Source organism: Mustela erminea, chromosome 15 (assembly GCF_009829155.1).
Source record: "Mustela erminea isolate mMusErm1 chromosome 15, mMusErm1.Pri, whole genome shotgun sequence".
NCBI lineage: Eukaryota > Metazoa > Chordata > Mammalia > Carnivora > Mustelidae > Mustela > Mustela erminea.
The window spans coordinates 133779-385417 of NC_045628.1; the positions used below are offsets into that span (position 1 = coordinate 133779).

The 251639-nt window shown below is 53.9% G+C and overlaps 5 protein-coding genes and 2 long non-coding RNA genes across 16 annotated transcripts; 4 read left to right on the plus strand and 3 right to left on the minus strand.

Moving 5' to 3' along the window:
• The first annotated feature begins 11252 nt into the window (after positions 1 to 11252).
• On the plus strand, positions 11253 to 17438 carry LOC116573904. Its single transcript, XR_004279057.1, has 3 exons — positions 11253 to 11460; positions 11722 to 11796; positions 17272 to 17438. It is a non-coding gene; the product is annotated as an uncharacterized LOC116573904 (long non-coding RNA).
• A 2211-nt stretch (positions 17439 to 19649) lies between these two features.
• Positions 19650 to 33235, minus strand: CFAP97D2 (CFAP97 domain containing 2). The gene is made up of 4 exons (XM_032314287.1): positions 32480 to 33235; positions 22769 to 22849; positions 21818 to 21936; positions 19650 to 20365 (listed from the first exon to the last, which is right to left on the minus strand). Exons 1-4 carry the CDS (start codon positions 32567 to 32569, stop codon positions 20095 to 20097), a joined length of 561 nt encoding a protein of 186 aa, XP_032170178.1. The 5' UTR covers positions 32570 to 33235; the 3' UTR covers positions 19650 to 20094.
• Positions 33236 to 75772: 42537 nt separating this feature from the next.
• RASA3 (RAS p21 protein activator 3) lies at positions 75773 to 190473 on the plus strand. Of its 4 annotated transcripts, none has more exons than XM_032314229.1 (24): positions 75773 to 75945; positions 117918 to 118035; positions 129838 to 129941; positions 145345 to 145439; positions 152065 to 152141; positions 162819 to 162899; positions 163260 to 163332; positions 165800 to 165876; positions 167473 to 167577; positions 169040 to 169196; positions 170062 to 170210; positions 170972 to 171086; positions 172081 to 172155; positions 172889 to 173012; positions 174063 to 174169; positions 174834 to 174911; positions 176683 to 176760; positions 177802 to 177875; positions 178785 to 178891; positions 179380 to 179462; positions 182588 to 182796; positions 184408 to 184511; positions 188405 to 188588; positions 189082 to 190473. In XM_032314229.1, exons 1-24 carry the CDS (start codon positions 75891 to 75893, stop codon positions 189155 to 189157), a joined length of 2505 nt encoding a protein of 834 aa, XP_032170120.1. In that variant the 5' UTR covers positions 75773 to 75890; the 3' UTR covers positions 189158 to 190473. The 4 variants fall into 4 exon arrangements, with proteins under 4 accessions (XP_032170120.1, XP_032170119.1, XP_032170117.1 ...); XM_032314226.1 differs by lacking the exon at positions 75773 to 75945 and adding an exon at positions 117178 to 117390; XM_032314228.1 differs by lacking the exons at positions 182588 to 182796; positions 184408 to 184511; positions 188405 to 188588; positions 189082 to 190473 and adding an exon at positions 179555 to 179745 and having other exon boundaries at positions 75795 to 75945.
• On the plus strand, positions 91654 to 110132 carry LOC116573895. Of its 2 annotated transcripts, XR_004279049.1 has the most exons (4): positions 91654 to 91665; positions 91978 to 91980; positions 108449 to 108924; positions 109333 to 110132. XR_004279049.1 is itself a non-coding variant. In XM_032314281.1 (2 exons), the coding sequence occupies exons 1-2, from the start codon at positions 108378 to 108380 to the stop codon at positions 109512 to 109514; spliced, it is 729 nt and encodes a 242-aa protein (XP_032170172.1). In that variant the 5' UTR covers positions 107563 to 108377; the 3' UTR covers positions 109515 to 110132. The 2 variants fall into 2 exon arrangements, 1 of the variants encoding a protein (XP_032170172.1); XM_032314281.1 differs by lacking the exons at positions 91654 to 91665; positions 91978 to 91980 and having other exon boundaries at positions 107563 to 108924.
• On the minus strand, positions 103700 to 107337 carry LOC116573901. Of its 3 annotated transcripts, none has more exons than XR_004279052.1 (3): positions 107140 to 107337; positions 105991 to 106141; positions 103700 to 105789 (listed from the first exon to the last, which is right to left on the minus strand). It is a non-coding gene; the product is annotated as an uncharacterized LOC116573901 (long non-coding RNA). The 3 variants fall into 3 exon arrangements; XR_004279050.1 differs by having other exon boundaries at positions 107120 to 107337; XR_004279051.1 differs by having other exon boundaries at positions 105901 to 106141; positions 107120 to 107337.
• A 2595-nt stretch (positions 190474 to 193068) lies between the features above and the next one.
• C15H13orf46 (chromosome 15 C13orf46 homolog) lies at positions 193069 to 202366 on the plus strand. 4 transcript variants are annotated; one of them, XM_032314282.1, is made up of 8 exons: positions 193069 to 193410; positions 196564 to 196615; positions 197220 to 197307; positions 197423 to 197464; positions 198380 to 198427; positions 200341 to 200408; positions 202041 to 202121; positions 202284 to 202366. In XM_032314282.1, exons 1-7 carry the CDS (start codon positions 193077 to 193079, stop codon positions 202105 to 202107), a joined length of 699 nt encoding a protein of 232 aa, XP_032170173.1. In that variant the 5' UTR covers positions 193069 to 193076; the 3' UTR covers positions 202108 to 202121; positions 202284 to 202366. The 4 variants fall into 4 exon arrangements, with proteins under 4 accessions (XP_032170173.1, XP_032170175.1, XP_032170174.1 ...); XM_032314284.1 differs by lacking the exon at positions 198380 to 198427; XM_032314283.1 differs by lacking the exon at positions 197423 to 197464.
• Positions 201099 to 211558, minus strand: LOC116573892 (translation initiation factor IF-2-like). The gene is made up of 3 exons (XM_032314275.1): positions 210386 to 211558; positions 208569 to 210341; positions 201099 to 201589 (listed from the first exon to the last, which is right to left on the minus strand). Exons 1-2 carry the CDS (start codon positions 210967 to 210969, stop codon positions 209855 to 209857), a joined length of 1071 nt encoding a protein of 356 aa, XP_032170166.1. The 5' UTR covers positions 210970 to 211558; the 3' UTR covers positions 201099 to 201589; positions 208569 to 209854.
• Positions 211559 to 251639: the final 40081 nt, after the last annotated feature.

Below are 251639 nucleotides of genomic sequence, written 5' to 3' on the forward strand. Positions count from 1 at the left end.
GCGCGTGGTCATTTGCATTATGGAACTGCTGCTAGAGGCTGGGTGACCTAGAGGAGGGAGGTAAGGCCAGGAAGGAAGGAGGCCCCTACGCGCAGGCGGATGCTGCACAGATGAACCCAGCCTCTCCTCCAGCCCCTCCTCTGTCACCCATCACTATCCCCACTCATTATACTATGGTGATTGTAAAGCATTTCAAAGTCCTATACATTGAAACTAATTTGATGCACAGTGTAATGTGGGATTAAAAACACACCTGGTACCTTACTTTTTCAAGTTATCTTTAAAATCAAAGCTCCCGGGCACCTGGGTGGCTCAGTGGGTTAACGCCTCTGCCTTCAGCTCAGGTCATGATCCCAGGGACCTGGGATCAAGCCCCACCTCGGGCTCTCTGCTCAGCGGGGAGCCTGCTTCCCTTCCTCTCTCTCTGCCTGCCTCTCTGCCTACTTGTGATCTCTGTCATATACGTAAATAAAATCTTTAGAAAAAATACAAATAAAATCAAAGCTCCCTAAGAGGCATGTGTGAAATAAGACCCATTTGCCAACTAAAGACTCTCAGGGCAAAGTTCAGAGAGGAAAGAGCCAAAATCACCATGTTGTTGGAAGATCTGTGCTGTTTCCCAACAGAGAGCTGTTTCTTGACGATGTGGAGTGATCTGACAGCCTTTTTTTTTTTTTTTTAATTTTATTAATTTATTTGAGAGAGAAAGAGAGCACAAACAGGGGAACAGGAGGCAGAGGGAGAGGGGGAGAAGCAGGCTCCATGCTGAGCAGGGAGCCCTCTGCAGGGCTCGATCCCAGGACCCTGGAATCATGACCTGAGCCAAAGGCAGAGGCTTAACCCACTGAGCCACCCAGGCGCCCCCATATCATCGTTTTTAAAAACTGCAGCTTCATCGAGACAATTTTACATAATAAAAATCACCCCTTTAAAGTATATATCTGAGTGGTTTTGGTATTTTCAGTGTTGTGCGATCATTACCAAATTCAATTTTAGATTTAGTTTATTGAGTAAATGAAAGTGTGTATGAGTCTTTCGGTCATTTTTTTTTTTTTTTTGAGGCATTAACTATAGGATAGATGTTCATTGCTGTAGAGCAGGATGAGGGGTCTTTTCTGGGTATAACAGAGAGACACTCTTGGCAATACTCAATCCGTCCATCCAAGGCCCATAGATTCCTTTTAGGTCTTAGGGTTATGTGTTCTGGAGTCTGGTGTAGTTTTTTAACATGGAGGAGTTTTAATCTGATTTATTTAGATATTTGTTAAAGTTACAATCACAGATTTTTAAGGTAAATTATGCAAATCCACCTGCGAATTTTAAACAAATGCCCAACAGCACAACAATGATAATAAAGTATCATGGCTAGAGAAAAACCTCCGTAGCTCCCAATATTACTCCTCTGTGTAACTGGTTTCTAGTTATCAGCTGAAGAAGCACAAAACTAGTTTTGCTGCATCATCTGGTCAGGGGTAGTCTTGGAGCGCTGTGTCACGCATACACACAGCTGTCCTCAGTGTGATAGCGGTGGGGAGAACCTAGCCAGCACCCAAGAGAACCAAGACTTGGGGAAGTCCATGGCCACTTGCCATTTTCCCCACCACACTTGTCACATTTGTCTTCTTTTCAGTTTGTGTTTTGAGTCCTTCCTGCCCCCTTCACTCTTTGGGTTCAGGCTTGGACATGGCCTTGCTAAACATCAGTTCCAGTTCTCATTGGATTGAAAGTACATATTGGAAATAACACTTTCCTTAGGCAAGGACAGTAAAATATCAATTTACTAGAATGCAAAGGAAATACAATATTCCAATTTACTGACAATTCTATTTCATTTAGAATCAATCATATAGTCTTTTTCTTTTCATGGTTGCATAATATTCCTTTAGATGGTTAGATCACATCTTGCTTACCTGCTCATCAGTCGATGGACATTTGGGTTGTTTCTACTTTTTGGCTATTATAAATAATGTTGCTGTGAACATTCTTATACAAGTTTTGTGTGGCCATGTGTTTTCAGTTCTCTTGAAAATAGTGGAATTTTCGGTTAGATGGTAACATTATGCTTGATGGTAACATTATGTTTGAGGAACAGCTAGACTGGCTGCACCATTTACCATTTACATTCCTACCAGCAAAGGATGAGTTCCAGTTTCTCCATGTCCCTCACCAACACTTGTTATTTTCTGTCTTTTGATCTGGGTCAACTAGTGGGTGTGAAGTGAGGTCCTATTGTGGTTTTGACTTGCACTTCCCTGATAATACTGAGCTTCTTTTCACAGGCTTACTGGCCATTTGCCCATCTTCTTTAAAGTAACGTCTATTTAAATAATCAGATAATCATGTGTCCTTTTAATTTTGTTGTTGAATATCTTTCTAAAATGCATTAAAGTACTCTTTCACCACATCAGTGCTTTCACAATTGCACTTTGAGTACCCACACACATATCCATACATAGACACAAACATCTGTACCCAAATACACACATATATCCATACACCTCCAAACACCCACACAGACCCATACATATTCTCTCTCTCTCTCTCTCTCTCTCACACACACACACACACACACACACACACACATTGGCTTCTTGGTAATGGGTGGCGCTAGGTCTCAGGACACCACTGGCCAGGGTTTTTGGGTTTTTTGTTTTTTGTTTCCTTCATCCTCTGTGAAGTCTGGTCTGGAAAACATCTGTGGATAAAGTCTGAATGGTGGGACCTAGCTGTACGGGTCACTTAGGGAAAGAGGAATAGGGTTTCTTGCTCTGTTACAGTACCGTCTGGACTTGGACGGGGGAGAATTAAGGCCACCTCCTCCACTGGAGAGAGTTCCATTCCCCTGACCTTCCGCAGCAGCAGTGGGGCTTCAGTGCACAAGTCTTCTGAAATGCTAGAAGTGGAATTCCTATGGCTCTTTTTAATTTCATAATATAGTTAAGATATAATCAGGCAAAGAACCCATCAAGGGACGGCCAAGATGATCACAAGATTATCCGAACTTACATAGTCAGTCAGGGTAAGTTGAAAGCCACCTCAATAAACACAGTAACAGATCACTATGGCTTGAAGTAAGTCAAATTAAAGTATTTTCCAATATCTTAAATGGTTAAAATCTTTTAAAAAGAACCTATTGAATTCTCTTCTGCCCCTAACTGCAAACCAAAACTGAGAAGTCACTACTGGGAGCTCTGCTGAGTGTGTGATATGGCCAGGTCTGGAGGCGTAATTGTTGAATGATGACGCAGAAATATTTCAGTAATTAAATTCTGATTCCTACTACTGATGTAAAAATGTTCCCTTATCCCTGGGTTGATTCTGTCATATAGAAATAACCTTGGGGAACGCCTGGGTGGCTCAGTGGGTTAAAGCCTCTGCCTTCGGCTCAGGTCATGATCTCAGGGTCCTGGGATTGAGCCCCGCATCGGGCTCCCTGCTCAGCGGGGAGACTGCTTCTCTCTGCCTCTCTGCTTACTTGTGATCTCTGTCTGTCAAATAAATAAATAAAATCTTTTAAAAAAGTAAAGAAAAGAAATAACCTTGGGGTGCCTGGGTGGCTCAGCTGGCTAAGCATCTGCCTTGAGAGCTCAGGTCATGATCTCAGGGTCTTAGAATCAAGTCCAGCATCGGGCTCCCTGCTCAGCGGGGAGTCTGCTTCTCCCTCTCCCTCTACCCCTCCCCTACTCATGATCACTCTCTGTCTCTCTCTCTCAAATACATACATACATACATATACATACATTTTTTTAAAAAATTGAATAACCTTAATAGAACACCTACTTTTCATCATCCCATTTCTTTCCAAACCCACTTCTCTACACACATACATGCACAGACATGCACATCCACACAGTCACACACACACACATACACACAGTTACACACACCCATACATGGACACACACATGTATACACAAATGCACACACACTCACACATTCACATATACACATAGTCTCACACACATCCATACACAGACATACATGTCTATACACACATATACACACACACTGAAATTATAAAATCCTTGAGACGAGTCAATGTCTTAACATACTGTTTGTCTATAACATGTTCCTTTGAATGACTTTCTATGAACAGAATTTAGGTTTGCAGGAATATTAAATGCCCTGTCTCTACTATTTTTTTTTTCACCTTTGACTCTCTGTGTGTCCACCCCCACCATCACCATGGCAACTGCCTGGCTATTCTCTGTATCATCTAGCTTATTTTTTTGGTTTTGTTTTATTTGTAGATTTGACACATAAGGATGATTGTATTGTGTTTGTTTTTTTGTCTCACTTCACACAATGCCCTTGAGGTCCATCCATATTGTCATAAATGGTAAGATTTCATTCTTTCTTATGGCTGAGTAATATTCTATCATTGTGTGTGTGTGTTTATGTGTATGTGTACGTGTGTATGGATGTGTGTGCATGTATATATGGATGTATGTGTGTGTGTCTGTGTATTCCACATTTTTTTTTATCTGTTCCCCTATTGGTGGACACTTAGGTTGTTTCCATGTATTGGCTACTATGAATAATGTTGCAGTGACCATGGGAGTGTAATAATTTTCAAATCAGTGGGTTTTTTATCAGTTAATGTTTTTATTCTGTGAGAAGATGCATATGGCAAGGAAGGAAAGAAAGATATGGTATTTCACTACTTGCCAAGTAAATGTCAGGCCCATTTATCATCATTTTTTTCAAGCGTTACTCTTTTCTCCCTGACCTGAGTTCTGGGAGTGGTTCCTATCCTCCTCGCAGGCGAGAAATGCAGGCTCACGGGCAGAGCGAGTCGGACGCCCGCCTCCTGCCCCCTGCCCCCAGCACGCCCCTCTGCGCAGTTTGTATCAGCTTCCGACTGATGCTGCCTGCGACCCTGGCGTGGGTTGCATTTGTGCTTCCTTCTCGTGTGTGTGATTATTTGGGGCTGCAGCACTGGATTAGAGGAATACATGCTTCCGGTCAGCGGAGGGTGCCCGTAAATTTCAGGGTGACTCATGAGTTTTCTTGTTTTTTAAGGTTTTATTTTCACTCCACTTAGTTGCACAGAGTGTAATGATAGTTTCGGGTGCACAACGCAGGGGTTCAGCAGTTCTGTACGGCAGTCAGTGCTCAGCAGGACAAGTGCCTCTTCATACCCTCCTCTAGTCCCCCCTACCCCCCCAGCCTCCCCACCTCCCCTCTGGTCCCCACCAGTGTGTTCTCTGTAGTTAAGAATCTGCTTCTTGGCTAATGAGCTTTATGGGATGCTCTTATAGAAACCTCATCCTCCCTGGGTAAAAACAAGTACCAAGTTAGCTAAGTAATTTCTCTTTGGAATTAGGGATAAATGAGGGAAGTTGAAATCCTTCCTTGAAAATATTTTAGATATTTTGCAAGCTAATATTTAAACTAGAAAAAAAATGCTGAAGCTCCCAGGGAGGCTGGCAGTGCAGCCATCCAGCGAATTAGGGCAGTGAGCGTTACTAGAGGAGACGCGGCTGCAGGAGAAGGGAGCAGGCTCTCCGGAGAAGAGCGGTTTTCTCTGCCACGTCAATGAGAGGCCCATTTCCACAGTGGTAAACTGTCTGTAGCAGGTGAGCACGAGTCCCAGGCCCAGCTGACGGACATTCGGGAGGGGTGTCCTCAGGCCGCTGGTCAAGGAGGGCTACTGGGGGTTTGGGGATCATTTTCTAACCTTCTGGTCCTATGGAACAGCTCTTTTCTCCCTCACCCTGCAGTTTTCAAATAGCTTGATTTTGGTTTTCCTTCTGAAGGAAAGAGTCCTCCCATAAAAAGTGTCCTGCTACCTCCATCCCCACCTCCGTGCTAATTCCCTAATATTTGCAAGGCTGGGAGGCAGGGCTTGTCAGGAAAAAGCACAAGCAAACCCTCAGAGAAAGTTCTTCTACTTCAAACCCTCAGACCCAAGAGCAGGGGAGGGATTTTTGGCTGAGGAGTCCCCAGAGCGGGTGTCCTTCCCTCTGCCCTGTGCTCTTCCTCCTGTACGGAGACATGTGGAGGCTGAAGTTTCTGAGAACTTAAAACAGGGGGTGCAAGCTGCTTGTGACGGAGCTGTCCTTTGGTTTGGGACACTCAGACCACAGTTCTTTCTGACTTGGGATCCAGAAGCAATGAGTTGTTTCCTTAAGCTATCCGTGTTTGTCTTTCCATGGAGAGCAGGGATCACCTCACCAGGAGGCCTGGATCCCTAGGGTCTGGTCTTGTCAGAAGCCCAAGAGCTTCAGCGCCTGGGCCGGTTTCCCGACAGCATCAAGCCCATGCATCAAGCCGACACTTCAAACACAGTGAGGTCTCTGGGCCGCCGCTGCAGGAAACCCTATTTCTAGGAGCTTCTGTCTTCCCTTCCTTTGTTTGACTTTATCTTAACATCTCCCTTTGCCCTTGGGCTTTACCTGTTTCCTGTTATGTAAAAGAGGAATTTCAAGAGGCTCAACACAAATAAATGAAGGATGGATTTGAAACATAGGTTCCAAGCATCTTCTTGACATTTGCTAAAGAAAACAACATAATGGAGGAGAAAGAAAGGAAACAAAACAAGGAAAAAGGCAGAACCGAGCAAACAGGATACTTACATCAATAAACATAAATGGATGTAACTGAGGGAAAAGCCTCTGAGACTAGAGTAAAAAGCGAAATCACAGTGTTCTGCCTGAGGACACAGACCTGAAATAAAATGGCACAGATACTGGGCATAGAGTGACGTCATCGGCCAAGTGAGCCTGCGGAGATCAACCACAGGAGGCAGAGGTGGCAGCAGCACCCAGAAAACGGTAGGAAGGGCCCAGGACTGAATAGAATATGATCCCATTTTTATTTAAGTAAACAAATATAATGAATAAAAGTCACTGCTCAATAGCAAGCCAAGAGTGATTACTTCTAAGTTCAGTCCGAGAGAATCCCCACTTTTATTCACACACTTTACGGTTTGATGTTTCATTTTTCACAGTAAACAGACATTAGTCTCATAATTACAAATAAAGATTTGTGGCTCCTGGGTGGCTCAGTCCGATAAGCGTCTGCCTTCGGCTCAGGTCATGATCCCTGAGATCATGCCCCACACCGGGCTCCCCGCTCAGCAAGGAGCCTGCTTCCCCCTTTACACTGCCCCCCGCTCGTGAACTCTCTGTGTCACTCTATCTTTGTCTCAGATAAATAAAATTCTTTTCTTTAAAGATATTATTTATTTGAGAGAGAGAGAGAGAGAGAATTAGAAAGAGAGAGCATGAGAGAGGTCAGTGGGAGAAGCAGACTCCCTGCCGGGCAGGGAGCCCGATGTGGGACTTGATCCCTGGACTCCAGGATCATGACCTGAGCCAAAGGCAGTCGCTTAACCAACTGAACCACCAAGATGCCCTCAAATAAATAAAATTCTTAAAAAAATACAAAGATTTGAGATGAAGTATTGGGGGTTTCAATATAAATTGAAAAACAGACTTTCTGAATGCCTCAGTAATTAGTAATTATTAGCTATGCATCTTTGGAAAAGGCATTTGTTCTCTCTGTGCCTCAAGATTGTGTAGGACATGTCCAAGGCAAGTATGCAGGAAGCTGGGACTTCTCAACATCCCTACTGTTGCCCACACAGATGCCTGTGGGGCCAGCAGCTGCCTAAAGGACCAGGGCCCCTTGAAGGAGGGAATTGGGCCCGTGGGACCTGGGGATGCTCAGGGTAGAGGTTTGGGGCTAAGGGTGTTTATTTAAACTTCGGTGTCTATGCAATGTCTTACAACTGACTAGACTTCAAGGGAAAGCAATCTACTGAAACGTACCACAACACGGTGGCTCACAGGTGTGGGAAGTAAGTGAAGATTTTCCAAGTCTGTAGTATGATTCATTGGGACATTAATAAACAGGATAATTAATGATAAAATGAAAATCTTATTTATCTTAGTTCAGAATTATGGTTTTGCCAGCAGCAAGAATAAGATGAAGAGAGAGAGTTTAGTTTTTAAATTATCTGGCAAACTTTTCAAATTATTAAGTTTCTCTGTCTCTCTGGACAAAGTGTGCTACAGCTAATTCAGGACTGTCACATGATTTCCTAGTGATATTTTATGCATGCTATCCTGCCAAGTTATTACTTTTCACCAAATCTCTCTCCCTCAACCTATAATCAATCAGCTGAGCTTGTTTTCATCCCCTTATAATTTTTGTGTGTGAGGAAATGGCTGTGTTCATCAGCTGAGTCATTGTTCCGTGCCGTCTGTTTTAGGGTATGACCATTTGGCAAATGCTTGCAGACAACGAATAAAATGCCCTAGAACTGCAAAGAATCAGTGAGTCCGAATGAGCGACAAATCTGATGCAGCATACGCAAATTTCAAGTGGCTACGGATTTAAACTGAAGCAGAAACTGCAGGCACCTAGTCACTGTGCCCGTCTGCAGTCTCCCGGGACGCCCTCCGCCAGCGTCCGGGTACTTGCCAGTCTGTCCTGGTCTCCTGCCACCTCTGGGCTCTGTGTGACGATGGCTAGGGTTTCTGGTCCTTTCCAGAGTGGTTTTGTTTTCTCTTTGCACTCTGCGGAGTTCCTCTTCTTTTCTCTACCTGTTTAGGCTCCAAAAAGCAGTGCAGATGGTTCTTGAAATCCTGACAGAACCCTCTTCTGCACTGAGCCTAAGTGCCCACAGGGCCGGCAGGGGTCCCAGAAAAGGAGTGTTTGCTCAGCTCACTTGTGGGACACGCGTTTGGTAGCCCGTCCTGCTCCCGGTGTGGGGTTTGGGAGGGGCCGGGCTTCTGAGATGAGCAGCGACCTCACAACGCGGGTAGGGAAGACGGCCAGCAGACCCGATGAAGGTGCAGAGGAGAAAAGGCAGCCCCTGCAGTCAGTGCACTGGGGGCCGCGGGGTGGGGAGGCTCAGGGCTTCCCGAGGGCACTGGGAAGAGATAGCAACCCGAAGTGGTGCTGGACAGGACTCTGAGACGACGGATGTGCGAGGGGCAGGCGCGCGAGGCGGGAGGTCCCTGGTGGCAGGTGCATTTAGGACTCTGCAGGGCCAGGGGCAGCTCGAGGAGCTCTGACTTACCTGGAGGGCAATGGGAAGCCACAGAATGGCTGTGAGGCACGTCTCTGCCACTGCAGAGAAGGGAACAGAGGAGAGGGCGTGGGGGAATCATGGGAAGCCGCTGCAGGCGCCCAGGTGGGAGATGTGACGGCTGGAGGCGGGGCTGCGAGCAGGTGTCGGAGGGAGAAGCAGGAGCAGGGGCTCCCACGGGCTGTCGGAGGGTGGAGCACAGGCCGTGTAAGCGGCTGGGTGGGTGTGGGAAGACGTGTCAGAGTCGCGTGAGCCGTCGAGTTCACCCTTGCCATCCTCAGAACATTTATACACACTGTGTTTCACTGACAACAGCTTGCCACGGTTGCCGTCTGTGCCACCGAGAAAGAGAAATTGCCTTCTCCAAAACCGTGCCCTGCCAGACGCCGCAAGATGTGTTCCCACTTCAGAGCCGTAAAGGGTGTGTGTGTGGGTGGTGTATCTTAGAGTCTGTGAATTATGGTTATCTCACTTAACCGTTAGAGCTGGGTACTAGTGTTAGCCTTACTGAAGTTAAAACTTGCCCAGAGTCACAGAGAATGGGTAGTAGCCTGGATCCTGAGCACGAGGTCTAACTAAGTGGGACACAGAGGTAGAATCAATCACCTGTTAGATACAAATGGCCAACGGACACATGAGAAAGTGCTCCACATCACTCGGCATCAGGGAAACACAAATCCAAACCACAGTGAGATAACCACCTCACACCAGTCACAATGGCTAAAATCAACAAGTCAGGAGACAACAGATGCTGGCGAGGATGCGGAGAAAGGGGAGCCTCCTACACTGTTGGTGGGAATACAAGCCGGTGCAGCCACTCTGGAAAACAGCATGGAAGTTCCTCAAAAAGTGGAAAACAGCTACCCCACGACCGGCAATCGCACTACTGGGTATTTACCCTAAAGATACAAACGTAGTGATCCGAAGGGGCACGTGCACCCCAATGTTCCTAGCAGCAATGTCCACAACAGCCAAACTATGGAGAGAACCTAGATGTCCATCAGCAGATGAACGGATCGAGAAGACGTGGTATATATACACAATGGAATACTACGCAGCCATCAAAAGGGAAATCTTGCCATTTGCAACGACGTGGATGGAACTAGAGGGTATTATGCTGAGCAAAATAAATCTGTTAGAGAAGGACAATTATCATATGATCTTGCTCAAATGTGGGGTTTACGAAACAAGACAGAGGATGATAGGGGAAGAGAGGAAAGAATAAAACTAGATGAAATCAGAGAGGGAGACAGACCATAAGAGACTCTTAACTCTAAGGAACAAGCTGAGGGTGGCTGGAGGGGAGGGAGCGAGGGGAGGGGTAACTGGGGGATGGGTGTTGAGGAGGGCACGTGACATACTGAGCACTGGTGGGATATGCAACTGATGAATCACTGAATTCTACCTCTGAAACTGATAATACATTATCTGTTAATTAATTGATTAAGTTAAAAAAAAAAAGAATCTCCTAGTAGGCTTATGGTGGGTGGGGGCAACAAGGCTAACGACCTGGTCAGTGGAGGAATGTGCAGCAGCAGAGTGTTGCGGAGAGAGGGCAGGGGGCGGAGGGGCCGGCCCTTCTGGGCGGTCAGGAGAACCTGAGGGCAAGACAGGCCAGAAGAGAAGTGTGAGGGACAGTGCAAAGAGCTGCACCTGGAGAGGAGTGAGCTCCCCCCACAGCACAGGAAGCCGCACACAAGGGACTCGCACTGGGGTCGATCGAACAAAATGGACACTTGTGCAGGCCGGAAACAGTGAAAAATCCCAACGATTGCATCCAACACAAAAAGAGCAGCACGGGAAAGAGTCTTGGTGAGCACTGGTGCATCAAGGGCATCTCAGCTCTGTTTACAGCAGCATGGACGCGGTGTCACCTACAGCCCGGCTGCCGAGGTACTGAGCACATCCACAGTGGAGTCACCCCACGGAAACAGGCCGCGAGCACATGCAGTGGTATGCAAGAAGACATTTTAATGAGGTGTAAACATTCTTTTCATTTAATGTTAGATGAAAAAATTTAGGATATAAGATTATATATGAGGAACAATTCTGACTATACTCAATACACTTCTATATGCACAAAAGTAAAACTATGAGAAAATGCAGACAACACAAAAATTCTCTCTGGGAGATGGAATTACACATAATTTTATTTTTTCCTTTATATTCTCTGATATAAATGCATATTACTTTCTAATTAGGAACCCCTGGAAATCATGCCCAGAACTTCAAAGGGAAGCAAGTGAATCTGGCATCTGGGAAGTCACTGATGAGTTCTTCCGACTGCTGGTCAACAAACATTACTCCACACATGCTGGCGCCAGGCCCTGTGCTGGGCAGGTGGTCTGCACCTGTGAACAGCACAGACAGTGCCCGATGATCGTGAGGCTTGTGGTTCTCAGGAAGATAGGAGTCAACAGGTAAACTCCCAAACCACAGAGTGTGCCCCATCTGTTGAGGGAAAAGAGTCAGAGTGAGTGTCAACGGGGGCGTCTTTTAGAGAGGGTGTCAAGCCTTCCTCAGGACACACCGTGTGCACTAAGACAGAAGCTGAAGAGAACTTTCTAGATATCCACCCGCAGACACAGAGGGCCCTGAGATACTCTGGGAGGGAGAGTGTGGGGAGACAGTGTGTTCCTTGGCAATGCAGACCCGCTCGCTTCGCACCGGTCTTGCTTTAGGAGACCGCGGCCCAGACGGTTGTGTCAGCCGGACGACATCCAGCCAAGCCTCTGCTTTTCTTCCCACGTTGAAAGGTACATGTACAGATGACCTGTGGCTACTCGTGGTTTGACAGGATCCCAGGGTTTCACACAGTTAGGAGCTCTGTACATATTCTGGATATTAATCCTTGTCAGATCATATCATCTGTGACCAAGATCATTTGACTTCTTCCTTTCCAATTTGGATATGTCTTATTTCCCTTGACTAATTGTTCTGGAGAGAACTCCCAATCGATGCTGAACAGAAGTGTTGAAAGCAAGACTGTCCTGTTCTTAGAGGAAAAGCTCTCAGTCTTTCAACCTCATGACATCCATGGCAGTTTTCATACATTACTTCTATCATGTGGAGGTACATTCCCTTCTAGTCCTTGCCTACTGAGTATTTTTTATCATGAAAAAAATGCTGAATCATGTCAAACACTCTTTCTGCATCAATTGAGATAATCATCTTTTTCCCCTTTCATTCTGGTAATGTGGTGTATTATATCATTTCATTTTCTTATGTTGAACTAACCTTGTATTCTAGGAATAAATCTCACTCGGTCATGGTATATGATCCTTTTAATATGCTGCTAGTTGGTTTACTGGCATTTTGTTGAGGATTTTTGCATCAATGTTCATAAGGAATATTGGTATCCAGTCTTTTCTTGTGGAGTCTTTGTCTGGCTTAGGTACAAGGAATGTTGCCCTCAGAATGAGTTAGGAAGTAGTTCCTTTTCTTCAATTTTTTTGGAAGTTTGACAAGCATTGGTATTAGTTTTTCTTTAAATATTTGGTAGAATTCACCAATGAAGCCACTGGGTCCAGGGCTTTTTTGTTGGGGGATTTTTGATTACTGATTCAATCTCCTTACTAATTATAAGTCTATTCAGATCTGTTTTCATGACTTAGTGTTGGTAGGTTTTCCAGTTCTATAAATCTGTCCATTCCATCTATGCATGCGATTTGTTTGGCATATGATTTTTCGTAGTATTTTCCTGTAATTCTTTTTTTCCAGATTTTACTTACTTGGAGTCAGCAGACTCCAGACTCCAAGCTGAGTGCAGATCCTGGGGCCCTGAGACCATGACCTGAGCCGAACGAACTACCCAGGTTCCCACATTTCTTATTTTAGTAATTTGAGTCTTTTCTCTTTTTTCCTTATTACATCTACCTCAAGGTTTATTAATTTTTTAAATGTTTTTGAAAAACCAGTTTTTAGTTTCATTGATTGTCTCTATTTTTTTTCTACACTTTATTTCATTTATCTGTGCTCTGTGCTTTATTATTTCCTTCCTTTTGCTGGCTTTGAATTCAGTTTGTTCTTTCCCTGGTTCCTCAGGTAATAAAATTATGTTGTTCGTTTGAGACCTTTCTTTTTTTTTTTTTTTAATGTGTTTATAGCTACAAATTTCCTGCTTAACACCAATTTCCTGCATATCCCATGAGTTTTGGTATGTTGTACATTTATTTTTATTTGTCTCTAAGGATATACTAATTTCCCTTGTGTTTTCTTCTTTTAACCATTGGTTGCTTAAGAGTATGTTGTTTAATTTCCAGAATTTTGTGAATTTTCCAGTTTCCTATTCTGTTACTGATTTATAATTTCATCCTGTTGTGGTCTGAGAAGACACTTTGCGTAATATCTATCTCTTTAAATCTATTGATACTTACTTCATGGCCTAAAATATGACCTATTCTGGAAAATGTCACATGTACATACTTGAGAAGAATGTGTATACTGTTGATGCTGGGTAGAGTGTCTGTGTATGTCTGTATGATCTAGTTGGTTTGTTGTGTTAAGTCCTCTGTTTCCTTATTTATCTTCTGCTTGTTCTGTCCATTGTTTTAAGTGAATACTGAAGTCTCCAATTATTACTATAGAATTGTCTATTTCTCCCGTCTATTTGATCAGAGTTTGCTTCATATATTTTAGTGGTCTGTCCTTAGTGCACAAATGTTTATAATTTTTTATTTTCTTGATGTATTAAAACTTTTTGAGTACATAATATCCTTCTTGTCACTTTTTTTTTATCTAAAGTATATTTTGTTGGATATTAGAATGCTCTTATGCTTATGCTCCCTTTTGGTTGTGATTTGCCTGAGATATTTGTTTTTATCCTTTGACTTTCAATCTGTTTGGTTCTGAAGTCAGTCTCTTATAAATGGTATATAGTTTGATCATGTGTTTTTATACATTATGCCAATCTCTATCTTCTGATTGGAGAGTTTATCCATTTATATTTAAAGTAATAAAAATTACTGACAAGGAGGGACTGCTGGTATTTTGCTATTTGTTTTCCATATGCCTTAGAGCTTTATATTATTTATTTCCAGCATTACTATCTTCTTTTGTGCTTAGCTGATTTTTTGTAGTAAAACATTTAAATTATTTCCTTGTTTCTTTTTGCATATATTTTCTATAGCTATTTTATTTGTGATTATCACTAGGATTGCATTTAATATCCTAAAGTTATAACACTCTAAATTGAGTTTATACTAGATTAACTTCAATAACTTACAAAAACTGTTCCTTTACAGCTGTGTTCCCATCCTTTTTAGTTATTGATATCATAAAATTACATTCTTACCCATCATGTGCTGCCAGACATAAAATAACAAATCTTTTAAATAAATTAGTCTCTTAAACTGTGTGTATAAAATAATATTTAAAGTTCCAAAATTCCAATATACCAGCTTTGATATTTGCCCATGTATTTACTGTTATTGAGATCTTTATTTCTCTGTATGGCTTTGATTCACTGCATCATAACTAGTAATTTCACTCAGGACTCCCTTGAACATTCCCTGTGGGTCAGGTCTAGTGGTGATGAACTCCGTGAGCCTTCATATATTTGGGAGTGTCTTGGTTTCTCCCTCACTTCTAAAGGACAGATTTGCTAGATACGGGATTCTTGACTGATTTTTTTTTTCTTTTAGTTCTCAGAATATATCAGACCACTGCCTTCTGGTCTCCAAAGGTTCTGATGAGAAATATGCTAATTCTCTTATTGATGATCCTTGTATATAATGATTTTCTTCTTTTTTGGTGCTTTTAAGACTCTCTCTGTCTTGTCTTTCTAAAGTATGATTATAATGTGTCTTGGCATGGGTCTCTCTGAGTTCATCTTACTTGAAGTTCACTGAACTTCTCAGATGGAATTTGGGAAGTTCTTAACCATTATTTCTTCAAATATTCTCTCTACCCCTTCCTCTCTCTCTTCTCCTTCTGGAACTCCTATAATACATATGTTGATTCACTTACTGTTGTCACACAGGTCCTTTAGGTTCTGCCTGCTTTTCTTCGCTCTTTTTAATTTCTGTTCCTCAGCCTGGATGATTTCCATTGCTTATCTTCAAGTTCACTGATTCTTTCTTCTGCCTGCTTAAATCTTCCTTTGAAACCGTCCAGTAAATTTTGCATTTCATTTATGTACTTTTTCAACTTCAGAGTTTCTTTTTTAGGTTTTTTTTTAGGTTTTATATTTCCTTGTTGATCTTTCCATATTGTTCATACCTCATTTTCTTGACTTTCTCCACATCTTCCTTCAATTCTTTGAGTATCTAAAACCATTGTTTTAAAGTCTTTGTCTTGTATATCTGACATCAGGTCCATTCTCTGGGACAGTTTTTGTTGATGCATTTTTTCCCACTTTGAATGGGTATTACTTTCCTGTTTCTTTGTATGCTTTGGTTGAAAACTGGATATTTGAATCAGTAATGTGGTAGCTCTGGAAAAAAGATTCATATAAGTATCTTGGATATATGCAACCACCAGCATAGTCAATGAGAACGTTTTCATCACCCTCAAAAAGAAACCGTGTACCATTTTTTAAAATTTATTTATTTATTTTTCGAGAGACAGAGAGAGCAGGGGTAGGGGTAGAGGGTGAGGGAGAGAGAGAATCTCAAGCAGACTCCCCACTGAGCACAGAGCCTGACAAGTGGCTTGATTCCACAACCCTGAGATCATGACCTGAACTGAAATCCAGGGTCAGATGTTTAACCAGTTGAGCCACTCAGGAGCCTCAGAATCCTTGTACGCTTTAACTATCAGTTCACTATCCCTCCGTGCACCCAACCCTAAGTAATCACTAATCTACTTTCCATTTCTCTGGAATTACCTAACCTGGACATTTCATATAAGTGGAACCATATAACATATGGTCTTTGGGGACTGGCTTCATTCTCTTAGCATGATGTTTTCAAGGTTCATCCATGTTGTAGTATTTTCAATACCTTACCCCTTTTATTTTATTATTTATTTTTTAAAAGATTTTATTTATTTATTTGAGAGAGAGAGAACACAAGTAGAGGGGAGGGGCTGAGGACAGGGGAGAAGCAGACGCGTGCTGAGCAGGGAGCTGAAGGCAGGCACTTAACCGACTGAACAATCCAGGTGCCCAGTACTTAATTTAATTCCTTTTAATGGCTGAATAACATTCCATGTTATGGGTTTATTCGTTTTTCAGTTTTGAACATTTGGATCGTTTCTACCTTTTGGCTATTATGAGTAATACTGCTGTGAATATTCATATACAAGTTTTGCTTTGGGACATGTTTTCATTTCTCTTGTGTATGTATCTAGGAGTGGAATTACTGAATCATGTGGTAACTCTATGTTTAAATATTTGAAAAACGGTCAGACTGTCTTCCACAGTGACTGCAGCATTTTACATTCCCATCAGCAGTGGATAAGGGCTCCAGTTTTCCACATCCTCAGCAACATTTGTTATCTGCCTTTTATTCTTGTGGGAGTAAAGTTGTATCACACTGTGGTTGTGACTTGCCTTTTCATGATGACTAATGATGTTGAGCATTTTTTTGCATGTGCCTGTTGGCTCTTTATATATCTTCCTTGGAGAAATATTTACTCAGATCCTTTGCCTATCTTTTAATTGGGCCATTTTTCTTTTTATCGTTTGACTATAAGAGGTTTTCATACATTCTTGATGCAAGTCCTTATCAGATATATGACTTGCAAATAGTTTCTCCCATCCTGTGGGCTGTCTTTTCACCTTCTTGATATTGTTCTTTGAAACACAAAAGTTTTTAATAAAAAAAAAGTTATTAATTTTGACTAAGCCTAACTTATCCAAGTTACTATTTTCTTTTTTGTTCATGGTTTTGGCGTCATATCTATTAACGTTGCCAAATATGAGGTGAAGAAGAATCACCTCTGTGTTTTCTTATGTGAATTTTTATATTCTCGGCTTTATATTGTGGTCTGATCCATTTTGAGTTAATTCTTGTATATGGTGTGAAGAGTCCAAATTTATTCTTGTGCATATGAGTATAGAGTTGTTCTAGCACTATTTGTTGAAAAGACTATTCTTTCCCCATCAAATGGTCCTGGCACCTTAACTTGAAAATAATTGGCATAGACACATGGGTTTATTTCTGGACTCTTGATTGTATTCCATTAATCTATACTGCCTTTATGCTGGTACCACATTGTCTTGATCACCATTGCTTTACAGAAAGTTTTGGAATCAGGACACATGATTCCCACTTTGTTCTTCTTTTTAGAATTGTTGTGACAATTTGCTGTCCCTTGCAGTTCCGAAGAATGTTCATATCTACTTGTCAACTCCTACAAAGAAGTCAGCTGGGATTCTGGTAGGGTTTACACTAAATCTGAGATCGGTTTGAGAAGTACTGCCATCTTAACAATATGAAGTCTTCTGATTTATGAACATGGGTTTTTTTTTAACTTAGATATTCTTTAATTTCTTTCAACAATATTTTATAGTTTTCAAAATATGAGATTTGCACTTCTTTTATTAAATTTATTCCCAAGTATTTTGTTCTTTTTGATGCTTTTGTGAATGGAATACTTCTCTTAATCCCATTTTCAAACTGTTAATTGCAAGTATATAAAAATAAAAAGGACTTTCCATTAATCTTCTATCTTGCCACCTTGTTGAACTTGTCTATTAGTTCTAATACTTTTTTTTTAGTCATTTCCTTGGGATTTTCTGTATGCAAGATCATATCATCTGTGAATGGAGACAGATTTATGCTTTCCTTCCCAATGTGGATGTCTTTTATTTCATGTCCAATGAAGTTTGGAACTTGCCCACACTCTGCTGCAAAAGAAGTCAGTTACTTTGAGAGGACATCAGGAGCCATTGGTTTTACGGCATGTTTATCTCCCAGGCAAAATCTCAGAGCTCTGAAGCTCAGAGTGGGGGAGATGCCAAGCATCTCCATATGTGACACCCCATGCCCTTCCACTGTGTAGGGGAGGACACGTAGACCTTCATGGCTTCAAATCACTATACTAACTGAACTAGGCCAAGGGGATCAGGCCCCAGGATTCCCAGCAACACCGCACTTGAGATAGAGCCTCCATTCTCGAGTGGGAGCTGGGCAGAAAGGAGCCCCCATCTCTGGGCCATACTCATCTGAGACTTGGTCTCAGTAGTAGGCAGCTGGGGACAGGATGATAAATGCTGAAGTCCTGCCTTTTCCAGGAAGAAAGCTCTCCAGCTGGGAGTAAGTGAGAGAAGGAGTCCTCTGTTGTCAGCTGTGGCCGTCTGGAACAGTCTCTGCTTTGCTGAGCTGGGAGGGAGGGGAAAAGGACTGGGTCCAGTTCCAGTACTATGAAACCTATCTGTTCTGGCCACATTTTAGCAGCTTTTCTTGGAAAAATGTTTCTTTATATGGTATATGCCCTTAGGACCATTTCCATAAACTTAAATTAGTTGTTTTAAAAATAATTTTTATCAGTTTCGCTGGGGAGTGGGTCCAGGGACCTCATTATGCTGTCATGCTTGGAAGATCTTCTCTGTGTGACTCATAGTTGAGACTCTTCATTTATCATTGAATTTTCAGTCTTGGGCAGAGATAATAGGTTTTGATTTTTTTTAAAAACGTGAATACTCGTAGCAGCCTTATTTGTAATACCCAAAGACTAGAAACAGTCCAAATGCTCACCTGTAGGTGGGTGGATAAAACACCGTGAGGGCAGCTCGGCACAAAAAGGAATGGTCTGTCGACTCTCTCAGCCACAACATTGCATGGAGTGGAAGGCAGGAAAATGCAGACACTGCAGGGAGATACTCACACAAAACTCAGAAAAATGCAAGCTTGTCCCTAGGGACACCAAGCAGATTGTGGATGCATGTGGACGGGAAAGAGGAAGGGTTGGGTGATGATTGATGGGAATAGGAGACCTCGGGGGGCGATGGATGTAGCTATTATCTTGATTGTGGGGATATTCTCCCAGGGGTAAAGCGTGTCAGACTTGTCAAGTGGAACAGCGCAAACACACACTTTGCCGTGTGCCGACACAATCTCAATAAAGCCCTGAAAAATAACAGGAGGAGTGAAAGCCCAATTGCTGGTTATGTAGTTTCTCTTAGACTTGTTGAGTAGTTAGGTAGCTAGGTAATTTTATACTAATTGAACTAACTGGTTTGCAGTGTTCTGGGTGGCTTCCGTTCCACACCATTTATTAATTTGATAAGTGTCTTTTATTAACTAAAGGACAGAGAAATGAAATGGTCAGTTATCAGGCTCAAACTGATGAATTCTTTTTTTTTTTTTTTAAGATTTTATTTATTTATTTGACAGACAGAGACCACAAGTAGGCGGAGAGGCAGGCAGAGAGAGAGGAGGAAGCAGGCTCCACGCTGAGCAGAGAACCTGATATGGGGCTCGATCCCAGGACCCTGGGATCATGACCTGAGCCGAAGGCAGAGGCTTGACCCACGGAGCCACCCAGGTGCCCCCTGATGCATTCTTTTTTTTGTTTTTTAAACATTACCTATGCTTATGTATTTTTTAAGACGTATTTTATTTTATTTATTTATTTTTTGAGAGAGAGAGAGAATGAGAGGAGAGAGGTCAGCGAGAGAAGTAGACTCCCCGCTGAGCAGGGAGCCCGAGGTGGGGCTCGATCCCAGGACTCCAGGATCATGACCTGAGTTGAAGGCAGTTGCTTAACCCACTGAGCCACACAGGTGCCCCCCCACCCCGCGTCCCCACTGATGCATTCTTGACAAAAATCATTGACTTCCATTCTTGCTGGGGCTTCGTTAAACTAATCGCAAGGAGACATGTCATTTCTACTGTTACCGTGTGATTAGCTCGGTGCTCTCTGCTTCAACACAGGAGTGATGCTGAACTGATCCTGAGTCTGAACATGCAAAGTGACCACATTCTGTTCTCGACATATGGCCCAGAGTTGAACAAAGAGAAGTGCATAGAAAGGCACAAGGGGGTCTTTGCTTTAAAATCCAAGCAGGTGAAGGAGGTGGCATGTCGCTTGCAGGGCCTGTGAAGACGGTGTCCTGGTGTGGGAGGAGCTGGTCGGCTTCGCAGCCCCCTCTGGCCCTCACATCCCTTTTATGTTTCCGGAAGTCTGGCTCTGTCTGGCCCCTTGTTCAAGCTCAGGCACTTCCTGTGCCCTCTGACTGGCTGGCCCCGCCCCAGGATCACTTCTGCTCCCTTTTCCCTCCTTCTTCCCCCATTTCCTGAGTGTGACATATCAGGCAGGCGAGGAGGAGGAGGGGGAAGCCACTCGATGGTGTGGGGTGACCTGCAGGCTGGCTGGGACTTGCGTTTTTCAAAGAGAATCCAGGCAGCAGGTGGGGGGCTCTCCCTGCAGGATCCTGTCCTGGATTGAGGTGATGGAAATGAACGATTAGTTTAGGCTACTTCGTTACAGGGATTTTTATACTCCAGCTAATATCTGTCTTTAAAGCAGAAAGTGATTCCAAATCTAATGTAAACTAACCCAGGAAAATGGAGGTTGACCCATTCCTCCGGGTTTTTTTTTTTTTTTTTAAAGATTTTATTTATTTATTTGACAGAGAGAGATCACAAGTAGAAGGAGAGGCAGGCAGAGAGAGAGATAGAGGGAAGCAGGCTCCCTGCTGAGCAGAGAGCCCGATGCGGGACTCGATCCCAGGACCCTGAGACCATGACCTGAGCCGAAGGCAGCGGCTTAACCCACTGAGCCACCCAGGCGCCCCTTCCTCCGGGTTTTTAATGGCAGGGGCTGGACATGGAGGCATTTCGACACCCAGACCCACTCCCTGTCCCCCACCCGCACCCTCCCACCTCCCCGTGAAACCTCAGTTGAACCACTGCTGGAGAACCCAAAGACAGACGGCTTCCAGGAGGCCAGCCCAGCTGGAATGCAGGATCCGCCCCTCCTGTGGAGCCCTCCTCTGTGACACACTTCCTGGTGCTTGAGGGTCAACTAAATTTTAATTTATTGTGAAATCTGGAAACCACTGTGAGCTTCTTGGAGACTGGCGCGGGCTCAAGTAGGACTGAAAACCCACCCGCCTGAAACCATCCCTCACAGGCACTGCGGGACAGAACGGACAGTGATGAAACCAGGGGCCGACTCTGGGGCTTTGTAGGGTGTAGGGGACAGGGGCTGTGTGCTTTAGAGAAGAGGGGCTCTTGGGGTTCATAAGTGTCTCTAAATATTTGTAGCAGGTTTTAAAGACTGTGGAGGCCTGCTGTCCTGCACCTCCACAGAGAGCCCCGCTTTGGGTAAAAACAATGTTGTTGGTCGAGAGTAGCACCAGCAGCAGGCTCCCCGTAACAAACAGGAGCAGTCACCATGCCACGCTGGACACAAAGTCACATGACCTTCCATGCATTTTCCAGACAGACATTGGGCCGTTTTTGCACATGGAAGTGCAGGAGCCCAGCCTGAGCACAGGCCCTGGGGCAGGAATCTGCTTCCTACAGCCTCCTGGGGGCTGACTTGGCCATGTTCCTCGCTGCCTGCTGCCTCGGTTTCCCCATGGCCCCTTCCTCATGGGATGCTTATGAGAGTTTGGCGGGAGGACGGTGCAGCAGGCTTGGGACGGCACAGAGGGACACTGCGAGCTGCTGTCGGTGTCCTTGTTCGGTTGTGGGCACAGAATTAGCCCGAGCCCCAGGAAACCCTCTGATTTAGGAAGGACAGAGGAAAAAGCACAGGGGTCCCTGCACAGAGGCCGGCATAAAACGTTCCAGCTCCGGGGCAGCGCCTCTGTGTGGGCCCCGGAGCGGCGCTCTGGGCCCTGCCCGGGCTGGTGCTGACTGTAGGGTGCCGGGGCCCCGGTACCTCTTGTGCGCGTGGTGGTTTCCGCTCTCGGTCCGTCCCCCGGTCCTCATGATGCAGGACAGCTTCTCCAGGAGCAGGCGGTTGTCCCTGTCGATGGTGGCAAGCCGCGCCTCCTCCAGCTGGGGACAGACACACAGGGAGCCTCTGGGGCACCAGCCACGTCCGGCCGTGACTGCACAGACTCACTCAGAGGGTCACTTCAAGCCCACACTCCCTTCGACTTGAGCCCACCGGGGCTTCTAACGCGCTCGCGGGCATCAGCGCCCCCAGGGCTGGGTTGGGGGGCGCTCCTCTGTCTGGGAATCGGAGTCCGTTAGGGCGCTCAGAGTGGGGGTAAGGGAGAGGGTGCCACGCGTCTTTGTGAAATTAGGTCACCCTCTGAAACTCCGAGGCGGGGATGCTAATGAGGAAATCACTTCAGGTTTCAAGAGAGCAATTTTAGAAGACGTGCTCAGAGCCCAGAGGAAAGGGACTCCCTCTTGCTTTAGGGCCGGACACCAGCGGGTCTGCACCGGGCCCGGTCAGCCCCCGCCCGCCCTCCTCGGACCGGGTCCCCGGCGGCCGCGCCGAGGCCCCGCGGCGTCCCCGGCAGCCATGAGAGGCTTATTCTCACTCGCTGGTTTAGGCTTCCAGAAATAAAGAGTCTGTGGTGGGCAAGACATGGTCTTGTTTGTTATTTTTTGAAGAAAGGTCCTGTTTAGAGGAAGGGTACTGACTGGCCTCCTTAAGGCCGCCGCCCTCGCTTCCCGGAGACGAAGGGTCCTCGGAGGACCGGAGAGGACCCCCGGCGTCCCCGCCGCCCCACGGCTCCGGCCGGCACCATGAGGCTCACTGGCCGTGGATGCGGCCGGTCGTTGACGACAGGAACCGTGCATTCTCCACGTCCCTAGTCTCTGAGTTGACATTTCCTCATGAGCTGCACCCACACCCGAGAGGTAGCAGAGAAATTACCTTCAGCTTCTTGAGTTTCAGGCGGAGGTGGCTGAGGCTCCAGGGGGCGCGGGCGTCCACGAGGGGCTGGGCGTCCTGGACCTGTGGTGCAGGGCAGCCTGTGACCCTGGGCACACGTTAGCTGGTGATTACCATGAACCCAGATTGGGCAGCTTCTGGGCTGTGGCCCTGGGGACAAGTATCAATGATTGTTTGTGGCACCAAAGATTCCAGGTCAGCCTGGGGCAGATGGTTCTGAATGAGGCTCAGGACTTGAGTCAAAACCCAGTTATTCCCTGGGGGACACGGACAGCCCGGGGGGATGAGCTTGCCACGTGGTTTTCAAGTAGAGAATTAAGTACAGAGTAAGAAGTCATCAAACGTAAGTGCCAGCCGACACTTCTGTTCTGTTGCCAGAGGCCTTTAAGGCAGTGAGTTATGAGGCTGTGTCCACCTCACCCTGATCTCTGGGCCTCCAGCAGGATGAGCCCCTGAAACACTGACGAGCTTCCAAGTGATCTCTGCAGCTTCCCGTCAGAAAACGTACCAGCGAGGGGTGAAAACCTAGATTCCAGAATGTGATGGCGTGAATGCATCAGGGCTACCTGCGTTACCATCTGCGACAAAAAGGGACCCCCCCGCCATATTCCAGACCCCGCTTGACCGCTAGCCAGACCACTAGCTCCCAGACGCATCAGCTGATGTCCTGCAAGCCACCGTGTTGGGAAAGGCCCGCCGCCGGGTGACTCTGGAACCATGACGTGAGCATCATTCGCTCCAGGAGTGAAAGCCAGCGGGCCGGGCAGCAGGAGCCAGGACAGGGCCGAGGGGCTAGCTGGCAAGAGGCTTGGACAGCACACTCAGCGATGGATGCGTGGCCCCTGAAGGGAGGGGAAGACTAAGGAACAGAAACGAGGCAATAGCACGGCTACATACATGACCTGGGGGCCCTCTGTCACCAGCTGTGGAAGCAGCCAGGACCAGAGGTGGGCTGGCCAGAGCTGTGGGGATGGTGGGATTAAAAACACACCTGGTACCTTACTTTTTCACGTTATCTTTAAAATCAAAGCTCCTAGGTGGCTCAGTGGGTTAACACCTCTGCCTTCAGCTCAGGTCATGATCCTGGAGTCCTGGGATCGAGCCCCGCATCGGGCTCCCTGCTCAGCGGGGAGCCTGCTTCTCCCTCTGACCCTCCCCCAGCTCTCCCTTTCCCTCTCTCATTCTGTCTCTCAAATAAATAAATTAAATCTTGAAAAAAGCCCTAAAACTGAAATAAATTGAATTAAGGAGCTGAGGATAAAACCAAGAAACCTCCCCAAAGTGAGCCAGAAGTAGAGACGGGCAGGAGGAGAGAAAATGAAAGGACACTAGAGACTCAGTATTGGGTTAGGGACATTGGACTAGGAGGGTTTCTAGAAAATGGAAAGGGACAGAATTTTCAGAGTCTCTAAAATGAAAGAATCCATCAGAATAAACTCGAAGAGACTCATAGAAGCATGTCATCATAAAATGTCAGAACAACAGTAGTAAAGAGGAGGTCCTTCCTAAAAGTTTCCGAGAAGAAACACCCACATGCCCATGCCCTTGGTTACACAGGAGTCACAGGATTCTTTAGAGAAGGTGTTGGCTGAAGCAGAGGGCTGACCATCCATTAACTCACGCTCACCCTACCACCGTCTTGAGCTGTCACTCCTGTCGAGACAGGACCATGTTTCCTAGGACTCTTGGCACTGAGGTGTGGCTCCCTTATGATTTTTTGCCAAAGCAGCATCACAGATGTTCATTTTAGGCCAAGGTCTCTACGAAGCAGGTGTGCCTTCTGTGCTCTACTCTACCCTGCCCCGCCCCCACCCCCACGCACCACCCCCCCAGCAGGACCCAGGTTGTCACAGAGCCTAATGGGCAGAGGAGCCACAGGTGAGTGGGTCTGGTACGGAGCCATCCACACACGGTAATAGGCGCAGGGATTACACTCTGATAGTGCCGGGGTCTTTATACATTTGTAACATATATATGTATATGTTATAACATTGTGTTATAACATGTATAACATATACACGTTTTTATACATTTATACATTTTATACATGTATACTTTATACATTTAAGATCTATTTGTTACAGCAGCTCATATTACTCTAACTTATGATGAGGACCAATGCCTTCAGCATCCTAAGGGAAGGCTATTCCATCCTAGAATCTCATACCAAACTTTCTATCAGGAGCGATGGGAGCGGGGCACCCAGGTGGCTCAGTCGGTTAAGCGTCTGCCTGCCGCTCTGGCCAGGATCCTGGGTTTGGGGACTGAGTCCCGCATCAGGCTCCTTTCTCAGCGAGGAGCCTCCTTCTCCCTCTGCCCCTGACCCTGCTTGTGCGCTCGCTCTCGCTCTTTCTCTCTCTCTGACAAATACATAAATAAAATCTGTAAAAAAAAAAAAAAAAAAAGAGTGATGGGAGAATGAAGGATTTTCAACACGGAGACCAAAAAACATCCAAAACAAAAGAAAAAAGCACCCCCCCCAACAAAAAAGCTCCCTGCCCCTGTTCTTGGAAAGCCACCCGGGATGTACTTCATCACCAGAGAAGCGCTTTCTGCAGGGGAGACCAGCAAAGGGAGCCCCGTAGCCAGCAGTTCTGTGGGCCGCACAGCTGGGAGCAGAGGACGGGCAGAAGGGGGTGGGGAGTGCTGAGAGATTATTCGAAGTTTTTGAGTGCTTGAGAATTTATTCATCAGCATTTGATGACTAATGGAATATTTGGGAAAAATGGCTACAGATATATAGGAAACTCAAGAACATGAAAACAAGGCGATATTAACTTTTACAGGAAATTGTAAGAGGAAGGACATAGAGCTACAACTTGACTCAACAGTGAAAGGTTTTGCATAGTCTCTTTAACTATCAATAGTCTACATCTCTTATTTAATTGGTTATTGATTGAAAAAAACTGATTCTCTCTATGTTGAGAAGAAATGGCAAACGAGCATCTTATTCTGAGAAATGGAAGCCAAAACCAGGAGAAACTGCCAGAAGGGCTGAGCGTGGCTGCCTCAGAGCCAGGCTTTGCTGCTTTTTATCAAGCTGTTTTGATACTATTCTTTTTTTTTTTTTTCAAAATGTATCTATATCACTCTGATAAAAAGTAAAAGGACTGCAGAATTATCAGACAGAGCGGGAGCTAGAAATGCGCGGGCTCCCAAGAAAGCAGGTGGCCTCCGGTACAGCCCGGTCCCCAGCGCTTGGTCCCCGGCGCTTCGAGCCCCTGCAGCGGAGCCCCTGCCCCCGCTGCCCAGAGAAGAGCGCGGGGCCCTCAGGTTCCCAGCAGACCCCCGCAGCCCGCACCTCCCCCTCCTCTGACTCCTTCCCTGCTTCCCCATCTTTGCCGCGGGGAAGGCACTTACAACCCATCCACGCTACTGTCACATTCTTAAATTTACGGAAACTGTTACCATCTATTATTACCACTCGGCTTCCTTTTTCACTCAAAATTATCGTTTCTAAGAAATATAAACTTTAAACATAAAAATGAGAAAAACAGCCCCGTGGACCCCCATGTAGCCTCACGCCCCTTCACCCAAACCAGCTCTGCCCCCGCCGGCCGCAATCCCTCATCTGTGAGGATAGCAAAGCAAACCAAGCAAACCCTTTTCACCCTCAGATATTTTACTGTATGTCTCCGCAATACGGGAACCTTTAAAAGACACAGAGCAGTGGTACCACGAGCACCACGAGGTGATGACCGTTGTCCCAGTCTCCGGGCACCGCCCCTTTCTTCCGCTGTTCCTCCCTCCTCTCTCTTTCTCATTGCTGGTGTGACTTTGGACCCAAGTAAGAGGGTTCGTAAGCTGCACTCACTTGATATGTCTCTTGCATCTCTCTCTTTGTTTAAAGCTTTATTGATTTATTCTAGAGTGAGAGAGAGCAAGCCAGGGGGAGAGGCAGAGGGCAGAGAACCGCAAGCAGACGCCCCACTGAGCACTGAACCTGCTGACCAGGGGCTCGATCTCCCGACCCTGAGAATACCACCTGAGCCGAAATCAGGAGTCAGATGTTTAACCGACTGAGCCACCCCGGTGCCCCTGCAGCTCTTAGAATGATAGTTCTCTCTCCATACCTCCCCCTGCAATGTGCTACAAGGAAGCCAGATAATGTGTCCTGTGCACTTGCTCAGTTGGATTTTGCTGAGGGAATGCCTGGCACCACCTGTAAACTGACAGGAATTCAGGTTCGGTTTTTTCACTGGCAAGACTATCCCTTAGGTGATGCTGTGATATTTTATCACAAGGTACACATGTCTGCTTGTCTCTGTTTTTGTGAAAAAGAGACATTCTAAGTCCATGATTCATTCTGTTTATTTGCGGGAATACTTCAATGAAGACAAGCTTCAATTGGTAGGATACGTACTGGGCTCTTCTTAGGACTTGGTTCTTAAGCCCTTGCAATGGTGGCCAATATGGTGTTTCTGTTTAATATCATTGGAAAATCAAAGACTCAGACCTATTTGATGTGTTTCAGCCCACTGCCATGGATAGTCATTGTGCCCCACCTGTGGCCCGTGAGAAGGTGCTAATAACCTTGACAGCTTCCTTGCCCTCTGGAGTGACAAAGTGATGTGGGGTTAACACGTACATATCCTCTCTCAACTTAGAATCTGCTGTTTCTACAGGAAAGCCTGGTTCTTCCAATGAAATGGCATTTAGAAACCAAGTCTGGGTTCCCTGGAGTTTCGTTTGTACCAAGTTTGTTCTTTCAAGGCCTTTGCCATAGACAGAGCTCCCCTGGTCCTCCTAGCTCTGGTTCAGAGCCCCATTCCCCTTAGCTAGGCTAAGGGGTCTTACTTCTGCATTTCCCTTCTCCCGAGCTAAAATTCCCAGTTCTCAGTGACACCAACATGACCACTCATTTGCTTATCCCACTCTAAACACACACGTAACCCGTAAGAGTAATCCTGGCATCTTGTGGACATCTGCCTCAGCCACAGACATACGGGTCCGTCTCCACAGGCAAGGGGAACAGAAGCAGAAATGAACTATTGGGACGACACCAAAAAGAAAAGATTCTGCACAGTGAAGGAAACCTCCAGCAAAAAGAAAAGGCCACCTACCAAACCGGAGAGGATATCGGCAAATGACAAATACAGTAAGGGTTACGATCCAAAATACATAGAGAACTTGTGTAACTCAGTACTGAAAAACAATCCAATTAAAAATGGGCAAACAATCTGAACAGACATTTTCTCAAAGAAGACGTCCAGATGGCCAACAGACATGTGAAAAGAGGTTCAACGTTCCCCAAGTCAGGAAAATGCAAATCAGAACCTGTCAGAATGGCTAGAATCAAAAAGACAAGAAATAACAAGTGTTGGAGAGGGTGCGGGAGAGAGGGAAAAAGAGAAACCCGATGCCTGTTGGTGAGAAGGTGAACCGGCGCAGCCACGGCAGAGAACAATAGGGAGGCTCCTCCAAAAAATCAATAAATAAAAATAGAAATACCATAGGGTCCAGTAGTTTCCCTGTGGGGTGTTTCCCCAAAGGAAATGAAGACTCTAATTTGAAAAGATAGGTGCGGCCCTCTGCTTTTGGTGGCACTCTCTACAACAGGCAGCTATGGAAGCGGCCCGAGTGTCCACTGACACACGACGGGATAACGATGGTGCATACGTGTCATGGAATGCTACTCAACCACAAAAAGAAAGAGATCTTGCCATTTGTGACAACACGGATGGATCTAGAGGGCACAGTGCTGAGTGAGATATGTCAGAGCAAGATCAATAGCATACAATTTCACTTGTATGTGGAGTCCTAAAATCAAAGCAAACAAGCAAAAAACACACTCATGAATACAGAGAACAGGGGCGTCTGGGTAGCTCAGTCATTAAGCATCTGCCCTCAGCTCAGGTCCTGATCCCAGCATCCTGGGATCGAGCCCCGCGTCAGGCCCCTGCTCGGCAGAAATCCTGCTTCTCCCTCTCCCACTTCCCTGCTTGTTTTCCCTCTCGCTGTGTCTCTCGCTGACAAATGCATACATAATATCTTAAAAACATAAATAAACACAGAGAACAGACTGATGGTTGCCAGAGGGGAGGGGGTGGGGAACGGTGAAACAGGTAAAGGGCATTAAGGGCCACAAAACTCCACGTATAAAACACGTCAGTCGGGGAGATGGGAATGCCGTCGATAACACTGTCATCACCTTGCACGGTGACAGACGGCGACGACACTCTGGAGCTGAGCACGGAGCATGCAGAGGATTACGGAACCGCCGTGCTGTGCGCCTGCGACAAGCAGAGCACCGGCTGCGGACTGTGCTTCCACAACGATAAAGACCCAAACTAAAAAGACAAAGGCAGCTGCCACAGGCCCTTTCAATGTGGTCATGAAACCCATTGCTTCTACATTTTGGTCCATTTTATTTTCAATATTTTGGAATGCTTCCCAAGTTTAATTTTAATACTATGGGAAATATTTACCTGGCTCCAGAGTCAGATCTGACCATTAACTCTTTTTCTGAGAAGTCAAGGCTCCATCCTGTCGCCTCTGCCCTTTGCCCTGCTGACGGATCTAATTTTACCGTCACTCCTTGAACTTGTGGAAATAAAGGACACACAGGATGTACGTGTCGATATGTTTGTGTGTATATATATTTCCATCCCTTCTTTTTTAGGCAAATGTAGCCTATTTTACCCATTTTTCTTCACATTGCCTTTTCCATTTCACAGCACATCTGACGTAATTCTGTAGTGCTGTGGAGAGAGGCTTCGGGTCCCTTTTCACACCTGCATAGCCCGTCGTCCTGTGAAGCGACTCACCCAGCTTCCTTTGGATGATCATTTGAGTTCGCTCCCATTTTGCTATTACAAATACTGCTGCAATTAGTATCTTTTGCAATTTCTTTTCAGATCTTTGCCAGGGTGCCTTTGGAATGGGCACTGCCGGGTTAAAGGCTAAACACATGTGCAGTTTGACTGGGGATCACTAGACCCTCCGTGGGGCCATGTCTGCCGCGTGCCCACCTGCACCGCAGATGGTGCCGCTCTCCCCAGAGCACGGCCAACAATTTGGGGGATCTTTGTCAACCTACTAGTTGAGAGATCGTATTATGGTGCACGTTTAATTTGCATTTCTCTGTTACAAGTGGAGTTGACCAACTTTTATAGTTTTTTTTTCAACTTTTTGTAGGTTAAGAGCTATTTGCAACTCGTTTTCTGTGAACTTTCATTTATCCCCTTTGCCCATCTTTATATGGAGTTTTTTTTCTTTTCAGAAGTTCTCTCTATATAAGGATATTAACCCTTTGTGCTGTAAGTTGCAATTATTTTTCCCAATTTATATTTGTTTTTCCATTGATTCTTCTGGGTTCTTTAGATATTTAATCATTTCATCTACAAATAGAAAGAAAAAAAACCCCAAAACCTATTTCACTACATTTTCATGCCTAACAGATTTGTATTGTCCGTTTGCTGATACCTCCAACACAATTCAAAAGGTATACAAGGTAGTAAGCATCCTTGTCCTATTTCTAACTTCACAGGGAGTGCCTTTAGTGTTTCCCTATTAATTAAGTTCTGCCTTAGGACTAAGACATTTATATTTTATTGTGTTTGGGAAATATCAGTAGCAATGTCTACTTTACGAAGGTCATTTTAATTTTATTTTCAGCATGAATGGATGTCTAGGCTCTGAGACAGAAAGTCCTGTTGACCTTCTGTCCAGATGCTCGCTGGGCTGGGGACAAGGAGTTCCATCCTAGAGACGCTTTGGATACGGGACTCTCTGCAAACCCTTTCGGTCTCTTCTATTGCATTGAGGTCCTATATGTTCCCAAGGGTTCTCAGCCAAGTAGTAAGAAACTAAGTAACCCCAAAGAGCTGACTCCCCTTTCTCTTAATATGGAAGAAGAATTTGTTTCAAGCCAAGTTTCGGTGCCCACTGGTAAGATCTGGAGTTGGTTCCTGCTGTGGCCTCCAGGCAGCACTGAGCGGCCGCCATCCCCAGTACCTGCGCTGCTCTCCGGCTTCCTTCCGCTGCAAGCCCATGTTGCCCTCCTTATGGGGGCCTCCACCCCCATGTCTTGTCTTCCCACAATGTGTTCTACTCCACAGGGACGGCGCTGCCCCCTCCTCTCCTGACCTCTCCAGGAAATCCCTGCCAAGACTCCTGGCATCGTCCTTGCCTGGAATGGCCCCTCTGGCACCCGTTGCTCCATTCCACACCCGCACTTCCCTTCTTACAGTTGGCTGTATCTGAGACCTTCTCCCTGACGTCCTGTGGTCCCTCCCAGGTGAGACCTATGGCCTCCCTTTACACCTGATGCTGGGATCACGGATTCCTCGGCCCAGTGACCTCGGCTGCTGACCACTTGCTATTGGGGTGTCTCAGCAGTCCCTCCTCAGACCCAGCAAGCGCGAGCTCTTGAGCCATCTCAGAGGTGAGCGCGTCAGGACGAGGTAATTTCAGGCTCCAGCACCGCACCGCGGTGCTGCGCCAAATGCCAGGGTTCCCTAGTCGTCGTCAGCCCCCGCTCCATATGACGACTGGTCGAATCTTCTCTGTCTCGCGGTTTCTCAGGTGCAGAGCACGGTTACTCACTCACCCTGAGGGTGTTATCCGCCTGCTGGTCCCTGGGACGCACACGTGAACACCAAAACGCTCGTGGCTTACATTCTCATCTACCCTTTGAAGAAGCCGTGCCTGTTGTCTCGTTCTTACTACCGTAAGGGCTCTTCCAGCTTCCCCTGCTGAGCTCGACCTACTAGGTGCTCCAGGTGTCACGGACATCACAGCAGCACCACGGGGCCACCCCCTGGCCAGGTGGGGGAAACAAACATGACAAGACGAATACATTACATCAATCACATGGTGACAGGAGACAGCAGAACGAGGACCCAGAGAGCGATGGGGGTGAGCTTCCTAAAAGAGGGCACAGAGAAGACCGCAGGAAGCCCAGAGGTCTGAGGAAGCGAGGGTGAGCCCTGGGACGGCCGGGCTCCCAGGGAGGACAGCAGGCGCAGGGCCCAGGCATGGGGGACACCAGAACAGCCTTACAGTAAGTGTGACCTCCCTGAGCCCACAGCGTCATCACCACTGAGGCACGCAGAATCCCGAGAGGAGCGAAGACTCACCTGGATCTTGTACCTTGCAGGAACCTGGGGTCCCCTCCCTGGTGAGATGCCTTCAGAGCGTCACAGAGCGACGCCCCCTTCCCAGCTTACTCCCCTCTTAGAGCATTTCTCAACCTGGAGGGACACAGACTTGGAGCCTCGTGCGGGGGGATGGGCCCACTGACATCTCGGAGGTGTAAGACCACCATGGCAGGTCATTTCAAAAGCACAAGGTGACCTTCTCAAACGATATCCACATTTGCATCAAATAATGGAAATAGTAGCATATCTCCTAATGGAGGTAAAAGGCGGCTTTTAGTTCCCATGGGCAAATGCTGTTTTGACAGGGGAGAGGGGTCCTCGCTTTTCTGTGTCTTAAGATACTTTCAAGTCAATTAGGAAAAATTAAGTATTTTATAAATGTGTCATAATTCAGAGTCCTAAAAGACTGCAATCCATTTAACGGAATTTTTATCGTATGGTAATATATATGACCAAACTTCTAAGGAAATACCATTCCAACCATTCCATCTCTGAAAATAAAATTAGTTTTTGGTTTCCAGGGAAAGCCCTGGCAATCCATGGGGGCTGCTCGGGCTGCTGAGCCATCTGGGCTGACATTCAGCTTTCCTACCTTTCTCCTGTGATCCTGGTAGGCTTTCTCCCAGCTGCGCTGCAGGCTCTCGCTGCCACAGGGAAGAGCTGGCCGGGGGGCTCTCCGCATCTCCAACAGCCAAAACAGCCGCTCCCTTCCACCAGCCGCCAGCGCGATCTGCAGGGGGTTGTGTTTGCTGGGTCAGCGGACCGTTGTCATGGCGTCCAAGCTTAGGAGGAAAGAAAGGGCAAGAAGACGTCCTAGCACAGGAGAACTGAAGATCCTTCCGCTCTAAAGGGCATTTTCTCCACAGATCTGAGATAGCTTCGTGACGCCATCGTGATGCGCTCTGCTCAGCTCCCCCTGACTCATGGAGAAGGGCAGAGTTTCTTCTCCAGCTGAGCTTCCCCTTCCCAGCCTCCCGCCTTCTCCTGCTTCCTTCCTTCCCTCTTCTCTCACTCCCTTCCTCCCCTTCCTGCCTCCGGCCCGTCCCTTGCGTCTCCTATCTTTGAAGAACTTTTAATAATTTGGACAACTCCAAATATTCTTATTTGCAGCTTAGGTGGGAGATCTTCATTTTTTTTTCAATTGTCTTGAGGATTAGGTACAGAAAGTTTTAGTCATTTTGAGCCGTTCCTCTCTCTGTGGACTTGTCTGCCTGGGATGGGTTTTCTGGGAGGCCGATGAAGGGACGGACAGTGGTGCCAGACTGTCTGTCGAGCTGTTCGTCTTTGTCGAAATCTTAGGCCTCATTTCAAGACGGCATGATTAGAGGAACTGGCTAATGACGAAATAGCAATATTATTCTCATTTCAGGGTGCTGGTCTGACATCTCGCCACACTCACCCCACAAACATGGTATACGGAATTTGTGATTCGGGGCTCACTGTTGAGCTGCTTGTCAGGAAACAGAACACAACAGAAAAGAAGCATTTTATGAAGAATTGTGTTGTGCATATTAGCACGACTCAGTGGCTGTCAGTCTGAAAGAGAATTAGCTAAGCCTAAATTGAATCAGACTTTGGAAAAATAAGATATGAATAAAATTAGAATATGACTTTCTCCTGTCTGGTGTTAGGTGGCTGAGGTATTGTGGACTGAGCTGGTTCCAGAGCTCTACAGAAGTGGGCAGAAGACTTTGCAGCTGCTAAGATTGTTGATGTACTGACAGTTTAAAAGTTGGGTTTTTCTTTTTTTTTTTTTTAAAGATTTTATTTACTTATTTGATAGACAGAGATCACAAGCAGGCAGAGAGAGAGGAGGAAGCAGGCTCCCCGCTGAGCAGAGAGCCCGATGCAGGGCTCGATCCCAGGACCCTGAGATCATGACCTGAGCTAAAGGCAGAAGCTTAACCCACTAAGCCACCCAGGTGCCCCTAAAAGTTGGGTATTTAAAAATGAGTTTATCTTAGTTCACAAGTAGGAAATTATGCACATACAGTAGAAGGTAGATGTAAGAATTACTGCCTGAAAAATACAGATGGCACCTTGAGACATGAGGCTTTATTAAGATTTCTTAGCCTATCAAATCTACATGTCATATTCCTCTGAATATATAAAGGAAGAAAGTACATGATAATGATAAATAAATAATTTTCTCTACCCAGTTATTGTCATTGATCAAGCCCAATAGTCAATAGATGCTCAAGGAAACCGTACGGTTAATGAAGTCGTGGTATTAATGATGACGATTTCCAAGATTTGTTTGTTCGGACTGCGGGGCTGGGTCTGTATGTTTCTTTTTCTTTACCCAAAGCCTGTCTGCCGCACATGCTGGCAAATCCCTGGCCAGTCAGCCGAGGAGGGGAGGCATCGCTCTGCCCAGCCTGTTCCTGCTCAGGATAGACCAGGGATGGGGGGCAAAGTAGAAGCCGGCCAGAATAAATGATATGAAAGGCTCTCCGGGCTTTCTTCTGCACTGTCGTGCTCATGGCAGTGACGACACACACTGTTATTACTGCACCTTGTGCTGTGAGTCCGCGCACGTTGGAGTTTTGCCGCTGTGCTTCCCCTCATTTATGTTTACTCTTTAAAAAAAAAAATTTTATTTAATTACTTGACAGAGAGAGCACAAACAGGGGAGCAGCAGGCCGAGAGAGAGGCAGACTCCCAGCAGAACAAGGAGCCCCATGTGAGGCTCGATCCGGGACCCTCCGACCACGACCGGAGCCGACGGCAGCCACTTCGCAGCCTGAGCCACCCAGGCGCCCTGTTCACGTTTACGCTTAATAACTAACATTGTATCTAATTAACATCTGTATCTGACCTGATATCTGACCTGATGGTGGGGTCCCACAGCAGAGGATCTGCGGAAACTAGACGTACCCCACACCAAACCAGAAAGATTACTCTCAGCAGCATGGTACACCCACCAACCCAGGCTCCAACGGAGTTTGGTTCTTAACGTATTCTTCTTTTTCTAAATATGTCTTTATTTTAGAGAGAGGGAGAAAGAGTATGCACGTGTGCATGGGGGGGACGGGGGAAGGAGGGAGAGAATCTGGAAGCAGACACCCCACAGAACGTGGAGCCAAACCCACGACACTGAGGCCCTGACTTGAGCAGAAATCAAGAGCTGGGTGGTCAGCGACTGAGGCCCCCAGCCTTGCGGTTTCCTCATATTCTTAGCACGATGAGATCAGAAAAATCAGCCAGCCGGAAACTCCTTGCACTCTGTCCTGAGGAAATAATCTGAAACATTGACAAGGATTTATGCACAGCAAAGAATTACTCATAAAAGTAGAAAATTGGGAAGCCTGGAGTTTAATTAATAGTGTCCATGTCAGTTTCTACTAATGTTCTTTTTTCTGTTCAGAGATTCAAATCACAATATCAGTTTCTATTTTGTGAATTTTTAAGTAAAGAAGTGGTTTTTTTTTTTTAAGATTTTATTTATTCATTTGACAGAGATCACAAGTAGGCAGAGAGGCAGGCAGAGAGAAAGAGGAGGAAGCAGGCTCCCTACTGAGCAGAGAGCCCGACGCGGGGCTGGATCCCGGGATCATGACCTGAGCCGAAGGCAGAGGCTTTAACCCACGGAGCCACGCAGGCGCCCCAAAGTAAAGAAGTTTTTTATCTTGAGCTAGGTTTGAATGCTTAATGTTACACAGTTTCTGTTTATACTTTGTACAAAGTAACCCTATTTTGATTCGCTCATTCTGACAATACTGTATGCTCAGCCAGCCTTAATCATTATTGGCTCAATGTTGACTTGGGTATTGGGTTTATTAGGAATACTTTGAACTGGTGACTCCCCGAATATGTGAAGGCTATTAGTACAGTTGGTTATTACATTGTATGTAATACCTGCTACAAAGTATTTGTGAAGTTATCTATGTTAATTCAACTCCTAATATTCCTAATTCTTGTATGTGTCTTGTGACTATAACCTGAAGTTCGAGCTTTGGTTTCTACGTCCCCTGCTCTCCCACAAGGGCAGTGAGACCAAAACGAAGCAACAGGCCTCACTCTTATTCCACAGCACAGAGTAGTTTGAAAACCATCTCAAATGACTTCAGATGAATTCAGCTTTTGGGGGGCAAATATTGCTTCCCACGAAGGCGTTTCCAGAGCCGTCTGGTGAGTGTGGGTCCCTGGAGAACCCTGAACAAAGGACTGGGTTACGTGCTTTCAGGAAGGGTGGCCTGGGCTACTCTCCTCCTAGTGAAAGCAACAGAAAATCCTGGGTATTGCCTTAGGAATAAACCTTCCCCCCAAAGCAGCCACCAAATTACCACAGAGCAGGGAACGGAGTGGGGGAAGGTTCCTGGAGCCCAAATTCACATTGCTTAGGCAGCCCGAACACCCTCAAATAGTGCAATGGGCTCATAGTCCTGGGCTGACCATGTCTCAAGGGGCCGAGGAAAAGGGAGGTCCCTGACCTTCCCAGCAGCCCCAGACTCTTCTGGGGTGTCAGGGGCGTAAGCGTCTTGCCAAGTGAATGGCCCACGACTGGACAGAGCCGAAACCTCGGAACAGATTCCCAGGACCAACAGACACCGCAGAGTCATGAGACACAGATCACAGGAAAGCTACCCTTCCTGTGTTTCAAGGGGGGAAAGGCAAAATTGGAAATATCTGCAGGGTACAGAAACCACAAAAAATTATCCGTACGGGAGGACCATTTACAGAATATGCAAAATTTGACTGTATGCTGAGCTGTAAAAAAGTCTCCACAAGTTTCATAAGGCAACATTCATGCAGGTAGTGTGGGCAGAAGAACAGAGCTAGGAATTAGCCACAGAAGGTAACTAGGAATCCCCTGTACTTGGAAACTGAGCCAGGCAATTCTACGGTCAGGGGCGGAACACGGATGTCCCTTTGACCTTCCAGAGCAGCTCTCAGAATGAGCGGACACTCCTGTTGGGGCTGTGGTTACCATTCGGTAAAGTCGGGGCCACTTTCGCCTTACTCACCTGAGAAGGTTCGAGGGGGCTTATGGAGCCTGCTCTGGGGATGCTCCCAGGGAGTCCACAGAGGACAAGCGACACACAGGAACGAGGAGGGTCGCGGCTGTGGGAGAGCCGCAGCCGTGGCCATGGAGGCGGAGGCCACACTCGTAACAACAGCACAGCCGGTTGTTAATGGGTGTGGCTGGAAGCCTGACAACCCAAGAAAGCAGAGACAAAACAGCTCCTCGTACAGTTGGTAACAGTCAGGAATGTCCACCCAGCCCGGGGCACATCTTGGAAAAGCTGACTTGTTGTCGGTGGGGAATGAGGTGATTTTTAACTTTTAAAATGGATTTTATCATATTTGTGTGGCTGATTTTTTAAAAAAAATACAATTTTTACTTATTTATTTATTTGACAGAGAGAGTATGAGTGGGGGCAGAGGGAGGGGAGCCTGTTTCTCCCCTCCGAGCAGAGAGCCTGACGCGGGACTTGACCTCAGGACCCTGGGATCATGACCCAAACGGAGGGCACACGCATCACCGACTGAGCCACTCGGGTGCCCCTGTGCGGTGCATTTTGTAAAACTCGATTTGATGTTCATGTTGGGCCTTGCTCACCCCACTTAGAGCCCATGGCCTCCTCCCTGCGGCCGCTCTGTCACCATGAACTTGGAGAACTCACAGACCGGTAACAGGTAACTCCGTCCCACCCCCCACGCCGATGTCACCTGTGAGGTGAACAAGCCACTCTTTGGCCTCGGCGTCAGGCTGTGCCCCTGGGTTCTCACGCTCCCTGGGCCGGTGGCATCGCCAGCCCCACACTGTCCACATTGTGTCTGGCCATGCGGTGTGCCCGCTGTCAGGGGGCCCCAGCGCGGGAAAATACTGAGCCCCGGAACTGTCCAGGGCCGCAGAGTGTTCCTGGCAAGAACATCTGGGAAGGATCTCATGGAGCCTTCTTTGGCCTTCCGCCCTCGCCCACACCAGGGAGCAGAGAGCTGATTTGGACTTTCAGTCTGCTTTTGCTCAGAAAGTCAGGCAAAGCTGACCCCACGGGGCCACGGCACCAAGTCCCCACCAAGGAAGGGCACGGGCCTGCGCGGTCAGATGGGCACAGAGCTGGGGGCTGGGGGGGGGCGGTTCCTGTGCCCCACAGACTCTCCTGTTTGCAAGAGTGCCCTGTCTGCCCAGGCTCTCCAGCCCAGTGTGTTGATTATCTAGCAGCTACTTGTCACTTGCTGTGGGTCCTCAAGTCTGTCATCTGCAGGGCAGGGTCCCTCCCTGGGGGTGAGGGGTCTGGGGAACGGGTGTGGCCGAACAGAGCAACCCCTGGAAGAGAACCGCCTTCCATGGCCCACCAGGAGGCTGCGGGGAATGCCTGCCCCCCCTGGGTGGCTGCCACATCTCCAGGTCCTTGAAGTCTGGGCTCTGCAGAGTCACAAACAGGGTATATGATGCTCAGAGCCTGGGAGACCCTGTCCTGGGAACCCTCCAGATGCCCGAGCACCTCAGGAGCCCTGGGGGGATGGTGGAAGGCCCCTAGGCTCTCTTGCTGCCATTTTATTGTATTTATATTTATTTAAGTGTGGGGGTTGTGCCGCAGACCCTTGCTGAGTGAGGCACCAGAGCCAAGGACCCAGAGATCCCAGAGATCTATCTAGACTGGAGCCCAAACCACCCACAAATCACCCAGACACCTTCTTTGCTGCCATTTTAATGTAGATGTGACTCTAAAATAATTAAACCATTTTCTGGGTGCCTGGGTGGCTCAGTGGGTTAAGGCCTCTGCCTTCGGCTCGGGTCATGATCCCAGGTCTGGGATCAAGCCCCGCATCGGGCTCTCTGCTCAGCAGGGAGCCTGCTTCCCTTCCTCTCTCTCTGTCTGCTTGTGATCTCTGTCTGTCAAATAAATAAATAAAATCTTTAAAAGAATAAATAAAATAAAATAATTAAACCATTTTCTCCATCATAAAAACCAAGAAGCAGTCCGTGTCTCTTCGGCAACACATCCTTCCTTTCAAGAGAAAGGAGAAAATGCAACTGAAAAAACAGAACTCACCCTCTCCTCCAATTCTGAAGGAAGATGGCCTTGAGGCAGGGGAGCCCTCCCCCGCCCAGCAAGGGACAGCTTGAGCTTCTGGTGGGGCATTGTCCCTGTGGGGCCATGCCTTCCTGGCTTGTGTGTTCAGGTGACCAGAAGGAGGCTGTGAACGGGGGCTTCATCTTTCGGTGACAGCGGAGCCTTCCCTTGGGCACAACAGCGGAGCCTTCCCTTGGGCACAACTCATCATGGATAATGTGACCTCCCCCAGGTGGTTTGGGTGGTGAGCTGTCTGCTGGTGATGGAGTTTTGGAATATAGATGAGGTTCACTGGGGTGAGGTCCAGAGCCAGCAGCCAAGAGGGAATTCTCGAGAAGTCTTTGGTGTGAACAGGCGGCTTATTAGAGCGCAGGGTAGGACCCGTGGGCGGAAAGACTGGGGTTGTGAGGGGCGGCTGACTAGGTACAGTGGGGTTGGGGGAGGGAAGGAACAGGGAGGTTTCAAGAGGATTTTTGGATGTTAAAAGAAGACTCACAGGACACCGGAGGCCTTGCCATTGTTAAGCTAAGGTTGTCCTTCCTTCTAGTAAGGCATTACGTGAAGACCCTTGGGAGCTTCCTGGAGGAATGTCATACACATCCCAGCCAGGGGGGCAGTTGTGGGGTGTCAGCTTCTGCTTTGTCCTCAGCCCGCCTTCTACTCCCTCATCAAGATCTTTAGGGTCACGCTGCCATGACCTGAGCTCTGCTCTGAGCCATGCTCTGAGCTCCCTAACATGGAAGTGTTCTGCTTGCTCTGGGTGACAGGACAATCACTGAGTCATTAGAATCTGGAAATCATGGGGCGCCTGGGGGACTCAGGCATTAAGCATCTCCCTTCAGCTCAGGTCAGGATCCCAGGGTCCTGGGCTCAAGACCCACATTGGGCTCTCTGCTCAGCAGGGAGCCTGCTTCCTCCTCTCTCTCTCTCTCAGTCTGCCTCTCTGCCTACTTGTGATCTCTGTCTCTCTCTGTCAAATAAATAAATAAAATCTTTAAAAAACAAAAACTGAGACCCTAGTCTCCCTCCTCAGACCGGCTTCCTCTTCCCTACCGTTTATCACTTCGTTCAGAGTAAGCTGACATGGCACTTAAGCTTCTCCCAGGAAAAAACTGAGTTTTAAATGAGAGAGTGCTCTGCAGCCATCTTACCCTTGGGCCAGCGACACTCCTGGGTTGCTGACCGTTTGCAGATAGGAGTGGTTGTGGACAGGAGGACACCCAGATCCAGTGAGTAGTCAGACCCACGCTTCCAACCTTACAAGGAAGGCCCGGACGGTGTGGAGACAGAGCTGGTCCCCAGGTGTTCTGATTCTTGGTCCAGGGATGCTCCCCTCTGCTTTGACCTTTGTGGTTGTGATGTGTTGGTGATGCACCTGGAGTGGTTCCACAAGAATTCACCTTCCTTTGCAGACATCATAATAAATGACTGGTTTCAAGGACATGAAAGTCAGAAGTGTTAAAAACCAAAATTCAACTTAATGAATTGGAAGATCTAATTGGTTTTATTCAGTGACTCATGAATCAGGCAGCTACCGTCCAGCAAACGGACGGGAAACCTGGGGAGCTGTGTGAGACAGAAAGCTGTTACAGGCAGAAACAAGTGGACAAGGAAGTAATCGGCGAAGGAAAAGAAAGGGTTGTTTTGAGCGAGGTCACGTTCCTTCGGGGAACGGTAAGGGTCTTCAGGCAGCCCTGCAGGTGGAAACAATACCTAAATCTTGGTTTGCTGGGGCCTGGGTGGGGTAGGTAGGCAGTTGGGTGTCCAACTCTTGGTTTCGGCTCGGGTCCTGATCTCAGAGCTGTGGGATGGAGGATGGCGTCGGGCCCCACACTCAGTGGGAGTCTGCTGGAGATTCTCTCTCTCCCCTGCCCTTCCCCCCATTCACACGCACTCTCTCTCTCTCTCTCAAATAAATAAATATTTTTAAAAATTCTTGGCTTGCTGTCCATGGGGCGAGCGACTCCATTTTGGACCTGCTGTTCCGTTTTTAACAATCCCTCCCTCATACTCAGCTGACGGCGGATGTGGTCAGAATTCGAGGCGCTGGTGCCACGCTGAGCTCCAGCTTGGCAGTCCTCAGCATCATTGACCTCCTGTGACTTCCACACTCAGGCTCACACATCTAAGTTGGCCACGTGTTTCATTCTTTTTCTGATCTTCCCACCTCAGGGAGATCATTTGCCTGGTGGTTATCAGCTGTGAAGATGCAATTAAAGATTTTGAGAGAACACAACATGCCAGGGAGACTGCTATGATGGCACAGGGTCCCTCCCAACATCTGGAGCGCACCCAGAGTCATGGCTCTCAGGACTCAAACCGATGAATATTTTTAAAAGTCAAAGAAAGACCCCATAGAAGGGGTCATGTGTTAGACCCAGTAGCCTGCTCAGTGATTCTACGTAATGGAGTTTCTACTCCCCCAGAAGTGTCCCTCCAGGTGCACAGGTGACATCGCCTACAACAGACACCTCCTTTTCGGCTGAAAGGTAACCAGGGCCTAGTCACGTATCAAGAAATACCTGAAACAGAGAGTCTAAGGGTCTTGGGGTGGGGGTGGGAGGTGGCTTTTGCCTTGGCACCAGAGTCTGTAACACTTTCAAGACCCAAGTTCCTGATCATGGCTTCATTTACGTTTACTCCCAACTAGGGAAGTAGGGACCTGCCAGAGGAGTGAAGGCTGAATAGTGAAAGCCTCCTTGAAAGTCCTTTCTCATCAACAATGCAAATTCAGGCCTTTCGATGGCTGAGGCGTCCCTGTGTCTGTGAACACTTAGGTGCACCGTCAGATCACTAAGAGGCATTGGTGGGGTCTGCCCCAGCCATGTAGGTATTCACTGGTCCGAGGAGAACGATAATCACCACAGACAGAGATAAATCCTGTCGGGGCACAGACCACTCCTGCGGAGGTGGGGCTGTTAATGGACAGATTAGGGTTTCTAGCAACAAACCCAGCAATCGGAAAAGTCCTTAGCAATAGCCCGGGAGAGGTGGGGGACGGCAGTACTAGAACTGGAAGTACTAGTACTTCCAGCCCAGTACTAGAGTAAAGGAAAGACAGAATAGAAGGAAGGGTTTCATGCTCAGATCACGGAGTGGGGGTCTCCAACCAGTGTCTGGGGCAGAAGTAGTCCCGGTGGGTGTCGGCTGCCTCTCTCCCCGCCAGGTTGGCTCTGAGTCTTCCAGCAGCTGTGGGGGACTGGGAGTCAGGTGGGGTCTTCCTCAGCCGGGAGATACATGCCCAAGGCTTGCTGCCTGTGGCACAGCAGCGTCAGGGGGCAGGAGCCAGGGAGAAGGCATGGTACCACCCCTTCCGAGGGGATTCAAGGACAGTCCTTTCCAGTAACTCCACATCAGAAGGGTGGAGAAAAGTAGGAACGTTAGCTTGTAGATTTGAACTCCCATCCAGTCCTGTTCACAGGTTATACAACAGAGTCGCAAAGACTGTCAATTTTCTCTCAATAATTTACTCATAGTTAAATCACAGTTAATTTATTTATATTAAATTTGTCCTGGTTATTTACATTAGTGTACTAGAATAGTGACTGATCATAAAGCTCTTTTTAAGACTTTTTAAGGCTTCTTTGCTGGATCTTTTCATAAGGAACCTCAGACTGAACTCTTACAAACTTCTTGAGGCCAGGAAGCCAAGCCAATGACTTGTCATCAGATTTTGCCTATAATAACTATAGTTTGGGTGAATTCCTAACTAAGCCTTGGTAATACAACCAGTATTTCCCATTGTGTCCTATTACAAGGAGGACGGATACTTACTGAACTTATGCAAATAACTTACGCATGATAGTAACAATACTGTCATGAAAAGAATATTTAACATTTCCCAAACTCTGGAGTAGAGAGAGAAAGCAAATATTTCATCTTTGTTTATAAAGATGTACTTTACCAAATGGCTGTATGACATAAATGTTTACGAGAAAAAATTTTCTCAAATCTGGAGCAACAAAACATTAAGGAACCAGCAGTGTTTCCAATAAAAATTCATAGAAATTTGTCACCATCCTCCACAGTTCATTCAGTACCATGTGATTAATATCTTGTCTACTTGAAGCCAGTTTTTCCATCAGTTCGGAAATTCTTACCCAGTTCAGTTTTATGAGCTGAAACTTTTGTCAGAAGCCTGTGCTTGTCAAAGTCCTTTCTATTAATCTCCTTGAAGATGAAGTCATTTTGCAGGGACACACTTGCAAAACATAGAGTAAAACAATAACTCTCTGTAAATGACCAAAGACTCAAAAATGCCCATAATGAAAGATCTGATGAGGATTCATTATAATAGAATTAACAAGAAAATTTTGTTATTTCTGTGCCACACAACATTTAAAGATAGTAACAGAATAATGACTGATAACATTATATCAAGACATGTCACATTTCTAGGAATGTCACACAATTTCTGGAATACTTGTATAGCTACACAAATACTACACAGAGAAGGGTTATTATTACTTATTTGACAATGTTACCCATGTAATTTAACATGTTAAATAAGCCTAGCTAGTTCAACATCTCTCTTTTCATAAGAGGAAAGCAAATCTTTTGAGATGTTTCAGGGACCCTTTGGAAAACCCAAAGATAGTTTAAGGTCAAAAAGACTATTTAGAATTTGATTTGGGGAAATTTGTCAAAAATATCAAAAGATTTTTAAAAATTTTATTTTACTTATTTGACAGAGGAGACACAGTGAGAGAGGGAACACAGGTAGGGGAGAGGGAGAAGCAGAGAGGGGGAAGCAGGCTTCCCGTGGAGCAGGGAGCCCGAGCGGGGCTCGATCCAGGACTGCAGGACCATGACCTGAGCCGAAGGCAGAGGCTTAATGACTGAGCCACCCTGGTGCCCCCCAAAATATCAAAAGATTTTAAAACACTTGATAAAGTAGGATCATAGGGCACTGTGAAATAATATTTAGTTATTCATTTAACCAAAATGACAATTAAAGACTTCACAGACAAATACAAAAAGTTAAACAACTGTTCAAAAAAAACTTAGCTCTTTGCGGGGTGGGTGGAGGTTAGGGGAAAACAAAACAAAACAAAACAAAAAAACTTAGCTCTTCTACATAATAGCTTTAATACTGAATATTTTCCTTGAAATTCATGTGGGTTGGTTTCTATTACATTTCTGAGAATTTAATTTATATAAATATTTAATTTTCTTTAGGCCAATTAAATCGAGCTCATTTACAAATTAGTTTTGGCAATACCATCCAGAGACAGAAAACACCACACACCCGTCACACATGCATACAGATGGGCATGAACACATGGACAGACACAGAGACCTCCTTGTTCTTGTTCTTAAATTACTGTCATGAATCAAAGTTTCAAATGTCCTCTTCCTCTTTTGTTTTTCTTCTGATGAGAATTACCTCCCTGAAGTTGATATTTTAAAGACTTGACCTAGATGGGACTGTGAGTATTCCCGGTGAAGGCCAGGTAGAACATTGACATCTCAAAGGCATGGGGAAAGAATGCCAGATCCTTTGAGAAGGACTTTTGTGCTCTTAAGGCCAAATTTTTTTTTTTTTTTTACAATACCTTATAAGCCCTTTGAAATAAGTAGGGGAGGTTTTGGGATTGGTAAAAAGGGTTGGTGGACTTTAAATCATTTTGGAGCCGCACCTTTGGTCCTATAAAGCCTAGATTTATAAAACAAGGACAGTTGGGTTTTGGGTCACCACCTGCATAATGTCAAGTCTGACACATCCATTCATTTACGTCAGAATGTTTTTCTTTCCTTCCAAGTACATTTAGCTTAGAAGCCTTAAAAAATTCCTACCAGGCTCTAAAAATCAGCTTCCAATTTTGCCAAACTTCTGATCAGAGAGTTATTAAATTCTTTCAAATATCTTGTCAGGTTTCAAGTGGGGACAAACAGCAAATATTTCTGGTCATATTAAACAACCCATGGGACTGGAAGGTGTCCTCAAAGAGGATGCAAAAGTCACCACCTTCCTAAGACTTCGAGTCACTCCTGAAGGTGACAAAAGGAAGAACTGACAGCTTGCACATCCCAGATGGATAGAAAGCAGGTCAAGTTCTTAAGACACAAAACAGGACAAGCAAGAGGGAGTAGCTCTCTCTGACAGAAGAAGAATCAATAACCAGCGGACTTGATGTTGGTCAGGAAGGGAGAATTCGAAATTTTATTTCCCTCCCTCAACTGAGCTCCCCAGACAGACACTGGGGAGAGCTGAGTCATGAGAATGTTCCCCATCACCAGATTCTGGTTTTCCAGGGTCCCCTCTGCAGAGACTCCAGTATCAACCAGAATTTGGCAAGGTTTTTCATTAAGTTTAATCTTTACTATCCCTTGGTTGTTTAAGAGAATAACGTAGCAGTTTTCCAGACCATCCCAGAGAGGCCTGTCAGTTCCGGGTGGGACCCACATGGGAGCTTCCTTTGAATGAGGGCATGAAGACATGTGTGTGGGGCTGAAGGGTTTACACAAAACCTTTGAAGACAACCTCTTTTCTTGTGTTCCAGTTGATTGCAAATGCGGTGTCCATCTCTGGGCCAGGAGGGTATAATGGGGAAGTCCTGCTGTTGTCAAGGCATTTTTGTGTCTTTTATTTTTCACTAGCCTCTTGTAATGACACTTTCAATAAAGCTATTTTGGAAACTTAAAGCCTTGTTGGAAACTTCTGAAATAGATATCCCATTCTGTTTGTTTAATATGGGAATCTTTACTGTCAAGGGCACTTTTTAATTGATCTTATCTAATCAGACAACTCCTCATAATGGCCATTATAATTCTAGGTTGTTGTTGGTAAGATTTTGCTTTTTCGTAGATATTTATAGCTTCCAGGACCACAGTTTTTAGATTTAAAATACGTCTGCTGGAAAGCACACTTACCTCCTATATGGTTGAAAGATCTTACTTCTTTTAGCTAAGCCCTTGGGCCTCTTGCAGCCAGCAAATATGTAAAAGGGATGTGCCACTGGTTTGGGAGTATTTTAATGTAGCATGCTGCATGGACATTTCTAGAGGTTGGCAAGTGACCTAGTGTCAATCTAGCCCATTCCATGACCAGCTGAACCTAACGTGGGAATCTTCAGTTGGCGCACAATTTTTTTTTTCCTTTTGGTCTCCAAGATCCCTGTTAGCAATAGCCTTTAGCTACAAAAACAAGAAAAGCAGATATGCACACCTTAATGTAGGGTCATTAACTAAGAGATGTTGCCGTGTCCTGGCCACAGGAAGGCCCTCCGTTGGTCCCTGTGGAGGCTTGAGCTGGCGAAGGTCTGAACCAGCAAACCTCAGCCAACAGGGCTTGTGGACGGGAGAACCGCACATAAACGGGGAGACGCAACGCGCCACTATCTGTTCTCAGGTGGATCTTGGAAAAGAATCAAGAGCGGGGCGTGTCCGCCAGTTGGGAATCGTGGGCTGAAAACCCCGTTAGGCCAGGAGATCTCTGCAACCACGGCGGAGCTGAGAGCCCAGGAGAGCGGACCCGCAGCCCTTGGAAATGGCAGGAGAGCCAGAGAACCCAAGGAGAGTTCGGGTTCCGTCCACGTGTCCCCCCGACGCGCCGTCAGAAGTTCGCACCGCCGCGGAAAATCTGCTCCACGACAAACCCGCCTGGAAAAATGTGCAGATCTAACGGGCGCTCTGAATCCCGAATCGGGGCGCGCCCCGTCTGGCAATGGAGAGGACTTCCAAGGTGCTGCGCGAAGCGGGACGCTGTGACGCCGGGAGCACAGGACAAGGAGGCTTCCAGCGAGGAGTGACTGGGGCAAATCATCTTCCTGCGGAAAGGTGGGGCCCGTGGGGCCGCCTCGCGAGCGCGGACAGAAGCCCCCGGCGCGCCGACTCAAGGGCTCGGGCTCGGGCCCGGGTTCGCGTCCGCGTCCGGCTCGCGGTCCGCCGGGCACGCGGCCCCGTCTTGGCCCCGCCGGACCTTGGCTTCGGCGGACGACCAACCAGGCGGGTACGGAGACCCACGGCTGTTCGCCTCGAGGCGACGACACGCGGGCGCAGGGTCCGGAGAAAGCGAGCGAAGGGGCCGAGCCGGTCGGGCCGACCGCGGCCGCCGGGCCTTTGTCCGGATCTGAGGCTGCCGCGAGCCGCGCGCTGCGCTGCGCGAGTTTCCCGAGAACAGTGTCCAGCGGACGCTTCCCGGGCGGCTCCGGGCCGACGGGCCTTCCGCAGGCGGACCGCGACTTCTGAGTGGACGTGGTCTCCCCTGAACCCGAGGGCTCCGGCTCCGGCTCCCGCCGCCACGCCCGCAGGTTCCCTGACCCGCGCCCAGGCCACTCGGCTACCCCGGCTCCTCTGCGGGGAAACGCGGGTTTACGCTCAAGCTCGCGAAGACGAAGTCAGACCCCGGCGCGGGCCCCACAGGGAGACCTGCCTCCCTTCCTCTCCGTAGTTGTAGTTCCTTTCTTGTCCGTCTTTGCCATCTAACCCGAACCCGAACCCGAACCTGAACCCGCACCCCAACCCGTCCCAACATGACCCACCTGTATCAGCTTCAGCCCCCACCGGACCTGGAAAAGGCTTCCGACTCCCCGGCTTGTTATGGCCTCGCAGTGGGGGACGTGTCCTCACACACGCGTGTGCGACGAGCTCTTGATTCTTTCCCGGTTCTCTCTGCCGTTGGTCCCCGAGGGAGGTTCAGGAGCCAGAACGTGCGGCCCAGAGGACGGCAGCCCGCGAGCCTCCCGCACGCAGCCCCGACAGCTCGTCTCCACTAGATGTTGGCATGTTGGTGTGGTGGTTCGTTTTCTTGAAGAAAATGGCCTGGAACTCACAGTAATTATGAAGACCGGAGTTCCAAGTAGTCCATGGAGGTATCTTGAATATTAATGTCATAACTTGCTAACATATATGATTTTTCTCATGAGCACAGAATAATAATTTGCTATAGGATCTAACTTTAAAAAATACCCATGAACTGGACAGTCAATCAGCACAATTCTTCCCACTGGGTGAAACACACAGCTAGGAGCGTGTGGTCAGAGCAGCAGGTTTTTCTTTTCTTCACCTTGTGAGCGTAGAGATTCGGCAGGTCGTGAAGCCAGAGGTTTGACTCCGACCACAACGCATTCTTCTAGCTATGGGTGACATGGCACGCGCGAAGGTAAAACACAAAGTGTGGTTGGTGGGAATATGCTGCAACCATGCTGCGTGTTACTGACCCCAACAAACTGAAAACAAATTCAGAGGGTGCACACACCCCGTGTTTCTTGTTGCATCATCCACAATAACCATGTTATGGGAGCAGCCCAGATGTGTGCTGACGGATGGATGGATAAGAAGGTGTGGTATGTACACACGATGCAATATTACTCAGCCAGGAAAAGAATGACATCTTGCCCTTTGCCATGACACAGATGGAGCTAGAGAGCATCGTGCTAAGTGAAACAAGTCAGAGAAAGACAAATGCCGTGTGATCTCACTTGTATGCGCAACTAAAAAAAAAAAAAAGGAGGAAAAAGAGACAAACCAAAAAACAGATTCAACTGCAGAGAACACACTGATGGTCACCAGAGGGGAGGCAGGTGGGCGGGATGGGGGAGACGGGATGGGGATAAGGAGGGCACTTGTCCTGGTGAGCACTGAGTGATGTACGCAAGTGTCAAATCACTGTATGTTCCCCCAAAAAATCACTCTATGTAGGTTAACCATATTCGAATTTAAAAGAAAGAAATATCACCAAAAAGAAGAAGAAGAAAAGAAAAGAAAAAGAAAGAGTGGTGGTCAATGAGAACATGCTGTGTCCCCCAGAGCATCCAAGAGCAGAGCGGTGGACTCGCACATGCAGTCAAAGGTCTCCTACAAGCTCGACACACACAGGCAATCAAGATGAAACTGTGCCAGATGCCTTCAGTGTGTACTACTTGTAGGTTAGCCCCCCCTTTCTGAGACTGACCGTCAGCTAGAAAACCGCTTCATCCCCAGGGCCCACATTCAATGACAGAAGCAAATGGAGGACCTACATGTCAGAGCTTTCCAGCGCAAGCTGATACTAACAAACAAGAGGACAAGGGAACGCTGGTTGCGGGGTGGGGGGGGGGGGTGCAACAAAATGATGCACCGAAAAGAGTCAGCAATAGAATAGATACGGTTTGGGCACCTGAGTGGCTCAGTTGATCAGGCATCTGCCTTCAGCTCAGATCACGGTCTCAGGGTCCTGGGATGGAGTCCCACGTTGGGCTCCCTGCTCAGCGGGGAGTCTGCTTCTCCCTCTGATCCTCCCCCACCATGTGTTCTCTCTCTCTCTCTCTCGCAAAAATAAATAAATATATTTTTTTAAGAATAGACGTGGTTTTAGAGACACCTGCCACAGGGTGCCCCACAGCAGAGTGTGACCCAAGACAGTAATTCGCCCTCTACGCTCAGCATCGTCTAAGCTCTCAGAAGAGTCGTAGGCCTAATTTTCATTTCCACGTTTTAAGAAGGATCCTAGAAATACTATGTAAGGGGGTGTTTTAACAGGTTGACTGTCCCCAAGTTTTGGGCACTGTGCACTAGAGAGAGCATCTGTCTGACCCTCAAGCAGTGGAGGGGTATCATCCTCCTGAAGGGCTGCCGGAGCAGCTCTGAGAGGCAGGCTGAGATTGTGCATGAACAAGCTTCTTGCACCTACAGTCCGCTCTGCCTGCCGTCCTTCCCCTCACCCGCGGAGATGGGTCTCCTGCCTGCAGACACCAAAGAGGTCTTCTTCAAAGACCTTGAATGAACAATCTTTGGGTTCCAGCTTCTGGTGTGAGTCTGGGGCTGCTCAGTAAAATCTTCCTCACTCTGGCTTGGGTTGGGGTAGCTCAGAGGGTGGGAAGGAGAGGGAATCGCTAGCCTACTGCCAGCGCCTCAGTCATCTTCCCTGAAAGCACAGCAACAACCCCATCTGTGGGCACAGAATTCCCAGCTTGCCTCCCCATTCAGAGAAGTCTCTGGAGCACCCACAGCAGCTTATCAGAACAAGCCACTGATTCTTAATATATGTGAGCATCCAAGTATCTCCAGACCTTCGGAAGAAAATCAGCAACATAGAACCAGAGATGGAGTTGCACAGAAACAGCTCATCTTAGAGAAAACAGCCATGTACAAAACCACCGAAAATTAAATATCGTCTCAGAAAGAGTCAAGAAAATATTGCATGTCCATAATCTAAGAACAGGATGAAGAAATGTAAAATATGAGTGCTAAACTTAATGTCATGGAGAAGTTCGAGGCTAAGATCAAAGGAGTCTTGCAGAATACGTATCGCAAAACAGAAAGATGAGAAATAAGCCAGAGAGACAGTCAGAAACAGGCCTCTGAGGAGTACAGTCTGAGCACTCAGGGCTTCAGGAAAAACAAAGAAGGGTGACTAATCATTAAGACATACCAGGAAAATTTCCCAGAGCAGAAAGAAGATGTGAGTCATGACGCTGCCCCCACTCCAGGCTGAAGAACTCAGGCTGTGACCAGCCACATGCGGGCCCGGCCAGTGGGAGTCCAGGGACACTTGGAAGAGGAGCCCATTGGAAAGCCTGGTCAGGAAGAGGCGAGATCACATGTGAGGGTCCGGAATCACACTGGCTTAGGGCCCACAGCTGGAAGACAAAGGGGCTATCATGCAGTAAAATGGCAAGCTGCCCCCTCTCCTCCGAGAACAAAAACAAAGAAAAGGAGAAAGAGAAACACATTTCAGCCCCACCAAAGCCAAACAGAGCCCTCAGTCAAAACCACGCCAGATGGGAGCAGGGAGACCCAGGCAGGATGTGGGTCACAGCACGTTACAGTCAGTGCCACATCCTGAGGGAAAGGGTGCAGGTCCGGCCTCACTGGGCACAGAAAAGAAGCAGGGTTCAAGCCACCAGGAAGGGTGTCCTTAGAGGGAGGGGGAGGGGACATCGTGAGTGTCCGCACGCCCCCTGTGCGCTGCACTTGGTCCATCCTCACATCCAACCTCGTCTCCGCACTGAATTTCCTATAAAAAGCTGACCCAGGGAGGATGCACTATACTCGAAGATGAGTCATAATCAGAAAGAAACCAGCACAGATTCACACAAAAATAGAGTCAGGAAAAATACATAAAAGAAAAGGAAAGACCAACAGCAACAGAGGAGTGTGGCCACAAAGGGAGTGAAAACGGACCAGAGACGTATGCTGGGACAGAAACTCTGCCCCTCCAACCTCAGAAAGACACACACAGCAAACCAGATATTTTTAAAGGGAAATCAAGATGACTAGACTATAATGTGAAATACATTCCCAAAACGAAGTCTAACATGCACTTTCTGACACTCAGTAATGCCCTGAAATGAACTCAACTTGGGTATTAAAATAAATAGGCTGCCAAGCTGAATCACAGAGCAAAACCCAGCATCCCGTGTGTGCAGGAACAGGCCAGAATGAGAGAGATTCAGAATGTGCAGGAAAAGGGCTGACGCAGAGGGAACAGAGAGTCTGCGGGAACAGGGCTGATGCACAGGACCGTAGAGGGTGTGCAATGAAACGACGGGCACAGCCACACCAGATCCTGAAAAAGTTATCATGTAGAGTTTTCAAATTAACATATAAAGTATTATTTGTTTCAGGGGCTCAGGTCTGTGAATCATCAGTCTTATCACAATTCACAGCACTCACCATAGTACATACCTCCCCAATGTCCATCACCCAGCCACCCTGTCCCTACCCCCCACCTCCAGCAACCTTCAGTGTGTTCCCTAGAGTTAAGAGTCTCCTGTGGTTTGTCTCAATCCCTGGTCCCATCCTGTTTCATTTTTCCCTCCCTTCCCCCCATGACACCCCTCCCTGCCACTCAAATTTCTCATATCAGGGAGATCATATGATAATTGCCTTTCTCTGATTGACTCATTTCGCTCAGCATAATACCTTCTAGTTTCAGCCGCATCACTGCAAATGGCAAGATTTCTTTTGATGGCTGCATAGTATTCCATTATGTATGTGTATACACACACACGCATACACGCACACACACACAAACACACCACATCTTCTTTATCCATTCATCTGTTGATGGACATCTAGGTTCTTTCCACAGTTTGGCTATCGAGGACATTGTCGCTATGAACATTGAGGTGCACGTGTCCCTTTGGATCACTACATTTGTATCATTGGGGTAAACACCCAGTAGTGTGATTGCTGGGTCATACGATAGCTCTATGTTCCACTTTTTGAGGAACCTCCATGCCGTTTTCCAGAGTGGCTGCACCAGCTTGCATTCCCACCAACAGTGCAGGAGGCTCCCTTTTCCCTGCATCCTCGCCAGCATCTCTCATTTCCTGACTGGTTAATTTTAGCCATTCTGACTGGTGTGAGGTGGTATCTCATTGTGGTTTGGATTTGTGTTTCCCTGATGCCGAGTGGTGTGGAGCATTTTTTCATGGGTCTGTTGGCCATCTGGATATCTTCTTTGCAGAAATGTCTGTTCATGTCTTCTGACCATTTCTTGATTGGATTATTTGTTCTTTGGGTGCTGAGTTTGATAAATTCCTTATAGATTTTAGATACTAGCCCTTTATCTGATATGTCGTTTACAAATATCTTTTCTCATTCTGTTGGTTGCCTTTTGGTTTTGGTAACTGTTTCCTTTGCTGTGCAAGAGTTTCTGATCTTGATGAAGTCCCAATAGGTCATTTTTACCCTTACTTCCCTTGCCTTTGGCAATGTTTCTAGGAAGAGATGCTGAGGCTGAAGTCGAAGAGGTTGCTGCCTGTGTTCTCCTCAAGGATTTGGATGGATTCCTGTCTCACATTGAGGTCTTTCATCCATTTGGAGTCTATTTTTGTGTGTGGTGTAAGGAAATGGTCCAGTTTCATTCTTCCACTTGTGGCTGTCTAATTCTCCCAGCACCATTTGTTGAAGAGTGTGGTTTTTGTTTTTGTTTTTTTAACAATGGACATTCTTTCCTGCTTTGTCAGATACTCATTGACCATAGAGTTGAGGGTCCATTTCTGAGCTCTCTATTCTGTTCCATCGATCTATGTGTCTGTTTTTGTGCCAGTACCATACTGTCTTGAGGATTATAGCTTTGTAATAGAGCTTGAAGTCTGGAATTATGCTGTCAGGTTCGGTTTTCTTTTTCAACATTCCTCTGGCTACTGGGGGTCTTTTCTGGTTCCATATAAATTTTAGGGTTATTGGTTCCATTTATTTGATAACAGGTAATGGTATTTTGATAGGGATTGCATGAAATGTGTAGATTGCTTTAGGTAACATAGCTATTTTCACAATATTTGTTCTTCCAATCCATGACCATGGAACATTTTTCCATTTCTTTGGGTCCTCCTCAATTTCTTTCATGAGTACTTATACTTTTCTTAGTACAGATTCTTGGCCTCTTTGGTTAGGTTTATTCCTAGATATCTTATGGTTCTGGGTGCAATTGTAAATGGGATTGCCTCCTTAATTTCTCTTTCTTCTGTCTTGTTGTTGATGTATAGAAATGCAACTGATTTCTTTGCATTGATTTTCCATCCTGACACTTTACTAAATTCCTGTATGGGTTGTAGCAGTTTTGGAGTGGAGTCTTTAGGGTTTTCCACATAAAATATTATATCATCTGCAAAGAGTGAGAGTTTGACTTCTTCTTCACCGGTTCACATGCCTTTTATTTCATTCTGTTGTCTGATTGCTGAGGCTAGGACTTCTAGTACTATGTTGAATAGCAGTGGTGATAGTGGACATCCCTGTCATGTTCCTGACCTTAGGGGAAAAGATCTCGGTTTTTCTCCATTGAGAATGATATTCACTGTGGGTTTTTCATAGATGGCTTTGATGATATTGAGGTATATACTTTATATCCCTACATTTTGAAGAGTTTTGTTCAAGAAAGCATGCTGTACTTTGTCAGATGCTTTTTCAGCATCCATTGAGAGTATTATATGGTTCTTGTCCTTTCCTTTATTAATGTATTATATCACATTGATTGATTTGTGGATGTTGAAGCAACCTTGCAGCCCAGAAATAAATCCCACTTGGTTGTGGTGAATAATCCCTTTAATGTACTGTTGGATCCTATTGGCTAGTATTTTGGTGAGAATTTTTGCATCCACATTCATCAAGGATATTGGTCTCTAATTCTCCTTTCTGGTGGGGTCTTTGTCTGGTTTTGGGATCAAGATAATGCTGGCCTCATCAAATGAGTTTGGAAGTTTTCCTTCCATTTCCATTTTTTGAAACAGTTTCAGGAGAATAGTTGTTAATTCTTCTTTAAATGTTTGGTAGAATTTCCCTGGGAAGCCGTCTGACCCTGGGCTCTTGTTTGTTGGGAAATTTTTGGTGACTGCTTCAATCTCCTTACTGGTTATGGGTCTGTTCAGGTTTTCTATTTCTTCCTGGTTCAGTTTTGGTAGTTTATATGTCTCTAGGAATGCATCCATTTCTTCCAGATTGTCAAATTTGCTGGTGTATAGTTGCTCATAATATGTTCTTATAATTGTTTGTATTTCTTTGTTGGTGGTTATGATCTCTCCTCTTTCATTCATGATTTTATTTATTTGGGTCCTTTCTCTTTTCGTTTTGATAAGTCTGGCCAGGGGTTTATCAATCTTATTAGTTCTTTCAAAGAACCAACTCATAGTTTCATTGATCTGTTCCACTGTTCTTTTGGTTTCTAGTCCATTGATATCTGATCTAATCTTTATTATTTATTTTCTCCTCCTGGGTTTATGCTTTCTTTGCTGTTCTTTCTCCGGCTCCCCTACACCTAAGGGAGCTGGAGAAAGAACAGCTGGGTATTTGAGATCTTTCTTGTTTCTTGAGAAAGTCTTATTACTATATACTCTCCTCTCAGGACCACTGTTGCTGTATCCCAAAGATTTTTAGCAGTTGTGTTTTCATTATCACTTGTTTCCATGAAATTTTTAAATTCTTTAATTTCCTGGTTGACCTATTCACTCTTTATTAGGATGCTCTTTAGCCCCTATGTATTTTAGTTCTTTCCAACTTTCTTCTTGTGATTGAGCTCTAGTTTCAAAGCATTGTGATCTGAAAATATGCAGGGAATGATCCCAATCTTTTGGTACCAGATGAGACCAGATTTGTGATCAGGATGTGATCTATTCTGGAGAATGTTCCATGTGCACTAGAGAAGAATATGTATTCTGTTGCTTTCGGATGGAATGTTCTGAATATATCTGTGATGTCTATCTGGTCCAGTAGGTCACTTAAGGCCTTTATTTCCTTGTTGATCTTTTGCTTAGATGATCTGTCCATTTCAGTGGGGGTGTGTGTGATAAAATCCCCTAGTATTATTGTATTATTGCTGATGTGTTTCTTTGATTTTATTATTAATTGGTTTATATAATTGGCTGCTTCCATGTTAGGGGAATAGATATTTAAAATTGTTAGATCCTCTCATTGGACAAAGTTTTAATTATGGTAGAGTGTCCTTACTCATCTCTTATTATAGTCTTTGGCTTAAGATCTAATTTGTCAGATGTAAGGCTTGCCAACACCACTTTCTTTTGATATCCATTAGCATAATAAATTGTTTTCCACCTCCTCACTTTAAATTTGGCAGTGTCTTTGGGTCTAAAATGAGTTTCTTGTAGTCAGTGTATCAATGGCTCTTGTTTTTTATCTATTCTGATACCCTGTGTCTTTTGATTGGGGCATTTAGCCCATTACATTCAGGGTAACTATTGAGAGATATGAATTTAGTGCCATTGTATTGCCTGTCAGGCGACTGTTACTGTATATAGCCTCTCTTCCTTTCTGGTTTATTATTTTTAGGTTTTCTCTTTGCTTAGAGGACCCCTTTCAATATTTTCTGTAAGGTTGGTTTGGGGTTTGCAAATTCTTTCAGTTTTTGTTTGTCCTGGAAGCTTTTTATCTCTCCTTGTATTTTCAATGACAGCCTAGCTGGTTATAGTATTCCTGGCTGCATATTTTTCTTGTTTAGTGCTCTGAATATATCACAGCAGTTCCTTCTGGCCTGCCAGGTCTCTGTGGCTAGGTCTGCTGCCAATCTAATATTTCTATCATTGTATGTTACAAACCTCTGGTCCCAGGCTGCTTTCAGGGTTTTCTCTTTGTCACTGAGACTTGTAAATTTTACTATTAGATGACAGAGTGTTGACTTAGTTTTATTGATTTTGAGGGGGGTTATCTGTGTCTCCAGCATTTTGATGCTTGTTCTCTTCCCCAAATTAGGGGATTTGCTATAATTTGCTCCAATATGCCTTCTGCCCCCTCCCCCTTTCTTCTTCTTCTGGGATCCCAATTATTCTAATATTGTTTCATCTTATGGTATCACCTATCTCTCTAATTCTCCCCTCTTGGCCCAGTAGTTGTTTGTCTCTCTTTTGCTCAGCTTCTGTATTCTCCCTCTTTTGGTCTTCTATATCACCAATTCTCTCTTCTGCCTCATTTTTCCTAGCAGTAAAACCTTCTATTTTTGATTGCACCTCATTAATAGCTTTTTTAAAATTTCAACTTGGTTAGATTTTAGTCCTTTTATTTCTCCAAAAAGGGAATTTATTTGCCCAGAAAGGGATTCTCTAGTATCCTCTATGCTTTTTAGAAGCCCCCCCTAACATCTTGATAATCGTCATTCTGAATTACCAATGTCCACATTGATTAGGTCCCTAGCTGTTGGTACTGGCTCTTACACTTTTTTTTTTTTTGAGGTGAGTTTTTTCCATCTTGTCGTTTTATCCAGATAAGAATAGATGGATGAGAGAACAAAATACTAATGGATAGCAATGACCCCAGAAAAATATACACTAACCAAATCAGAAGAGACCTGAAAGTGGGGGGAGAAAAGAGGAGAAAACCAAAACAAAGCATATATATATATATATATATATATCTCCACACACATACATACACACACACACACATTTAGTTGGTGAACAGAACAGAGAACAGAGTGGCACACTTGATTTTTGTTGAATTTTGGTCTGTTAGAAGAAACTGCCTCCCAAAATTTTAAAGAAAGAAAAACTTATTATATAAAAATAAGAGTAAATATGATAAAGGGATGGAATTTGACTATAAAGATGAAAATCTGAAAAGATTCCAAAGAAAGGAATTGATAAGAAGTTGTTTAAAGAAGAAAAAAAAAGGAGAGAATGTGATCAGGCTGGAAACTAGAACAAAGCCATACACTAGATTTAGGGTATATTTTGATCCATTAGAAGGAACTATGTCTCAAAATTTTAAAGAAAAAAAAAACTTACATGTATACAAAAAGTAAGGTTAAATACAACAAGGAGTTAGAATATGACTATAACAATGAAAATTTAAAAAGACTTTTTAAAAGGTATTGATAAAATAAAATATTTTAAAAGGTTCAAATAGGAAAGAGGAAAAATTTTTTAAAATAGTATAAGAAAAAAATAAAATTAAAAAAATTTACCTTTGAAAGACTAAAGAATCATGGGGGAAAAAATCCAGGAATTCTATGTGTTGCTTTCCCCCAACTCTGGAGTTCCACTGTTCTCATTGATCAGAAAACTTGGTCTTGGCTGGATGTTCTTGTTGATCTTCTGGTGGGGAGGGCCTGTTGCAGTGATTCTCAAATTTCTTTGCCCGAGGCGGAATTGTACTGCCTTGCCAGGAGCCGGGCTAAGCGATCTGTAATCTGCTAGGGGTTGCTCTTGGAGCTTTTGTTCCCTAAACGCTTTCCATTCCACTTTGGAGGATGGGAATGAAAATGGTGCCCTCCCGATCTCTGGCCTGGAGGAGCCAAGAGCTTGGGGACCCCTCCTTAATGCACCCTTAGAGAGAAGGAGTCAGTCCCTCCCGTCTCCGTGGCCTCTGGCTGTGCTCCGAGTTCACCCGGCCTATGACCGAGCGTGTCTATCTCTGGCATGCGGCCCTGTTTGGAGACTCCAAACCCAGCACATTCCTGCTGCAGGCTCCCGTGCCACTCAACCCGGAGTTAGGCAGATGAGTCTCCACAGATCTGCCACTTGTGGGGTCCCTGCTCGAAGGGCAATGGCCCCACTGTGCCTCGGATCATGGTTTAAGGTAACCCGATCTGAGAACTGACTCCTTGGCTCTGTCTCCGCAGCCGGCTTCCCTGCTGCGATACCTGTGAGCTCTGCCTCACTCAGGCACCCTCGATCCTCTGGTGACCCTGCGGGACCTGAGATCACACTGTCCCTGCGATGGCTCCACCCCCACTTAGCCTCTGGAGCGATGTCCCTCCGTGGAGCCGACTTCTAGAAGTTTGGATTTTGTGCTCCGCTGCTTCGCTGCTTGCCGGGAGCCACCCCTCCCCACTGGTCGATCTTCCCATCACCTTGGAGTCACTTCTCCACACGTCCTACCTTCCAGAAAGTGATTGACTTTCTGATCCTAGAATAGCTGCTATTTTTCTCGTCAATCTCCTGTTGGGTGTGTTGGTGCTTGGAATGGTCTGATAACTGTCCAGCTGATCGCCTGCGAGCTGATGTCATCTCGGTCTGCTACTCCTCCGCCATCTTGTTCCTCCCTTAGAATTTATTTTTAATTGGAGAGGTAAATAATTAAAATAGCCAGAGAAGAAGGCTTATGTTAGTAGAGTTATGTTGTTGTATGAATGACAAATCAGGGAATCAATGAAAGCTCTGATATATACGAACTATCCAGGCATAACTATGATATGTTAGTATATAGTGTAAATATAACTATGACTTTTCAAATCATGAGGTAAAGGGTGAGTACATAAGGGTCTTATGACAACTAAACAGCTGTCAGAAAAATTAGGTTCACCCTACTTGTCAACTCACACTGCAATAAATTCTAGATAAATCAAAATTTAATTGGAGAGAATAAAAGCATGAAGTTAGTAAATGATAATATGAGTGATTAAAAAAAACCAAGAGAAGTTCTTTCTAAATATGACAAAACTCCAAAAGATAAAAGATTAATTTCTTTACATAAATGTAGACTATATCTTCAACCTAAAAAAACAGCATAAACACAATCCAATGACAAAATAACAATCTGGGTGTTCATAACCTCTAATCACAGACAAAGGTTGGGTACCAGCAAATCAAGAAAGAAGACCACAGAGCCAATAGGAATCTGAGCAATAAGTTGAATAGACGTTTCACAACAAAAGAAATACATACATGGACCTTAAAGTTGGGAAAGCGCTCATGACGGCAGGAAATGCAAGCTGATGAGGATGGCAGTGGGGTCTGAGACTTGTAGAGAACAACCCTCCCTCCTCTGTGAGCCCAGATTCAAAGGCATCTGTGGGTCCCTTTGAAGTGGGCGGTGGCCCCGCTGAGTGCAGGAGACACGCGCTGTTTCTAAGATCAGGCCTTCAGACCACTGTGGTGCCTCCTCTGCCCTTTTCTGGGGTGGGGCCAGGGCTGGTGACACAGCTGTGACCACAGAGACAGACAGGCTCAGAGGACGCAGGTGCTTGAGTGACCCCATGGAGCAGAGCTGCTGACCAGTGTAAACACAAGCCCTGCTTGAAAGAGAAAGAAATAAGATGCACATGATGGTGTTTGCAGGAGGAGACATCGCCGAGGCCCTCGACACATCTTGACACATTCCTACAGTGGAAAACGACACAGACACTTCTTTTGGCGGGGGGGGGGGGGGGGGGCAGGTAGCTGTGTATTTGGTGACTCGGAAAGAAGAAAGCACATGTTATAGGAAGAAAGTGGCATGGGGGTCACTGAGCGGCACACTCCTTACAGATGGAAAGGGTACCAGACGCATGTCTCTGTTCACCATGCCCAGACTGCTCTGTTGGCCCTGGAAGGTGCTCTCCAGCTGGGGCACAGGGTGAGCAAAGGGGCTGCTTGTCATCACTGTTGAACTTTGTACCAGGCACATGAACGACCTCTATGGAAAAAACAAAGCAAGTAATTCTTACAAACAAAAAACAACACCCTCTCTGTCTTTTCTTTTCCTGAGACCCTCTTACAACGCTGCAGGGGAACTATATATGTGTCAAACGAGAGCCACGAATGGATCAGGAGACAAGAGACTGTGGCGCTTGCTTGAAGATGGAGGCCTATGGGGGCAGGGCACAGGGCGAGGAGGGAGTCAGGGAGGGAGTGCGCACACTCCCAGGGCACGCCGGACCTCCAAGGGAAGACCCTGAAGGAAGAGAGATTGTTCAGGAAGAGAGATTGTTCAAGAAAGCATGAGAACAAAACAAAACAGAACCCCTCCAAACGTCCCATCAGTATCTTCAAGAGTAGGATGCTCTTATAGAACAAAAAAGACCTTTCTGAAAGTCAGGTTAAAAAGTTCAACAGAGGCTGGGACATAAAACTGAAGGAATTGCAAAGTAAAAAGAATGAAAGATTTTTTTTAAAAAAATGAAAGATAAAAATTCTGTTAGGCAAAGAGTTCTGACTCTCCACTGACAGGCCCTGAGGGAAAAGAATCAGATGAAAATCACACAAAGGAAGTTACTCAAGAAACAACACAAGAGTATTTCCCAAAGCTGAGGGTGACACTCTTTTGAATAAAAGAGCCGACAGCAGAGATAAGTGCCTGTCCTTGTGAACGGTGCTCCTCCAGCGGGAGGGGGGCCAGCAGCGCCTGGAGTTCAAAGGTGATGCTGGCAGCAGCCCCAGCAGGAAGAGGAGGAAGGCCCAGTCCAACACTGGCAGGGAACCCTGGTGCTAACCTAGGGTCTAGGTCAAGTGCACAGATAAAGAATAATAAAATCAAAGATCTCGTGAGAGATGCAGACTCAGAAAGTTTAGAGGAAGGTGGTTGAATTCTCACTAGTTATGGTGAGAGACCTGGACTGGACTCTTCTCCCCCGATCTAACGCTGAGTGGTGTGAACATGGGGCCTCATACCCATGAGGCTAGTGCTGGGTCGTGGGAAACCTTGGCCAGCTGGAGGGGTGGAGTGTGCCCTGCACGGGGATGGGGGCATGGGGAAGGGGGCGGCAGGCACCATGGATTCCTGTGAGAGGTCCTTGGCACTGCCTGATTTTCTTTAAATAAGTGCATATATTTCGACGCATAGAACAAGCTGTCCAAATCCTTACCCAGGCGCACCCCAAGATACTCCGTTCGTTTCTGGAAGATGTCAGACCTCCCCTGAGTAAGGAAGAGCTCCCACTGGCTTGGTGCTTTTGTCGTGGAGCTGCTCAGAGCACCGCCCAAGCCCTGCTGATTCTGCTCACACACGGTCCCGAGCCGAAGGGCCCTGCCCATGCTCCACTGAACTGTCATATCTCCACCGACAGAAGACTCTGTAGGACCCAGTGGGTCACCTGATTTTAAACCAAACAATGACAACTTACTCAGCCAAATGAGGTTGGTTCTTCCAAGTAGTGTAGTGGAAAGACCTTGTGCTTTGGGACTTGGGACCTACTCTGGAACTTTGTGCCTAAGAAGAGGGGCCCCTGTGTTGGGGGATAGAGCATGCGCTTGGGCCTAGGAAAAGACGCCAACCACGGTTCTGCCACTTACTGGCTACAGAGCCGTGGGCGAGGGGCCAGCAGTAATGTCTGTCTCGTGGTAGGGAGAACTGATGGTCTCACCTGCAGGGACCTGCTCATGGAATGCCAAGTGGTCTCGCCCCGCGGAGACACGCACGGAGCCCGCACGCGCCGTCAGCGCAGGCTCAGCTCCGCGCGGCTGCCGTGCCCGCGGGCTGCGACACGACCTCTGTGACCGGGCGCTGAGGTGGGGGACACCTGATTCTGCTGCTCTTGAGAACAGTGACGTGTTCTTGGGAAAGTCCTTAAATACAGCAAGTCTCTGTCATTAAGGTAAATTTGCATTTTATTTTTCAACACAACGCAAGTAATTTGGATTATTTTAGACGAAGCGAACCGTGAGCCCAGGGCGATGGTCGCACTCATCCGAAGTGCCGCGCCGCATCAGCGGTGGGAGCCCCGGGGCGGCTGTGTCTCAGAGGTCGCAGCGCCCTGGCTGAAGCCTCAGCCTCGCTGCTCGCTTACAAGAGCATCTGTAAAATGGGCCGAAGATCGTTTGAGTCCCGCGAAGGGATCCGAGGGCGGCCAGCTGTCTCAGTCCGCCCAGGCCTGCGGGGTGTCCTCTGCCGGGAGCGCGGAGTAGCCACGGGCAGCGCCGCCGGCTGGACCCCGGCCACCTGCAGGCAGGGAAGGCCGGCCGACGTGGCCTTGGGGAGGGCTCCGCTAGCGAGCCTTCCCTACTTCTCGCAAGTTATTTATTGATTTATATTTGTTTATGAAGAACAACTGATTCTGGGTGCCTCGTGAAGGCAAGGGAGGACCGGCCCGAAGCAGAGAGCGCGTCGGTCCTGGCGGCACTCCCGGGGAGAAGGGATCTTAGCGGCGGGAGCTGCAGCAGGCGTGGGGCCCAGACGCTGGCCCTGCAGGCTGCCTGGGGTTCGCTCTAAGGCCTTCGGGCTGGGCTGCAGAAGGGTTTCACTCTCGAGCCCCAGATTCCCTTCCTGCACCGGCTTCTGCGAGGACAGCCTCCAGCTCCCGGCGCCGGCCCGGCTCAGAAGCGCCCCGCTCCCAGGCGGCCTCCGCGGTGGTGCCCCCGGCGCCCGCTTCGCCAGGTCGGGGCGCCCCCGCCACCGCCTGAGAAGGGGCAGACGAAGGCCCCACTCATCCTTCTAAACCAGGGCCCGTCGAGGGCCGGCCCAGGGCTGGATCGACTCTCCAGCGTCCAAGACACCGGGACTCAGCAGCAGAGAGCGGAATGTCTGACAAGTCACTTTTGAAGGCCATTCAAAGAAGTTTTGTTTGGAAGAAGGCGATTGTGACGGAGGACACAGTCCGCCCGCTATCCTCCTTGGGCACTTACCTCTCAAAGGGGGACGTCTGCGTTGACGATGAGTATCAGGAGCTTCGGCCCCTCACAGGGTACACACTGCAGGTGGGTGCTCCCAAAATGCGGTCCGGGCAGAGCGCTTTGTCCTGGTTTGCCCCCAGGAATGCTCCAGTTTTCACACCGAAGTCCCACGTCCTGAGGGTCCCCCTTGGTCCCTGGCAGACTGGGACTGGTGGTCACCCACTCCTGGAGTGCGACAGAAATCCTCCAGGCCTCCCTGCACCTGCGGGCTCAGAACCTCAGGGCTGGGCCCCGCTGGCTGCTTTAATCTGCCCTTCAGGATGTGGCGGTGCAGTGGCGTAGAGAAGCTACTTCAGGAGGCTCCAGGGTCCAGGATCCTCTGGGAGGGGCCACTCTGGAACTCAGCTGCTGGAGAAAATGTGGAACGCTGCCCTCAGCAACTGGTCCACCTCCAGCCCTGTCCCGCCGACCCCGGCCGAAGGGAGTGGTCCATGCTGGGGCTCCGCTGGGATCTGCCAAAACTCAGGAGGCCGGTTTTGCCTGAGCTGCTCTGGGGCCACCTTCACAGCTTCTCTGCTCACTCGGGGACATTGTCATTATCCCCAGCAGGTGGCACAGGCTAATGGGCCTTTGCCATTGGCCCAGCGCCCATGTGTAACACAATGGTTAGATTCGGCCACCAGCAGTGATGGAGACAAGCCTGTAGTGGGCATCACTGGGACTTGAGTGCAGGGTTGTGTAATTAAAAATACTCTCTCTGGCTCCAGTCACACTGACACTGGTAATCACAATTTTTTTTTTTTGAGGAAAAAAAATATATAGGAGGATATTCTGATGTTCAGCCTCAATCACATTTTCAGATTTACTTGTTGGTGAGTTGCGGGTGCTGCCCAGTTGGTAACAATTCTCTGAAATGCCTTGACTGGGACAGAAAAGAAAATCAGGTGCTTTGGGGACGTGTATGTGACCAAAAACGTGATCTCTCTCTTTTTGTCAATTGAGGTGAGTCGCCGTACAATGTTACATCAACTTCAGGTGTACAACGTATCGATGCAACAGTTGTACATTACACAATACCACGGTTAGCACGGTCACCACACAAGGTCGTGCAATATTATCGGCTGCATTCCCTGTGCCGTCCTGTCCATCTCCCCGACGTACTTATACCTGGAGGTTTGTGCCCCTTAATGCCCTTCAGCTGTTTTGCCCATCCCCCACCCTCTCCCCCCTGGCAACTGCAGCCTTGTTCTTTGTATTTCTGAGTCTGTTTCTATTCTGTTTGGTTTCTCAGACCCCACATATAGGGGAGGTCATAGGCTATCGGTCTCCATCTGACTGATTTCCCTTTGGGAACACTTGTTATTTCTTGTCTTTTTGACATTAGCCATGGAACAAGTGCAAGGTGACGTATCATTGTGGTTTTGATTTGTACCTCCCTTATGATGTTGTATTTCTTTTCTTAAAAGTTTTTATTTATTTGAGAGAGAGCACGAGTTCACAAGCTGGGGAGTAGCAGCCAGGAGAGAGAGGAAGCAGGTTCCCTGCAGAGCAAGGAGCCTGATGTGGGACTCGATCCCAGGACCCTGAGATCGTGTCCTCAGCCAAAGTGAGATGTTTAACTGACTAAGCCACTTATGCTCTGATGCTTTTTATTTCTTAAGGAGAAAATTTGAAACAAAGTAAAGACTCTGGCCCTATAAATTTTGTTACATCCCCATTAGTTTGCAGGTGTCTTGACAAAAAATGCACATAGTATAGGTTATTTCCTGTTACCTGAGAAATTGCCCCATGAGATATGGACCTTCTGTGACCTCTGTGTGTGATTATAGTTTGGGGTCTCAGTACCTTTTGCAAAGGGGTGAAGGACTGTGGTGACAGGGCCTCTGGGCATGAACCCAGCTGTGGACAGCAGAGCAGAAGAAGAAGACTTGGTCAGTCACAGCAGCCTGCAGAAGCCACAGTGGGAACCATGGGTCCTACCTCGGGATGAATGTGGCTAAGACACACAGCTGAGTGGGTGCACTCAGAGCGTCATGGATACAACGCAGTGAGCTGGAAAGATGAAAACGAAGGGGCAGGGAGGCGGTTATGTGACGTGAAGCAGAGAAACCTCTCAGGGATCATTTGAGCAAAATCTCAGAGAGAGAATAGAGAGCGGCATGTGTCTACGGAGCAACACTCCAGCACGAGAACAGCAAGTGCAAAGGTCCTGAGGCTGACAAATGCTTGGGGGAAACACAGAGGCCATGGACCTGGACCCCTGAGAAATAACAAAGGGCATGCCAGGAGGTGAGGCCAGAGGATGGCAGAACAGGCACACATAGGCCTTGTTTGCATATAGGGATTGAGATTTTGGACAGAAGGCCAGGCTCGGGTGTGGGCAGAGGATTGACACAGCGTGAGCTAAGTTTCCAGAGGACGGCTCACAATGTGAAGTGGAAAATAGATGTTTGTTCCTGTGTGGGGTGGGTCATGGTGACCATGCTCTAATTCATCCCAAATTTCTCGCCTGGTGAACAAAAATGGTGTTTTAAACAAGGGACTTCAATGAGCCCCAGACCTCCCCTACAATGCTGTGTCTTCACTGCAAGGGTAACTCTAGAAGGCAGCAGGGTCAGGGAGCACCCAGCATTAGTGAATTCATCACCATACATTCCGCTCTGCATCCCCTCAAGGGGGGTCTCGAGTTTAGCTTGGCTTATTGAAGGTACCCGCTGGGATCCTGTGGCTTCCTGCCACCTAACATGGCCTTCCAGCCCAGGAGGCTGGTCTGTCCTGGGGGCCCGGCAGCTCCCTTTCCTCCCTGTGGCCCGGGCTTCGAGAGGCTGCTGACTCTCGCAGTCCACGGGGGATGGAGAGGCAGAACAGTGAAGGCAGGCAAGGGGCTTCGAGCTGGTGGTGTCCCTGGAGCACACAGAACTTTGCCCCCCAGAGGCCTTGCTAATTGTGTCCGCTCTTATTTAAATGTGTGACATGCAGGCAGGGAATGGTGCCAGGCGGTGGGAAGGCGCCCTCACCTCCTCGCCCCTTCCCGTGCGCACAGGAGAGGAGAGCCTCAGCGCCCGCCCGGTTGGAAACACACGGGATTCTTAGTAGCTTCCGCAGGGGTGGCGAAGGGTTCTCGCCGCTCTTGGTTCTGACGGGGCGGGAACACTTGCTCGGGGACGCGAGGGGAGGAACATGAAGACGGCTTTCATGAAAGAGGAGTAGGACCAGGGTCACCTTCCTTTATATCTCCCTTAGTGATAAAAACCAGCTATGGGTGAAAAGCACTAATGCAATGAAGCGTATTTTGTAAGGTAGGGACCGATTGCGTCCAGCGTCTCGTGTGTGCATTTCCCATCAGATTTTCTCTTTCTTTAGGGGAAGCCTTGGAGGAAAGGTTGTGTTCCCCACCTCCTAATAACATGTCTGGGATAAGTTTGTGAGAGCAAATGAAGAAGCACGCCAAGGAGAAGTCCACACCAGCAGGCCAGGCTGAAAGCAAACAGCCCCGCACCTCCCCAGAGCTGGGTGCTGGGTCTCCATGACTGTCCCTGGCCATCAGCTGCCTGGCCAAGAAGAGCAGCGCCCGGCGGACTGCGGGTCCTGGGACCCGCTCCCCACCCACACGTCTACATCTCAGAAAGGATGATGAGGCCTGCATGGGAGAGGGCTCTGCTTCCAGCCCCGGAGCTCGCCATCTGACTGCATGCGGACAGCCCTGACCGGCGGTTTGGGGTGAGAGGCAGGACTTTCGGTGGCCGCACAGGACCTAGAATGGGAAGAGAGGGCACACTCCCACTCGGACACCCGCTGGTCCGGGCCCTGGACTCTCCAACGACCCCCTCTCCTGTCTTCAGGATCAAGCACAAGGTAGGGTGGCACAGGGGAAGGGGCTGTGTAGTGGAGGGCACCTCAGACGGAGTCTCCCAGCTGGCCCCTGCTGAGAAGGGCCCGAGAGCTGACCGGAAACGAAGGGCAGGAGTGCATGGAGCTCGTCAGCCTCCACGGTGTGAACTCTGCAAGGCGGGAAGAGAAGCAAGTGACCGTCTCGTGTAGCGTTTCCACCACGTAATGAGCGTCAAGAGTGTGGTTTTGTAAGCTTTGTAAGCCTGTGTAATTCAATTTTTACTAATTGTCCAGTTATCAGCTGGCAAAACTCCTGAAAATGTACTGGTTGGGTCCTGTGGGCAGGTCCCTCCCGCACTCCAGCAGCTCACTACCTGACTGAGGATCCCGAAATCAATTCCCAGTCAAACAAACAAGGAGTTTAAGCGAAGCCAGAATAGAATATAAAATTTTAGGACACGTTATATCTAGTCAGGATAGGTATTATCTCATAAAATTTGTGAGAGTCTATCAGGTCATGACCTGAAATGTATTCACGTCTGTGGGTCTTTACTAAGAAGTCTGAGCAGTTCTTGGAATCGGGACCACCGGCTGCGCTTCTGCGCACTGTGGGTTTCAGAGTGACTGGAGCCGCCGCACCCATCGGTCAGGCTGTAACCTCACTTAGGAGGGTGGCGCTCTGGGGCAAGGAGCCTGGGAATGTCTGCCTGCCCTTCTGGGGCGGCTCTGCGGGGGGCTGGGGGCGAACCCTTCCCTGGTGCACTGGGTCGGCTGCGGTCAACCCCCCGGCAGTGTTTGCGAGCGAGGACCCCGAGGGCAGAGGGCACCGCTTCCTCAGGTGCGACTGATAAACAAGAGGTCACGCCCTTCCTGTGGGGAGCCAGCAACCAGCCCCCCCATAGGAGAGGATGTCGGCCCACGTGAGGCTGCTGCAGGGGAGACAGTCACCGAGCTGGTGTCTCCTGCCGTATTGTCCTTCCTTCGGGGTTTCTTCTTTCAAGAGGACTGCAGATTCACACGCACAATGAGGAGTAACACGAAGATCCCCGGTGCTGGCCACCGTTCCCTCCACTGGCCACATCTTGTGGCACTGTGCTGCCCGTATCCAAGATCCCAGCCGAGACAGCCTCCAGCCGATCCCACCGACGCAGATGGCGCGCTCTGCATGCACCCGCGTGTGTGCTCAGATCTGTGCGACTCTGTAACTCCTGGATTCCCGAGGCCACCGGCGCTGCCAAGACACAGACTATTTCCATCCACAGGGTCCCTCCGCCCCCTTCCCCGACCCCGGACAGCCCCTGTCCGCTCTCCCCCTCCGCAGAGTGTCACTCCGCAGTGCCGTCTAAAAGGAGTCATGAGGCCCATGTGACAGGCTGTCCTCATTCACGTGAGCAGGTTTTTCCTCTTTGTTGTTGAGTGGAGTTTGGACCCCCCGGCTGTGCAAGGACAGGCTGGAGGCTGTTTCTGGGTTTGCAGATCTCTCACAGGCTCAGGGAGCCCTGGTGGCTTTGTCTTTGCAGAGGAACGTGGGCCCATGGTCACCCTGGGCACCAGAGGCAACACTCAGCACTGGCTCCAAGCACCGCTGGGAGGACAGGGGTGGGGGCCCATGGCAGCGAGCAAGGGGAGGGCTGAGGAGGACGGGGAGCTGTCGACACCTGGGGCTCAGCGCCTTCGCAGCATCCTCCAGCTGGGGAGGAAGGAGCCCCACCCTTCCGGGGGGAGGAGGGGGAGACGAAAAAGCCACTAGGAGCCCCGGTGGGGGGAGGGGGGCTGGCGGAGTCCGGTCTGACCGCGCTGGCCCACTTCACAAAGTGGACCTGTCCCCACTTCGCAAAGACACTTAGAAATAACCTGGGGCGACCTTACGTTCACATCAGAGTGTTTGGAAGAGTTGACAATGAGCGGAACCCGCGCCTGGGGTCCAGCTGTGTCCGTCCTCACTTTCCATGCTCGAAGGTACAGGAGAGGTACCCACGCCCGCGCGTCCTGTGTTTGCTCCCGAGCCCCCAGCTTTGTCCTTCTTCCTCTCTGCGGCCACTGGCCCCGGTAACACGGTAACACGCACTCTGGCAGATTTCCTTCTCAGTGGCCGCCACCATCCCCTCCCCCTGGTGCCGCCCACGCCCTGAGGCCTGGGGAGTGCTGCTCGGACATCCCAGGAGGGCTTCCCGGATGAGGGGAGGCACTTTCCCGCTGAGGAGAGGCCCTGCTCCCTGGACCTTCTCTTCTGTTTCTCTGGTTTGCGGGTCCACACTGAGCCGAGCGCAGGCACGGAAACTGTGTGGGTGACTCAAGGCCCTGGGGTGAGGGGTGTGTTGTGTTTCTCCCATATTCCCACAGCGCCCAGCAGCTTCCAGAGACACGCTGGGCGCTCACTAAAGGCTGAATAAACGAATTGCTAAACAGAGTTACACGTTCCAATTCTAGGGCCACTGTGTGGGATTGTATGTAAATACTAATAAAACCTTGACAGGAGCAAAGAAATAAAAATACTTGTTATAATGATGGGCACACATGTATATTTTTGCCCTTTTATTTTTTAAAGACTTAATTACTCAATCTATTTATTTATTTATTTATTTCAGAGAGACTCTAAAGCAGCCTCCTCACCGAGCACCAAGCCCAGTGTGGGGCTTGTCCTCACCACCGCAGGATCACAACCCAGCTGAAACCCAGAGTCGGTGCCCAACTGACTGAGCCACCCATGTGCCCCCATTTTGGCCCCTTTAAAGTCTTTCCTATTACGCTGGGTCTCTGAATCTAATGTCTTACAAAAGGACCAGCTCTTCCTGGGCACTGACACTATCAGTTTGCCTGACGGGACCATGTGGGCAAAAGGTTGAGACTTGCTGCTACGCTTGCTCTGGGTCTCCAGTGCTGGTTCCCTGGAGGACATGTCTGTGGGTCAGACGAATTTTCCAGAGCCCTGGGATTTTTCTCCTTTGGAGTTTGTGCCATGATCCTGCTAAGTTTTGAGAGTCAGAACAGTCTTGACAGCGAATCCCCATCCCAAATGGTGTAAATCAGGAACCCTTTTCCTTTGAGCTTTTTCTGGGACAGGGTTGGGTTAGGGTTGGGGTTTGGGATTGTTGGAGGCTTTTTTTTTTTTTTTCCTTACAGAGAGAGAGAGCGGCAGAAGGAGAGGGAGAGAGAGAATCTTGAGCAAGTTCCACAGTGGATGCAGAGCTCAAGTGAGGGCTTGATCTCACAACCCTGAGATCATGACCTGAGTCGAAATCAAGAGTTGGACGCTGCAGCGACTAAGCCACCCAGGTGCCCCTTGATGGAGATTTTAAAAGGAAAAAAATACATATATTCCTACCAAAGCTAAGAAGATAAAATTTGGAGTCTAATTAATTGCTAACTTCAGGGTTCTCTTCAAAAAGTACCCTGATATTTGGCCAATTCTGGTCAAAAATAGTAAGTTAGGTCTTATTACATTAAAAAAAAACAGTTATTTTGAGCAAATATTCTTCATAATAAGCAATCAAGACATTACACAAATGTCTTCAAAGAGTAAATCTGTTAGACATCTGCGATTATATTTTATTATTACTCAAATTGACAGATGATTGATATTAACGATGATTAATATTGCATTGACATTAAACAAATAGCGTCTCAAGTAAAGTTTATTTTTTAAGGCTTTGTTTGAATTCCACTTAATGAACACAGTGTTACAGTGCAGTGTCGGAAGGCTTCCAGGGGTCCCCCGGGGCTCATCCTGGTGCTGCTCTCCGTCATCCTGTCCTGTCTCCCCCATCCCTCACCACCTCCCCTCTGGTGACCATCTGTGTGTTCTCTGCAGTTAAGAGTCTGTTTCTTGGTTTGTCTCTCTCTCTTTTCCCCTTTTCTCATTTGTTTTGTGTCTTATATTCCACACGTGAGTGAAATCATATGGTATGTATGTATGTTTCTCTGATGGACTTATTTTGCATGTTGCCCTGTACCTCCATCCGTGTTGTTGCACACGGTGAGATTTCATTATTTTCTACAGGTAAATAATATTCCGTTATATACGTACACCACGTCTTCTTTATCCGTTCATTTATCAATGGACACTTGGGCTATTTCTAGATCTTCGCTAAGGTAAATAATGCTGCTATGGGGCTCCTGGGTGGCTCAGTCATTAAGGGTCTGCCTTTGGCGCAGGTCATGATCCCAGGGTCCTGGGATCGAGCCCCATATCGGGCTCCCTGCTCTGCGGGGAGCCTGATTCTCCCTCTGCTGCTCCTGCTGCTTGTGCACTCTCTCTCACTGCGTCTCTCCGTCAAATAAATGAATAAAATCTTTTAAAAAATTAATTTAAAATAATGTTGCTATAAACATTGGGGTGCATGAGTTCCCTTGAAGTAGAATTCAGTATTCTTTGATAAATATCCAGTAGTGCAATTGCTGGGTCCTAGGGTAGTTCTAACGGTACCTTCTTGAGAACTCTCCGAGCTGTTTTCCGCCGTGGCTGCACCCGAGTGACTCTTCTCTTCCTCCACACCCTTGACAATTCCTGCTGTTTCTTGTGTTGTCGATTTTACCACATACACTTCACTGAGGATTTTATTGGTCAGGACATGGGTCTGGGCTGTGTGGATTCCTTAGTCGGTTTGGCTTTACCCAATAAGAAGTGGGAAGTTCGTTTCTCGCTTTCGGATCTTTCACTGTCCCGGCCGCAGACGCGGGCCCTCCCGCGTGACTCAGGGACCCCGGCCACTTCCCTCTTATCTCTGGGTTTCAAAAGGCGTCTTCAATCGCCGCAGCAGGAGGAGAGACTGGAAAATATCCCACTTGCTTTTCTCGGCTTCCAGCCAGATAGATGTCCCTTCCTTCCCGTTTCCAGGTGCACAGTTCCTTGCCTCGCTGTGATGAGGGCAGGTGCGTGGCCTTTGTGCTCCCCAAGGGCTGGTGGTGTGCGCAGCTGGGCCTACTGGTGCCTCCTCAGGGTGGACAGGCCCAGTGTCCACGCTCGGCCCACTTGCTCTCGGAGCACTAGGTCTGCTTTCTACCAGCCACACACCATCTGGGCTCTAAGCATCCTGAAGGAATCTTAGTGTAGATGTGTCCACTGTCCGGCTTCTGTCCTCTTTGTGGCCCAAGCAACTAATATTGAGAAATGCTCTTCAAAGGTGTGTCAGGGCTTGTCCGTCTAGACTCTCGGAAAGCCCTCTCTCCTGGATGCTCAGGCCTCGAGAGCTGCGCTCCGTGACTCCCGAGAGCCTGAGCAGACCTTACCCGAGAGTTATGGATTAACGGTATGTCCCTGAGTTCTCCATGAGGCAGCGGGAGAAGCCAGTACATCTAGTCCACAAGTGTTAGCGGAGCTTCTGCTGTCCGCCCGCCACTGCCATGAGCATGTCCACAAAGGTCAGTCCCTGAGATTGGAAACCTCCTTCCCTAACGTGCTGAATATCCCCAGGAAAAAAAATTCCATATTGTTTAGTTGGCTATGTTGTTCCAGAAAAATGAATATACTTCCGTTTATAAGATAATATAACTGATATGAAATACTGCATTTCCATATGTTCTTTTTCACCTTGACTACCAGGAAACTCGGAGTGGAGCTTTACACTTGTGGTTGTGGCCGTTTCCACTGTCGACATTTGACACAACAGCTTCTTCCTTCAATGCTTTCTTTGCCCCTTTAAAAATCATTCTGTTATATACTGGTCATTTATTGTATGCCACTTCAAATCCTTTGAAAGTATTTTGGTCAAATATGAATAATAGATGATGTAATTATGATGTCTTAGCAATTCATAAATATCTACTTATTGATAGATTGATACTTTTCAAGAAATATTTTTGGGGGAAGTGCAGAAGAGGATTCTGTCAAAGAGAGAAAGTGTAACTGTGTTATAAACAAAGGAGATTATAGGTACTTTCAACAAAACCCTCATCTTCCTTTAATCCCCCAATGTTTTCCTGTTTCTTTCTTTCTTTTTTTTTAAAGTAGGCTCCACACCCAATGTGGGGCCCAAACTCACAACCCCAAGATCAAGACTCTTACCCATCACCGACTGAGCCAGCCAAGTGCCCCTGTCTTCCTGTTCCTTTCCATCAAAACTCTAAAAGAATAGATTTTAATTTAGAAAATTAATGATCACTTCCTTTGTGCAGAACATTTTTGAGAAGACATGGTACTGCACATTTCTTAGGAGGTTGAGTTTTGTTGAGGGAGGAATTCTAGAAGTATGCTGTGTGGATCTCTGTGTTAAGAGGGAAAGAAAAGTACATACTCAGGGACATGATGCCTCACTGATGTGCGGAACCCCTGAATCTCCACAAAGTCACTCACATCCTCTGAGCACATGTGTCTTAGAGTGCTTATGTCTCACCAAAGCCTCCAATGAACCGCCAGCTTCTTGCTCATCTGGTGAGACTAAAATGATGTCATCAACATACTGAACCAAGTCAACATTCTTTTTTAATTTTTAAAAAGACTTTATTTATTTGACACAGAGAGAGAGACAGACAGACAGACAGCAAGAAAGGAAACACAAGCAAGGGGAATGGGAGGGGGGAGAAACAGGCTCTCCACTGAGCAGGGAGACAAACACAGGGCTCGATCCCAGGACCCTGGGGTTATGACCTGAGCCAAAGGCAGACACTTGACTGAGCCACCCAGGTGCACCCACTTTTTAAAAAAATATTTTATTTATTTACTTATTTGAAAGAGAGAGAGAGAGAACAATCAGGCAGAGAGGCAGGCAGAGGCAGAGGGAGAAGCAGACTCCCTGTGGAGCAGAGAGCCCAACGTGGATCTCCATTCTGGGACTCTGAGATCGTGACCAGAGCTGAAGGCAGACAGTTAATCAACTGACTCTGAGATCGTGACCAGAGCTGAAGGCAGACAGTTAATCAACTAACTTGGGGGGCACCCAGGTACCCCCAAGTTAACATTCTGAAACCTGTTCGGATGGTCCAGGTGTCTTTGGACTATACTGTAACAGAGGGCAGGAAAGCCTCCCAGTGGGGCAGGTTATGGGTTAGTCTACACCATGTGATGTAAATTGCTTCAGATTCTCCTTCTTGAGGGTGGTGAAGTGTGGACATCTTGCTCCGTGGACATCTTGGCTCCATGGCCACACACCCTGGCCAGAAGCTGAGATGGCACAGCAGCTACAGCTGGGACTGCTGTGAGGTTGAGCTGGTCTACTGTCACCACCCAGAACACATCTGGTATCAGAGGGGGAACTGGCCAATTAAATAGCCCGTGAGGTCTTTAAGAGCAGTCTTGGTCTGTTTCCCCAGGATGTGTTATTGTTTTTATTTTCCATCCTAGCACCCGGCTTGGCCCTCCGTCCTGGGATGACTCCTCACCCCCACAGCAAGGAACCAATGTGAGCTTTCTGACCACTGTCACCTAGGTGTGTCAGTTATACCTTCAGTGCCAGAGGAAATCGGTGGTAACTGGTTGGTGGGGGCGGGCGTGTTCACTGTGAGTCCTGCTGGGGTCTGGGCTCCACTCATTCCCTGGACCTCACAAGTCTTTTTCTACACATTGGGTTCCTGCATCTCATGACTTGAAGCCCAGGCGTGTTTGAAATGTCTAGGTAAATGGCTACAGGTGCCTTTGCTGGGCCGAGGTGTCCTAGGGGAACCCTCACCATGCATACATGTTGCCAGCTTATCTCCCCCACTTGGTGGGCTCTGAGGATGAAAACAGGCTCACATCTGAAAACTGGGCAAGGGACTGTGATGTCTTATTGGGCACATTTCTTCAGCTACTGATACCTGTCTTTGATTGCTTTTGGCTGTACGGATGGAACCACCTCTTACCGGCTGGCAACTGCCTTGCTTCTGACAGCATGTCTGGTGGACCATCTCGGCGGCCCTGTGCAGTTCACAGCGCCCCAGCTGCCCCTCCAGTCCTGCGGCTCAGTATGTGATAGCACTTGGTTTGCTTCTGATGGTGAAACCTCAGTGCTTGGCCTCTAGTATGTCACTATCTGATCACCGGCATGGCTATCAGCGAGCCCAGTGCTGGCATCTGTACCCTCAGGTCAGGCCGACAATGGCCACCTCCTGTGGAGACTCTCACTCAGTCCTCACCACTTTTGTCATGAAGTGCCCTCCAGGCTTTGCAGGAAACCTAGTTCGCAACTAGCTTTCCTGGTCATAGGAGTGTATTTACTCTCCTGAGCTGCTTCTCTGAGCATTGCGGTGCTTTAACCTGCTGTCTGCCACGACCATGGCATCCCCACTTAGTGCGGGATATCACTTGTTCCGAGCTTCCGAAGGCCATGCCAGAGGCGTGGGGTACTTGCCAAGTGCCAAATCCTCTCCCATAATTGAATGACCCCTAACCTGATCTACCTTTTTGTTCTCCCTGCCCAAATCCAACGTTCTCTGGATCTGGTTTTGGGTTGATTTCCTCCAGCCCTTTGCGCACACGTCCCCTTGGTTGTGAGGCTCCTTTGCAGACAAGACCTTCTTCCTTTGTCTGATCCGGCCCGTCTCCAGTGGGGAGATGGTGACGCGGTGGAGGTGTGGGGCTGGAGGCCCCCGGCGCACCACCGTCCCGCACAGGTCTCTGCAGTCACCAGCAAACAGAGGGAGCATTTGTCTGTAGCACGAGGTGGGACGCCTCTCAGGTCCAGACGATCTAGGGATGTCTGGGATTCAGGATTTTGAGAACATTAATCTAGACGACGCTCTTCCAAGCCTCAGGGTCGCCCTCCTTCCCCCGTGCCCCTGCCCCGGACCCACTGCATTCCGCTGCCCGGCTACCCCCCAGCCCTCCCGTCTGGCTTCCTTCTATCCTGGGCCCCTCGCCCCACGGGGTTCCCCCAATCTTCGCTCCCCTCCCCCCCATTTCCTCCATTCCCGCTTCTGGTTCCTCGGCCTCCTCCACCTCCTCGCCCCGCCCCGCCCCGCCCCCCAGCCGGTCCCCCACCCGGGTCTCCTCCTCCCCAACCCCTCCCCGCCCGGTTTCCCCCGTCCCCCCTCCTGGCTCCCCCACCCGACCCCCACCCCCAGCCAGGTCCTCCCATCCCCTCCCCCGGTTCCCCCCGCCGTGTCCTCGGGCCTCCCCCGCCCCCGGCTCTCCATCCCTTCTCTCGCCTCCCCGCGCCGTCTTCCCCATTCCGCGTCCCCCCACCGCCGGTCCCTTCCGAGCCCTCCCGAGACCGACTCCGCCCCTCCCCGAGCCTCGGCCAATGCGGAGCTGGCGCTGTGCCGCGGGCGGAGCCGTCTCGCTCCCGCCTCCCAGGCCTCAGCCAATGGGCAGCTGGAACCGCGAGGCGGGCGGAACCGTAGCGCCCCGCCTCTCTGGAGCCGTGGCCAATGGGGAGCCGGGGCAGGCCGGTGGGCGGGGCGGGGCAGGCCGGTGGGCGGGGCGGGGCGGCGGAGGCGCGCGGGGTCTGGCGCAGAGCGCTGGGACTGCGCGGCGGCTCGGGCTGCGGCTGCTCCGCGGGGCTCGGCGCGAGGATCCGGGCGAGGCCCGCGGGCTCCGGGCGGGCGACGCAGCATGGCGGTGGAGGAGGAGGGGCTGCGGGTCTTCCAGAGCGTGAAGATCAAGATCGGTGAGCGCCGCGCGCCCCCTCCCCGGCGGCGGGCCGGGCAGCGCGGACGCGGGTGCGGGGCGGTGCGGGGCGGGACGCGGCGGGAGCCTGCGGGCGTGCGTGTCCGCGGGCGGCTGGGCGGACCGCGGGGTCGCGTCTCCGCGCCGCGGCTGCCCCCGGACGCTTCCCTCCACGCGTGCCCCGGGGGCGTGGGCCCGGCTCCGGCTGCGGGCGGTGCGGGGCGCGCGGCCCCGGGGGCGGCTGTGCGTGTTCGCGGCTGTGCGTGCGCGGCCCGCGGCGGATGTGCGCTGCGCGCCCGGCCCCAGCTCCTCGCGCGGGGAGGCGGGGAGCGCCCCGGCCCGCTCCGCGGAGACCCGGCCGGAGGGGCTCAGGGCCACCGGCGCCCGCCGTGCAGGCCGCGTCGCCGTCCGGGCCTGGGGAGGGCGTGATGTGCGGATTCCGGGGCGGCTGGAGGCTCGTCCGCACTTGCTGGGGCCGTCCGGAGAGGCCCGCGTCTGCCCGCCGCTGTTTGTCTCCGGAGGGCGGTGGGCAAGTGCTTTGCCTCCTAAAAACGAGATCCTTGTCCGGAGTGACTGTCGCACAGCGCTGCGGTAAACGTCCCGGGAGAGAGAACAGCCTTCGGCGGACCCGCAGTGCTGCCCGACCTCGGGGTCCCCTCGCGTCCGCGGTCCCTGCTCTCCCCCACGTGAAAAGGGGCCGCTGGGAACAGAGCCAGGCACCCAGGGACTGTCCGTTGTTGATGACATTTGATGCTGCCGGAGGAATTCCAGCCGCCCCAATCCGCGTGTCGTTTCCTGTCCGCTTTATTTTGGTTCGGGGATCATCGCTGAGACACTGTGGATACTTGGCGGAGAAGCACTGGGACTGGATGTAGCAGATCTTCAGGCTCGAGTCTGCCTGCAGCCGATTTCTCGTGTTCACTTGGGTGAAATCTGCTGTCACTTTCGTACTGAGAGATTCCACCGGCCGAGCCCCTGAAGCGGGGGCAGGCACACTGCCTCTGCCAGGGTCCTCCGGCCCAGAGCCCTCACTCAGCGTCCGGGAGTGTGAGGGCATCACCCCGAGGGTTCCAGATGCTTCCTGGATCAAGGGAGCGGGAGGGGGACCTTGGCGTGGGGGTCTGGTTGTGGAGGAGAGTGCCAGGCTTTCTGCGTACAGCAGGCGGGAGTGGGTCTGAGGACCTTGTGGTTCAGGCCAGGCACTGCCATTCTGACACTCAATTCCAGGAGAGTTCTGGAACAGTAGTGTTGATTTCTTCCCAGAGTGGTACAGTACAGGGAGCAGGGGACTGAGGAGACCCCCGGAGATGCGGGAGAGCAGCCCCACTGGCCTTGTCTGTGGCTGGGTTCTGGATCTGAAAGAGAGGGGCCTCGTGTGGAAGGAAGAGGGTTCGGAGACAGCGCTTGGTTAGGCTTTCTGTGCTTTGTGTTCCACTTTCAGCGAGGGAGAGAACCACCCAGCTCAGCTTCGGAGTAGTGCAGTGATGGAAGCATCTGCCATCTCTAACCCCCAGGGGAAAAGGTGCTGTTGGGAGCTTTGGAGCCCCTTCTCCAGATCTGAGGGCTGTAGCAGTGGGGACAGCACCAGCGTCCAACTCCCTGGGTGTTGTTCCATCTCCAAGAAGCTCTTGTCTCTCTCTCCTCTGAGGGTCCTCATCACAGTGCACCATGCTGAGCTGTAAGAGGGAGATACAGTGTCTCCCCTTTTTATCGGGGGGCGGTCAGAGAGCAAGGGGCTACACACAGCACGGCAGGGCATACTTCTGTGTTTGGGTGGTCTCGGCTTGGGCTTCTGAGTTCGAGGCTGGGCTGCAGCCCCGAGGGTGAACTGGGTGCACTGGGTTGGGGCTTAGTCTCATCTGAGTCGAGGGAGAGCCTGTTAATAGAATGGGATCGGGATGGTTCTGGGCATGGAACGTGGTGTGCTGAGCTCTTGATTTCTCTCCTTGGTTGTCTGTTGTGGCCAGTGTTGCCTCTGACTTGCCTGAATGCCCTGGTCTTAAAGGCACAAGATGACGAGAAACGCCAGAGTTGATCTGGGAGAGGAGCAGACATGCATGAGTCATACACACGCATGGTCACATGCACACTGGCCTCTCCTCGTTCGGGGACACACTGGCCAGGCCGTCCATTCATCTCCAAACCTTGTCTCCGGGCTAGCTGGCCGCACGCCCGTGTGCTCTTGGCCGGCTAGCTGACCCAGAGCAAGTGGCCTCCCCATCCATAGCCTCATTTTTCCATTTGCAAAATGCAGGCAGTAATTGTCTGCTGCATCCGGTGGGGGTGTACAAGACGGGATTGTTCTGGCTTGCATTAATACGCACCGCTCGCTGTCAGAAAACAGAGAAAGAAAAACTCCCTGAAGTTAGACCAGTATGCAATGTCCCTACTCCTGTTGCTGAGAAAAAAGGCAGAGCATTTTTGGTGGGATGAAGAGTGTTCTAGGGACCGGGCCTTGGCCTTTACTTCTTAAAGGGTTTTCGACTGTGTGGTGCTCCTTGTCTGGGTGACAGGCGAAGGCTGGGGACAATGGGAAGAATCTGGTCCTTTCTCTCCCCCGTTCTCTCGCCCTCCCACCTTTTGCAAAAGCCAAATCAGACGGAGGCATCTTTATTGTAACTGTCTGGAGTCCTTGTCTTGAGGAACCTGTCGCTTGCTCCACTGAAACCTTGCAGGTGTTTTGGTAGTTCTTCACACACTTAAAAATCTAAAACATTGTCTACCTTTGGGAACAGTTGTTACTGTTTTTGTACTAGTGTCTCTTGTGGGCTAAGGCCAAATGCACTTCCTCTGAGGTGGTAACTTTGAGGAAGTTGCTTCTCTGACTTTCCGTGAGTCAGGGCCTTGGTGCCGGAGGGGAAGCAGCTTGGCGACGGTGGGTAGGGAGTGTGCCGGGGACTACAGCCGGAGCTCTTCTGTGTTATTTTGGACACGACGCCCCTTTAGGCATTGTGGTATAGCCTTGCTTCCCGGGGTGTTCTTTTCCCATAAAAGTTACCTCTGGTTTTTAAAAGTATGATCTTATCCTTATAAAATGTTCAATAAAGAGCAATATACAAAGGTTTTTCTCTTGAGCTAAAAAAAAAAAAAAAAAAAATCCTATCCTTGAACTCAAGAGTGAGAAAAGCCCCCTTGCCCTGTTAATGGTTTTCATCATCAGGCTTGAGGGCCCAGTTTGGATCTGCTTGGTGTGTGGGCGTGTGTGTGCTGTGTGAGGCCACGCCACCGGATTCCCTCTTCCCTGCTTCTCCCTTCCGTCTCCATGGAGCCTCTGAGGCTCCGCTGGGCTCCGAGCGCGCTCTCAGCGTTCCTGCTCTGTAAGATTACAACTTGTCCGGCCGAGAAGACCGACGGCACACACCAGACCTGATAGCTCCTCCCATTCAGGAAAACATGGCCCTGCGGGGTGTTGGTGCTGTGGGCCCAGGCGAGCCCGCCCCAGCCTTGTGCCTTCCCTCCAGCCAGACACAAACACCATCCCACCAGAACGGGACGTCCCTCGGCAGGGAACTGAGGGAGGTGGGAGCAGGAAATGGTGGCGGAGGGTCTCTGGCCGGCACCTCCCTTGGCTAGATGGCTGCTTTGGAGGGGTGTGTGGAGATGGCCCAGACCACAGGGGCTCTGTTAAACGTGGGATCTTTAACCAGATTTCCTACATGGGAAGCAGTACTGTGCTCCTCACAGGGTCCTGTGAGGGTCAGAGGCGGTGGCCGCCTGCTTGCTAAGTTAGAGCAGTTATTGTTGGTAGTAGGGTCTTCACGGGGTAGGAAGATGTGGTTTTCCCAATGAGAGAAAACACTTTGTGAATATAAGGCAGAGACATCAGTGTGTTGGCTTTTTCATTGTGTGTGTCTGACAGTGGGAGAAGGGGCAGGCCACACACGGCTCTTGGCATCAGGGATTCTGTATTCCCCTGAGCACTCTGATGCTAAAATTAACCTGGATATTCTATTAACCGAGCTCAGCTAGCTGCCTGTGTTATTTTTAACCCCCAAGGGCTAGTGTGCAGATCTGGGGTATGTCTGGGGAGCAGCCGGGCTCAGGGGCCAAGTGTGATTTTAGTTCGTGTCTCTGGGTTTTACATGGGAAGGGCGGGGCTTGCTGTGCCCGTGTGTGGTGTGGGCAGAGTTGCAGACTCTCGGGATCTGGTTTGCAGGTGTTATGTCATCTTCGTGCACGTTCTCACGAGTCTGCGACGTTGAAGTTGAGGAAGGGGGACCCACATGACTTTGTTTACCTGCCCAGACTCACTGAGCCTGTACAAGCGGAGCTGGGGTTTACGCTGATGCTGATGGTCTTGCTCTCGCCACTTATCCTGGTCTGGCTTTCTGTGTGACCCTGGATCTGAGTGGTGGGGTGTAGTGAAGGGCTGGGAAAGAGGGAAGTGGTGATTTCTGGGGCCAGAGGTAATGCGACCACCGTCTCCAGCGGCTGGAGGCCCAAGGCCCTGCCCTTGCTGTCCTGAGCCTTGTAGTCACTGCCTGGGGCTTCCGGGGCGGATGTTGAAGAGGCGAGGAATTGCGGAGATGTGGTCTTGAACAGAAATCCAGGGATGGTTTGTTGAGCAGGGCCACTGGCAACACTTACGCTTTGGGAAAAGGCGTCACCAGGTGAGCAGAGCATGGATCCCTGTGGCGGACTCACGTGGGCGGCATGTCGCATTTGGAAGGAGCGTTCAGATTTGCTTCTCTGAAACTAGTGAGGCCTCTGAGCATATAGGCAGTCACACCTCCCTGAAGGCATCGGGGAATCAGAGCATCGGCTTGTCACGTTTTCGTCATGTTTGCAGAGGAAACGGATGTATTTGCTGGAAGCAAACAAGCAGTAGCTGCGAACACCTGAGAGTTGAGGTTTGCGTGTTGCCTTGCAAGTGAGGCTGCGAGTGCACCTCCCCCTCCTAGTGACCCTGGAGGTGGGTTCCTGCTGTCCGAGGCTCAGGCAGAGCGTCAGTCAGGCCGTGGGAGGGACAGGAGCCCCCGGGAGCCTGCGAGGAGAGGCAGGTGTGACTGACAGCACCTGCGGGCCCGGACCCAAGGCTGTCCTTCTCACTAATTCTACCACTTGAGGCAAATCTTCTAAACCCTGTCTGCCTCAGTTTCTCTGTCCAAGTGGAGAGTAAGGCCTTTTTTGTGGTGCTAGTAAGCCTGTGTGAGCAAGGGCATGCCCATTCCTCTAGACAGGAAGGGGTGACTTCCAGGCCAGTCTGTGGCTGTTCTGTTAGTCGTGGGACAAAGTGGCGTTCCCACTGTAGCTGGGCGCATCTGTTAAGAGAGAGCTGGACTTCAGGTGTGTGTTTGCACGTGGGCGAGGTCAGGAAAGGCGTTGGGAGAAAGTGGCTGTGAGCCGGCCTTGAGTTTTTGAGAAGGGGGGAGCCAGCGTGTGATGTAGATCTGCACAGATGCCCCTGGGGGCACAGTGTGGTGGCCAGCGCGGCGGGCATGGCCGGCGCTGTGTGTGGCTGGTCCTCCGGCCTCAGGGTGAGCCTTGTGGGGACTTGATGTCCTGTCTCGCAGGGCGGCTGCTCCTGCAAGGTCTGAGGCTCGAGAGCAGAGCGGGACCGCCGTGCTTGAGCAGGGGTCTTCCCTGATGGTCTGGTCTTCCGCGCCCTGTGTCTGCACTGGGGGGGTGGGGCGTACCCCGTGATGGACCGCTGTGCGCTAAGCAGCGGGTCCTCGTGTGTCGGAGTGATCTGGCCCACGAGGTGATCTGCCGGCGAATGGACACGAGTGCAGAGTGGAGGCTGAAAGGGTGATTGTACCGTGGGCCCCGCGGGTGGGCGTCCGTGCGGCTTCCAGAGGGAAGAGTCGGAGCCAGGCCGGCCTGGGTGACACGCGCGAAGCTCCAAGGGGCAGGCCTAGAAAGAAAAACAAAACACAGAAAAATCTAGCCAAGGTCACCCCTCAAAGACAGTCAGACGGAGCCGCACGCGCGGCCCTGGACATGGAGGCGCCCACAGCCCGCCAGCCGGAGCGCGGAGCGCGGAGGCGGAGGCCGGCGGGGAAGAGCAGCTCGAGGGCGTCCCCGGGAGGCACACGCAGAATTACGCACGGAGACGGGCATAGCCTTAAAAGTGAAAGAATAAGCTTTCGGAGAGGAAAGGCCCAGAAAGGTAAAATGATGGGCCTCGACTGCCGGCAGGTGTGCGAGCGCAGGGCCGGGCCGCGGGTGAGCGTCCCGGGTCGCCCGGACCGGGAGAGCCGGCGCGGGTGCCGGAGTTTGAGGCCGCGCGCTCCCCGGCAGGCGGCCGGCACTGTTCTCGGGGCGCGAGGCGGCGGCACGGCCGGTGAGCGCGTTCGGGCTCCCACGGTCCGGGTCCCGTTCCCGCCCTTCGAAGGCAGGGGACGAGCGGCCCCGGTTCCGGCGGCCCGGCCCGCGCCCCGGCCGCGCGCAAGGGTCGTCGGGTCAACCCTCGGGCCCACGCGGGCCTCGGCGTCTGGACAGCTTCTGGTTGGCGTGTGTGTTTTGTCTTTGCTAGGGGCGGTGGGCCGTCAGGCTGACGGTGGGGCCAAAGATAGCGATTCCTTGTGTGACGAGGTGTGTTTCTGCTCAGGGCTGGACTCCCCGGGGCTGTGGGTCTGTCCGTTCTGAAATTTCACATTGCCGGCTTCAGTTTTCTTTTTTTTTAGAAAGAGAAAGAGCACATGAGTGTGCGCACCAGCGCCTGTGGGCAGGGAGGGGCAGAGCGAGAGAGGGGGAGAAGCAGGCTCCTTGCCCAGTGAGGAGCCTGACCCAGGATTTGATCTCACGACGCTGAGATCATGACTGGAGCGGAAATCAAGAGTCAGATGCTTAACTGACTGAGACACGAAGGTGCCCCTGGTTTCAGTTTTCCAGTAAGCTTAACCCCTCTCTGGGGACTGCTGCATCCCCATACAGCTGGTCAGTTATTCTGCATGTCACATCTGAACCACACGCGGTGCATCTCACACACGAACCACACGCGGTGCTTCTCTCATCTGAACTGCGTGGTAGGGCAGCACACTCCTCTGGAGGAGGCTGGAGGCTGTGCTCAAGTTACGTAGTAAAACAGAACTTTTTCTAGAAACAGAACAGTACCCTTCGCTCCTTAGTCTGTCAAGGAATGGCTCTCGTGGCTGTTTTTTCCTCTTCACATTGTTTCTGTTCCTGTGAAGAAACAGGAACACGTGAATAATGTGAAGCATTATTCTGCGTTGGCCCCCAGTTGCCAGTGGGATAAAACCCAAAGGTAAGCGAAGTGGCCAGATCCTTCTTAGACTCAGGGGTAACTCGGCCTGGAGACCGTGGCTGGGCTGCTCTCCCCTCGGCCGGCAAGCCCCCGTGTCCTCTGCAGCTGCAGGTGCCTCCGGGGCCCCCTTCGCACCAGGAGCAGGACCCAGTCACCAGGCTTTTCTTGAGAACCATCTTCCCCCTTTCTCAGTCCTAGGGTGAGCAGCCTCCTGGGATAGGGTCCGGCTTCTGGAGTCTTCTGGACATTTAACAGACTTGAGAGTGCTCGTCATCTGTGTATTTCTTTCTGGACCTTTGGGACGCCACGATTTTCTGAGATACAGTGTGGGCCCAGTTAGGTGTGCCCTCCGTGTGGGCCAGTTGTCTCGTGCGCTGGCTGGGTTAGGGCTGATTCCTCCTTTCTCGTCCTGTCCATCCTAATAAAAGTGCACCCTCTGGGTGAGGACTGTGACGTGTGCCTTGAGATCTCTGTGGCTTTGTTGTATGTTTCCTTTCGTCTGATTCGTTTTCCTTTTTTAGCTCTTGTGGTTTCTGTTTTCAGTCCTGAATCCACTTCTGGGAGGTACAAGAGCAGAAGGTCTGTTTGATTTTGTCTGTTTTCACTCCACCGGATTGGTCACTGGTTAGGGAGCTGCAAACACACTGTTCGATCTTCTAACGACTCTGTGCACTGCACAGGACAGATACTCTAACCAGCTCCCACCTCTGAGGCTCGGAGAAGCTGGTGACTTTTCCCAAAGCACATTTAGCGAGAGAGCCTGTGGCTGCCCAGTTGGGTTGTGACGGACTTGCCACGTCCAAGACCCAGCACTTTTGTGGTTCGGGTGGAACTGCCTCCTTGGGTGTGGTACCCAATTACTTCCTCAGACAGGAGATAGCTGCTTCCCACCCATGCCTTCCTCCTTAGCGAACCCTTAAATGAGCACCGAGGGGACTTACTCAGCAGAGTGAGCCCGTAGCATGAACGTGTGGCTACCAGGGGCTCAGAGCCTGCTGACCCACTTCCCTGCTGAGTCGGGTACCTGAGACCTGCTTCAGAAGACCCTGCCCACGTGGGCAGCCCTTCTTCTCCCTGACTCCCGCCCTCCGGTTTCTGTCTGATCATCCCTCCTCCTGGCCGGGTGCTACCCCCCCCCGCCCCAGGTGCCGACCTTAGCTAGTGCAGGGAAAGCTCTCTGGGCGAGGCCGGCAGAGAAGGCGTGGCTTTGCGGCAGGTGGAAGATGGGTCGAGTGGGACTGTTAAACTCGGATGCTTCAGAGGGTAGGTCAGCCCCAGACCCCTAAGCCTCGGGGCACCTGCTTATTTTGGCCCAGCTAAACTGGGGCTTTCCAAGTCTGGGGTCAGACAGAGATCCAGGAATATGAGTTGGTTCTGGAAAACCCATCAGTGTGAAGACCCTAGGGGACCTGGCCAAGCCCTCTACTTGTTTTGAGGTCTGGGGTATGTGCTGTGACCTGGCTGGTTTTCCCATGGTCTTTGGGGTGAGGGTCCCACTGGGGAATTCCAGACCACGTGGGGCTGAGGCTGGCAAGCCCTGTTTACTCATGAGGCCCTGCCGGTCTGTCCTGGGGCTGACTGCCAGGCATAGTTTTTTGTTTTTGTTTTTTTAAGATTTCACCAATTTATTTGACAGAGAGAGAAAAATCACGAGCAAGGGGAGCAGCAGAGGGAGAGGGAGAAGCAGGCTCCCCACTGAATAGGGAGCCTGATGTGGGGCTTGATCCCAGGACCCTGGGCTCAGGACCTGAGCCAAAGGCTGATGCTTAATGACCGAGCCACCCATGTGTCCCCCCACGAGTACTTTTTAACTTAGGAACAATAATTAACTGTTTTATTACTTTACAAGGGGTGAGTTTCAAGGGCAATTAACTCTGCCTGTACGATGTTTACATGGGAGATCCTTAGCACCAACATGCAGTATGTCCAGGAGTTGGTCAGACTTACACAGACTTACACTGGAACTTTCCTCACGGCTGCATCCCATAGGGAGGAGGTTTAACTGAGGGAGGCAATCATCCATCTGTACTTTCCTATGTGGCTGCCTCCTGTTGGAACATGGTTTCGCGTGTGCACACACACATGTGCACAGAATACACAGCTGTACGCACACGTGTAGACACACGGGCACACTACAGAATACACGCATGTGTGCATAGAACACACACGGATGCACACATGTAGACACATGGGCACACCACACATACATGCACATGTACATACACATGGGCACACTGCATATGCACACAGCACACACAGGTGCACACGTGTGTACACGGCACACTATACTCACACACATGCACGGAACACAGGTGCACACATGTGTATACATAGGCACACTCTATACATATGCATACGCACAGAATACACTCACAGGTGCACACACAGATGCACCGATGTACACACATGGCGCACCACACACACACACATATACACACGGGCACACATGGGCACATACCACTCACACACACACACACACGGGGCCCTGTGGCCTGTCTCGGGGTAGAGGTGTCTGACACCATGTGCCTGGTGTGGTGGGAGGCTGGGGACATGAGGGAGGCTCACAGCCCTCGTGACGGCTCTGTCCCCTGCTGAGATCTGTGGCACCGGGGCCTGGCCACACAGGGCGTGGTGGGCAGCGTGGCATTTAAGAGGAGCTCCTGTCTCTCAAGCAGCTCTGTCTTTTTTCTTCTGTTTGACATGGTAGAGGCCACAGATGCGCTGCAGCGAGTCCCGTGGCCCCGTGAGCTGCTCCCAGTGGGCCGTGGGTGAGTTCTGGGGGCACCCGGGGTCTCTGTGCTTGGACCCCTACCTTTCCACTTTCTATGACTTGAAAGTTTTTCTGCAGTTGCTTTTGAGTCTTTAATTTTTTGTATTTGAATCAGAAGGCTTTCGCTTCTCAGGGCCACAAACTGGCCTGTTTATCAGCTGGCTGCCCTCGGGCCTCCCCATCTGACAGGCTCCAAGGACGCTGGCTGGGCAGAGCCACTCGGGAGGGTACAGTGAGCAGGACGGATGTCACTTTGGGAGACAGGAGAAGGGGGCCGCTGCTGGCGTTGGTCCTGGGGCCACAGACGGTGAGCTGCGTCCCGCGGGGCGTCTGGTGGCACCGAGGAGAAGGCGATCCTTGGGAAGTTCTGTAGGTTTGGAGGAGAAGTTCCTTCCGCGTGCTCACCTGGGGCAGGTGCACGCACGGGCTCTTGTGCCCCTCCGGGTTCGTGGGGGCACACCTGGAGCCAGGATGCTGGGACAGCCTCTGCTCACCCCTCCCGAGCGGCAGCCAGTGCACACACGTCTGGAAGAGGCGAAGCCTGGCCAGGGTGACGATTTCGCGTGTCCCCCCGAGCTGGGTCTGCTGCATATGGTGACTCCTTGAGCAGCCGTGGGAGGGGACGGTGAGAGACCTCGCTTGGCTTCCTGAGCCCCCAGCTGGCTCCGTCCATCTGGGATCTGCGGCATTCCTTTCTCTCTTCATCACTTCCTGCTCTGCGCCGCTTGCGACAAGTATTTGGAGAAAGAGTTTCTCAGCATTTGGACCCAAGAGTGTGTTTATGCGCATCCTGACTGGAAATAAAGGGTCACGTGGAAAGAAAAAAAACTCTTGTCGTTATGTTTTTGCTCAGTATCTTGATTTTCTATTTGTTATTGTTTCCTAAAGTGTTTTCCAGTGATCCCTTCAGGGAACCCCTTTCCTGTCCTCCTGGACCGGCGGAGCCTTGAGTCACAGGAGCAGAGGGGCTGGTCAGGAGGAAGCCGGAGGGGCAGGCACAGGGGTCCCAGGAGCTGGACACTTCCTGCCGGTTCACCCGGCCGTCCTTCCCTGCAATTAGGGACACTTAAATTCGGCCTCTCTCCTTTGGGGACACGCTGCTGCCGCGCTCGTTGCCCAGCCTGCGTCGGCTTCCCCGTGGGCACCCGCAGGAGGACCGCGGGTGCTGCGACCCGAGGGGCACCGGCGTAAGCACGAGGTGCCTGTTGGCCTTCAGCCGCGGGGTTTCCGCAGCTCGGCCTCGCTCCGGGAGCTGGCGCGGAACTCCCTCCTGCCGTGGCCTCAAAGCGGTGATGGCCTCTTCAGATAAAGTAGTTCAGAGTCCCCGGGAAGTGTCCTGTGCCCGGGGGTGGGCGCTGCTGCGGGGCGTGGCGGGGCGTGCTGAGTGGCCGTGTCGGGCCGGGGCAGGCCACGAGGGGTGGCGTCCGCAAGTGGGTGTAAGACCGAAGGCTTTTCGGGTCACCACAGGCGTTGGAGGAGCTTTGCCTTAATGTGTGAGTCACTAAAGCTAGTTGGGGAAAAGCTAGTTTTCAGATTTTCTCCTGCTGCACAGCGCTTGCTGGTGGCTTGGGTGGCGATTCAGAGTCACACGGGTCAGCTGTTGAGGAAGTCGGCGCAGGGGGTCTGGTGGTTCTGATGGCTTCTCGCCCACTGGATGCTTCGTAGGGGGCTGTGGGGCCGGTGCACGGGGCCTGTCTCTGCACATGGAGAAAACACGGGCCTCGATTTCTGGGTTTGTACGGCCTGACGGGTAAGACATAGTGCTGTCTTTATGGGGTTAGTGATAACGGGACTGTTCCAGTTTTGGGGAGGCGAGATTTCCTTTGTGCCGAGACCAGGACGGGTCTGAGCAGCTCCTCCTGCCCTCTCGGGACGCCCAAACCAGTGGAGGTCAGTTTTAACTGTGCACAGTGGTCCCCATGTATGAGAAGAGCACTTCCTTTCATCTTTAAAAATAAATTAAAAATCAACTCCATGTTTTACCTATTGTGAGATCTTACCTGTTGGAAAGTGCAATGTCCCCCACAGTTGCCAGCTCTGACGATTTGCTTCCCCTTCCTTGGCGGCAGGTGACAGCGGTCTGTCTGACATCAGCAGCTTCTCAGGCTCCTTGAGATGGCGAGGGTCGCTCTGGGACGCTGGGAGCAGGGAGGGTGAGGGACCGGGTCTGGAGACGGACTAGGAGGCCGGATCGGACACTGCTTTGCACATTCATGTTTACATATGTGCGTTTCGGACCTGCAGACCACCTTCGGCTACAGTCGGGCCTGCGGGATGGGGAGGGAGGCATGGCACAGCCGAGAGCCACGGCAACAGGCGGTGCCCAGACCCGGGTTTTGGTCCTCTGTGCCTTTTTCCTCTCCAGAGTCGTCTGTGGTTCGCAGGGCCCTTAGTGGGAGGGCGAGGCAGGGAGAGGGAGACAGACATTCCAGGGGCTTCAGAAACAAGGCTCCGACTGAGGAAGTGGGGGGACAGCAGGGCTCGCCCCCTTCTGGGAGGTCCTCCTGGTCCTAGGGTTTCCCAAGAGTCTTGGCCCCTTGCCATGAGTGACAGCGTAGTGGGGAGGCCCAGTGCTGTCTCCCTGGTACCCCAGCTCCGCAGCTTCCCGGGCTTTTGCTCAGCAGTACTCAAGTCCTTGGTCCTGTGAAGGGAATGGAAAACCGGGGGAGGGAGGGGCCTGTGAATTTTCCTTACACTATTCTTGGGCGACTTGTGAACCTTGTTCCTTCCGTGAGAGAGCAGGACTGGCCCCGTGGACGGGCACACCACTGTCTTCACACCTCACTCTGTGGGACCCGTCCCAGGCTCACGGACGTCTGGTCCCAGCCTGTGCTGCTCACCTGGGAGTGTGTCCAGATGCACAACGTTTCTTTTTTTTTTTTTTTAAATATTTTATTTATTTATTTATTTGACAGAGAGAGATCACAAGTAGGCAGAGAGGCAGGCAGAGAGAGAGAGAGAGAGGAGGAAGCAGGCTCCCTGCCGAGCAGAGAGCCCGACGCGGGACTCGATCCCAGGACCCTGAGATCATGACCTGAGCCGAAGGCAGCGGTTTAACCCACTGAGCCACCCAGGCGCCCACAACACCGTGGTTTTATTCCGGGGACGTTTGGGCATGTTTGGAGATGTTTTTGTTTGTCACAGCTTGGAGGGGAAGAGTGGCTCCCAGCTGAGCACCTGGCAGCCCAGGGAACCCACTCTGAGAACGTCCACACTGGGTAGGAGAGCTTAGGGCACCTGAGCACCAAGGAGGGTGCGTCTGACTAGCTCTCCGTGCTTCTCTCCGCAATATGGCCTTGAAGGGCTGTGAGTCACATTTGAGGGCAGGGAGTAGACGTCTCATGCTCACCTCATGGAAAGACCCCCGCCCTCTACCGCAGTGTGGACCAAACTAATACAGCCCAAGGGTCTAGTCTGTGAGCAACAAGGGCAGTGCCCTGGGGCTGAGCTGGTGACATTCCTGGCTCTGCACCTTCCCTGCTGTGTGAACTTTGGCCAAATCACTTAACCTCTCTGTGTCTGTAAAATGAGGATAACAGTAGGCTTCATTGGGTTCTTAAGTGGGTTGAGCGGCACGGTGGTGATTTGGGGCCTGCCTGTGCCTCCCCTGCGCAAGCCTGTCCCTGTGTCGTCCAGCTCTTCCTCACTGTGAAGAAGAGCCCAAGGTCTCCTGGGGCTGGGGTGGACAACCACTGGCATTTTCATGAACTGCTGAAAGCAGGACGGCCGGCTGGATTCCTTGAGGGGACGTGGCTGTGTGCAGGAGCCGGGTTGGGAGGGCAGGGTTTAGTGGCACCTGGGGTCTGGCCCCCCTGCTCCTGGTGGGGTGGGCTCACCTGCATTGACCTGTGTCCCAGGCCTTGGGCCGCACTCATCCCATCAGGCTGGGGGGCCCCAGGGACGTCTCCGGCCCCACGGCAGACGCTTCTGAGCCTGTCTGTCCTCTTCACAGAGCGCGTCTGTTGCTGCCTTAAGCACGCTGCCTAGGACTTAGAAGTAAACCATTAACCAAGAAGCACAGTCACACATAAATGTAGTTTGCAGGGATGCTGTCCCTGGAGGAATGGAGCTGGAGGCTGTGTGTTCCCTTGGGATGTGGTACAAAGTAGGACGCAGGAGGTGTTTCTGATGCTCGGCGAGTTACAAAGGGTTTGGCGCAGTTACAAAAATTCCTCCAAGCCTGTGCGTGTTAGGGAAGAAGCTGTGAAAACAGTGGACCGCGCTGGCGCACTAGATGCTCTGGTGGCCTTCGAGGTTTCGGCATGTTGTATTGAAGCTGTGGCTTCTTTCTGCAGCATTTCACGGTTTTATCTCTGTGGCGCAGGCCTGATGGTGGGAAGTATATTAATGAATCAGTTAACTTTTTTGGAAACTACAGGAAGTTATCGTGTGGTGAGCCTGCACTTAGGGCCTGCAGGCGACCCCCCCTCCCCACCCCAGAAAAACAAGCATTTTTGTGTGCCGAGCAGCCTCCTGGGGTCCTGGTGGGGCCTGATGGCGCCTGCTGTCATTCTCCGGACGTGGGTGCTTGTCACCGAGGCCTCACACTCACGTGCTGACCTCGCCCAGGATTGACGCCCAGGACAACTGTGACTTCTCTTGCAGTCGATGAGGTACAGATGCTGGGTCTCGGGACGCAGGTGCAGGTGACCCACTGGCAAGGGAGGCCCTCGTGGGCTGCAGGGGTTTTCAGGTGGGGGGGCCTGGCCTCTGTGTGCGGGACCGGGTGGCCGAGCGGGAGGAGCCCCCCCCCGAGCAGACTTCTCCCCGCCCCAGGACTCACTGGGACTTCTGGATAACTTCACTGGCGATTTAGAGAGTCTGACTTCTCCCTGTATATGGAAATGGGGCTGCTGGGGTCAACACCAAACAAGTTTTGGAGGGAGTATTTCCATACTCTTAGGTTTATACTAAAAACCTGCCCACATTTTATTAACGGAGAAGAGTAAACAAAGCTCAGGGAAGAATGAAGAAAAACAAGTTGCTTTTATAAGTAAAATTAAATGCGTGATAATGTTGCACTCGTTCTGGCTTGTGCAGTTGAAAGACCAGCCAAAATAAGATGTCATTTTGTCAAACGCGGAATAAGGGTCCTGGCCCCAGATGCCCCCGGGGTCCTGTGTGATGAGCCCCCCGCCACTCACCCCGACGCGGGCAGGGCCCAGATGACCCGGTGTCCTTCGCTGGCTGGTTTGGACTTGAGTCTAAGGAAGGAAACCCCTGGAAATGCAGAATAGGGAGCTCGCAGGGTGATGGGAGGAAATCCATTTTCAGCCGCACAGACGAGCTTGCTGTGTGGACTTCAGTTGGTGCCCAGCGGGCCCCCGCACACACCGGCTCTGCACACGCCTGATCACGGTTTGTGGAGTACATTGTGCAGATCTCTCACAGAAGCTCTACAGTCTTGAAACGCAGGTGGCAGACCCCGGGTCCTGGTTCCTCGTTAGTGTTCATCTTCTTCCGCCGTCTCTCGAAGGCGGCTTGGCTCCTGGGTGGGCTTAGCCCGGACCCCTCTGTGTTCAGGTGTCACCATTCTGCAGCCACGGGCCATGGGCTGAGTGACCTCGTGACCTGCCCGGAGAGTGTGGGGGGCCATGGGGGGGGTCGGGGCCACACCTGTTGGTTTAGGATGTCTGGTGTGCTGGGTGGGCCCCTGCCAAGGGGGACCTCTGTGCCCCAAGTGCCACCCGTGAGCCCCTCCTTGAGCACACTCCGCCCAGGACAGCAGAGCAGGAGAAGCAGACGTCTTTGGGGTTAGCATTGCTCACCTGCTCATCAGGGATGTCCCAGGACCCTCCCCTGAGTCCCTAGTCCCCCCTCCCCCCTCCCTCAACCTGGCCCTGGGGGTCCCGGCTCTCTCCCTCTTGTTGTCTTCATGGGCCCTGCCAGCCCCCAGGCCTCCCTGCCAAGCCCCCAGACTTCCCCACCCCCGGTCCTCCCAGGCCCCCTGCCCTGGCCCTTTGCATGTCCCATCACCCCCCCCCCCCCATAACCGTCTCCTTCCCAGTGAGGTTTCTTTTGAAATATTCGCACTGATTGTGGAGCCTGTGGCTGAGCGCGTTCAGCTCTGCGGGAAGAGGAGGCTGCTGGCCCCCCGGAGGTGGGAGAAGAGGGGCCCGACCACAGCCTCCTCCGACTTCTCACCAGGGTGCTCCCAGTGGGTCCTCACGCCCCCAGCACACTGGGACTGGTTTGCTGTGTAGCTGTTTGGGCCCCACCCCAGACCCACGAACTGGGGACTCTGGGCAGGGCCTGGAGACCCTTGTCTGCAGGGGGTCCCGCACAGCCCCTGGTCCTTGCTGCTGAGCTGAGAACCCAGCAACGCCTCCCGAATGGCCACCTGTGGAAGGTGCTCGGGCTCTGGGGGAGAGGCCCTGACTTCCCCTGGTGGAGGGCCTGCCAGGACCATGTTCTGGTTGCCCGGGGCCCTGACAGCAGCTCGGGGAAGTAGCTTTGCGGGAGCCCGCCCGGTGCTGAGCTATGTGAACACCCATTCACACAGATGGACTGTTTTGTTCCCCTGTTTGCACTGGCCCTTGCCAGATTGATGACGCGGTGCCCTGTCCGGTGCAGTCCGTGCAGTGTGCCCAGACTGGGGGCCTGTGGGGCACATGTGGCCAGGGCTGAGGGAAGAGGTTAGGGCCGTGCCATGCACCGGCCCCATGGAGGAGCTTATTTTGACTTTTGCTTCTGTTTCTTCCAGTAACACCTGCATCCCATTCTCTGGAATTGCGGCGTGGGGGGAATGTGCGCCTCCCACCACAGCAGGAACAGAAGGTCTCTGAAGCTGGCCGTATTCTATTCTGAGTTCCTGCCACGGCTCCCACAGCCGCAGCCTGGGTCTGCTGCGCCCCGAGCAGGACGGGTCGTGCTCAAATGACACCTGGGGAGAGCCCTAATTACTGACCATGGAGAGGGGTTGTACATCCTCTGCTGTCAGGTTTGAGGGTTTTTGAGCAACTTCTGTGGTTGGAGGCTATTTTGGAAAGGAAGGTTGTCGGGAATGTCATCGAACATACTGGGCCTCTCCACGGGAGTTGCTGGGTGGCGGCCCTTTGTGTGGGGGTGGGACGCGATGCTTTCTCCCCTGAAGTTACAGCTCATTCGAGGCATCAACAATTTGCCGATCTGAACTACAGTTTGAGTGTTTTCCTCGGGCCGCCCTGAGTGATGATGGGGCTGGGCAGCCGCTTTGCTGGGGCCTCATGGGGGGAGCGTGTTGGTGCAGCCTCCGTCCAGGGTCAGTCCCACTGGCCAGTCGGCCTTTCAGGGTGATTCCCAGTCCCCACACAAGCAGGAGCCAGGGTCCAGCCTGTCAGCTCTCAGTGGAGCGTGTCCCTGTGCCATGAGGCTTCCACCTGGGCGCTGTGGCCCAGGGACGTGTTACCGCGGACATGATGCCAGCCTTCTGTGTGACGCACATGGCATGCTGTGGTACCCCGACACCGGAGGACGGTGCCCACGTCTCCGCATCTGCTCCCAGGGTCTCTGGTCTCCTAGGGCTTCCAGCAGCTGCTCACTCTGTGTCTTTCGGATGTCTTGTTTGTGTTTACAGAAGTAAATATTTTCACTGGAGAAGATTTGGGGGATGTAGAAAAGCAAAGTTAGAATATGAAAAGTTGTAACGCTACATCAGGTGCCTTTTTGTGGGTAACACCCAGATGCTTCGTTTCTGGGGCGAGACTGCCCTGGCGCTGTGGTGTGTGTGTGGCTAAGACGCAGGTATATTTACGGGGCACCTGTTGCTGGGTGGTCCCGGGGCCGACAGTCCATGTGGCCTAAAGCAGGTGTGTGGGGCCACCCCAGTCTCCGCTGTAGAAGCTGGGAAGAGACTGTCCAGTGTGTTCAGATTGGAGGGCCCGGCTTTAGTTTCACTGGTGGGTGTACAACACCTCAGGGCAGCGTTACGAGGACAATTTAAAAATCACGTGGCCTGGGAGGAGGTTGATGGAAATGTCAGTTGGGTTTATCATCGTCTTCTGGGGCTGTCGTCGGTTCGGGGTTATGTGAGCCTGCGTGGCGTGTAGCCCACGCTGGAGGCTCCCGGTGCTGGGGTGCGGTTCTGCCGTGGGCAGGGCTCCCGGTGCTGGGGTGCGGTTCTGCCGTCGAGGGGGAGGACCCGAGCGGAGCGCTGGACGGAGCTGGGGCCATGACGTGCAGGAAGAAGGTGCTTCAGTGCTCAGAGCCGCTGCGGTGCGCACAGCCGCTTTCTGCAGAGGGGACTGCGGGGCCCCAGGTCTGGCTTGACGGGTCCCGCGGCCGAGACGAAGCTGCAGGAGCCCGCCTGTCCGCCCGGCTCTAGGTGGCTTCTTGTCTGACTGGACGAATCGGTGGTTTCTCAGAAGCTTCCCTCGGGAAGCTGGGATTTTGATCTCCTTGGAAGTGGTCAGCACATTGAGCTGGGGGCTGGCTGGGCCCCATCTTCACGCCGCCCTGCGCCGTCTGCAGCCCCGTGGCCTCCTGTCCTTGCTGCTGCTGGAATCGGGGCCCTTGTGTGCTGCTGTCTGTCACCCCGCGGTGTGTCCCTATGATAAACCGCGCAGACGCCGCAGTGATTCGGGGAACCAGGTTCGTGTTCTCCAGGGAAGGGCATGATTTACTGTGGGGAGCCGGGGGGACGGTAATAAACCTCAAGGGCAGGGAGTGTCGTTGTTGGGGGAACTGATGCCCCTCTCTGGAGTGCAGCCCCTGAGTGCGACTGCGTCCCGACAGACCCGCGTCCCTGGGGCTCCTCTGTGCCCTCGGCCGGTGACCCAGAAGGCCCTGCCGTGGGGACGGTGACCGGCCCCTGGTCAGATGTCGCTGTGGCTCCCAGAAGGCCCTGCGGTGAGGACGGTGACTGACCCCTGGTCAGATGTTAACTGCTGAAACCCTCGTGTTGGGTGTGGCGGGATGAAACGCTTCAGGACGGTCAGCACGGGTCTTCACTCTGTGGGGAGGCCAGGAACCACGCCACACATGCTGAGGCACTGTTATCCCCTGTCGCTGATGGGGAAACTGAGGGTTGGCAAGAGGCTCCTGTCCGGTCTGAGGTGAGGAGGACAGTTTGGCCGGACGCGGGGCCGTCACTCTAAGTCTCTGTTTCTGGGAGGTTTGTGCTCGGCCTTGCTCTGGGAAGGGCACTGGCAGCGCGAGCCCTTCTGGAGGTGGTGAGGTTCGTGTGCCCTCCAGGGCCCTCTCTCCTCTCATCCTGGGGGCTTGCAGCTTCTCAGGCGGGCTGGCTTGCAGGTGGGGGGGGGCAGGATGTCCTCTAATGGGAATGGAGTCCACGAGGGGCAGCTGCTGCCACAGGAACCCCCTGGACAGACTCCAGGCTGCTGCCCAGCCACAGGAGGTGTCCAGGTCAGGGGTGGCCCAGCCCCGTGGGGACACTCGCTCACTTTGCCAGGATGTGAGATGTGGACATTCCTAGAGCAGTTGACGAGGGTGGAAAGTGAAACCTGTGGAATTACAGCCCAAAAAGGACATGAGATGTCACATGTGTGACTGCCAGTGTGAGAAGACTCGACACACGCGGGGCCCGAGGGGCTGTGTGGCACTGCCTCCTTCCCCTGTGACTCTGGTGTCCTGGGCCGTTTTCCGTTTTAACACATGGCTTGTGGCCTCCCGTATTCCCGATTTGGGCTGCCCTCTGCCCTTGTGCCTCCACCTGTCTTGACTGGGCTCTCTGCCTTCTGACCTCATGGCCGTTGTCCTGTTCCCCCTCCAGGCCTGACCTCTGCCTCTTCACTCTTCGCTGCCCCCTAGGCCCCCGACCCTGGCCTCCCTGGGCCTGCCTCCTTCCTCAGTGTTCTGCCGGGGTCAGGCCCACAGAAGGTCTTGGTGGCCCAACGTACTTTTCATTTCTTAGACACAAGGGGAGATATTAAGTTTGGGGGGTTTATAGGAATTCAACTTATTTTGATTCATGGGAAATTGTGAATTGGCCCTTCGTTGAATAATACGCAGATTGCCTAGGCCAGCCAAAGCCTCAGATTCTAGGAGCTAAAGATAGAATGGTGGGTAAAGGGCAGGCTGGCAGAGGGCAGAGACTCAGAATGGGAGTGGCGAGCTGGCACTCATGGTGACCGCCGCGCCCACGCTCCAGGCAGCTGGCAGAGGATGTGGGCCAGGCCCAGGTTTGGCCAGAGAGCTTTCTCTGCAGTCAGGAGTTCGAATCAAGTAACCATGTGTGTTAAGAGGGGATAGTTGAAGTTTGAATTACAGTAGATTAAAGACTAAATGTGAACATTTCAGCGCTGATTTATTACTAGTGAAGCCAGACTTCAGACTAGAAAAATCGTTCAAGTCAGAGGGCAAGATGCGTGCTTTGTATGTAAGTCAGCGTGTGGAAACGTGATTACAGCTCGGAGACCTGGGGCACCCGGGGGGCTCACCGGAGATGCCCACCGGGGGTTAAGCATCTCAGTTGTGGCTCAGTTCATGATCTGGGGGTGGTGAGAGCTGGGGGTGGTGGAGCCCCGTAGTGAGCTCCGCGCTCAGTGGGGAGACTGCTTAAAACTCTCCCTTGCCCTCTGCCCCTCCTCCCCCCTCTGTCTAAGAAATCTCTCTCACTCCCTCTCTCTCTCTGTCTTTAAAGAAACAACTGGGAGCCTGACAAAAGTGCTGGGATTTCCAGCCGCGGTGTTTGCTGCGAGTGTCATCTTTGATTTCCAGCAGACTTTTTAAAGATTCATTCATTTATTCATTCATTCATTCATTCATTCATTCATTCATTCGACAGAGACAAATGAGATCGCAGGCAGAGCAGCAGCGGCGGGGGTGGGGTGGGGGGGTGGGGCAGGCAGCAGGCTCCTCGCTGAGCAGGGAGCTCGATGCGGGACTCGGTCCCAGGACCCCGGCATCCTGACCCCAGCTAAAGGCAGAGACTCAATGACAGAGCCACCTGGGTGCCCCGAAACGATCCTTTTTCTATCCTTAAACATTTCCAATGACAAAGGAAATGTCCATTGTAGCTGTGAGACAAAAGCGCACAGAGAAACCCTAAGTTGTCTTTCCCTCCCTTCCCCGTGCGGAGCTGACCATTTGGTTCAACGGCTTCCAGAGCGTTCTCTGCGATCTCACAGGCGTGCGACGGGTGTGTGCACGGGAGGGGTGCTTCTGAGCTGCTGGCGGAAGCACCAAGCTCACTCTCTCGCCCTGGGATAAATCCGGCACCACCTGTGGAACTGTCTCCGGCCGTTTTGGGATGACGCCGCGTCCACGGGCAGCACCGAGAGGACGGGTCCACCCACCTGCTGTCAGGAGACAGCCTGGGGTCAGCCGGGTGACTCGGGCGCCCACAGCACCCCAGGCTCCGGCTTCCGCCTCTCCGGCGGGATGAGAGCGGGGCCGCCCCCAGAGCTGAGGGCCCGCGCCCCACGGCCGGCTCACGGCACGCACCTGCACACGGGGTCCCGGCACGGGTCCCGGACGTGGGGCCGCGCTCCCGCCTCACGGACCCTGTGCGTCTGGCGGCTGGTTTGTCCCAGGGGAGCGCACCGGCCAGGCCACCCGCGGGTGGGTCCCAAGCAGGAGCCCAGACGCTTCCTTTCAGCTGTTCGTCACTTGGTGTCTCCGGCCACACTCAGTTTCCGAGATGTTCCTGTTTTCACATCAATCCATTGTTGTCACCATCAATCCATTCAGAATTTATTTTGTATGCTGGGAGTTAGGAGTCATTTTTTTCAAGACAGCCAATTAAGCCAACTCCGCTTACTAAATATACCACCTTTTCCTCCGTGAACTAAAACGCCATCTTTATCATAAATTAGGCTCACATACATGTTCCGATCTCCGTCTGTGTTCTCTCTGATACCTTTTGTCTATTAGAAACCTGAGAATATCCTGCCTATCGTTTTAAAAAGTTAGCTGTCGGGACGCCTGGGTGGCTCAGTGGTTAAGCGTCCGCCTTTGGCTCAGGTCATGATCCCGGGGTCCTGGGCATCGGGCCCTCTGCTCAGCGGGGGGCCTGCTTCTCCCTCTCCCACCCCCCCTGCTTGCATTCCCTCTCGTGCTTGCTCTCTCTGTCAAATAAATAAATAAAATCTTCAAAAAAAAAAAAAAGAAAAAGAATAGTTTCCTTTTAAAATTCTTTATTTTTATTTTAAACATAGAACTTTCTGAGAGGAACTATGCTTATTATTCAGTTACCATGAATTATGTGTCTACTGTATACCCAGAAATGGGGTCGATGATTTTGTAGCATGTGTTACAACTTGGACCCAGCTGGTTCAGGAGTTAAACATAAAATGAGTAATAAAATAATTAAAGGGATTCATTGAGCAGATTGATTCCTACAGATTGAGCAGATTCCTACAGCAATACAGACCCTTGCTGTAGGAAGCACCCAGTCTAAATGGGGTTTGTGAATGAGTTTCTAACTTAAGGTAAATAAAGTGGGCATTTAATCACAAAGCTCTGAATTATGGTTTATTTTACATTTAAACTCTAACAGAAATTGCCTTTATTATTACACATAATAAGTTGACGTGGTCAGTGTTTAATATAAGGTGAAGGAATTACTGGCTACTAAATTTACAAGCACTTCTATTTAATTATAAACGTGCTCTATAGAGATTTTGAAAAACCTAGTTCTAAATTTTCAAGAATAAGAAAAAAGTGACTCATTCTCCCAGCAAGAGGCTTGGTACAGTCGGCATCTGTGTAACATTCTGGTTCTTCTGTTCAACCATTTCTTCTCTAAGTTTATTTTTCATACAGAGATGTCTCGTGTGTGTGTACTTATTAGATGTTAAATACACATGTGTACATGTATATATTTCATATATCCTTTAAAAATTTCACTCCGAACATTTCCATGTATTTCTGGAAGTTCTTCATGAAAATCGCTTTGATTGCCGTGTGGCCTTCTGCTCAGCCTTATCCACTCCTTGCCCTGGCCCTCTGTGCCGCTCAGGACCCATGTGGCTTCCCGCCGGCCTCCCCCGTGGACAGGCAGCTCTGGGGGTGGTGGTCTGACCTGCCCCCCACAGCCTTGCGTCCGGATCCAGTGAGGGCGAAGGCACTTTATCTGTGGACTCTCCAGTTTTTGAATGTTTAAGCATTTCCTTGTTTTCTTGCCAACGTAAATATTGTTATAATAAACATTGATCATTTATAAATTTTTGCTTTATGGATTGTAGTTGACAACAACATAGATTTGAACTGCCTGGGTCCACTTACGTGTTGATTTTTTTCAATAAATACAGCGCAATAGTGTAGATGTATTTTCTCTCCCTTATGATTCTTCTTTTTAATAACATTTTCTTTTCTCCAGCTTACTTTATTATAAGAACACAGTTTACAATACAAATGCATACAACGTATGTATTAGTCAACTATCTCCATTATTGGTAAGGCTCCTGGTCAACAGTAAACTACTGTTTTCTTTTTTTAAGTCTAAGTCTAAGTAACATTGTGTCGCAGGCGCACAGCACGGCGGTTCCGTAATCCTCTGCATGCTCCGTGCTCAGCTCCAGAGTGTCGTCACCGTCTGTCACCGTGCAAGGTGATGACAGTGTTATCGACGGCATTCCCATCTCCCCGACTGACGTGTTTTATACGTGGAGTTTTGTGGCCCTTAATGCCCTTTACCTGTTTCACCGTTCCCCACCCCCTCCCCTCTGGCAACCATCAGTCTGTTCTCTGTGTTTATTTATGTTTTTAAGATATTATGTATGCATTTGTCAGCGAGAGACACAGCGAGAGGGAAAACAAGCAGGGAAGTGGGAGAGGGAGAAGCAGGATTTCTGCCAAGCAGGGGCCTGACGCGGGGCTCGATCCCAGGATGCTGGGATCAGGACCTGAGCTGAGGGCAGATGCTTAACGACTGAGCTACCCAGACACCCCTGTTCTCTGTATTCATGAGTGTGTTTTTTGCTTGTTTGCTTTGATTTTAGGACTCCACATACAAGTGAAATTGTATGCTATTGATCTTGCTCTGACATATCTCACTCAGCACTGTGCCCTCTAGATCCATCCGTGTTGTCACAAATGGCAAGATCTCTTTCTTTTTGTGGTTGAGTAGTATATATGATGATAAAATAAGTAATGTAATATAATTATATAATAATATAAAGATTATAATATGTAATTATAAAATGATGATAAAAGTAATACAATATCATAGTAAACATAGGGATGCATATATCTTTTCAAATTATTGTTTTTATTTTCTTTGGATAAATACCAGTAGTGGCATTAGTGGATCTTATGGTAATTCTATATTTAACTTCTTCAGGACCCTCCGTACGCTTTTCCACAGCGGCCGCACCGGCTTGCATCCCACCAGCCATGTGTGAGTCTCCCCTTTCTTCACAGCCTCACCAACACCTGTTGCTCCTTGTAGTTTTTATTCTAGCCACGTTGGCAGGTGTGAGGTGGGATATCTTATTGTGATTTTGATTTGTATTTCCCTGATGTGGGGAATGTTGAGCCTCTTTTCCTGTGTCTGTTGGCCATCTGGATGTCTTCAGAGAAATGTCTGTTCATGTCCTCTGCCCATTATTTAATTGGATTATTTGTTTCTTTGGTGTTCAGTTTTATAAGTTTTTTTTTTATGTACTTTGGATATTAGTCCTTCTTCAGTTCGTTTACAAGTATCTGCTCCCATTCAGTATGTTGCCTTTTGATTCTGTCGGAGGTGTCTTTTGCTGTGTAGAAACTCTGTGTTTTGGTGTCGCACCAATAGTTTAATTTTTTTTTTGTCTCCCTTGCCCAGGGAGGCACAAATATGTTACTAAAGCCAATGTCCATGAGATGGCTGCCCATGTTTTCTTCTAAAGAATTGTATGGTTTCAGGTCTCACCTTTAGGTCCTTAATCCATTTAGTGTGTGTTTGTGTGTGATGTAAGAAAATGGTTCAGTTTCATTCCTCTGCGTGGTGCTGTCCAGGTTTTCCCAACACCATTAACTGAGGTGACTGTCTTCTCCCATGTCTTTGCCTCCTTTGTTACAGATTCATTGAAAAGGTAAGTGTGGGTTTACTACTCTGCTCTGTTCTGCTGATCTGTGCTAGTCCCTTACTGTTTTATTCCCGCTTTGTAGTGTATCTCGAAATCTGACACTGTGACGCCTCCGGCTTTGTTCTTCTCTCTCAAGATCGCTTTGGCTATTTGGGGTCTTTTGTGGATATAAATTTTATGTGTTCTAGTTCTTAAAAAATGCTGTTGGCATTTTGATAATGATTGCATTAAAGCTGTAGATTGCTTTTGGTAGAATGGATATTTTGAACAATATTCGTTCTTCTAATCTATAAGCATGAAATGTCTTTCCATCTCTTCATGTCATCTGCAATTTCTTTTATGAATATTTCATAGTTTTTGAAGTACAGGTCATTCACCTCCTTAAATAAGTTTATTTATAGGTATTTTATTATTTTTGGTGCAGTTGGAAATGGGATTGTTGTCTTCATTTCTCTCTTTGCCACTCCATATTACTGTAAAGGAATGAAGCAGATTTCTGTATATTAATTTTTTATCTTGCAACTTTACTGAATTTATTAGTTTTTTTTATTATGTTCATTATCATTTATTAGTTCTAATAGATTTTTGGTGGAGTCTCTCAATCTGCAAATATTGAAAGCTTTACTTTTTCCTTACCACTTTGGATGCCTTTCATTTCTTTTTCTTGTCTGATTGCTGTGTCTAGGACTTCTAGTCCTATGTTGGATGAAAGTGTTGAGAGTGGACATCCCTGTCTTGTTCCTGACCCTAGGAGAAAACCTCTCAGTTTTTACCCACTGAGGATGGTGTTAGCTGTGGGTTTTTCGTGTATGGCCTTTATTATGCTGAGGTGTGTTCCTTCTAGACCTGGTTTGTTGAAGGTTTTTTTTTTTTTTTTATCATGAATGGATGCTGTATTTGTCAAATGCTTTTTCCGCATCTATTGAGGTGACCAGATGGTTTTTATCCTTTCTTTTATTTTTTTAAAAAAGATTATTTATTAGAGAGAGAGAGACAAAGATAGCAAAAGAGGGCATAAGCAGGGGGAGGGGAAGCAGGCTCCCCGCTGAGCAGGGGCCCAGTGTGGGGCTCGATCCCAGGACCCTGGGGTCATGACCTGAACCCAAGGCAGGCGCTTCATCAACTGAGCCCCCCGGGTGCCCCATCTTTCCTCTTATGGATGTGATGTATCTTGTTGATTGATTTGCAAATGAGGAATTCCTGGACTAGATCCCACTTGGTCATGGTGAACGGTTCTTTTAATGCTGGATTTGGTCTGCTGATACTTTGTAGAGGACTCTGCATCTATGTTCATGAGGGATATTAGCCTGTAGTTTTCTTTTTTGTGGAGTTTTTATCTGGTTTTGGCATCAGGGTCATGCTGACTTCCTAGAATGAAATTGAAGGTTTTCCTTGTTTTCTATTTTTTGAAAGAGTTTGAGAAGAGTAGTTAAGTTTTGGGGGAATCAAAACCAGCACGTGGATGTTCTGTGCAGGGTATTGTCGCTACAGCCACCTGTTGTTCAAGGTTCAGCTGTGTTTTCTTGGGAGACCTAGATACTGATTTATTCATGGTTTTTCAACTTTTTTTTTTTAAAGGAAAGTGCATGCATGTGAAGGGGGAGGGGAAGAGGGAGACAGAGGGAGAGGGAGAGGGAGAATCTCAAGCAGGTCCTACACCTAGTGCAGAGCACAACATGGGGCTCTATCTCACGCCCCAAGTCAGACACTTACCTGACTGAGCCACCAGGCGCCGCTCAGCTGCTGTTGGAAGTAAACATGTCTCCTGCCTGCTCCGCACAGCCTCAGCTGCCCAGGGTGTCAGGACTCAGGCAGGAGGCCCAGGTGTGTCAGATGGTTGGTGGCCCACTAGGGACAGGGCCAGGAACACCTGGGGGAGGGGCTGTTCCCGTACCGCCTCCACCAGGAGGGGCTGGTTGTTTTTCCCTTCAGGGAATTAGGGCCTCTGGTTCATCTGGGGGCTGGGAAGGCCTGCAGGGGGGCCGTCCACCTTGGGCAGGGTGCAAAGCTCTCCGCATGGCGTCCCTGAGCTCATCCGTGCAGTGGCTTCAAGCGCAAGATGGTGCCATGACCGGATGTGTTTCTGTGTGAGCTACTGGTTGGCCGGTGTTTGTGGTGTGAGGCCTGAAGAAGACGGTACATCCATCTCCCAGGTGGGCTCTCACAGTGATAAAAAAGGAAGGGAAAACCAGTTTTATGCTTTCAGTTTCTTCCTATTCTAAAGTTGCCATTAAGACTCAAAGCCAGCTCCCAGCGCTCACGTTTGGTTTGTGGCTCTCCCCAGGGACAGTAGAGTCTTGTGGCTGGTGACTGGCATAGGCACACACTCGCCCTATTGGCGTTGGACGCAAGGCCATCGGCTGGGGCCCCGGGGATCATGGGCTGTGATGCTGGTGGCAGCTCTCCCTGCGTGGGGTGGGCACCGTGGGCCCTTCGTAAGATTTGGCTGCGTCTGGCAGTTGGCCAGGTTGTGGCCCCACCTCTCGGCCAGAGCTGTCTCCAGGGCTCGGGTCCCTGCAGCCCCCTTTGGCAGACAGCTGTCTCCGGAGTATACATAATGTGCTTCTGGGGTTCCCAGTGCATATGGTGGTGCCTTCGGGCCTTTTAGATCCCCGTGCTTTGGTCAGTCAGGAAACACCACAAAAGAGGAGGCTGGGTTCTCCCAGGACACCCCTGGACCGACCAAAGCTGCTCTGGAGCACTCAGACCCCAAGTCCAGTAGTCACCAGGCCATCAGGCACCTGTCCCGCGAGGAAGCCCAGGGGACCCTAAGTCCTGAGCTGGTGGACTGTCTCTCATTTTGCCAGGTGCAACCGTGATGTTGGTAGAACCATCGGTCACTCCCTGTGCCGGGTGCGCTCGTCATGGGGGGACACGGCTTTGCCCTTGCTGTGGCGAGTGAGGGCGTGGAGGACCTGGGGGCTGCAGTCTGGGCTCTGACTCTGGCCTCCTGCGCGGGCTGGACTGGTGATTTCTTGAGGACCCAGAGCAACACACCCCTTCCACTGGAAGCCGGTCCTCAGACGTGGCCTTTGCTGTTTGTTTCTTGCACCCCTACTAGACCCTGGATGGGGAGAGGGTCCGAGTGTCAAGCCCCGAAAGGAAGAAGTCAGTGCTCTGCTCGGTCCTCCGAGAACAGCAAGTTTGAGGGCCACCGACCTGCCGGCTTGACCCCGTAGCTCTGGGCCCCCGTTCCACTCGGAGATGGCATCATGCACCGAACGTGGTGCCCCGGGCTGCTCAGGTTGTGGGGGGCCTTGTGACCTGTGCGATCCACCCTTCATCCCGATTTTGAGGATTGGGGGCGGGCTGTTCGGAAGTCCCACACCAGGGAGGGGCTTGGGTGATCTGAATGGGGAGGTGAAGTCAGAGTCGGTCTCTCTCCTGAAAGTTCTTTTATTCACTATTTCAACAAAGTTCAGAACGCATCCTGTGTATGTCAGTCTGGTCTGGCTCCTTGCGGGGCTCCCAGGGCAGCCCGCTTGCAAGCTGGCCGGTCTGCTGCCTGCTCAGACCAAGAACAGTGTTAGAGATGACTCCGGAGTTTGAACGACTTGAGCTCGGCAGGGATCTCTGGGTTGTCTCGGGTGCCGCAGCCCACTGGGCCTGAAGCAGCCTTGCTCTGGCCCCAGGGTGGGCAGGCCCCATGGCCTGGGATGTGTCGGGACAGCAGTCCGCAAAAGTTGGGTGCGTCTGGGACCCCGCAGCTGTTTCTCTTTTCTCGCGGCTGGAGGCCTGGTGGAGCTCTGCCCTCTCCTGTGCCCGAATCAGTGAACACAACAGCCTGTGGCCTTTAGAAATAATTTATTACATCTTTCTTTAAGTCCCTGCATAAGCCCCACTTCCCCATCCCATGCACCTTCCAGCCACCTCTGTCCTTACAGGCTTGTCATGAAGAAGTCTGTCTTCCAGAACATTCCACAGGTGACACATCTGAGGTCATCTTGGCAGGCCCAACACTTTTGCCCTCTGGGTTGTTCCCTCTTAGGGCAAGGGTGTTCTTTTGTCCAGCATGGGAATGGCTTTGTGGAGGACAGGTCCCGGACGTGTAGCCGTTTTTAGTGTGCACTTCAGTGGCACTTACAGCACTTCTGGTTTCACCATCTTTGACCGCCTGGAGGGACCCCAGGTGATCTTCAGGTAACCCCCCAGGGCAGCGGGGACACCCTGTCCTCCTGCCCTGTGCCCTTATGTAGGTGTGTGACTGTGTTGTCTCCACTGGCTGGCTGCTGTGTACGTTCATGTGTTGGGTTCTTGGGAGCGTGTGGCCCGTGGAGGGGTTGCAGGCACACATCCCAGCTGTTTCCTACACAACTGCTCCACTGCACGCTCCCCCAGCCACATATGAGCACCCCACTTTCTCCACATCCTTACCAACAGGTGTTACTTTCCTTTGACAGAGATTCTGGTCATCTCACGGCAGCGGTATCTCACCGTGGGTTTGACTTGCGTTTCTGTAATGAAACATGCTGCCCAGCATCTTCTCGTGTCCATGTGGACAGTTTGGACCTTTGAAAAAATGTCTTCCAGGTTCTTTGCTCATTTTTAAGTGGGTTGTTTGTCTTTAGTTTTTGGGTAGCCAGAAGCTTTTTATATATTTTGGATCTCAGAATGCTCATCGGATACGTGACTTGCTGGAACCTTCTCCCGCTTTGTTGCTAATTGTCTCCACAGTCTGCATTGCCACCAGTCTTTGTTCTCAAGGCCTTGAGATGCATCACCTGGTTTCTCTCTATGTCACAGCTGGAGGGAAGGGGTCAGTCAGCGTGGTGGTCGTGACACCTAGTTCAGGGGTTCTTCCAACCCAGAGTGCCCCCACCTCACCCCTGCTGGGGTGTTGGCACTCCTGGTGACCGGTTCCTCTTACCATCATCTGCCTTCTGTTGCCACCATCTGTCCTCTCTGAGCCCTCACTTCTGGCTCCTGAGCAAGGAAAAGAAGGGATTTTATGGGTTTGTTGGGGGGACCAGCCCCTATGCTCTGTGCACATGGAGGTTAGCCCTGCTGGGGTTTCAGTAATGCTGCTTTCCTTACCAAGGTGCAGAAACAGGTGTTTCCCACACACGCAATCTCACAGGCGTGACACAGCACTGTTGCCATTACACGCACTGACATGGATGTTACCTGGGTGTGAAGTCAGGCCATGCTAAGCTGCCATAATTGCCTTCACTCTTGCGGAGACTGTCAGCGTCAAAGACCACCCTGACCACGAAATGCACACTGCTTGAGAAACAGCCTGGGGTGTACTTAGCCGACCGAAGAGATAATAAGTTACCTAGAAGAAGGCCAAACTTTCGTCAGAATACCCCAGAATAACATAGGATGTCTCACGTTCGCCGTGGACCTGGAATTTCCACCATGTGTCTGGCCAGACCCAGGCCATTTCCCTTCAGCGAAATGTGAGTGAACAAAAGAACACCTTCATTTAAAAGTCTTTCCAGAATGGCCCCTGGGTGGCTCAGTCGTTGAGCATTGGCCTTTAGCTCAGCTCAGGATCCGAGGGTCCTGGGATCAAGTCCTGCATTAGGCTCCCCGCTCTGCAGGAGGCCTGCTTCTCCCTTTCCCTCTGCTGCTCACCCTGCTTGTGCACTCACTCTCTGTCAAATAAACAAATAAAATCTTTAAAAAAAAAAACCAAAAAACCTCTTTCCAGAACTTTGTGTTTTGCACTGGAGGTATGAATGGCAGGGTCTGATTTTACAAGGAAGAAAATGGTTTTTCTAATCTTTTGTTAATATCTAAAAAATTTTCTTTCTTGAGTTTAAGCCAGGACTCTTTCAGAGACTGGTGTGGGGAAAAGGAAGAAAGGCAAAGAGAGTACCAAAGTGTTCGGGGCAGAAAACAGCAGCCTGAAACCCTCTGTTGGTCACTTCGGAAAAATAGGTCTAGATGGGGTGCTTGGGTGGCTCAGTGGGTTAAGCCACTGCCTTCGGCTCAGGTCATGATCTCAGGGTTCTGGGATTGAGTCCCACATCGGGCTCTCTGCTCAGCGGGGAGCCTGCTTCCCCTTTCTCTCTCCCTCTGCCTGCCTCTCTGCCTATTTGTGATTTCTCTCTGTCAAATAAATAAATAAAATCTTTAAAAAAAAACAGGCCTAGATGTTGCAGAAGACTCTCTTTCCAGGGTAGGCTGGGAGGGGCCGTCTTTGGCCAAGTCGGGGTCTTATTTTGTGTATCAAGGAACTGCTGCCTGTGGAAAAGGTTGCAGGTTGGAATGGAAATTTGGGCCATTTAATTTGGAAATGGAGCAGTACCTTAAACAGGGCAAGCTGACCTGAGCGCCGAATTTGTATTCTGTCAAACAACGAGGACCCCTGGACAGGCAGACGTGTCCTCCTTGAAGCCCAGAGCAGAGCCTGGAGGAGGTACTGGGGCCAGATGGGAAGGGGCCGGGTGAAGGGCAGCATGGAAGGGGTCGCAGTGTCTGGTCACAGCACACAGCTGCGTGATCACGACAGAAGCGACGTCTTGCAGGGTTGGTGTGTCTAGAACCGACTTACCGAACAGTGGCTTAGACGTTGATAGGTACAGAACGGGGGATGTTGACATTTCCCAGGTGATCCTACAAAACGCATCTTTCTTAGCGGGGAGTCAACGGCGGGTCTTCAGCTGATCACCGAGAAGCATCGGTGATGCTCTTTCTTCCACGGATGGTGTTTGCTCAAGAGCAGGAAACGGAAGGTTGCCAGTGAGCGTTTCTGGGTCTGGCTGGGCCTGGCGCTGTGGGACGACGGTCGTGTCAGCCTCGGGTCCCCGCGGGTCCCACGGAGCCCCCGAACTCCCACCGTGTCTCAGCAACAGTAGGAAACAGCGTGTCTACCAACAGAGAGCTTTTCTGAAAAAAGATTTCATTATTTGACAGACGGAGACGGCGGGGCGGGGCGGGGCGGGGCGGTCAGCGGGGCGGAGGGCCGGACGCGGGGCTCGATCCCAGGACCCCGCGACCACGGCCCGAGCCCCCAGGCGCCGCGTGCAGACGGAGGCCGGTGCACTCCGCGCGGCTCCGCCGGCCGCTCTGCCGCCGAGGCCGTGAGCGTGGACTCTGAGCCCCCGGGGCCTGACGCGGGCTCTCCCGGTGCGCGTGGTGCCGCGTGGCCCCGGCGGCCCTCGGGCGAGCGGCCTGGCCCGGGTGTCCCCGCAGCCGGCGCCCCGACGCGGGCAGCGCAAACCCGGGGCGCGGGCCGGACGCGGACGCGGACCCCGAAGCGGCGCACCCCCGGCCCCGGGGCGAGGGGCAAAATCTGCGCCCGCGTCACTAACTGTGTTCGAGACCGGTCGCCCCCGTGAGCCCCGGGCCCCCACCCAGCCGTCGTCAAACAAAAATGGGGAAAACGGGCGTTTCTCCGATTCCAGGCACCTGTTTAACCGAGAAGACGGCAGCGGCCGGGCCGCGGGGCGTGGGCGGGGCCGCGGGGCGTGGGCGGGGCCGCGGGGCGTGGGCGGGGCCGCGGGGCGTGGCGGCTACAGTTCGGGCCCCAGTCTGCGGCCCCGGCATCTCCACGCCGTGCGCGCATGCGCACAGACCCGTGCAGGAGGCACGGCGGGAGCGACGGGCGGGAGCGCGCGTGGGCCGCAGGCGGGAGAAGCCTCGGGTCGGCGAGTCCTGGGAACCTGAGAGGGAGCGAGCCCGTGGGGCGGCCGAAGCCTGGGCGTTCGCTGCGCCCCGACCGCGCGCCACACGATTCTGGTCTTCGGTGCGTGTCCGTGTCCGAAGAGCCGAGCGCGGGGGTGGAAAGTGGGTCGCGCTTGTCTCCGGGCGGGAAGACGCTCCGGCGCCGACTGTGGGGACAGCGGCCCAACCTGGTGACGGCGCCGGACACCCGGATCGTACACCTGAGACGGTGCGTTTTCGGGTCTGTCGCGGGAAAGCTCTTGGAGGGAGAAGCAGCGACCGCAGCCCACACGGACACGCACGGACACACGGACTCAGACGTGCGCGGACAAGCGATGACGTGTGGAAACGCCTCCGCGGAGGAAGGGGCAGGTCTGGGGCATGGCCCTGTGGCCCTGGTGTCCGGTGCCGGGCATTCGCCAGATGTTCACCCGGGCGTTCCCTCAGGTGCCGCCGCGGTCGTTCCCTCAGGTGCTCTCCCGGGCGTTCCCTCAGGTGCCGCCGCGGTCGTTCCCTCAGGTGCTCTCCCGGGCGTTCCCTCAGGTGCCCCCGCGGTCGTTCCCTCAGGTGCCGCCCCGGGCGTTCCCTCAGGTGCTCTCCCGGGCGTTCCCTCAGGTGCCGCCCCGGGCGTTCCCTCAGGTGCTCTCCCGGGCGTTCCCTCAGGTGCCGCCGCGGTCGTTCCCTCAGGTGCTCTCCCGGGCGTTCCCTCAGGTGCCGCCCCGGGCGTTCCCTCAGGTGCCACCCCGGGCGTTCCCTCAGGTGCCGCCGCGGTCGTTCCCTCAGGTGCCGCCCCGGGCGTTCCCTCAGGTGCCGCCGCGGTCGTTCCCTCAGGTGCTCTCCCGGGCGTCCCCTCAGGTGCCGCCCCGGGTGATCCTCCTGACGTCTCCCAGGTGTTTTGCCCTCTTCCTGCTTCTTCCTGGGTCCCCGGCGCGCTCTTCCGCAGGCTGAAGGCCGTCCCCAGCCTGAGGTTTCCTGTGGCGTCTCCTTCGTGCCGCCCCTCCCTGTCGGTACTGCTCACTGGGCGATGCGGGGGATGATGTTCTAGGAGGGCCCAGGCCCAGCAGGGGGACAGCGTGGATCCTTGTCTTCACCAGTGTCTGGGGCCCTCATTCTTCCAGAAGCTTCCATGGTACCTCGCTTTACTTTCCTGCATTTAAAAACGTCTCCGGGACTTCTGCCCTCCGTGTTCGCGTTGGTTCTTCACCCTCCTCAGCTGCCTCCTCGGCCTTGTCCCTTCACGGCAGCCTGTCCGGTCCTCACGCAACTAGCCGCGACAGAGCCTCGGAGCACAGAAGACTCTGCGGAGGGTGGGGACCCTGTGGTTTCCTTACTGACCTGCCCCAGGAGCTTCCGGCCAGAAACTCGCGTTATTCAAGGGGACCCCACATGCCGCTCATGCTGTGGGACTGGTGGACAACTCCAGGGCAGGTGCCCCTTGATGACGGACTGGTGTCCTTAAGAGGGGGGCCCTGGTGGACCGCATGAGGGGTCCGGAAGGGCAGACCCATGCCAGGGGCTGGAGGGTCCCAGATGCACAAGGCCAGGCAGGTGCCCCCCGAGCGGGGCTGCCCCCCCCCCGACCCTTTCAACAAGGGGAAGGAACCCGCATGGCTGCATCTTCAGAGTTCTCCAAAGGATTTGAAAGAAACGTGAAACCCGTTTGTTTTTATTTTTTTTACTTTTTTACTTTTTTATTTTTTAAAGATTTTATTTATTTATTTGACAGACAGAGATCACAAGTAGGCAGAGAGGCAGGCAGAGAGAGAGAGGAGGAAGCAGGCTCCCTGCTGAGCAGAGAGCCGGATGCGGGGCTGGATCCCAGGACCCTGAGACCATGACCCGAGCCGAAGGCAGCGGCTTAACCCACTTGAGCCACCCAGGCGCCCAAACCCGTTTGTTTTTAAATGGCATCCACTAACTCAAAAGTTAGAGCTGTGGCGGGGGAAGGCCGTGTCTCAGTGCCCCTTCGACCGAGTGCCCCGGGCTGAGACTGGAGGGTCGCGCCCGTACAGGACGTTCTTTCGGCCTCAGCGGGGCCACAGCCTGAGGTCCCAGCACCGGAGGGGCTGTAGACTGTGTGTTTTAAAGATTTGATGTATCTGTTAGAGAGAATGAGAGACAGCAAGCATGAGAGGGTAAGGTCAGAGGGAGAAGCAGACCCCCCGCAGCAGGGAGCCTGGTGAGGGACTTGATCCCGGGACTCTGGGTTCCTGGTCCGAGCTGAAGGCAGTTGCTCAAGCAACTGAGCCACCCAGGCGCCCAGATCTGTGTATTTTTATGACCATGTCGGCTGAGGATGGGAAAGCGTCTTCCCCTCCCAGGCTCAGGGTCTGAGGCTTCCTGACACAACGGACATAAAGGTCAGGGCAGGGGCACCTTTCTCTAGTGGGCAAATGCAGTGTAGCTGCAGGACCAGCAAGGGTGCCCCTGCCCGGGATCGGGGTACAGACCGGGTGAGAGTACAGTCCTTCTCTGATGTGGCCCCGGCAGCAACCCAGGGAGCCCTGAACGCTCACTCGGGGGCATTAACTGTCTTTGTTCGAGTCTGCTGGTCTGGTCAGGAAGGTTCGAAATGACGGTGCACCCGGACGTCCAACCAGCCGGCACAGTGCGTCACGGTGGACCCTCTCTGCTCTCCTTTCCCGCTGCACTGACCGCTCAGGAAGGGATTGGTCACAACCTGGTAGCTCGGGCGGGCCACCTGCACAGGTCCCTGCAGACCCGGCTGTCCCTTCATCTGGCCCTCCCTGGGAGCTTGTCTAACCCATTTATTTACTCCTCTCCGGTCTGTGGAATCCGAATTGGAACGGACCTGGTGGGTACAGCCGAGTAGCTCCTGTAGCTGTCGCACGGTGCCCACGGCACACGGCCTCCTAGGCCCTCAGGCCTGTGACAGAGTTGGCAGTGTGATGGCTGCAAGGTGTCAGACGCTCTGTCACCGGACTAATCCCGTGATTCAGATTATCACCAGTGTACCTGGACGGAAGGAAGAAGATGCTTTACCCACTGATGTATGAGCTCCCGAACCTGAGGACATGTGTGTGTCCTGGTGTAGTTGTCCTCACCACTAAGGCTTGGAAACAACTTGTGTCTCACAGCTTTGGGGCTGGGCATTTGGGGCCTGCAGGATGGGCTGGATTTGGCTGCATGAATCTTACGTACACCGAGGCCTACATGGGGCTGTCGCAGTCTGCTGGCTGGTGGGCTGGGCTGCAGGTCCCTGATACGTGCTTCATGGGTTCTAGGTCCACAAAGGTGCTGGGAGGTCATTTATGCTCTGACAGCTCCCTGCCCTGCCATGCACCTTCGTGCTTTCCCTCCAGCAGTGGCCTCAGGGCTCTGACTTGGCTCAGAGCAAGTTCTTATTCCAGGGACCAAGTGGACTCCACGAGGCTCTGTCTTTGCCCAGTCGCTGCTGGAGAGCCCAGACCCCGGGGGTGGGGTGGGGCTCCCTGGGCTCACATCTAGGGGGAGGAAGGCGGAGTCTCTCTTTGGGTTTTGGCGGGTCTTTGAAAGCTGAAATGCATAATCAGCACTCCGAAACCCCTACCCGGCTGGCCATTTGATTGTCGTATGTACTGGTCTGTTGAGTTGAGCGAACATTTATCGGGTGCTCGCTACTTGCCAGGCTAGTGTGCTGTTTCAGATGCTGGAGGCAAAGAAAGAAAGAAAGGAGACCCAGTCATGTCGTGGGATGCACGGGGAGGAGACAAGCGAGCAGGTCGTGTGGCTGGAGGCTGTGGGTCTGAGGGCGGAGGCCTGGCTGAGGATCTCAGCGGCGTCCCAGTCCCAGGACGGGGGGCTGGCTCTGCTGTCATCCTTGGGCGTCTTACCAGGCTTCTTCCATGGACGTGGGCCATCCGGTATCTCTGGGAGCCATGAGAGGGGGTTAGGGTGGCGATGCTGGTCCGAGTCCACAGTAGGCGGGGTTCTAGCCTGGAACTGGGCGGGGGGCACAGAAGGTGGAGCCCCCCCTCCCCCCCCCCCGTGCAGAGACTCTTCCCAGGGTCCGCAATTTGTGCCCTGCTGCTCGTGGTCACCACACGGGGCATCGCCGCCTCTTACAGAGCGAACACGGACGTGTGCCCACCCCCTCTCTTCCTGTCTCCTGTGTGAGGCGAGCAGAGGGCTGCTCCAGAACAGTGTCCCCCTCCCCGGCAAGTAAATTCCGAGAAGCGCGCCCGCTGCCGTCTTTCCATTCCTGCCTTAGCCCCCCGGGGAGCTCCGAGTTCAATGGATCTCGGAGTCGCACGTGTTGGGGCTGGATAAATACAATTTTCTTTCCTTTCATTTATTTTGAACTTCTAATTTCCATGTGAACAGCCTTATCTTTCTTAAGATTTTATTTGGGGGGGCGGCGTGCAAGAAGCAGCAGAGAGAGAGAATCCTTTGGCGGGCTTCCTGCCGAGCACGGAGCTCGACCCGGGGCTGGATCCCCTGATCCCGCATTCATGACCTGAGCCGAAATCAAGAGTCAGGCACTTAACCGACTGAGCCACCAGGTGCCTTGAGAACAGCCTTATTTTATGCTTGTCTCTGACCTGCCCCGACGACCTCTGGGCAGAAATCAAATTGGCCTGTGTACGGAGCAGCCCTTCCCAGGTCGTGATCCCCGGAGGCAGAGGGAGCAGGTGTGCTGGGGCGTCCGAGCAGCTCAGGGTGGAGTTCTCCTGCTGAATCAGTGCCGTAGGGGCGGCTGCTCGGAACTCCATTTAGAAACCCAGTTTCATCTGTTTTTGTGGAGTTTTATTCTCTTTACTATGAAGTGGTAAACTAGCAAGGTATTAAAAAATGTACATTCAGGGAGATAGAATATTCAGTCATGGAGTCGATCTTCTGGGGGACATAGACTCTTCTGTTGTTACAGTAAGCCACCTGGCCACCAGAACCTGTGGGCCCATGGAGTATTCTGAGCCAGAGTGACCAAAGGCCTGCCTGCGTTCTCCCACTGTGTTCCCCTTCCAGAGCAGAGGCACCGGGCTGGGGAGGGCCCGCCGGTGCCGTGTGGGTGTGGTCGGTCTGAGTGCGTGGAGGGGAGCCCCCGAGGCTCAGAGCCAGAAGGAAGCAGCTGTGTCCAGAGAGCCGGCCGTCCGCACGCTTCCCTGCGAGGCTTTCCCTCCTTCCTCCATCCTGCTCTTCCTGGGGATGCGGAGGGCATGGCCGCCTCTGCTGGGTGCCGGAGGGCAGCCAACCACCTCCAACCCCTCGGGGGTGACACAGCTGAGTGCGGTCCCCGGCGTCACTCCTCAGGTGCTGGTCTCTGTGACCTCCAGCACCCCCTTCCAGGTATGGACGGCCTTGTTCCTTGGCCCCCTCGAGGCCCTCCGGACAGGACAGAGGCTTCTTTATCAGGCTGGCCCCCCGTCCCTTGGCCTGGCAGCGAGGTGTGGACGTCCACACAGGGTCTTCCCTCCCTCCGGTGGCGCACGAGGCCCCGGGCACGAGGGTTTGGTTTTCCTGGCACGAGAAAGAGTGGTGGCTCGGGAACGATGACACTTTCAGATCACAACCTCTGTCCCCCTTACCCAGGGCCTGCTTCCTGGATATAGGAGCCAGAGTCTGCTCATTCAGGGTCGTTACTGCTGTCCACGGCTGCCTTCTGCTTGTGTTAATAGGTTGACTGTTTGGAGGTGGAAGCAGGTTACTCCATCGGATCTGGTTGGCGCAGTGTCCGTTCCAGACACAGGCAGTGGGAGAAAGACTGGTGGAAAATGACCCTGGTTGGGTTCTTAGAATGAAACCAAGGTTTATTTTTCTTTGATGTGGTGGTCACTTATTCATCCATTCATTCAGCAGATAGATCAGCACCTGCTGTATACCGGGACAGCTTTGCTTTCCTACGAGAACGTCTCCATGTGCTGGGAAGAGGGACGTGTTTCTCGTCAGGGGCAGAAAGGCCCCATTACATGCAGCCAGGCAGGGAGATGGCCTCTAGCCATTGGGCTAAGCAGTCAGCGTGGAAGGAGTGGTCATCTGTTCTGCAGGTGGTCGGGTGGGACACAGGCGAGCTGAGATGCCCACCCCCATTCTGCGGCGGGGCTCTAAGCAGACTCGGGAAAACGCCTCATTCTCAGCCTGTTCCGCCCAAAGAGGTCCCCAACAGTAAGGATCTCGCCAGGATGTGGCTGCGGGTGCTGCCTGCTCTCCCTGCCCTCCCGGTCCGAGCAGCTCGTCCGCGTCGGTTCCGGTCGGTCCGCTGCTCTCTGTGGCACTGTCCTCACAGCCCCCCGCCTGGGGCCCCGAGACGGCGGAATGTGGCTCCGTCTGTGCTCACACCGGCATTTCTGCGGTGTCCGGTGTCTCTCTTTCTCTTTTTTAAAAGATTTTATTTATTTATTTGACAGAGATCATAAGTAGCAGAGACAGAGAGAGGGGGAAGCAGGCTCCCTGCTGAGCAGAGAGCCCAATGCGGGGCTCGATCCCAGGGCCCTGAGATTGTGACCTGAGTCCAAGGCAGCCGGTTAACCGACTGAGCCACCCAGGCGCCCTGGGTGTCTCTGGTTCAGGCACATCTTTCCCTTCTCTCTTCAGGGGACCCAACTGGTGGAATGTCAGTGACTGTTGCTTGGTTCTGAGGTTCTTTGGAGAATAAACAGGAAGAAAATCTCAGTTCCGTATTTTCCCCCAGCGATCATCTCCCATGAGACTTTCGAATAAGTTTCTTTTCTCCTTTTATGAAACACAGGAACTTGCAGCTAAATATCTCATTTGCTGTAAAATAACAACAACAACAACAACAGCAAAACAAACTCTAAGGGGAAGCATGGTGAGTCCTGATTCTCACCATCGAGATGTCAGCCGGGAAGTTCTCAACGTCAGGCTGGTTTTAAGTTTCAAGGTTTGTGAGTGCTGCACAGGTGATCTCCAAACCAGAACCAGAAGACAGAAAGCATCTGTTTGGGGCCTGGCGTGTGTGAGGGGATGGCCTCGTCGGGCAGCGCAGCGGAGGGGGCCCGGCTCTGCTGCCCTTGACCCTCGCTCTGGAGAGGCCCGTGGACCACGTACTCTTTGGCCCCTGTGGGATGTGGTCACACCCCTGCATGTGTGTGCACAGGACCTTTCCCATGCGCCGGGTTTGGCACAGATTCACGTGCCTCTCACCAGCTCGGCCGTGTCTCTGTGGGCCTGGCTCACGCGCACGTGGTGTGTTCTGGAGTGTGGTAACCCGGCGGCTCTACCGGAGAACATTCATTGTTTTTCTCTTTCTTCACCTGCCAAGAGCCATTGGTGATTCCCAAAAGGAAAATCTCTGCAATCTTTTTTTTTTTTTTAAAGATTTTATTTATTTATCAGAGAGAGAGGGAGAAAGCGAGCACAGGCAGACAGAGAGGCAGGCAGAGGCAGAGGCAGAGGGAGAAGCAGGCTCCCCGCTGAGCAAGGAGCCCAATGTGGGACTCGATCCCAGGATGCTGGGATCATGACCTGAGCCGAAGGCAGCTGCTTAACCAACTGAGCCACCCAGGCGTCCCAAATCTCTGCAGTCTTTTGACGTAAAAGCTTCTTAGAGCTGGAGGAGCTGTGGAGAGCTCATGTGTTCTCGTGCTCCTCCCGTGGGGGAAACTGAGGCCCAGAAAATCAGGTCTCCTGTCCTGCTGTGTGCAGGAAAGGACCATGTGTGCCGACTCCACTGCTGCTCTTTGGAACCCTGGAGGAACACGCTCGTCAGAAATAAGGTACACTGGCCCGGAAACCCCACCCCGCTGTGTGGGCGTCTGTAGAGACATTAACTGAAAAGTCAAGAAGCTTCCAACAAGCCGAGCTCGTCTCAGTCCCCCTGGAGACTCAGGCGGGCCCATTTGCAAACTGGCATCTTCTAAACGTGCTGGTTCCCCCCAGAGAGTCAGAATGTCTGTTCCGTTGGGAGTTGTGCGGGCGAGGGTGCACCTGGGGCCTCTGGTGCGGAGTTCTGAGGAGCTGGTGCTCTGGTTTGGGGTCGGTGTCTGTTGCTTTCTTCAGTTTTGGCAAGAGTGAGGCAGTTTGGCCCTTTGTGGAACCGCCAGTGTTCGCGCTGTGCCTGGGTGCTCGAGCTGCCCTGCCGTCCGAGGCGGGGTCGGGGGCCTGCGGGCGCCCCAGGAGACGGGCCGTAGCGGAGGCCTCTGAGACGCGAGGGGTGGCCCAAGGCTTTTCCTCCGCAGAGGAGACAAGGTCTCTGCCTGGGTGTCCGTGTCACAAGCTGCCCGTGGACAGCGCTGTCGACCCTGTTCGCACTTGTGAGTCTCCAGGAGAGGACACAGACTGCGGTGCTGTCGTGATTGTGGACAGACCCCGGGGCCCACAAGGAGCCGGGGATCCGCGGTGTTTTCTGCAGGGCCTGCTGCTGCCCGAGGCTCTCTCCTTCCGTGTGGTGCAGGGGACATGGGAGGGGGACACTGGACCAACAGCAGGTCTCCCCGTGGGACTTAACCTCTAACCGGCAAGTCACTCTGTGTTTAAACAGCTGGAGGGGTGCTGGGTGGCGCCGTTGGTGAAGCGTCTGCCTTTGGCTCGGGTCACGATCTCAGGGTCATGGGATCAAGCCCCGGAGTGGGGCTCCCTGTTCAGCGGGGAACCTGCTTCTCCCCTTCCCCCGCCCCACCCCTGCTTGTGTGCTCACTCACTCTCTCTGTCTCAAATAAAGAAATAAAATCTTTTAAAAGATAAACAGCTGGAGTCCATGCTTTTTTTTTTCTTTAAAAGGGTCCTTCTCCTTAATTATTGCCCCAGCTTTGACCTGGTACTGACAAATCAAATTCAGAGTAACAAAGCGAGCCAGGATTTGAATGGATCAGCAGAATGTGGTCCCATCCGTACAATGAAATATTTAGCCTTGATGAGGAAGGAAATCCTGGCATTTGCTACAACACTCATGAACCTTGAGGGCATTTTGCTGGGTGAAAGAAGGCAGTCACAGAAGGACAAATACTGATCACTTCTGTGAGTTACCTCGGGTAGCCGGCTTCAGACACAAAGTGGAAGGGTGGGTGCTGGGGGAGGGGACGGGGTTGTGTTGCGTGGGTGCAGAGTTTCAGTTCTGCAATATGAAAAAGTTAGAGATTGGTTGCCCAATAGTATAAATATACTTTACTGAGCTCTGCACTCAAAGTGGTTAAGATGATACATTTTAAGTTATATGTATCTTACCATAATTTACACATTAAAAAAAATTAAGGGGACTAGTATGAATAAAGTCCTGATTCGTAGCCTAATGGATTCCTACTTTGATCAGTTTGTTTTGGAGGATATGTGGATGTTACCTCGCATTCTAACACCACACGTAGTATGCTCTCTGATATTCTGATTGTGGCAGCAAGAAAGACATATAAAGAGCTAATGAGTGTATAAAAGGGACAGCAGGTGCATTGCTGTGAAATAAGGGCATTACTTGGAAAAGTGCCTGTGATTGGCAAGGGAACACGGTAACTGTACGCTAAATCGATGGTATATTTACATTTGCTTTTTAGGTGAAGCCAAAAATCTTCCCACTTACCCGGGGCCAAACAAGATGCGGGATTGCTACTGCACAGTGAACCTGGACCGGGAGGAGGTTTTCAGGACCAAGACTGTGGAGAAGTCGCTCTGGTAATGCCTGCTGTTTGCTTTCCCCGCCTGCTTCCTCTGTGTGGCAGATGCCTGGAACACAGGGGCCGCTGGCCGCTGTCCACACTGCCCAGCGTGCGTGAGGCACTGGAATGTTCTGTGAGCTCCCGTCTGCCAGGGCCGCTGGGCTGCCGTCTTGGTGGCAGTCCCCAAATGCTCGTGCTGGCCCGGGCTGAGCAGCCTGCAGCTGCAGGGGAGCGGTCACCCACTGCAGGGGCGTGTTTGGGCACCTCTGGTCAGAGATGGGCTGAAGGTCAAGGTGTGCACCGGACATAGCAGCAGTCAGGCATTTTGACAGGTGAACATTGGGAAGCTTTTTTTTTTTTTAAAACCACCTTCCTTTAAACTTTCCCAGAGAGACAAATCTGAGATGGGCATGGAAGTGATGCCCACTGAGGAAGGGGGGCCCGGACAGCACTCGCTGAGAGCGCTAGAGATTGTTGGTTGGAAGGAGCAGCATCTAGTAGGTCCTCAGGTCCTTGGAGAGTTTGCCATACGATGAACACATCCGCGCCCCGGAGGGTCAGCTGTTAAGGGCCAGTCACCACCGGAGGGCTTGTTGAGACAGCTGTCTGTTCAGACAAGTCTGACAGTCTCCCCGTGATGCCGCCCCTGGACCACACCCCGGGGACAGGAGGGCTCCCTAAAAGTCACAGCAGTTTCCATGGAGGGTGGGGAGAGAGAACCAGAAGCGCGAGTTTTAGCAGGGGCGGGCCTCGTGGCTTGCAGCCAGCACAGCTAGTGGGGGTCCTGAGCAAGTCACTTGTCGCCAAGTGGCTGGTGGAGTGGAGCAGGGTCCTCCAGGAAGCCCGTGTTTACAAGTGTGGGTGGTGTGGACCCACGCACACAGCTGTTTCTGGTTTGAGAGCAGCTTTCGCAGAACAAGTGTACCCTTCCTACGGTTCTCTCTGAGAGGGCACAAGCCGCACGTTCTGACCGGACTTGGTTTTTACAGACCTGTTAGGGATTTCCTGCTCCTTTCATTCTCCATCTGCACAGGGCCCCCAGCACTGGGAGGCACCCCTGAGGCCAAGTGGCCACAGCGTGTGGGCCGGGCATGCTCCAGAGTCTCTGGAATCATTCGTTGTAGGAAAACAGAACTCCTGAGTCATCAGGAGTCGCGCCTGGCTTTGGGGCTGGTGTTGGAGGTGAGGCCAGGGCTCACGATGTCACTGTAACCTTCTGGGTTATGTCCACGGTCCTGAGGCCGAGTGAACCCTTTCTGTGTTTGCACAGTTGGCATTGATGCCTGGAGGTCCTATACCTGGAAAGTCACTGTGGTCTCAGGGAAGCTGGGCCCTCCCCAGACCTGCTGAGCCCAGACCTCTAGGAAGAGAGTCTGCTTGGGAACCTCTGTTTTAGGCAGGGCTGAGAGTGGGGGTCCTGATCTTCAAAACATTTTAGACAAGTTTAGAAATGGAAACTGTGGTTCCTGGATTTGGTGATACTAGGAAATGTGCTTCTGGAGCAGGAAGGGGAAGCTCGGAGCTAAATCAGGGTAATGATGTGGTCACCCTGTCCGTTCAGAAGATCAGCCGTCTGAGAAACAGCCAGAATCAGGTGGGAGCCTCCAAAATGCTGTCGCAAGGAGCCAGTTACCTGTAGTCAGTGCCCTGAGGTAATGGTCTGACTTGGAAAATTCATGCTCTCCTTATGGACAGTTTTAATGAGCTTGGCTATTTTTGTTTATTTATTTATTAGCTCAGTGAATGTTTTTTTATTTATGTATTAAAGATTTATTCATTGGAGAGAGAGAGCGCACAGGCATACGTGCACGTGTGGGAGGGAGGGGCCGAGGGAGAGAATCTGGAGCAGGTTCCCTACTGAGCAGGAGCCTGATGTGATTCCAGGACCCCAAGATCATGACCTCAGCTGAAACCAAGAGTCGGATGTTAACGGACTGAGCCACCACGTGCCCCTCAGTGAAAATTTATTGAGTGCTTCTCTAATGCACTGACAAGGAGAGGGTGCTCTAAACAGAAAGTTAAAAGTGACAGCAAAGAAAGACACTAACACAAAATAATTCCAGGAACTTAAAAAATATGGGTGCATTTCACCATTTAGTTTTGAGACAAAAACTGCATTCACACTGGTAGACCTTGTGGGCGAGTAGCCCCAGAGCTCTACTATAGTGTCTGGGCAAAAAGGCGAAGAAACTCACCCTATAAAAGAAGTTAGCAAGGTAAAGTGCTGCCTCCATTTGCTGCCAAGTATTTGAAATAAAAAATTAGCTCTCTTGTGAGTGTGCACGCCTGAATCCAGAAGCCATGCACGGGCATTGCCGTAGTCCTGGATAGTTGTAACGTCCTCAGAGGTGACGAAATGCCAGTCAAAGCAAGTCCAGACGTACCCTTCAGTCCAGGCCTCGAAGAATCTTCCTCTGTGATCTCTGAGGAAAAGTACAGAAGAACCCAAGGAGGTGAAGTGTTGGTGCGTTTGCCAAGAAAAACCACAGAATCAGACCTGAAGCGTTTGCAGAAGGTCTGCCGACAAGATTCAGTGACTCTGAAGTAGTAAGTAAGACAAGGTTGCAGACGTGACTGAGATGAGGAACGGTAAAGAGTGATGAGCCCAGTTTCCGAAAGCACCAGGTAGAATTCCCGGAAATGAAGGACCCAAGGACTTGAATGGAACGTCACTGGGCGAGTAAACGGCTGGATGGGTTCGCCGGAGGGAGGAGGGGTGAACGGGAAGGCTCCAGACACCCCCGCCACACAGGAAACGGGAAGGAGGGGTTAGCGACAGAGCAGAAGAACGTCCAGACCTGTCTCACGAGGACTCGGAGGCGAGCGGGAAGAAGCCGGTGCGCGAGGGCGGCTGCAGGGAGACGACACGTGAAGATGCGGCTCCAGTAGCCGTGGCTGGAGGCCGGAAGCGGAAGACCCGTCCGCAGGCTCTGCCGGCTTTGAGGCGGGGAGGAAGGCCGAGGCTCCGACGGCAGCTGCCAGCACGAAGGAAGCGGGCGCACTGGGGGCCAGGCCGGCCCTGCCCACGGCCCCCAGTGTGGGCAGCGCTCGGTCATCACCTCCGAGGAGTGCCGGAGTCTTCCCTCTCTCCAGCTCGTGCCTGCGGGCCTCAGTGTTTCCTCTCCGATCAGCTGCTGCATTTGGGAAAGTCCCTGCGGGAAGGAAGAGCCTCCATCTGGTCTCTGAACTCAAAAGAGCCAGAGGGCATGGCGGCCTGTCCGGGCCTTGGGGGTAGGGTCAGTCCCCAACTCAGCTGCTGTCCAGCACTGTCTTTGCACTCAGACGTACAGACGGAACGTGTCGGAGAGACTCCCTCCCTTCGCAGCGGAAGGCCGTCCCGGGGCCCCTGGGCGGGGACCGTGCTGCTCAGGTGTCCCCGGCACTCGCGTGAGGCTGTTCCCCACGAGTAACTCCGCCGCGGGTAACTTAGGGAAAGGCCCAAGTTTGTCCTTTGCTTTCCTTCGGCTGTGGGAAAGGGTACTGGGGAGGCTCGGCTGCAGACCTTCTTGGAAGGGCTCATGAGGTCTGGCACTGGGGAGCCCCAGTCCTTTCCTCCTGGCCTTGTCCATTCTCTAGAAAAGCGATTTGGGGCAAAGTTTCTGTCTTACTAGGAAAATACCTTCCTGATGTTGAGCATGAACCTTGTTCACACGTAACTTCTGTGGCTGTGATCGTGCTCTCCCTTCAGTGGCCGCTCATGGTCGGTTGGCTTAACCTCAGGCCCCAGGATGTTGGGCCGTCACATCGGGGCTCAGAGGCAGCTGCCGCCCCAGACAGCACGGCACACGTGCGGAGAGCACCTGATGACCCACCCGGAGAGTTGCCTCCTGCTTCCCAGACAGGGCTAGGGAAGGTCCCATCACGGAGGAAATCACCACTTTCTCCAGTGAAAGAAGCATATTCTAGTTATGTGAACAAAACAAGTAAAAACAATGCTGGGCCGCTCATTTGCAAGAATATTCCCCAAAGTACTCTATATTCATTTCCTTTTGTCAACATGTGTGATTATTTCAAGGATGGCGTTGCCTCCCTTTTCCCACAAAATGCCTACAACGTGTGGGCACAGCTCCTGGCCCGAAGAGGAGCTGCCCCAAACTTCCTGATCTGACCCGCACCTTCCCCAGCGGCCACTGTGACGGGGCTGGGGTGCCGAGCCTCTCCCCAGGGCCACTCCAAGACCCCCACCCCCAGGCGGTCTCTGTCTGCCTTCTCTCACCTGGTTTCTGTTGTGGGGAAGGGGCCACCCCCTGGCGCTGGCCTGGCTTCCCACAGAGGCTTCTCACCTTCCAGTGGGAACAGTGGCCGCTCGGCCCAGAGTGTGCTGGTGTCTGACGACTGCTAACGGAGGGTCACAAAGTTGTGTTCGCAGTAAGATTCCCTCTTGTTCTGAAAACTGGGATTGTTCCAGAATGGTCTGGAATATGTGGACATAAATGTCAATGTGGTTATTTTCGGGCGGGTAGTGGGATTATGGGGGATGTTTTTGTTTTTGCTTTTTTACATAAGATTAGAAGTTAGACAGTAAAATAACCACTTTCTGGAGCAAAGTGAGGAGGAGCTCGCCCATCACCGTGTTTGTCTACACGGCGTAATTGTAGCCCTCACATCCTGTCGTTCCTGCTGAGAAAGTTCCCAAAGGAGAGGTCGTTCCCAGGAAGGACGGGTGTGCGCTTCCAAACTGGAATTAAAGAGCGTGTGGGTCTGTGACGAGTCAGCCCCCATCTGCTCCTGGAAAATGCCCGTCACTCAGAGCCCAGCGCTGCTGTGTGCCAGACCCGACTCCTGCCCGGGGGACCCTGCAGCTCCCGTCCTGGGGGGGACACGCTGCCTGGGTTAGACTCCGAAAGGGACCGCGAGGAGTCTGTGGTTCAGGACGACAGACTCCATCTTCCTGGAGGTTTTCAGTAAATCCCGAGTTGTGGATGAGCAAATGCTGATTTTGGTTTAGGAGGCTGTACGTCTAACGGTTTCTCCTAATACTTACTTTTATCTCTAATTTCTCCAGTTTAAAAAAAGTTTTTGGGACGTAAATTCAAGCTTTTGGCTCAGATAGTCCTTGTCAGCTGGAGTCGGTGAATTCATGCCCCCACTGTTCTGGGGTGCTCCCGGAGGAATCCCCAGTTTGGGTCCTGGTGCTTGGGGAAGAGTGTGAGCCCCTTTAAGAACATTTCCTGCCTTGGAGCGCCTGGGGGGCTCAGTGGGTCAAGCCTCTGCCTTGGGCTTAAGTCATGATCTCAGGATCCTGAATCCGACTCTCTGCTCAGTGGGGAGCCTGCTTCTCTCTCTCTCTGCCTGCGTCTCTGCCTGCTTGTGATCTCTGTCAAATAAATAAACAAAATCTTTAAAAAAAAAAAAAAAAAAGGAAAAAGAAAAAAGAACATTTCCTGCTTGGTCCAGTGCTTGCCTGATGCTAACCTGGGGCCCTCTGGCCCTGCCTGCCAGGCCACCACCCTCGATGCCCTCTGGATCTGTGATGTGCAGCAGCCGCCACTGACCCTTGGGGGTTTATGCCCACGTCTCTGCCCGGAGCCCCACGAGTGTGGCGACTGGCCCGGTGACTCTTCTGCCCGGCACTGGGACAGACACTGGGATCTGACCTCAGACTCTCTCCTTCCTGCGGAGGCTTAGCTACATCCCTCCTATCCCGGCTGCAAATGTGCAGCGTGCCACACGACACGACCCATGTCCTTTGTGGGATCAGAGCAGCTTTCTGTCCAGGAGCTGCCCATCCCCGGGGTGACCTGAGTCGGGGTTGGGGCTCCCACAGAGGCTCAGCATCCTTTCTCCCAAGGAGACGCAGCGTCTGATGGGAAGGGAGAGCTCTGTGGGGAAGGCTCGCGGGTGCCAGGGAGCCAGGCCACGCAGGGAGGTCTGGAGGAAGTGAGGAGAAACCCAGAGGTTTCCCGCTGCCCGAGGGCCTGTGAGGATGACTGGCAGCGGAGGCTTGTGCCTCCGAGGCTCCTTTCTGGCTCTGCGCGTCCCAGGCCTCCCTGCCGCCCACGCCTGCTGCAGAGGGAGACACGGACGCTTCCTGCTCAGCGGCCCCGTGGGCCCTGCCAGCCCTTGACTCCTTGGCATTTCTCATTCATCTCCTGTGGACAGTTGAACAGCATTTGGTTTAATGAAAGTTTAATCCAGCTTTTGGTTCACAGCGTACAAGGCACATTTCATTAGCTGAGCTCTGAGCTGCTTGGAGATGGGCTGTTGCCCTTTTTGGAAGACCCGCCCTGCCGGCCAGGCTTCCAGGCCGTGTCGGGCTGTGGGGTGGGCCCTGATCTCCCTCGGGGAGCCTAGACGCTCGGCCCCCAGGGTGGCCTTCTCTGTGGCATCGGCCTCTGTCAGAACGGCCCTCTCACAGAGAGGCTCGGAGTGGGGTTCCTATTCTTGGGCTGCCTTTCCTTCTACCCCAAATCGGGAGCCGCCCAGGCAGCCCCGCCCCTCCGCTCCCTGCCCAGATGTTGGGAAATAAACTGCGGCGTTTGCGACAGAGCCTGAGCCCAGAGAAGACCAGGCGTGCAGCGGTTTTCTCCTGAGCAGACAGTGTGGCCGCAGGGCCGGCCGCCCTGGTGGGGGTGGGGCGCTGCCCGCCTCAGCAGATGCTGGGAAATGACTCACGGAGACTCGGCGGTTTCTGCGCGGGTCCCAGAGGAGGGGACTGAGCCCCGGGCGGCACATCTGGGCTCTGGGAGGAGTGGGAGGAAGGCAGGAGGTTGGCCTGTCGGAGCTTATAGATAGCTCCGCTCCGTGTTGGGCAGGAGGCAGGAGGGTTTCTTCCCTCTCTGCGAGAGCTCGCTCCCAGCAATTACCGAGGGAAAGAGCCTGCCACTCTGGCCGCCCTCCGAGGGCCTCCAAGCGGATGCGACCGCACGCATTAATCTTCTTCTGTCACACAGCAGTGTTTAAGGCAAGCCAAGTCCTGTGGGCTGCTTTTCTCTTTATTTGGAAGGAGGGTTCTGGAGCCCCGAGGCTGCGAGTGGGGCGTGACTCATGCATCTGGCTGCTGCTGACCTCGGCTGGGGACAAAGCGGGGCCTGTGTGGACAGAGACCCCGGGTTATGGCGCTAATGGGAAGGAAGGGGAGGCAGTGGCTGGGCCCCCTCTGAGTTCCCCAGAAAGGAGACATTGTCTGGCCCAGCACATGGAGAGGGGCGGGGATGGGAGAGTGCCTTGGTTTCCCTCCTCTCTGGGAACACGCTTCCGACTCCACAGCCGCGAAGAGACAAGCACGGACTTCCTGTTGACCTGGGACGGGGGTGGGGCTGACCGGATGACCGGCTCGGTGTGCCCTGGGGTGGGGGCCCTCAGCAGAGGGGTGCCCGCTGCGCTGCACCCCACGTCGGCCCTCCTGCCCCAGACAGATGTCACTGCCTCCCTGGGCAGCCTCAGCTCCCAAGTGCAGGGACATGGCTGCTCTGTGCTGGGACACATTTTGGAGAAGGCAGGACCGCACGCCAGTCCTTGCCCATCGATGACAGACGGCACCGGCAGCTTCGTGGTGTTTCCAGTTGAAAAGGTGTCTCTTATCTGCTGTGTCAGTTATCCATCATCTAGTCTGTAATGCCACCTTGGGAGTTCTCAGTGGACGGCTACCCTGAACGCAAGAAGGGGGGCGTGCCTAGAACACGGGCCAGAGCGCCGCCGCGAAAGCACACGTGCCTGACTCTGAGCTGCGCCGACGACTCAAATGTTGCCAACGAAGCAGGAGGTCGTTTTGCCGTCATGTGAGCCAAGTTTGTAGATGCCGGTGAGACGGTGTGTTGGTGGGCGTGTGGGCCGAATCTGTCCTCACGTTCCGGACGGTCGCATTGTGTCCCACGCCGGAACCTTCCGGCGGCGAGCAGCCTTGAGCCAAGCACGTGCCTGGCGCTGCTCTGTGACAGGTGGGCGGCCGTGCACTGGCCACTCTGCTCCGGGCACCGTCAGGGTTGGGACAGGAGAGTCCCGCAGATGTGCCCGCTCAGACCTCAGGCCTGCTGGCAACTGACGTTTAATATATGTATTCGGAAAGTGATCTATGACATGATATTAAAGGAAAAAGTGAACGGTATATGGGGATATGTAATGGAATCCTACTTTTTTTTTTTTAAAGATTTTATTTATTTATTTGGCAGACAGAGCTCACAAGTAGGCAGAGAGGCAGGCAGAGAGAGAGAGAGGAGGAAGCAGGCTCCCCGCTGAGCAGAGAGCCCGATGCGGGGCTCGATCCCAGGACCCTGAGATCATGACCTAAGCTGAAGGCAGAGGCTTAACCCACTGAGCCACCCAGGCACCCCGGGATCCTACTTTTATTGTAAAAATATCTGTTTCCATCTGTATCTACTTGTGTTCTATATTCATAGATCTTCAGAGAAAAAAGTCTAGCATATACCCTGTAATGTTAATTCTGGTTTTCACTTTCTGACATCCTTATGTATTTTTAAAATTTTGGTTTTAAAAAAATGGCTTTATTGAGATCTGATTCACATACCCTGTAAGTAACTCTGGCGGGTGTGTAATTCTGTGGCTTTCAGTACGTTTGGAGCTATGGCCGTCAGTTGTGGAGTATTTTCGTGACCCTTCACTGCCCACTTCCTGTGGCTCCAGCCACTTTCTCTCTACGTACTTGCCTTTTCGGGGGAACGTGGAGTCGCACGGTGTGTGGCCTTTTGTGGCCTGTCTCCCTGAGCACCGTGGTTTCAGTGTTCGTCCGTGACAGCAGGCGTCTGAGCTCCACACTGTCCGGGTCGACGGACCCTACTTTGTTCATCTGCGCCGGCTCTGCCGACGGACACGGGGCTTGCTGCCGCTTCTCGGCTGCTGTGAGTGCAGCCGCCAGCTCGCAGGCCACAGTGTCTGTGGGGGCGTGCGTCCCCCTGCTCTGGCCGTTTCAGGGAAGCGCTGCTGTTGCTGAGTGGCCGCACCGCTGTGCTCCTGCAGGCTCTGACTTCGCCACATCTCACACTTGTCACCCTTATTTCTAGTTTCACGTTCTCGGAAACATTCTTGTTCCTGCATGTTCCTTTTTTTCAGCCAACAGTTGAGATCATGGAGGAGTAAGGCAGCACAGGGAGGTTCTAGGAACAGGCCCCTGAGTGTGATTATGAGTCAGGGCACCCAGGGAAGCAGTGTCTTCCTGGGGCACCTCGCTCAGGGGGGCACCTCGCTCAGGGGGGCAGGGACGAGGTGGGGTCCGTGGGTGCGGGCGTCCGCAGTTGCAGCCTGCGAGGTCAGGCCCGTGCTGTGTCTGGGACTCCGTCGGCCCCTCCGGGCATGTGCTTGCCACCCAGGCTGGGCTTCCTGCTGCCACGACTCACATGTTACGTGACTCCCTGTGGTCTGGCTCTCTCCTCTGGGCTCGGGTGCCACCTTTGTGTCCTATGGCCTCTGGGGGCAGCCTTGCCCCGAGTGGCACGTCTGAGGGTATGAGTTGGGGTTCTGTGTCTCTGAAGATAATCCGTGTGTGGCCCATGTGTAACACGGGGTGATCTGGAGACTGCGATGACCTCGCAGCTCGTGTTGGTCGTGTGGCTGTGGAATTAAAGGAATTAAACCCCGGAGAGGCTTGTCTGGGGTGGGGCCCAGGGACCTGTGTTTTCTAAAACCCCGTCCCAATGGTTCTGCTTCGCGGCCTGAGCAAATTACGTTTGGCTCTCCGTGGAGAGTAGAGGAGCAGAGCCCCGTGCGCGCGGATGGGGCCCCGGGAGGTGTGAGGAGAGAGCTCAGACAGAGTCACACGTGGCTTTCCCTGGAGGCGCCTATGCCCAGACAAATGTGTGGGTGTGTGGCCTCCGTGTGAGGCCTGCGAGGCGGTGCTGACGTCTGCACGATGACGGCTTGGTGGCATGGCACTCTTTGCACCCTCGGACCCTCAGGACAGCAGGGTCCCCACCCCGCCCCCAGCTCTGGTCTTGCTCAGTGAGTGAGCAGCACACACGCAGCCATCCGGTGTTTCCAGACGCAGTCCTGGGTCCAACACGCTCTGCTTTGCCGCACGGCAGCTCCCTAGTGGCTCAAATGCCTTCCCCTTTGCGGCTGCTTTCTTGGCTGTTGTCCGACTCACTGTGGCCTGGTCCTTCAGGACCCCAGGCCCCTGCCTGCCTCACGTGCTTCTGGATTATTCCCTCCCGTGCCCCAATAGCCCTGGGCCCTCAGGGGCCACCGTTGACTCTTCTTCCCAGCCGGCAGGTCCGCTCTGCACACTGCCGGTGCTGGGCACTGTGTCTGGACCGGTGGGCTCAGGCGGGTCTCCTCAGTGACGGTTCACATCCTCTGTTCCCACCCGTCCAGGCCAGCCCTCAGCTACTGGCCGGAGGAGACAGGGTGACCCCGGCACCTCTGTGCCCTCGTCTGTCCACAGGTCAGCCTGCACGGCCACGGACTGTGGACACGTTGCCTCTTGACGGGGGGCCGACTGCTCTGCCTTTTCCGTATTTCGAAGGCCGGGCCCCCCTCCTCAGCCACTGCCTGGCGTGGGCTGCACCCAGCCCCTCCGCTCGGCTCCCTCTCCCTGCCTGGCCGCACGAGCCGGGGCTGGGACTCCAGCAGCCTACCTGGGCCGTGGAGGGTGGGTGGAGCCCTGCCCATGTCCTACGTCTGTTTTCCTCATGGGTGGTGCCTCCCTCGGACCCTGGGAAGGGTCCACGTGCTCTGTCCATTCTGGGCTCCCCGAGCCTTGCTGAGCTGATTCCGAGGGACAGAGTCGAGACGCGTGTGCGGCACCCGCTGGTGATTTTGACAGATCACGTGCCTGTGTCTGAAGACAGCGGACTATTGCTGCTGAGGCAGGTGGCGGGAGACAGACACATGGGTGACCCCATGTCATGGCACCAAGAGCACGTTCTGTGGGGCCCTGGCACTGGTCAGAGGGAGAGGCCCCGTCGCCTTGGGGCCCCAGAGAAAGAACAGTGCTTTCTGACGCCAACCGCGGTGTGCCCTCTGACCTCAGATATGCTCAGGTGTGGTGGGGAGAGTCGTCTCAGGACCAGCTGGAGTGCCCCGCCATCCGTGTCCCTCGCAGGGGGTTCCATGGCCGGGCAGCACTCTGTCCCCTTCTCCGCTGTTACTCCAGCCTGGCCAGGACTGCGTGATCTTCCTCCCCTAACCAGCACAGCATACCCCATTAGCTTTCCCGACTTCGGACCTTGGCCATGGCATGTGTGGGAACGGGTAGGGTCAGAGGGTGCCGCAGGGAGTGGCGGGCCATCCTGTAACCAGCTGCAGCCGGTCGGGGGCCCTGCCTTTTCCAGGAGGTCTGCTCTCTGCACACCTCACAAGCGGACTCAGCCTGGCCCAGCTGAGCAGCTGGGGGCCTGTTTGTTGACCTTGACTGGGGTTTGTGGTTCATGTTGGGTCTCTGTGCACGGGGATGCTGGTGCGGGGTCTGTGTGGAGGGTCAACCCGTGGCCAGGGGTCCTCTCCCCAGGGCCAGGTGCAGACTACAGCCCAACTTCTGGGGAAGGAGAGCAGTGGGGTCTGCACCTGGCAAGCCAAGTTGGATGGACGCGCGTGAAGGGAGGCCCACCCGCACATCCCATGTGTCCTCGTGGTCCTGGAGTGTTGGGTCCAACCCAGACACACACAGCGGACTCATGCTCCCTGCGCGGAGCTCTCTGCCCGCAGCTGATCACTCCGGGTGATGGGCCTTGGGGCCGACAGTGGGGACCACATTTGCACCCCAGCAAGCAAACCACAGTTCCGCATCGCACACGTGAGACCCGGCGTGGCGTGTTGCTGACACACGTGGGAGCGTGATTCTGCGTGTGCGCCCGAGGCTGGTGCTCAGTGGGCCGCCCCACACTGGCCGGCTCACCTAACGGAGTCCGTTCTGCTTGCTTCTCAGCCCCTTCTATGGAGAGGACTTCTACTGCGAGATCCCTCGGAGCTTTCGGCACCTGTCCTTTTACGTCTTCGACAGAGATGTCTTCCGCAGGGACTCCATCATAGGTGGGTACCGAGATGGGTCTTGTCTTGTTCTCTCTGCCTCATTCTGTCGCGCGTGTGGCCTCTCCCCCAGCTCTCTGCCCTGAGCCCAAAGCATTCTCAGCCTGGGTTTTTGGCTGTGCTGAGCAGCTCTGGGAGGTGGCAGTGGGTACCTGGCTGGCCTGGCAGTGGTGTCCCCCATGCCCTGAATGGACCTCCTGAGCCCCCCGTAGCTGCCTGAGTGTCCCCCAGCCCGGTCAACATGTAGAGAACTTCACAGCACGAGCTCACGAAGAAGGGCTTCAGAGTTCTCCTTCAAAGTGAGGTTACAGTGACCACCAGGCCTGTTCCCGGGTGACTTCTCTGAGGGGTCAGTGTGCAGAGGACACCCCCCTTGAAATCCCCAGACCGCACCTGTCCCTGACTCTTGACAGCCCTCCGTGGGGATTGGGACGGATTAAGGTGAGACGTGTGAACGTGCCGGTGGAGTGCTCCTGGAGAGGGAGAAGCGGGGTGGGGCAGCAGAGCCTGAGAGCAAGAAGGTGCCTGGGTGTGGGCCCCGCTGGGCACTCACGTACACCACCACCTGCACGGGGCTCCGATAACGCACTCCCAACTCCAGGAGGCCTCTGCCTCTGCCTTCTGACTTGGGACTGCTCCCGCAGCGATGAGCTCGGGCTCGACCTCTGTCCTCTGTTGCGGAGGACCCAGCCCCTGCCCGTGCTGGTGGACCCACAGTCTCTGGGCTGAACCTGGAGCTCCACAGTTTTGTGGGGTTCCTCGGCTGATTCTCAGTCAGAAGAAAACATGTCTGAGTGCACTTAAGAGGTGCAGGAGCCTGTTCTCTGGGTGCGCTGGGACTATGTCACCGTCCTGTCCTGCAGGTGTGTCTTCAGCTGAACAAACTGGTGCAGACCAGCCAGACAGTTGTTAGGGCTCACCTGGCGTTCACACCTGCAGCCAGCCAGGGTCTCAAGTCTTCACCTCGCTTTAGATCGCGCACTGCAGACTTCACTTAGAGGCGTTGTTGGTTGGCGTCGTCGGCTGAACGTGGAGGCTGATGGGAAGGGAGAAGTCCAGGATGTCTTCTCGTTACGGGTGTGCACCACCAGGTGGACGATGGGTGCTGGGACATACACAGGACTGGAAAATGGTGGGGGTGGTCCTAGTGGAGGGTGAGGTGGGGGAGATGGGGATGACATGGTGAAGAATGAGTTACTCATGCCAGGACAAGATGCCGTCTCCTACCAAGAGCAGAAACCCATCATCACCACGTACCACCCTCTACCCATCATGCACCGGCAGCCATCCACCCTCCTGCACCATTGCTACCCACTGTCCACCCTGTGCACCACCAGACCACCACCATTCACCCTCCTCCTCTTCACCACCCGCTCCACCATTACCTACCGTCCGTGGTCCTGCATGTGGTCTCCGCATCCTGCACTGTCACGTGACACTCACCGCTCTCCAGCCTCGCCCTGCGCCTTCACCCACCAAGTCTGTTTACCACCTTCCACCACTGTGGTGCACCACTTCCAGCCCCAAATTTGTCCCACCACCCAAAGCCCACTTGGTAAACCCATAAAGCTGCACTCACTCAGATCTGTTCTAGCCCCGGGCACACACTGCGCACTTTTTGGGGAATGGAAGCATGTGACTGGGTTTTCTTCCGCCTAAAGAGGGTCACTCTGCACAGTGCTGGACAGTAGGGCAGCAGATACCAGCCCAGGTCAGGGAGGCCCTTTTTCTGCACCTGCTGGTTGGGAGGGAGCATTCTTCCTGCTGCACAAGAAGCTCCTCTTACCTTGTGTCTCCTTTGGTGGGAGCCTCCTTGAGCATGTGCCCCCACGCCTGCGCTCCTAGTGCAGCAAAGGTGGGTGTGCTACCCATGACCTCTTCATCCCTGGGTGGAGGTTTGGGCTGTTTTTAGCGATTGCAAGACTTCCAGCAACGCTCTTCTGCATCTTTATATTGACACGGGATTTCATTCCTCTTAGAGGACACCTGAGAGGCAGACTGCTGGGGTATCTGCAGGATATGGAGAGATGGCAGAATCTGCCACCCTTTGGCACTGGGTTTAATTGGAGCTGAAGGCAGTTGAGAATAAGCGGATACAGGAGAAGCTCTCCAGCCTGCCCGAAAAGCAGGACATGAGTTTGCGTAGAAGTTAACCACAGGGACCAGCCTGGAGCCCTGTGGGGCTGGCGGTGACACTGGAGGGGTCTACGTGACCCATCTTTGTCTGCCACTGGCCCCTTCCTGCAGTTTGTGTCGTGGAAGCCCAGTGGCCTTTCCTTGGTCTGTCCCTCGTCTCTGAAAGTTTTTGTTGTTTCTGGTTAAGATGCTACAGAAGTGCAAGTTCTGGCTCACTGCTGAGTTCCCCGCCCCTGGTACATTTGAGACGTGCTCATAAACGTCCCTTGTTCTCTTGTCAGTCTCCTTTTGCAGAGTCTGAGAGGAACTAGAAGGTGAGAGGGAAAACATTTTCCCTCCGCTGCTGTGCGTGTTGACTTCTGTTAGGGACTAACAACCTTCTCCCGAGTGGCGCGCCATCCTGAGCTTCCCCGGCCGCGTGAGCGTCCCGGGAGCCACGCAGCGCTCAGATTGTCCATTTTTGTTTTTAACCCACTTGTGCCGTCTTGATGTGTGTAGTATCTCATTGTGGCTTTTATTGCATTTTCTTTTTTTTCTTTTTCTTTTTCTTTTACTTGAGAGAGAGAGAGAAAGAGAGGGAGAACACAGCAGGGGGAACAGTGCAGGGAGAGGGAGGAGCAGACTCCCGCTGAGCAGGGAGCCTGACACTGGGCCTGATCCCAGGACCCTGGGACCATGACCTGAGCCAAAAGCAGACACTTAACTGACTGAGCCACCCAGGTTCCCCGAATCCCTACCGTTTGTTCTCAATTCCTATGCACATTCAAGATGAAAAACCAGATAACAATACTCTACTACTATGTTTCATCAAAGAGGAAACCCCCTCTGATTGGAGTACCAGCTCTGTTGTTAAGCTCTCCCAAGCCATAGCCCAGGACGACCCCCTTAAGAATTGCTGGGCGTGTCATGACACACGCTCCAACCAAATACAAAATGCTCCCTCCTCACTCCTCTCCGCAGTCACATCGTCCCGCAGACTAAGGTCACATGCGATGCCTCTAACCCAGCACCGCTGCTTCTCCTCCCCAGCAGTACCCTAACCCCGCTTGCTTCAACCTCCTCTCCCTGTCTCGACATTTTTCATGCCCGTGATTTTATTTCTTGTCTAAGATATGCCCACCTGGGACCTAGTGTGGTCCCTACAGATATAATAAGTCTCACCTTTCGCTACAGTCTGTCAAGCTGCAGCCACATCTCATGCACCTGCCCTCATGCTGCCGCCCTCTGCCAGGTCATCCCAGAGCAGAAGAGGAGCCATGAAACTTACTAGTAATGCTTGGGTTCACTAATTTCCAGGGGAATGATTCACAAAAAGCCCTGTCATTGGAATTCTGGGAAGAGCTTCTGCTCTAATCAAACCAGGGCTAGGTTCTAGCCTTCCTGTGACCTCGATAAACCTTGCATTGCACGACCCCATCTTCCTTCTGTGCCAGTTCTTCTTTCCAGTCATCAGTAGCACCACTCTGGACGATGACGCAGGAGCCAGTCAGTCTTGCTGTGCTCCCACGGCAGCCTCTTAATTACCTTCCCACACTGGCAAACCCCTGTGGAAAAATAACTAGCCAAATCCTACCCTTCAAATGCATTAACTCAGTGGATTTGTAAAAACCCATCTGTCTATCTTCTTGCCCACACACCCCACAGTCCCTCATAGAACCAAAAGGGCTTTAGGTATGATAACTGCTAGAATTGGCCATAGGCATATTGGCCCCCTGGGAAGAATTTGCTTGATGTGAAACTACCCCGTGTAATCTAATAAATATCCTAGAAGAATTATCCCACTATACTGCTTCAGCCCTACAGGACTCCACAATTATTCCTGCGTTCCCTTGCTTCAGTAGTCCTCGACGATCAAATAGCACTGCCAGTTGGCAGAACAAGGGGGCATCTGCTGTTGTGGATAGTCTCATCGTGCCTCGAGAAATACTTCCTCCCAAGATGACCTAGGAAATTTTTACTATACAAGCCTCGTAGCTTCACAATATCAACAACCCCACTGCCAGTGAAATGTGAAATCACAGTAAAAGTTATCTACTGTTGTCCAGTCTCTTCAGATGGTTGTTTGGCAAAACAGGAAACATCCTTCCGTTTGGACTGTGGGGGTGACTGGCTGGCGCAGGCGAGCATGATCTCGGGGTCATAGGTTCGAGCCCCAAGTTGGGTGTAGAGATTACTTAAAAATAAAATCTTAAGGGGTGCCTGAGGCTCAGTTAAATGTCTGACTCTTGATTTCAATTCCATTCGTGACCTCAGGGTCCTGGGATTGAGCCCCACGTCGGGCTCTCCGCTCAGTGGGGAGCCTGCTTTCCCCTGCCTCTGCCTGCCTCTGTGCCTACTTGTGATCTCTCTCTCTCTGTGAAATAAATAAATAAAATCTTTAAAAAAAAAAAAAGACCTGATTTTTTAAAAATTTATTTACTTCAGATGGGGTGGGGAGGGGCAGAGGGATAGAGCAAGAGAGAATCTTGCTCCCTGCTGAGCAGGGAGCCTGATGTGGGGCTCGATCCCAGGACCCCGAGATCATGGCCTGAGTTGAAGGCAGAGGTTTAACCCACCAAGCCACCCAAGTGCCCCAAAAAATCAAGTCTAGAGAAAATCTGGACTACAGTTCTGTATGGTACTATTAATTTTGGTATTAAGCTTCTGATGCCGTATAAAATACTCTTTCTAGGGGTGCCTCGGTGGCTCAGTTGGTCAAGCATCAGATTCTTGATCTCAGCTCAGGTCTTGATCCCAGGTCATGAGTTCAAGCCCTGCATTGGGCTCCATGCTGGGTATGGAGCCTAAATATCCAGCTTGGTTCCAGAAGTTGCTTCTTTTCCTCTTCTTCCACTTGCACGCTAATTATAGTGACCCGGGCTTCTGTATGTACTGCTCCACCCCTATGCCCTGCGATTCTTGTTTTAAAAAATTAACATATAATGTATTATTAGCCCCAGGGGTACAGGTCTGTGAACCATCAGGCTTACACACTCACCGTAGCACACACCCTCCCCAGAGTCCCCAATGTCCCATCACCCACCACCCTATCCCCAGCCCCACCCACAGGCAACCCTCCGTTCATTTTGTGAAATTAAGAGTCTCTTTTGGTTTGTCTCCCTCCCAATCCCATCTTGTTTCATTTTTTCCTTCCTACCCCCCAACACCCCCACATTGCATCTCAACTTCCTCATATCAGGGAGATCATATGATAATTGTCCTTCTCTGATTAACTGATTTTGCTCAGCATAATAATACCCTTTAGTTCCATCCATGTCGTTGCAAATGGCACGATTTCATTCTTTTGATGGCTGCATAGTATTCCTTGTACATATGAACCACATCTTCTTTATCCATTCATCTGCTGATGGACATCTAGGTTCTTTCCATAGTTTGGCTATTGTGGACATTGCTGCTATGAACATTCGGGTGCACGTGCCCCTTCAAATCACTACATTTGTATCTTTGGGGTAAATACCCAGTAGTGTGATTGCGTGTTGTAGGGTAGCTCTATTTTCCACTTTTTGAGGAACTTCCATGCTGTTTTCCAGAGTGGCTGCACCAGCTTGCATTCCCACCAACAGTGCAGGAGGGTTCCCCTTTCTCCACATCCTCGCCAGCATCCGTCATTTCCTGACTGGTTAATTTGAGCCATTCCATCTGGTGTGAGGTGGTATCTCACTGTGGTTTGGATTTGTATTTCCCTGATGCCGAGTGATGTGGAGCGTTTTTTCATGTGTCTGTTGGCCATCTGGATGTCTTCTTTGCAGAAATGTCTGTTCATGTCCTCTGCCCATTTCTTGATTGGATTATTCTTTCAGTGTTGAGTTTGATAACTATTTTGGATACTAGCCCTTTATCTGATGTGTTATTTGTGAATATCTTCTCCCATTCTGTCAGTTGTCTTTTGGTTTTGTTGACTGTTTCCTTTGCTGTGCAGAAGCTTTTGAACCTGATGAAGTCCCAGTAGTTCATTTTTGCCCTTGCTTCCCTTGTCTTTGGCAATGTATCTAGGAAGAAGTGGCTGCGGCTGAGGTCGAAGAAGTTGCTGACTGGTTTCTTCTCAAGGATTTGGATGGATTCCTGTCTCATGTTGGGGTCCTTCATCCATTTTGAGTCTATTTTTGTGTGTGGTGTAAGGAAATGGTCCAGTTTCATTCTTCTGCACGTGGCTGTCCAATTTTCCCAACACCATTTATTGAAGAGTCTGTCTTTTTTCCATTGGACATTCTTTCCTGCTTTGTCGAAGATTAGTTGACCCTAGAGTTGAGGGTCCATTTCTGGGTTCTCTGTTCTGTTCCATTGATCTGTGTGTCTGTTTTTGTGCCAGTACCATGCTGTCTTGATGACGACAGCTTTGTAATAGAGCTTGAAGTCCGGAATTGTGATGCCACCAACTTTGGCTTTCTTTTTCAACCTTCCTCTGACTATTCGAGATCTTTTCTGGTTCCATATAAATTTTAGGATTATTTGTTCCATTTCTTTAAAAAAAAAATTGATGGGATTCTGATAGGGATTGCATGAAACGTGTAGATTGCTTTAGGTAGCATAGATATTTTCACAATATTTATTCTTCCGATCCATGAGCATGGAACGTTTTTCCATTTCTTTGTGTCTTCCCCAATTTCTTTCATGAGTACTTCATAGTTTTCTGAGTACAGATTCTTTGCCTCTTTGGTTAGGTTTATTCCTAGGTATCTTATGGTTTTGGGTGCAATTGTAAATGGGATTGACTCCTTAATTTCCCTTTCTTCTGTCTTGTTGTTGGTGTATAGAAATGCAACTGATTTCTGTGCATGGATTTTATATCCTGACATTTTACTGAATTCCTGTACAAGTTCTAGCAGATTTGGAGTGGAGTCTTTTGGGTTTTCCACATAAACTATCATATCATCTACAAAGAGGGAGAGTTTGCCTTCTTCTTTGCCGATTTGGATGCCTTTTATTTCTTTCTATTTTCTGATTGCTGATTCTAGGACTTCTAGTACTATGTTGAATAGCAGTGGTGATAGTGGACATCCCTGCCGTGTTCCTGACGTTAGCAATGGGGTTTTTCCCCATTGAGAATGATATTCACTGTGGGTTTTTCATAGATGGCTTTGATGATATTGAGGTATGTACCCTATATCCCTACACTGTGAAGAGTTTTGATCAGGAAGGGATGCTGTACTTTGTCAGATGCTTTTTCAGCATCTATTGAGAGTGTCTTGTGGTTCTTCTTCTTCCTTTTATTAATGTATTGTATCACAGTGATTGATTTGCAGTTATTGAACCACCCTTGAAGCCCTGGAATAAATCCCACTTGGGCGTGGTGAATAATCCCTTTAATGTACGGTTGGGTCCTACTGGCTAGTATTTTGGTGAGAATTTTTGCATCTGTGTTCATCAGGGATATTGGTCTGTAATTCTTTTTGATGGAGTCTTTGTCTGGTTTTGGGATCAAGGTAATGCTGGCCTCATCAAATGAGTTTGGAAGTTTTCCTTCCATTTCCATTTTTTGGAACAGTTTCAGGAGAATAGTTGTTAATTCTTCTTTAAATGTTAGGTAGAATTCCCCAGGGAAGCCATCTGACCCTGGGCTCTTTTTTATTAGAGGTTTTTGATGACTGCTTCAATCTCCTTACTGGTTATGGGTCTGTTCAGATTTTCTCTTTCTTCCTGGTTCAGTTTTAGTAGTTTATACATCTCTAGGAATGCATCCATTTCTTCCAGATTGTCAAATTTGCTGGTGTATAGTTGTTTATAATATGTTCTTATAATTGTTTATATTTCTTTGGTGTTGGTTGTGCTCTCTCTTCTTTCATTCATGATTTTATTTATTTGGGTCCTTTCTCTTTCTGTTTTGATAAGTCTGGCCAGGGGTTTATCAATCTTATTAAGTCTTTCAAAGAACCAGCATCTTGTTCCGTTGACTTCTTCTTTTGTTTTGTTTTGTTTGGTTTGGTTTCTATTTCATTGATTTCTGCTCTGACCTTTATTATTTCTCTTCTCTTGCTGGGTTTAGGCTTTCTTGCTGTTCTTTCTGCCGCTCCTTTAGGTGTAGGGTTAGGTTGTGTACTTGAGACCTTTTGTTGAAAAAGGCTTGTATTGCTATATACTTAACTCTCAGGACTGCCTTTGCTGTGTCCCACAGATTTGGACAGTTGTGTTTTCATTATCATTTGTTTCCATGAATTTTTAAAATTCTTCTTTAATTTCCTTGTTGACCCATTCATTCTTTAGTAGGATGCTCTTTAGCACCATGTATTTGAGTTCTTTCCAACTTTCCTGTAAAGTTCCTTTCCTTTAAAGTTTCCTCTAAAGAAAGAAATTGAGTTCTAGCTTCAGAGCATTGTGGTCTGAAAATATGCAGGGAATGATCCCAATCTTTTGGTACCGGTTGAGACCTGATTTGTGACCCAGAATGTGATCTATTCTGGAGAATGTTCCATGAGCATTAGAGAAGAATGTGTATTCTGTTGCTTTCGGATAGAATGTTCTGAATATATCTGTGGTGTCGATCTGGTTCAGTGTGTCATTTAAGGCCTTTATTTCCTTGTTGATCTTTTGCTTGAATGATCTGTCCATTTCAATGGGGGGGGTGTTAAAGTTCCCTACTATTATTGTATTACTGTCGATGTATTTCTTTGATTCTGTTATTAATTGGTTTATATAGTAGGCTGTTCCCATGTTAGGGGCATAGATATTTAAAATTGTTAGATCTTCTTGTTGGACAGATCCTTTAAGTTTGATATAGTGTCCTTCCTCATCTCTTATAGTCTTTGGCTTAAAATCTAATTTATCTGATATAAGGATTGCTACCCTAACTTTCTTTTCATGTCCATTAGCATGGTAAATTGTTTTCTGCCCCCTCACTTTAAATCTGGAGGTGTCTTTGGATCTAAAATGAGTTTCTTATAGACAGCATATTGATGAGTTTGGGTTTGTTTTTTATCCATTCTGATACCCTGTGTCTTTTGTTTGGGGCATTTAACCCATTTACGTTAGGGGTAACTATTGAGAGATATGAATTTAGTGCCATTGTGTTGCCTTTAAGGTGACTGTTACTGTATATTGTCTCTATTCCTTTCTCGTCTACTAGTTTTAGGCTCTCTCTTTGCTTAGAAGACCCTTTCAATATTTCCTGTAGGGTTAGTTTGGTGTTTGCAAATTCTTTTAGTTTTTGTGTATCCTGGAAGCTTTTTTATCTCTCCTTCTATTTTCAACAATAGCCTAGCTGGATATAGTATTCTTGGCTGCATGTTTTTCTCATTTAGTGCTCTGAATATACATACCATGCCAGTTCTTTCTGGCCTGCCAGGTCCCTGTGGATAAGTCTGCTGTCAGTCTAATATTTCTACCATTGTATGTTATAGACTTCTTGTTCCGAGCTACTTTCAGGATTTTCTCTTTGTCACTAAGACTTGTAAGTTTTACTGTTAGATGACAGGGTGTGGACCTATTTTATTGATTTTGAGGGGGTTTGTCTGTACCTGCTGGATGCTTGTTCCCTTTGCCATATTAGCGAAATTCTCTACTATAATTTGCACCAATATACCTTTTGTCCCCCTCTCTCTTACTTCTTCTTCTGGAATCCCAATTATTCTAATGTTGTTTCATCTTATGGTATCACTTATCTCTCGAATTCTCCCCTCGTGGTATACGAGTTGTTTGTCTTTTGCTCAGCTTCTTTATTCTCCGTCATTTGATCTTCTGTATCACCAATTCTCTCTTCTGCCTCATTCATCCTAGCAGTAAGAGCCTCCATTCTTGATTGCATCTCATTAATAGCTTTTCTGATTTCAGCTTCTTCAGATTTTGGTAATTTTATTTCTCCAGAAAGGGCTTTTATTTCTCCAGACAGCATTTCTCTAATATCTTCCATGCCTTTTTTGTGCCCAGCTAACATCTTGAGAATCGTCATTCTGAACTCTAGGCCTGAGATATCACTAATGTCCACATTGATTAGGTCCCTAGCCATTGGTACTGCCTCTTGTTCTTTTTTTTTTTTTTTTGGTGGAGAGTTTTTCCGCCTTGTCATTTTATCCAGATAAGAATATATGAATGAGAGAATAAAATACTTAAAGGGTGGCAAAGACCCCAGAAAAATTACGCTAACCAAATCAGAGGAGACAGCAAATTGCGGGGAGAAGAAAGGGAGAGAAAAGGAAATAAAAATTAAAAATTAAGATAGATAGATAGATATCTATCTATCTATATATATAGATAGATAGATATCTATCTATCTATATATATAGATAGATAGATATCTATCTATCTATATATATAGATAGATAGATATCTATCTATCTATATATATAGATAGATAGATAGATATGACTGGTGAATAGAGCAGAGCCACCCACTTGATTTTGGGTATATTTTGGTCTCTTAGAAGAAACTATCTCCCAAAATTTTAAAGAAAGAAAAACTTATATATATATACAAAAATAAGGGTAAACACGATGAAGGGATAGAATATGACTGTAAAGAAGAAAATTTTTTAAAAAAATTCTAAAAAAGGAATTGATAAGATAAGTTGGTTGGAAAAAGAAAGAAAAAGAAAGTGGAGAGAATTTGCTCAGGCTGGAGACTAGAACAAAAGCCATGTGCTAGATTAGGGTATATTTTGATCTATTAGAAAACGTTGTATCCTGAAATTTTTTAGAAGAAAAAAAACCCTATGTGTGTACAAAAAATAAAGCTAGTTAAAATGAAGGATAAAATATGACCACAATAATGAAGGTTTAAAAACATTTTTTTAGAAAGGTATTGTTAAGGTAAACTAGTTAAAAAATGTTAAAAGAGGAAAGAGGAAAAGTCGAAAAAAATTAAATAAGAAAAAATAAATGAAAAAAATATAATTATCTTTGCAATACTAAGGAATCCTGGGGAGAAAGCCACAAATTCTGTGTGTTGCTTTCCCCTCCTCTGGAATTCCGCTGTTCTCCTTGATCGGTGAGCTTGGTCTTGGCTGGATGTTCTTGCTGATCTTCTGTGGGAGGGGTCTGTTACCATGATTCTCAAATGTCTTTGCCTGAGGTGCAACAGTACCACCCTTGCCAGGGGCTGGGCTAAGTAATCTGCTTTGGGTTCACTCTCAGAGCTTTTGCTACCTGAATGCTTTCTGTTCCGCTTTGGAGGATGGGAATGAAGATGGTGGCCTCCCACTCTCTGGCAAGAGGAGCCAAGAGCTTGGGCCCCCCGCCCTCAGTGCACCCTCAGAGAGAGGCAGTCAGTCCCTCTCATCTCCCTGGTCTCTGGCTGCGCTCAGAGCTCATCCAGCCTGTGACCGAGCATCTCTGTCTCTGGCACACAGCCCCGTTTGGAGTCTCCAAACCCAGCAGATCCCTGCCACTCTTCCAGGGGCATCTCCCCAGATCTGCCACTTGTGGAGTCCCTGCTCAAAAAGCAGTGGTCTGACTGTGCCACGGATCACAGTTTAAGGTAACCCCGAGCTGAGAGCTCACTCCTTGGCTCTGTCTCTGCAGCCGGCTTCCCCGCTCTGACACCTGCAAGGTCTGCCAAACTCAGGCACCCCGGGTCTTTGTGTGACCCCACGGGACCTGAGACCACGCTGTCTCTGCGAGGGCTCCACCCCCCACTTAGCCTCTGGAGCAACATCCCTCCGTGGAGCCGACTTCTGAATGTTTGGATTTTGTGCTCTGCTGCTCCGCTGCTTGCTGGGAGCTGGCCCCTCCCCCATAGTCGATCTTCCCATCGCTTTGGACTCACTTCTCCACATGTCCTACCATCCAGAAAGTGGTCAATTTTCTGTTCCTAGAATCGCTGCTCTTCTTCTCTTTGATCTCCTGTTGAGTGTGTCGGTGTTCGGAATGGTCTGATAACTGTCCAGCTGATTGCCTGCGAGCTGATGTCATCTCGGTCTCCTACTCCTCCGCCATCTTGCCTCTTTTATTGCATTTTTTGGTGAGGAATGAGGCTGGGCACGTTTTCATTTGTTAATTGTCTGTACCTGTTCTTTGGTTAATTGTCCGAGTCTTTTGTCCTTTTAATTGTTTTATTATGGAGTTTTAAAAGTTTTTTGTGTATTCTGGATACAAGTTCTCCATGAGATGCTTGTTTTACAAATACGTTCTTCCTCTTTGTTATTTTCATTTTCTTACCAGTGTTTCTCAAAGCCCGGAAGTCTTCAATTTTGATGAAGTCCAGCTTGTCAGAATTCTTTTATAGCTTGTATTTTTGGAGTCATAGCTAAGAAATCTTTGCCTACTCCAGAGTTATAGAGTTTTCTTCTATCTTCTCTCTCTCTCTCTCTTTTTTTTTTTTTTTTAAGGAAAGCTTATGGTTTTGTCTCCTACATTTAGATCTGTGTCAGGTGAATTGTACTTCTGACACAGAGTTCATTTTTCTCCTTATAAATGTCAGTTGTACCAGCGTTTTTTATGCAAAATTTTCCTTTCTCCCTTGAATTACCGTGGTGCCTTTTTGAAAATCACCCAACTTTATGCGTCTGGGTCCTCTCTGGCTTCCCTAGCCTCTTGCACCCACCTGTACCCCTTTCCTGATACCCGTGGCCTCAGCACTTGTGGCCTTTGCCAGGCTCAAGTCAGTGGTGTGAGCCAACTCTGTTCTTTTCCAAGCTTGTTTTGCTATTCTAGGTCCTTTCAGTTTTTACTTATATTTTTAAATCAGCTTCTCAATTTCCAAAACCACTGAGATTGCACAGGTATATAGATTAATTCGAGGGAGAATTAACATCTTAACAAAATGGACTCTTCAGACCCTCCAATGGGGCATGTGCTTGGTCTTCCTAAATCTCTCTCATCAGTGTTTGTGATGTTTTCAGCTTACGCATCTGGCATATGTAATTTACATTTTTCCTATGTATGTTATGTTTTCGATGGGGTAGATGAAGATTTTTTAAGTTAGCACACCAGAGGCACAAGCCATCAAAGCATCCTTTTGTGGAGTTTCTATTGTTGTTGTTTTTTAATTTCAGTCCTTGTTTTCATTGCTTGTATGCACAAATAATGACTGATTTTACGTATGGGCTTTGTATTTTGTAGTCCTGCTGAACACACCTGAGCTAGCTTTTCGTGTAGATTTTCCTGTAGATTCTGTGAGTAAGACCCTATTTCTTCCTTTCCTTTCTTCCTGGCCTTTCCTTGTGGCCAGGCCCTCGCAGGTCACCAGCTGGAACTGGAACCCGTCTACAGGCGTCTCTACCCCTTCTTGTCTTGGGAGACATCTGTTTGTCTCTCATTGAGTCTGACCATAGCCAGCCTTCCTGCAGCTTTCACCCCCATCCCCCGGGGCTGGTCCCCACGTCACCTGCCTCTGGTGTGCTCCTTGGCACACTCTCTCTTCTGAGCTGACCTTGAAGGCATGGGGTTTTCCTGTGTGTAGGCGGGCGGCACCACCTCTGTCCAAGTGAGACAGTGAGGCCCAGAGTAGTTTGGTGACCTTTGGGTGTCCCTCGGATAGACTGGGACATGTTTGAGTAGTTATTACAGTTCATAGATCAGGTGTTCTCTCCGAACAACATTTAGAAACACTAGCATATGTGTTAAAAAGTACACATTTGTATACTAAGTGATGGTATATAAGTTGTGGGATTCGTACCGACGTTGAACATGCAGTTCCTCCCTGTTTCAGCTAAAGCTCATAACAGTTCAGTGACGTAACATTTCTGATCTCTAATAGAATCCTCTTATCCAGCCCAACGAATCACAGTCTGAAGATTTCTTTATCTTTTTCAGTGAAATATGTTGCCCAATTCAATTCCAAGAATTTTTTTCATGTGGCTTTATTCCCTTGAGACTTAAAAACCACATTCCCAGTGGGGGCAAAAGGGTGGCGGTTACGGGGGCTGCCAAGAGAGGAAGAACAGTCTTCCCTCGGCGGGGGGTGTGCTGGGGGTGGTGAGAAGCGGTGGAGAGGCCGGGGCTGGGGCGGGGAGGACCGAGGCCCGGCAGAAGCAGGGGTCCTGCGGGAGCCATCAGCCCTGTGACTTGGCTCTGCTGGAGGAAATCCCACGTGGCCTGTAGGTGGGGCTTCTCTGCACATGTCTGTGGGGTGTCCTCCGTGGACTGTGTCTGCCACGTCGTCTGCACCTGTCTCTCTCGCTCTCTGCCTCCTCCCTTCATGTCCACCTGCCGGCTGCGAGCAGTGGCTTTGACGTGTCTTGCAGTCTGTGGTGTCAGAGGCTCTGGTTCCAGGAGGAACCAGAACCAGGCTCTGTGGCTCCTGGAGGGGAGAGCCGAAGTGGCAGGTCCAGGTGGGCAGTGGTATGGACGCTGGGGCTACTGATGTGCTCTGTCCACCCCAGGGGGGACACAAGTACTGACCTTACCGACGAGCCCTCGTGGGGTGATCCCAGGGTCCTTCCCAAGGCTGTTTGGTGGCTTGGAAGTGTGAGGTTCCTTCTGTTGGAGAGTGTGAGGGATGGAAATTGTGGCTCCACCAGCAGGGAGATGGGGCCTGACGGCAGTGACAGTGGGAGCCAGTCCGTCGTCCTAACCCTCAGGCCCAGCCCTCTGCTCGTGGAATGGCTTTTCTGTACGCATGTTGCCATCCGAAGCCCATCTGTGCCTCATGGGTAGGTCTCCCGGGGTCTGGAGGGCAGAGGTCGTCCGGCTGAGCTCTTGGAACAAGATGGAAACCCATCAGGGAGGTAACGTTGCTCTCTACCCACCGAGGTTCTCCGGCAGGGCCTGTAACATCGGGAGGAGGGAATGGTTTCTTCACGCCCGCAGGTCGTGGCAGGCAGGAGACATCTCCCTGACCAGGACCTCAGAGAGGTGGCCGGACTTGGGCAGAGGAGCAGTCCACACCCAGAGAAGCGACCCGACGAGGGGAGAGGTTTTAGGCTTCCCAGGGCAGCAGGCTGTGGGGAGCGAGCATGGGGGGTGTGTGCGGTCAGTTTTGTCCGTGCAGGACTGTCTTGGGCAGCTGACTTCTTCACGGAACACCCCCCGGGAGAGGGTCCACGGCGGTCCTCCATCCTCACCAGTTCCTTGTGGGGGCAGCTCTGGGAGGGCCTCTTTCACACCTGCTGGTTGTCATTTGTCTCCAGCTCACAGTGGCCTATTTTGGGGTGTGCTGTGCTGAGCTCCCAAGGACCCAACAGAATGGCAGCCTTTTCTCCTAAAACCTCGTGCGGAGCAGAACGGGCTGCGGCCCAAGCCAGGTCCCACGAGAGGCCTTCCCGATGAGATGTTGCCGCTGGCGGTCTTCTGGAAGGAAGGCAGCAGTGTGAGCAGCCGGCACCGGTCGTGGAGAGAGTCCCGCGTGCTCTGTGGGATCTCTTCCGCCTCGTGACCGCTGGTCTTCTGCGTCTGTGTTGCAGGGAAGGTGGCCATCCAGAAGGAAGACTTGCCGAAGTACCATAACAGGGACACTTGGTTCCAGCTGCAGCACGTGGACGCCGACTCGGAAGTGCAGGTGAGCCCCGCGGGGCCCCGTGGGGTGGAGGGACTTCGGTCCTCACGGGACGGCACTTGGCAAGTCCTCTGACACCAACACAGGCCTGTTGGCTTTGTGTGTCTCTTGGTTATCTTCACACTTCGCCACACGTGGTGGAAACGGCTTTAGAAGTATGCAACAAGGACAGTAATTACCCATAACTGAAGTGAGGCTTGGGCCGGGAGCGAGGCGGGAGCCAGAGGGGCCTGCCCGCATGTCCAGCCCCGACACGCAGTGGATGAGCGTTTGCAGTGAACAGAAGTGACCAGTCCCTGAGCTTCCCATCGTCAGAAGCGTCCCCAGGGCTTGCCTGGGCCGTGTATCACTGGGACTGAGAGGGGGCCTCCCCTGACAGAGGAGACTGGGGGACCCCAGTTCCCACCCTCCCTTCCCCGTGTTCGGGGCACTGCCCATGCCCAGCATCTGGGACAACACCTCTTGGGAGGGTGAGCCTGGTTGTGTGGCTCCCAGCCGAGCTCCTCACCCCCTGCTGGTGTGTAGAGCCCAGGACGGGAGCCCTGACCCATAGCACAGTGCCCCGACGTCACATGAGATGTTCATCTGTGGTCCCGTGAGTTGCCAGGGTGTGGGCAGGGGTGCGAAACCCAGCCCAGGGCCTGGCACTAGCAGGCCATGCTCAGAGCCAGCAGTGGTCCCCGGCAAGCCTGTGTCCTCCGCTGTGAGTACCAGATGGTGCTCCATGCAGCAGAAGCCCCGACGTCGGTGGCCCATGAGGCCTGCCTCCGCCCCGCCTGCTGCACCTGCCCCCAGGCACCTGTCTAGCTGCTTGCCCTCTGCCTCCTGGGAGACCCTCGGGCTCAGCAGAGCTCTGGGGGGGAGGGCAGAGCACGTGGGGCTCCTGGGATCAAGCCACACACTCGGAGAGAGAAGCAGCGGTAGGGAAGGGTTGAGGAGCTGAGCCAGAGTCGTCATGTGCCGCACACGGAGTTCTAGCCGTGGGGCTCACGTGTGCTGCAGAAATGAGGGGACGGGACAGTTCCCACGGGATCGGCGCCTGTGCCCAGACAAGAGCAGTTGCCGCAGCGATGACGGCACAGCGGGCTGCGCCCGCTCGGTCTGCAGGAGGAAGGGCCGGGGGTCGTGAGCGCCGTGACACGGGGCATTCCTGCCTTTTGTTCTGGTGCCATTCCCGTCCCTCTGGTTCTGCAGGGGGACAGCCCCAGCGCTGTGATGAGCTTGTGGGTGTCTCCTCCGGCAGCCTGCCCCAGTGTCCTTACCACGCTCGCCACACTGTCCCCGCTGATCAAAGTCGGATGTCATATCGCGTGTGACTTGCCTTTCTTCTCGCCTTGTTCGTAAACTTAACTTGGAATTTTGAAATGGCTTCGGTTTCACGGGAAGTAGCAAACCCTGGCGCGCAGGGAAGAGTGATGAGCAAACACGTGCTCTCCTGTCTGTACCTCGGGAGCGCGGTGCGGAAAGGCGGAAAGTGCGCCGCCTGTTCTCCCTGTGGCAGCGTCCGGCTCGCGCTGCAGCTGGGGCACAGACATTCCCCTCATCCACAGACCTCATGAAGGTCTCCAGTTTTCCATGTTTGCACACGTGCCAGTGTGTGAGCGTGCACAGCTGTGCACCAGTGCGTGTGCAGTCCACGTGTGTGCCTGTGTCCGACGCGCTCCACGCGTGCACCCGGGTACTACACATGTGTTGTGCATGCACCTGGGCAGGCCTGTCACGTGTGTGCACATGTTCCCGCATGGGTACTGCGTGTGTGCACGTGTGCCGTACATGCGTGTCCGGTGTGCTCTGTCACATGTGTAGGTCTGTGTAACCACCGTTGCAGTCAAGATGCAGAACCACTCTGCCACCACAAAACTTACAAACAGGGTGTGCGCTGGTTGTACACTGTGTGATATTTGGGCTGCGTCCACCTGATGTGTTTCGTGTGCCTGTGGACAAGGTCCTTGTCCTTCTGAGCCTGATTCCTACCATCTTTGAGATGGGCTGCTGTTTCAGCTGGGTTGGTGTCCTAGGAATACGAATTCTGAGTCGTAAACAGAGAGTGGGTGTTGCCAGGACTCTGAAGAGAGGAGGAGGGACGGTGTGGCCTCGGGTGGCCTGCCGAGTCCTGGGCCCTGTGCAGGTGGCTCCTTTCCAGAGTGCCGGCTCAGGAAGTGGCCGTCCCGCAGAGGGAGCAGAACTGCCCTGGGTTCAGGCTGCCTTGAACAGTGCATTACAGTCTTTCCCTGCAGCTGTCTTTTCATCCTGAAATGTCACATTTACGGTTTCAGAAGGGCAGAGGATGGCATATGGTTTTGTGAATCCATCTGTTCTGTCATTGACAGTGAAAGGCATATGTCAGAAAGAAAGTGTCACAAAACTGGGGCCAGTGAGAGATGGAGTCACTGCGGTGGGAAAATGTGATTTAAAGAACTTCTTCCTTCTGTAACCGATATTTTTAAAAGTCTCTGGAAAATCACTTTATTAAAAAGAATTGGTTGCTGTGTTCTATCCCTGACCCTGGGTGTGTAGTAAGAGAACAAGGAGGTTTAGAGGGAGGTCTTCCTTGGTATAGAAATGGGGAGGTGACGGTCCCCCACCCATACGGAGCAGGCCTGGGGGTCCTTCCCCAGCTCCTCCGAGGACGTCCGGCTGAGCTCTGCTGTGAGCTCTTCTGTTTTAGTAGACCTGCTGGGAAGGGCCGTGGGCTCTGACAGCAAACCTTCCGTAGCGGGACGGGGAGTTCTGGGAGCCGCGTCTGCCCTGTGTGTCTGACGGTCCTCCTGTCTTTGCCCACAGGCTACATCTGTAGGTGTCTGCATGTACAATGACCCAGCTCTGAATCTTTCTGCAGGGTTAGGGGATCGAGGGAGGCATGGGCCGGCTGGACCTCTCTACTCCTCCACGCATCATTTCTGACCTATTCTCTCGTCTTCGGTGTTCACTGAGGTCTTGCTGCTCTTGGCGCCAAGGTCCAAGTGCTCAGCGGTCTGGGTCCCTGTGCGCTGACCCCCACCCCGGCCCTGAGGCCCATGCAGACCAGGGCTTGATGGGCCAGGGAGGGTGGGCCCTGCTGCTGTGACCACAGACCCTCTCTGCAGGCCAGGATCTGAAGCTTTTCTGAGAAAAATGTATGGGAGCCACCGGTGCTTTTTTCGTATGTGTGCTGCCGAAGCAAGCACAACTGGTGCTTTTTTCTCTTTAAGTTACTAAACCTATTTTTCAAGCGATTTTATGTTTGCAGGAAATTGAGTAGAAAATGGAAGGAGCTCCCAAGTCCCCACCTGTCCCTGTGGCTGAGACCGCGTGCTGCGTTCACGACAGCTGGTGCGCGACGTGGTCAGAGGCTGTGCGCCCCTGGGTTGGGCAGAGGGGGGTCCCACCTGTAGAGTCCTGCGGGGTGGCCCTGTGGGATTACCAGAGACGGCCCCTCTCTTGTTCTGCTATTTGTTTCCTAGTTAGCTTGTCTAGAAGGTGAATCGATTTTATGATTCTGTTATGTCTTTTTTCTGCTCACTTTGGATTTAGTTTGGTCTCCTCCTAGACTCCTTACGTTATCTTCTTTAGAGAATTTGCGTATTTATTTGGTAGAGTGAGAGAGGATGTACGAATGGGATGAGGGGCAGAGGGAGAAGCGGGTCCCCGCCGCGCAGGGAGCCCCACACGGGACTCCATCCCAGGACCCCGGGATCATGACCTGAGCTGAAGGCAGTCGCTTCCCCGACGGGGAGCCCGGGCGCCCTGAGATCCCTTACATTAGTGAGGTTAGATCTCCGACCTGCGCGGCCGCTGCTGTAAAGTCCCCATAAGCACTGCTTTCGCAGCGGCCCACGTGCTCTGATGAGTTTTATTTTCATTTTTACTTATGAAAAGAAATGAGCTGAAAATATCTCTCAGTTTCTCCTGAGACGTTTTTGGGCATGGTCGTTTGGAAGTTTGCTGGTTCACCTTCAGATACTGGGTGATGAAGCTGTCTTTCTGCCCTGACTTCCCGCTTCCTGTGCGTTCTCCCGAGAGCGGCCGCCGTGTGATGCGCCTCCCGGTGCGAGCCGCTGTCTGTGCCTCAGGACGGGGAGCCCCAGGCAGCCGCCGGTGCAGGGGCGGGCGGGGGTTCGCCTCCCAGTTGCTAGCCGTTCGCCTTAAGTAAAAATGGGAAAAGCTACCAATGCACCAGCCTAAGACTGTTTTCTCCTCAGAGAAGCTGAGTGTCCGGGCGGCGCCTGGGCTCTGGGCGCCGCCCCCAACCCCCCCAGCTTAGCATGTTGGGGCCAGAGCCTTCGAGGGCAGAGGGCAGGTCCGTGGGTTTCGAAGCTGTGCAGAAGTCGAGCTGGAAAACCCGCATTTCCTGCCGCCCTGCGGTGGCGGGTGTGGCCCCAGCCCCAGCACCCTGCCCCCTGGTTGTTGGCGTTTGTGGCTGGCTTGTTTGTGAGCAAGCTGGCGTGTCCCCCACAGGGCACGGGACACGCCCAGACCCTCCGTCCGCTGCGCAGCGACTCGTGGGAACTTCTGAGCCGCAGCCATATTGGGGTGCCTGGGGGGCGGGGGCAGGGGCGTCCTCTCCGTGCCGGCGGCGTCTGGGTGGTTAGGGTCACCGCCCAACCTCCTCTCCCAAATCTGCAGAATGTAGTGGCCCGGGCCTGAGTGCAGAGTGTCTGCCTCTCCGCCGGCAAGGGCTCGCCCTCAGGAGGAAGCGGCAGCCATGGGGTTCGCTGCCGTGGGTGCCTTCTCCTCCCGGTGGGGGACAGGAAACGCGCCGCGGGTCGTCCACGACGGGGGTCCGTCTGGCCCAGACACGCACTCTCGCTTCTCAGAGCCCGTCGAAAATAGACAGGGCCCTGTCCCTGCAACAGCTGTGGCCAGCCTGAAAATGAAGGCGGAAGAGAGCCGGGCCCAGCGTGCGGGAGGGCACCACTGGAGGACACAGGCTTTCCAGGAGCCCGTGTGGACAGGCCTTTGCTCTGCTCTTTGATCTGCAGCCTTCACTGGCACTGGGTTGTAGAAGACAGGCTGTCTGCCGCCCAGCCGCAGCATCCCCCCTGGAGCCAAAGGACAGCAGCGCCTGCCCCGTGCGATGCTTCGGGAAGCCTGGAGCCTGGCCGGGCCGCGGGAGGGGGTGCTGCGGGCCGCAGGGCTGTGTGTGCTCCTGCGGCAGGGTTGGCGGACACTGAGGGTCCCTCGCATGGGCTGGGTAGGCCCAGAAGGTCGTGCTGCATCAGGGAGCCTGCCGTTGGCACCCCCGGTCCATGAGGGGCCTTCCAGGGCCAACGCTCCCTGGGCTGTGTGCGACGGGCTCCTGGTTCCCCGGGGCCACTGGTTCCCTGGGGCCGCCAGCTGCTCCTGGCCAGTGCATCCCTCTGAAGGCAGCCCTGCCACGTGGGGCAGGAACCCCTCAGAGCCCTTGGTGGATCCTCAGTCTGTGCTCTGGACACGGGGTGTTGCCCAGGGTCACACAGGTGTGATGCTGGTCTAGTCCTACCATCCAGGAGATGTTGCCGCACCCTCCGAGGCTACTGGTCCTGCTGTGGAAGGAAGGGCCAGAAAGGGCCGCACCCAGCCTTGCCCGCAGCAGGGGGAGGTGGGCTCCCCGGGGCCTCAGTGCCTGTCTCGCCCACACGTGTCAGGTCTCCCGTTTATGTCCTGGGCGAGCCAGAGGTCCAGGGGTCCAGAAGCTGCAGGAAGAGCAGGGCTGTGGCCGCCATGTTCAGAGGAGCAAACTCAGGAGGCCAGGGGGCCCCGCCGAAGGGTCTTGCCCACACTCCTCTGGCCCAGCCACCTGGCCCACCATCTCGGGCCTGGATTCTTCTAGGACAAGCAGTTTTCCTCCCCAAGCTGCAGAGTCATGAAGTTTTAGTCGAAAAGGACCTTGGAGGTGCGCCCATTCAGCCTTCTTGTCTAGTAAAAAAGATGGTTTTGGGGTCCGAGGCGGCTCAGTCAGTTGAGCATCTGACCTGATTATAGCTCTCGATCTCGGGGCTGTGAGTTCTAGCCCCACACTGGGCTCCAGTGGTCGGAGCCGACTTAAAAGAAGTGCTGATTTTCACATTGTAGTGCGTGCTCCTATAAATCGTCAGTGCGTCACGCCTGCTGCTGTTGGATGTTTCTGAGGGAGCAGGTTCCTCTTCATGGAAGCCCCTCCCCCGACCCCTGACCCCTGATGGTGACCTGATTGGGTCCTGCAGCTGATCTTCCCTTTGCACAGATGCAGACGCAGGCAGAGAACAGCACTGGTCTTGTTCTCGGAATTCCCGTCTCCTTAGAAGCATCCATGAGCACTAACTTCCTGTCTGGGGCCCAGGACTGAGACCCCCTGTCTAGGGTTCGGGCCTCACACACAGACAGAAGGATGAGATGGTCCAGAGCCGTGTGTACCTGCACGCGGGCTCGGCGTCAGAGGCAGGGAAAAAACGTAAGCGAGCAAGCGAATGTGTTTGGGAGTCGGCGTCCTGCTCTGTCTGGCCACTGGCTGCTGAAGCAGTGTTCCAGGGGAGCCGTGCCCTCGGCCGGGCCTGGGATCTGAGTGGGGGTGGGGCGGTGCTGGGGTTGCCACGTGGGGTCAGGCAGCTTCACGTTTGTGAGCAGAGACACTGGGAGTGCCTCCCGCGCGTGGCGTCCCCGCATGACCCTCTGTTCTCGTGTCTTCCAGGGCAAGGTCCACCTGGAGCTGAGGCTGAGCGAGGTCATCACCGACACGGGCGCCGTCTGCCACAAGCTGGCCACGCGGTAAGACGCGGACGGCAGTCTTCTCGGGACCAGTGACTCCGCGCAGGCGGCGGGCGGGCTGTCGTTCTTCACACGCACGACTCAGAATCCCGGAGTCGCGGACCCCCACGAGGACGCTTCTCTGGCGGGGCGGGCGCGTCGTCCTCACACCCTCCTTCAAGCAGACGTGCATCCGGGAGGGGACGCACTGGCGTCCGCAGCAGCCGCGGTCAGGGAGACGTGTAGACACAGGTGCTGTGTGCGCCCGGGCCATCCCGATGAGGGGACTGTCGGGGGGCGTGTGCGAGGCCGGTCAGCAGCCCTGCGGCCTGAACTCAGGACCCGCCTCCCAGAATCCAGAGCGCCAACCCCGGTCACGCTTGCTGAGTGTGAGCGGCCGTGCCCGTGTCTACACGTCATCTCCGAACCTTGTGGTGCGCTCTTGACGTTTCGGTCCACGGTCCCGTAGATCGTCTGGAGGAGGCTGAGGACGAGCTCACGCACGTGTGCAGGGTCCTTGCCCTCTGAGCCCAGCGAGGCCTCGGAGGGTGCACACCCCACCGGGCTCCCGCTCCACGCTGCCTGCCCCGCGGGCCCCACGTGTGCCTTTGCCGGCAGTACCTGTGGCTGCCGGGGGTCCCGCAGGCGGCTGCCGGGGGTGTCGGAAGTCTAGGGCAGTTGGGAGGGACTCCTGAGAAGAGGCCGTGAAAGTGCGCAGAAACCAGTCCTCTGGTGTTACGGGCCCAGGAGACACCAGACGCTCCAGCTTTCCCCGTCTTTGGACAGACGCTTTCCCGAATTGCCGTCTTCACCGTGTCTGGCAAGCAAGGGCTTCCGTGAGATCGGGGGATGCCCCTTCTTGGGCTCAGAGTGCAGGCTCTGCCTTAGCACTGTGCTCCCTCCATCCGGTCACAGAGGGTGGGGGCAGTTGAGGAGGTTCCGCTGTCGTCCGCCGCCCCCAGAGGGCCCTGCCCCGCCACCCACCGCGCTGTTTGGATTTGCCATCTCTTGGCTGAGGGTGGTCTCCGGTGCGTTGAGGTTACGGGGCTGTCACCATGGGACACGCAGGAGGACATACGTGGGAACATGTATGGGACGCCATGTAGCGTGGGGTGCCATGTGGGACATAGTGAGCTTTGGCCTTCACCCTTCGGTGCTCCCACTCTTCTTAACGTAGTTGCTCTCGGACCCTGTAGCAGTGAGCAGAGAGTTGCCGGTTTTCTCGTCTGCCTACTGGTCTGTCCCTTCTTCCAAACAGCTTAAGGGTTTTTAAAAGCAGCCTTACATGGAATAAGGAATGTGCTTTAGTGGCACAGGGACAGAACGGACCAGGCTGGGCAGAGAGCTGAGGCGGGTGAATGGGGGGTGGGGGGGGACCAGGATCCCTGTCCTGAGGGCCGCCCTGTCCAGCCACACATCTGCCTGATGGAGGGCGGGTGTGAACCATTTGGCCAGGAGTAGCCGTGGTCCTGATCAGAGAACCACGGGTGTGGCACCCAGAGCACAAGACTAAGTCATACATCACAGCTACACACTCTGCCGTCCCCACCTGTCCCCAGCCACCATCCACACCGTCTCCGCCGTCCCTGCCCACCCCCAGAGTCCCCACCGTGCACGCTGTCCCTACCTGTCCCCGCCCACCCTCAGAGTCCCCCGCCCACCCTGTCCCTGCCAACCACGGAAGCACCTCAGACACTTCCCCGTGGAGTCGTCTTAGTGAAAGCACCAGGGATTTGCTTGGTTCCTGCATCTCTGTGGTGCAGTCCCTCTTGCTCCTTCCTCGTGCACACTAGTACACATGTTAGTACGCACCCTAGGACATAGCAGCACATGCTACTGTGCACACTAGCATACACACCAGGACACACGCTAGTACACATGCTAGTACGCACCCTAGGACATAGCAGCACATGCTACTGTGCACACTAGCATACACACCAGGACACACGCTAGTACACATGTTAGTACGCACCCTAGGACATAGCAGCACATGCTACTGTGCACACTAGCATACACACCAGGACACACGCTAGTACACATGCTAGTACGCACCCTAGGACATAGCAGCACATGCTACTGTGCACACTAGCATACACACCAGGACACACGCTAGTACACATGCTAGTACGCACCCTAGGACATAGCAGCACATGCTACTGTGCACACTAGCATACACACCAGGACACACGCTAGTACACATGTTAGTACGCACCCTAGGACATAGCAGCACATGCTACTGTGCACACTAGCATACACACCAGGACACACGCTAGTACACATGCTAGTACGCACCCTAGGACATAGCAGCACATGCTACTGTGCACACTAGCATACACACCAGGACACACGCTAGTACACATGCTAGTACGCACCCTAGGACATAGCAGCACATGCTACTGTGCACACTAGCATACACACCAGGACACACGCTAGTACACATGCTAGTACGCACCCTAGGACATAGCAGCACATGCTACTGTGCACACTAGCATACACACCAGGACACACGCTAGTACACATGCTAGTACGCACCCTAGGACATAGCAGCACATGCTACTGTGCACACTAGCATACACACCAGGACACACGCTAGTACACATGCTAGTACGCACCCTAGGACATAGCAGCACATGCTACTCTGCACACTAGCATACACACCAGGACACACGCTAGTGCATATGCTAGTACGCACCCTAGGACATAGCAGCACATGCTACTGTGCACACTAGCATACACACCAGGACACACGCTAGTACACATGCACTAACATGCTGGTACATACACTACTACAGATGCTAGGACACTCTAGCACAAACACTAACACACTAGCACACACACTGGAACACACTAATACACTAGTACCCACATTATCACACACACTAGCACACACCAGGGTACACACACTAGCACCATACTAGTACACACATTAGCATGCGTGTTAGCACGCACCTAGTATACACACTAGCAGACACACTACTATGCATGGAATATGCTAGCATACACGCTACTACACATGCTACTATGCATGCCAGTAGGCACACTAGAACACGTTAACACACTAGTACACACATTAGTACAATGCTAGCGTACACACCAGCACACATGTTAACACACAGTAGTACTCAGTAGTAGTGCTAGCACACACATTAGTACATGCTAGTACACATGACTACACACTAATATACATACTAGTATATGCTGGTACAGAGCCCTGATATACTAGCACACCTAGTAGACTTGCTAGTATACACCAGCACACACTAGTGCCTGTATTGCACACACAAACATGCCGGTGCACATGAGCACACACTAGTACACAGTAGTGCACATGCCAGTGCACATGGACACACACTAGTGCATATGCCAGCACAGTGCTAGTACACACGCTAGTACACACTGGTGCACGCTGGCACACCCACTGGTACATATGATCACACACACGAGTACACTTTGTTCAGAATCCCAGGGCCGAGGGGTCCCCCACAGGGATGCAGTGAGGAGGCAGGGGGTGCCACAGTCACAGAGCAGCTGAGGTCCTCCAGCCGGGGAGTCAGCAGTGACTGAGACCACGGACTTCTCTTTCTTCATCCCGCCTCCCTCCGCCGATTTTTCTTTCACTAAAAAGTACCCTTCACGTACCGTCAAGCTCAGCGTTTTCAAGGGTACACTTTGAGCACATTCACAAGGTTGTGCAGTGGTTACCCCTAAGCCCTGTCCCTTTCCAGAACGTTTCATCCTCCTGACAATGAAATCCCATCTGGTGTCGCACCCTGCCCCCTCTCCAGCCCTGACACCCGCTGGTCTGCTTCTACGGATTTGCCCATTCTGGATGTTTTATGTAAAAGGAATCACATGCTCTGCGGTTCTCAGTGACTGGCTTCCCTCAGCGAGCGGGAGGTCTTCAGGGGTCATGCCCGCTGTTGCGGGTGTCACCGCTCCTATTAAAGGCTGAGCACTGTCCACCGTGTGGGTACACCACATTTTCTGGTCCGTCACCCACAGATCCCCATTGGGTGGGTCCCACCTTTTGGCTGCTGTGAATACCGCTACCGGGACATTCGCGTGTGAGTAGGAGACCAGTTTTCATTTCACTTGGGGACATAGTGGAGGGGTAGAATCGGTGTGTTGTATCCTAACTGTGTTTCAGTTTCTGAGAAAATGCCGGGCTGCTTCTCATGAGGCTGCCCCTCCCACGGGGCCCACAGCGTGTGAGGGCTCCAGCCGCTGTGTCCTCGCTCAGCCCAGACCCTCTCGTGAGCCGCCTGCTCATTTCCTCCCAGTGGTGTGAAGCGGCGTTGACTCATGCTTCCCTGAACGATGTTGACCGTCCTTTCCTGTCCTTGTTGGCCGGCTCTGGATCTTCTCCGAAGAAGTGTCTGTTCAAGTCCTTTACGATTTTTTTAATGGGGTTATTCATATTTTATTATTAAGTTGTAAGAATTTTCCATGTATTCTGGGTACTAGACAGCTGTCAAATGTATAACTTGAAGACATTTTCTGTCATCCTGTTGTCTGTCTTCACTGTCTTAACAAGGTCCTTTGTGATACCAGAATCTTAAATCTCCATCGGCCGCACCTGTTGTTTCCTGTGTTTAGGTAGATTTCTAAGAGATCTTTTCCCAATCCGAGATCGTGAAGATTGACAGCTGCATTTTCCTTCCAGCATTTCTAGGGTTTCGTTCTCCCGTTTTGGTCCTCAGTATGTGTGGAGTTCATGTCTTTGTGCAGTGTCCAGTTGGGGTCGGCGTCGGCTCCTTTCAAAGACGCAGTTGTCTCAGCACGACTCGGGGAAAGGTCCGTTCTGGCCCAGCGGCTGCTGCTGGGTCACAGTAAATGGCCGGACTTATTCGTGGACCCTGTTCTCCACGGATCTGTGTGCCTGTCCCGTCCCCGTGCTGTAGCACACAGCAGGTTCGGAAGTCAGGGAGTGTGAGTCTTCCATCTTGGTCCCTTTCTCGTGACTCCCGGGCCCTCCTGAGCTCATTCATTTCCATACGAGTTTCAGGATCAGCGTGTGAATTTCTGCTGGAGTAGCAGCTGGCATTTCGGTAGCGAGTGTCCTGAATCTGTAGATCCGTTTGGGGAATTAGCCATTCGAGCCCTGCCAACCCCTGAAACGGTCTGTCCTCGTGGTCAGCTCTTCTGTAATCTTCTTAAAGGGTCGCTCTGTTTCTATAAGATCTTAGAAATGTCCCCTCTTTCATTACCGATTTTAATGATTTGAGTCTTCTTTTTTGTCAGGCCCGCTGCAGGTGTGTCGAGTTGGTGGCTCTTCTCAAAGGTCCCGCTTTTCCTCTCTCGTTCGTTCTGTCCTTTGTTATCTGTGTGATTTCCTTCTTTCTGCCTGTGTAGGCTTTTTGCTTTTCTTTTTCTGGTTTCTTAAGGTGGAAGTGTAGGTTACTAATTTGTGATCTTCATTCCTTTTTAACGTAGGCATTTATAGCTACAAGTTTTCCTCTAATGTTGCAGTCGCGTTTGTATTTTACGACTTTCTTCCTCAGCGCCGAGTCAGTTGTGTGCATCGGGGACTTTTGGGACAGAGCAGGAGACAATGGCCGCTCCAGCTGTCATACGAAGGGCTCTGGACCCGAAATCCCGGCATCAGAGCTGGCAGACTTCTCTCAGACCCGTGGCAGGCCGCAAACCCCGACTTGCTCCGCATGTCGTCTCCTTGTGCCAACCTGCGTCTCCGCGTCTCTCCCGCACTTGTTCAGGACCACACGTGGTCATGCCTGTGTCTTCGCCTCAGGCCCTCGCCTCTCAGAGGTTACGCGGGCTTGGGCCAACCTTGAGGTGTGTCATGGGCTCGGCAGAAGTTAAGAGCTGGGCCGAGACCGTTGAGAAGTCGGTTGCACAAAAGCAGATTCATTCCAGTAGGGTTCCCTGCTTGCCTGAGAATCGCCTCAGCCCTCCCTCCTGCCCAGCAGCACCGTGACGTACTCCCACTCCCCTCCTGTAAGCACTGGGGCCGGGCTCAGCCTGCACCTGTTGCGGGGACCTGCTCTCAGCACCCCCGACGCACGTCCTTCCCTCATTGCAGGGGCGTGACTTTCCGAGGGCTGCTCCAGCCACACACCGCAGTCTCACGTGCCTTAAACAGCAGGAGCGGATTCTGTCTGAACTCTGAAATCTGGCCACGCCACACTCTGTCTGGAGGCTTCAGGGGATGGTCCCTCCTCCTCGCCCAGGCAGTCCCTCTTCACGATACCCCCCACCCCCATCCCGCGTCTGAGCGATCTCCCTCCTGGAAGGACACTAGTCATTGGGTTTAGGGCCATCCTGAATCCAGAATAAGCTCATCGTCTCGAGAGCCCAAGCTTGATTACATCTGCAGAAACCTGTTTCCAAACCATGTCACATCTCCTTGGGGACCCACCACTCAGCCCCTCACAGCAGGTGACTCCTACTGGCTGACCATCCTCCCCCCAAAGGCTACAGGACCTACATGCACTCTCAGATCCTTCTGGGCTCTCTTCACCTCTCACCCGGCCTGGTGGTCTTTTGTGGGGTGGCCAGGGGTGTTCTGGCTGAGCTCTCCCGGCCTTCCCTCTCCCTGCTTCCAGCTTATTGCTCTCTGCTGCCGCGTGCACCCATCCCCACCGTCCCAAGAGCAAGGCAAGGCCTCGTCTACCTTCCCCAAACGGCAGGTCACTTTCTGTGAGGTTCTGGTTCTTCCCGGGGGTGTCCGTTCCCTGCAAGTTCCCTCCCTGCCCTTATGCACCAGGGAGCGCTTCCTGTGGGCTTTCCCGGCTGCGAGGCGGGCCGACAGCATCTCCCTTCCCTGCCGGTGGAGAGTGAAAGCTGGGGAAGACCGTGCTGTTGGCCGAGCGCTCTGGTGGCTGTGCGGGCAGGGGTCTGCGCGATGGGCTCACAGAAACCTCTCTGATCCTTCCACGGGTGGCCTTTCCGACTGTAAGCCTACTTTTCCGTCTGTTCACTCGTATGTCCACGTCTGCTGCGGGGACACCTGCGCGAGCCTCAGGTGGTTCGGGACCCACCATCCTGCTGTTCTTGTCGGTGTGGAGGGCATCTACCAGTCCCCGCCTCCGACAGGTGCCTGCTCCGGTGGGAGCGGCCCGTCTTTCCAGCCAGACCTCAGGCCGGACTGTCTCGTGCTTTTCTTTCATCCCCAACAAGGGTGAATAAACCTTTAATCGTTCATTCAGGTCTGTCCTGAGCGCCTGCTCCATGCCAAGGACTGCGCGGCCTCCTGTGGCCTCCACCTTCATGGGGAGACATGTTTGTGAGCGTCTCCAGATTTCATTCGCCCAAGCCGAGCGTTGAAAGAGCCTGACGGCTAAGAGCAGCCCGCCCAGCACAGGCCAGCACGGCGCTGGGCTCTGCTGGGCTCGCCGCCTTTCCTGGTGCTGCAGGCAGCCTCTTTCGGGTATCCTGTGGCCACCTGCTGCGTCTGAAAGTTAGGGTTCCTGCACTTGGCCACCTCTAGGCTCCACCATCCCCCACCACACCAGAGTCCTATTGAGGGCCCCACAGGCACCCGCTGGGGAGCCTCCCTGACTGGGACGGGGGCCAGGCTGCTGGGGACCGGAGGTGTGGTGCTGGGGGTCCTGCAGGCACCTACTGGGGAGTCCCCCGGACCCAGACCCAGGCTGCAGGGCAGTCGGCCAGAGAAGCAGACACTGGCCACCTGTACCTCCACCTTGAGGTGCATCCAAGTGAGGGTTACCTGTTTCCGGACTTCCATCTCAAATCCAATAAAGATCTTTTTTTCTATTATTAGGGAATTACAACAGGCTACCGACCCTGGCTCTGTCTGAGGTTGGACCAATCATGAGTGGAGGCGGAGCAGCTGGCCGGCCGGTAACTGCCGGCCGTGGTGAGCTTTGTCACCGCACGGCCGGGTCCTCTGCAGCCGGTGGTCCCGCAGGCAGGCTGTGTCCTGCTCGTGGGGGCGGGAAGCGGAAGCAGCAGCCCGTGGCCACAGTAGGGGTTGCGGGGGAGGAGATGGAACAAGATTCCAGAGCTGCAGACCATTACTTCAGCGGGGAGGCGTGACCACGGTTTACGGGTCCGTTCGAATACAAAGTCCTGGAGATGTCAGAATGTGTACGAAATCTTGTGTTCTTGTGGCCTTGGGTTCCAGATTAGTTGACTGGGTCACTCTGTATGTCACAGTGTCCTTTCCTGGAGGTAGGAATGCCCAGCAGAGTAAATACTTTACTTCTCTCTGCTATTTATCTAGAACATCCCCAAGGGTCACTAGAAGTTGTTCTGAAGACAGTAAGCCTGGAGAGATGTGTTTTGTGTGAAGTACAGGGGGGCTTTGCTTTGTGTGCCCCGGGCAGCCCCCGGGAGCGCCCACCAGCCGTGCGCTGGGCTGTGGCCCACCTGGAGCTGCCCAGGGCCGAGCGGGAGGGAGTCTGGCGCACGTTCTCCGGTTTGCGTGCTGGGCCTGCCGGGCGGGAGGGTCCTTTTTTCCTCCCAGATGTCTTCGTGCAGGTGCAGTCAGTACCCAGTCTTTGCTTTGAGTCAGAGAACAGAGTGTTTCTCGTGTCGGTCTTCAGAGGAAGGAGAGATGGGGACATCTGGGTGCTGGAGGCAGCTGCTTGTCTAGGACATCAGATGTGGGGAAACTTGCTTTCAGTTTGGTGCTTAGCATCGAGTTTCTGGCCGTGGAAACCCATGATCTCTGAGGATCTGAAATGTGGGCACACTTACCGTCCAAACCTTCCTGATGAACAAGTGAATGTAGAAGACGCGTTTGCCTTCAGCTGCGGGTCAGCACAGGAGCCTCCCCGCACGTCCCCTGAGCAAGCCGTGTGCCCGCTTCTCCCAGCTGCTGTCCTATCGGTCCTCTTCTCCCCGACCTGTCTTGCCCTGCAGTCTGCAGCCGCAGCCGAGGACGCGCGAGCTGCCCCACAGCACCCGTTCCTGGAAACGTGCTTGCCATGGATAAGATTGCAACAAATCATTCTTTCCTTATGATTTAATGCATGAAGAAATATTTCTTTAATGATGAGTTAATGAAGGGCAGAAGGTAACCGAAGACCAAGTCGGTGATCTAGGAAAGAAACCCAGAAATACTTCACAAACTAGAGTAGGAGTAAAGATGGGAAAAATCAGGTAAGGCTCACATCGCGGGACTGGTGTGGACGCAGCTTGAAGGGCTGTAAGCACCATGAAGGAGAAATGAAGAAAACAACCCTGCGACCAGAAAGAAATGTTCTGGTAAAATGCTAGAAGCAAACTCCTTCCCAAGAGGGACACGGGATCGCTTGGCTTATGAAGGAATGTGAGAACCTGGTTGTTTCCTGACTTCCCGATGCCCAGGAGAAGCTGAAGCGCTCAGCTCTTCGAGGGAAAGTGACCGCACGTCCGTGAAGCCAAACGGACGTTCCTCTTTGGGAGGACAGCTGTCCTGCCATGGTGCAGTGCTGGACCCGGACCCCTCCCACCACAGACAGCTAAGGAGCCGGATGCAGACGAGCGGAACAGTTTGGATGTTGGGCAGTCGGCTTTTCGCTCTGTGACCCCAAGTCAGGGAAGCGGACCCAGGAGCCGCAGTGGTCCTGATTTTGTCCTGCAGGTGTGTGGGGGCAGGAGGGCTCCCAAGTGGGGCTGGAGGCGGGAGGGAGACAGAGATTGCTGTTGGGAGTCTGAGGCCGCTGCTGGTGGCTTCTGGAGAGGAAGGGACTTGCCAGCACTCCCGCAAGCCCTGTGAATAGAGAGGGTAACGCCCTGGGCTCAGGCGGAGCTGAAGGGGTCGTGTGGGGCTGGGAGGCATTTGACCCCTGCCAACCCGGTGGAGATCCTTGTTCCCACGGGGGGCTCTGTGCGGACTCGGAGGGCGCACCTATGTGGTGGGACAAACAGTCCCTGGACAGAGGCGGCCGGTGCCTCCCTGATAGAGCTTCAGGCAAGAATTGCCGTGATCAATCTGCACCCAGAGACCCTCAGCCTCCGGTCAGCTCTGTCCTTTGGAAAGCAACAGCATCTGGACACCAGCAGCCTGAAATTCCTAACGTCCAGCCGGTGCTCCAGTCGGCGTGCCAGGAACGGGACAACAGGACGCACGGCCTGGAGCAGGGAGGGTCGGGAGAAGCACAGCCGATGGCAGGGTGTCAGGATGAGGGGAAGTGGTGGTCCCGGAGCTCGCGTGACCAGTTGGGCTCCCGAAGTTGAAGCAAACCGGGGAGCAGGACAGTCGTGCCGGGACCTGTGGGAGGGATCGGGGAGTCCTGCTGAGTGGCGTGCGTGGCACGGAGCCCATGGTGTCTGCTGAGCGGCGTGCGTGGCACGGAGCCCGTGGTGTCTGCTGAGTGGCGTGCATGGCACGGCTAGGTCTGCAGGCCCCTGCGTTGTTGGGGCCCCCGTTTCCCACCTGTAACATGGCCTCGCCACAGCGCCTGGTCCGTCAGCTCGCAGGGGAGCTGAACTCTCAGGACGTGAAGGCAGTGGCCTCGCCTTCGGGAGGCCCCAGCAGCCTGTGCCCCTCAGATAAGACAGCCGTGTCCTGAGAGCAGCGCTCACACTCTCCTGCCCCCACGTGTCTTCCAGTTGCAAATCGGTGCACCCGTCCATGTTTATTGGGAGCGTCTGGGCCACGGGTGACCGAAGCCACCCTGGGCACATGGTCCCGGCTATGGACAGCCACCTGCCACGGCCTCAGAGCTGCCTGGGTTAGCTGCCTGTGGGCCCCTCCCACCCCGCTCCTGATGCCCCTGTCTCTCTCCTCAGCATCCTCGAGTGCCAAGGCCTCCCCATCGTGAACGGGCAGTGTGATCCTTACGCGACTGTGACACTGGCTGGACCCTGCAGGCAAGTACTCTGCGTGCACCTGCGCATGGAGCTGGTGGGTAAGTCGCCCGCCGTGACGATGCTGGGGCTTCCACAGAAATGTAGGAGAGGCTGTGCGCTGGGACGTGGCTTCTGACTTACTCTGGTCTCCTCTGTGGCCCTGAGATTGCTTTCTGGAAACAGCCCCTCTCTTCTCCACGCTGGGTGCCTTTGGCTCAGTAAAGCTTCCTGATTTGCATACTGTGTGGGTTGGAGGCAAACAGAAATATTGATAAGTAGCAGGAGGAGGTTACTGGTGCATTTGATCACTCAGTCTGAAGGTGCGAAGACTCGGTGTCCACAGCGTTCGTTTTAACCTTAACCCCTCCTCCTTGGTTACAGATCAGAAGCAAAGAAGACGAAAGTGAAAAAGAAAACCAACAACCCCCAGTTTGATGAGGTGTTTTATTTTGAGGTTGGTATTTGAGCTCCGTGAATGTCACATGGAGACCCTTGGGGAAGGCATGTTTCTGGCCCTGGGCCCCGGCTTCCTCCTGCAAGTTCTGGAATGACCCTGGCACGATGCCTCCCTCCCAGCCTGCGGCGTCAGCCCGGCTCCCAGGAACTCCCCTCTGGCCCCTGGGGAGAAAGGCCATTTGTTGCTTCCTTGGTTTTGAGTTGAGTCCTGATGAGTTGTACGTCCCAAGTTGTCACGATCGGTGTGTTTTTCACCGTTTGCCTGTTTGGGGTGTTTGGTTTTTGCTTGCTTCACCTGGTCTTTCCTGAGCAATGGAGGGAGGCTTGTCTCCCCAGAAATAGTGAAGGGTTTTGAAGCAGAAGAGCAAATGTGTTTGAACACAGAGATCCGCTGGCGTCCTCTCGGGACTGGGAACCGCTGACGTTCGTGAGACGGGAGGCCTGTGAGGTGAAGATTGTCGGCAGGACAGTCGCCCACGCGGCGGCTTTAGTGTGACCCTGGCGCAGAGCCAGTGTATTCGGGGCGATGTGGTTTCTCCCGCGAGGGTTTCTCAACGGTCTCCTGTGGACCGGGTCCTGGGGGCTGAGGTGCATGAGCCTCTGCCCCTGTCTTCCCGAGTTTGCCCCAAGCAGGGAAGCGTGCACAGGGCAGGTTGTACCTGTGGTGAAGTGACTGTTAGGTCAGTGGCCCTGGGGAGCCAGAAGCAAACAGCCTCTAGTCCTGCCTGAAAAGAGTCTTCCCAGAACGGCGACCCTTGGGTGCAGTCTGGGAGGGGGCACTGCGAGGCTGCAAGGAAGCGCGTCTCTAAACGTTGGGTGAGGTTGGGGTGAGAAGGGGGAGTTTTGGAAGTGGGGGAGTTGGCTCAGAACGGAGGAGCTCACGTGCAGAGAAGCTAGACATGTTCTGATGGATCCAGAAGCCCACAGGTTTCTAGAACACTGGAGGCTGCCGTCTGGCTTCTTGGGCCACAGTGAGGGGGGCGTGGAGTCGGAGTGCCAAGGGCACAGCACCGTTCTCTGTCCCAGAAGGACATGCTTATTCCATCGCCCGGTGCAGAAAGTGGTTAAAAGACTGAGGGTTGGTCAGGAAGCTGATGCGGTCAGCCTTATCTCCGGAGGGGCCGTGGCGGGGCTCCAGCAGCAGGGAGGGGTCTGGGACGGAGAGTGAGGACAGCTGTTGGTCTGAATTCTGTACTGGAGCTGCATGGGCCCGCCTTGTCCCTGCAGCCTGGAACGGCTGAGGCAGCTCCTCCCAAGCTTGCGTTGCACACAGTAAGGCCCAGACTTTTCGCGGCCGTGTGGGCCTCCTGGACAGAGACACCCACTTTCTGTGTCATATTCTTCTATTTCACTCTGCAAAAGCGCGGGTCTCCACTTGCTAGATAAATCTTGCCAGCCCCACATGCCGCTGAGCACAGACCTGCATCCTGCCGGGTCCCAGGGACGATCCAGACCTGGGCCCTCGGTGCTGTGGCTAGGGCCTACCTGACACCTGCCTCCCTCACAGCCTCAGGCCACAGGACCTTGGAATGTGCTTCTCTCTGGAGTTTATGGTCTGAGACTCAAAGGTCTGAGCCCTGCTTAACACCTAAATCCCCCTTTGGATTCTCTGCACCCGCTTTCTTCTTCTCTTGCCAACAACCCCATAGTTCTGACTTAGCCCGAGTCCCAGTGGTTGGGTTTGGGGTCGTAGACAGCCTCCTATAGGGGTTTCAAAAGGAAGTAGTGTCCAAACCATTTTCTTCCAGGGTAATGCCTAGGCTTCCTTACAAACTCTTCAGTATCTGAACGAAGTTATTTGAGGTTCCACAGAAGCCATCTTCGTTCCCTCACTAGATGCGTTAGGTGCCCACGCAGAAGCCCTGTGACTGCCTCACTAGAAGCCAGACAGTGGAGGCTCCGCGGGGCTTCCTGGAGGAGGTGGCATTTCAGAGTCACCTTCAGGCTTCCCAACATGAGCCTGAGCGAGGAAGAGGCCGGTGGTGCAGGGGTGCAGGCCGCGTGCTGAGTGAGGGGAACTAGTGGGGGCTCCGTGGGGCTTTCAGAAGCCTCAGCTGGCAGTGGACAAGGCCTGAGCTGGTCGGCGGCTGGACGGGTGCCCTGCTTGCGTGGTGTCAGCACCCCAGGCGGCCACTGAGCCATAAGGGCGGAGGTGCTGAGATGGGGAGGTGGGGGAGGAGCGACTTCAGGACACGGGGGAGGGTGGGGCTGAGGAGGGAGGGAGCCAGCCGGGTGCCTGCAGGGGAGAGGCGGTGGTGGTAGGGGGTGAGGAGGCGGCCCCCTGGAGAAGAGGCTCCAGCCATGCCTGCAGGCTGAGACCCCACCTCTGCTCTGGGTGGGTGCCTGCAGGGGAGAGGCGGTGGTGGTAGGGGGGCCTTTCCCCAGGCCTGGGGGCGGCCAGGACACAGGGTGCTCTGCGGGCAAGGGCATGGCACACACGGGCTTCCTCCCGTCCGCCCCTCCAGGTGACCAGGCCCTGCAGCTACAGCCGGAAGTCCCACTTTGACTTCGAGGAGGAGGACGTGGACAAACTTGAGATCCGGTGAGCTAGAAGCAGGGTTTCTGGGCTCTGGCCTGGCGGCTCCAGTCTGGACCCGCCTCGTCTGTTGGTTTTCTGTGCTTCTAAAAGGAAGGGAATGCAAAGAAAGGAATCCTCCGTTTTCTGGTAATTTCAATACTAGGACATGGGGAGTTGGTTTGAAGGAAGAGCCAGGAACTTGCCAGGGGCTCGTGGGGTGGCTGAGAGGACATTGACTCAGGCAAGGGACCTTGCGCGAGGGGAGGCCGACGGCCTCGTGCTGCCCCCCCGCACCTGGCCCTGCTGCCCGGGCGTCCTCGTGCTGCAGGCCTGGGTGTGTGTGGTCTGCAGCAGAGCCCACCGCAGGTCCGGCTCCATCCGTCCTGGGAGCCTTGGGGTCTCACCTCATGCCCAGCACCCAATGCCCTCAGAGACCCTAGCCAGGCATCTTTTCCCGTCGCTCTGGGCCGGGGCCGACCCCGAGGGACCCTGCAGATCTGAGCTGGTTTGTAGTCTGGTTTCCTGTGGGCTCCAGGCTTCCTGAGGCCCGTGAGGCTCCCAGGCTTCCCACTGGGAAGATGGGCTCAGGCAGGAGGCGCGTACCCGGAGGCCCTTCCCCCGACCCACTGTGGGACCCTCGGGCTCACTCTTTGTTCCTCTCGTGGCTTCGAGCACTGAGGGAGGCCCGTCTCCACACACAGGTCAGAGGTGTTTCCGCTTTAAGTCTTCCGTTACAGAGAACCTGCGGCCAGGGGGCCCCGGCTGCGTGTCTGAAAGTGCCGGTGGCGGTCAGAGGCCATTCTAGAGGTTGGCCATGCCCCAGCTACCCTCGGACACACAAGTCTCTCTCTTGTTCAGAAACAGAAGTGTTCATACAAGATTGGACTTTAAATTTGAGAGCGGAGTCGTAGCTGTTGCATTTTAAGCAGACGAACCAAAAATGTCCTTAAATATTGCCCTTATCGAAAGGAAGAAAGCACAGCCTGGCAGCTCTGCTACGGGGTCGCTTGACATTCCTCCTCATGTCCCTGATGCGTGCTCCTCTAGCAAACCCTGTACCTTCCAGACACCTGTGGCTCCTGCCTGGACCTCGGGGACCACAGAGGGCTGACGCGGCCTTCTAGAACTTTCCCCGTGACTGCCGAGGGTGGTGAGAGGGGACTGGTCTTGGACTGTCCGCTCCTGGAGTAATCGGGTGCAGGTGTTTACCATGGGGTGCGCGGACGTTTGCTGCCTCGCACCGGGGACGCCGTTCCTCCCTCCGGGCTCCCGTCCTCACACACGCACAGTCGCCGTGGCCCCACATCAGATGCCGCCCCGGGGCACCGTCTTCCCACGCTGCTGAGAAGACAGAAGGCCCCTCACCCCGACACCAGGCCCCCAGCTCCTCTCCCTGCCCCCAAGGCCCAGGGAGACCCCCGTGCCCGTGCCAGGCACATCCTGCGCTGACCTCACATTTCAGACATCCCCAGTCAGTGTCGCTCCTCACAGAGACGGGGCCGTGGGACCAGGGCTCTGATCTGCCCCAGACGCCCCTGGGGTTGCTGAGGAGCGCTGCTGTCACCTGCCCTCCCGAGGTCACCCCATACGGAGATCTGTGTACCGTTGGCTGTGTTTCAGAGTTGACCTCTGGAATGCCAGCAACTTGAAGTTTGGAGATGAGTTTCTGGGAGAGCTGAGGGTTCCACTGAACGTGCTCCGCCAGTCCAGCTGCTACGAGGCCTGGTAAGCGTCTGTGCGTGGCCCACGCCGTCCCGGTGGGTGGACAGACGGAGCTGCCGTGAGCAGGCAGAGTGTGGGGGCGCAGGTCGGCTCCCACTGGCCAGACGCCGTGGCTTGGCACATGGTCCATACTCACTCTGGTGAGGTGACAGGGTTGCCGGTGAGAAACTGGCAGCACACGGCTGCCATTTTGGCAGGCGGGGGCGGAGGGAATGTCACGAGAATGGTGGCCGAGGCCCTCGACAGACACAGAGGCAGGGCCATGAGAGCCTTGCAGCTTTGAGGACAGGCCTGGGCAGGGAGGGCAGGCCGCATGCTCCCGAGGGCCCGCCGCACCAGGCCTTCCCCATGGCCCGTCCTCCAGGAGTCACCTGCTGAGGAACCAGGCAAAGGTGTTGTTCCAGGCAAACCTCCCTGCGCTCTGCCTCCCAGTCACCCAGCGCCTTTGTTTTATTTCCCGATCGTTCCGTAAATCAGCAGCGACTGTCATCACTGTGACCGCAGACACCCACGATGGGGACATGGCGTGGTCACAGGCCATATGCCGCAGGCCAGACCCACCACATGGGCGGGCTTCTGTGTGTTGTTCCTCAAGCAGTTTACAGTCACCGGGACACGGGAATTTTGTCTTCGATTCCGTGAGGACAGCAGGTTCTGTTCCTGCTGGGATCACTCCTAGTCCTGTCACCAAGAAGGGACAGTTACGTGGCAGCCCAGTGGATGTCCACCCAGGACCTCAGGTGGCCAGGTGCCCCTGCGCGATGCAGGGTGCCCACATCCCGTGGCAGGCTGCATGGCCCATCAGCTCAGAGCAGACAGGGTTCCCGCACAGTCTCGCAGGGTGGGACCGAAGACAGGCATGTCCAGTGAGAAACCCCGAGGATGGGACCCCGTGCTCCGGTGGCCGGCCTGCTTCCCAGCGCCGTCAGCGTCCCCTCTGCCAGCGGGAGCTCTGACGCTCGTTTGCTGGAGTCACGTCAGCTGTGCTCTAGCTGTCCTCCGTTGTCCGGGGCCCGTCTCCACAGACAGAGTTCCCTTAGCTCCTTTCTCATTTCCCCCTTCTCGAACTCCTACCCCTTCCGTCCTTCCTGTGTAGTCAGCCCCCAGAGGGAAGATAAGGTGGGGGGCGCCCCTCGACATGCACCCCGCAGGGGGTCTCTCGCCAAGAAGGGCTCTGGCGCCTGGACCCTGCGTGTTGTAGGGGGTGCCGTGGGGAATGACCGAGCATGCCCCCACACCCGGACCCTGTGGGGTGGGGGCTCCCACAAGAAACACCCTGCCGGGGGGTCAACAGGGGGGTGGCCCCAGCGCAGGGGGCAGAGAGGTGTCCGGCAGAACTTCCTGGAGGCCCTCCTGCCTCAGACCCCGACACAGCCTGTGGCGGGCGACCAGTGCATCCTGGAGGGAACCGGCCCCTGGAGGGTGCCGCCGCCTCATGCCGCCCTTCCCTGGGTCCCACGTCCAGGTACTTCCTTCAGCCCCGAGACAACGGCAGCAAGAACCTGAAGCCGGGGGACTTGGGGTCCCTGCGGCTGAACGTGGTGTACACTGAGGACCATGTCTTCTCGTCCAACTACTACCGCCCGCTGCGGGACCTGCTGCTGAGGTCTGCGGACGTGGAGGTGCGTGAGTGTGCGGGCCCCTGCTGTGTCCTGGGCCGCCTGCGGCCCCCCCGGTGAGCCAGACCCTGCAGCCCTGCGGACCCCCACGGCCCTCCACGGCCGGCTGCTGACCCCAGCCCCTCTCCTCCGGCCCCCCGCCCACCTCCCAACTCCGGACCCCAGCTCCGGACCCTGGTCCCCCAGTCCCATCTGGCTCAAGCCCCCCACCCCAACCCTGCCCCTGACCTCTGAATCCCCTGCCTCGGTCTGGCCCCGCGCCCCACCCCGGCTCAGACCCCAGCTTCAGCCCTCAGCTCCCTCACCCTTGTTTGGTTCCACCCCGTAGCCCCTCCCGGCTGCCCCCTGCCCACCGCCACCCCCACAAGGCACGGAGCCCACCTCTGGCCCTGCATCTGGGCAGCCAGCTCCTGGTGGGTGACTCTCCCTGCTTACTGTCCCCCAAGTCTGCTCTGTGTCCAGAAATACCTGCATCTCCCTTTGCCGGAGGGACGGAGGCGTGAGCCCCACACCCCACCTGCAGTTAGAGCCCTGCGGGGACCCAGCAAGGTTCATGGTTTCGGATTTCTATGAGGCCCTGAGGTCACCGGCCTTAGTTCTAGAGGTGGAATCGGGTAGAAGAATCCCCAGGAGCGGACCCGGAGCACGTGTACAAATCAGAGGGTTGGACGTAGGCGCTAGAAAAGACGTGGTTCTTTCTTAGCTTGGTGGGAGAGGCAATACGGGACAGGGTCGGGGTCTGGGCCCCGGTGTGGGGACCTTGAACCACCTACTCACTGACTGTGCCCGGTGGGGAGTGGGGGTCTGTAGCCAGCCCCCAGGGCTGGGGGGCTCGCGCTGGGGTCCCACGGTCTCTCCTGTCCCACAGCCGGTGTCCGCGTCCGCCGCGCACGTCCTGGGCGAGGTCTGCAGGGAGAAGCAGGAGGCGGCCGTCCCCCTCGTGAGGTTCTTCCTGCACTACGGCCGTGTGGTGCCGTTCATCAGCGCCATTGCCAGCGCCGAGGTCCAGAGGACCCAGTGAGTGAGCCTCAGGCTCCATGACCTCCCCTCCCTGAGGGCTGCGGCCTGAGTCAGTGACCACCATGTGGTGAGGGCCGGTCTGGGCTGGTACCCTCAGCGCCGAAGAGAGTGCAGAGTTGGGACAGCAGAAGGAGCCCGTACCGGCTCAGGTTTTCTGTCCGAAACACGCTGTTTCTTAAAAATGTACCTTTTCTGGGAAATCCCAAGGTGTGAGTGCAGGAAGGCGGTGGACCAGGGCGCGGGTCGCCTCGGGGGTGACCAGAGGGTGGCAGCTTCAGTACTAGGCCCACAGCAGAGGACTGGGTCACGGCTGCCCCAGGACCTGTGCCCACTCTGCGGGGATGGGTCTGCCAAGAAGAGTCTGTCCCTGGAGCTCTGGGTTCAGAAGGACCCAGATTGCACCCGAGTGCCGAGATGGCGTGAAGCACGTCCTGTTAGGCTGACCTTGGGTCTGGTCCTTAGAGGCTTGGTGTGAAACGGGCCTCACAAAGGGGTGGGGCTGTGGGTGTGGGGAGGTTGTACTGACCGGTCGAACGGCCGTCGGCCGTGTACAGGAGGTGTGTCACACACGCCCACCTGGGGGGTTCAGGGTGCCCCGACGCGAAACATCTGGCTGGGTCTCATTTTCCTCCCAGAACATCTGGAAGCAGGCCAAGCAGGGCCTGTCTCTGCATCCGCTGGGCGTGGGCCAAGGACACGCTCGGTGTCCGTCATCCCCTTGCTCTCCAGGACAGACTCCCTCCAACACTGTTTTACAGGGACCCCAACACCATTTTCCGAGGAAACTCGCTGACCTCCAAGTGCATTGACGAGACGATGAAGCTGGCCGGGATGCACTACCTGCACGTGACCCTGAAGCCCGCCATAGAGGAGGTGAGTGGGGGTCCCACCCCGTGGCCCCCAAGGACGGGGCACGTCAGGGTCTCCGGCAGGCCCAGTGCTGCTGGGGAGGGGCGTAAGGGACGCTCGCTCCCCAGGACACTGCGCACGGACGGCAGGCAGCCCTGACCCCTGCCCCCGAGACATGGCACGCGGAGGGCAGGCAACTGAGACCCCCTGCCCCCGTGACACTGCGCGTGGACGACAGGCAGCTGTGACGCCCCCCACGACGCTGTGCGCAGACGGCAGGCAGCTGTGACCCCCTCCCCCCATGGCAGGCAGCCGAGCAGAAGGGCAGCCCTGACTGAGGGACTCCTGCCACCTCCCCTCCAGCCTCACTGCAGGGACCTGCCCTGTGTGCTCCAGGATCTTTCTCATTGTCTCAGATTAAAAAAACGTTTACTTCAGAAAATTCTTCATTCTACTTAAGACAGAAAGACATGCAGAGAAACACTGGTTTTTCGGAGAACACCCCTTTCTTTCAGCTGTGGGTCCCCTGAACCCGCGTGCAGCGTTCTCTCTAGGGTCCCCTCAGCTGTGCATGGCCTCCTGGTACCGCTCACGCAGGGGCAGGCGCAGCCGGGGCTCCACATGCTTCCTCCCCCCGTGGCCCCGAGCGCCTTGCCCAACCTCTGTGGGGTCCCTGAGGGGTAGCAGTTCCCCCAGAACAGCTTTGTCAAGTGCAGGAACGTGAGGAAGTTTAGACTCACGTGCTGGTTTGGTCCGTGGGCACAGACCTGCCAGCACTTGGGAGGAGCCACCTTTTTAACCCTGATGAAACCTGGTCGCGGGCACTGACGGAGCAGTCTTCAAGAAGGTCTGGAGTTCCCCGCAGGTCGTGGCGCACCCGTGGCCGCACTGAAGGCGCTCCTCCCGCCACTGCCGAGGGCCTGGCTGTGGCTCTGGAGGTCGCTGCTGAGCTGGAGGCCTCCACCCACCTGGGATCCTGGACCAATGGTCACTCAGTCCTTATAAATGCACTTTTCAGATATGCCAGGGCCACAGACCCTGTGAGATTGACCCTGTGAAGCTGAAGGATGGGGAGAACCTGGAGAACAACATGGTGAGACGTTCTCGTCTGCTCAGCACTCTTCAGAGCTGGCTGCCTGGCCGCAGGCGTGGGCACGTGGCCACCCTGGGGGCTCCGTGTCTCCCTAGGATTTGGGGTGGGGACCCTACCGGGACGGTCTCTCGGCGTGTCCTCCGGGGCCTGCAGCAGGGTGACTGGCCCTTTGGCTGCTGACTCCCGTGCCGTCCCTTCTCCTGGGGTGGCCGGAGCCTCCCCACCGGGCTGGCCCGTGGCCCGGCTTCTTCCCAGCCTGGTCCGTCTTCCTGCGGCAGCAGACGTGGGTCCCAAACCCTGGCCATGTCCCCCTGTGTTCTCCTGAAGAGGGTCTATCTTTAGGACAGCCAGACTCTCTGATGGGACAGGGAGCTGTCATCTTGCATAGGGTTTCCTCAGGGTAAGTCTTTTTCATGCCTGTGAGGGAAAGAGATGGGGCTCTCTGTCGGGAAGGTGCGTTACGGGGGATTTCGTGCCTGTCCAGTTAGTGAGATGAGCGTTGGGGAGGGAACTGCGAGGCTGGCCCCCCGCAGAGTGGCAGGGGCTCGCCCAGTGCTCGCCCCACTGACGGCTGACTGCTACGGCCCCGTGCGCCTGCTGAGGGGACGTGCGTCTGTGGCCGCCACGGCTCTCCACGGCTGCTCCCTCCCTGGTGTGCTCGACTGCCGTGGGGGCCAGCAGGGCGGCCTGGGCCACAGGGCCCTCGGGGTGACTGGGCTGCACCCCGTTGCAGGAGAACCTGCGGCAGTACGTGGACCGTATCTTCAGCGTCATCACCAAGTCGGGGGTGAGCTGCCCCACTGTCATGTGTGACATTTTCTTCTCTCTTCGAGAGGCGGCTGCCAAGCGCTTCCAGGGTGAGTCTTTGGTGTGGAAAACATCCACAGCTCCTTACGGGGAGGTCCCTTTCCCCACCGCCAGGCTCCTCAAAGCCAAGAAAGGACGTCGCGGAGTCATGTAGACGTGGTTCCAGCTGTGGCCACGGGGTCGGCGCCCGTGCACACACAGCATCCCTCTGCCGCCCAGCCGGGCTCCAGGTCCTGCCTGCCGTGGTGCTCAGGGGAGCCCGGCCCAGGCCTCAGGTGGGAAGGCCGGCTGGCCAGATGTTGTCACAGTGGTTAGTTTAGGACGCAGCGGTAACTTCTGTGCGTTTGGGCCCATCCAGTCGGAGAAGCCGCCCTCTTGGCTCTTCGCAGTTCTGGCTGGAAGGTCGAGTCAGCACTCAGCACCCCACGTTGTGCATGTCTGTCTTCTGCACCTTCGAGAGAGACAGGATGACCCCTTTGTGGGCGTGGGACAGGAGGGGTCCCGGGGATGAATCGCCTTTTCAGTCGTGCCCGTTGGTTGGGGATTCATCTTGTGCAGACGTGCCCACGGGTGGAACAAAGGCGGCCTTGGGCGGCAGGTGTTAGGTTGACTGAGGCTTGGGGTCCAGGCTGAGGAGGGGACAGGGCGGTGTCTGGGTCCCCATGCCATCCAGCAGGCCCCGACCATGGCCCTGCCGCACCCTTTCCTGAGGAGCCCATGGGTCAGCCCAGATGTGTCCTGCTGCCTCCAGGAACTGCAGAGTCCCCTGAGCAGTCCCTGGACCCTGCCGGGGGCCCCCTCCTGCCCGCCGGTGGGGACGCCTCTCAGCTTGTCTCACCATGGAGGCTGGGCCTCATATCCGGCTCTGCGGACAGGCCCTGCTGCCTTCAAACTCATGGGCTTCAAGCTCGGGGCACCCCGGCCCTCAAACTCTCGGGGTCGCTCGGGGTCGGCGAGCCAGGGCCTGCCTGTCAGAGCCCTGTCCCCAGGAGGCGCTGAGCTATCCGTGGTGCCCAAGGGGAGAACAAGCCAGCAGGTACACCGGCTTGGGCCAGGCCCGGGACTCCACGCCCTCACCGGACACCCTGTCCTGGCCGCAGACGACCTGGACGTGAGGTACACGGCCGTGAGCAGCTTCATCTTCCTGAGGTTCTTCGCACCCGCCATCCTGTCCCCCAACCTCTTCCAGCTCACGCCTCACCACACGGTAAGTGCGCATCTGCCCCGTGGATGGGCCACCCGCCCTCCTGGTGGCACCCTTGCTGGGGGGGCGAGGGGGCTGTGAACTCCTTTATCCATGAGAAGGGGGCACCTTGGCCAAGCTGCGTCTGTTGAGCACGGTTGGCCGCCGTGACCAGGAACCCTCACCCCCAGCTCTGGGAGAGCGAGTGCTGACGGGCTGCCGTGCATTCAGCCACGTGCTGTCAGCTCATGCGGCCCAAGCCCCTCAGGTCAGGCTCCGAGTGACGCACCAGCGGAGCGTGCCTGGCAGTGACTGACCTCGGCAGGAAGCCGGGGGCCAGTGACTGACCTCGGCAGGAAGCCGAGGGCCAGGGGACTCAAGGGGTCCATTCCCGGCTTTGTTTCAGATGAACCCTCCAGGCCAGGGGACGGGCCAGGGAGCCCCGCCATGGGCGCCCAGGGCAGGGCGGGGAGGCTGCTCCTTTAAAGGTGCCCTTGTGCCTACCGTTGGCAGCTGCTCCTCACCCTGCCCTGCGCGCTGGCCGACCTCCCATTGCTCGCCAGCAGCACAAGGGGACTGGGGGCTTTTGTGTGCTGTCACCGTGTTGTCGGCCGTGCGATTCTGGGTTCAATCGCAACGTTTCTGTGGAACCGAAACGAGACTTGCCTTTCTCCTTCCCCTTTGACAGGACCCACAGACGTCGAGGACGCTGACGCTCATCTCCAAGACTATTCAGACTCTTGGCAGCTTGTCCAAGTCGAAATCCGTAAGTCGCTTACTTTAATCGTGTCTGCTTGTCCCAGGAGAGAGTGAGGGCTCAACGCAGGGACAGGGTAAGAAGCAATAAAACCCACACGGCCCACCACCCGCTGTCTGAGCAGAGAGCACGTTCCAGCGGCTTGCAGGCTCCTCTCTGCCTTCCTGAGCCGTGAAACATTGCGTTTCGAGACCGTTTTATCTCGGGGCACATTACTCTTAGAGACCGGGCTTGCTTTCTGAGCCTGTACTCCGCTCAGGTCCGCTGTGGGGATGACTGCGTACAACAAATCTTCATAAGCCAGCACCGTGCGGGATGATGTCTCTTAACAAGCAGTAAAGACACAATATCCCCCAGACCCCGCTATGCTGCAGGCAAGGCTGGGGGAAAGAGTTCAAATCCTGAGTCTTCCCTGGAGAGAAGGGGTAGGGATGACATCGGCCCTGCCAAAAGTCAAAGTCCCTGTTGGTAGGGAACGCCTGGGTCTTGCTGGGCAAGAGGGTGACCGGGGGTACCACGGAGTCACCCCTCTCAGGGCCCAGCAGTCCCCTGGGCAGATCAGAGCTCCTGTATTTGGACCAACGCACCCAGCAGGGCAGGGCCCTCGGCCACAGGGCTCCTCGGCGGCATGGGGAGGGGGCTGTGCTCCCCTCGCAACTCACTTCATTTTTCTCATGAACAAGTGGGTTTGAAACCCTGTCGGACCAACCTACGGCAGAGGGAGTCACAGGAGCACGTGGTGCGTTACCAGCTCCCAAGTGGGGGTTCAGGGGCTGCGGGGGCGTCAGCTGTGAGCCTCTGAGGTCGTCTGTGCTTGGGGCAGATTTGCTGCCTGGGGTGGGCCAGGGGCTCCTCCGGGGCCCGCCTGCCGCACACCACGTCCTGCCTGGGTCCCGAGGGTCTGTCCTGGGCCTCACACCCCCCAGAACGCGGGTCATGACATGCAGGTTTGAGGACATTGGGGACTGTGTGTAGCGATGTCCACATGCGGACAGCTGGGCACGTGCCCTAGGGACTGAAGGCCAAGGCCGGCTGCACAGGGATGGGGTCAGTGGGGTGGTGTGAGGCCTCCCCTGTGCCTGGACCTGCAGGAGCCCCCAGCCCAGCCCAGCCCTCCCCTTCTGTTGTCTGGGGGGTCCCATCGTTGCCGACAAGCAGCCCCCGTGTGGGAGACGCTGGGCTGCGTGTAGGTTGCAGCGGAGCCAAGCGCGTGTGGCGTCCCGCAGCAAGCGGCCACTCCGCAGTCCGTCGGCCGGAGCCTGGATGAACAGGTCCAGGCTGGCTGTGAGTTCTGCACGGACGCGCCTCTGTGCGTCTGGAAACTGCAGAGCGACCTTCCGCGACACGGTGTTCGCTGCAAGCACGGCGTCGGGAGGGCTGCCCCCCGGGTGTCCCTGAGGGGTGCTCTGACGTCCACCTGTCCGGGCCCTCGCCAGCCCCCCGGTCCCAGGAGGGGCTCCCGTGCGGCAGCCTCGTCGTGACCCATGTCAGCAACAGAGACCTGGAACCCAGATGTCAGCCTCCATGCTCGCTGAGGGACCCCGACCTGTTGTCAGCGTTCGGACCCCGGCTTCCGGGGTTGCGTCTGCGTGGCAGTGCCTGCTTTCGTGGCTTCCATGGGCAGTGCCCGGGCTGAGCCTGGGGCCATAGTCACACTGGCACCCCCACTTGCTGAGAGACTGCCACCGGAGCCGGTCATGATGCATGCCTCCAGGTTGTTCCCCGTGGAGCGTGTGCCCGAGACCCGCAGGCCTTTGCTCAGTGACCTGTCTCATTTTAGGCGAGTTTCAAGGAATCCTACATGGCTGCATTTTATGAATTCTTCAACGAGCAGAAATATGCTGATGCAGTAAAAAATGTGAGTGCGGATATCAGTTAACACGGATGTACTGCCTCCTGTCCTGACACCCTACTGTAGTTCCAGAAAATGGAGTTGAAATTCGCAGAACGTAGAGCCGGCCATTACCCACTCTCCAGAGTTCAGAGCACCATTCCCTGCGTAGTCCACAACCACCCCCCGTCCCCGAACTCTGCACCCCAAACCCCCCACGACCTCAGGACTCTCTGCACCCCAGACCCTGTGAACCCCTTGCACTTCCTCCTGTTCTGACCACCTCCTGTGGTCCCCAGACTCCCTACACCCTGGGGACGGTGGACCCCTTCCAGACTCTCCTCTTCAGAACCGTCACGAGTTTTCCCTCGGTGCTGGGCGTTGTACTTCTCTCAAAGACCGCCCTGTGTTTCTTATAAATCCCTTTCCTCACCCTTCTGGCCATCTACTCCTGGGGCCCCCACAGATGCCCGAGTCATGGAGCCAGGGCACCCAGAATCAGGGACATGGCTCATGGAGAGAATCTTTTCTGGATCCTAAAGCTTTGCTTTTTCTGTTGCGTTTAGAAACACTCACACCTACTGGCCTCTCGGGAATCATAAAAACCAGGATCCAGAAGGGGAGAAGGGAGAGGAGCTGGGGCGCACGAGGTTGGGGGAGGGAGTCCAGGCAGGTCGTGGCAGTCACACTGGGGGGGGCGTCCCGGGAGGAGAGCTCCGCTGCTTCCCCTTCCTGCAGAGATGCATGCTTGGGTCACCTGTTGACGTGCCGGTGGGCCTCCCAGGGTCACCGGAAGCCTGGCAGCCAGGCAGAGTGGTGCCTGGGGATGCAGGGGGCCTCCTCAGCAGGTGGGGGGGTTCTGCGTGGAGGCCGGGCTCAGGTTTGGGCGCTTCCCTCCTGGCCACAGTAGGGACACGCTTAGGACCCCGTAACTCTTGCAGAAGGACCCAGATGTCTCTCTCTCCTGGCATCAGGAAGAGACGTAGCGTTCTGCTGTTTGTGTGTGAGAAGGAACATAGCCAAGTGTGCCGTCTCCCCCTTAATTGTCTGCTGTCTTTCCCACCTTAGTTTTTAGATCTGATCTCATCTTCTGGGAGAAGAGATCCCAAGAGCATAGAGCAGCCCATCCTGCTTAAAGAAGGGTAAGGCCCGTGTCTGCTGCTGGGCCAGTGGGAGTGAAACACGGGGGCGGCACTCCTGGCCATCTCTGCCGTGAACTGGGGCATCTCTGCCCACGTGGCTGGTGACCTCCCAACACAGAGGCAGCCAGACCCTTCAGGGGCTGTCCTGGCCTGGGACATCATGGCCTTGGCCCACATCTCTGATCCAGTAAGACTGCTCATGGGGCGAGTCTGAGACGTGGTGTTGACTCTCCTGCTCTGTGCCTCTGCCCTGTGGGTTGTGCGAGTGGAGAAACACCTGTCCGTGGGAGAGAGGGGAATGAGAAGCTGACCCAGCCTTGCGTGTGGGCTGGCTCACACCTGAGTTCAAGACCCTGTTCCACGCCACCAGGCCCCCACTCCTGAAACATCTCCGGCTCCCATTACTCTATTTTCTGGAGCACCTCTGGCCTGGGTCCGCAGGCCTGCCCACCTTCGTACAGGCATCCCTTGTTGGTATTCCCAGTGTGGGAGATGGGGAGGGGGCAGCTGCTTTGTTGGAGGTCTGATGAACCTGCTGTCCTTGCCGACTTGTGACTTAAAGTTAAACTTTTCCGGGGTGCCCAGGTGGCTCAGTAGGTTAAGCCTCTGCCTCTGGCTCAGGTCGTGATCTCAGGGTCCTGGGATCGAGCCCCACATCAGACTCTCTGCTCAGCGGGGAGCCTGCTTCCCCCTCTCTCTGCCTGCCTCTCTGCCTACTTGTGGTCTCTGTCCATCAGATAAATAAATAAAACCTTTTTTTAAAAAAAAGTTAAACTTTGCAAAAGTAGAGACCTTTGCCTTTTGGTGTTTTACCCTATCACTTGGAAATACAGTGAGATGTGGTGTGGGAAGCTGCTGGCTGTGCCCCGAGCCCCAACACTCACCCACAGACGTGCCCTGTTCACACAGGTTCATGATCAAGAGGGCACAGGGGCGAAAACGCTTTGGGATGAAAAATTTTAAGAAAAGATGGTTCCGCCTGACCAACCATGAGTTTACCTACCAGAGAAGCAAAGGTAACAAGAGAAACTGGCTTTTTACTGGAGTCCCATAGTTTATTCTGAGGGGCCAGAGCCTGGACTGGGGGGGCCCTGATGGGTTCATGCCTGCTTTCCTGGATGAAACGAAGCGCGTAGAGTACGTGTCCCGGGGCGTGAGCAGTGTCTGGTCACAGGAGTGCGTGGAAGACGTCCGCCTGCCAGGTGGCCTGGGTGGGGGTGGGGAACAGGTGGGCCTGTGCCCATGGGCTCCCGGCGTGGGAGTCGGGGTCCTGCGTGGGCCGTGTCCTCTGGGTCTGAGGGGGCATAGGTCTCGGCGACACGGCACTGGGAAGTAAAATGTGGGGACAGGGCTCCTCGAGAAGGCACGTGGCCGGAAGATCGGGGTTCCCGGGAGGCAGCACCAGGTCCTGCTGCGTGAGGCCCGCTGTTCTGCGGTGTCCCCCGCAACCCCTTAAGGCGGGGAGCCTCTCGCCTGCCTTGTCCTGAACCCCTTTCTGTGGCAGGAGACCAGCCTCTGTGCAGCATTCCCATCGAGAACATTCTGGCCGTGGAGAGACTGGAGGAGGAGTCCTTCAAGATGAAGAACGTGAGTGCGGCTCCGCCTCGGGGCTCTTGGGGGTTCTCTCTCCTGCGCTTGTTGCCCCGCCGGCTCCCACTGCCGCTGCCCTCCTCCTGCAGCCCCGTCGCCGGGGTCCTTGCGAGCTGGCCGGAGGCAAAGAACCTGCTGGAAAGTGCTTTCCTGGCAGCTCCAGAGGCCGGAGGGCCAGCTCCAGGACCAGAGGATTTCTTTGAAACAAATTTTGATCTGGTTTGAACTTACAGGGAAGTGGCGAGAATACAGCAGGACCCTCGTGTCCCCGAACCCAGAATTGCATGTGGTTTGTCTTTGTCTGTTTGCTGAGCCACGTAAGCACTCAAGTGTGTTCCCTGAAAACAAGGACGTTCTGGTGTGGAGGCAGACCCCCAGGTCCAGAGGCAGGACCCCAACACTGGTGCAGTGTCACCTCTGACCGCTGCCTGTGTAGGGACTCTCCCAGCTGAGCTCCTGGCCATCTTTGTAGCTGTTGTGTGTCCCCAGCCATGCCCCACATGGTGCATTCTCCATCCTTTTCTGGACATGGAACATTCCTCAGCCTTTCTCGGTGTTCTTGAAGCACAGAGGCCAGGTGTTGTGGGTGTCCCTCAGCTTGGGTGGCAGGTTCAGGTGCCCTCTTCTGCCTAGAATCCCGTGGAGATGACCGCATCCCCTGGGTGTGTCTTCTCGGGACGGCTCATGGTGACCGTGGGACACACGCTGAGCTATGTCCACCTCTGGCTCCTGGCCTGCCTCGTCCGGTCAGTACTTCTGGGCTTTCTGCCGTGGAGAGCTCCGTCCCACAGAGGTTCTTCCCTTGTCTGTCAGGGCCACATCTTCTTCAGGGCTGGCGTCCCTCGTCATCCAGTGGGTGTAGGACGTGACTGCGTTCTCGCCCGCATTGTCAAAACACCCGTCACCGGCACACACGGGCGAGCGCAGGTGGGGTTTCCGAGGGAGCCACCAGTGACCTCACCGGGTCTGATTTGGGGCGAGACTCGGATGGGGAGGTTTCCTGTGTGTCCCCACGGAGGGTCCTGCGGGGGAGCCCGCACATCAGGTCTGCTTACTGTTTGACGCTTTTCAGAAGCACAGACCTCCAGGGACCGTCTGTGCGGCGCAGGCAAAAGCACATGCAGGTCTCCTTGTCCCCGCACACCTTGGAGCTTAGTCGGGGAGGAAGTGCCCTGCCCACTGCTGTGGCCGCCGTGGCTGCCGTGGCCTGGGAGGAGGTTACAACTCCGGCTCAGTCTCCGGAGGCACAAATGGGCTCCCGGACGTGGAAGGAGCTCACGCGTCTCCTGTGGGGCAGGAGCTCAGACCCACCCCTGCATCCGAATGCCTGTGCGCGTGGTCCGTCTGCTGTGGCCCCAGGCCCAGCCCCCCTTCCCCGTGTCACTGGTCATTTGCTTCACTGGTTGTATCTTCCCGAGTGTTGCCAACCGCCCCCAACACCCCACGGGCTTCAGGGAGCTCAGATGTTGGAGCAGCCCTGTGTTTCCTAAGAACCTTCTTCAGACGCTGGGAACCATCCACAGTAGCCACTGCTCTAGGAGGACGGTCCTTGCACAGCATCTCACCCTGCAGGCTCTCCTATATATGCCAGGTGTAGGGTTTAGAGGAAGGCCCCCGAGTCGGGTCTGCCTCGCAGGAGCTGACAAGGGCTCTGTCTTCCACCTCCTGTGTCAGTCTGTCTCTGCACAGCTCAGCTGTCTAGTACCCAGTAGGTGCGTATGCCACACTGTGTGGTGGGGGACACAACGAGTTGGCTTCAGCTATGACGGGGCTGCTTCTGGCCCAGGGTCGCTGAGGAGGAAGACCGATGAGCTCACGTCTCTGTCTGGGTCAAAGATGAACATCGTGGCCCGTGTGGGTGGCCCCAGCTGGGTAGATGGGAAGGCTGCCCCTGGCTGGACGGCCCAGCTCACACACGGCAGTTCCCACTCAGCCTGCACTGTCCCTTCACCTGGACTACTGGAGGGGGTTTCTGCGGCAGGCAGATGGCCCCATGGCAGACGGTGTTTTCCCCGGGCCCGAGGGATGTTCGCATGTTGTGCCTGCCCCGGGAGGAATGCCATCTCCTGTGTGGAGGCTGTAGCGTGGGGTGTCTGTTCCCAGGCCTGGGATTCAGCCCTCTCTATGATGGGGGCCTGGGGCACCCAGCCCTCCCTGGGCTCTGGGCCTGTGCACCTGCTATGCCCATTCCAGGACCTCCACTGCCCCAGGACCCCCGCACCTCTCATCCCCACTGCCCCACGACCTCTGTACCTATTGGTGCTTCTGGCTGGGACTCTTCATCTTCTGCTTTTCCCACTCAGCTTACCGATGTTTTAATCATCTTTCTGACTTCAGCTGGGTCATTGACTTAAAAGGTTCTTGCCTGACTCTTCCTCCAACGTACACAGACCTTACATTTTGTGTTGGTTCTTATCCTTCTTGCTGGCTGGAAGTTCATGGTGAGAGAAACTCTGTTTGGGCCACACTCTGTCCCCAGAACCTAGGGCAGTGCCTGGTATTCAGGAGGGTTGTTGAATGAACAACGAGAGAGAAGGCGGAGGCTGAGAAGCCTCCGAGCAAGTCACACTAACCTGGAAGGAGGAGGAAGAGCCTCCTGGTGAGATGAGGTGGGTGGGGATTTTCTGATGGACACAACAGCACATACAAAGGTCCTGAGGTCAGTGTGGGATGAGGATAAGAGCGTGGGCACGATAAGCTCTGATGTACCTTGCACAGAAGACCGCCCCAGCTTAAAAAAACCAGGAGACTCAAAGAAACATTTGTGTCCTGACCACGGTGACCACAGGAGGGGATGAACAGTGCTCCGCCTTTGCTTTTGGGATGGAGCTCCCTGAGACCCCAGCACACAGTGCCTTGGCCAGGCTGACCAGGGGTGACCCTGCTAAGTTGTGTTAGTCCCAAGTCCCCTAGGGGGAAGGAGATTGCTCTCTCAGTTTCAGGAACAGCAGAAAGCCCTTTGTGTGCTCCACAACCCCCCAGGCCTGTCCACTCCCTCCCTCTGCGGCCCCCGGGCCTGTCCGGTCCCTCCCAGGCTGTCCACATCCACACTGAGGACCCTCGTGGCCCAGGCAGGACACCTTGCCCGGTGGCCTTTCTGACTCTGACCGCGGTCTCCCCAGATGTTTCAGGTGATCCAGCCGGAGCGAGCGCTGTATATCCAGGCCAACAACTGTGTGGAGGCCAAGGCCTGGATCGACATCCTCACCAAAGTCAGCCAGAGCAACCAGAAGCGCCTCGCCGTCTACCACCCGTCCGCCTACCTCAACGGCCACTGGCTGTGCTGTAGGGCCTCCTCGGACACGGCGCCGGGCTGCTCCCCCTGCACCGGGTAGGTCTGTGCCTCCCCTACCCCGAGGCCCTCCCAGCCAACGCAGGCAGAGAGGGGATCCCACGGGACCAGCCAAGGGGCCGGAAATCAGCCCTGAGCTGACAGGAAGGGAGAGCAGAGTGTATTGGATGTGGACGATGGGGTGGGGGAGACGGGGACAGAGCATCCAAGAAACACAGAAGAGAAAACAGTGGGCGTCTCCTCATTGCGGGGGGTCTGGGTTTTTCGTGGGGATTGTGGTCTGGGGCATGTGTCCCCTTAGGTGTCCAGGAACTGGTCCACACAAAGACAGTGTCCAGAAGTCCTTCGTAAGTTACTCATTCCCTCGAGCTGGGGGTCTTGGCCTCAAGGTGTTTGGAGTGAGGGGTCTTAGCATTTCTGACAACCTGCCTGCTCACTCCTCTTTTCTGTTGTGCTGGAAGACTCCAAAGACACCCTCGCCCGTTTGTCCGTTACAAGGAGGATGTAGGCTACGTGCATTTCAAGCATGTGTGGAGTGGGGCGTGGGTGCAGGCCTAGCAAGAACAGAAGCTGGAAAAGAAGCAAAAAATAAAAAACATTTTTTGTTCTTTTTTTTCTTGGGGTCCCTTCAGTCCTTGTCTCACATCCACCCCGTGTGGCCAAGTACAGTTGTCCGGTTTGTGCACTGTACAGAGAAGTTTGGCCAAGGGGCCGCACTGGGGCTTGGCGAGCTGCACACGCACAGCTGCGTCTCCTAGGCTGTGCTCGCAATTCTTGAGGTGCTCCCATGCCAGAAAGCCTGGGCTCACCCTTGCAAAGGCCCTGTCGACTGGCAGGGGCCGTGAGCCATCATGGGTGCTCTGTCTCCCAGGGGCCCTAGTGGTCCTTCGGGGCGGACGGCAGTGGGGAGGGTGCTCCGTGCTGAGGAGGACTCCCAGGAGTGGGGGCTGTCGTGTTTCTTCCAGAAGAGCCCGGAGGCCTTCTACCATCCTGCTCACGCCCCTTTAGTGTCCACAGCTGCCATCTGACACCCTCTCCCGTCCCTTCCTGCCCCACTGTGAGCTGGGCTTCCTGGGGGTCATGAGAGAATCACTCGGCCCCTTCTGAAAGCAGGCCTGGATGCGTTGAGGGTGCCCCTGGGACCTGTGAGGACACTGACCAATGCCGTCTGGTGCAGGGGTGAGAGATACCCCAAAGCTCACGGGGTGGGAGCAGAGGGTCCGGCTTCGTAGCTGAAAAGGCCGGTTCCACCCAGGAGAGCTGAGTACTGTGTGCAGGGGCTGGGACCCTGCCACACCCTTGGGCCGGAGCCGCCGCAGGCTGCGGGAAGAGCCGGCACCTGGCCATCCTCACCTGGGGCGGCCCTGCAGGTCCCACGGCCCACATGCGCCGGGGCAGCTCTTTCTGTTCCAGGCCCTTTCTTGTCACAGCAGAACGAGCATGGCCTGTCGGCTGCTGTCTCAGCAGGTCCGTAGGCCTCCCGTCCTCCGAGCCTGTGGACGGGCCGCCCTCAGGGCTCGTGAGCTGGGCCCGGGCCCCGTCGGGGATAAGTTCACTGCGTAAGATCACTCCGTGACCCAGTGGGCTTCCGAAAAAGGGAATGACTGACATCATCGTTCTTTCTGTTGTGGCGTGGCGGTGCTCGGGCAGCGGCCTCCCGGCAAACATCCAGCTGGACATCGATGGGGACCGCGAGACAGAGCGCATCTACTCCCTCTTCCACTCGTATATGAGCAAACTAGAGAAGATGCAAGGTAGGCCCGGCAGCCGGCGCGCCGTCTCGGCAGGTGGCAGGTGGCCGTGGAGACGCCTGCCGGGGCCACGGGGGCACCTGGAGCTTCCCGCAGAGACCCCCGGCTCTCGGAGCCCCCGTGGTCTGTGCGCGTTCCCACGCGTGGGCTGAAGGGGGAATGCGTCCCGCAGGCCAGCAGATGTGGGGCATGGACTGTAGGAACAGATTCTCTGCATAATCTTACGGGGGAATTTAGCCACGACCTCTGAGCCACCAAGTTCTTGAGAAGATCTTGTGTTTAACAACCTCCCACAGCCCAGACCGCGGATTCGTTCTTCTGCCTGCGGGGGGGCGGAGGGGGCACCTGGGTGTGTGGACGCGTGTGTGCACGTGGGACCGTGTTCCCGGCCAGAAGCGGCCGACGTGATGTGTGCCCCCGTTGATCACCCTCTCCTTTGTGTTCTGCGGGTGGCAGGTGACGTGGGAGTGATGGGGTTGAGATTCAGGAGAGACGGTCGGGACACGGAGGAGGTCCGGAAGCCCCCCCAGAATGCGAAAGGAAGCTGAGTGGGCCTGGAATATACCGTCCTGTTCTTTCTCCTGACCTAACCCAGCAGGCTCGGGGTGGGCCTCAGCCCGAGCTGACTCCAGTCCTGCCCTGCAAGCATTCCGCCGTGAGCTGTCGGGAGCTCAGCCGCACCTGCCCTCGGGGGCCGCCTCTGGGTGCACACCCAGGCTCCAGGCCCATGCACTTGCCCACGTGGTGCACATGCGCGAGCATATGCTCCTGTGCAGACCCGCACGCACCCGTGCGCGTGCGCACACCCACTCCGCCCCGGGGGGTCCTCCCCCAGCAAGTGTGCACACCCAGCACTTGGCCCTGAGGTTTCCTCGGGAGGCCGCACGGGAGTGGTCCTGGGGCTATAGCCGGCCTCAAGGTGGCAGCCCCTCCCCAGCGCACTGAGACGGGTGACCAGAACAGAGGATGGTCAGGAGACTTAGGGTGAAGCCACCCTGTGAGGTCCAGATTCATGAAGGAGGCTGACTGAGCCTTGCGTGGTCAGCCACTTTCCAGCGGCCTCTCTCTACGCACGGTCTCCCTCTTGCTTCCAGCCTGGGGTCACCCCCCCACCAGAGGCCCCCATGCCTCTGTCCCTCAGAGCCACTCTCTGCCCCCTTCGTCTGGCTGATACCTGTTTGTCTTGTGAGTGTCCTTCTCTGGGGAGCTTTTTCTAACCCTGGGTGTATCTCTGTCATTGCCACGATGACCATCTCTGATCTGTTCACGTTGGGTGGGCTTGACCCTTTGAGAGCAGAAGCAGGTCGTTTGGCCCAGTGCCTGACTTGGAGGAGGAACGAATACCGTGTTCTGGATGACGGATGCGTGGGCAGCGGACGGCAGAGGCGTAGATGAGGGGAGACGGATGGATGGTGGACGGAGAGATGGTCATGGTGGTGGGGGACGGGGGATGACGGATGGACGGAGGGCGGACGAGCGAGCCTCCCTCCCAGGGTGGGAATCATCTGGGCGAGCGCCGGTTCTGTCAGCAGGACTGGATCTTACAGGGCCCCTCGCTTGGCCTCCGCAGCACTGACTGTCTTCAGGCCTCTGCCTGGAGTCTCGGTGCTTCTCTGAGGCCGAGAGCTTGTCCTCGGAGCATCTGGTGGTCTTGATACTCCTGCGGCTGTGCTCTTGAGCGCCGGGACCACGGGGCTTGTTTCCCCCGACGTGGTTGGTCCTTTCCTTTTGGCGCTCGGAGGCGGCTGTGCTCGGGCTGCGTGTGCGAGAGGGGAGACTGGGTCCCCTCCACCGCCCGCATGTGGCCTGGACTCACCTCTTCCCCCACCCCTGCCCCCGCCCCCTGAAGTCTGCTGACAGTGGAACCCGGGACTTGAGGCAGGGAAGGGTTAGCCTTGGTGGGGACGGCTGCCACGGGGCTGAGAGTAACGCAGGGGTGCCTTTCCAGGTGGCAGCAGGGTCCCCGTTCTGTGATGAGCCCTGGGATCACAACTTGCTTTCCCTCTGCAGAACAGGCACGAGTGTGTACTTATGAGGGCACTGGGAAGGTTAGAGAGAGGACTCCCACGGAGCACCGAGCCGTGTCTCCCACACAACCGTGGACCCACAGTCTGGCCTCGGGCCTCTTCCCCAGCCTGCGCCTCTCGGGTGCCTCCCAGCACTCACCCGCTCTGGCCGCGCCCCTCAGCATCCCACGTGGGATGAGTCTGCGAATCCCAGGCCTCAATCCAGAGACAGCTTTGGCCTCTGCCGTGAGACCACCGGGTAGCCCGTCATGTCCTCTTCCGTGACACGGGCTAACCGCCTGGGTTGGCCCAGGACCCAGCCACACAGCCCCCGTGAGGCAGGCTGCCCAGCTGCGTCTCCGAGCCACCTCCCCGCACCTCCCCCTCCCCTGCTCAGGGTCCGCAGGCCTCTGCAGGCCTCTGCGTCTGTCCCTTCTCCGCCAGCGCCGTGCTCCACCAGCACCATGAGTCTTCATGTCTGGTCGCTATTGGCGAGGGTCACAGACATGTGCTTGTTCCGGGGTCATGCCTCTTGACCTGTCCGCACTGGCTGTGACAGCACAGCTCACTGGTCCTGCCAGGCCCCCGGGCAGGAGTCTCTCGGGGACACTGGTTCCCCCGCTTCCCAGAAGGATTCATCGAGGCTCAGACACAAGTAGCCTGCTCCGGGCCCAGTAGCTCCCATAAGTGGGGACTTTGGGGAGGGGTCCAGGCAGTCTGGCTCCCGAGACCCTGACCCTGCGTGTGACGTGGAGAGGGGGAGGCTGGACTCGGACCCGCTGCGCACCGGGCTCCTCCTTCTCCTCCTCTGTCTGTTCGTCCCGCACATTTATGTCGCTTGTCTTTCTTGCGTCAGATTCTCTGTTTTTGAATCTTTAACTGAATCTTCTTAGTCTTCCTTTGTGCAGACTTGTGAGTTTTTAGTCAGAATTCGAGTTCTCCTGGGTTGGAGATAAAGACAAGGGGTTGGACACTAGAACTTCTGTGATAATGAAACAGCAGGGCAGGTGGGGTGAGGGGCTCCCTAGGTCGGGCTCACCTCAGCCCAGTGCTATCCAAATGGCGTGTCTTCCCACACAGACCCCCCGCAACCCTGGAGTGGAGGGTCAAGCTCAGGGGTTTGAGGACAGGTCAGGAGGAGGGTCCAGCTCAGGGGTTTGGGGACAGGTCGGGGGAGGGTCCAGCTCAGGAGTTTGGGGACAGGTCAGGGGGAGGGTCCAGCTCAGGTGTTTGGGGACAGGTCAGGGGGAGGGTCCAGCTCAGGGGTTTGGGGACTAGTGGGTAGACCTGGTAGCCTAGAGGTTTGGGGAACAGACCAGGAGGCCCAGGCCCAGCTCCGGTGTCTGGGTGCTTCTCGTGGGTGCCTGAAGGCTACGGCGTGGTCTTCAGCAGGAGTGAGGTGGTCCAGTGAGAAAGTCACGTGTCCAGCAGGTGGGGTGACAGTGGTCCTAGGAAGCTGCTCGTGCAGCCCAGCCAAGAGGTGACACCCTTGAGGACAGTGTCCTCGTGTCCCCGCCACAGGGGGTGCACGTAAACGCCAGGTCAGTGACGCCCTGGCCCCTCTTTCTAAGATGGGGCTTCCCTTGAGGTCATCTCTCCAGACTGACCCTGGGTGACCCCGCAGGCCCTTGAGCCCACCGGCCCTATGTCCAGGAAGCGACATCTGCCAGCTCTGGTCTGGTGAGCAGTAGGTGTGGACAGATGCGGGTGCGCAGGAGACAAACTGGTCAGACGGGGCGTCAGACCCTGGCTTCTCCGGCGCTCGGCTTCAGTCCGGCTCTCGGGAATGGCTTCTGCTTCTTCGTGCATTTGCATGGGAGCGGTCAGCCCTTCCCCGAGGCGGCTGGCCGTGCACGCTGCCCTGACCTCCGGCCCCTCTCAACGCCGCAGAGGCCTGTGGCAGCAGATCCGTGTACGACGGGCCCGAGCAGGAGGAGTACTCGACGTTCATCATCGACGACCCCCAGGAGACCTACAAGACACTGAAGCAGGTCATTGCTGGGGTCGGGGCCCTGGAGCAGGAACACGCCCAGTACAGGAGGGACAAGTTCAAGAAGACCAAGTATGGGAGCCAGTGAGTATGGCGTCTGGGTTGTAGGGGAGCCCTTGGCAAAGGTAACGGGGAAGGGACTGCAAGGAGCTTCCTGGGGCAGAGCCCTACCCTAAAGCCGCCCGCACACACCCGTGAGGCTTGGGCAGCCGCCCAGCTCCTCAGAGCAGCCTTCCTGTACTCTCCAGCTGTCGGGCAGTGCGCCTTGGGCAGCACCTCCCTAACTTCCCGCCTCCTGGTCCCTCCTTCCTCCAGAACCTTCCACCTCCTGACCCATTGCTTCCAAAATTAGGCTTCAGTGGGCCAGAAGCTCCACACCCTTTGCCTCTCTCTAGGCCACGAGTACGCTTCTGTAGGTGACTTCTGCCTAAGTCTTTCCCTGTGTTTGTATTTTTCACATTTATTCCGATGAACATGGATCACGTTTAAAGACGGAACAAAGATACGAAAACGTGCAGAGGGCACTGGCGGTCGGGAGCTCGGCCTCACTTTCTCTGCTCCCGTTTCCCCTTTGCAGGGAGCACCCCATCGGAGACAAGAGCTTCCAGACCTATATCAGGCAGCAGTCGGAGACCTCCACGCATTCCATTTGAAGCCGAATGTCCTGTCCCAGGACGGGGCCCTGGGCTGTGGGCAGAAAGCCACAGTCGGGCTTGAGGGAACAGAGAAAGGACAATAGAGCCTGGGGCCTTCACTTCACAGCTCACCTGTGACCAGCGCCGGGCTCACTGGGCAGCTGAGACCTCCCGGAGCTCATCTGTGGTTGCTGGGGCTCCATCGTCACACTGGTGGCAGGCGACCTGGGCTGGCTCTTCTGAAAGGAGGGACCGGGACCGCCGTGCCCGCTGCAGAACTCATGCTTCCTGTCCTGGACCCTTGGGCCTCTGCTGGGCTCTGTGCGGCCTGTGCGGTGGAGCCCCCAGCTCTCTCCTCCCACACGCCCTGCGGGACCAGCACGCTGAGCGCTTCGTGTCTTGTCGCCTGCCGGCGGCCCCGGCCCCGGCCCTCTGCTTCCAGCCCTGCCGTTATTCCTGCTGAAGGTCAGTTTCACTTCCTCGTGCGTCACCGCACGAAGGCCCCCGTGTGCGAATGCCTTGACGACTCGGAGGTACAGGGCCCTTCTGCCGAGTGTGCCGGGGCTTCCCGTCTCTCCTGCAGACGCTGGCGTCCCGCCGCTGCCAACACTGCCAGAGCGGGCAACGCGCCGTACAGAGTGTCCGGCCCACGCCCCTTCAAGCAGAATTGTCGTTTGCTGTTGGTGGGACTGAGAGCAGGGTCCACCTCAGCTGCCCCTTCTGGGAGTTTGGGGAAGGTTTTTAAAATAGAAATGTGCATTATTTTCAAGCTGTTTTTCTTAATGTTTTTAGAGGACCGTTTCTAACGAGCTGTTTGATGAAGTACCTCAGAGCATCTAGGCCTGTCGCAAAGGGCAGGCACAGGGGCACGAGCCGCTTCTCTGGGAAGCCGGTGGACGGCCCTCCAGAGCGCCCCAGGGACGCAGCGTCCTGAGCTGTGCAGATCCCCAGCCCCCGGGAGCAGGGCTTTGCTGTCTCTGTGAGGCCCCTAGAAGCTGCCAGGCAGTGGGGGTGCTTTTCTGTGGGGCTGGGGGGGGCCGACGTGGGGCAGCCGGCCTTCGAGCTTTGGAGAACACTGTTCAGATGCTCGGACCTTGTGCCTGTCTCCGCTTTTTTTTGCAAATACTGTCCAGACTCTGACCCATGGCGGATAGGACTTGTCACAAAAATAGCGCAGGAAGATGTTGCAGAAAATACCCTTAGGGATGCACAGCTAGCAGGCCGCACCGGACTACCGTTTTTAACTCGGATTTGTAACTTGAGGTCTCTGTTTATAAGATACTAATGATCTGCAATGTATTTTACTGGCCAATTAAAACAGACGTTTTATTCTTTCTGAGGACGGTTTGATTAACGGCGCACGTGGGCGATGGGGCCTGTGGGAGGCTGGGTGGCAGCCCACGTGGCAGGGGAGGTTCGGCTGCAAGCCTTTGGATCAAGCGGAAACCACAGTGCTCTGTGGGATGGGAAGTGCGGGGTTGGGCCTCTGAGCGCGTCCGAGCGCGTCTGCTGGAAGCTCTGATGGGGGTGGAGACGGGTGTCGGCCCAGGAAGGGCAGGATGGGCTCCCACACGTGCCGCTGTCTCCGAGAGGCCGTGGGGAGGCCGGAGGTGCTGAGGGCCTTGCCCCACCCGGACGGGCGGAGGGAGGGGCCGGACGCACCGAGGGGCCTGGCGGAGACCTGACTCCGGAGCAGGGCACATCGTCTCCCTCTTCTTGCTTCCGTGTGGCCTTCACTCCGTTGCTGTTTTAACTCCAGCCCGAGTCAGCTGTTAGGAAGGAATCAGGTGAGCATCAGGTTGGACTTGGGGGGGGCGCGGTCAGCCCCTCTCTGGGGCGTGGACTTGGGGAGGGAAGCACCATCGCTGCTTTCCTCTGGCCCCTCCCAGCAGTGGATGGCCCCGGGCTGGGTGGGGGCTGATGGGTACGGAGGGGGCACACCTGCCCACGAGGCCTCCAGGTCAGAGGCCACCAGCATCCGTCAGCCGGGACAGGAGCGTCCACAGCAGGGCCCGGCGGTACTGGCCAACTCAGACACCTGCGGGACCCAGGGAGGTGCTGCCTCCGTGGAAGGACAGAAGGGAACGTGGGACCCAGAAGCCCCTCTCCTGGGACTCCTGACAGGTCACAGTCTCTCGGGCCTCTGTGTGTCCATTTGCTCTTCCTCCAGACAGCCCAAGCATCCCCCCGCCCTGGCCGTGGCCCCTCGGCCTCTCCCCGGACCAGCAGCTCGGCACGCGGGTACCTGTGCGTCGGCGGCGGTGCCAGCCCCCCGCTGGGTGCAGAGCCCGCCCGGGGACGTGCCGTGAGGCGTGTCGGAGGGAGGACGTGCATGTGGAATCGGGTCCCTTTTGTTTTGTTCTGAATATGAACGGTCGGCGGGCTGCTCAGGGAGGACCCTGAGTGTGACGTCCTGAGGCCTTGGGTGCTTGGAGTTCAAAGAAAGTATCTGCTGGGATGACATCAGACAGCTTCTGGCAAGTTGTATTATGTGTCCCCCAAAACCTCACGGCAGCGTCCTGACCCCAGCACCTCAGACTGAGACAGAATTTGGAGAGAGGATCTTTAAAGAGGTCATTAAGGTCACCCGAAGTCATTAGGGCGCGCCCTAGTCCCGTACGATCGGAGTCCTTCTAAGATTGGGACGCAGCGGTGGACACGGGAGAAGATGCTTAGCGTCACTCGTCGTCAGGAAAGGACGAGTCCCGACCACAGGGGGTGTCACTTCACACCGGCCAGACGGCAGAACGGCTGAAACCAACAACACGGGAACCGTGGGTGCTGGCAAGGACGCAGAGCAGGGGAGCCCCGTGCGTTGGTGGGGACGCAGGCCGGCGCAGCCGCAGTGGGTAACAGCAGGAGGCTCCTCAAAGAGGCAAAACCAGAGCTTCCGCACTACTGGGTATGAGCTCAGAGGACACAAAAACACGGGTGCAACGGGCCCCGGGCTGCCAGCCGCCTTCTCTGCAGTAGCCACGATGCGGAAGCAGCCGAGTGTCCGGCGAGGATGGACGCAGGAAGATGATGTGGGCTGTGGGTGCACACGCGACGGACCACGACTCCACGTCAGGAGGAGGAGGTCGTGCCACTTGTGACGTGAGCGGACCCAGGGCCCTGCCGCCCAGTGAACGATATCAGACGAGTAAAGACAAACGACCACGTGAGTCCACGGAGACGGCACGAAACGGCGACAGCGAGCCCAATGAGTAAACAAGAGCCGGAACCAGAGCCACAGATAGAGACTCAGCGGGGTGGGGTGGGGGCCTCCGGGGGGGCGTCTCGGTCACAGGGCCACCCGGGGCCGAGGGGTCGGGAGCACGTGGCCTGAGGGCAGAGGGCAGCTCTGCATTCGCCAGGGAGAGAAAGCAGACGCTGCGTTGTCCTCCCGAAGCTGCTGCACTGCGGTGTGTCACGCGACTCGGAGGAGACACAGAGCAGGTTAGGGCAGGGCTGCGCGGAGAGACGACGCGGCAGGGCACGGGGTCCAGGCTCACGCTGGCGGGGCGGCTGCGGAGAGCCCAGCCTGGCGGCACCCACTCCGGGCCTTTCCGCCTCCCGACCATGGGAGCCCGCATGGAGCCGTGTCCTAGTCGCGCCGCAAACCAGCGCCGGCTGCATCAGGGAAGCCCCTGCCCACACGGCCGCTCCTGAGGGCACCTGGAGCTCCTCCCCTCAGGCTCCTGGCCACGGAAGAAGGCCTGGGGTGCCAGCCCGGCCGCGTCCGACCCTGGGTCCCTTTGCCTGTGTTTGGTGCATGGGGACGTTGTCCTAAGAGGAAGAGACGGAATCTCGCCCCGAGATCATCCGCAGGCCTGAGGCAGACCCCGCCCCGGCTGTGCAGCGTGTCCACGCTGCGGAGGGCTGCCGCAGGCCTCGGAAGGGCGCACCCGCGGGAAGGGCTGCGCTGGGCTGACTTCCGACCTCTGACAGTGCGGTGATGTCACAGGGGCCACTTGGCAACGGGGGCCCCCTGGCCACACGGGGTGGCGCCTCAGACGGAGGTCGGAAGCCATGCTCTCCACCTGACGTGTGCCGGGGGGCCCGCGGCCGTCTTCTTTCCGAAGACCTAAGAGAGGCGAGAAGGATGGAGAAGGGCGCGGCCGCACACAGGAGGCACCGGCCAGGCCCTGGGGTCCCTGCCTCAGGGGTGGCCCCTGGACACCTCAAGGCAGCCAGCGAGATGGCCGAGCTCCAGAGGAGCAGGAGCATGGGTGGCCTGCACCAGAAGGGGGACCCTCCCAGCTGCATCAAGAAGCTGTCCAAGGAAGCGGGTAGGTCCCCGGCAGCGTCCCTCCCTCCTGCCTGGCGCCACGGCCCCCTCCGAGAATCTGAAAGGCCTGGCAGAGCGTGCTAGACCCAGGGTCTGCCGGTGGCCAAACTGGGGCCCCTCAGAGTGGGCCACAGGAAGCAGGGCTGCGGTCGGGAGTGGGGCAAGGCCAGCTGTGCCTCCCGAAGGCCGTGGCCACGTAGAACGTCTCCAGGCAGTCCGCTTGGGAGACATGCAGGGAGGGCCACCCGTGAGCCCCTGGGGGGCGTGGGCATGGGGTACGGGCCAATGAACCTACACGGGGCTAAGCTGCACCCCAGGCTCTTCCTAAACGCGCTGCCCCAGGGGCAGGGGTGGGACACTCCGTCCTCGTGTGAACCTTGAGTTTCGCCCTCCCAGGCTCCCCAACAGCAGGCATCTCAAGGTCCTCCTCCCGGAGGGGCTGGACCCCGAGGTGACTGAGGGTTGCTGGTGACTGGTTTGGTCATTTGCCAGGCCCTCCACAGTCCTGGTTCTCCCGGGAAGGTCACCCAGCAAGGGGCCCTTGACGAGGGTGTCGGGAAGCCGTGGAAATGAGACGTGGTCAGTGGGAAATACGGTTTGTTGTTCCGGCCCGAGGGACGAAGACTTGCTCTCTCTGGGTAAACATCTCTTGGTGGGGTGGGGAGACGAGGAGGTGCTGGCCGGCTGGGCGCAGGGCCACCTCCGTCCCCCGAAGCCTTGGAGCAGGGCGCGCCTTCCACAGGCTCACGAAAGAGAAGCAACTTTTCCCGAAGAAGAACCCACCTAAGTCCACGCAGGCAATATCGCACAGTGAGGTGGGAGGGGGTCGGGTAGTGCCGCCACGAGGCCGGCCATGAGGGAGGACAGTGCCGGTCCCACTGCCGGGTCCTCCCAGCAGCACCGTGGAATCTCCCCAAACCGGGTGAGTGGCAGACACATCCCGGTGGCGCCCCACCTGCCGCACTGGCCCTGGCAGCCCGACGGACGCAGCAGAGCGTTGCTGCCTCCCCAGAGCCCGCCGGCGGGGAGCAGCAGGGTCACCTGCCAGCCCCACTGTCCATGTGGTGAAGCAGGTCCAGAAGAGGGGGCCCTGCCGGTGCACATCTGCTGGGAACGGGCAGTGAGGACACGGGAGCTGGGCTGGTGAACCTGATGGGCGGGACAAGGGGCAGCCGGAGCGCATCTGTAGCCGACGGTCCAAGCGAACCTCAGGATGAGCCCAGCGTCAGAGGGAACAGCAGGAACCCGGGGTCCGCGTGCTGGAACTGTGGGTGGTCACACACTGAGCCCAGCTCCCCACCCTGACCTGCACAGGGTCCCCCGCGGGACCAGCCCAGGCTCACGCAGCTGTGTCCACAACCCCAGCCCTGCACCCCGGCACACAGGCCTGCCATGCCCCCCGTCCTGGGCCAGACCACCCTCGAGCGGCACCCGGCTCTCCACCCGACACTTGTGCACACTGGGTGGGGGAGTCCAGAGAGGAGGAGGGGCCTTCCTCCGAGGTGTGGGGGGACTACTGAGGTCTTCAGCCGTGTTGCCAAGGGGCAAGGAGCACCCCCATCACAGAATCAAGGCCAGTTATGAAGCCGGTCTTGATGACTGTCACTACCCACCCCCAGCCAGCTCTGCACCGCCGTACCTGTGATCTGTGATACTGGACTAACTGTCCAGAGGACGCGGCCACGGCCTGACCCCCAGCCTCCGCCTGCAGACCCGCTGCCCCCGCTGAGCCCAGGGCTGTCTCACAGCCAAGAAGTAATCTGTAAGCAGTTTGGAGAGACCCACGTGTCGGCTGAGGAAGAAGAGGCAGCAGAGGGAGCCTTCCAGAGAACCCGCCCCATTGTCCTCAGACCTCTCAGCCCTCCCCCCGCCACTCACTGGCTGGCTGAGCCCTCCGCACTAAGGGGCCCCTCGCTGCCCCCATGTGCTCAGAGTCTTGATACACACAGACACTTTCTTGGAGAAAGGAAAGGGGTGAGACCCGTAGACGCTTCATACTACTGCCCTGCCTTTATGTCAGAGGATGCACGGGGTGTCTACTTGGGAGAGAGAAGATCATGTCTCTTTTTACGGATTCTTCCTTCTTGCCAGACACAGATAAATCACAGAAAGAAGCAGGTTTAGAGATCAGCCCCGGGTCTTCAAAGCATGCACGTACACACATGCGCGCACACGCATGCCCACGGGTAGGGGCCTGCTGAAGATTTTCCAAAAGAAATCAATTTTAAAATTCCTGCTAGAAAACTGCTTCTGAATCACTCAGGTCCTGTTCTCTGAGCTGGAGACTGGGTGTTGCCTTTTCTCCCTGGGATGTCTCCAGAGCCACCAAGTTCCAGAATTACCATCTGAAGGCCTGAGGGCTGCCTCCACCCCCGACACTGCATGCTGCCCCCTCAGACCCTGCCCATGGCCTTTAGAGCCTTGTCTCGGGGTGGCCAGCACCTGCCTCGGCATCCCTGAGCCTGTGTGGGTGCGGCCGACAAGAGCAGGATGGAGGACCCCTTGTTCTCACCCGCAGGGGACTCAGATGAGTCAGAGAGAGCGTCCGCAGACACGGCCGAGGCCACGTGCCCTGAGCTCCCGGGAGGCCTGGCTGGGAGGCGTCTCCCACCAAGGCCGACTGCCTGACCTGGGGCAGCGCCTCCCGCAAGACCAGGCCCAGGGCAGGGATGGCGTGGGAAGCTCAAGGGCCACCCAGGCCCCTTGACTTGCAGAGAAGCAGGACAGGTGTGCAGGCTGCCCCCTGGAGCCCAGCTTCCCCCTCCCCGGCCCGCAGGTGCCCCCAGCCTGAGACGTGCGAGCGCCGGTCTGGGTGGAGAGCCTTTCCTAGAACTGGGGCGCTCAGGGGCGCCTCCCCAGCCTCCTGTCAGGAGCAGGATTGGAGGTTTTGTCACTTCTCACCAGGCTGCACGGCGTTTGCGTCTTGGGCCCCAAGTGTGCTGGGGTGGGGGACGGGGACGAGGTGGCGGCCCGGAGGGGAGCAGCTACGGCGAAGCAGCCACCTCTGCCGTCCTGGGCCCAAATGTGGCCACACCGAAGTGGGACCTGGACCGTCCTCTCCGACTCGGCACCTGTGGGAGGGCCGGCCCGTCCTCGTAGGGCCAGGCCGTGGGTCCAGGAGTGCTGACGACAAATGCTTCTCCTTCCTCCCCAGAGTCCGAAGACCAGGGAAAGGACCCACGGACCGACCCTGAAGATGCCGGCGGGTAAGAGGCCTTTGTCCAGCAGAGGTGATTTTCAGAGACAGGAGGATGGCACAGGAGACAGTGGGGTGGGGAGCAGGGCCAGCCCCGAGGTCGACACCCAGGGTCCCGAAGGAACCCTGGGAGGAAGGGGTGCCCTGAGACGACCCCGAGGGCTCAGACGGGAGGGTTTCTCAGGGATGCTAGCCACCCCTGCCCTGCCCCCAGCTCCTGCTTCCCTGGGCAGTCCCTGGAGCCAGCCATGGCCCCGAGTCCCAGGGAGGCTCCTGTTGTGGCAAACGTTTGCACTCAACTCTCCAGGCTGCTGGGCCGGAGGTCTCGTGTCTCCGGGAAGGTCTGGGTGTGCAGCTCGGTAGGCCGATGGGCTCCCTGCACCCCTGTCACTGCCACAGAACCATCCTCGAGGAGCACTACCCCGTCCTCGATGCCTGGGCCTGAACACCTCTGCCTCGTCCAGCCCCCCACCCTCCCATTGCCAGGCAGGAGGAAGAGCCTCTACACCCTGTCCCACCCTGCTCTGCTGGGGACAAATCCCAGAACTTTCCCAATGCCCAAGGGGAGAAAGGGCCAGCCCGAAGCCGCATCCATTGCTCCGCTCCCCCCACAGTCAGGCAGACCCAGAGGAAGACACGCAGGAAAAGCACCAGGACGCCCGGGGAAAGTTGGACCCAGACGGTGGAAGGACAGAGCCAGAGGTGAAGAGGAGCCGCCTGGAGGAGAGGGGCCAGGGCGGGAGGGCTGGCCAGGCATACGTGCCCGCCACCCGGGGGTCTTGCTGGTGCTCACCTGCCGGTGTCTCCCCGGGAACAGGAACCAGAGTCCGTCAAGGTGGATGACCATCGCGGAAAAGAGGCAAGAGCCTTGACTTTAGTAATAGGGCAGCCCAGCAGGCACAGCCCTGCAGGACCACAAGCAGGCTGTGGACACACGGTCCCAGAGTCCTCCCAGCAGGGCCATGCCGCAGGCTGGAGCCAGTGCTGCCTCAACCCGAGATCCTTTCGGTCAAGCCCTGGGCTCTGGCTGACACTGGGCGTCCTCGCCACAGCTTCCCAAACGGTGCAGTTGCCAAAGGCACGTGGGACCTGACAGGAGGTGGCCCAGAGGAGTGCCGCTGGCCCGTGCCCTGGAGCACTGGCCAGAGACCCATCAGAGGTGTGGTAGGACTTCCCACTGGGCACTTTCCGAGGGAAGGAGGCTCTCGTTTTCTTCCTGATCATGGGAGGGAACGGAGAAGGAGCTGGACCCGTTTTAGCAGGACCTACAACAAATAGTCCCTGCTGGGGGTCCAGGGGTTCGCCCCAGGTAGGTGTTCTAGCCAGCCCTGGCAGGCAGCAGCCCCTGGAACTGCTTGAGCCGCTCATGCCTCAGTGTGAGTCCGCACCAGTGCGGGGCAGAGTGGGTCCCAGGAGGCTGGTGGGCAACGTGCTGCTGTGGGCCAGCTCTGGGCAACCGCTTATGACCCACAGCCCTGGTTCTCAGAGGGTGAAGCCCGGGGAGACCCTGGGGTCTCAGGGACCTGTCAGGGCGAGTAGGGAGAAGAGGAAGGACTCTCTTCCCCTCTGCCAGAGCTGGCCATGGACTCCTTGCCGTCCACACTGCCAGCAGCTCTCTACCCAGCTCCTCCGGAGCCCCCACTGAGCACAGCCACTGTCGGGTGGTCCCAGTGGTGGTGCATACCCGGCTGCCCCAGGGCTGGGAGCCCCTCCCAGGAAGCCTCTGCTCCTCTCCAGCTCACCCCATCCACACCTCTTTGGTTTCCATTCACAGACGCCATCTGTGTTTGTGGAGATTGATCTGGGAGACTGTGCCGAGGAGGTAAAAGCCCTCAGACGACAGAGCCAGACCCGCTGCCAGGAATGCTGGTGCTCAGGGCCCCCACGGCCTGTCCGGGGAGCCTGTCCTACAAGAATGTACTGCAGGCTGAGGCAGAGGCGGGCCAGAGTGCCAGGAGGACTCTGGATGCTGGGAATCTGGCCTGGGAATCTGAAAGCCACCCTTGGCTCCTTCTTATCCTCCACCCTGCCTGCGTTCTGGCTTCGTCTGAGACTCTCAGGCCAGGGCTAGCCCTTCTGGGAGCCTACTGGGGTGGTACAAAGGGCATAGGCTAGGGAGTTGGAGAGCAAGTCTCCACATCTGGCTCTGCCAAGAGATCCACAAGTCACCATGTCTCTCAGTGCCTCTGTTATTTCATCCATACAATGGGGATCTTAGTAGTACCTACATTCCAGGTTGTTCTGTAAAGCACTCAGAATGGTGCCTGTACCCAGAAAGCCTCAGTACTGGGTATGATCACCACCATCAACCATCACCACCACCATCACCACCAACACCACCATCACCACCTTCACCACTATCAGCACCATCATCATCACCACCATTACCATCACCAGCACCATGACCACCACCAACACCATCCACAATGCCATCACCACCATCACCATGATTATCACTATCACCTCCAACACCATCACCACCATCACCATCAACACTGTCACCACCTTCATTACCATCATCACCATCATCATCATTACCAATATCACAATCACCATCACCACCACCACCACCATCACCACCTTCACCAGTATCGTCACCATCACCACCACCACCATTACCATCACCAGCACCATGACCACCACCTTCACCATCAACACCATCACCACCACCATCACCACCACGGCCACCACCATCACTGTGATTATCACTATCACCACCAACACCATCACCACCATCAGAATCACCATCAACACCACCATAACCACTGTCACCACCGTCACCATCACCATCATCACCACCATCACCATCAACCACCATCACCACCGTCACCACCACCATCACCACCATCACCATGACCATCATCATATCACCACCTCACCACCATCACCACCGTTATCACCATTAGCCATCACCATCACCTCAACACCATTGTCATCATTATTATCACCACCACGACCACCACCACCACCACCATCATCATCATCACCATCGTCATACAGCAGCATCATTTTCTGTAAAAGGAAGGTGTTGACCAGTGGTCTGTCTGGACCATCCAGCACAAATGTCCTAGGGTGCCCTCCATTTCTCAGCTGTAGTGGGCAGCCATCTCTGGAAGTGTTTTAAATATAAATTTAAGCTCCTTCTTGGGGACTATCCTTTTCCAGATTGCACCCCCTATCTCTTCGCCCTCAGAACATGTGGTACAGTGGAGAGTGCTGGCTGTTACCCCTCACAAGGCTGTCTCATGGGCAACACAGGTTTTAAGGACTCAAGGAGGGTCACCCAGTGGCAGAGTTGGGAGTACAGTCCAGAGGTCACGGTGGCCCACTTCAAGGGCAGAGTTCCTTGGTCAGGGTCCCCTAATTGGGAGTTTCCTCCCCCCCTTCCCGCCCCCCCTTCTTTCTTTAGAGAGGGACACATGGAATGAGAGAGAGTGTGGGGCAAGTGGAGGGCAAGGAGAGAATCTTGAGCAGGCTCTGCTCTCAGCACGTGAGCCCAACACAAGGCGGAAATCAGGAGTCAGACACTTGACTGACAGAGCCACCCAGGTGCCCCCCCTTTTCGGAAGTCTTCTCTTGACACTGTCCCAACTCATGGGAAGAGGCGCAGTGCCAACATAGTCTCTGCGGCCCCGTCTGGCCCTTGGGCGGGTCTAGCAGATCTGGCCTTGGTGGCTGTGGCTGATGGGCTGATTCTCTCTACTTGTTCCAAACTGCTCCTGTCCCTTCCCACAGGCGGTCACAGGTGCCATGAGAGAAGAGAAGCGGGCCCAGATGGACATGGGGGATTTGTCAGAAGATGAGTGAGTCATGCCTGTGGCGTTATCCACAGAGACTGGGGTTCTCCTCTACCACGGCGTCTGGTGGGCCCGCTGTGCCTCAGGTGGAATGCGCAGGACCCCACTGCTTGCCTGCCTTCCTCTTCTGGGTCTGCAGAGACCCAAGCTTTGATGAGCCTGGAGGGGCTGAGGGGCGAGCCGTGGGACTCAGGGACAACCCTTAGCTTGGGTCCCCTTCACCCGACAGCCAGACCCTTTCTCCCCATCCCATCAGCCAACGCATTGGCCAGACTATGAGGTGGGAGAGGTGGCAGGAAGCAGAGAAGGTGAGAGGGACGTGTGTCCGTGGGGACCATGCCAGCTTCTCGGTTTGGGGTTTCGCGGGGAGGGAGGACCCATCACCGGTCAGAGACTCTGCGAAGTGCGCCAGGCCCCTGCACGGGGGTGGGAGGCATGTTTGATCTGATCACTCACACCCTCCTGGGGTAGGCACTGGCTAGAGCCAGCCAAGTCCCACGAAGTCCTGAGGCCATAAAGGGCACTGGAAGCAAGCCGCTGTGTCACCCAAGGGCCGCGGATCTGTTTTTCTTTCAAGCATAGCGAAGCGCTAGGAAGAAAGCAACGGTTCATCCAGCCCTGGGATGAACACTGTGTTAGCACCGCGGCTTACCTGCTCCAACACTTCTTAAAAGAAAAATAGCTCTAATAGAGATATTTAGATACGAAGTAAATTCCTTTGTAAAACCGACACATGGTCCTTTTAAATAAGGAAACACAAAAACGTGTAAGTCACCCAGGGCCCTCCCAGCAACAGCGAGGTCGGCGCTGGCTCGTGGGCTCCAGTGGACACGGCTGGGCGGCTTTGTGTTCTGCCCCAAGGGCCGGCCCGACGACTCTGCTGCCCCCAGCAAACCAGCCGGCCAGGGCCAGCACGCAGATCCAAGCCCAGGCTGCTGGAGGCCGCTCGGCCAGTGGGAAGGGGGACTCCGCAGGGCCCTCCAGACAGGCCCGCCCTCACACCTGCTGGTGGTTTCGGGGTCACCCGTCTGTCCCACGGCCCTGCCCACCGGCCGTCTCCGTTTTCCTCCAAGCCGCGGCTTCTCCACGCAGGCTCTCCCCTGGGCCCATTCAGAGCAGGGCTGGGCACCCATGGGCTAGCTGCTGCTTGTGACCAGTGGATGCTTTGACATTGAGCTGTGGGGCCCCTGCAAAGGAGGAGGTACGGCTGACTTGTCCCAGAGGCAGCTTTGGTAGGAAGTGGAGGCCCCAGAGACCACCCACCCGGGAACGGCACAGGCCGCGGTGTTCAGGAAATGGGCAGGGCTGGGTGCGGGGCCGGCTGGCGCGGGCTTGGCTTTGGGGCCAAGAGGAGCGGTTGTTCAGCCAGCCTGGGTCAACAGCTAGCTTATGACCAACAGCCCCTTCTGGTTCGGCCTCAACAGCACGGGGTGGGCGGGAGGAAGCTCAGGCGCTGTGGGGAGGGCCAGCCCAGCTCTGCACGGGCGTCCGCTCGTGTGTGCAGGGCCCCGTCACCCTCTGACTGGCAAGCCCTGGGCCCCCGGGCTTGATGAGGGCACGGTCTGCTGGGGTGGAGGGTGCTGCCTGCGGCACTGGGCCCTGAGCTCGGGTGGGCGTGCCTGTCTCTCCCGGCTGTAGGACCAGGACCAGCTGGGTGTGCTGCATCCCCTACTCCACCCGAAGGAAGGCGAAGCAGAGCGTGTAGCTGCCGTGGACGAGGTAGTCGGCATCGGGGTGGGGCTGGAGGCCCAGGGGGCATCTGGAGGGGACGGAAAGCTGCTCTCCTGACCTGCTGGCCGCCTCAGTCCTGCAGTGAGCTGGTGGGGAGGGATTGGGGCTTGAGACAAGCAGCCCTGAGAAATGACACTGACACCATTTCAGGGCACCGAGGACCACCCAGGTGTGACCCACTGGCCTGCTGGCTAAGCGACGAGGCCATCTTACACAATAAAGTGTGAACGGAAGTTGTTCTCTCTCTCTGGTTCCCGCTGCGGGGTCCCCATCTCGTCCATGTACCTCGTTCCCTGAAGTGTAACTGGGGGGCGGGGGGTGAGCTCCGGAATAGAAGGTGGAGCCTCCCAGGTCACGTGTGCAGGACGGCGGCCGTGACCACCTAGCCCTGCCCTTCAGATCGTATGAACACCAAGAAACAGTCAGCTCCCCCTGGCGTCCTGGAGAGGGCTCTATTCTCAGCGATGGCCCATGAACTTGGCCCCCAGTGCACCTCGGGGGAGTCCCAGCCCCAGGGAGACGAGCCCTGAGGGAGGCCAAGCGTGTTCCCTGAGGCCCTGGGAGGCAAACCTGACCAGGAGAGTGCCAGCCCTACAGTCGTGTGTGGGAGCTGTGAGGGTCGGGGGCCCCCGGGGACACCGCGTCACACATCGAGGCTCTGGGAGACGGTGCTCACAGGACGACGGGGTGAGAGCAGAGGGCCACGCAAAGGGAGGCATGACAGGGCTTCGCAGTGTCTTGTTCAGACAGTTGAGACTCCGCCAACTGCCACAGGCCAACCAGCGTCCAACCGAAGATGGAGAACGCAGCACATGCACGCACTGTCACCCCCACGAGCATGTGCACACGCACACACGCACACGTACGCACACACGCATGCACACGCGTGGGCAGTCACACCCTCACATGCGCACGCACATACAGCACACACAAGTGCTCAGGGGGACGAGGGCCTATGAGAAGCGGCATCTCAGGGTGAAGAGTATCTGGGCTCAGAGCTCGGAGGAGTCCCACAGGTGAAACCCTCAAACGCCCGCCATCCCCCCGGGGCAGCGCTGTCGGTCTGAGAGCAGCGAGGCTCAGAGGCAGCTGCAAACTGCTGAGATCCACTGCGGGAACCAGCATCCCTGGCCAGGCAGGGGCCAAGCTGTCACAGGACCAGATCCCAGAGAGGGTCACTTGCTGAGCGCTCCTAGCACTCCGTGGGCTCAGAGGTGCCGTGCACGGAGGCCGGATCACTGCTCAGACCCTGTCCCAGCCCCCAGACAGGCAGCCCCCGTCCCCGCCCAGCTCCTACCAGACACCACCTACTACGGAGGCCCCCAGGAAGCTTCTGGAGACACAACTGGTCTGCCCCGTGGCCGGGACAGGAGGAGCAGACCTCCATGCTAGGGTCCCAGGGCCCCCTCCCCAGGGCAGCAGCACTGACCACAGTGGCTTTGCAGGTTCCTCTGTGCCCAGGCTCAGCCACAGGACAGGAGGGTGATGGCCTGGGTGGCCCTTTGGTGTCCATTCCTCTCACCGTCCATCCCTTGTTGAGGCATGTGGCTGCCGGCTTCTCAGGGCTGGAAAGCGGGGAGGCCACAGTGTGCACAGCGGGGCTAGCTTGCTTGAACCTTTCACTGGGTTAGGGTATAAACTCCCAAATCAGATCATGTCTGACTTTTCACTGGGCCTCTGAACCTTAGAGGTCTGGGGGTGTCTTCCGGTCGGCTGGGCCAGCGATCATCTGGGGGCATCTGCCGGGCACCCGGGCCGGGGGGGCCTGGGGGGTAACTGGAGGCGTTTGGCTTGCAGGTGTGGGGTCTTTGTCCAACCTTCTCCTCCATGCCAAGTCCCTGAGCTGCGGGCAGGGGGGCCCCGGAAGCCAGGGGCTCTTGCGGGAGCGCACACGCGGGTAAAGCGCCAAGGCCCCATCCTGGGCATGTCAAGGGTTGCCAGCCTTGCCTGGCTGGACCTCGCTCTGCTGAGGCTTCCATGGAGCAGGCACTGCCTGTGGGTAGGCCCGTCTGTCCCGCCTGGAAAGTGCACCAGCCCTGGGGGTGGGGGCGGGGGAGGCAACTTGGACACCCAGCGGCCGCCTAGAGGAGGGTGGGTTCACATGGAGCAGTAGGGCCCGCTCGCTGGCAGCCGGAAACACAGCAGGCTGGACAGCAAGCGGGAGCCACAGTGTTCAGCCTGAGCTGCTGGCCGCCCTGGTGCCCCGGTGCCTTCCGACCGCTGCTGGCCTCCCCCTGCTCAGAGGCACCCCCGCCCTCGGGTTCCCCCACCTCCACCTGTCAAGGGCCCTGAGGAAGCTCACTGGTGGCATTTTCTGTCACACACGGGCTTGGCCCATGGTCTCAGGTGGTGGCCCCGTCATCCCCGGTCCCAGGCCTGGTTCCCCCCTTGGCCCTGCAGGGGGCCCGCAGACACCAATAAGTGAGAGAGGCCACCAGAGCCCTCCTGGGGCAGGGACAGGACAGGACAGGCAGCGTCCCGCGCACACAGCTCAGGGAGTGACACCAGTTCTGGGCGCTGCTCCTGTGCCGCCAATACCCGCACCCCCGGCAATGCCTCCAGCCTTTTCTCTCCAGTAATGTTACCCCCCCCCCCCCGCCAAATCCCACATGCGTCTTCCTTGGGGGTAATACGGGAGCTCACAAAAGCCCATTTAATTTGTCCTCTTTCCTATTTTCCGTGCTAGAATCTTGTATGTCATATGTCATAAATATAAATGATGAGTGTGCAGCGCGGAGTGGGGGCGATGTACGCAGCTTCTTTACAAGCGCGGCAGCGCCGGGGCCGTTTCCTTACGAGTTTTCACTGTCCCGTGCGTTTTCCCCAATGTCACCCGTGAGTGGTGCCGAACACCTACCGTGGGCCACACCGGTGACCGAGACCAACACCGCTCCTCTCGGAGTGTCCATTCCAGTGGCGCACAGAGAGCGGGCGTCCGCGGAACACGGAGCTCCGTAGACACGAACTCCATCACCTTGAGAAGCCACCTCCGGCGGCTGCACCCCAGGGCACAGGGCACCGCGGGGATAACGTTCCGGGCCCCCCGAGAGTCCCGGGACAGCGGCGGCGACAGCTGGCAGCAGGTGTTGGCTCTGCGCCAGGCACAGGAAGCTGTCCAGAGCGTTTTGCGAATCTGAAGTCCTTAATTCCACCACAACCTACAGGTTCTGCTCCCAGCCCCGCTGTGTAGCTGAGAGTGTGTACGTGAGGGACCCTTGGCGATGCCGGTCACCGGCTGCTGCCCTCAGAGATCACCGTGCCCAAGCCCTGACCTAAATATGCTGTTGCCACTGGGCAGTTGGCTTCTGGCCCTTCTCCGGGCCTCCACGACCCTCGCGTGGAACGTGCGCCTCCCGCAGCCAGCCCTGGACCCCGGCAGGTGCGCCCCTAGCGCGCAGAGACGCCTGTCCAGTGCGCCTCCTGGTGGCGGGCCTGCTGCGGCGCGTCACCCGGTTCCTCAGCAGGGAGGTCACCACCACTGTCCAAGAGGTGGCGATGGCGAGTCGCTCCGTTAGTACCCGAGAATTTAAAGTCTGGTCATTCCTAAGGGGGGGCTGAAATGCAAGTGCTTTGTTGGCCTCCAGCTGTGGGCAAGACGGGGCCTTGATCCAGACCCTGTGCACACTGTGCATCTCCGCTCCTCCTGTTTAGGGCTGGGGACTTACACCCGCTGCCCAGAGGTCAGGTTCCCAGGTGCTGGCGCTCCTTGCCCTCTGACCCCATGACCCATGACCCCACGAGCTCTGTAGGACAGACGGGCAGACAGACCTCCTTGGCACTTCCACTTAGACCATCTCGGGTGCCTCCCAGGGCTGGAAATTCTTGGTTCATGTGGAAACTTACCTCAAATAGATCCTTCCCACAAAGACCTCCACAAAACAGAGGGCAAAACTCCATCTGCAGTCACCGGGTGCCCTAGTGTCCAGTGACGTGGGGTGTGGAGGGCCTGCCTGGAAGGCAGGAGCTGAGTCGGGACGGCCTGGCCACTGCACGGGCGTCTGGGGGCTGCTGAGGCCTGGGGAGGTGAGAAGCGTGCCCGGGATCGAAGACCACCAGTGCACGAGCTGTGAGGGTTGTCTGGGGGCAGCCCAAGCCTGGGCAGAGGGAAAGGCGCTCTTCCTGTAGCCCTGTCCAGTGCCCCCAAACACAGCCTGCCTGAGAATCCACCCCAGGCGCCCCGGACAAGGGCAAGGGGGAGGGCAGTCCTGGGGCTCAGGAGAGACGGAGAATCCTGTGCGGGCTGGGGGCGGGAGCCCTCATCAGGGCCGGCTAGACTTCCCCAAGGTCTCCCCTCTGCTTGTTTTCGGGGGACGGGGCTTCCGGGGAGTCCAATGTGCACAAGCAGGAGGTTCGGTCCGGCGACTCCTTCTGGGTCACGCTGGGCTTAACCGGCCCAGGCCCTGGCCACAGCGCAGCAGTCTGTGGGAAAGCGCTACTGGTTCTGACCAGCACCGCCTCTGCGGGGAGCTGGGGATTGGGCCCTCTGGCTGCAGGTTAGAAGGGTTCCGTTCTGACAGAGCCCGGAGACCAGGAGGGGTGGGCGGTCCCACTCTACAGATGGTAGAACTGAGGTGCACATGACCTCGTTCTGCCCCCACAGCCAGGAACCCTGGTCATGTCACCCAGCGTCCCATCTCAGCGGAGACCTGGCCCAGGCAGGCTTCTCACAATGCTCTCACGGGGTCCTTCAGACACCCCAGCACTCCCACTGCATCCTCTGCCCCCACAGCTGGTGGATCCCTGGGGAGCCGGCCTTGTCCCTCCCCGGCGGGCACGCACCCCGCTTCCGGATTCGTCCACGGGGGAGCTCTTCGCGCCGTTTGCTGGCTGCTTCCTGCCCCTCTCGCTCTGAACACACTCCTGGGTTCCGCTCACCGTCTCACTTGCTTCCAGACAACCTCACTGCCGGCCACCAGGAGACAGTTTCCTGTCTTCAGCAAGTGGCTCCGAAGCCCCGGAGCCACCCCTGGGTCCCCACTGGCCCACTGGGGCAGAGTCTTGGCAGGGAGGGAGGCGTGTGCATTCCTGCCTTGAGTCACACCCCAAACCATGACCTTGAAAAGCATGTTTCCCAATCACTGCCCCAAGAGTCTGGGCAGGCTGAGAGCAGAATTCCAGCCAGGAGAACACCCCTTCCCCCTCCCCCACGGATATCTGGGAGGGGGAGCTGCTCGAGCCAACCCCACACTAGGCCCTTGGAGGGGCCCTTCCAGAACTTCCTGGGCCCGGCCTCTAAGCCTGTAGGCGGTCAGGGCATGGCCAGCTCCTGATGATTTGGGACTGTCTCTCCCTTTGGGCTTCGGAGGATGGGGATAGGGACATCCACACGCTGTCCTGCGGCTGCTCCCTTCCCGATGCGGAGTGGGGATGCCAATCCCTGCAAACAGGCTCGAGAGACGCCCCAGCCCGCTTGGTTCTCTGCAGCCGCAAGCTCGACCCTGGGCTGAGGGTCTCTCGGCCCTGATGCCTCCATTACAGTCTGGGCTCCAGGCTCTGGCACGGTTTTCTTTTCTTCCTCTCTCTTTCCTTCTCTTTCTTTCTTCCTTCCTTTCTTTCAATTTTACTTATTTATGAGAGCAAGCGTGACAGAGGCTGCGGCGGAGGCAGAGGGAGAAGCAGACTCCATGCTGAGCAGGAAGCCCGATACGGGGCTCAATCCCCGGACCCGGGGACCACAACCCAAGCCGAAGGCAGATGCCGCACTGACTGAGCCCCCCAGGAGCCCCTCTGGCAGGGTTTTCTAAACAAACAACAGGGAAAAGTGATTTCCCTGACCCCTCTGATACACACAGGTCTGTTTCAGCAACCGAACAAAATTGCCAACTGCAAACTGACACCCAGCTTGGAGACACAAGGTGGGGTCAGGGGCCGCTCGCCCCCCTACCCAGTGAGGGCCTTACCCCCCACCCTGGCTACGGGTCCGTTAGTGGGCAGTGAGGGCTGGGGGTAGGGGGCTGAGGCGAAGCCCAGAGACACAGTCGGTGTTCTCTGTGGGGAAAGCAGATCAAGGCAGGCGGCTGTGGGGTGAGCAGGGTCACTAGCCAGCCTGTGACTGCGACGACCTCCCCAGGACCCAGAAGCCTGAGGGGCCGTCCCCTCACCCAGCCCAAGCCCTCTGCTGGAGCAGGAGTCGGGGGGAGACTCAGGCCCAGCTTCGCTCACATCTGTCCTCCGCACAAGGGACTGGGCTCCGCCAGTCAGAGGTCCGGACAGAGCACACCTTCCCTTTGCGGAGACCTCTCCTTCCCACACACCCGGCCCAGGGTTGGGGGGAGCTGGGACAGAGAGGGCCAGCAGCCCTCGCCGACTCTCTGACACCCACCGGCGGTCCAACAATCCCACTCTGGCCCTAACGCCTGGGGTCAGGGTGCTCCGTCCCCCAAGGAACCCCTGTCCGGAGCCGGCTGCCGTGGGGGCCCGAGCATCTTTGCTCACACAAAGCAGAGTCGGTGAAACTCACTGTCCAAACGTTTTTATCTCCGTTGTGTGGGTACAATGAACCCAGTCACTGGCCATTGGTGTTTGGCTCCCCAGAGGTCAGAGGCCAGGGGTCACCCTCAGCTGGCTAGGAACCAGGAGTCCGAGCGCGGTAGAAAGGGTCCTTGAGAACAGCAGATGACGCTCCTCTCCCTCGAGAACCTGCGCGGGTCCTCGAGCTCCATGCCCGGGTCTGGACAAAGCCCTCAGCGTGCCTGGCTCCGCCGAGTCCCTCGGCAGCGTCCGGCTCGGCAGCGGTCCGGTTCGGCAGTGGTCAGTTTGGCAGCGGTCCGGTTCTCCGCGTGCGCGTCTCGTGCCGGCATCGCGTTCATGCCTCGGTATCCGACGACTTGTGACGCCCCCAACAGTACCTTCTCGGTTCTTCCTCGCCCCTGCCCTCACCCTCGCTGTCCTGGGGCCCCTCCCCTGCAGCAGGTGCCCGCTGCCCCTGCGGGCGCTGCCCGTTCTCTGGAGAAGCAGGGAGCGTTTTCAGCCACGTGGTGTCTGGACCGTCCGTCGGGCAGGGGTCCCTCTAAGTCACCGTGTGGCACTCCAGCAACGGATGTGAACTTGGATGGGTTCTTGAGAACCTCACACCGGCTCCCAGGAGTGATGAGAAATGCTCCAGGTTCCACGGCGGGACGTGTGAAGCCAGCCTGAGCCTTGCCCCATGGCTGCTCTGGTGCTCTGGGGTGCCGGCATGCCGCGGCGTGACGTGTGATCCTGGAAAAGGCAGGACGAGCAGTCTGGGCTGACAGTCCAGAATGACGGGGGAGGAAGGCACAAGTCATACCCGCAACCCTTGGGTCCTGCACAAGCTTGGGGAAGAGAGGGGCCTCCCGCTGGGGGAGGAAGAGCTCGGGACCCTCCCCAAGCTGAGCATGGCAGACGGTGCCCAAAGTGGCCTTGCTCTGGGTTTCTCGTACCCTGCTACCCCTCCGCCGCCTGCTCACACACGTGACGGCGTGTCCAGGGATCTGCCCGGGCCAGCCGGAGAACCGGGCGGGCCCACGCATTGGAAGTTTGAGACTCAGCCAGGGATGCCCAGGGCCACAGCCAGCAAGTGGCCGGGGCGCCTGCTGGGGACGCCTGGCCTGTTCGCCATGTCTCCCCCTGTCCTGGCCCCTGGTCCCCCTGCACACACGCTCTGCCAGACCCTCTCAGCCCCCCAGGCAGCTACGTCTCGAATCTGGGCAAGTTCTCACGGTCCTGGGTCCCATCGCCTTGATGAATGAACAGGCCTGTTAGACTCTGAGCTCCCAGGGAGTCACCGGCCCAAGCCGTGGTGGCCGCACGAGCAGGGAAGAATCTCCCGCCACCCTCGCTCCTGCTTCCGCAGACGGCCACCGGCGGCAGCCGCGTCCGCCCCAGCTGGCTGGGGATTTGGGCTTCTCAGGGCCCCAGGGGCTGCCCCCCCGCCGACGTGCCCATGCAGGAGCCCGTGTTTGAGCCCTGGGTGGTGCCCCCAGGTCATCGGCTCCAGCCCGTAAGCCCTCTTGCCTCCTGTTTGCCCAGGGCTGCAGAGTGGGGGACGGGCATGGTTTTCCCTGTACCTTCCTCTGAGCACTGCGTCGGACCGTCATGCCCAGTGGCCTCCTCACCTGTTCGGATGACCCAGCCTCTGGGCCGTGCTCTGGTGCTCCTCCAGAGAACCCGCCGCAGCGCACAGAGGAGGGACTCGTGGACGAGCACAGCCCGACCGCTTCTGTGTCCAGCCTCGGAGGCCCCTGCCTACCCGCCATCCCGCTTCTGTGTCCGGCCTCGGAGGCCCCTGCCTACCCGCCATCCCGCTTCTGCCCTGGCCTGGCCTGCAGTGCAGGACCACGACAGCGGGTCCCCTGCTGGACAGGATTGGGAAGGGTGCAGCAGCCACAGCCGTGGTGCCGTCCGGGTCACTCCGTGCCCTGCCTGGCCCAGCTGCTGGACGCTGTCTCAGCACAGGCTTCCCTTTCCAGCGGCCTTTGTTCCAGAGCGGCCACTGGGCCTGGGAACTTCTGTAGCAAACGTGCTCTGGCTCCCACCTCTTCCCGGAGAGGGCGCAGCAGGACAGCCCCAGACACAGACTGGCCCGGCCAAAGTGCTCGTTTAGCATCTCACCCAGCTGACTGCCCACCCAGAAGACTCCTGAATCCTGCTGACCACCTGACCTGTCCCTTAGAAGGAGGGGCTCTCTGGGGGACGGTGCTGTGTGTCGCCTGGGGTGCTGTGCTGCGCAGCACCCACCGTGCTCAGGCCGCCCCCCCGCCCCAGAGAAGGGCCCGGCCGCACCGTGCACGTGAGGGCTCCCGGGCCTTGTGTAAACCTGAGGAGCCGCCCAGATCACATGGCTCCAGAGGGCTGTGTGGGCCTTGACCCACATGCGTGTGGCCTCCCCCGCCCCCTGCTGTGGCGCCCGTTCAGCATGTGTCCTAGCACCTGTGGGGTCACGCTGTCATCGTGACTGGACCGCTGGAGAGCCAGGGAGAGAGGTCCCAAGGGGTCGGCCTCGGGTCCGGGTGACTGGCTGTCAAGTCTCACGCTGAAGCCCACGGTCCTCTTGGGGCACAAGCCCCGAGTCTCCACACACTGTCCCCCAGGGATTGGTGTCCCCCAGTGGTCATGGCTTCTGTGGCTTTGCTGGCTCGCTGTCTCCCACGCCCACAACTATTGGCTGACCGACGCCCTTCTGAACGAAGAGGTGTCCACTGATGTCTTCACTTGTCCCCTCGGCACGATCGCAAGCACGTGGGTTTGACCCCGCGGGCTAGAGTCCGGAGCCGTCACCGCACGGCTGGCTGCTCTCAGGGTCCCTCCCGCAGCACCTTCAGGCTGTGCCCTGTGTCCTTCAACAAGCTCTGACTTTTCTAATTAATTACTTTCGGGAGCATTTCCTGGCTTTCGTCCCCAAGGACGTTCCAAGCCCGTCGTGCCGTCTCCCTGCACCAGCCAGAGGTGAGCCGCCAGTTCTCCAAGGACCTGGGTCCCAGTCACACGTCAAAGCCCCAAGAGGAGACGGAGACAGCAGGAGAAGACATCCTGAGAGGAACGTTGGTGGGGGTGGAGGGCAAACCCCTCTCCGCAGGCCAGCAGGCTCAGGCCGCCGCCGCACCAAGCCCGCGGCTAGGAGACGGTCGGAAGGAACGCGGCCAGGTCCTTCACTGCAGACCGTGCCGGGCCGCACGTGCTCTCAAGGTCCCCCTCTGTGAGGTGCAAGCTGCCCTTTCCAGCTGACGGGGGCAACGGAGGTCAGGCCCTGGCACATTTCCAGACCAGGATGCACGGACTCTCTCCTCTCGCAGAGGCCGTCCGTCCGTCCAGGGCCCCAGAAAGCCTTCTTAAGGAAATGCTCGACTGGCACAGTCGCAGCCAGCATGTTCGGTCGGGGTGGGGGAGGCTGAAAACAGGAGGGTCTTCTGCTTCAGGGTCGCTTGTCTGGGGGGTGGGGGGTGCTGCTGGCTCCGCACTCTGTTTCCGGGGTGCAGCGATCCTCCAACCGGCCGGTCGGCCCCTCTTGCTTCCCCCTCTCCAGGCTCTACTCAGGCTCGCCGCAGCCCCCGCCCGTCCCCCGCACTCGAGTCCTCGTCCGTCATAGCCGGGCCTGGGAGGGGTGACTCGTGGAAGCCGCCGTGTCTCCAGGGCTGCGGATCCCACTCAGCGTGCAGGCGGCCCTGGGGACCGGGGCGAGAGCCCCAGCTGGAGCCTGGTCCCCACAGTGTCAGAGCCAAGACCCCGTTGTCTGCTCGCTCACGGGGTCTGCGTGCTCTGCCCCCAGGCCCCTCTGCCCAGCGTCAGGCCCTGCAGGGCTGCGGCCCAACCCTTTCACAGTGAACCACCTTTAACACCTACGGGGTTCAGTCTGTGACCCACCTGGTCCTGTGTCAAGCCTCAGAAACAGGTGTTGCCGTCGGCTCTGTTTTGCAAATGACAGGCCATGGAGAGCCTGGTACCTGCCTGAGACACATGGCACAGAATGGGAGCCTGGGGCCCCGGGCCATGAGATCAGGGCCTGGCCACTCCCCCTCTCCGGGGCTAGGACGTGTGTTTGTGCGCATGTCACAGGTGAAATGCAACCAAGGCCCACTCAAGGCTTCAGGCCCAGGAGTCCCTTGGGCCTGCCCCACCCCCGTTCTGGGTGGTAAACCCCGACGCCCCCTGTTCTAAAAGGTGACCCCATCATGGCACCAGCACCCCAGGTTCAGGAAGGCTCCCTGGCTATAAGGGAAGCCAAGTTTCCGAGGGTGCAGGGTCAGCCGGGGAGGGGTGCTGGGCAGCGGGGATGTTGGGCCCAGATGTAAGGCAGGAGGCTTTGTGATTCCCGGCAGATGTCGTCCAAGCTGGGGACATGGAGGACCGTGAGCCCAGTGTTGCCGGCCGTGGGCTCACCTCTCCCCCAAGACACCCACGTCTAGTCCAGGGACCTGTGGACATGTCCCTTCCCTGATAAAAGGGCTTGGAGGGGCTGGGGGTTCGGGTAGGAACTTCAGGTGGAAGATTGCCCTGGATGGTGATCCCGGGGGCCTCGTGTCAGGAGCAGGTGGGAAGAGGCGGAGGGAGACGGAAGGTGCCGCTTGTAGACAGAGAGGGAGGGTGGGGCCTCCACGAGTCCGTGAGGGCCTCCAGGAGGGGACGGTGGGGCCTGGCGAGCTCACCGGCTCTGCCCTCCGGACTGATTAGACGACAGAGGCTCCCACGCCTACATGCGTGCCATGGCTCGGAGCAGCCGTGGGCAGTCCCCCACTCCCGACCGAGGGGAGGCCTCCGGGTGAGTCCGTGGTCGGTGAGTCTGGGCCTCCAGCAGCAGCCAGGCCTCAGGCACACACCTGTCCCACCACAAGGGAGCCCACCAGCCCTGTGGCCGTGGCGTGGGCCTGTTCTTGCCCTGCAGCCGCTGCGCGGGCGTGAGCAGGGGCCCGGAAGTCCAGGCTCAGGGTCCGTGCACGCACCCTGCCGAGTCCCCACCTAGGAACCAGGGGCGCCCACGCAGGCCGGTCCCCCGGTGACTTTCATTTCTCGGCTCCTAAATGTGTGTCTGCCTTTCCTGACTTGGAGCTTTTGGAAAAGGCTTTTAGAGTCCAGCCGGCAGCAGCCACGAACTCAGGGACCCTGCCTTTCCTGGGCAGCCGGCCCACAGGACGGCCCCGAGTTAACAGCATTTGGGTGTCACATGCACACTGGCTGTGAGTGCGGCTTGGGGAGCGGGAGCTCTTCCCGGACACGCGGCCCAGCGCCGGGCAGGGAGGCGCCGCGGGTTACGGCCCGGCTCAGCGGCGGAGCGGCCCCCGCTCAGTGCCCGGCGCTCTGCCAGGCTCTGCCAGCCCCGGGCCGAGAGAGAGGAGGCCGGATGAGCCAGCACTCCCGGCCGCAGCAGCTGACCAGGAACCCCGAGGGCACGTACAGTTTACCCCCAAACAGTGGTTGCCACGGGAACAGGAAAGCTGGAAGCCAGCGGCTCTCGGCAGGGGAGAGGGCTGTGGGGGGACCCTCTCCGCCAGGACTTCCTCACAGAAGAGGAGGAGCCTAACTTCCGAGAGGCACTTAGGGGACGATCTGAAATCCAACAAAAGCAAGGGCTGGTGGGATCAGGGAGGCGGCTCGCCCGGGAGGCTGGCCAGGCCCGGGCACTGCTCCTTCTGGGCCGGCTGGGGCCCTATTTCCCAGCAGGCGGACCCCAGCCAAAGGGCTGCTGCTTAAACGCACACTCTGGCCAAGTGGGCCCCTGGCCGAGGGAGACTTTCAGGGCCATTTTCCTGTTTCTGGCCAAGTGGCTGATGGTCCCCGGGGCTCGGGACGGAGGAGCAGGCCCGATGGGAGGAGGGGCCGCAGGGCCGGGACCTCGGGTGTGGCTGGCAGGAGGGTTGTACGGTCCCTTGTAGGTCAGCCTCGAAGGGCTCTGGCAGAGGGGACAGGGCCTGGTTCCTCGGCCTGGCAAGGAAGGAAGAGCTGGAAGCCGGCTCGCTTCAAAGACGATCCCCCGGGACTGTGTCTCATCCTCCCTCTGGAGGGCCGTGGAGGTCAGGTCCCGCGCTAGGATGTGGGTCCTCTTCCTGTGACAGCCCCTCCCAGCTGGTTCTGGAGAGTTCCACAACAGGACGAGTCAGTTAGCTCAGTTCGTTCATGCGTGACTCTGCCGGGACCTTGGGGCCTGAGGTGGTCACCGGAGGTAGGGGTGCTGTGCAGAGGGGGGAACCCACCCGAGGGCCTCCTGGAAGGCTGAGTCCAAGTGGTTTGAAGGAAGGTTGGGTTCAGACAGGTACCCTGCAGCCGGAGGGGGCAGGTCAGTGGCCCCCACGGTCACACTGGCTGCACCTGGGGTCAGCCAGGGAGCACGGAGATCAGGTGGAAACATCAGACTAGCACCGGGCGGCCAAGGGCCTGGAGGGCCACACAACTGGCTCTACCCTGAGCTGGCAGCAGGGAGGTTCTGGTGGAAAGTGGTGCCATGAAGGAACCTGTGGACAGAACCCACAGGACACCTAGCGCTGAGCAGCTCCGGGACGGACTCCGGCCTTCCTGCATGGAGCACCGGGGAGCCGAGGAATGGCCGGAGGAGGTGACCCTGGGCCCTCCAGCCACGGTGTTTAAACGACTTTTTCCTTTGGCATAACTTCATTGTATTAAAGTACAAGAAGCTGCGCCAACCTAGGGTGTGTAATTCGGTTGTTTTTGGACAGGTGCGTAGGCTCCAGAAAACGTCCTCACAAGGCGACGAACATTCCCATCACCCATCTCCAGCCATCCCCAGAAGCCGGTCATCTGCCCTGGTCACCGGAGATTAGTCTGGACGCTGCAAGGCAAGGTTTGTGTGATCGGGACTGTACGGTGTGGACTCACGTTTGAGATTCACCCGGGCAGTTACACGTGTTTCCTTTTTGTCGCAGAGTTGACTCCGCCGTACGGGTTTGCGGGGCGGTGGGCGCGGGCACTGCCGTGGTTCCCTGCACACGCCCAGGTGCTGACTGCCTTTCTGTTTCTTCTGGGTAAAGGTCTCCCCGTGGAATGGTTGGATTGCACCGTGGTGCACGTGTATGCTCGGCCGTCCCTTCTTTCTGTCTTTTTAACTTCAGTCAAGGTAAATGTAGCCATTTGCATGTTGCTTCATGCTTTTTGTGTTCTAAGAAATTGTTGTCCACCCGAGCACAAGACGATGCCTGTTTCCTCGCAGGAGTTTGATAGTTTGCGAATTTATGTGGACGGTGATCCCTGTTCAGCTAATTGAGCGCGTGTGTCGCGTGAGACCAGCCTCCCCACCGAGATACCCAGAGGGTCCAACACCTTGGGGACAAAACTGTTTTTCCGACAGAGTTGTTTGGACATCAATATTGAAAATTAACTTACCATGTTTACGTAGGTCTGCCTCTTTTTTCAAAAGTGATTTTTCAACTGAAAATTATAGAATTCTGCTTCCACTCTTTGTCCAGGTTCCTCTCTGAGCCTTCCCCTCCGCCCGCGCCTCCCCCTCCGCGCCTTCCCCTCCACGGCTTAGTCAACCACACCGCTTCCTTCAAGTGTCCTAAAAAGTGAGATGTGTGCCCACAGGGTGACCCAGCAACCGCGCTCCTGGGCACTTACCCTGGAGAAACGGAAGTCTCACCGGACACCGCACACCGAGCAGCTTTATTCGTGCAGCAAAATCTCAGAAACGTCCCAGGTGTCCTGCAGTGACTACACGGACCGCCGCCGCCCGGAGAGGGGAACATCACTTCGAGATAAAAAGGACCTGACCCTGACGCACGTGGTCGGCGTGTATCTCAAGGGCTTTGCGCTGGCTAGACGGTCCGACCTCAAAGATGGTTCTATTCCCTGTACACAGTGTTCCTGAAACAGCAAGTCCCAGCGATGCCGCCGACACTGGGACGTGCCGGGGGTCACAAATGGGCAGCATGCCCAAGTCCTTCGTGGGATGGGGCGGTTTTGTGTCCTGAGCGTGGCTGTGGTTTCAGGAATCTGCACATCACAGAATCACAAACAGCCACACAACCAAACAAACGCGTACGTCTAAAATCACGCAACGCCGCTGGCTCGTTAACTGTGTCGTACCTACGTCGAGTCACTGGCCTGATAATTCACTCTCATCGCTCATAACTCACGCTCACCTCACGCACGTTTCCGCCGAGGCAGGTTATGTGGACACGTTCTGAAGTGTTTTGTAACTTCTTGTGAAGTTATAATTCATTCAAAATTCAGAATTAAAAATGCAGATACTCACAAACAGGTTGAACAGAAGATAGACACAAAACCTAATACTGAGATTTCAGAGCACCGCTGAGAAGTTAAGGAAACCTATCTAACGAGGAACCATGGTATTCACGGCAGGAAAGATTCGATGTTGTTAAAATTGTTAAATGCCAGTCTCCCCAGATTAATCTCTGGAATCAACACAATCCCTATCAGAATCCTTGCAGGTTTTTAGCAGAAATTGACAAACTAACTCTAAGGTTTATGCAGAAATGTAAAGAATTTAAAGTCACCAAACAGGAAAAAGAGCAAAGCGGAGAATTTATACAGGTTGATCTCCAGGCTTATTAGTAAGGCGGCGGGCTGTGAGGCCCTCACTGGGGGGGGTAGGCAGGTCTGTGGCACGGAACAGAGACCCCAGAACAGACATGCTCAGTTAGGGTCAACTGATTCTTGAAAAAGGTGCAGAGACAATTCACGGGGAAAGAACACACTTTTAACGAATGAAGCTTGTCACTTAGACACTCCTATGCGACAAAACAAAACACAGAGAAATCCCCAAAAGTCTTGCCTCACACCAAATAGAAAAGTTAACTTGAAACAGATCATAACCCTAAATGTATGAACTATAACGATAAACTTATAGTACAAATATAAGACAAAAGCATAGTTATCTTCAGTTTGGGAAAGATTTCTTAAATACAACGCGAAAGTTCAAACTATGTGATAACCTGCAACAAACCAAGTTTCTTCGATCGGAAGCTGTGCCATTCAGAAGACACCGAAGAAAATGAAAGGGTGACAACAGGAAGTCTTTGCAAACTCACATCCAACACAAAGCTTTTGCCTGGAATTTGTGAAGAGCTCTCACAACTCAATAACCAAACCAGAAGACAATTCAGTTGAAAAACAGGCAGATGAGGGGCACCTGGGTGGCTCAGTGGGTGAAGCGTCTGCCTTCGGCTGAGGTCATGATCTCAGGGTCCTGGGATCGAGTCCCGCATCAGGCTGTCTGCTCAGCCTGCTTCCCCCCCACCCCCTGCATGACTCTCTGCCTGCTTGTGATCTCTCTCTCCCAAAAAAATAAAAAGAATCTTTTCCAAAAAAAAAATTAAAAAACAACAACAGGCAGATGATTTGAACGGATACTTCATCAGAGCAGGTCCGTGGAGAATGCAAAACACACCCACAGCGGGACACTGAGCCCGGCCACGGGAGCGGCTGGAGCGGAGCAGGCCGGCCCGGGGCTGGCGAGGCTCGGGGCACCTGCTCCTCCAGCTGCCGCCGGCAGGACGGCCACACCGCAGAGCCACTCTGGAAAATACTTGGGTAAGACTTAAACCTCCGACCATGTGATCCAGACATTCCTGGTATGTGAGTGTTCACAACCGCCTCACTTTTAAGAGCCAAATTCTAGAAGTGACCCAATTACGCACCGGCAGGTGAGCAGAACAACAAAGGACGACCTGTTCACGCAGCGGAACCCTACCGGGCACTAAGAAGAAAGGAACCGTCGGGTTCCTCTGAAAACAGTCGTGCGGCACAAACAGGGTGAGGCACCGGGCGTGCCTGTGTTGTTCCACTTACAGAAACTTCCAGAACATGCAAACTCGTCTCTAGCAGCAGAAGCATCGGGGACGCCTGGCCAGAGGAGCAAGGGTGGGGCAGACGGACGTATGGGGGGTGGCGGGCAGGTTTGTGACGGTTTGCTTGCAGGAAGGATTTTGTGGGCACATGGTCAGAAATTACCAACTGGGGACGCCTGGGGGGCTCAGTTGGTGAAGCGGCTGCCTTCGGCTCAGGTTGTGATCCCAGCGTCCTGGGATCGAGTCCCACATCGGGCTCCTTGCTCGGCAGGGAGCCTGCGTCTCCCTCTGCCTCTGCCTGCCTCTCTGTTTACCTGTGCTCGCTCTCTCCCCGCCTCTCTCTCTGATGAATAAATAAAATCTTTAAAAAAAAAAAAAGAAATTACCAACTGTACATCTTAACTATGGTCAGCTACATCTCAATAAAGCTGAACATGGATTTTAAAAACCTACAACATCTACGTCAAATCCTACTCAGCTGTAGTAAGAGGAGCTCCGGGCCGGAGAACGAATTCCTCAAGGGAAGATATCGTCTCTGGGGACCGATGTCGACGCACCAGTTTAGCTCTATTCTGTGCGACCGAACAGGGGTGAGAAGACACTGACTGTGCCGCGGACCCACGAGTCACTTTATGTCACTGCTGGGAGGCGGTGTCAGTAGCAAGGTTGGGCTCGTCGGTCTCTTGGGACAGACATGCTCGCCCACCAGCTCAGAGATTCCCCACAAAAGGAGCAGCATCTCCTGTCTCGCCTCCATTGTCTCTCGCACCTTCTCACTCCTGGACCATTCCGAGCGTCCCCGACCTGGGACAGGAGGCTGGAAGTCCGTCCCCCCGCCCAGCAGGACTCCATCCAGCAAGACAGGCCAATGCTCGTCGGACGGGAGAGGCCAGGCCCAAGGACAGCGCGGCTGGTCGTCTGCGCGAAGGCTCGGGACAGCTGAAAGGAAACTTGCCGAGAGTGGCCTTGGGGTGAGTCTCCCGCGGCCTTGCAGACACGCATGCCGTGTGTTTCAGCAGACACGTGTAGTCCATCCGTACACAGCACACATGTCTGAGCCTGTCCCTCCCCCGACGGCTTCTTGGGTCCTACCCACAGCGCACGATCGCCCAGTGTGTCCCAGAGGCGCTCACGGGCCCCCAGCCAGCGTGTGGGGATCTCCCGGCCTGGTCACTGCGTCTGGCCATCAGCCGTCTCTGGCCACTTGCCAGCCCTCGAGGCCCACCTGGGCTTCGCCTCCCCAGGATCATCCCGGGTAAAGCCCGGCCAGCATCTTCCCCTTCTTGGCACTGGGCTGCAGCTAAGGAGTCCTCACCCGGGTCTGGGGCTCTGGGGCTCAGGCTCCCCCAGTAACAAGGAACTGGAGGGACTTACCCTGGAGAGAGGCACGGTCATCCGGTCCACGAATGGAGGCTGCTGTGTCTGGGGTTCAGGGAGCCCTGGGACCCCAGCCCCAGGAGACCATGGAACCCCTTGGTCCTCAGGCACCACGGGGACCCTGTAGAGCATCTCCAGAAAGAGACAGGTGCGTGTGGCCCAGCCATCGTGTCCAGCACACGTGGAGTGTCCTCAAGGGCACAAGGAAATGACCAACGTTTGAGAAGAGACACACAGCCTTGGTGACTTACATGGTCTGGTGAACGAGAAACAAACTGATTCGTCAATGAATCCGGCTGGGCAGGAGACGTCATTCCTTCTGGGCAACAGGGAAAAGCCGCAACACGTGCCCAGGATCTCCAGGAGAGCAAGCCCTGCTCTCCGTGCCGCCACATCGGGCGGAGGGCCGTGGGCTCCCCCGGCAGCCCTGCCTTGCCAGTGGCACCCGGGCCTTCGGCTTCCCTGAATGGTCTTCACGCCCTCCCTGTAAGTCACTTGGTCCTCAGTGTTCAGGCTCCTTTCTGGGCTCTCGGTTCTACTCCTCTGAAGGTACGGCCCCAGACCTCTCCTTGACCAAATGCTGGCTTTCTCGTTGGTGCCGGCCCTTTCCCATCCCAGATAGAGCAGCCGGGCATGGTGACCCAGAGGACACAGCACTCAGTGTCAACACAGACCACTCAGGGCAGATGCTCGAGGCAGGGTTGGGGAGGCCGAGGCTGTGGGCTCCCTTGAGAGTGGTGCTATCCCATGTCCGGATGCTGTCTGTGGCAGGACTGTGCTATCGCACTGGGTGTCCCCTGGGGCTGGTGGGCATCCCGCGTCCACTGCACTGACCAGGGACAGGAGCCTACAGGTGCCTGGGGGCCCATGTGGCCTCTGTGCTGCTACAGAGAGCTGGGCCCCTGAGTTGGACCCCACGAGGCTGATGAACGTCCCCACTGGTCACTCCATCCGCAGCTCAGCCCCTTGAACAAGGCCTAAGGACAGCGACCTCAGCCTCTCGGGCCGGGAATTTGACCACCAGCCCCACGGCAAACCCTCCGCCTCTGGTGGGTCCAGGCCAGAAGCCCTCGAGCTTCACGGGCACTGGGACGGCTCTGAGTGTGCTTGTGGCTGGAAAGGCGTGACAAGCAGTCATCACTCCAGAGAATAAACCAGAGTTCCACTCCCCTTTGAACTACTCTGGCCACGTTCAGAGCTCACGTTTCAGAGCACCTGGAGGAACTCGGCCATTTTCCTTCCAAGAGCCTCACAGAGTTTCCATGGGTCATTGCGCCGTGTCCCACGAGCTTTTATCAGGAGCCAGACCGAAGGGGACCGTAGCTCCAAGGGCCTTCCTCCGAGGGCCACGTGCTTGCATTTCCCAGAGACTGGCCGGAGGACCGTCCTGCGATGCTGACAGAGCTGGACACAGAGAGCGGCGGCCGTCCGAGGCGGATGGAGCCCGGAACATGGGCCTGGAGACGCCCACGGGGCCTGTTTGGCTGACGTCAGTGTGTGCTGCTGCCCTTGGCTCCGGCAAACTCAGGCACGACCGAGTCCGCCGACTGAGTCGTCACCGCCCATGGCCTGGGTCCCCCTGGTGCAGGAAGGACTGCGGCTCCCCACCAGGGGGTGGTGGGGGCCCGTCCTGCCGCAGAGGGGGGACCTTTTGGGGGCGAGGGCGGGGTGCGTGTCTTGAGGCCCTCGACGGGACACGTGGAGGGTGGGGGGAGAGAAGGCCCAGTCCTCGTGCTTCGGGGCCGGGACCGGCGGCCGGCAGGGGAGGCCCTGTGGGAGGAGCCCGGGTGAGTCCATGCGTGATCCGCTCCCGCCCTGAGGCCTCGCGGTCTGCTCCGACAGGCCAGCGGCTTGCCCGTGCCGTTAGCCCTCCAAGCCCCCGGGGGTGTTGGCAGGCGGCCCAAAGCCGCGTCCGTGGGTTCTGGTCAGAGCAGCGACGCCCTCCGAGCGATGCCCGGGAGATGTGACGGGCGTTCTGCCTCACGGGACCCTGCCAGCCTCCGGCAGCCGGCAGTGACGGCCCACGGCCCGGTCCCAGCCCCCACCTCGCCCCGAGGCTGAAGGCGCAGAGACTGCGCGGGCAGAGGGGGTCGGGGCTGCTCAGGGGTCCTGTGGCAGGTGAGGAAGGACACGCTCTTCCACAAGCCCCAGCCTCCGGGGCCGACCCCGTCCCTGGGGCCGGTGCAGCAGAAGCAGAATGGGCCGGTGGGGAAGCAGGTGTGAGCGGTTCGCTAGACGACGTCCGTGACTCAGCAAGGCCCTCGCGGGGACAGGGGCTCACTGAGGGGCCTCTTGGACTGCCACCTGTTAGTGCGGCATGGACGCCCTCCCCGCCTGCGCTCCAGCAGCCCTCCCTACTTCTGGAACATTCTCAAGACCTCCTAGCGGCTCTAGCCGGCCCCGCCCGCAGGTCTGTGCGGTCCTCGTGGGTCTGGCCTGCCTGCGGGCTCCTCCCGCCGGGCCTGTCTTCCAAGTTCGCACTCGCGTGGGCGCCCCCCGCTGTCTCCCAGCCGAGCGGCCGGCGCAGCGCCCGGCATCACTCCTGCCCTCGGCCACTCGGGCGGCCCCTGCCTTTGGCCAAGGTGAGCAGTGCCCCTCGGGCCTCTGCACGGACACTGTGGGCCTGTCTGCCCTGGACACACACCGGGGACCCGAGCCGCTGGGTCCCGTGAACTCCGTGCCAGGCTTCTCCGAGGAGCACAAACTGCTGGCCACAGCGGTTCCCACAAGGACTGTCGCACGTGGATGCTTTTCCCACCGAAAAGAGCTACCGCGGGCCTCAGGGGTGTGAAGCAGCACCTCATTGTGGTTCTGGTTCTGTTTCCTTAATGACCAACGATGTTAAATTCCTTATGCTCTCGCTGGCCTTTTGTGTATCTTCTTTGGAGAAAGGTCTGTTCACATTTTCTGCCTGTTATAAAAATCAAATTGTTTGCTGATGAGTCGTCAGAGCTCTTTATACTCTGGACACGAAACTGTGACCAAATCCACGATTTGCAGATATTTTCCACTCTTCTATAAGTTGTCTTTCTACTTTCTTAATGATGCCTTTTCTTTTTTCAATTTTATTTTACTTCCTTTCAGTGTTCCAGAATTCACTGTTTATGCTCCACACCCAGTGCTCCGTGCAGTCCGTGCCCTCCACAATACCCACCACCTGGTTCCCCCAACCTCCCACCCCTGTCCCCTCCCAAACCCTCAGGTTGTTTCTCAGAATCCACAGTCTCTCATGGTCCATCTCCCTCCGATGTCCCCCAACTCCCTTCTCCTCTCCAGCTCCCCACGTGCTCCGTGTTATTCCTTATGCTCCACAAGTAAGTGAGACCGTATGATAGTTGACTCTCTCTGCTTGACTTGTTTCACTCAGCATCATCTCCTCCAGTCCCGCCCATGGTGACGCACAAGCAGTGTTAATTTTCAGGAGGGATGCGTACCTGTTTTTCTTTTTGTTGCCTCTGCTTTCCTGTAAAATATAAGAATCCACAGGCAAACTGGAGGTTATGAAGATTGATTCCTGTTTCTTTCTAATAGCTTTGCAAGTGTCAGCTCTTACGTTTAAGTCGCCCATCCGTTTCAAGTGACTTTTTTAGAGAGAGTCAGACAGGGGCCAGACTCATTCTTTGGCGTGTGACTACCCAGTTGTCCCAGCACCGCTGCTCCAAGAGCCCATTTAGCCCAGCTGGATGGTCTTTGCGCCCTCCCTGTCCGTCTCTCGGTCCTCAGCATTCGGGCTTCTTTCTGGGCTCTCGGTTCTACTCCCCCGGGCCGTAGGTCTGCTCTTAGGCTGGTACCACGCTGTTCGAACGACTGCCGCTCGTCTCCGTTTTGATATCGGGAAGCGTAAGTGCCCCAACATTGTGCTTCTTTTCCAATACTGTGTGGGACATTTGGGACCCCTCACTATTCCATATGGATTTGAGGATTTTTCTACTTCTGCAAAAAAGGACATTGAAATGTTTGTAATCTGTGTGTGTCGCGGGGTTGTCTTGAGCCTGTAAACCACCCTCTTTGCAGTGTTTCTTCACTGATAGGACGTCCTCTTTAGTTCCTCCAGCAACACATTTCAGTTTTCAGCCTGCACATCTTCCAGCTCCTGGGTCAGATTTATGCCTAGGTATTTTATTCTTTTGGTACAACAAGCGGTATTTTTTTCTTAATTTTCTTTTTGGGTTATTCATGGATGGTATATGGAGACCCAACTCGTTTTTTAGTTGATCCTATACCCTAAAAGTTTGCTGAATCTATTTACTAGTTCTAGTAGCTTTTTGTGGATTATTTGAGAATTTCTACGTATGGAATCATGTCACCTGAAAACAGAAATGGTTTTACTTCTTCCTTCCTGATTTTGATGACTTTCTCTTGCGCGGCGGCTCTGGCAGGACCGTCTCGTACTTCCATTTAGCAGTGGTGGACGTGGCCAGCCTTGTCCTGTTCCTGATCTTTGGGGGAAAACTTTCAGTCTTTTACCACTGAATACGAGGTTAGCTGTGCGGTTTTTTGGTAAATACCCTTTATCCCGCCTTCTATTTTTAACTTGAGTGGTGTTGCTTTTTTAAGAATTACGAGAGTGTTGAATTTGTCAAATGCCTTTTCTGTATGGAGACGCTATGGGTCTTTCCCCCGATTCTGCTAACACGGTGTTTTACATCGATGGTTTTCTTACGTCGCACTTCCCTTATGTTCCTGATCGATTCTGCTTGGTCACGGAGTTTAATCCTCTGCACCTACTGTGGGATTTGGTTCGCTAATATTTTGTTGAGGAGTTTTACTTCTAAATTCATAATGGTAATATTGGCCTCATGAAATGTATTACAAAGCATCCCCTCTTCCATTTTTGGGAAGAGTTTGGGAAAAATCAGTTTTAATGCCTTTGTTCTCGGTAGGCACAGTGCAAGCAAGCTTTGTGGAGAGAACTTCTGTCTATTTGAGTTACTTGAGAGAGCCTGGAGATGTGAGATCAGTCAACCGAGAGGCAGGTTCTCACGGCAGACCCGTCTAGAGCCAGGGTGAGTGTGCACTAGTGCGGGACACAGCCACGTCAACAAAGGACCCAGTGTCTGCGGGGACTCAGGTGAGTTCGCTGCCAGGAGATTCGTCCTTCCTCCGCAGGAAGGAGTGAATGTTGGGAGGCCGTGAAAGGATGCGTTTGTTTCTCAGCAAGTAATAGCTCGTCTTGGAGAACTCTGTCACTGACCACGGGACCAAGTTCAATGGCATGCTCCGAACTTGACTGCAGAATGTAAGCTGAAGTTACATACCCACTTCGTGAAGAGTCTTAAGAAAGACCTCTGAGTCCATTTTAAGTCTTCTGCTGGTAGAAGGACGCATGCAGGACCTCGTATCTGCACAGCAGGGCCAGGTGCGGGCACGTGAGGCAGGATCTCCCCAGGGCCCCAGGGCCTGGGGGCTCAGGGCTCAGCGTGAGCTCTGTGAGTGCCTGGTCCGTTCTTGTCACATCCGGCCCCAGCCCAGAGCTGTGCCATTCGCTGGCAGACACGGGACAGTGTGAGCACTGTCAGCTGTCACATGGACCTAGAACCTCAACGAGGAGTCCATGAGAGAGACACCAGCCCCACTTTTGAGAGCCTGCTGTTGGGGACCAAACTGTGTTCTCCGAGTTCACAGGCCAAGGGCATGAAGCCCCGGGGGAACCAGTGTCCTAACAGGAAGTGGGGAGACCAGAGCTCACTCACTGTTCCATGAGGACACAGGCTTCCCTGGTGGGAGTAAACCTGCCAGCCCCTTTGATGTGAAATGTGGGGTCTGGGAGCAAACAGTCAAGATAGCATTCTTGAGACATCTTTGGTGCGAAAAGGTGGTCTCATGAGAGCACAGGGTCAGGACCTGTGGGCAGAAAGGGCTGCACCGGGGTCACGAGGAGTGACCCTCTCAACTTGGGAGGGGTTAGGGAGAGCGTAAGTCTCTAAGGAATTTTGGAAGCAAAGTTTCCAGGACCCCGAGGGAGCTCGCTGTTGTTGGGAAAGGCCACTTACTACTGTTTAGCAAACCCGCAGTCACGAGACCCTTCAGATGTCCATCAGTGGGCCACAGGGTGGTTGCTGACATACACCTTGTGGAGGTATAGGTAAAGGACGTTTCCAGAGGAATTTCTGAATGTTAAAGAAGATTCACGGGATCTGGTCGGTCAGGTTAATGCCAAGCTAAGGTTGCCTTTGACCCTTAGCAAAGTAATAACATTGAGGCGGCTGAGATCCCAGAGGAATGTCACTCTGCCTGTCCCAAGTACTTGTCAACAAGCTGTAAGTTATAAGGAAGTTTACACCTTTTTTCTGTTTCTTTTGTCTTTGTTCTTGACATCACCGTGACCTCAGACCTCCAGCCTCAGGGACCCTGAGAAATAAATCCCTAGAGTTTAAGGCCGGAGTGTGGCGTTTTGGTGATTCAGAACAGGGGTGTCCGTGAGGACGCTGCCATTCCCAGGTGGGGACCCTCAGCCACGCTGCCCTCGCTCTCCTCCAGGGACGGACCAGAGGCAAAGCCAACGGCTGAAAGAGGGCTCCACTTCCTAAAGGAGATTCAGATTATCATCAGAGGCGGCTGTGAGAGGACGAGGAGGAGGAGGAGGAGGAGGAAAAAGAAAACACTATTTTGACTGAGTCAAAGGTTACCTTTCAGAGGATTCCTGTCAAGCTAATTGCTGGCGATAGTAATGCCCTTGGGCTTGCTTTCTCAGCCAGAGAGTACACCACCAAAAGGACTCTCCTTTTTCTATCAGGCCGGTTGGGTTCAAGTCACAACTCTTGAGGAGTTACTTTCAACTTTGAAGTTGATTCCAAAAAAATGATGGGTCAAATGTGATGATAAAACTATGTGTTCTGGGACACACCCTTTCTAAAGAAAGTTACTGGAGGATATGCTCCAGATAAATGAAGGAGAAAATAAAGAAAGAGGAAGACTGGGTTCCAAATAGTGCATCCAACTCAAAAAACTGTGGCAGAAAGTGCCCTGGGTCTGGAGCAGTGGTCCTGATGGGAGAGGGACAGGGCGCCAGGAAGGGCTTGTTCTCGTGGAAAACCGGTCAGTGGGCTGCCCGACAGAAGGCGAACAGAGGCTGTATTAAGAACACACAAACAAATACGAGAACATATCAAGAGAAAATTTAGAACTGTCAGAGGTACGAAGCAGGGGGACTGTGTTCACAGAAGGAAAAATAAGCCCGGTGCGTCCCTGGCTCAGCAGGGAACGGCGTCTTGTGGAAACGTAACACTCCTCACGGACTTAACTAAAGGTCGCGCGATCATAGTGGCGGTGGGGACATGGGAGAGAGCACGATGGAGCTAAAACCTCTGTCATGGCAGCGTCTGAAATCGATCAAGAAACAGAAACAGAAGCCTTGGGCTCACTGGTATCAAAGTAATTCCAGAGGAAACTCCCTAAAAGTGCGGAGCTGTGCTGCACGAGGAGAACTCGGACGTGAGTAGGAGGGAAACGTCTGATTGTCAGTTCCACATGCGCTCTTTGACCCTGTTGTATTTTACAGTGTGATTTGTGTTACATACATGCAGTTACATTAATTAAAATGTAGTATGATAAGAAAAGTATTCACAATAGAACGAGGCGTCCGGTTCCTGCAGGAGAGCGGGGAGGGGACGAGAGGCTGCGAGCGTCTGGTCCACGGCAGGCGGCAGAGTCGCTCTCACCGCCACGGTGCAAGAGCCCGAACATGGGGTCATCCCCAAATCACAACACAAAACCAGAACGCAGAACAGACAAGATAGTTGCAGTACACATGACACAAAATGTTGGTAGTTACAGATTTCACATCTGTCCAGGTGTTCATGTGCAAAGTCACCGAGCGAGGGTTTTGAATGCAAAGAATCACACCCAAATAGGGGCCACCTACGTGGGGAGCAGAGGTCTGGTAAACACGCCACATGGGGGACAGAGCCCATCGCCAGAAACCGGGGAAATGCCAATAAAGCCTATCTTGCTCCCACAGCACGGCTGCTGTGCGCTCAGGGCCAGGCGCCCCTGTTTCCAATATTTTAAGAGTAAAATGAAATTGTCCTGGGACGCCTGGGTGGCTCAGTGGGTTAGGCCGCTGCCTTCGGCTCAGGTCATGATCTCAGGGTGCTGGGATCGAGTCCTGCATGGGCTCTCTGCTCAGCAGGGAGCCTGCTTCCACCTCTCTCTCTGCCTCTCTCCCTACTTGTGATCTCTCTCTCTGTCAAATAAATACATAAATAAATAAATTAAATAAATCTTTTTAAAAATTGTCCTGTTCATTGAACTATAAATGTTAAAGCTGACATGTCACATAGTAACTCCATCCGTTAGAAGAGGCAACTTGTGATCACAACGGAATTAACTGGAGTAAAAATTCAAAGTTGTAATTCTACTCCTGTCCAACTCACCAAGCACAGAATATTACAACCATCTCCAGATGCCCTGGTTTTTATTTTTTAAGATTTATTTATTTGAGAGAGAGTTCAAGCAAGAGAGCACGAGGAAGAGGAGCTGCAGGGGCAGAGGGAGAAGCAGGTTCTCCGCCGAGCAGGGCGCCCGACGTGGGCCTCGATCCCAGGACCCAGGATCACGACCTGAGCTGAAGGCATAAGCTTTATCTGGTGGGCCCCCCAGGTGCCCGAGATGTCCTGTTTTTTATTCTATTTATGTGAGCACAAACAGTTGGCACGCTCCTCCCCCCCAACACCTGCCTTTCTCTGTCCCTCTGAGCTCGGGTTTTGCCTGTAGACACATCTCCGTCCCACATGAGAGAGAGCCTGTGGCGTCTGCCTCTGTGCGACTTACCTCGGTGGATGTCCATCCACGTCATCACGAAGGGCGAGGCCTCACCCTTCGTGAAGACGAAGTCTCCGCCTCCGGAGTTTTATGCCCCCTCACTAGCCCTGGTTCGCCCCGTCATCCACCCTGCTTGCGAGTGAGCCCCCTCTGGCGGGGGAGGCCAGGGTAATGTGGGCAGTGGTGAGGCAGGGCCCTGCTCAGCCCGAGTCTGGGGACTCTTCTCACCACCGGCGCCCCTGCCCCTGCCGTGCTCTGTGGTGGGGTCACACGGGATGGATGGGGTGGGTAGGGTGGACAAGGTTGCCGGCTCCAGCTGGGGGAGGCTGCTCCTTCCTCTGTGTCCGTGGAGCCACATCCCTGCGTTCCCTGGATCTCCCTTGCAGAAGGATGAACCCCAGCACCTTCCTATGGGGTCTAGTAGTCAGTTAGTAAATATCCGTCAAGTTAAACCCCACAGCCACCCAGGAACAAAGACACCAAGAAAATTTCAGGTGGATTTTCTGCCCTAAGCCCGTCCTCTCATGGTGGGCTCCTCCTGCAGGCCAGCTGACGGGCGGGCCTGAGCGGTGACAGAAACATGAAGGTGGCCACACAGGGACCTTAACAGTGGTGGCCTGAGCGGCAGGCTGTCCGGGGCAGGGCTGCACAAGAGGGATTGGTGGGCCTCCCGGAGGAGGTGAAGGGGTGCACTCACATTCCATTTAGGAAATGATGTGTGTTTTCTACAAAGCAGTAAAAACTAAAGGATGAAACCTCTCATGGATGCATTTTTTTTAAAAATTTATTTAACAGACAGAAATCATTAGCAGGCAGAGAGGCAGGCAGAGAGAGGGAGAGGAAGCATGGTCCTCACTGAGCAGAGAGCCCGATGCCGGGCTCGGTCCCAGGACCCTGAGATCATGACCTGAGCTGAAGGCAGCGGCTTAACCCACTGAGCCACCCAGGCGCCCCTCGTGTATGCATTTTAAAGTTTAATTAGATAGAGCCTCTTCCTAAGCGGCCCTGCTGGGTGGTTTGCTCTCTTGGAGATTGGGGTGAGGCACTGAGGCACAGCAGGCCCTGGAGGATTGGGGGTTCTAAGGAAGAAGAGGGACAGAGCGGGTGGGGCTCTATCACGTTTCATAGTGAGCAAAAACAGAAGCCTCTGTCCTGGGACATGTGACTATTTAGTTGAAGCTGGGGGGAGGGGGCGGGCAGCAGTGAGAGAATTGAGGCGTATTGCGACATGCTGTGTTTAAAACGGGTTTTCCTGGCAAACGAACAGTCATGCCTGCTTTTTGGCACCAGGATCACCTCAGTGCAGAGTCTGGGATGTCGACATTCGCTAGCACTGCGGCTTCTGTCTGGGCACCCACCCACCACTTTGGGCTGCTGGCCCCAGGGACACGGGGTGTAGGGCTCCTGGCCGGGCCCCAGGAACTGACCAGAATATCCCAAAGCTTCTCCCAGACGGCCTGGCCATGTCCTGCAGAAGAGCCCTCAGTGGGCCGGCTCCCAGGTCAGAGTTTAAAACCCAGTTTGGGGGTACCATTTGCTGGAGGTGCTCCAAGACGCATTTTTAAACGCTTCAACAGGATAGAATTATTGGGGTACTCTTTGGCATTTGCTGAGTATTTGCGACGAGCACTACACAAGCCCTTTCCACAAGTTCTCTCCCTTAGGCCCCTCCACCACGCGCTGAGCCGCGCGGCCGCGCAGGAAGTGGTCCGCCCTCCACCCGCGAAGCTGCAGCAGTGAGAGGTAAGAGCCCCGGCGCCCCTGCTGGGACCCCCCCTTTACAGCCTGCCCAGCGGCCCTGGGGTAGCGCTGGAGGAGGAATGAACGGGCGGGTCGGTAACCTGGGCTGGCGCGGCTGCGAACGATGGAGATGCTGACCAAGGTGGCCTCTGGGGCCATGACCCTTAGGGCCCTTATGCCGCATACCCGGAGGGACGGGGACCCGCCGGGGCACGGCCCCGAGGACGCTGGGGAACCCAGTTCCTTGGCCCCAGTGAGCACCAGAGGAGCACCAGCAGCCTGGAGCCTGGCCCAGGGGCCGCCCTGCGTCCCTCCGCAGCAGGCCGGGCTGCAGCACCGCTTCTGGCACGGACCCGTCCCACACCCCTGCACTGGCTTCCCCCACGGCCAGCCTGGGCCTCGCAGGTGAGACGACCCAGCGGCTGACGGCGTCTCGGGACCCTCCGCGGCCGAGACGGGGACCAGCTCACTCCACCCCTACCGAGAAACAACGGACCTGTCACCACTACGGCACACACCTGCGGCTGCAGGCGCGGCGTGATCAAGCTCACCCACGGGCCACTGGCGCCCTCCGCTAGCCCAGTAGCCCACAGGGCCGAGCCCCCCATGCTCCAATTGGCCCCGCTGCCCACCAGTCCCTGGGACCGTGGAAAGGGGCTCCCTGATGGCCAGGGCTGGGCCACATGTCCACCTCGGCACCAAAGACGGACGGAGGGGCCGGATTGTTCCAGTCCTTCAAAGGGCTCCTCTCTGGGGGGGGGATCCAGCTGTGGAAGACCGGCAGATGCGGGGTGGACGCGGGGTGGACTGCCCGGCAGATGGCTGTCTCCGGTAAACCGGGGGAGTGTGTCCCCGGTGCAGCCCTGGGGTCGGAGTGTGGTGGGGTGGGGAGTGGGGTCCGGGGCGGGCTCACCAGTCCAGCCCTGGGCCTAGTGAGGCCAGAGCAGGCGGTCGCTGCCCTAACACGCGACTTCCTTCAGTCAGAGGCCGGCGGCCACACTTCCCTCTGCTCGCTGTGGGGCCTTGGGCGCCTCTTCTGAGCTGCAGCGTCAGCCTTGGACCCAGGCCTCGAGTCAAAGCCGCCCGAGCTGGCTTGTGCTTGGTGACGGACAGTGTGCTGGGGTCAGATGGAGCTCTGTTCCCACCTGCTTGCTTTCTGAGACTCGGGCTGAAGGGGCCTCTGCTGCAGGTAAGGGGGGCCCCAGTGGAGAGGAAGGGCCCCTGGCGGGCCACACGCTGGTCACAAGGAACCTGCTCAGATGCGACTCCTTTCATTCGCTTAAACCAGTCCCACAGCCAAACCAACCTGAGCACAGCGGCGGGGAGAAGTGGAAGTCCTTGGAAGAACAGACCGACCGACCCCTGTGTGTGCAGCTTTGTGGGTAGCTGTCCCCAGACGGTGGGAAGGAGCTCGCCTGGGAGCCAGTGGTTGCTGGGGACCCTGAGTCTGTATTTACTGGAGGGCAGTCTGGACCCTTACCCAGCGCTTCCTGCTGCGGGCGCAGCGCGGCCAAGCCATTCCTTCCAGACACCAGGCTTCTTATCACTGTGGCTTTGGAACTTCTGCCTCCACAGAGCCCGCTCTCCGCTTGAACTACTCCAAAGGGCCCCCACCCCAGCTCCATCCAGACCTCGGGGTAGTGAGGTCATTCCATTCTGGAGTGCCTTCCGAGGTGGGCTCTGCTGAGAAGGTTGGCAGCTGCCTCATCCCAGGCAGGTGGGACCCCTGGGCCCGGCCATAGCCCAGCCCCTCCCCCAGGTGGCCAGTGGGGGCCTGGCCACACAGGAGCCCTGGACCCGGGATTCTGTCCCTTCTGCCTCTAGGCTCTGCGGCGCCTGCTTTTCTTTCCTTTTCTCTTCATTCCCACACTTCAAGCCCACAGTGTGAGGTTTCTTTTCACCATGTGGAGAAGAAACTGAAAAAAAAAAAAAATAGCAATCCCCTGGGCCCTGACATGTCTAGAAATAGCAAAGTTAAGGAGTTTTCTCTCTTTTCCTGCAGTGGAGGCTAGTAGACTAACCCCTCAGAAACGACAGGGCCCTCGGGCCACTGTGTAAACAGAAGTGCTAGTTGAAACAGTTTTCAACTGCTGGATCCAGAGAAAGCGAAAAGCAGAGACAGGATAGAAAACATAACGCACAAAGCTCTGTTGTCCCCTCTGGTGTAACTGTCCCGAAACCCCCCACCGGGTAATCGAGCCCTGCTGCAGGCCTGGGCTTTGCTCAGCAGGGACTTCTGAGTATTAGCAAGACTTTTTAAGCTCTGCTTCGAAGTTTCCAGATTTTACAAGCACTTTCTCCATACGATAAATAAGATGTTGAAGGAGTGGCATCTCCGAGGGCCTGTTGCCATTGTAGCTGCTCCAGTAACTTCACATCAGTGAAGACGGCTTAACACCGTGCTTCGGACATCAGAATGTGCGGCGAACCTGCCCAGTGGGGCTGTCCACCCCGTGTCAACCCGCCGATGGGCCCCCGTGTTCTTTGCCCTCCTTGCTCTTTGTTTCCCAGGAAACTGCTCCACAGTTTGAAACCACAAGAAGAAAGTCACGGCAACACAGCAGGATTACCTAACTTGTTAGTCAAGGACATGGTGGTCTTCCAAAATCCTCTTGTAGTTTGCTGCAACCCTGCCACGGGCCAAAACCTCAGCAGCCGTCCAGACAGTCTGGGAAGGGTACAGTCAGTGAGGCAGTCCGTTCGTGATTCCTCTGAGCCACCAGCACTGGCTGCTGTGACGCTAGGAAAGACATCTTGATGGAAAGTATATCAGGACATGCTCGCTGCCTTGCGAGCTGGAAATGTTCGGAATTGTACCCTCAAGGGAGGAGAGGCTGTGACCAAGGGGGAACACTTGGGTGGTTCTTTAAGTGCAAACACAAAAACTAACTGGTTTATGTTCGGCCCGGAAGTCAATGCCCTTGACGGTGTGTCTGTAGAAGGCTCAGCAGATGCTGTGAGCGCTGCTGAACACCCAAACAGCAAGTCTGTGCCGGCCGACGCTGGTGGTGTGCCAGCCTGTTGGTCCTCCCACCCGGGCTGCCCGACTCCCCAAGCACTCACTCTGCATTCTTCTCTACCACACGAGAGAACATTCTTTCCAACTTAAGGATTTGTTTGAACCAAGCATGAGTTCTGCTTCCATTAAACACAATTAGCACATAAATGCCATGTACAGACATGGAGAAAGGGATTAGGAAAATATGCTATGTTTATTTTGTAGATCCAAAAGCAGACACCTTTAACTCTTTGATGTGCCAAGAGTCCAAATGCTTGGCAGGAGGAGGAACCGTATTGCTCACAAGCTGCTGGTGGGTAAACGGCAGCCCAAAGGCCTTCATTCTGGCAGGACTGGCCATCCTGCTGAGGCTGGTGCTGCGTGTAGGTCCCACACCCGAGTGCCTTCAAGGTGTTGGACTGGTCAGCACAGATCATGACTGCTGCAAGCCTGAGACTGGCATTAGACCGGCTCAGTGGGGATCCTGCACCTCATACCAACATGGCATTTCAGGTGAGGCACCTGACCTTGCCATCTGTGGAAACAACTTCATAGGGCACTTGAGCACAGGGACTTGAGTTGATGCCTCTAAAATACAGGAACTGTGTCAGCAGAATACAAAGTTGTAGTCACTGCGATTGTGCGTGTTATGACCAGAACACAAAGAAGATCCTTTATCCAAAAACGGAACATAGAAACTGTTCTTGTGAGTCTATGAGATATTTAAGATCAGACAGCCCAACAACAACATGTGGCTCTAGCCCAGGTGGCTTGTCTACGTGTTAGGAAGTAGCCCTTTGGGAAGGAGGGTGGGGCAAGTGGGTGGGTTCCTGGGACAGCACATGTCTGAGGTCTGTATGGGAAGCTGCAGCCACCAGTGGTAATCAAGGACCTGAAAAAAGAAGGGACATCCAGAATGTTGTTCGAATTTGCATTTCTCCAGTTTTGTCTGAACATTTAGTTAGTTCTAGAGCTGAAGATAGACTTGCCAAAGACTCTGGCCTACACTGAGCCAGCCAGAACCTAGTCCTGACCTTCTGGCATCTAACCACACAACCTGGCTCCTGTGACCTGTTCCAGCTGCATAAGCTGAGCTCCAGATTACGCCCAGACAGGTGACACTCAGCAGGCCATGCGGCCAGCCCGACAAATAGCTCTACTGACAAGAGGAGTGGAAATAAAGAACCTCAATGGATCGGCGCAACAGAGAAAAGGAAGGCGAGGACAGAGGGAAGAATCAGTGAACCAGAGGAGAACAAAATCATTCCGTCTGAGCAATGAAGAGAAAACAGACTTTTAAAAAAGTCAGAGACCTATAAGGACTCTAACAAAAGAGCCAACTTTGATGACATCAGAGTCCTAGAAGAAGAGGAGAGACAGGATGGGGCTGAAAAAAATACAAGTAAATAAATAGATAATGGATTAAAACTCCCCCAATTTGCAAATGGCCTAAACCTACAAAATTAAGAAGCTGAAGAAATTCCCAAATGGGATAAACACTAAGAAATCCATACCAAAAGATCAGCATTATCAAACTTCTGAAAACTAAATACAAATAAACCAATATTTTATCCATAGGGGAAAAACAATTCAAATAACAGCATATCTCGCATCAAAGCATAGTGAAAAGAAGGAAGTAGCCCTGTATTTTTAAACACCCAAAGAACTGTCAACCTAGAAGCCTGTATCCAGCAAAAATAACCTTCAGGCTTGAAGGGGAAAATCAAGTCATTCTCATTTGAAGAAAAACTAAGAAAATTTGTCACTTACTTACCATAAAAGAATGTTTAATTTCCGTAGACCAAAAGGAAATGATCCAAGGAGGAAACTTGAACATCAAGGAGGAAGAAAGAACATGGCAAACAAAAATATGTGTGAGTACAATGGGCCTTCCTTGTCCTTTTGTGTTTTCTAGATTGTGTTTGACAAGTGAGGCAAAAATTATATCACTGTCTGATGTGGAGGAAATAAGACAATGACACTGTAGACTGAAGAGGGTAAAAAGACATAGAGGGAGGCAAGGTGTCTATGCTTCACCTGAACTGGTAAAATGGTGACATTAATATGCTGTGATAAGCGAATCATGTATAAATTAGCATCTAGAGGGACCACTAAAATAGCTATACAAAGAAATATGCTAAAAAATTACAGATAAATCAAAATAGAATTCTCGAAATTGTTCAGGTAATCCACAGGCAGAAAAAAGAAAACGGATGTGAAAAATAGAACAAACAATCATAAAATAAAATAAAATACCAGATGGGAGCACTAACATATCAATAATTACACTAAATGTAAATGGCCTAAGAAGGAAATACACTGAAGGATCGGCAGGACGGATGAAGAACTGGGACCTATATGCCACCCAACAGAAGCCTCACTTCAAACATAACACTATTGGCAGGTTGAAAGTTAAAAGTGGAATAAGATATATCACACAAATACTACCCAAGAGAAAACAGAAGTAACTATATTATATCAGATAAAACAGACTTCAGAGCAAGGAAATTGCTGGAAAAAGAGATACTATATAATGATAAAAATCTCAATCCACCAAAAAGTCATAGAAATCCTACATGTGTGTGCATAAAACAACAGAACTACACAATAAGTGAAGCTAAAGCTGATGGAATAAAGGGAACACAGACAAAATCCAGAATTCCAGTCGGAAACGTCAACCTGCCTCTTTCAGCAACTGATGAAACAACTAGACAGAAAATCACAAGAACACAGAACTCAACAACATTATCAACAAACAGAATGAACATTTATCAAACATCTGGCCAACAACACCAAATACACTTTCTTTCCAAGTGCTCTTGGGAATATATCAAGGTAGGCCACATCCTGGGCCATAAAACAAATCCCAACAAATTTTTAAAAATTGAAATTATACAGAATGTGTTCTCTGACCAAATGGAGTCATTAACAGAAATCAATAATAGAAAGATAACAGGAAAACCTCTAAACACTTGAGAACTAAACATTGAATTTCTAGATTATTCCAGGGTCACAAAGTCTCAAGAGAAATTTTATAAATACATCACATTGAATGACAACATGTCAAAATTTGAGGAATACAATGAAAAAAATGTTGAGAGAAATTAGTACTAACTACATCCATTAGGAAAGAGGAAGTGTCTCATAACATAATAATAGTTGAAACTCCTACCCAAAGGACCCAGAAAAGGAAGAGCAAAATAAACCCAAAGAAGCAGAAGGAAAGAAATAACAAAGGTAAGAGCAGAAACTAATGAAATTAAAAACAAGAAAATGGGAGAAAAGCAATGAAACAGAACTAGTTCTTTGAAAAGATAAAAAACAAGAAGACAAATCTCTAGCAAGACTGACAAAGAAAAGAGAGAGACACAGATTACCAAGATCAAAACTAACAGGGGCTGTCTTCACAGACCCTGCAGACAGCAGCAAGAGACTAAATGAGGGCAAGCAACTCTACATAAATATGACCACTTGGATGAAATGGACCGACTCATAAAACACACACACACACACACACACACAACTCGCCCAGTATGAGATTAGAGAACTGGAATAGCTTTATAACTAACTATTGAGGAAATTGAATTTGTAACTTAAAAACTGCCAAAAAATAAATCTCCAGACCCAGATGGGTTCACTGGAGACTTGTACCAAATGTTTAAAGAATTAACACCAGTTTTACACAATGTCTGATAGTACAAAAAAGAAAACTGCAGATCAATGTTTTTCATGAATCTAGATGCACAAATCCTTAACAAAACATTAATACATAGAATTCAGCAAGACATAAAAAAAAAGAATTCTATGCCATGAATAAATGGGGTTTATTCCAGGGATGCAAGACTGGTTCAATATCTGAAAATCATACAGTGTAATCCATCGTATTAATGGACCAAAGAAGAAAAATCACATGATCATATCAATTGAGAAGCAAAAAACTTGAAATCAACACCTATTCATGCTTGATCAGACAACTGAAGTATACATGAATTTGGCCATGTTGCAGGATTCAAGCATAAAATAAAAAAGATAACTGTATCTTTTTTTTTTAAAGATTTTATTTATTTATTTGACAGACAGGGTTCACAAGGCAGAGGCAGGCAGAGAGAGAGGAGGAAGCAGGCTCCCCGCTGAGCAGAGAGCCCGATGCGGGGCTCGATCCCAGGACCCTGAGACCATGACCCGAGCCGAAGACAGTGGCTTAACCCACTGAGCCACCCAGGCGTCCTAAAGATAACTGCATCTTATCCATAGAAACGCACCTACATATATGTGGCCAATTCATTTTCAACAGAGGTGCTAAGATAACTCAATGAAGAAAAGAATGTCTTTTCAACAAATGGTGCTAAGACAACTAGATATTCATATAGAGGGGGAAAATGCAACATTGACCTTTAATTCACACTATACACAAAAATTAACTCAAAATAGATTATAGCCCTAAGAGTAAAATTACAAGAGTAAAATTATAACTTGTAGGAGAAAAACCTTTGAAGCTTAGGAGTGGGCAAATATTTCTTAGATAGGACACAAAAGCCATGACCCATAAAAGGGAAACTTCATAAATTGTACTTTTTTGGAAAGACACCCTCAAGAAAACAAAAAAGAAGTAGATTTTAAAAAAAAAAAAGGACAATTCTTTTTTTTTTCACCTATGCTGAAAATGCACTGATATAATTTAGCAAACTTATCTGATAATATTTTTATCAGATATTGATAAATAGGGACACCCTGGCTGGTTCAGTCAGTTGAATCACTGCCTTCGGCTCAGGTTTTGTTCTCAGGGTCGTGGGATCCAGTCCCGCGTTGGGCTGCCTGCTTCTCCCTCTGCCTCTGCTCTTCGTGCTCTCTCTCTCCTTCCTTCTCTGAAAAAGCAAATAGGGTCTTCAAAAGTAAATATTGATAAACAGAAAAAGAAGGAAACATCCTTCATGTTTTTGCTCTGCTAAGTTGGTGGGGAATTTTGAATATGTTCTGCATGCCAGTGTTATTCTCCTTTCCTGGCTATGCATCTAAAGTCATAAATCCTCTGCATGAAGACAGGATGCCTCTACCTGGAAGCTGCCCAGCTGTGTTTGCCCAGCACATTTCAACACTTCTTCAGACTCTGAGATAAGTGAGGGGAAAGGTGGGGAGGAGGAGATAGCTCATACTGTGTTATTCGGCCAACTGTCCAGAACAGACCCTCCTCCTGGAGGATGGGGAGGCAGGGCAAGCACCGTCAAGTGGAGAGCACCAGCGGGGGCAGACTGCACTGTTGGAACCAGACAGGAGTCTTGGACCCTGGGCCCAGCTGGTCTGGAGACCACCCTGGACTTCTGCCAAGCAAGATCATTATAAGGTGCTTAAAAGTGAACATCTGAACGATGCAACATCGAAAGACTCCCTGCCTTTGCCTTAATAGTGCTCCCAGACCATGTTGGTCATGGAAGCACTTCAGGTTCCTAAAATCTGGGAGAGGAGACAGCCATGAATTTGGTACTTGGCAGAGCTCCTGACAAGGACCATGAACTAGGAGCAGGTGCCAGTGCCCTTGGTGGTAAAGCATTGAGCTTTCCCAGCATCACTGGGTGATGGCAGGGAAACCCTCTCTCTCTCCTGCTAGTCAGCATTCCAGAAGATCTACCTAAGGTAGTAAGACCAAAAAAAGAAAAAAGAGATACAACATCCAAAAACAAAACTACCACATTTTGCACATGACATGTCTAGGAATACATATTTACATATGTAATACATACATATAAGTGCATATATAATACAGTCTTAAAAACATTATCTCATTTCACTGTGACACCATTTCAATGAGGTAGTGCACCTCATTGCACATTTTACAAAATGCACATGTACATTTCACAAAAATGAAACCTGAGACCTTTAGAAGACAGTGACTGGCATTGGAAAAACCGAATGTCCATGCAAAGGAATGAATTTGGATCCCTACACCACTCACAAAAATTAACCCCAGAGGAGTTACATGTATGTATGTATATACATAATGGGCACATACGTACAACATACAATACATCATGCATGTGTGTGCATGTACAAATACATAATGGATATATACATCCATACATGTAATGGACATTCACACATACATATATCATGGGTAGCTATCCAGCCACGAAAAACAGAAGGAAATCCTGCATTTGCGACAACATGGATGAGCCTCGAGGAGATTGCGCCAAGGGAGGTAAGCCAGAGAAAGACACATACTTCATGATCTCACACGTATGTGAAGTCGAAACAAGTCCAGCTCACTGGGACAGACCGTAGACTGGTGGTTGCCGGGGGCGGGGGTGGGGAGGGATGGGGAGACGCTGATCAAGCCATGCAAATTTCTCGTTATTAGATGACTAAGTTCTAGGGATCTAACACACAACATGGCGACTACGGTTCATGACACGACATTACATACCTGAAATTTGCTAAGAGTAGATCCTTAATGTTCTCAACACACACTCACACACACACACACACATAGTAGCTCTGTGAGATGATAAATGTGCTGACTAACATTAATGTAGCCATTTCACAATATATATACACAGTCATCAAGTCGTACACCTTAGACTTACACAGTGTTGTCAACTATATCTCAATACAACGGAGAAAAAGAGAATATAATGACTTGTCCAACACCCAGATCTAGACGGTGGATCTAGACAGAGAATGCAAGCATAGGTCTGGTTGACTTCAGAATCAGAGATTGGAGACACAATACTTACCTAAAACACCCAAAGAATGGACTCAAATTAGTAAAACTAGGAGAAGAAGTTACAGTGACATACAATAAAATTAATACAAGAAGCCAGTGGTGCTTCCAGATGCCAGCAATAACCAGTTGGCAGCAGAGATGAGGAGAGATGACCCATCTAAAGTAGCCACACTAATTGAACCAGGAAGACATAGAAAACCTGAACAGACCCATAACCAGTAAGGAGATTGAAGCAGTCATCAAAAACCTCCCAACAAACAAGAGCCCAGGGCCAGAGGACTTCCCAGGGGAATTCTACCAAACATTTAAAGAAAAATTAAAACTATTCACCTGAAACTGTTCCAAAATATAGAAATGGAAGGAAAACTTCCAAACTCATTTGATAAGACCAGCATTACCTTGATCCCAAAACCAAAGACTCCACCAAAAAGAATTACAAACCAATATCCCTGATGAACACGGATGCAAAAAACTCTCATTAAAACATTGCCAGGGGTGGCTGGGTGGCTCAGTTGGTTAAAGTCTCTGCCTTCGACTCAGGTCATGATCCCAGGGTCCTGGGATTGAGCCCTGCGTTGGGCTCTCTGCTCAGTGGGGAGCCAGCTTCCACCTCTCTCTCTCTCTCTCTCTGCCTTCGCTCTGCCTGCTTGTGATCTCTGCCTGTCAAATAAATAAATAAAATCTTTTTTAAAAAATTAGCCAATATGATCCAACAGTACATTAAAAAGATTTTTCACCATGACCAAGTGGGATTTATTCCAGGGCTGCAACGTTGGTTTAACATCCCCAAATCAATGTGATACAATACATTAAAAAAAGAAAGAACAAGAACCATATGATACTCTCAAAAGATGCTGAAAAAGCATCTGACAAAGTATAGCATCCCTTCCTGATCAAAACTTTTCACAGTGTAGGGATAGAAGGCACATGCCTCAATATCATCAAAGCCATCTATGAAAAACCCACAGCGAATATCATTCTCAATGGAGAAAAACTGAGAGCTTTTCCACTAAGGTCAAGAACACGGCAGGGATGTCCATTATCACCACTGCTATTCAACATAGTACTAGAAGTCCTAGCCTCAGCAATCAGACAACAAAAAGAAATTGAAGGCATCCAAATTAGCTAAGAAGAAGTCAAACTATCACTTTTTGCAGATGATATGATCCTTTATATGGAAAACCCAAAAGACTCTACTGCAAAACTGCTAGAACTCATTCAGGAATTCAGTAAAGTGTCAGGATATAAAATCCAAGCACAGAAATCAGTTACATTTTCTATACACCGACAAGACAGAAGAAAGAGAAATTAAGGCATCAATCCCATTTACAATTGCACCCAAAACTATAAGATACCTAGGAATAAACCTAAGCAAAGAGGCAAAGAATCTGTACTCAGAAAACTACAAAGTACTCATGAAAGAAATTGGGGAAGACACAAAGAAATGGGAAAACGTTCCATGCTCCTGGATTGGCAGAACAAATATTATGAAAGTGTCTATGCTACCTAGAGCAATCTACACGTTTCATGCAATCCCTATCAAAATCCCATCAATTTTTTTCAAAGAAATGGAACAAATAATCCTAAAATTTATATGGAACCAGAAAAGACCACGAATAGCCAGAGGGATGTTGAAAAAGAAAGCCAAAGTTGGCAGCATCACAATTCCAGACTTCAAGCTCTATTACAAAGCTGTCATCATCAAGACAGCATGGCACAAAACAGACACACAGATCAATGGAACAGAATAGAGAACCCAGAAATGGACCCTCAACTCTAGGGTCAACTAATCTTCGACAAAGCAGGAAAGAATGTCCAATGGAAAAAAGACAGCCTCTTCAATAAATGGTGCTGGGAAAATTGGACAGCCACATGCAGAAGGATGAAACTGGACCATTTCCTTACACCACACACAAAAATAGACTCAAAATGGATGAAGGACCCCAACGTGAGACAGGAATCCATCCAAATTCTTGAGGAGAACACAGGCAGCAACCTCTTCGACCTCAGCCGCAGCCACTTCTTCCTAGAAACATTGCCAAAGCAAGGGAAGCAAGGGCAAAAATGAACTATTGGGACTTCATCAAGATCAAAAGCTTCTGCACAGCAAAGGAAACAGTCAACAAAACCAAAAGACAACTGACAGAATGGGAGAAGATATTCACAAATAACACATCAGATAAAGGGCTAGTGTCCAAAATAGTTATCAAACTCAACACCGAAAGAACAAATAATCCAATCAAGAAATGGGCAGAGGACATGAACAGACATTTCTGCAGAGAAGACATCCAGATGCCCAACAGACACATGAAAAAGTGCTCCACATCACTTGGCATCAGGGAAATACAAATCAAAACCACAATGAGATGCCACCTCACACCAGTCAGAATGGCTAAAATCAACAAGTCAGGAAATGACAGATGCTGGCGAGGATGCGGAGAAAGAGGAATGGTGGGAATGCAAGCTGGTGCAGCCACTCTGGAAAACAGCATGGAGGTTCCTCAAAGAGTGGAAAATAGAACTACCCTACAACCCTACAATTGCATTACTGGGTTTTTACCCTAAAGATACAAACGTAGTCCAAAGGGACACGTGCACCCGAATGGTCACAGCAGCAATGTCCACAACAGCCAAACTATGGAGAGAACCTAGATGTCCATCCACAGATGAATGGATCAAGAAGATGTGGTTCATATACACAATGGAATACTATGCAGCCATCAACAGAAATGAAATCTCGCCATTTGCAGTGACGTGGATGGAACTAGAGGGTATTATGCTGAGTGCAATACGTCCATCAGAGAAGGACAGTCATCAGGTGATCTCCCTGGTAAGGGCAGTCTGAGAAACAAGAGCATCACAGGGGAAAGGAGGGAAAAATTAAACAAGATGTAACCAGAGAAGGAGAAACCATAACAGACTCTCAAACTTTGGAAGAAAAAACCAGGGACGCTGGAATGGAAGTCGGTGGGAGGATGGGGCGGCGTGATGGACGGACACTGGGGACGGCGGTGCTGCGGTGAGCGGGGGGAAGTGCGTGAGCCTGACGAGTCACAGCCCTGTACCCCGGGGGCAAATCATACATTATATTAATTAAAAAAATCTTTAGCAGGAAAAAGAAGTACATCTTCGTACCTTTGAAAATGAAGTCACATTTGGTAGCTCTGAACTGTCCTGTTGAATTTTTCTAACGAGAATCATTGGAATTCTTCAGCGCACGTAACCTTCAGACCGCAAATGTGTTTTGAAAATAGTTTTAGTATTAATGAAGGATTTTTTTTGATTCCTGTAAAAAGTACAACAGAATTTTTAAAATAAAATATATTACGATTTCAGGGTGCCTGGGTGGTTCAGTGGGTTAAGCCTCTGCCTTCGGCTCAGGTCCTGATCTCAGGGTCCTGGAATCGAGTCCCCGCATCGGGCTCTCCGCTCGGCGGGGACCCTGCTTCTCCCTCTCTCTCTGCCTTTCTGCCTACTTGTGATCTCTCTCAAATAAATAAATTAAGTCTTTAAAAAAAGGAAACAAATTAAATAAATAAATAAAATTGCTCTTGGGCAAAAGGCTCACCGCGCAGCTTCAGCGCCAAGGTTCACTCTTGGTCTGTAGAGTTTCTGGAATTTGCTTTTGAATTATTCATTTCCACATTGCTGTAAGGGTTCGAAAGTTCTGGGTTGCGACGTGGCCATGCTTGCCCGTGGTGTGATCTTGTGCGAACACTGCGTCTCTGCAAGCCTGTTTCCCTCCTTGTGCACTTGGCGCACGTCGCCTGCCTCCCTGGGTTTGGTGACATTCCACGGGACAATGTCTGCACACGCACCGTGAATGGGGTTATTCCCCGCGATGGGTGTCGCTGCTGGCCCCGGGCTTGAGTCGCCAAGGGAACCTCTGCGACCGCTTTCCCCCAAGTCTCCGGTGCCTTCAGCCTTCTCGTCCTTTCTGGCTCCTGCCTCGCTTTTGCACTGCGGTCCCCACGGCGTCTCGCCTGAACTTCTAAAATACCTCGTACGGTGACCAGGTTCGTACTCGAATAGCAGTAACATGTCTTGCCTTTACAGGCATTTACATTTTTCGCTCTTTTTAAAACAGGTTGTGTCAGTGCAGACGCACTCGAGCAACAGTTCGGCGGCGCTCCTGTTCCCGGCCCCGGGGTCCTCTTCCTAGACCTTCCCCACCGCCCACCGAGCAAGTGTGGGTCAGCGGACCAGAGATGGTCTTTGTCCTCTGAATCTCCCCGTTATTTTGAGAGAGGCCCTCGCTGCACTTTATTGGCTGTCCTTTACTTGGGGCGTTACTCTCGCTTTGTCTGAGCTCTGAGCCCAGGGAAAGCGGTCCTTCTGCCCATTTTCCTGAAAGTCTGCTTTTCTTAGGTGCCGCCAAAGGGACCCATTCCAGTAAGATCCTGACTGTTGAGGACTGACAGGTCCTGTCTTCAAGAGCACGTGTGTTAGGAGAAAGGGAGTCCAAACCTGCGATGTCTGTCCTTCAGCCAGAGACAGACACCAGAGACTATTGTTTGGAAATTCATGAGGACTTTGTCATAGCGTGCAAATCCCTTGGCCACCGCAGGCGACCTCATAGGGAAAGTATGCACAGGAACAGTGGAGGTGTTGGAAACGGTTTGCATTCCATCCAGGAGTCATATTAACAGACCAAACATTGACTCCCCTGCCAAAGTTCATCCGTGGGATGTGGGGGTGACCCGGCCCCCCGCACCGTGTACTTTGGCAACTCGACATCCTTTTCTGTGTCCTTTGTGCGGAGGGGAAGTACGCAGGTAAGTCATCCGTCCTGCTTTGAAGGCAGGAAGGGGAGTGACAGTGCGCAGAGCCCTGTGCCCCGCCGGGGACCCCAGGTCTGTGCACAACTTGCCGTGTGAGAGGAGCTCACGCACAAGGAGGTGTCGACACGCACGCGGGCAGAGCTGTGAACACAGGAAGCCAACAGCGTGCTGGGCATGTTCCGTTATGACACACTCGTTACAGGAAGTCAGGGGAATAAAAAACAAGTGGAAAAACAAGACGAAATCACTCAGTCTCGTCACCCAGAGAAAACCATGCTGAGCGTCTTTGTAGCGCGAGGAACACTCCTGTTCTCACGTGCGCCTGCGCTCTTCCTGGCTCTGGAGCAGAAACACTCCGGTAGCTGCAGGTAGGCCAGCGCCTCTCTTAGCTCCTGACCAGGTCGCTGCCGCAGCGCCCGAGGCCTGAGGGCCGGCCACGCAGCCCTCTGACAGCCTCCCTCTTGGGCACGCAGGGTGTTGATATTTTTTGCTCTTACAGATAAGGCTATCCTAAATAAATAAATAAACAGATAAGGCTATCCAAGATGCATATTTGGGGTATATTGATTTTTTCCATTTTTTGAATTTTTTCCTTTGAATTCCTTTCCCAGAAGTACGATGTTGGCACAGGATATGGAAGTCTTAAGGCTCTTGACACACGTTACCTGCTGAACTCACACCGAGCGCTTTCAGTTACATAAAACACGTCCAGCGCCAGAACCCCCGGCTCCGTTGCAGAGCGGCGGGAAGGCGTCGGCTCCGCGCTCCGAGGAGCTGCACAAACAGTGCCAGGGTCCACCGCGCTCGGTGTTCGCCGGGGCTGTGCCGTGAGGGTTGTTCCTCCCGGGAGTCAGGAGCACCTACTGTCCGCACCCGAAGCAGGGAACCACGTGAGGGAAGAACGGGTCCGAGTCTCCGGGCGGCACGGGGCCCCTCCGGGCAGTTCCGGCCCCATGGTGGCGAGGCTGGCGCTCCATTCTGGAGGAGACCCTCCGGGCGGCCGAGCCCCGCCTGCCGGGTCGCACAGAGCTGGCCTGGGGCGAGGTGGCACGCATGGGCGGGCCCGGGGTCCCGCGGCCGGAGAGGCTCGAAGCGTGTCTACTGCTCGGCAGCGGAGCAGCCGAGAAGGCCTTGGCAGCCCACCGTGGTTTCTTCCGTCGCTCTTCATGCTGCGCAGGAAACGGGACTCTCCAGAGGCAGGACCACATTCCTTATCTTTTTCCCGGATGATTGGCTCTGGTTTTCCATTTTTCAGTCCTTCCGGGTTAGACGGCTTCGTGTATCTGTTTCCTGAACCGACCCCACAGGCTCCAGGCAGCGGGACGAGGGAGGGGTTGCTGGGGCTGCAGAGGTGGGTGGGAACTCAGTGGGACCTCTCTGCTCCCCCAGACTCAGACCCTGTGATCTGCAGGGCTGGCGTCCAGCTGGCTGCGCCCCGGGCAACTTGGCCTGTGGTCCCTCCTCGCAGAGGACTGGCTTTCACTGCCGCAGCCCTGGGTGGCCGCCATGAAGCCGGGCTTCACCAGCTTGGAGCCCGAGGTCCAACCAGTGATCATCTAGTCTGATTTCAGGCCTTTGAAGTTTGGAATAAGAACCCCGAGCCCCTCCCCTGCCCCGAGGTCACAACCTTCAGTTTGTTGGTGGTTCAGAGCAGCCAAATTCCTGCTTCTCCGTGAGCGAAAACAAAACCTCAGCAGCAAGCACCCAGTGCCGGCCGCACACGCTGCTGTTTGGTGGTGGAGCTCCCCAGCGGAGCCCGCCCACCGGCCCTCCACCTGCGGCCCCGCGTCCTGTCCTGCGGGGGAGAAGCTCACCGACCTCGCCACCTCGTCGGCACGTGCTACAGGCGGGGCCTTCGGAACGTCACAAGAAACCCTGCGACCCCGGGTTCCTGGACTCCGCTCTTCCCTCGGGCCCCCTCTGTCCGTGACTCCTGTCCCTGTGGTGGGGGCCTTTGGCGCAGGCCTCCCCAGGGCCACAGACAGGGTCACGGGCAGGAGGGGCAGACACTCTCCATCTAGAAGCGGTCAGGAAATTGGGGCCCCTCGCCCCGACACAAGCCCCCTCCCCACGGAACAGGAGACTCGTCTGCATCTTGCCAAACAGCCATGGGGCAGCCTGTCTTTCCAGGGAGGAGATGATGCGCGGTCCGGAGAGAGTCACAGCGTGGGGCAGAACAGTGCGGGGGACGCTCCTGCCCGCAGAGGGACAGACGCCGACGCAGAGGGCAAACGGCAGGCATCCGTCTGCACAGAGCTCAAAGGGGACAAGCCGATCGGCGGCCGTGATAGAGCACCGCGGCCGCCTCGGGCGGGAGGGGGCCTTCGGCAAGATGGAGAGCTCCCGTGTCTCACAGAGGTGGGGGTCACACGATGGTCAGTCCGTCACGGCCGCACCGCGTGCACATTCACCTGCAAAGCCCCGCGTCCTCCAGGACAAACAGCCCAGGAGAGCCCGCTGTGACCGCGCCGAAGTGACATGCCCAGACTGAGAGCCCGCAAAGAATTTCTGGGATTCTTTCCTCCTGGTTGGCTTCTCTCAACCAAAACTAGACTCTGCTGAATGCTCCAGACCGTCAGAATTCCTTGGAAACAGTTTCCCACCAAACACCTCCCTTCCCCAGCTTTGCTCTATTTACTTAGGCCCAGGCTTTTCCTAACGGAGACGTGTGACAGCCTCGCAGCGGGTGGAGCCCGACCCTTCCGCCTTCGCTGCCGCCGCGCGGGAGAGCGAGCGTGTGGGGAGGCCCGGCCGGGTCTGCGCCGAGCCCTCCCACGGCAGAGCCCGGCTCCACCATCCAAGCGGCCCCGCGGCTGTGCTCTCTGGGGGCCTTTCCCTGAAGGCCCAGAGCCAACACCTCTGGCCCCGCCCGAGCTCACCGCGACACGGGTCGGGTGTCGTTCTAGAAGCCGGCTCTGCGGACGGGACTGTGGGCTGCGGGCGGGACAGGGTGTGTGTGGCCCGTGCCCTGTGCTCCTGCACGGATGGCCTCCTCTGGCAGCCCCTGGTTTCCTTTCGGGGCCCCCCTGGCCCGAGCGGTCTGAGCGGAGAGGCCCATGTCCAGGGACCTGTCAGCGCCGGTCCCGGGCTTTGAGCTACTCGGGCCAGCCAAGGGACTCTCGTTTCCCACAAGTCCTAAAGCATGAAGTCCAGCTCGGCCGTCACGCCAGGCCAGGGTGGGAACCCCTGCTCGAACTCCGGGCCGCACCGAGCCTTCTCCAGGCCCACGGTTACACCACGGAAAGCCGCCACCGCGACCAGCTTTTGTGTGGACAATCTCGTTTCCCCGATAAACACCAACGGGTGCGCCCGACTCTAGAAGGGGCCGCAGGGCTGTGGTCCAGTGGCCTGCGCACCCTGACCTCCCTCCCACAGCCGGCGGGAGACCAGCTTCCCGCGCTCCCCGCCGACATGTGGCCTCGCCACCGTTCCGACAGGTGTGCCCTGCTGTCCGTGTGGCTTTGATCGGCGTTTCCCTCGTGGCGAATGATGGCGGCGAAGCACCGGTTCAGACCTTTTGCTCATTTTCTAATCGGCTTGGTTGTTTCTGACAGCTGGATCTAGAATATATTTTGGGTTCAAGTCCTGTGTTAGAACTGTGATTTGCAAATACTTCCCTCATTCACGTTTACCCTGGGAAGGGTTCTTCTGCCAAGGAGAAGCTTTAGTCCCACCCAAATGGGCAACTTCCCCAGCTTACCCCGGTGCTTCCATGCCCTTGCGCTCCTCAGCCGCGTGCCGGGAATGCACCCCCTGGGCCACATGAGGGGCCCCCGCCCACCACCCCGAGGGCCACGGGGAGCCGTGGGGAAGCTGTGCCGGGGCCCGCAGTCCTGCCAGCAAGCCGCGGAGCCTTCTCCTCTGTCTGCAACATTTCGTGGTCACCATCACCCCGGGTGACAGCTGGTTTCCGCTTAGCCTCCTGCGGCTTCCCCTCAGCTCGCCAGACACGGCCCCTGCTGCTTACTACCCTCCCTGCCTGGCCGCGCAGGGCCCCGGCCGGCGTTATACGGCCTCCTAAGGCCACACTGCAGGAACCGCACGCCAGCCACCCGCCCGGCTGGGCTCCTTCCTTAGCCCGACTAGTGTGCGCTTCTGAGACAAGGACCCGCGCCTCTCCGGCACCTGGTAGGCGTTCACATATGTGTTTGTGTGCCCGGCTCTGGGGGCCCCAGGGATGGGTGACGTGGTGGTGACCCTGGGAGCCCGGGCTCCGCATTAGGACAACCTGTGCCTGTGTCCACCCAGGTCCGGAGCCACGGAACTGTTCAGCGGCTCGTAGACATGGACATGATGTCACTGTTCCCCTGCTGATGTCCCTTTGTGGAGTGTGACAGGCAATGAGGCGAGCCAGCCCTCCCCAGGGCCCGGCTGGGAAGAGTCTGTCCTGGTTCCCAGCCAAGGGCTTGCCCTCCCGCTTACCTCTCAGCAAAGCTTTTTCCCACCACAAAACTCAGGGGTACAGGGGAAGTGGACCAGCCGCCGGACGGCTTTCTCTGGAGCAGAATCTTCCTCTTCAGCTTTTCCATCTCAGTCTAGCTGGTGCATCTCAAAGAGCAGCAGTGACTCTGCGACTGACAGGAGACTCTTGTTTGTGTGGTGTAGATGGTGGTCAATGCGGTGTCGACGGGGGGGCCCGGATCAGCCAGGGGGAGGGGTTGGCTGTCTCAGTGCTACAGAGACATCCCTAGACAACGGTTCCCACAAAGCATCGCTAGCCCCAAACCAAAGACTGTGCTGCTGGGCAGCTCGTGCAGACACGGGCTTCCCGAAGACAAGCCCCCACGGCCCCAGTGTCCTGGCAGTAGGCAAGGGCGTTTACTACTGGGACGGAAGAGCCTGGGCCGTGGGCTCCGCGACCCTGATTGGATTCCCGCTTTTCAGAGCTTTTCGCTGTGTGACCTGGAGTCACTTGCATAACTTGATTTCACCGATCTGGTCTGTGAACTAAAGACAGAAACACTTGTGTTGAAGGGTGAACCCTCAAGACTCCAAATAAAACGTGTCAGTGATAAATTACTCAGGAAATGATATTAAAGCTACCGGTTACCCATTGGGGTAAAATAATATCCTCCTCTTCATCTCCATTCCCTGTAGTAGGAATGCAGAGGAGAAATGTAGAATCAAGGACTTACAAGGACGGATCAAGGACTTACATGCGACAGAACCGGGAAGAAAGCCGGCATGGACGCACTCCTGGGACTCAGGACAAAGAAGGCAGCGCCGGGGGGTCTGGACCTTCCGGATGCAAAATCCGGGGGCGCTGGGAGAAAGGCGGGTGGAAGCGCATCTGGTACACTCGGAACTCTTCACGGAGTAAACATGATCATGAAGGAGAAGCTGGGGAAGCTTTCTGTGCACACGGCAAGCGGGCAACCTTCATCACGTGGAGAGGGCGCAGAGGACCCCGAGCCAGCAGAGGACCCCGAGCCAGCCTGCCCGCAGATAACAGCCACACGTGCTGGACAGAGTGTGGAAACCCGCTGCCCGGAGGAGTGGGGCTGACAAAGGTCCCCGCGCGGCAGCCGTCCGTGCCCCGGCCCAGCCACGCCGGCACCCCACACGTGACACCGTTTCACGGTTTTGCAAACTGTTTCCACTGCAGGGACACTGGGAAAGGGCCATGAAATCTGTCTGATTTGAGTGTGAATCTTCAATTATCTCAAAATTTTAAAAGAGTGAATTTTAAAAATCAATTTTTGTAATTTACAGGATCTGATCGTCTCAGCAGATGTACAGAAAGCAGTTGACAAAATTCAGCAAATATTCATAGTTTAAAAAACCAGCACACGAGAAGAACCAGGGTCACTCAGAAACACGGCTGGTGTGATGGTAACAGCGAGACGCCAGTTTCCAGCTGAGACAAGAAACAACTGGAGAATTACGGCTCCAACTCTTGCCAGCATGTGCTGGAGATAATAGTCCGAGAAACCCGGCCAGAAAGAACATCAGATAAGCAAGAACCTCACACCAAAGCCTGAAGGACGCGGCGTCTCGGCTCCCTTTGCCTCATCCATCAATCCAGCTTCCAATGAAAAGTCACGAGGTGGCCACAGGCAGCTCGAACACGTGCTCCAGCTGCGCGGGGCCCAGTGGGGACTCTGGAGGGATCGGGCCAGTCATTTAGAATCTCTACACTAACAAGCCAAGGGCTCTCACAAACAATGTCGACAACACGCAACAGTAAATGAATAATGTAAACAGAGAGATGGAAACTCCAAGAAAGAACAAAAAAGAAACGCAAGACAAGACGCACAGGGTCGTGGAGACCAGGCACACCCGGGCGGCCTCGGTCTGGCGACGAGGGAAGGCTTGGCGGGGCCCAGAACATCTGGATCGATGGGTCCAAGAAGGAGCCTCCAGAGGAATGAGGAATTGTCTTGAATAAGTGAAAAGAAAATGCCCCTTACCACACCCTGTGTGTGGGGAGCGCAGTGCTGATGCCTGGGGGCTTGAGATCGGTTCCAGAAGAAAGGTCTCGAGTGCGTGATCTGGTCCATTGTGAAACTGGAGAGATGAGCAAATCACACCCAAAGGAAGAAGAAAAAAAGAAATAATAAATCAAAGGATTGAAACCAGAAAAACAGCAGAGAAAATCAACAACGCCCAAAGCGAGTTCTTTGGAAAGATTAGAAGATTGATAAGTCTCCAGCCAGACCAAGGTGGGGGTTGGGGACACAAATTGCTAACATCAGAAGAGAAACCGGGGCCATGAGCGCTGGCTCCAGAACACGGACACGTGAAGGGACACGAGGAGCGAGTCTGAGCCTGCCCACCTGCAACGGGCCAATTCTGCGGAAGACACAGCCCCGTGGCGCGCACGCAGAGAAGCAGATGGTTCAGCTGGTATATGTGCATATACACCAGAGAAACTGAGTCAATAATTAATGATCTTCCAGAATAACACCAGAC

What these genes read in the sequence shown, in the direction of transcription:
- CFAP97D2 (XM_032314287.1), bottom strand. Translation starts at nt 32,569, where the DNA reads ATGCGGAGAGCCCCCCGGCCAGCTCTTCCCTGTGGCAGCGAGAGCCTG. An exon ending in ACCAGGATCACAGGAGAAAG is followed by an intron (nt 22,850 to 32,479) that starts GTAGGAAAGCTG and finishes CCTGCACCACAG; the next exon opens with GTCCAGGACGCCCAGCCCCT. An exon ending in TGAAACTCAAGAAGCTGAAG is followed by an intron (nt 21,937 to 22,768) that starts GTAATTTCTCTG and finishes GTCTGTCCCCAG; the next exon opens with CTGGAGGAGGCGCGGCTTGC.
- RASA3 (XM_032314229.1), top strand. Translation starts at nt 75,891, where the DNA reads ATGGCGGTGGAGGAGGAGGGGCTGCGGGTCTTCCAGAGCGTGAAGATC. An exon ending in TGCCACAAGCTGGCCACGCG is followed by an intron (nt 152,142 to 162,818) that starts GTAAGACGCGGA and finishes CTCTCTCCTCAG; the next exon opens with CATCCTCGAGTGCCAAGGCC. An exon ending in CCCATCCTGCTTAAAGAAGG is followed by an intron (nt 177,876 to 178,784) that starts GTAAGGCCCGTG and finishes CTGTTCACACAG; the next exon opens with GTTCATGATCAAGAGGGCAC.
- LOC116573895 (XM_032314281.1), top strand. Translation starts at nt 108,378, where the DNA reads ATGCGCACAGACCCGTGCAGGAGGCACGGCGGGAGCGACGGGCGGGAG. An exon ending in TCACCCGGGCGTTCCCTCAG is followed by an intron (nt 108,925 to 109,332) that starts GTGCCGCCGCGG and finishes GCGTCCCCTCAG; the next exon opens with GTGCCGCCCCGGGTGATCCT.
- C15H13orf46 (XM_032314282.1), top strand. Translation starts at nt 193,077, where the DNA reads ATGTCACAGGGGCCACTTGGCAACGGGGGCCCCCTGGCCACACGGGGT. An exon ending in GACCCTGAAGATGCCGGCGG is followed by an intron (nt 196,616 to 197,219) that starts GTAAGAGGCCTT and finishes CTCCCCCCACAG; the next exon opens with TCAGGCAGACCCAGAGGAAG. An exon ending in GTGGAAGGACAGAGCCAGAG is followed by an intron (nt 197,308 to 197,422) that starts GTGAAGAGGAGC and finishes CCCCGGGAACAG; the next exon opens with GAACCAGAGTCCGTCAAGGT.
- LOC116573892 (XM_032314275.1), bottom strand. Translation starts at nt 210,969, where the DNA reads ATGTGGGTCAAGGCCCACACAGCCCTCTGGAGCCATGTGATCTGGGCG. An exon ending in AGAAGCGGGATGGCGGGTAG is followed by an intron (nt 210,342 to 210,385) that starts GCAGGGGCCTCC and finishes GATGGCGGGTAG; the next exon opens with GCAGGGGCCTCCGAGGCTGG.